This window comes from Amblyraja radiata, chromosome 21 (assembly GCF_010909765.2).
Source record: "Amblyraja radiata isolate CabotCenter1 chromosome 21, sAmbRad1.1.pri, whole genome shotgun sequence".
Lineage (NCBI taxonomy): Eukaryota > Metazoa > Chordata > Chondrichthyes > Rajiformes > Rajidae > Amblyraja > Amblyraja radiata.
In genome coordinates this window covers 7,465,347-7,700,346 of record NC_045976.1, presented here as the reverse complement: position 1 = coordinate 7,700,346, position 235,000 = coordinate 7,465,347, and the positions used below count along the sequence as shown (strand labels likewise).

At 49.3% G+C, this 235,000-nt stretch overlaps 5 protein-coding genes and 1 long non-coding RNA gene across 9 annotated transcripts in view; 3 read left to right on the top strand and 3 right to left on the bottom strand.

Moving 5' to 3' along the window:
• The window catches only part of lmntd1 (lamin tail domain containing 1), a 102,774-nt gene extending 65,766 nt beyond the window's left edge, over nucleotides 1-37,008 (bottom strand). Inside the window, exons 1-4 of the mRNA XM_033039328.1 lie at nucleotides 36,890-37,008; nucleotides 16,007-16,191; nucleotides 10,414-10,602; nucleotides 2,631-2,724 (exon numbers count right to left, since the gene is read on the bottom strand). Coding sequence (XP_032895219.1) covers nucleotides 2,631-2,724; nucleotides 10,414-10,602; nucleotides 16,007-16,191; nucleotides 36,890-37,006 — 585 coding nt within the window. The 5' untranslated portion in view covers nucleotides 37,007-37,008. The remainder of the gene's footprint in view (nucleotides 1-2,630; nucleotides 2,725-10,413; nucleotides 10,603-16,006; nucleotides 16,192-36,889) is intronic.
• A 27,331-nt stretch (nucleotides 37,009-64,339) lies between these two features.
• rassf8 (Ras association domain family member 8) lies at nucleotides 64,340-138,643 on the top strand. 4 transcript variants are annotated; one of them, XM_033039437.1, is made up of 6 exons: nucleotides 64,340-64,561; nucleotides 88,555-88,631; nucleotides 118,326-118,490; nucleotides 122,739-123,625; nucleotides 135,473-135,614; nucleotides 138,183-138,643. In XM_033039437.1, exons 3-6 carry the CDS (start codon nucleotides 118,388-118,390, stop codon nucleotides 138,302-138,304), a joined length of 1,254 nt encoding a protein of 417 aa, XP_032895328.1. In that variant the 5' UTR covers nucleotides 64,340-64,561; nucleotides 88,555-88,631; nucleotides 118,326-118,387; the 3' UTR covers nucleotides 138,305-138,643. The 4 variants fall into 4 exon arrangements, with proteins under 4 accessions (XP_032895328.1, XP_032895329.1, XP_032895332.1 ...); XM_033039438.1 differs by having other exon boundaries at nucleotides 88,555-88,721; XM_033039441.1 differs by lacking the exons at nucleotides 64,340-64,561; nucleotides 88,555-88,631 and adding an exon at nucleotides 98,723-99,163.
• A 3,712-nt stretch (nucleotides 138,644-142,355) lies between these two features.
• LOC116985062 lies at nucleotides 142,356-157,703 on the top strand. Its single transcript, XR_004415201.1, has 3 exons — nucleotides 142,356-142,366; nucleotides 152,362-152,368; nucleotides 157,621-157,703. It is a non-coding gene; the product is annotated as an uncharacterized LOC116985062 (long non-coding RNA).
• Nucleotides 149,178-156,176, bottom strand: bhlhe41 (basic helix-loop-helix family member e41). Its single transcript, XM_033039436.1, has 5 exons — nucleotides 155,952-156,176; nucleotides 154,164-154,227; nucleotides 153,219-153,326; nucleotides 151,640-151,751; nucleotides 149,178-150,128 (listed from the first exon to the last, which is right to left on the bottom strand). The coding sequence occupies exons 1-5, from the start codon at nucleotides 156,023-156,025 to the stop codon at nucleotides 149,293-149,295; spliced, it is 1,194 nt and encodes a 397-aa protein (XP_032895327.1). The 5' UTR covers nucleotides 156,026-156,176; the 3' UTR covers nucleotides 149,178-149,292.
• A 12,572-nt stretch (nucleotides 157,704-170,275) lies between the features above and the next one.
• sspn (sarcospan) lies at nucleotides 170,276-199,782 on the top strand. Its single transcript, XM_033039435.1, has 3 exons — nucleotides 170,276-170,645; nucleotides 182,426-182,512; nucleotides 199,244-199,782. Exons 1-3 carry the CDS (start codon nucleotides 170,370-170,372, stop codon nucleotides 199,607-199,609), a joined length of 729 nt encoding a protein of 242 aa, XP_032895326.1. The 5' UTR covers nucleotides 170,276-170,369; the 3' UTR covers nucleotides 199,610-199,782.
• Nucleotides 199,783-228,184: 28,402 nt separating this feature from the next.
• The window catches only part of itpr2 (inositol 1,4,5-trisphosphate receptor type 2), a 230,001-nt gene continuing 223,185 nt past the window's right edge, over nucleotides 228,185-235,000 (bottom strand). Inside the window, exons 53-55 of the mRNA XM_033039327.1 lie at nucleotides 233,882-234,042; nucleotides 231,424-231,585; nucleotides 228,185-228,553 (exon numbers count right to left, since the gene is read on the bottom strand). Coding sequence (XP_032895218.1) covers nucleotides 228,467-228,553; nucleotides 231,424-231,585; nucleotides 233,882-234,042 — 410 coding nt within the window. The 3' untranslated portion in view covers nucleotides 228,185-228,466. The remainder of the gene's footprint in view (nucleotides 228,554-231,423; nucleotides 231,586-233,881; nucleotides 234,043-235,000) is intronic.

Here is a 235,000-nt window from a genome sequence, read left to right as displayed (position 1 = left end):
CACTAGTTCTATGTTGGAACTACTTCCTCATCCACTCCCTACACACTAGGGGCAATTTACAGAGGACCAATTAACCCACAAACCCACACGTCTTTGAGATGTGGGAGGAAACAAGAGCACCGGGAGGAAACCCACATGGAGAACATGCAAACTCCACATAGACAGCACCCGGGGTCAGGATCGAACCCAGACCCCCGATGCTATGAGACAGTGGTTCTATCGGCTGTGCTGCCCCTCTGAACCATGGCCTGAGGCCAAAAAACAAGGAGCGGCAGAGACATGGGTTCGGTTCTGACTACGGGGGTTCTCTGTACGGAGTTTGTACGTTCTCCCCACTGTCGTACGGTTTTCTCCGGGTGCTCTGATTTCCTCCCACACTCCAAAGACGTGCAGGTGTGTAGGTTAATTGGCTTTGGTAAAATTGTAAATTGTTCCTAGTGTGTATAGGGTTAGTGCTAGTGTACGGGGATCGCTAGTCGGCGCGGACTCGGTGGGCTGAAGGGCCTGCTTCCGCGCTGTATCTCAAAACTAAAAATATTAAACCCAGGAGTTCTCACTTCCAGACCGATGTCCAATAATATTTAATCATCGGGCTTCACTGCACTCCCAATGGGCACAATCATCGGCCTCCCATCTCATTAGAAGTCACAGGTGCTGTGGGCAACGTATTACATTTCCAATCACATCTTATTGAGTCAGCAATTACAACAATCTTTCCTGGCATATCCCTATGAGTGTGGAGACAGGTGGATTAATGCAGTGTTGGGTTATTCCCACTGGAAACATTACACTGATGGATGGTGTCAAGTACCTTCTGTCTCAGTCAAATGCTAAACTCACCTCCGCACAGCTACATCTCCGTACCAGGGCGACAGACACTGGCGCAGCGGGTAGAACCACTGCCTCACAGCGCCAGAGACCCCGGTTACACCCTGACTATGGGTGCTGACTGCATGTGGAGTTTGCACGTTCTCCCTGGGACCACGTGGGTTTCCTCCGGGTGCTCTGGTTTCCTCCCACATCCAAAAGAGGTGCGAGTTTATAGGTTAATCGGCCCTCTGTAACCAATGTGATTTATCCCTGCTCAGTGATGTATCGTAGAGCTACTGCCTCACAGCGCCAGAGACCCGGGTTCGATCCTGACTACAGGTGCTGTCTGTACGGAGTTTGTACGTTCTCTCCGTAACGGCGTTGGTTTTCGCCGGGTGCTCCGGTTTCCTCCCACACGCCAAAGGCGTACAGGTTTGTAGGTGAATTGGCTTGGTGTAAATGTAAAAAATCGTCCCTAGTGTGTGTAGCTTAGTGTTACTATGCGGGTACGGACTCGGTGGGCCGAAGGGCAAGTTTCCGTGCTGGATCTCTAAACTAACCTAAAATTAAACCCATTCATTGCTCAAGATGAAAACATTCTTGAACAGTGTTAGTGTCTTGAGAATCAAATGATACCTTAATGGAATTTCTGGCATTGCTCTCCTACCCAGCAATCTCTCACCCTGGAGAAGTTGCTGATTCTATGCTTGTCCTGTGAACGTACGCATGCTAACCTTGATTATTGCTGATCACTGTAACTGTTTCCCGTAAGACCTCTTGCTTTGTTGCAGTGGACCAAAATTGTGCAGTAATTAGAAGCATGGCATGGCCTGCAAGTCCTTCCAGCAATGAGTCGTGATGCAGTTGAGATATTTAACATTCCCTCAGGCACGTATGGACTTTAGACTTTAGAGATACAGCGTGGAAACAGGCCCTTCAGCCCACCGAGCCCGTGCTGACCAGCGATCCCCCGCACGCTAACACTATCCTACACACCTGGGAAAATGGACAATATTTACCAAAGCCAATTAACCTACAAACGTCTTTGGAGTGCGTTGGAAACCGGAGCACCCGAAGGAAACCCAGGTGGTCACAGGGAGAACGTGCAAACTCCGTACAGACAGCACCCGCAGTCAGGATTGAACTCGCTCTCTGGCGGCAGCTACTCTACCGCTGCGCCATCGTACCACCTTGTGCAGTGAGAAATGTAACAACGTGCTACAGGAACGCATTCACGACCGGTTGCTGCAAGCCACGTGAAAGGCAACGCTTCTATCCTTCTCCCCAAGAGCAAAACTTGAAATGACAACTGGAGTAATGGCTCAGACTGAACCGCTACCAGGGTTTCACGAGAGATTTGTCATTCCTATGGGCCTTATTGGTTTGAAAGACTAACTCCCTAACATCACTGAACACCGATATGATCAATGTTATGAGATGCATCGCTCTTAATGCAGTGGGCACAAAGCTGAGCAACCATCATTTCACAGTCCTAACGTCATACAGCTTGGAAACAGGCCCTTCAGCCCTACTTTCCTATGCCAACCAAGATGCCTTCAGCCCAACTTGCCTACCCCTTCACCTGTCCTCACCTATCTCTCTGAACCTTTCCTATCCATGTGCCTGTCCGAATGTATTTTGAATGTTGGTATAGTTGGTCATACTTCATTTAGTTCCTTTGCAAGTGTATGTAGCATGTTGCATGTAGCGCATTAATATCTGCTCTCATGTACAGCACTTTGGTCAGCGTGAGTGGTTTTTAAATGTGCTATACAAATAACATTTGATTGGTTGAATGATTGATAATGTAAATTGCTGACCTGGCAATGGTTTTCATGCTGTGAGTCCAGTTTACATCTCAGCTGGTGAATTGTGGCCTGAAGCTCTTGGTTCAGCCTGTGTTCCTTCTCATACCTACAGAAGACCAAAGACATGTTTTAAAACCATGCCCGGATGCCAGCCTGCAGCAAAGTCTGGCACAGATGCGCCACATACACCACGGACTCCCCCTGGTGTTCACCCCCCATCAAATCAGGGGGAAGGCAGCAGACGCAAACAGGATCAACAAGCCCATCAGGAAGGCTGGCTCCGTCCTGGGGGTGGAGTTGGAGTTGGATTCACGGGAGGTTGGTCTTGGAGGGGAGGATGTTCCTCAAACTGCAAAGCATCCTGGACAATACAGCTCACCCCCTCCATGACACACTGGTCAACCTGAGGAGCACCTTCAGCAACAGACTGGTTCCACCAAGATGCAGCACAGGAGATCCTTTTCCCTGTGACTATGAAGCTGTATAACTCCTCCCCCTTCTGTCATGAGGTAGACTGACCCCCCCCCACCCCCCCAATCCTTCCCACTCGTCACTTTAATTTCATGTTCATGTATTTTGTGTTTTTGTGCCTGTTGGCAGAGTTCTATCGTATCGTAAATCACTAAAACAGAACAACGTCACTTCTCACACTTGTGGGGTTGGCATCGGTTTACATTCGCAAGACCACAAGACATGGTAGCTGAATTAGGATATTTGTATTTGGGATATTGGTGTCAGCATTTGGCCCATTGAATATGATCATGGCTGATCATCCAAAATCAGTACCCCGTTCCTGCTTTTTCCCCATATCCCTTGAGTCCGTTAGAGTCATCTCTAACATCCAATGAATTGGCCTCCACTGCCTTCTGTGGCAGAGATCTCCACAGATTCACAACTCTTCTGGGTGAAAACTTTTTTTTCCTCATCTCAGTCTTTAATGGCCTACCCCTTATTAACCATATAACAATTACAGCACGGGAACAGCCCCTTCTAGTCCGTGCCGAACACTTACTCTCACCTAGTCCCATCTACCTGCATTCAGACCTTAACCCTCCATTCCTTACCCGTCCATATACCTATCCAATTTATTTTTAATTGATAAAATCGAACCTGCCTCCACCACTTCCACTGGAAGCTCATTCCACACAGCTACCACTCTCTGAGTAAAGAAGTTCCCCCTCATGTTACCCCTAAACTTTTGTCCCTTAATTCTCAAATCATGTCCTCTTGTTTGAATCTTCCCTACTCTCAATGGAAAAAGCTTATCCACGTCTATCTGTCTATCCCTTACATATTTTTAAAGACCTCAATCAAGTCCCCTCTTAATCTTCTGCGCTCCAAAGAATAAAGATCTATCTTGTTCAACCTTTCTCTGTAACTTAGGTGCTGAAACCCAAGTAACATTCTAGTAAATCTCCTCTGTACTCTCTCTATTTTGTTGACATCTTTCCTATAATTTGGCGACCATTATTCTTAAACTGTGACCCCTGGTTCTGGACTCCCCCAACATGGGGAACATTTTTCCTGCATTTAGCATGTCCAATCCCTTAAGGATTTTATAAGTTTCTATAAGATTCCCGCTCATCCTTCTAAATCTAAATGTATCTCAGTTTTCTGGGACTTAACCAGTTGCAGTGGAAAGTGGACACAAGAGTCATATCATCCGCAAAGTCATTCAGACCACTGCCGCTTCTTAGGTGGTCCAGAAACACAGATGGGATTATTCGCAAATGTGTTCTGAGTTCTTTTTTAACGCAGTTTCCTGAATTGGTTCAGCCTCGGTAGGAATTCTCACACCCAAGATTTGCTGTGGCATTGGTTTAGGTTCATAAGACCTTAAGACACAGGGGCAGAATAAGGCCATTCAGTGTGTGGGACACTCGATGGATTCTGACCAGACAAGTCTCCTGATATCACCCAAAGACATCAAGCCAGCACAATCTGCTCCGTGGTTGAGATATTCTCTGCGGAAAGAAACTGCAGATGCTGGTTTATACCGAAGAAAGACACAAAGTGCTGGAGTACCCTCAGCAGGTCAGGCAGCATCTCTTGAGCAGCTTTTTTTATTGCGTGCTATCCAGTCAGCAGAAAGACAATACATGATTACAATTAAGCCATTCACAGTGTACAGATATAGGATAAAGGGAATAACATTTAGTGCAAGATAAAGTCCAGTAAAGTTCAATCAAAGATAGTCTACGGGTCTCCAAAGAGGGAGATAGTAGTTGAGGACTACTCTGTAGTTGGTGATGGTATTGTTCAGTTACCTGACAAATGTCCATAAGTTCATAAGATCTAGGAGCAGAATTAGGCCATTTGGCCCATCAAGTCCACTCCATCATTCAATCATGGCTGAAGAAGAGTCTCGACCCAAAACGTCACCAATTCCTTCTCTCCAGAGATGCTGCCTCATCCGCTGAGTTTCTCCATAATTTTTTGTCCACGTTCGATTTTTCCAGCATCTGCAGCTCTCTCTTAAACATGGCTGATCTGTCTTTCCCTCCCAACCTCATTCTCCTGCCTTCTCCCCATAACCCCTGACACCTATACTAATCAAAAATCTAGCAATCTCAACATTAAAAGTATCCATTGATGGCCTCCACAGCCTTCTGCGGCAATGAATTCTACAGGTTCACCACCCTCCTCATCTCCTTTCTAATAGCCCTGTCCCACGGTACGAGTTCATTCCAAGAGCTCTCCCGAGTTTAAAAAAAATCAAACTCGTGATAAGCAGGGAGAATGAACGTTGCGTGTACGTCGGAGCTCGGGGACATCTCTTAGCGGCTCATAACGCTAACGGCAGGTACTCGGGAAGACTCGTTAACGGCAGGTAAGCACGGGAAGACTCGTGAAGATTTTTCAACATGTTGAAAAATGTCCACGAGTGCCCCGAGTACCGACGAGTGGCCATTACCGTAAATCTCCGAGTTCGAATCAGGGCAAACTCGGGAGAGCTCTTGGAATGAATTTGTACCGTGGAACAGGGCTATAAAGATAAGTCCTTTTAGTCTGAGGCTGTGCCCTCTGGTCCTAGACTCTCCTAGTGGAAACATCCTCTCCACATCCACTCTATCCAGGCCTTTCACTATTTGGTAAGTTTCAATGAGGTGCCCCCTCATCCTTCTAAACTCCAGTGAGTATAGGCCCAGTGCCGTCAAAGCTCATCATATGTTAACCCAATCATACCTGGGATCATGTGTGGGAAGGAACTGCAGATGCTGGATTAAACCGAAGATAGACATAAAAAGCTGGAGTAACTCAACGGGACAGACAGCATCTCTGGAGAGAAGGAATGGGTTGCAAATACTCCAAATGCAGCCTAGCCAAAGTTCAATAGAGCTGCAGCATGACTTTGTGACCTCCTATGAGATAACCTCTGCTGCAGCCAAATGCACTCAGCAATCTCTAGACATTATGTGGGGGGGAATCAATTGGCTGAAGGCCAGCTTCAGTAACCTGAGCGCAGGAACAGGCGAAGATGGATTCTTTTTTCAAGACTCCAGCCAAAGAAATGTTTGAGCCTGACCTTCAGCAGCCTTGACACTTGCATTTATATCGAAGCTAGACACAAAATACTGGAGTAACTCAGCGGGTGAGGCAGCATCTCTGGAGAGAAGGAATGGGCGACGTTTCGGGTCGAGACTAGGACCACTCGCATTTACGTGCTGGGCTTCACCAATGTTGAGGATGAGGGTAGCGATGGAGTCATCCTCCGCGTTACCACCTGTTAAATCACTGCTTGTTTTAAATGGGAACGATGTCCGTCATCATTCCCAATCTTTCCTCTGCACATGTCAGAAGGCTGCGTTTCCAGATTCCACTTCAGAGACATTCCCGCACATAGTGTCGATGCATTCTCTTGTAGATGAGGGCAGTATGGTCTGTATTCTTGGCTACTTATAAAGGGTGGAGAGTGCGGCACAGTGGCGCATTGTGGTACAGCTGCTGCCTTACAGCTCCAGAGACCCGGGTTCGATCCTGACCACAGGTGCTGTCTTAATGGAGTTTGTACGTTCTCCCCGTGACCACGTGGATTTTCTCCAGTTTTCTCCCCACTTCAAAGATGTACAGGTTGGTATGTTTACTCTCTCCACCCCCTTCCCCTTCCCAGTTCTCCCACCAGTCTTAAGGGCCTGTCCCACAAGCATGCGACTGCATTTAGCGAACATGACCAAACCAGAAGCGGGGGCCGCGCGGAGGTCGAGTGAGTGACGTGAAGTTTGAGCGAAGTCCGCAGGAAGTTCGTGCGTGACGTACGGCATCAAGACGCTGCGTACGCCATCAAGACACTGCGTACGGCGTCGAGACGCTGCGCACGCCCATCGAGGCGGTGCGTACAGCCTGAATGCGGCTGCGGGCCGGCAGGCCGTTGCCGCACGGAATTTTTGAACACTGTCAGTTTTCCGGAGCCCCGCGCGATGTCGGGACCAGCTCCGCCCAACTCCATACGGCTCCTGCGATCGAAGTGGGATCGGCCCCGCGAGGCTGTACCGCTCAAGCGACCACGTTAGGTCGCGCTTGCCGCATGCAGTCGCATGCTCGTGGGACAGGCCCTTTACTGGCTCCGACTACATTCTATCTTTGTCCCGCCCCTCTCCTGACATCAGTCTGAAGAAGGGTCTCGACCTGAAATGTCACCCATCTCTCCACAGATGCTGTCTCACTGCTGAGTTACTCCAGCATTTTGTGTCTACCTTCGATTTAAACCAGCATCTGCAGTTCTTTCTTACACAGGTTAATATTCGTTAAAAAATAGTAAATTGTCCCTAGTGTGTAGGATAGTGGTGGTGTACGAGGCGATCACTGGTCGGTGCGGATTCGGTGGGCCGAAGGGCCTGTTTCCGCACTGTCTCTCTAAACTAAACTAAAGCACAGGGAACAACCCCTCCCTGGAGATCAGGCTGTTATTTATTCCTGGGTAGACATCGTAAGCAAAAACTGAGACACAAGGAACTGCAGATGCTGGAATCTTGAGGAAAATACAAAGTGCTGGAGTAACACAACAGGTCAGGCAGCATCTGTGGAGGGAATGGACAGGCGGCGTTTTGGATCAGGACCCTTCCGCCGACCTGTATCAGGACAGGTAATCCATCTTTGCCTGTTTTGTTTAGTTTGGATCAGTTTAGAGATACAGCGCGTAAACAGGCCCTTCGGCCCACCAGGTCTGTGCCGACCAGCAATTCTATACACTAGCAATATCCTATACGCTAGGGTCAATTTACAATCTTTACCAAAGCCATTTAACCTACAAACCTGTACTTCTTTGGAGTGTGGGAGGAAACTGGAGAACTTGGGGATAACCCACGTGGTCATGTACTCCAAAGACTGGCAGGTTTGTAAAATAAATGGCTTCTGTAAAAATTGTAAATGATCCCTAGTGTGTGTGGGATAGTGTTTGTGTAAGGAGATCGCTGGGCCGAAGGGCGTATTTCCGTATTGTATCTCTAAACTAAACTAAACTATAGTCTTGGATTGGATTTGGATTTGGATTGTCTCTGGATAGAAGTGTTGTGAGGTGGGGTCAACACGGAAGGGGTGCCCGCTGGCCAAATGGCCTGTTTACATGCTATCTATGACCACAAGCTATGACCACCACCAAACTATCACCTGCACTCGCTCACACTGGCAGAGACAGAATGAGATGAGTGTGGAATGAGGGGAGGAAAGATTTAAAAAAATACTCTCCTGAGGCAGAGTGCACCAACCAGACCGGACTCCAACCAGTCTGCTTCCCAGCCACACAGTCTGCGCTATTTAATCTGTACAGCAGAAAAGATGTTCAAGCCGTTGCCTCGGCAAGGCCTGCAGCATAATCAATGACCAGTCACACCCTGGTCACTCCCTCTTCTCCCCTCTCCCATCAGGCAAGAGATACAGAAGTGTGAAAACACACACCTCCAGATTCAGGGACAGTTTCTTCCCGGCTGTTATCAGGCAACTGAACCATCCTCTCAACAACTAGAGAGCTGTCCTGTAAGACCATCTACCTCATTGTCTTTTATCAGATTTTACTGGATTTAACCTGCACTAAATGTTATTCCCTTTATCATGTATCTGTACACTGTGGCCGGCTCAATTTTAATCACATACTAGACCAAGTGGGACCCGTTGGGCCCCGTCTCCTAACTTGGGGGGGGGGGGGGGGGGGCGTCACACGGGGCGGCTGGTCCCCGAATGCAATATTCCACCACTCCCCCATAGCCCCCAACTGCGCAGGCACGGCTGACGGGTTCCTGTTGTGACATGACCCCTCCCCCACACACTAACCCCCCCCCCACACTAACCCCCCCCCACACACACACACGTACCCCCACACACACACTAACCCCCACACACTAACTCCCCCCCACACACACACTAACCCCCACACACTAACTCCCCCCACACACTAACCCCCCCACACACACACACTAACCCCCCCCCACACACACACACACGTACCCCCACACACATACACAAACCCCTCCCCCCCACACTAACTCCCCCCACACACGTACCCCCCCCACACACTAACCACCCCCCCACACACACACACTAACCCCCCTCCCCCCCACACACTAACCCCCCTCCCTCACACTAACTCCCCCCACACATTAACCCCCCCCCCACACACATTAACCGCGCCAGATTTGCTACTAAATGAGATACCATTGTGATGTACCCATTCCCCCAACGCAACCCGTTCCCCCATGCAATAATCGCCTCCCTCACTTTAAACTTTTTTTAAAAATGCAATTGCACTAAGATTGAATGTGATGTAGGTGCCACCGACAAGGCCATCTTTTGTTGTCCATATCTAATCATTATACTTTGCTGTGCTGAGTTAGGCTGGCAGATTATTTCCCCTGAGGACATTTGCTGTGAAGGACTCAGTGTTCTGGGATAGACACATTGTAGCCGGCAGGGCATTGTGACATCATAACTGCCTAACATAACTGCAGATTTAAAGAAATCCAACTTTTAAACGTTTAAAGCTCCCCCACTGCGTCCCTCTCCTTACAACAATGTAAAACACTCTCATGGCTTGTGCATTGGCAGCAGAGACCACATTGTGATGTCATTGTTGGTGTTCGGAATCTTCACGGCAACGTGTGTAAATGAGATCCCATTGTGAGATGCCATTGTGACATCATCACTGGAAACTGCTGGAAGAGTCTCCCTCTCAAAGGCAGTTATTATTCTCAAAGTTGGCTTTTTTTTCACTTTAAATATCAATAACTTGTGAAATATAACATAAAATCTGAAGGAAACCTATTACATCGATGACGGAAAAAAGCCGAGTAAGGTTCTTGAGCGCTATTGGGTACCAATTGGCTATTGGCAAAAATACCATCACACAAACACACACACACACAGAAACAAAACGAGACTTTTATAAGTATAGAGATCGTCTGTCTGCAACAAAAGCTTTTCACTGTATCTCTGTGCACGTGACAATAAACTCAACTCAATTCAAAATCCCAGGGATAGACACAAAATGCTGGAGTAACTCAGCGGGACAGGCAGCATCTCTGGAGAGAAGGAATGGGTGACGTTTCGGGTCGAGACCCTTCTTCAGACTGAGAGTCGGGGAGAGGTAAACTGGAGATATGGAAGGGTACAAGGAGAATATAAGGTGTGAAGACGTTGATCAAGGAAATGTAGATTGGTTCAATGTTGGCTGAGGGGAAGGTGACAACGAGGCATGCAAACAGTAAAATTATTCAGGAGGACAGTGAAACTAGTCGGAGAACTAGGGTGGGGGAGGGACGGAGAGAGAGGGAAAGTGAGGGTTCCAGGGAAATGTTAAACTTACTTCTTTTGGACTTCTTCGAGGCAAAGGTGCAGCTGCTGAAGCTCGCGACGAAGTTCCTCCAATTCCATGGCAGGTTTACCGGCACTGTTCTGCAGCTCCCGTAGTTCCGCTTCTTTCTGGCACAGCAACAGCTCCAGGTTCTTCTTCTCCTCCTCCTTCTGCAAGATGGCTGTGTTGAGGGCCAGTATACTGCGGCAACAAGCAAAAGCACGTCAACCCACGGGACATCGAGGGGCACAGCGCAGAAACAGGCCCTTCGGCCCACAATCTCTATCCCACGCATGATGCCAAGTGACACTAATCTGGCTGTTCGTGACCCACTTTCCTCCATTCCCCGTCTTTCGTTCAGTTTAGTGTAGGGTTCAGTACTAGTGCAGGCTGCAACCTTCCCCCCATTGACGAACTGTACACTGCAAGGGCCAGGAAGCGAGCGGGTAAGATCATCTCTGACCCTTCTCACCCTGGCCACAAACTCTTTGCATCACTTCCCTCCGGAAGGCGATTCCGGACTGTCAAAGCCACCACAGCCAGACATAAAAACAGCTTTTTCCCTGAGTAGTAGCTCTACTCAATAACCAAAAGTCTGTAGCCTCCTTTTCTCTGGTATTTTATTTCATTCACATGTTGAAACTATAATGTTTTATTATTAATGTTTAATGGTTTATGTGTCATTCTTAATTGTTTACTGTGTGTCGTGTTGTTACTTGCAAGCGGAGCACCAAGGCAAATTCCTTATATGTGAACATACTTGGCCAATAAACCTATTCATTCATTCATTCTGGTTTACACCAAAGCTCTTCACTGTACCTCTGTACACATGACCATATTAAACCTAAACCTAAACTCCAATAGAACATAGAACATAAAACACTACATATAGACACAAAATGCTAGTCAGGCAGCATCTTTGGAGAAAAGAAATGGATGATACTTCGGGTCGAGACCCTCAGAATTAGTTTAGTTTAGTTTAGTTTAAAGATACAGCATGGAAACAGGCCCTTTGGCCGACAGAGTCCACGCTGACCAGCGATCTCCACACACTATCCTACACACGCTCGGGACAATTAACTATTTTACCAAGCCAATTAACCTACAAACCTGTACTCCTTTGGAGTGTGGGGTGAAACCGGAGCATCCAGTTAAACCCACGCAGGTCACGGGGAGAAGGTACAAAGTCTGTATAGACAGCACCTGTAGTCAGGGTTGAACCCGGGCCACTGGCGTTGTGAGGCAGCAACTCTACCATTGCACCACCACTCCTTGGAGCGCAGGAGGCTGAAGGGTGATCTTAGAGAGGTGCATAAAATCATGAGGGGAAGATATAGGGTGAACGCCAAGGTTGGGGAATTATATTTAAGGTGAGCGGTGTAACATTTAATGCAACCCTGAAGGGCAACTTTTTCCACTCACAGGGTGGCGGGGGTATGGAACACGTTGCCAGAGGAGGTAGTTGAAGCAAGTACTATAACAGCATTTGAAAGACACATGGACAGTTGCAGTACATGGACTGGGGAGGTTTGGAGGGATATGGGCCACATCCAAGTAAATGGGATTGCTTAGATGGGGCATGTTGTTTGGCATGGACAGTTTGGGCCGAATGGTATGTATCCGTGTTATATGACTCGATGAGTCTATGACTCAATGAATCTATGACTCTGATCAATCTCTTAACATCCAGCAACATCTTAACGGAGTCAAGTTGGGAAAAGGGGATGCACAACAAGATCTGGGGGGTCCTTGTTCATCAGTCACTGAAAGTAAGCATGCAGGTACAGCAGGCAGTGAAGAAAGCTAATGGCATGTTGGCCTTCATAACAAGAGGAGTTGAGTATAGGAGCAGTTGTACTGGGCCATTGATGATATTGAATGGCGGTACTGGCTCAATGGGCCGAATGGCCTACTCTTGCACCTATTGTCTATTGTCTTGGTGAATTGCTTCTGCCCTTTTTTGAGTGCTAACACATACTTTTTATCGTGTGCTGACCAGAAATGCAGACGATATTTGACGTGTTTTGCAACCAATGTCCTGTGCAGCTGCAACATGATGTCCCAACTTCTATACTCCTACCTACAAAGGCAAACTAAAAGCCTTCTCCACTCCCCTATCTTCCTGTGCCACTATTTTCTGGGAACAATGAGCCTGCGATGCAAGTTCATCAATGCTTTTACTTTTCTAACATTCCCATCAACTCTCCCCCTGACCACTCACCTTAGCCCTGTGCCCTGGGCAATTTACAGAGGCCAATTAACCTCCCCACCCAGACGTCTTGGGGAAGTGGAAGAAAACGGGAGCATTGAGACAAACCCCGTCACAAGGAGAACGCGCAAACTCCACACAGACAGCATTGGAGCTGAGGATGCAACCCAGGGATCTTGAGCAGTGAGGCAGCAGCTCTACCAGCTGCACCATTGTGCAGCACCAGATTAGAACGTGCATAAACGTTGCGTAAACCTTGCCTGCCTAATGCCCCTGTCCCACTTAGGAGACCTGACCGGAAACCTCTGGAGACTTTGCGCCCCAGCCAAGGTTTCTGTGCGGTTCCCGGAGGTTCCCGGAGGTTTTTGTCAGTCTCCCTACCTGCTTCCACTACCTGCAACCTCCGGCAACCACCTGCAACCTCCGGGATCCGCACGGAAACCTTGGGTGGGGGCGCAGTCTCCAGAGGTTTCCGTTCAGGTTTCCTAAGTGGGACAGGGGCATTACTGTCTAGTCTATTCTGAGGAGATGGGCAATGATGGGCAACAATGGATGCCTATTAACAAGTGAAAGTTCGGCCTGGCACGGTGGCGCAGCGGTTGAGTTGCTGCCTTACAGCGCCAGAGACCCGGGTTCAATCCTGACTACGGGTGCTGTCTGTACGGAGTTTGCACGTTCTCCGCGTGACCTGCGTTGGTTTTCTCCGGATGCTCCGGTTTCCTCTCACACTCCAAAAAGACGTACAGGTTTATAGGTGAATTGGCTTCGGTGAAATTGTAAAAAAAGTGTGTAGGATAGTGCTAAGTGTACAGGGTGATCAGTGGTCGACGCGGACACGGTGGGCCGAAGGGCCCGTTTCCACACTGTATCTCTAAAGTCTAAAGTGAGTGGCAGATCAGATCCTTTTAGCTTGATACTGTATCTCAGCAAGAGTTCAACATCATAAGTACAGTTAACCAGTGAAGAGGAAATGCATTTATTTCAGCAGGAAGAAGGTTTTGAAAAATGTACTAAATTTAGTTGCAATGACCCAAATGTATCAAATATATCTTGCCAAGAATAGGCCATCCTTATTAATTTCTGAGTATTTTATGAAAATATGGTCCACAAAGGAATAGAAGCTCTCTGATAATATTAATACTGTTGCAAACAAGTTTGACACATAAACTAACAGTTTAGTTTTATCTTAAACTTATGGGCCTGTCCCACTTACGCGACTTTTTCGGCGACTGCCGGCATCCCCGTCATAGATCGTTACAGGTCGCCGAAAATTTTCAACATGTTGAAAATCCAGCGGCGACCAGAACAAGGTACGACTCTTTGGGCGACTACTCACGACCATATAGGCTTCACCTAGCGACGTGTCACCAGGGTGTCGCCTGTACGGTCGTGAGTCGTCTCCTCAGTCGCCCAAAGAGTCGTAGCGTCTTAATGGTCGCCGCTGAATTTTCAACATGTTGAAAAATTTCGCCGACCTGCAACGACCTATGACGGGTGCTGGCAGTCGGCGAAAAAGTTGCGTAAGTGGGACAGGCCCATTAGGGTTTTGAATTTCACTGTTAAAGCCTGCTTTCAGCCCAAGAAAACGCATAGATAAAACTCCTATAATCTAACAATCGTAGGGTTTTGATAGTGTTGTTTAGAGATACAGCATGGAAATAGGCCCTTCGGCCCAGAGAGTCCATGCAATCCATCGGTCAACCATTCAGAAGATAGACACAAAAAGTACTATGGTATCCCACTTTCTCACCCTCTCCTGACACATGAGGGGGAATTTTATTTTGCCAATTCGTCTGAAAAACAACATCCGTTTGGATAAACACAAAAAGCTGGAGTAACTCAGCGGGACAGGCAGCATCTCTGGAGAGAAGGAATGGGTGGGTGACCCTTCTTCAGATAATGTTGGCACGGGTCATTGGATGCTCTCTGTAAAACCCAAACGTACTTTTATTTCAGATATAAGAGACTGGAGAAAAGACACAAAATGCTGGAGAGATTAAGCAGGTTTGGAACACCTTGGAGAACATGGACAGGTGACGTTTCGGATCGAGGCCCTTCTGGGAAGTGATAGGTGGATACAGTTGAAGGGGGGGGGGTCAAACAAAGGGGCCTGACACAATTCAGAAACCAGTCAATGTTCTCCAGAGATACTACCTCAGCCTCTGAATTACTCCAGGACTTGGTGTCTTTTTTTTGTAAACCAGCATCTGCAGTTGCTTGTCTCCACACTCTGTGGAGAACATAGATCGGGTCCCTTCACCTATCTCATAGTCTATTGTCGACATCCAATCTCTGGGCTTTACCCACCCATCTGCCAACCAAAAATGCCCCCCTCACCTATCATTGGCCAGACTTTGCCTTGCAGCTCACCTCTCTTCCAGTTTTCTTCCACCCCCCCTCTCAACTATAATCAGTCTGAAGAAGACAGGTGAAACGTCACCTGTCCATGTTCTCCCTCGATGCTGCCTGACCCGCTGAGTCACTCCAGTACTAGGTGACACTTTCATCTTACCTCTTCTAGGAAAAAAACTTTCCAGTGAATCTGGTGAGTTTCGGGGGGAGTGGGAAACACACAAGTGCATGCCCTTATGTTTACGATGAGGGGGGAAAGATTTAATAGGGACCTGAGGGGAATCTTTTTCACACAAAGAGGGGTGGGTGTATGGTACGAGCTTCCGGAGGAGGTAGTTGAGGCAGAGACTATCGTAATGTTTAAGAAACGTTTAGGCAGGTAAATGGATAGGATAGGAAAGGAGACAGGTTCAGGCGGGATATTGGCCAGTCGCAGGCAGGTGGGACTAGTGTAGATGGGGCGTGTTGGTCGGTGTCGGCAGGCTGTGTGACTCCATCACTCTATAATGCAATTCCATTCTTCCCGAATTCCTCGCAACTCCACCCAGATTCTATCACTCATCAATTGTCGGTGGCCAGTTAACCTACCGATCCACCGCACCTGGACGAGACCCACAGGGAGAACATGCAAACTCCACTCAGACAGCAGCCAAGGTCAGAATTGAACTGGGGTCCCTGATACCATGAGTTAGCATCCCCAGCACTTGTGCCGTTGTGCCACCCGTGTACCATGGTCGGTGTGGGCGAGTTGGGCTGAAGGGTTTGTTTCCAAGCTGTATGGCTCTATGAGATGGAACTAGAATAGACGGGACATTGAAGGGCCGAATGGCCTCCTCCTGCACTTATTTTCTATGTTTCTATGACATGTTGGTCGGTGTGGGCAAGTTGGGCTGGAGATGCCTGTATCCATGCTGTATGGCTCTTAGACCCACCCCACAAGTGGAAAGAATAAAATGCTGACTTGGCCAAACGTGTTGGCTATGCCGGTGGTTGGCCCCCTTATCTGCAGACTGGAGTATGGACAAGTCAAGAGAAGCCATTAACCTTTCCCTGAAGTCCGCTATGATCTGTGAGTTTTTCAGGTTGTTGATCTCGATCTGCATCCTTTCCTTGCAGTTCTGGTTCAGCTGATCATGCAGACCCTGTATTTCCTTATTGTACAAAGTACGAGCCGAGACGATTTCCTCTTCCAACTCTTGAATCCGTTTCATATCATTTGAATTATCACCCTGGGCAGGAACAAAACAAAAATAACGTGCCTTTAGTTCAACCCGGCAGATCGAACAAGTTGATGTCACAAAGATTTTAGTTTAATGCGGAGATACAGCGCGGAGACAGGCCCTTCGTGTCCACAGAGTCCATGCCGACCAGCGATCCCCGCACATTAACACAATCCAACACACACACAAGGGACAATTCACATTTTTAAAATATACCAAGCCAATTAACCTACAAACCTGTACGTCTTTGTAGCGTGGGAGGACACCGAATGTCTCGGAGAAACCCACGCAGGTCACGGGGAGAACGTACAAACTCCGTACAGACAGCACCCGTAGTGAGGATCGAACCCGGGTCTCCGGCGCTGCATTCGCTGTAAGGCTGCAACTCCACCGCAGTGCCACCGTGACCGGGTGGTGTACATGGACTTCATGGTGGCGCACTAGGTAGAAACGCTGCCTCACAGCACCAGAGACCCGGGTTCAATCCCGACCTCGGCCGCTGTCTGTGTGGAGTTTGCACATTTTCTGCGTGGGTTTCCTCCGGTTGTTCCGGCTTCCTCCCACATCCCCAAAGACGTGTGGGTTTGAAGGCTAATCGGCCCTCTGTAAATTGTCCCTCGTGTGTTAGGGGGTGGATGAGAAAGTGGGGTTATGGGGAGAAGGCAGGAGAATAGGGTTGAGCAGGGGTGATAGATCAGCCATGTCTGAATGGTGAAGTAGACTTGATGGGCCGAATGGCCAGATTCTGCTCCGAGAACAAATGAACTTAGAGAGAATGGGCAGACAACATTTCTGATTTGGCCCAACCATTTCCTTCCACAGATACTGCCTGACCCGTTGAGTTCTTCCAGCACTTTGTTTTTTACTTATGATATTTCCAAACCATACTGTCTGGAATGCTGCAGTCTGGGATCCCGTCTAGACCTTCCTGTTGGAACGAAAGCATCTCTCACCATGCTCACAGCTCGCCCTGGTGTCCTGAGACTATCTTTCTGCCTCAGCTAATGTCATCATTAAAAGCCGATTAAATGCTCATTACCACTAATGTGAGACACTGCTGTTTTCCCATTCCCTGTGACATCACTTGGTGCGCGCTGTATCAATGGCCCTGTGGGAGAGAACTCCTGCATCCATATGGAACTCAACATCCACATATGGGAAACAAGGAACTGCAGATGCCGCACCAGAGAAGTATGGTGAAGGTTATTCCACTCTGTATCTCAAAAAACTAAAACTAAAAACACTGCCCAGTACATCATGGGTACTGTCCTCCCCACCGTTGAAGGGATCTATAGCAGGCGCTGCCTCAAAAAGGCAGCCAGCATCATCAGTGACCCACACCACCCTGCCAACACTCTCATTTCGACCCTACCATCCAGGAAGGCACAGGAGGCAGCAAACTGTGGCCTCCAGGATCAAGAGCAGCTTCTTCCCAACAACCAACATGCTCTTGGACACAACACTAACCTCAGCAACTATGAACCTCGATGGACACCTATGGTTGCACTAAAGACTTTGGGGGGGTGGGAGGGGTTTGCACTCATATTACAGTTATTAGACTTTAGAGGTTTGCCAGGTGAGGAGGGGGGTGTGGACCCCCAGCAGGACCAAAAACAAGACCTGTCAAAGGGCGGATGAGCTCCTAGTGAGCCAACGGCCATCCACACTTCAGGAGAAGTTGCGATCTGTTGTACACAGCATTGTAAGGAACAATGATAAAGCACACACATACCAACACCCTGTACTTCCAGCGGCAGAAGTCCGCAGGAACTGGAGGACAGAGATGTGTGGAGCGTCCTTCACCGTTCCGAAACCAGCACCACTGCATCGCTAATGTTTTCAATGACGGTGGATGGATGGATGGACTATCCTACGCACACAAGGGCCAATTTTTCAATTTACCAAAGCCAATTAACCTACAAACCTGTACATCTTTAGAGTGTGGGAGGAAACCGGAGCACCCGGAGAAAACCCATGGGATCACGGGGAGAACGTGCAAACTCCGTACAGCCAGAACCTGTAGTCAGGGTTGATCCCGAGTCTCTGGTGCTGTGAGGCAGCAACTCTACCGCTGCGCCACCGTGCCGCCCCACTTAGTTGAATTTTTTGAAAAATGATTATATATTATCTGTATGTTCTTTCATTTACCGGCCTGTTAAGCTGCTGCAAGTAAGAATTTCATCGTAGATACAAAACGCTGGAGAAACTCAGCGGGTCAGGCAGCATCTCTGGAGAAAAGTAATATGAATTTCATTGTGTAAGAAGGAACTGCAGATGCTGGTTTAAACTGAAAATGGACACAGAATGCTGGAGTAATTCAGCGGGACAGGCAGTATCTCTGGATAGAAGGAATCGGTGACATTTCAGGTCAAGACAGTCTGAAGGGTCTCAACCCAAAACGTCACCCAGTCCTTCCCTCCAGAGATGCTGCCTGGCCCGCTGAGCTACTCCAGCATTTTGTGTCTATCTTCGGTGAAATTCATTGTTCAGTGCTTGGTACGTATGATATTCAAACACTCTTGGCTCGAGCTTGGGGTGGGCAGGAGTCGTTACCTAGAAACATAGAAACATAGAAAATAGGTGCAGGCGGCCATTCGGCCCTTGAAGCCAGCTCCGCCATTCATTGTGATCATGGCTGATCGCCCCAAATCAATAACCCATGCCTGCCTTCTCCCCATATCCCTTGACTCCACTAGCCCCTAGAGCTCTATCTAACTCTCTCTTAAATCCATCCAGTGATTTGGCCTCCACTGCCCTCTGTGGCAGGGAATTCCACAAATTCACAACTCTCTGGGTGAAAAAGTTTTTTTCTCATCTGTCTTAAATGGCTTAAAACCCACAGTCGTTCTCAGGAGTCCCAATGCAGCTTTGTAGCCATAAAGTGCAAACTCAACCCATTGTCTCTGCCGTGCTGGGACCAGATGGGACTTTGTTTACACCAGCGAGATCAGGGCGAAAGATCGCACCAGGCAAATAAGCTCCATTTTCTGATTCGCAGGAGGGAGAAAGCGCAGGTCTCAGCACTTCACTGAGCAAAAACATTCCTGGACTCCCCACCACAATCTATCAACAGATTTATCTTAAGGAAAAACAGGAAATAAAAAACAATAGGTGGAAGTGCTCAGTACGAGGATGCATTCCGAGGTTAAAAAAAAAACGCCAGGGTAATGGCTTAAAAAGGCAAGAATGATGGTGTGGCCTTTTAGCTTACTCGCCGAAACTCGACTCGTTTTTTTCAAACTCAAATTTTTTTTTTTTGAGAAGTTGTGCAAGAAAACGGCAACATCCCAGTGGGAAAGCATGTTCATGTTACAGCAAAACTCATTACTCAAATGATCCCGTCTTAAGCCACTGCTCTCAAATATCGAGCATTTAATTCCACCCTTGTATTTCACTCAAGGGGTCTTACAAGACTAACATCTGCCACAAGCCTTTGAGACGGTCTTAAACAATTCCCAGACAGCCGCCCATTAATAATATCCCTGCCGCAGAGCTGGAGAGAGCAATTAAGCACAAATGGAATGAGTCAGAAGGAACTGCAGATGCTGGTTTACACCAAAGATAGAAACAAAGTGCTGGAGTAACTCAGCGGGTCAGGCAGCATCTCTGGAGAAAAGGAGTAGGTCACATCTTGTGTCGAGACCCTTCATCAGACTGAGTGTGGGGAGAGGGAAACGAGAGATATGGAGGGGTAAGGTGTGAAAACGATAGGTCAAAGCAGACGATGCTCAAGAAAATGTAGAATGGTTCACTGTTAGCTGAGGGGAGGGTGACAAGGAGGAATGCAATCAGTAAAATTAAATCAGAAGTCAAGTCATCATCATCTGAGTCTATAGCAAAGATGTGTAGGAAGGAAGTGCAGATGCTGGTTTGCACCGGATATAGGGGACACAAAATGGTGGAGTAACTCAGTAGGTCAGACAGCGTCTCTGGAGAAAAGGAATAGGTGATGTTCAGATCCAAAGATATTAATTGCTAATTTTCAAGATTCAAGATTCAATTTAATGGTCACATGTGCCAATTAAGGTACAGTGAACATTGAGTTACCATGCAGCCATACCAAGTGAAAAGAGCACATTGCACACATAAATAACATTTAACATAAACACCCACCACAGTGGAATCAAAATTCCTCACTGTGATGGAAGGCAATATTCAGTCAATCTTCCTCCTTTGTTCACCCGTGGTCGGCAGAATTAGGCCATTCGGCCCATCAAGGAGAGAGGGGGGGTCACTCGAGGTGCGAGCAGGTACAGAGCAAAGCGGAACCTGCACTGATGACTGAGGAAATCAGGGCCTCTTGTGCTGGCGACTCCAGTACATGCAATATCTGGCTTTCTCAATGGGGTTTCTGTAAAGTTTGACTTTGAGACGACTCGTTTCCAAATGAGCAAATCCCGAACCATATCCCAAGGACATTATTTAAAGGTTTCAAAACAAATGTGCTGGTTCGAGTTATCACTTGGAACACAGGTTTCCCATACAGCAGGCGAGCTGAGAGGTTTGGCTTTCTGTAAGAACATAGAACGTAGCCGTCTGAAGAAGGGTCCCGACCCAAAAAGTCACCCAGAGATGCTAATGCTGCCTGACCCGCTGAGTTACTCCAGCACTTTGTGTCTATCTTCGGTGTATACCAGGACCTGCAGTTCCCTTCTACACATAGAATGTAGAACACTGCCGCGCAGGAACAGGCCCTTCGGCCCACAATGTCCGTGCCGAACATGATATCAGATTCAGTTGATCTGATCCATTTCCCTCCATACCCTGCATATCCATGTGCCTATCTAAAAGCCTCTTAAATGCCACTATCATACCTGCCTCCACCACCACCCCCAGCAGCATATTCCAGCCACCTACCACGCTCTGTGCTGCACATCAACTTTAAACTTTACCCCTCTCTTCTTAAAGCTATGCCCTCTCGTCTTTGACGTTTCCACCCTGGGAAAAGGTTCTTCCTGTCTAACCTATCTATGCATCTCATAATTTTATACACTTCTATCAGGTCTCCCTTCAGCCTCCGACGTTCCAGAGAAAACAATCCAACATTGTCCAACCTCTGTTTAAACCAATTGCAGACACAAAATGCTGGAGTAACTCAGTGGGACGGGCAGCATCTTTGGAGAGAAGGAATGGGTGACGTTTCAGTACGAGCCCCTTCTCTAGACTTATAGCTTCTCTCCTTATAGCTAATATCTTCTAATCCAGGCATTATTCTGGTAAACCTCTTCTGCATCCTCTCTAAAGCCTCCAAATGCTTCCTGCAATGGAGTGACCAGAACCGCATACAATACTCCAAATGCAGCCTCACCAAAGCTGCAATGTGACTTCCTGCTTCTTGTGTCTGCTCATTTGTTGCATTCGTGGTAAACAAGATTTCCATTGTCCATCCTTGAAGGCTATTGAGAAAGTTCGAAAGATGGACATGGCAGGGGGGGGGGGGGGGGGGGGGGGGGGGCTGCCGACAACAGAGTGACGCAGTATGGGGGGGGGTTGGAGAGAACAAAGAGGGGCCTGACTTGTGGGGGTGGCTGGAGGGACAAGGAGGGACCATTGGAACGACATTGAATACTTTGTAACTTGGTCGGCGCCCTTTAGATGGCCACTCTTTGCATACTTTGCATATGGAATACAAAACAGAATTTCACTGTAACATGTCACATGTGATAATAAAGAATCATTCATTAATTTATTCATATTTAGTTTAGTTTGGATTAGAGGCGGAAATAATGGAAACAGGCCCTTTGGCCCACGGAGTAATCGCCCCGTACACTAGCACTAGCCTACATACACAGATGGAACAGGCTAGATGCAGGAAAAATTTCCCCATGTTGGGGGAGTCCAGAACCATGGGTCACAGTTTGAGAATAAGGGGTGGGCCATTTAGAACTGAGATGAGGAAAAAGTTTTCACCCAGAGAGTTGTGAATCTGTGGAATTCTCTGCCACAGAAGGCAGTGGAGGCCAATTCACTGGATGTTTTCAAGAGAGAGTTAGATATAACTCTTAGGACTAAGGGAATCAAGGGATAAGGGGAGACAGCAGGAACGGGATAGTGATTCTGGCTGATCAGCCATGATCATATTGAACGGTGGTGCTGGCTTGAAGGGTTGAATGGCCTACTCCTGCACCTATTCTCTATGTTTCTATTCCATTTTTAAAAGAGCATCAGACAGGATTAAGGGCTGTGGGGGACAGGCGAGGGAATGGAACTGACAAGACTGGTCCCCACATATCCCCATATCGCTGCACTGAATCACTCCATATTTGCTCCTCCATACCCTGCCCTGCACCATATTGCACCCCCCTAATCTACATACAGTATATCGTCTATACATATAATATCTATATATATATCCGCCACAACATCCACCCCCCCCCCCACCCCCAATATATACACAGTAATGTAACGGCACCTAGTGGTTAAGCTGTGCATGCAGAACCCTCGTCAGAAGTCAGGACTTTTAGAGTTAGTTTTCGCGGGGCTTTTAGAGTTAGTAAGTTTGTTCAGGGGCTAGTGCTCTCCGCAACAACAAGAGCATGAAAAAATGTTTTCTCTCCACTAATAGCCCTGTCCCACGGTGCGAGTTCATTCCAAGAGCTCTCCCGAGTTTAAAAAAAATCAAACTCGTGGTAAGCTCGGAGAATGAACGTAGCGGGTACGTCGGAGCTCGGGGACGTCTCTTAGCGGCTTGTAACGCTAACGCAGGTACTCGGGAAGACTCACTAACGGCAGGTAAGCACGGGAAGACTCGTGAAGATTTTTCAACACGTTGAAAAATGTCCAGGAGAGCCCCGAGTACCGACGAGCGGCCATTACCGTAAATCTCCGAGTTCGAATCAGGGCAAACTCGGGAGAACTCGTGGAATGAACTCGTACCGTGGGACAGGGGTTTAAGTGGTGTAGTTCAAGTAATGTTTTGTCAGTAAAACCATTTGCTCTACCCGCTTGGTCTCGCTACAGTGAACCATTATTCCAAACCTCTTTATAATGGATTTTGGTTACAGCGGACTATCTCTTAAAGAACATAGGGTGCTAATCACATTATGGAGGCTATTGGACTTGACCAGGCATCGGCCTTGACATGTAATCGCTCCGATCGACACTTCACTCGATTAAACAATGTAACAAACAGCCTTTAGTATTTTTAGCTTGCAGTAACAAAAATACATTTTTAGATGTTAAAAAGAACTTTGTGTCAGAAAGAACTGCGGATGCTGGTTTAAATCGAAGGTAGACACAAAATGCTGGAGTAACTCAGCGGGTGAGGCAGCATCTCTGGAGGGAAGGAATGGGCGACGTTTCGGGTCGAGACCTGTAACGTCCCCCATTCCCTCCCTCCAGAGATGCTGCCTCACCCACTGAGTTACTCTAGCATTTTGTGTCGTAAAAGAACTTTGCATTTGAAAGCAACCTGTTGTTTCACGGAGTGACCACTAGGTGGTTGGAGCAGATCCCACACTCTGTTATAGTGGACAATCGGCAATAACGGACTCCATTCTCCCCCCATGGTCCGTTATAACGAGGGTTTACTATATATCCTCCGCTCCCTGCCTCCATATCACACCCCCTAGATCTATAAATATCCTGCCCTCCATATCACCCGCTTATTTATATATATCCTCCCATCCTCCCCATATCACACGCCCTGCTCTGTAAATATCCACTCTCCTCCATATTATACCCTGGTCTAGAGATACCCTCCTCTCCACTCCATATTAAAGACGTGGATTAATTTCTAAATGGGGTGAGAATCCAGAAATCGGAGGTGCAAAGGGACTTGGGAGCGCTGGTGCAGGATTCCCAAAAAGTTAATCTGCAAGTCGAATCGGTAGTAAAGAACACAAACGCAATGCTAGCATTTATTTTCGAGACGGCTTGTACACAAAACAAGGATGTAATAAAGTCACTGGTCTGGCCGCATTTAGAATATTGAGAGTAATTTTGGACACCATATCTGAAGAAGGATGTGCTGGCTCTGGAGAGGGTCCAGAGGAGGTTTACAAGAATGATCCCAGGAATGAGTGAGTTAACATATGATGGGCGTTTGTCGGCACTGGGCCTGTACTCGCTGGAGTTTAGAAGGATGAGGGGAAGACCTCATTGAAACTTACCAAATAGTGAAAGGCCTGGATAGAGTGGATGTGGAGAGGATGTTTCCACTAGGAGAATCTAGGACCAGAGGCCACAGCCTCAGAATAAAAGGACATTAGAAAGGAGATGAGGAGGAATTTCTTTGGTCAGAGGGTGGTGAATCTGTAGAATTCATTGCCACAGAAGGCTGTAGAGGCAAAGTCAGAATGGTGAAAGGCTTGGATAGAGTGGATGTGGAGAGGATGTTTCCTAGTGGGAGAGTCTAGGACTAGAAGTCATAGCCTCAGAATTAAAGGACGTTCTTTTAGGAAGGAGATGAGGAGGAATTTGAGGGTTTTGAATCTGTGGAATTCTTTGCCACAGAAGGCTGTGGTGGCAAAGTTAGTAGATATTTTTAAGGCAGAGATAGATAGATTCTTGATTAATACTCGTGTCAGAGATTATGGGGGGAAGGCACGAGAATGGGGTTAGGAAGAAGAGAAACATCCGCCATGATTGAATAGCGGAGTAGACTTGATATAGCGGAGTAGACCGAATGGCCTAATTTTTCAACTCCTATCACTTATGATATTACCCCCTGATATATATATCCTCCCCTCTCCATATCACACCCTGATCAACATATATCCTCCTTGCCCCACCATGTCACACCCCACTGATCCATAGGGCTAATTGCTCCTTCAACTGTATCACCTTCTCCCCTTACTGTTCCTCCATCTTATCTTCCTCCTGTTTAGATTTTACACTTTAGAAATACAGCAGGGAAACAGGCCCTTCGGCCCACCAATTCCGTGTCAACAAGTGATCGCCCCTACACTAGCACCATCCTACACACGAGGGATCATTTACAATTTTACCAAAGCCAATTAGCCTACAAATCTGTGCGTCTTCAGAGTGCAGGAGGAAACCGGAGCACCCGGAGAAAATCCACGCAGGTCACGGGGAGAAGGTAGAAACTCCGTACAGACAGCACCCGTAGTCAGGATGGAACCCGGGTCCCTGGCGCTGTAGGGCAGCAACTCTACCGCTGCGCCCCCATGCCAGCCTACATCTCCTCCTCTTTCATTCGCATCCGCCTCTTCCTCCGGTCATTTCTCTCCTCAGAAGTTTTAAATTTAGGTTTATAATTGTCACCAATTACGTACAATTATTTTAAATGTGGAAGATCCTGGGCAGGGGAGAAGGGGACATGTGGTGATAGGATGAGACACAAGGAACTGCAGATGTTGGAATTTTGAACAAAACACAAAGTGATGGAGGAACTCAGTGGGTCAGGCAGTTACCTTTCACTACACACACACACACACACACACACACACACACACACACACACACACACACACACAGACACACACACAGACACACACACACACACTCACTCACACACACACACACATGCACAGATGCACAGACTAACACACACACACAAAACCTTGGAACTGCAGTTGCTGGAATCATTTGAGATGACTGTCTATTCATTTCATTACAATAATCTAACTATCAATTGATACAACTGCTCAAAATGACAAGTAACTGTTGCATTACTCTTAAAGCATAGTCTTATGGAAACTGAGGATGAGCATGTTCAGATCATGAAAGTTTCAGGATGACGACAATGATTGACACCACCTGTGACACCAATTCGTTACTGATGATTGATCTGACCTTGTGGTATGGGTGTAAGTGGCATCCACAACAACATCTGAAGTAATACAACATGGAGCAGGCAGGTGGGCACCATAGAGGTCAAGTAGGAGAAGGAAGAGGAGGAAGACGTGGTCAAAGGAATGGCAGGGGACAAGCACCCCTTTTGAGAGGTGGCCATGGGCCCCGTTTGAGAGGTGTGGGGGAACGGGGTCGAGGACAAGGACCAAGACAGCAACGGCAAAGAGTCTCCAATGAGATTAGAGCAATGGTTGTAGATCATGTCATCAATCATGGCATGACAATGATTGAGGCAGCGAGAATGATACAACCAAACCTTAGAAGATCAACCGTGGCCTCAATCATTAGAACTTTCCGCAATGAGAACCGGTAAGTCTTCAGCATGCACTACAGTAAACATTACAGTACTGTAGGCTACTCTTACTGTAATTGTCAAATGATTGTACACTGCATGCCAATGTGCAGCACAGAGTAGGTAATGTGACTATGAAAATGTGTTCTACAGTATGATGACATGTTCTTCCTGTCATATTCCCTACAGAATTGAGACTAGACCCAATAGTGGAGGCAGAGGCAGACTCCTCACTGAGGAACAGGAACGGGCTGGGGTCAACATGGTCCGGGCCAGAAATGACATTCGGCTTAGAGAAATCAGACAGAACATCCTGGACGATGAAGATCTCTTCAGGAATGTGGAAGCCATAAGTTTTCCATCCATTGCACGTGTTCTGAAAAGGCACCAGGTGTCCCTCAAACAGTTGTACCGTGTGCCTTTTGAAAGAAATGCAGACAGAGTGAAGCAACTGAGGATTGAGTATGTTCAGGTATGTTCAGTTTCATGATGCCTGTTTGTGAAAAATTCCCCATCATTGTACTGTAATCAATACTGTACAGTAATTCTCTTTCCAACATGTCTTTTTGTACATCATCACAAATTTGTTTTTGTGGATGAGGCAGGCTTCAACCTGGCCAAGACAAGGAGGAGAGGGCGAAATTTAATTGGCCAGCGGGCAACCATACAAGTACCTGCACGACGTGGGGCCAACATCAGTATGTGTGCGGCGATATCAGAAGATGGTGTGGTAGGGCGTAGATCTCTGATTGGCGCATACAATGCAGAGCTCCTTGTTGCATTTCTTGATGAGCTAACTCTAGTCTGTAGAGCTGTTGGTGTAATTTATGTCATTGTGTGGGACAACGTCAGGTTCCACCACGCTCATCTGGTGCAGGCATGGTTTCAGGCCCATCCACAGTTCCTCACTGTGTACTTGCCCCCATACTCACCTTTCCTTAACCCCATTGAGGAATTTTTCTCCACATGGAGGTGGAAAGTGTATGATCGGCATCCGCATCAACAAGTGACCCTTCTTCAGGCCATGGACAATGCCTGCGATGACATTACAGCAGACCAGTGTCAGGCCTGGATTCGCCATGCGCGAAGGTACTTTCCAAGATGTTTGGCAAATGAAAACATCTATGCGGATGTGGATGAGAACCTGTGGCCCAATCCACAAGACAGAGTTGATGGGGATGACGAGTGATTGTTGATCCTTTGTTTAGCTTTTTTTTCTTATTGTACAGTAGCCAGGTGAGGAACACGGCAGTTTGTTTTGCAGGACTTTTTTTTTGTTTTGTTACAGTAATTGTTGCTTTCATTCAACCTATGTTGTCATTTAGTTTGTATTCATCAATAAATTTCAGCTTTGTTCAATGATTCCACTGTGTCTGTGGTATTCTCTCTACTAATCCTTTTACAGTGACATTACGTGTAGCACAGAATGAAACATGTATCACATATTTTGTACTACAATATTTAATGGTTGTACGAACAACTAAACAGTGAAACTATGTGTATGTTGTGTGTGGGTGATCTAAAGAAATGTCCCTATGGTATTTTATGATAAATGAGTTGTTTGAACCAATGATTCTGTGAGTGCAAGCTTTCTTTAAAGATATGAATACACAATGCAATGTTTTGAACGTTGGACAGCCTGTGATACAAGTGGTGACCGTTTTGAGTTTTGTATCTAGAGTTGTGAAAAATGACATCAAGGTTCTGAAACTAGTGTCAAAGCGATTGACAAAAACTGTAAGCGAAACACAAGGTGCCGGAGGAACTCCTTTCACCACACACACACTTATACACACAAAAGTTCAAAACTTCACGAGTTAGAGGAGTAGAATTAGGCCATACGGTCCTTCGAGTCTACTCCACCATTCAATCATGGCTGCTCTGCCTCCTAATCCTATTTTCCTGCCTTCACCCCATAACCCTTGACACCCGTTCTAATCAAGAATTTGTCTATCTGCCTCAAAAATATCCACTGACTTGGCCTCCACAGCCCTCTGTGGCAATGAGTTCTACAGATTAATAACTACCCTCTGACTATAGAAGTTCCTCCTCACCTCCTTTCTAAAAGAGTGCCCTTTAATTCTGAGACTGTGACCTCTGGACACAGACTCTCCCACCAGTGGAAACATCCTCTCCACATCCACTCTATCCAGGCCTTTCATTAATCACTAGACCAAATACAGACCCATTGGGTCTACTCCCCAACCTAGCCACCCCCTTCCTGTAGCCCCCATGGGAGGCGTGGGGGGCAGAGATGCAGCGGGAGGGGGGCAGAGAGCGAGCGGGGGTCAGCGAGGGAGGGGGGTAGAGTTTGAGGGGTGGGGGCGGGAGCACATGGTCACAGGGGAGGGGTGGTCCTCGAACGCAATATTGCCTCTCTCCCGGCTGGCGGCTCCCGGCTGGCGGCTGCCCCCTACGCACTCATCCCACATCCGTAACCTTCATGGGAGGCCGGTTCCAGGCTCCAGGCAGGGCCCTAGTACGGGGGGGGGGGGGGGGGGGGGGGGCGTGGTGGGGGGGGGGGGGGGGGACGTCACTTACAGCGCGAGCAAGAAGACAGCGGGTTTTTGTCAACGTTTTTTCAGTTTTGTGAACATTTTCATTAATAACTGGAGAAAGAATGCATGAATTTTTCAGATAAGGTGATTTCGGACGCCAGGGGGAAAATCTGACCCTGGGTCGAGGCTGATCGAAACGTTCTGCGTCGTTTGGAGCTTGCCGACAACGGTCTCTACCCGAGACTGCGAGCTACTCGATGGTGAAATACACAGGCCGCGGTGGGAGCGTCGATTATTCTGTAAGTTTCAATGAGGCCCCCCCTCAACCTTCTAAACTCCAACGAGTACAGGCTCAGTGGGGTCAAACGCTCATCATATGCTAACCCACTCATTCCTGGAACCTTGTAAACCTCCTCTGGACCATCTCCAGAGCCAGCACATCCTTCCTCAGATATGGGGCCCAAATTTGCTCACAGTGCTCCAAATCCAGTGCCTAATAGAGCCTCAGCATTACATCCGTTTTTGTATTCGGATCATTGGATTTGCCATCCTTACTACCGATTCGACTTACAAATTAACATTTTGGGAGTCCTGCACCAGCACTCCCAAGTTCCTATGCACCTCTGAATTCTGGATTCTTTCTCCATTTAGAAAATAATCTACACCTTTATTCTAATTACCAAAATGCATTTCTCTGCACTTTGCTGCACAGAATTTCTCTGCCCACTCTCCTAACCTGTCCAAGTCCTTCTGCAGAGCCCTTGCTTCCTCCACACTGCCTGCCCCTGCACCTATTATAGCATAATCTGCAAACTTGGCCACAAAGCCTTCAATCCCCTTATCCAAATCATGAATATACAACGTGTAGAGAAGCGGTCCCAGCATCGACCCTTGCGGAACTCCGCTAGTCACTGGTGGCCAACCTGAAAAAGCGCCTTTTATTGCAACTCTTTGCCTTCTGCCATCCAGCCAACCCGCTATCCGCAAAACACGCAAACTTATATTTTGGATTACACAGATGCATAACCAATAGGTGCAGGAGTAGGCCAATCAACCCTTCGAGCCAGCAGCGCCATTCAATGTGATCATGACTGATCATCCACAATCCGTACCCTGTTCCTGCCTTCTCCCTGTATCCATTGATTCCGCTAGCCCTAAGAGCACTATCTAACTAACTCTCTTGGAATAGAAATGGAATGGAATGCTATTTATTGTCATTCAAACCTAAGTTTGAACGAAATTTCATTTCTACAGTTTTTTACATTACAAAAAAACCCAAGACACACACTTAACATAGTTTACATAAACATCCATCACAGTGAGTCTCCAACACCTCCTCACTGTGATGGAAGGCAACGTCTTTATCTCTTCCCTTTGTTCCTTCTCCCGTGGTCCAGCAGTCCAACTGCAGTGTCGAGGCGAACTGGGGCTCCGATGTTAAAGTCCTCGGCGGGCGATGGTAAGTCCTGAGGCCATTTAAGCCCCGCGGGGCGATGTTAGGCCCCGGCTCCATGTCCTTCAAACCCCGCGGTTACAGCGGGAGAAGTTGCCATTGTGGAGCTCGGAAAAGCGGTCTCCCACCAGGGACCTGCGAGCTCCCGATGTTCCCGTCCACCGGGCTTGGGGCCGGAGCCTCTGAACTCCAAAGTCGGGTTGCAACCGCGCGCCACCACAGCTCTTCCCGCTCCGAAGACGGCCAACTCCGCAATGTCAGTTCCGCAGGCTCCGTGACTGGAGCCCTCAGGTTAGTCCCCGGCCATAGGCCGCCGCCGGCTCCACGATGTTAGGCCCAACGACATCTGAGACCCGACTGGGAATAGTCGGGTCCCCACACAGGGAAGAGATTAAACGGTTTCTCCCACAGCCCCCCCACATATACACAGCTAAAAAAAATAAAATAAAAGCTAGCTCAAGACATACATTTAACAAGACAAAAATTTAAAAAAAAGACAGACGACTGTAGACGAGCCGCTGCCGTTAGGCGCCGCCATTTTTCAATGCATCCAGTGAATCGGCCTCCACTGCCTTCTGATGCAGAGAATTCCACAAATTCACAACTCTCTGGGTGATAAAGTTTTTCCTCATCACAGTTCTAAATGGCCGACCCCTTATTCTTAAACTGTGGCCCTTGGTTCTGGACTCCCCCAAGATCGGGAACATGTTTCCTGCATCTATAGCGTGTCCATTCCCTTAATAATTTTATACCCTTTCATCCTTCTAAATTCCAGTGAATACAAGCCTAGTCGTTCCATTCGTCAAGTTCAAGTTACATTTATTGTCACATACACCAATTGGTGCAGTGAAATTTGAGTTACCATACAGCCACACAAATAAAATAAAAATAACATAACACGTTAGAATTTAACATGAACATCCACACAGCGGAATCAACGTTCCCCACTGTGAGGGAAGGCAATAAAGTTCAGTCATCTTCCTCTTGTTCACCTGTGGTCGGGGCCTTTGAACCCTCCGCAGTCGGCGCTACAGACGGCCCGATGATCAAGCCTTCTCGCCGGGATGATCAGAGCACCGGCGTCGGAACGGAGGAACACTCTCAGCGGCTTGGAGTTTCCTAATCGGCCGCTTCCTACTGGAGACCGCGGTTCCTGAAGTCCACAGGCCGAGCTGGGTGGAGCTCCATCACTGGCGATCCCAGGCAAAGGCTCCCAGGCCTCCGCGATGTTAAAGTCGGCGCCGCCCGCAGCTGGAAGCTCCACAGACCACAGCTCCATGGTGTTCAACTCAGCAGGCCCAAAACTCTGGACCTCCAACATGGCGATTCCCGGTAAGGCATTGCCCGCTCCGCGATGGAATCCAGTGCTGCGCCGCTGCTAAAGCTCTGGCCGGTCTCCGGCAGGAAAGGTCGCGCCAATCCAGATGGTAGGCCGCAAGGGGGGTCGAAGATGCAGCTTAGAGAAAAGACGCATCTACAACCAGGTAGTGACTGAGAAAACTGTTTCCCTTCTTCCCTCCCCCCCCCCCCCCACATAAAACAGACTAAAAGACCTCCAAAAACATACTTTTTGATAGACTAAAAATAACAAAAAGCTTGAAAGGACAGACAGCTGCTGGCGAGGCTGCCACACTTGATGGCGCCACCACTTGACATTCTTCATCATACGACAGTCCCGCCATCCCAGGAATTAACCTTGTGAACCTACGCTGCGCTCCCTCAACAGCAAGCATGTCCTTCCTCAAATTTGGAGACCAAAACTGCACACAATACTCTAGGTGTGGTCTCACCAGGGCCCTGTACAACTGCAGAAGGACCTCTTTGCTCCTATACTCAAATCCTCTCGTTATGATGGCCAACATGCCATTAGTTTTCTTCACTTGCTGCTGTACCTGCATGCTTACTTTCAATGACTGGTGTACAAGGACACCCAGGTCTTGTTGCACCTCCCCTTCTCCTAATCTGACACCATTCAGATAATAATCTGCCTTCTTGTTCTTGCCACCAAAGTGGATAACCTCACATTTATCCACATTATACTGCATCCGCCATGCATCTGCCCACTCACCCAACCTGTCCAAGTCACCATGCATCCTCATAGCATCCTCTTCACAGTTTACACTGCCACCCAGCTTTGTGTCATCTGCAAATTTGCTAGTTACTTTGAATCCCTTCATCTAAATCATTAATATATATTGTAAATAGCTGCGGTCCTAACACTGAGCCTTGCGGTACCCCACTAATCACTGCCTGCCGTTCTGAAAGGGACCTTCTCTTTGTTTCCTGAGTGCCACCCAATTTTTTATCCATGTCAAGACCCTACCCCCAATACCACGTGCTCTAATTTTGCCCACTAATCTCCTGTGTGGGACCTTGTCAAAGGCTTGCATTTGACAGTCTTCCATGAATGAAAACATCTGAACAGGGATCCCAACCCACACCATCATCTGTTCACCCCCACCACAGGTGCTGCCTGACCCACTGAGTTCCTCCAGCACTTTGTGTTTGTCCCAAGATGCCAGCGTCTGCAGTTCCTTGTGTCAACATCTATCCCATCATGTTCCCTTTCTTGCCCTGCCAATGTTTCAACAAAATACCACCCGTTCCATTAAACTCCAAGGTTTATAAACATTGTGTATGAAGGGGTTTATAAATTCCTATAAACAGCCGAGCGGGTGAAAAAACATTTTGTTGGGCGGCCACGGTGGAGCAGCGGTAGAGTTGCTGCCTTACCGAGCTTGCAGCGCCGGAGACCCGGGTACGATCCCGACCACGGGTGCTTGTCTGTACGTTCTCCCTGTAACCTGCGTGAGTTTTCTCAAAGATCCTCGGTCTCCTCCCACACTCCAAAGATGTGCAGGTTTGTAGGTTAATTGGCTTGGTATAAATGTGAAAATTATCCCCAGTGGGTGTAGGATAGTGTTAATGTGCGGGGATCGCTGGTCGGCACGGACCCGGTGGGCCGAAGGGCCTGTTTCCGCGCTGTATCTCTAAACTAAACTAAACTAAAATACAGACCTGACTCGTTTAGTCTCTGTTGAAAGGAAAAGACTCTCATCTCAGAAACTGACCTAGTTCGGGCAAATATTTACATTGCATAGAGTCATAGAATCTGCGTGGAAACAGGCCCTTCGGCCTAACTTGCCCAAACTGGCCAACATGTCCAGTCCACACTAGTCCCACCTGCCTGCGTTTGGCCCATACCCCTCTAAACCTGTCCTATCCATGTACCTGTCTCAATGTTTCTTAAGCGTTGTGATAGTCCCAGCCTCAACTACCTCCACCTGCAGCTCGTTCCAATCACCCACCACCCTTTGTGTGGAAAATGTTACCCCTCAGATTCCCATTAAATCTTTCCCCCATCACCTAAACCTACATCCTCTGGTTCTCGATTCCCCTACTCTGGGCAAAACACTCTGCATCTACCCGATCAATTCCACTCATGATTTTGTACACCTCTTTCAGATCATCCCCTCATCCTCCTGCGCTCCAAGCAATAAGACCCTAGCCTGCTCAACCTCTCCCTATAGGCCCTCACGTCCTAGCAACATCCGAGGAAATTTTCTCTCAACCCTGAAGAAGAAAGGTCTCGACCCGAAACATCGCCTATTCCTTCGCTCCATAGATGCTGCCTCACCCGCTGAGTTTCTCCAGCTTTTTTGTCTTACTTCAGAACTAACAATGTTCTTTCGAAGTGCGGTTGTCAGGTTGGAATAGATAAGTGCAAAAGCAAGCTCCCAAATGTTGGTTGGAGGATAAATGCTGGTCAGGATTCCAAAGGGAATTCCTCTGCTCTCCTTTGAAATGGCGTCATGAGGTAATTGGCATGGATTGGAGAGCGGGCATTGGGCCCACACCTCATCTAATGTACGTGGACAACCATGCAGCGTTCCCTCAGCACTGCGATGGAGTGCCTCGCCCGGTCCATGGATCTGGACCCACTAATTGGGGCGGCACAGTGGCGTAGTGGTAGAGTTACCACCTTACACAGCCAGGGACCCGGGTTCGATCCTGACCACGGGTGCTTGTCTGTACAGAGTTTGTACGTTCTCCCTGTGACCTGCCTGGGTTCCTCCGGGTTCTTTGGATTCCTCCCACACTCCAAAGCCGTACAGGTTTGTACGTTAATTGGCTTGATAAAAATGTAAAATTGTCCCTGGTGTGTGTCGGGTGGTGTTAGTGTGCAGGGATCACCAGTCGGAGTGGGCTCGGTGGGCCGAAGGGCCTGTAACCGCGTTGTATCTCTAAACTAAACCAACCTTGAGTCAAATATTATCAACAAAGTTATAGTTAAGGGTTAACACATAATATTCATGTATTCAGGTATGTTTTATAACCACTCCCTGGAATTTAACGGGCAAGGTGATTTTAATCATTTTAAATATTCAGGGAACTAATGGAGTGTATATCAAGAAGGCCTTCTCTCACCTCCAGTTCCTCCCCCCCATCCTTGAGTCTGAAGGAGGGTCCCAACCCAAAATGTCACCCATTCCTTTTCTCCAGAGATGCTGTCCGACCCACTGAGTTACTCCAGCATTTTGAACCTAACTTCTGTGTAAACCAGCATCTGCAGTTCCTTCCTAACCCAGATATCAAGGTACAGGATCCTTTGGACCAGGGGGCAGACATTTCAAGGTGGAATTCAGCAATGCTTCTAGTTGCAAACACTGGTAAAAATTTGGCACTCTCCCTCACGACAGAAATGGATACCAGGTCAACGATAAATGTTCAGTCCAAGGGCGATGTTATCACCTAAGGTATTAACTAGGATAAGGACACAAGGCCGATATGTTGAACCAAGACTGTAGATCAAGCAGGATCTCAACTATTGAACAACACTTGTGGAACATGGATAGGAAAGGTTTGGAAGGATATGGACCAAACATATGCAGGTGGGACTAGCTTAGATGGGGCATGTTGGTTAGCATGGACGGGTTGGGCTGAAGGGCCTGTTTCTGTGCCGTATGACAACTCCTTGACCATTAATCTGTGGATTGAAGGTCTGATTGGTCTTCTCCTAATCCAATATTCCTATCTTATTCTGGTGAAAGGCTGATTTTTCGACTGAAAGATACAGCATGGAAACAGGCCCTTCGACCCACAAAATTCGCACTGGCATTCGATCGCCTGTTCACGCTAGTTCCGTTATCCTACTTTTTGCATCCGCTCTTAGAGGAAGTTTCACAGGCCAATTAACCTGGAAACCCGCACGTCTTTGGGATGTGGGAGGAAACCGGAGCAATCGGGTGGAAACCCACGCGATCACAGGGAGAACGTGCAAACTCCACATAGAGGAGCACCCGAGGTCAGGATCAAATAGAGGTCTCTTGATCTGAAAGGACTGAGGCGATTCACTTGACGTCTACGATTCTGCGGCTGCTTTTGCTACTGCAGTCCACGCCGATCACATCTTTACAGCTGATTAAAAGGTTTTGCATTTATATGGAGGTTTTCACAACCCGAGGACCCGCCTGGCAATTCAACCTCGCCTGATGAAGACCGGGGATCGAGGACCTGCGTCACAGACCGGGAACCCACATGGGAGGCCCGGTACTCCCGCCCAGAGTAGAAGGAGTGGGACGGAGGGTTGGTGAGCAAACCGGCTGCGGGAGGGAGTGCATGGTCTCGATGGGGGAGTGGGCCACTGGAGGCCCTGCAACAGCCTGGGGCTCGGCTGGACCGGGCGCCGCTCCAAGGGGTCGAGCACGTGGACCGCCCACGGCCTACAGCGGTGGAGGTCACCACGGCTACGCTTGACCTGGCCGGTCTTGCAACGCCGCCATGACAACAGACCTTCATGGTCAGAGCAAGATCCCTGCACTTACAACAACTGGGACTAAACTGGCGACTCTGTCCACTGTCTCAGTGTACAACTGCGAAACACTTGTTATGTATCTGAGATAGACAATAGACAACAGGTGCAGGAGTAGGCCATTCAGCCCTTTGAGCCAGCACCGCCATTCAATGTGATCATGGCTGATCATCCCCAATCAGTACCCCGTTCCTGCCTTCTCCCATTATCCCCTGACTCCGCTACCTTTAAGAGCCCTATCTAGCTCTCTCTTGAAAGCATCCAGAGTACCGGCCTCCACTGCCCTCTGAGGCAGAGAATTCCACAGACTCACAACTCTGTGTGAAAAAGTATTTCCTCATCTCCGTTCTAAATGGCTTACCCCTTATTCTTAAACTGTGGCCCCTGGTTCTGGACTCCCCCAACATCGGGAACATGTTTCCTGCCTCTAGCGGTGTGTCCAAACCCTTAATAATGTTATATGTTTCAATAAGATTCCCTCTCATCCTTCTAAACTCCAGAGTGTACAAGCCCTGCCGCTCCATTCTCTCAGCATATGACAGTCCCGCCATCCCGGGAATTAACCTGGTGAACCTGTTGCACTCCCTCAATAGCAAGAATGTCCTTCCTCAAATTTGGAGACCAAATTGGAGATGCTGATCTAAGATGTATCTAAGTGCTTATGTATAGATCCTTGTACTGTACTGTGTACAAAAATGAATTTCACTGTACCCCGGTCCACGTGACAAATAAAGTATCATACCATATGATTTTTAAAAAACTCAGAGCTTCAAAAACAGGAAGAACAGGCAGAAGAAAACTTTAGTAATTCTGAGGTAAACTTGGCAATACCTTACCATTTCGAGCTGGTCTGTCAAGCATTTCATATTTTGTACATAGTGACAGAACCTCTCATTTAACTCCTGCAACTGTGATTTCTCATTAAATCGATCATTTGATCCACACTCCGCCATCTTGGTATCTGCGGAAACATGGTATTCAGTTTATTGAAACTATACTGCGAATATACCGGATCAACTTCTGGCTTTTTTGTATAAACCTCGTACAGGTGTAAGCTGCATGGCCCAGGCACAGCTGGCACAGACACAGTGGGTGGCAGCAATGTGATGTTCTGGGTTGCTGGTGGGGGTGGTGGTATCTGTGTGGGACTGTGGTCTGGTGGTCTCTCTGTGGGCTGGTGGTCTCCCTCTCTGGGTGGGTGGTCTTCCTCTCTCTCTCTCTGGGCTGGTGGTCTCTCACTGTGTGGGCTGGTGGTCTCCCCTATCTGTGGGCTGGTGGTCTCTCACTGTGTGGACTGGTGGTCTCCCCTATCTGTGGGCTGGTGGTCTCTCTCTCTCTCTCTCTACGGGTGGGTGGTCTTTCAATGGCAGTGCTGTCTCTCAATGGGAGTGTGGCCTCTCCCTTCCTATGGGTTGATAGTGTCTCCCTCTCTCCACCCTGGTTGGACTCTGTGGGACGGTGGTGGTGGTGGTGGTCTCTGGGTGAGCTGGTGGGGTCTGTGAGAGAGTGGGCTCTGTGTATGGGCTGGCGATGACTCTATGGGGGCCTGGGCTGGTTTCTCTGTGTGTTGCTGGTCACCCAGTAGCCGCAGCCACACCGCGTTCCCGGAGAACAGGTGTAAGGTTCAAACCTGGCACAACGCGAGGTGCTCGAGTTCAAAGTCACCGTGACCTTGTCATCCTGACCTTGGCCAAGGATGGCTGTGATTTATGTACCAGGGCGATCTCTGTGACCCCTGGACAGATCCCCTCCCTCACTACCCTCCCTCCACCTTCTTTACCCCTCATTACTACACCTACACCCCTCCATCCATCCTCCCACACACACCCTCACCCACTACCTCCCTTCCTCTATCCCACCCTGTACCTCCCTCCCTCCATCCACCCTCCATGCCTCACTCTCCTCCCTAACCCTCCCTCCTTCCCTACCTCCTTTCCCCCACTCTCCTCCTCCCTCTCCCTATCTCCTTCCCTCACTCACTACCTCTCCCTCACACTCTCTATATCCCTCCCTCCTTCATTACCCCCCTCTCCCCTCTCTCTCACTCATTCTCCCCCGGGGCGCCGCGGGCAGCCCAGCCCAGCCCAGCCAGCCCTGTCCAGCCAGCCCTGTCCAGCCCAGTCCAGCCCAGTCCAGCCCAGCCCAGCCCAGCCCAGCCCAGCCCTCGGGGGCTGAGGGTCCCGGGATGGGGAGGGGAGCCGGCCCCTACCCGCTGTCCCGCCGCCCCAGGCACCGTCCCAGGTCCCGGCCCGTCCCGGGCACCGCGGCACCTTCTGTTGTCCCGTCTCCAAGGAGCTGCCGCTGAGGGAGGGAAGGGAGGAAGGAGGAAGAGAAATTGGAGAGAGGGAGGGAGGGAGCGAGGGAGGAGAAGAGCGAGTGGGAGAGGAATGAGGGGGTGGAGGAAGGGAGGAGAGAGGAGGCAGAGGGAGGAAGGGGGAGAGGGAGAGGGACATAGAGGGGAGAGAAGGAAGAAGGGGAAGACGAGAGGAGGTGGTGGGGGAGAGGGTGAGGGGGGGGGGAGGTGGGGAAGAGAGGGGGAGAGTAGATGGGAGGGGATAGGGGAGGTAAGGATGGGAGAGGAGGGAGGAGTGAGAGGTGGATGCGTGTGGAGAAGAGAGAGGAGAGGATGTGAGGACCGAGGGGAGAGACTGAGGGAGGGAGGGAGGAGGGAGGGAGGAGGGAGGGAGAGGGGAGGCAGTGTGGGAGGCAAGGGTGAGGAGGGGTGGGATAGGACGTGCGGAGTGGCAAGGGAGGGAAGGAATATGGTGGGGTAGGGGATAGTGAGCGTAGGGGTGAGGTAGAGAAAGAGGGGGATGGGAGGGGGTTGGAGAGAGGGATGGGGGAAAGGAGAGGAGGTAAGGAGTAGAGGTAGAGAACATAAGGGCGAATAGGAGAGGGGATGGGGAGCGAGGGTATAGGGAGCGGTAGAGAAAGTGAAGAGGGATAGGAGAGAGTGGGAGAGAAGGAATGGGGAGAGAGGGGGGGGGAGGGGGCAGACTGACCTCCCACACTAGTTCCAATTGCCTGAGGGGTTTGGAGAGGAAATCTCTGGATTTTATTTCCCCCTGTGTCTGCATTTTCAACTTTCCCGGCAAAGAAGTGGATCAGGTCGAGAGTATTTGGTGTGCGATGGATGCTGCACAGCGGTGTGGTACAGACAGGCCTGTAACGCTTTATATTTAATGCTGTGCTCACCCTCAGAATGAGGGCTGCTTACAGCTTTGACTGTACACAAATACAATTTGTAGTAAGAAGGAACTGCAGATGCTGGTTTAAACCGAAGATAGACACAAAAGCCTGGAGTAACTCAGCGGGACAGGCAGCTTCCCTGGAGAGAAGGAATGGGTGACGTTTTGGGTCGGGTTGGGTCTGAAGGAGGGTCTCGACCCTAAACGTCACCCATTCCTTCTCTCCAGAGATGCTGCCTGTCCCGCTGAGTTACTCCAGCTTTTTGTGTCTCTCTACAATTTGTAGTGATATTAATATATTAATCCATCTCCAAATGGATTTTACCAACTACCATTCCAACTTGCTTGTGTGGGAAGGAACTGCAGATGCCGGTTTAAACCGAAGATAGACACAAAAAGCTGGAGTAACTCAGACCCTACATCTGAGGAAGGGTCTCGACCCGAAACGTCACCCATTCCTTCCCTCCAGAGATGTTGCCTGTCCCGCTGAGTTACTCCAGATTTTTGTGTCTATCTTCGATTCCAACTTGCTTTACGTCCTTCACTGAAACCCCAAAACACACCCTTCCCCACCAACCTTTGCTTGAGTTGAGATATGTTCTTGAATCAGCGATAGTATAAATTGGGATATATGGCAAGAAATATCGTTCTCGATGGTTCGGGATGCAAGGCGCCAACTTGGAAGAGTACCAACACCAAGTGGTCCCTTACGGATCCAAGGCCTAGGAGAGGAAATAAGCATTTAGTTACAGTAACATGCAGATGTAGAGGACCATCTATATCAGCATGGGAGGCATGGTTAGACTAGTAGTGTACAAAATCATGAGAGGAATAGATCGGGTTGATGCCCAGGCTAGGGGTATCTAGAGCCAGAGGACATACAGTAGGTTTAAGGAGTGGGGGGAAAGATTTAATAGGAACACGAGGGGTAACATTTTCACGCAGAGGGTGTATGGAACGAGCTGCCAGAGGAGGTAGTTGAGGCAGGGACTATTGAAACCTTTAAGAAACATTTAGACAGGGACATGGATAGGACAGGTTTAGAGGGATATGGGCCAAACGCAAGCAGGTGGGACTAGTATAGATGGAGCATGTTGGCCAGTGTGGGCAGGTTGAGCCGAAGGGCCTGTTTCCACACTGTAACACTCTTTGAATCTAGTGACACGAGACTGCAGATGCTGGACTCATGAGCACAACACAAAGTGCTGGAGGAACTCAGCGGGTCTGGCAGCATCTGTGGAGGGCATTGACAGGTGACATTTCAGCTTCTTCAGACTGTTTAAAGGGTCCCCTACTCAAAACGCCATTATTTATTCCTCCTGCACTGTGTGTTATGGCTGGCCCAGTAACTTTCTCCTAAACCAGTCCTCCAGGGTGCAAAAACAGCGCATTGGGTATATCCCCAACAACTCTCATCAACTTCTACAGATGCGCCGTAAAAAGCATTGCATCGGGATGCATCACAGCACGGTTTGGGAACAGCTCCATCCAAGCCCGCAAGAGAGTTGTGGACGCAGCCCAGACCATCACACAAACCAACCTCCCTTCTATTGACTCCATCTACACCTCACGCTGCCTCGGCAAGGCCAGCAGCAGCATAATCAAGGACGAGTCTCATCCTGGCCACTCCCTCTTCCCCCCTCTCCCATCAGGCAAGGGGTACAGAAGTGTGAAAACGCACACCTCCAGATTCAGGGACAGTTTCTTCCCAGCTGTTATCAGGCAACTGAATCATCCTACCAACAACTAGAGAGTGGTCCTGAACTACTATCTACCTCATTGGAGACCCTCGGACTATCTTTAATCGGATTTTACTGTATTTATCTTGCACTAAACGTTATTCCCTTAATCATGTATCTGTACCCTGTGAATGGCTCGATTGTAATCATGTATTGTCTTTCCACTGACTGGTTAGCACGCAACAAAAGCTTTTCACTGTACCTCGGTGCATGTGACAATAAACTAAACTAAACTATATTGACGACTTCTGCTTTTCCAATTTATTCCCCTGGCTCTTTAAGCATCTATCTTCCTTAAATTTTCAATGCAAGAACGAGTAGATGTCTAGGATATCCATGTCCTTGCTAATTTATGGTGAAACTGGTTGTATATGAGGGACGTGAAGTTAATGCTGTCGATGCCCTTAAGGGTGAGTGGGGCAAAATTTAAAGGAAATGTGCAGAGCAACCTTTTTGTTACACATGAAGGGCAGTGAGTGTCTGGAACACACTGCCGGGGTTGGATGTTGAGGTAGATATGATTGTGGTATTTAGGAGGCTTGTGGATCATCTTCATCTTCATCATCGGTGGTCACTCGAAACGAGTGTGACTGTCCTCTTTTAGGAGGGCGCCTGTGCGTGACTTTGTCTAACGTGGGGAGACTGGTGCACAGACAGACACCACATGGTCCTTGACAGATCTGGGTCAGGATCCAGTGGCATGGAGTCCAAGACGACCGGAGACCCTTTTCTGCTGCAGCCTTCATCCGCCATCCCAGCCGTTGTGACGCTCCACTAAGGTCAGCCATCGTCCCCCGCCTGTTCCACCGTTGAGGTCTTGGTTGGATTGCTCTTTGTCAGAGATCTCCCCCTCGACCTCACCGCCATGGGTGGCCCTACCAGGAGCATAGCTCCAGACGGCATCGCTCTCAGGATCTCAGGTCCACACAAGCTTCTCCACCACAACAAGGTGACAATCCACGGAGATATGCAGGGAATGGACAGATATGGATGTGTAGGAAGGAACTGCAGATGCTGGTTTAAACCACAAAAAACGGGAGTTGCTCAGTGGGTCAGACAGCATCTCTGGAGAAAAGAAAGAGGTGAAGTTGCTGAAGAAGAGTCTTGACCTGAAACGTCACTTATTCTTTTCTCCAGACATGCTGTCTGACCCAAAGATCCTATAGCGGAGCAAGATAGACCACTCCTGCTAAATGCAATGGGCTGACGGAACGGAACGGAACGGAACGTGGGCCTTTTTTTCATCCATTTACGTAACCGGACTCGATCCGACTCGCAGTGTAATCAACGTTGCGGGGGAACAGTTTGTGTTAATAAATTTAAATTCTGAAAATGAGGAGAAGATTTTTCCCAAATAACTTTTATTTTTACGAGGATGTTTCCGTAACCGGCTTCCGTCTCCGCACTAGTATCCTACGGGATCTTTGGTGCGGAGACGGAAGCCGGTTACAGAAATGGGGCCAAAAATTACCCACGAATCTGCCCATGACCGTACTACGTATTTTTCGTCGAGTGGACTATCTTGCTCGCTATAGGATCTTTGGTCCTGACCCGCTGGGTTACTCCAGCTTTTTGTGTCTATCTTCGGAGAGATATGGATTATGTGCAAGTAGCTGAGAGATGGCCTTGGCGTCATGTACGGCACAGACATTGTGGGCCGAAGGTGCTGTTCTAGTGCTATACTCTTCTGTGTTCCACGTCCTACCTTTAAATAGCAACAGCCAAGTCTGCACTCTGCTTACTGCCATTCATTGACAAAGTCCATGAGCACAATACTTTGATACAGATCATTGCTCCACTTTAAATCATTTGGATTATTGTTTAACGTTACTTCCAAAACTCTAAAAGCCTTTTGTGTGATTAATAACACATCGTTTCTTTGGACTTTAGAGATACAGCGCGGACACAGGTCCTTCAGCAATTAACACGTACACTAGCACTATCCTACACACAATTTACAATCTTTACCGAAGCCAATTAACCGACAAACCTGTACGTTTTTGGGATGTGGGAGGAAACTGGAGCACCCGGAGAAAACCTACATGGTCACAGGGAGTTTAAGAAGGAACTGCAGATGCTGGAAAATCGAAGGTAGACAAAAGTGCTGGAGCGGGTGCTGCAGCATCTATGGAGCGAAGGAAATAGGCAACGTTTCGGCCCGAAACGTTGCCTATTTCCTTCGCTCCGTAGATGCTGCTGCACCCGCTGAGTTTCTCCAGCACTTTTGTCTACCATGGTCACAAGGAGAACGTGCAAACTCCATACAGACAGCACCGGTAGTCGGATTCGTACCTGGGTCTTTGGCGCTGTAAGGCAGCAACTCTACCGCTGCGCCACCGTGCCGACCCTTAATTGACAAAGTCTGTGAGCACAATACTTTGATCCAGTTCATTGCCCTACTTGAAAGAATTTGGATTAATGTTCAACTTCACTTCCAAAACTCTGGAGCTGTTTTCTGTAATTAATTATACATCGTTTCCTTTAAGTGTGGAGGAAGCCAGAACAAGAGTCTATGGCCTTAAATTTAAAAAAAAATAATAACACAAAGAGGTGGAGACATAATGAACTGCAGATGTTGGTTTACCAAAAAAAACAAAACACAAAGTGCTGGAGTAACTCAGCGGGTCAGGCAGCATCTCTGGAGAACATGGATAGTGACGGAAAATGCTGGAGAAACTCAGCGGGACAGGCCGCATCTTTAGCGAGAAGGAATGGGTGGCGTTTCAGGTCGAGACCCAACAGAAGGGTCTGGACCCAAAACGTCACCCATTCCTTCTCTCCAGAGATGCTGCCTGTCCCGCTGAGTTACACCAGCAATTTTGTGTCGATCTTCGGTGTAAACCAGCATCTCCTCCACATGGATAGTGACATTTTGGGTCTGGACCTCGTTTCAGACCCATTGTTTTGGGGGGTGAGAAAGCTGGAAGAGAGGTGGGGTTAAGACAAAGCCTGGCAAGTGATTAAAAATAGACACAAGTATATTGAGTAACTCAACGAGTCGGACAGCATCTCTGGAGAACATGGGTAGGTGACATTTTGGATCGAGACCCTTCTGCCAATTGATAGGTGGATGCAGGTGAGGGGGGATGTTTAGATTGGCAAATAGTTGGACAAGGCCTGAGATGACATGACAAAAAGTACGAGATAAGGAGATAACACTAAAAGAGGTGTGCATTGTGATGCAGAGGATACAGGTGGAGCAACTCAACGGGTCAGGCAGCATCTCTGGAGGTCATGGACCTCCTTCAGACTTTGAAAATCTCTTCCTTGGTTTTATAAACCAGCATCTTCTAATCAACCCCCCTCTTTCATTTATGTTTCAGCTGTGATTGTCTGGTGCACTAATTATCCTTGAACAAAGCACAAAGTGCTAGCGGAACTCAGCGGGTCAGGCAGCATCTGTGGAGGGAACAGACAGGCGACGTTTACCTATGTCCCTTATGAAATTGTAATAAGGGGCAAAGCTGGAAAAGAGAGTTTCTTGTCATGTGTTACCAAGGAACAGCGCTATCCAGTCAGTGGAAAGACAGCGCATTATTACAATCGAGCCGTCCACAGTGTACAGATACATGATAAAGGAATAATGTGAATAACGTTTAGTGCAAGATATAGCCAGTAGAGTCCGATCAAAGATAGTCCAAGGGTCTCCAATGAGGTAGATAGTAGCTCAGGACTGCTCTCTAGTTGTTGGTGGGATGGTGGGGGCAGGTGTGATAGGTGGACACACGTGAGGAGGGTTTGATTAGCAGATAGGTGGAGTATGTGACAGAAAAGGAAACAAAAGGTGTCAGATAAGGAGAGGAGTGAAATGTATAGTTGGAGGGATGGGTTGAGGTGGAAGGAGATGGAGATGGAGCGATTCCCAGGTTTATTTGCACCCTGAAAATGACCCAATTTCTTGCAATTTGGAAATTTGCTTTTTATCTTTCTTGAATTAAAATTGCACGGGTTCACAGCCTAGCGAATTACCTCTACTTTCTAACGCTCTACTGATTCACGTAATCTGTTGATGCATCCTCTCGCTCCCATTACTGTGTCCACTCTAACTCAGCGCCATCTGCAAACCAGAACATGGAACTCCTTCAAAAACACCTTGGGCGGCACGGTGGTGCAGCGGTAGAGTTGCTGCCTCACAGCGCCAGAGGCCCGTGTTCGATCCTGACTACGGACGCTGTCTGGACGGAGTTTGTATGGCCCCCCTGTGACTTGCGTGGGTTTTCCCCGGGTGTTCCAGTTTCCTCCCACACTCCAAAGACGTACGGGTTTGTACGTTAATTGGCTTGGTATAAATGTAAATGTCCCCTGGACTGGGACCCCAAGATCCCTCTGCACATCAATGCTGTTAAGTGTCTCTGCATTAAATATATACTTTCCCCTGACTTTCAACCTCACAAAGTGTAACATCTCACGCATGCTCGGATTAAACTCCAGCGGCCATTACAGTAAGTGAGCGGATTCCCGCTGCACCCTTCCTCACTCGCCGCGGCCCATCCGTCTCTATGTACATCCGCATCATTTATTAATATCACAAACAACAGATATTCTCTGCCTGGAATAGAACCAATGAGAATCTGAATCTCTGCCACAGAAGGCAGTGGAGGCCCATTCACTGGATGTTCTCAAGAGAGAGTTAGATGTAGCTCTTGGGGCTAAAGCAATCAAGGGATATGGGCGGGGAAATTCAGGAACGGGGTACCGATTCTGGATGATTAGCCATGATCATATTGAATGGCGGTTGCTGGCTTGAAGGGCCGAATAGACTAACTCCTACACCATATTTTCTATGTTTCGATGTTTCTATGTCCCATTGCAGAAATTGTTTCATTAAACAAAATAATTCTGCTTTATCCCACTCAGGTTTTTGACAATGGATCGTTATTTGTCTGAAACAGCACAATGGGCCCAGGGTTTCCTGAAAGATAATAAGCAATCTGTATGCCAATCAGTTAAATGGGCCTTCAGGTCCGAGAGGGACACTACAGTTAGTCTGATTGTGGCCACCAATTTGCAGCTAAGACATGGAGATGAGAATAATAATAACTCTGCATTCAATTTATTCTGAGAACGAATAGATTGACAATTATGCAGTGTGCTTCTCATCTTCAGCTGACACAAAATCTGAGGTGAAAATCCATTTATGATAAATATATGGAGAATTTCGGAGAGTGGGCATGTGCACGTTTTGTAGGTTAATTGGCTTCAGTAAAATTGTAAATTGTCCCTCGGGTGTAGAATTGTGTTAGTGTACGGGGATCGCTGGTTGGCTGTATCCCTAAAGTCTAAAGATGCATCGTGGAAACAGGCCCTTCAGCCCACCGAGTCCATGCCGACCTGCGATCGATCACGCCATACACTAACACTATCCTACACACTAGGGGACAATTTACAATTTTTACCAAAGTCAATTAACCTGCAAATCTGTGCAGCTTTGGAGTGTTGGAGGGAACCGGAGCACCCAGGGAAAACCAACGCAGGCCACGGGGAGAACGTGCAAACTCCGCACAGACAGCACCCGTGGTCAGGATGGAACCGGGGTCTCTGGCGCTGTGAGGCAGCAACTCTACCGCCGCGCCACCCTGACGTTAGCGACCAAATGCCAGCCTGGATTGTGTGCGTACGTTATGAAGTAATACTTCAAACCACAGTCGTACTGATCTCAAGCGCTTCCCAACAAGCAGAGCACAAGGACCTAACACAGCCACACTTCAAAGCGATCTGTTGTGGATGATAGATTTCCACCGGGGCAACAGAACGCTGTGTTTTATCTCACATTTTACACTTGGCAGCACGTAAATAAGCAGAGGTGGCTCCACTCATCAGTTGACTATGTGAAGACTGTGAAGGTGATTAACTCGGGATCAGCTCTTCGTCAGAAAATAGCCGAGTTCCCGGCACACGCCGTTATCTGTGTGCACAGCTCAGAGGGTCAAGTCATGAGTCATACATGTTTTACAAATCTCTGCGATAAACAGTCATTTTATCTGCTCCACCATTTGCCTTGCAGATAACAGCCTCTGATAATATTTAAGACGTTGCTGCTTTTGCATGCTAATGTCCACCACAATCTCCAGACAAAAATGCGCTAGATGTCAACCAGGTTATGATATTCCATCCTGACCTCGGGTAACACATGTACAGAGTTTGTACGTTCTCCCCGTGACCTCGTGGGTTTTCTCCGGGTGCTCCGGTTTCCTCCCACACTCCAAAGACGTGCAGGTTTGTAGGCTAATTGGTTTCGGTAAAAATGGTAAATTGTCCCTAGTGTGTGTGTGGGGTAGTTCAGTTTAGTTTGGAGATACATCGCGCAAACAGGCCCCTCGACCCACCGAGTCCGCACCGACCAGCGATCGCCGCACACTAACACTGTCCTACACACACTGAGGACAATTTACAATTTTCACCAAAGCCAATTAATCGACTGACCTGCATGGCTTTGGAGTGTGGGAGGAAGTCAGAGCAGCCGGAGAAAACCCGCGCAGGTCACGGGGAGAACGTACAAACTCCAGACAACCGTAATCAGGATCAAACATAGAAACATACAAAATAGGTGCAGGAGTAGGCTAATTTGGCCCTTCGAGCCAGCACCGCCATTCAATATGATCATGGCTGATCATCCAGAATCAGTTTACGAAAGAACTGCAGAGGCTGGAAAAATCGACGGTGGACAAAAATGCTGGAGAAACTCAGCGGGTGAGGCAGCATCTATAGATGCTGCCTCACCTGCTGAATATCTCCAGCATTTTTGTCTACCATCCAGAATCAGTTAGCTGTTCCTGCTTTCTCCCCATATCCCTTGATTTTACTTCGGAGTCACGTGAGTGACTACGTGAAGAACCCCGCCAGGACGCATGCGTGTCATATCGCTTTCACGCTTGCGAAACGACAGGCGGGGTGGAGCGTTCCCCCGCAGCGGTAAGTTTGAAACCGCGACCTGCAGGTAAGTGATTTACTCTGCGGTAGTGTTTGTCCCCGCGCTGTTTTTACACAGGGGGGGAAGCTGGACAAAATAGTGTCCACAAGTGCTGCGAGTGAAGCTGGCTGGGGAGGACCGCGAAGTTGCGGGAGCCAGCAGCAGCTGAAGGCACAAGCCCCGTAAGGGAACAGCTGTGCCCGACTTCGCTCCCGCAGCGGCCAGATTAAACACCATGGCTGGGCGGGTGACTATACAGAATGGGGCCATTGACTTTGACAAGTCGAAACGGCAGGAGGCGGGGTGGAACGACGTTCCCCCTTAACGGCAAGTTTTAAGCCTGGACCTGCAGGTAAGTGATACTGCGGTCTTTATTGTTCCCATACTGTTCTACAGGTGGGGGAAACATGCACAAGGCAAAGAAGTCGACCAGAGCTGTGACAAAGCTGGCGGGGGAAGACCGCGGAGTTGCGGACGCCAGCAGCGGCCGGCAGCACAGGAATCACCTGTAAGGGAACAGCTGTGCCCGACTTGGCCCCCGCACCGGCCAGATTAAACACTACGTATGGGCGGGAAGGCAAGAAGAAAACCAAAAGAGTCGTTGACTGATGAGTCCGACTTTGAGCAGCCGCGAGCGGCCAGCGACTGTGAGCGCTGGAGCCGGTTGGAGCGGCTTATGGAGCAGAGCTCCAACTTGACAGACTCCGGGAGATGGAGTCTAGTCACCGTGGGGATATAAAAAACACCCACAGCAGCACCTTACGTAGGGCTGCACAGTGCATCTCCCTCGTCAGAGGGGAGTACTGGGGGGTCAATTCTGGGCTGACCCTGAAGAGGGGTTTTGATGAACAAAACTACAAGTGTGCAGGGGTGCAGGAAGGAGATACCCTACTGGACATGGTGTCCAAATACATACAGCCAGACCACGATGGACACCACTGCAAAAATACTTGGGACCAGGAAACTGCGTATCCCTGAATGTTCCAGTCGTGGAAATAGCATCTGGAAACATGTCGGAGCAGGATTTAGGAAAGCCCTGGGGCTCATAAAGGCGACAACATTAAGGATCTCCTACAGCCAAAGACAGCACCCTTATGCACCCACCAGCAGAACAAGAGAAGCTGGTGAAAGCTCAAAGGCCGGGCATACAGGACAGCGGTCTTTTAGACCATAGCCCAGACCGGCCTTCCTGGAAGATGCGCAAACCCCCAACCCAAAAACAAACCCAGACACCGGCGCCTCTACCTCCACGAAGACCACACAGAAGAAGCAAACTTCCACTGGTAACAATGGAGGTAGGTGGGTCTGGTCCCTTACAAATTATAGGAAGAGTGGATAATACACACATTGGTGGGAGATTACACTCTTTTGGATACATGGTGTATATTAACTACAGACACTTATATCCTAAGCAGTATCCAGGGATATACCATTGAATTGTGCAAAAGGGGTAATGGGTTAACCCAACACGATTGGCTGGAATTTGTGTCTTATATCTTTACCAAAACAAAATAGATGGTGACAGTCGCATCATCATCGAATTGACCAAATTGAATACACTGTACTATATATTCAGTACAAAATGGGAACTGGTAACTGCTAAAGAACTGATTTCCAAAGGCTACTCCATGGCTAGCATCGACCTAAAAGATGCTTACTATTCAGTGCCTACACGGACTGATCACAAACGTTATTTTAAAAAATTCAACTGGATGGGGCAGCTCTGGCAGTATAGAGCTCTACCAAATACATAATCATATGATCATACTAATTGTGGGCATAACTTTGGAGTTGGCCTAACTAGCTGTAACAGCCACCATACAATTGGGTGAAAACTGGGGTTATCATCCATCCAGTTAAATCTAAACTAACGCCTACCAACATAATGGATTATTTGGGCTTCACTATTGACAGCTCACATGTCGGTGACTTTACCAAAGGACAAGGCTACAGTCTTAACTGAGACCTGCAACAACCCCACTGACATCAGTGAACCGTCTATCAGATTGGTAGCAAGTATAATTGGCATATAGTGTCTGCCTTTCCAGCCACACAATTTGGACCTTTGTATTACCAAAAATCTACAAAGGGCAAAAATACAAACACTCAAAGTTAATACTGGTCATTTCGACAGACCAATAAGCCACCAATCAAAACTTATGGAATTAAAATGGTGGAGGGATAACATTCGGCATTGTTCCAACCCTATCGTTATCAGCAAATCCTTAGTGGTGCTACAAACTGATGCCAGTGCGCTTGGTTGGGGTACTACCAATTCCATCTCTATATGTGGAGGTAGATGAAAGGCACAGGAGGCATCATTATCACAGACACTGGGCATAAACTACCTGGAAATGTGGGGTGCGTTCTATGGCCTAAAGTCATACTGCTCTGGGATAAATCACCAGCATGTTAGACTATAGAGTGACAATCTGACTAATACAATTTGGTAATGGTGTATCCAGAGAAATATTTGAATATCAGCTACTTACCTACCAGGTAACCCAAAATTCAGTGACAGACATCAGGTCACGCAAATTCAATAAAATAAGACTTAATCACCAGTTACCAAACTGTGTTTCTTGGGAACCAGACCCTGGGACAGCAGGGACAGATGCTTTTCACTGCATTGAGGGGGCAATTGTTTATCTATGCATTCCCTCCTTTTCTGCATCATCAGTCGGGTATTACGAAAAATACAACAAGACTCAGCGTCTGTTAATTGGTAGTGCCGATTGGCCTACTTAACCATGGTTCCCTGTGATACTCGACATGGGTTTTAACTATGTATCACCATCCTGAAACAACCAGATTATTGGTTCATCCGGTAACAGGGGAACCCATCCATGTCAAAAACAACAGACCTATCAATTTGTAGAGTCTAAAGAAACCTCTACTGCAACTGGGACTGGCGGACCGAACATTGAACATTATCTCAGCGGGCCACAGACAGTCCACCAAAAAACTATATCTGGTATACATCAGGAAATGGGAGATATATTGTCACAGAAACAATATCACCTACAGCTCGATGAACATAACGTCTGTTCTGGAATTCCTGGCAGGCCTCCATTATGATGAGGGGCTCAGTTACAGTGCCATTAACTGCGCCAGAAATGCCTTTTCAGCATATCTATGGCGAGGATCAGCGTCATTCTGTTGGGACTCACCCCTGGTAACCAAACTTATGAGGGGAATTTTTAATATCAATCCCCCAATAACCAGGTACTCTCTAAAATGGGATGTGAGTATTGCCCTAACGTTGCTAAGGAATTGGTCTCCAGCAACAGCTCTGTCCCTGCAAAGACTGACGCACAAAACAGTCATGCTGATGGCTTTGGTCACGGCACTAAGGGTACAGTCGTACATAAGTTAAGGCTGGACTATATGACTTCTTCAACAGGAATATAACGTTTCATATTACGAATTAGTCAAACAGAACAGACCGGGATCATCAGGCCTCAATTAAGAATTTAGGGATTACCCTACAGATATCGTCTCTGTATAATAAGACAATTATTGTTATATATGGAGAACACCAAAAACATCTGAGGCTATGAGATGGCACTACTAATCAGCCACAAACAACCCACAAAAAAGTGTCAGTTCAAACTATTTCCAGATGGCTGAAACAGGTTTTAACAACAGCTGGGGTGGATACTAACATATTCAAATCCTATTCCACCAGGGCTGCAGCTACATCGGCAGTTATGGAGTTGGATGTACCAATGAACCAAATCCTCGAGACAGCAGGATGGATCAGGGGAAAATGTTCCAACTATTCTACCACAAACCAGTAGTTAAACTGGAACTTTGCAGAGCCAATTTTAAGTTCTGTAATATAATTTCACCCCATAATTTGTTGTTAACAATTTATCATGGATTTCAATGTTGGATTCATGTCTAAACATGTTAACACAATTCCTCCCACAGTCAATTAAGGCAGATGTGATGCATGAACTCGTTTCCACGGCATGAAATCACAGAGCTTTGAAATCTTCACGTAGTCACTCACGTGACTCCGAAGTAAAATAGTAAGATTAAACGAGAACTTACCAGTTCGAAGTTTGATCGTTATTTTATGAGGAGTACGTTGAGGGAATACGTGCCCTCCGCTCCCACCCTTGATCATATACTCAACTGGTATTTCTTCTCTAATCTTACTATGTTCAGTCATTACAGTTATCTGTGATTTCACACCGCTGCTTTGAAGAATGACACGCATGCGTCCTGGCGGGGTTCTTCACGTATTCCCTCAACGTACTCCTCATAAAATAACGATCAAACTTCGAACTGGTAAGTTCTCGTTTAATCTTACTATTTTGTTAGCCCTAAGAACTATATCTAACGTGGGTCTATGGCGCTGTAAAACAGCAATTCTACCGCTGCGCCATTGTGCTGCCCCATAATATAGTGTTAGTGTAGGGGGTGATCGCTGGTCTGCAGATTCAGTGGGCCCAAGGATTCGTTTTTAACCAGGCACGATATGCCAATCTGGGTACAACCTAAATTTAAATATTCTCATGCATTCCTCCGGTGAAAGCATCCTTTGATTGAAAGGTACAGCATGGAAACAGACCCTTCGGCCGACCGAGCCCACGCCGATCATCGATCACATTCACACTAGTTCTAAATTATCCCACTTTTACAGAAGCCAATTAAACCTACAAACCCGCACACCTCTGGGATGTGGGAGGAAACCGGAGCACCCGAGGTCAGGATCAAACCCGGCTGTCTGGCGCTGTGAGGCAGCAGCTCTACCAGCTGCGCCACTGTGCCGCGCCTGAGACTGCCAGCTTCTGTTACCATCCCCATTAGAGATCAGGTCTTTATTTCTATCCTCACCCTCCCTCTATTTCTCTGCCATTTTTCTTTTTCGTCTAACCTTTTTTTTTAATCAGTTTTGAATACATTTTCTTGACCGGAAACGTTTGCTCTGCTTCTCTCTCTCTCTGCAAATGCCCGAGCCCGTGGGTGCTTTCAGCGTTTACTCCTGTTACACACCAATCACGCTGACTGCTGACGCACAGGCGCAGCGGGCAGAGGAATTTACAGCGCCGATCACAGAACCAAGTGGCCAATCGACCTACGTGTGGGAGGTAACCGGAGCACCCGGAGACAACCCACGCAGGTCACGGGGAGAAGGTACAAACTCCATACAGACAGCACCCGTAGTCAGGATCGAACCCGGGACTCTGGCGCTGTGAGGCAGCGACTCTACCACTGCACCACCTTAGATCTCTCGTATCTTTTTTTTTCGCACTTTTCTCACAATCCAATGCTTTGTGCTTGGTCTTCCATTACCTGCTCAGATTGTAATCCACCCTCTCTCTCTCTCTCTCTCTCTCTCTCTCTCTTGCTGCCTTCCCTTATTTTGTGCGCAGTCATGAGTTGAAGGCACACAATGCTGGCGTCATCATTTGATGCAAGTCCAAGAATGATATTTGACCCAGAGGCCACAGGAGAGGGAGGGTACCTACTCCAGCAAGATCTGACCCATTGTGAGTTGCAAGTGTGTTAACGGGATCATACTATACCTGCAGATGCTGAACCAATTGGAAATCTCTGATTTGGTCATTTGCTCAGAGTTTAATCTAAAACAAAGTTATGGGGGAGGTTGCTTCGTGATCTCACAATCAGGGGATGTGCTGGTCAAATGAATGACGTCACAGCCTCCCACTGGTGAAGTGGCTATTACATCACACAAATGCTGCGCGTCATCGTTCAAGGAGGGGCCGACCGGCGGGAGCAATGTTGGGGAACCCGGCGTGGAGGGGGGGGGGGGGCACTGGGAACAATAAAGGGGGGTCGGCATGGGGGTGCCACCAAGAACAAAGGGGGAAGTGGCAGGGGGAAGGGAGCCGTGGGGACAGGCAGTAGATGGGACTGCTCAGTACTTTTATAGGTATGTCAGTGCCAACAGGTGGCGACACATGTACTGCCCGGGCTGTGTGTAACGTCGCTGTGTCGAGGTACCCATGGTACATGTGGCAATAAATACCATTCATTCATTCTAATCCGATTTGGATTTAGTTTCAGGAAGAACTGCAGATGCTGGAAAAATTGAAGGTAGACAAAAATGCATTTAGTTTAGTTTAGAGATACAGTACAGAAACAGGCCCTGGTCGGCCCCACCAAGTCCGCGCCGACCAGCAGATCCCCGCACACGAACACTACCTCGCACACACACTTGGGGCAATTTACGATTTTACTGAAGACAATTAACCTACAAGCCTGTAGGTCTTTGGGGTGTGGGAGGAAACCGGAGATCTCGGAGTAAACCCACGCAAGTCACGGGGAGAACGTACAAACTTCGTACAGACAGCACCCGTGGTCAGGATCGAACCTGGGTCTCTGGCGCTGTGAGGCAGTAGCTGCATCACTGCACCACTGTGCCACCCGGGCATGTGGGAGCATATTGTGTAAAAGATACAAGGAAAGAGGTCACATCTATAGAGTACTAACACTGATCTTTTGTGTTAGTACTTCTAATTGTCTCTGCCCACTCCTGCCCCATCAAACGTATCTCCAAGAAGGAACTGCAGATGTTGGAAAATAGAAGGTAGACAAAAATGCTGGAGAAACTCAGCGGGTGAGGCAGCATCTATGGAGCCAAGGAAATAGGCAACGTTTCGGGCCGAAACCCTTCTTCAAACTTATCTCCAAATACCTCAAGTGTATTTTATCCCCGCATGACCAGACCTTTCCGACCCACATCCGAGACACCTCACATGCTCTTCAGTACTTCAATGATTTCCATCTCCTCATCTTTACCATGGATGACCAGTCCCTCTACACCTCCATCCCCCACCAGGAGGGTCTCGAGGCCCTCCAGTTCTTCCTTGAACGGACACCCAGTCAGTTCCCCTCTACTAACAGGCAGAACTTGTCCTCACCCCCAATAACTTATTTAATTTAATTTAGAGATACAGCACGGAGACAGGCCCTTCGGCCCACGCCGACCGGCGATCCCCGCACACTAACACTATCCTACACACACTAGGGACAATTTACTCTTCTACCAAGCCAATTAACCTACAAACCTGTACGCCTTTGGAGTGTGGGAGGAAGCCAAAGATCTCGGAGAAAACCCACGCAGGTCACGGGGAGAACGTACAAACTTCGTACAGACAGCGCCTGTGGTCAGGATCGAACCCGGGTCTCTGGTGTTGTAAGGCAGCACCTTTACCGCTGCGCCACCGTGCCATCCGAAAAGGTCATGCTTCAGACTTTAGAGATACAGTGTGGAAACAGGCCATTCGGCCCACCGAGTCTACGCCAACCAATGATCACATCAGCACTATCTTATACATTGGGGACAGTTTACAGACGTCAATTAAACTACGAACCTGCGTGTCTTTAGGATGTGGGAGGAAACCAAAACAAAATCCCGGTCACAGGGAGATCGTGCAAACTCCATACAGACAGCACCTGTAATCAGGATCAAACCCGGGTCTCTGGCGCTGTAAGTCAGCAACTCTACTGCTGTGCCAGCGTGCTGCCTCAAGTGTTCCAGAGTGGTTTGCAGCCAATTATATATTTGGTTCACTATGATCATTTTCTGGATGTGGGAATGGGTGGCAAGGCCAACATTTGCCCTTGAGAAGGTGCTAGTGAGCTGCCTTCTTGGACCAGAGAAACCCATCTGGTGAAGGTGGTCCACCAGGGCTGACTGGCAGGGACAACTGAACCATTCTATCACCAACTGAGGAACTATCTACCTCAATGGAGACCCTCGGACTATCTTTAATAGGACTTTACTGGACTTGATGTTGCACTAAACGTTATTCCCTTTATCCCGTATCTGTACACTGTAAATGGGTCGATTGTAATCATGTATTGATAAAATCAAAATGGAAGCTGTACAATAAATGTATTATGTCATATGCCGCGATTTATACTTTTGTATATTGCTTCTAATAAAAAAAAAGTTTTTTTTAAAGTAATCATGTATTGTCTTTCACGCATCAAAAGCATCTTTAATGTACCTCAGTACACGTGACAATAAAATAAAATAAACTGACTAATAAGCACAAGGATAGACACAAAAGGCTGGAGTAACTCAGCGGGTCAGACAACATCTCTGGAGAGAAGAGATAGGTGACTTTTCAGGTTACTTGCCGCTTATCTGCTTTTGTACAACAAGCCAAAGAACACTAAATCAGGTTTCTGTCACAGTGATAGATGATAGCTGGACTAGTGGATCTGATTTTGATGGGAATGGATTGTGGTTGATGGGGTGGAAATTTTAACCTCTATAAATAGGGCCAGATTTATTTACTATTGTCACGTGTAGCAAGATGCAGTGAAAACCTTTGCTTTGCATGCTATCCAGTCAGATCCAATAGCCATAGAGTTCCAGAGTCATACAGCATGGAAACAGGCCCTTCGGCCCAACTTCCCCATACTAGTCAACATGTCTCAGCTAAACTAGTCCCACCTGCCTGTGTTTTGCCCAAATCCCTCTAAACCCTTCCTATCCATATAATACAATCAGATAATAAATACATTCAAGTCAAACTCAAGCACAATAGGTACTATAGAGCAATGGGGAAGATACAGAGGGCAGAATATAGCTCTCGGCATTGAGTTTAGAGATACAGCATGGCAACAGGCCCTGAGGCCCACTAAGTCCACACCAACCATCGATCACCCGTTCATCCCAGTTCCATGTTATCCCACTTTCTCATCCACTCCCGACGCAATAGGGGCAATTTTACAGAGGGCCAACTAACCTACAAATCCTGCACGTCTTTGGAATGTGGGAGGAAACCGGAGCGCCCGGACGAAACCCACGCGGGGACAGGGAGAACGTGCAAACACCACACAGACAGCACCCGTAGTCAGGACTGAACCTGGGTCTCTGGGGCTGTGAGGCAGCAGCTCTACCAATACACCATGTGTTGCTCTGTGTAGCACCAGTTCCAGAGACAAAGTCCAATGTCCGCAATGGGGTAGAGGTGAATCGCAAAGTACCCTAGCTTATGAAGTTCAAGTGAGTTTATTGTCATGTGTCCCTGATAGGACAATGAAATTCTTGCTTTGCTTCAGCACACAGAACATAGTAGGCATTTACTACAAAACAGATCAGTGTGTCCATATACCATAATATAAATATATACACACACACACACACGAATGAATAAATAAATAAATAAATAAAAAGGACCGTACAGAAGCCTGATAGCTGGGGGGGAGGAGATTTCGTATGAAGATAAACAGAAGGATTTGGGGCAGGGGCCAGGATAAAGTCAGACTACCACAGGCATCTAACTTCTGCAGCTTGCCAGTATAACTATCCACAGCAAGGCTGCCTGCATCAGACTGAAGCACGATGTTACCCTGAGCATCCGTGTTCCAGGCAGCTGGAAACTCATTGATTGTGCGGCACGGTGGTAGAGCTGCTGCCTCACAGCGCCAGAGACCCGGCTTCGATCCTGACCACGGGTGCTATCTGTGCGGAGTTTGCTCGTTCTCCCCGTGACCTGGCAGGGTTTTCTCCGGATGCTCCGGTTTCCTCCCACATCCCAAAGACGTGCAGGTTTGTAGTTTGATTGGCTTCGGTAAAAAATATTGTAAATTGTCCCTGGTGTGTGTAGGATAGTGTTAGTGTGCGGGGATTGCTGGTCGGTGCAGACTCCGTGGGCTGAAGGGCTTGTTTGTGTGCTGTAACGCAGCCAGACAAACAGGCAGACACACACAGACACAGAGAGACACTCTAAAGCGTAATGACTAAAGGGCCAGTGCCGTTTGCAGGAGGCAGCTCACTGCAGGATATCAATGCATCAAGCGATGCACAGTAGGAGGGGAGGGAGTGAATCGACGAAAGTTTCAGCAGGGAAAGAGGTCAACTGATGTCCACGCACTGCATGCACTTAGAGCTTGCAACAGCGGCTGAGCCCAAAACTCGTTACAGCCTATAATTTCATTTGATGAAGGCGCCCTCACACTAATGAGACCAGGAGGTAAATAAGCAGAGGCCTGCTTAAACGGAAGGCTGCAGGGGAACAGTCACTCAAACAGGCACGGGCTGACTGATGGCTATTACTCAGAGTGCCGTGTGTGGGCTTCAGTAAATTGGATCTGGCCTCCATACGTGGGTGCATGTTAAATTGGCACTCCTCTCATCAACACGGGATGCAAGCGGCCAGCACTCCACTGTCGGGCAAAGGAATAAATAATGGGAAAAGACAAAGAATACATTTCATGTGGCTTTTAAATCATGACTCGGATTGTTTTCTCTGGAACGCCAGAGGTTAGTAAATTAATAAGTGATAGGAGCAGGATTAGCCCATTCGGCCCATCATGCCTCCTCCGCCATTCAATCATGGCTGATCTATCTCTCCCTCCAAACCCCATTCTCCTGCCTTCTGCCCATAACCCCTGACACCCGTACTAATCAAGAATATCTATCTCTGCCTTTAAAATATCCATTGGCTTCCACAGCCTTCTGTGGATGTTTGACGGGAGACTTGATAGAAGTATATAAAATTATGATAGGGTAGACAGTCAGAATCTTTTTAGTGCCAGGGTGGTAATGACACAGACTAGAGGGCATAGCTTTCACATGAGTGGGGCCATTTTAAAGGGCGGTAGAAACAAGGAACGTGAAGTGTTGGTTTACAAAAAAAGGACACAAAGTGCTGGAGTAACTCAGCGGCGTCAGGCAGCATCCCTGGAGAGGTAACATTTCAGGTCAGGACCATTTTCTCCAGAGATGCTGCCTGACCCCGCTGAGTTACTCCAGCACTTTGTGTCCAAAGGAGGAAGAAGAAGTGATGAGTACTTTCTGGAACTTTGTCCGCAACTTTGTGGCGACTCTATCACGTACTTTGTATGCAAAATGCAAATTCATTTTATCATCATCATTGTCAGGAACAGTTTCTTCCCAGCTGTTATCAGGCAACTGAACTATCCTACCTACCACACCCAGAGAGCGGTCCTGAACTACTCTCCCTCAATGGAGACCCTCGGACTATCTTTTCATCGGACTTTTCTATTGAACTAAACGTTATTCCCTTTATCCTGTATCTGTACACTGTGGACGGCTCGATTGTAATCATGTGTTGTCTTTCCGCTGACTGGTTAGAGTGCAACAAAACTGGGTGGCATGTTAGCGCAGCGGTAGAGTTGCTGCCTTACAACGCCAGACGCCGAGTTTCACTCCTGACTGCGGAGTTTATACGTTCTCCCTATAAACTGCGTGGGTTTTCTCCGAGAGTTCCACTTTCCTCCCGCACTCCAAAGGTGGATTGGCATTGGTAAAATGGTCAATTGTTCCAAGTGCGTGTGGGATGGTGTTAGTGTGCCGGGATCACCGGGCGGCGTTGACTCGGTGGGCCCAAGTGCATGCTTCTGTGCTGTATCGCCAAATTAAAAGCTTTTCGCTGTACCTCAGTGCACGTGACAACAAACAAAACTCAAACGCAAACATAAACGTCGCGCTGGTTGCAAAGTTTAGCTCTTTTTCTCCCCACTGCATCTATACTCTTTTCATCCTGTCAGATTATACTCCCTGCAGAAGTAAATACCGCTACTACACCATTTGTCTTTCCCCAGTCTCTTGACCTTTTGCTTCCCTGTCGTAAACAACTCGATCATCACTGTGTCTGATCTTTAGTTTTAGTTTTAGTTTAGTTCAGAGATACCAGCACGGAAACAGACCATTCGACCCAGCAATCCCCGCACATTAACACTATCCTACACACACTAGGGGTCATTTTCAATTATACCAAGCCAATTAATCAACAAACCTGTACGTCTTTGGAGTGTGGAAGGAAAATGTAGACGTCGGACAAAACCCACGCAGGTCACGGGGAGAACGTACAAACTCCGTACAGACAGCACCCGTAGTCAGGATCGAACCTGGGTCTCTGGCGCTGTGAGGCAGCAACTCTACCGCTGCGCCACCGTGCCGCCTCTACTTGGCCTATTTAATTTATACGGCCACGTCTCTCGATAACACCCACAAAGATATTTACGGATAACTTACAATTGTACTAAACTTGGCGTGAACTGCCCATTGAAATCAGGAGGCCCGAGTGAAAAATGGTGAGTCAACAAAAAAAATAAGCGATGTGTTTTTTTCACATAAAGGGTGGTGGGTGTATGGAACGAGCTGCCAGAGGAGGTGGTTGAGGCAGGGACTATCCCAATGTTTAAGAAACAGTTAGACAGGTACATGGAAAGGACAGGTTTAGTTTAGAAATGCAGCGCGGAAACAGGCCCTTCGGTCCACTGAGCCTGCGCCGACCAGCGATGCCCGCACATTGCCACTATCCTACACACACTGGGGACAATTTTTACATTTACCAATCCAATTTACCCACTTACCTGTACATCTTGGGAGTGTGGGAGGAAGCCGAAGATCTCGGAGTAAACCCACGCAGGTCACGGGGAGAACGTTCAAACTCCATACAGACAAGACAGCACCCGTAGTCAGGATCGAACCCGGGTCTCCGGCGCTGTAAGCGCTGTAAGGCAGCAACCTCTGCGCCACCGTGCCGCCCCTTTAAAGGGATATGGGCCAAACCCAGGCAGGTGGGATTAAGTGTAGATGAGGCCTGTTGGCCGGTGTGGGCAAGTTGGGCCAAGGGCCTGTCTCCACGCTGTAAGACTCTATATATCTTTTTAAAATTGCAATGCCATCCACACAAGCAGCAAGATCGATAAATGACAAGCAAGAACAAAGTGTTGAGTGGATGAGATCCGACGGTGTATGAATCACGAGGCGATACTAATACAGCAACGTATACACAGCATCCATTGAATGAAATGGCTCAGGAACTGCACTGTGTGGAGATTTTATTAGCTACACATCGTGAGCCAAGATTGATTTATCTCAGGGGAAGTCACGTCTGTGGGTCACTTTTGAGCAAAATCTCGCTCGTTGCAAAATCTTTAGACGTTATACTTCAGAGATACAGCATGGAAATAGGTGTAAAACAGCACGTGCAGTTCCTTGTTTCTACTTTAACCTGTGTGTTTTTATACAATTTGACTGCCTGTGTATCCATGCATGCGTGGCATAACTATGTAGCGATTGATGTGTTTAAATGTGTGTGGCGTGCTCCTGTTTGGATATTCATGCATGCACAGTATGGCAATGCATACATGCATGGCATGTGATCAAGGCGTCTGAAGAAGGGTTTCGGCCCGAAACGTTGCCTATTTCCTTCACTACATAGATGCTGCCGCACCCGCTGAGTTTCTCCAGCAATTTTGTCTACCTTCGATTTTCCAGCATCTGCAGTTCCTTCCTGAACATGTGATCAACTCATGTTCCTGTCTGTCTGTAGACCGTGGTTGCAAATATTTATATATTTCCAGTTTGTTTGTGTTTATGAACAAGAGATTGTGTACGCCATATATATATGTGCACTTTAAGGCTGTTTGCGGCACAAATCCTTCAATATGAAATTCATGTGTGATTATGAATATATATTTGTGTTTTTATGTCTATATAGAAGACATGTTTATCCATTCATGGAAATATAGTATTCCTATGTCATATGATCTTATGAATCCTCTCAGGTATTATACAGAGAGAATGCAGGAAAACAAACATAAAGTGTAGGATGTAACTCAGCGGGTAAATCAGCATCTGCTGTTCCTTGCTGGGGTAACTCAATTGAACTGGCAGCATCTCTGGGTGATGTTTCGGGCTTGGACACTTCTTCAGACTGAAAGGGGAAAGGGATACTTGAGGAATGAAAAAGTACAGATCAAATCAGAGCCAGCACTGATGGTCATTTAATGAATTTAATGAATCTCTTTATTGTCATTGCACATGGTACAACGACATTTAAAAGTCAATCCCACGGTGCGATTCACAAGAGCAATTTTAAATATATAAGAAAAGGTAAAAATATATACATATAAAAAAAAAAATTACAGATAAATAACAATAGCAGCTGAGGTAGGACTATTCAGTTGAATGTGAGTGTTATTTCTTATTTTGCATTGTTAAGTTCACGTATGGCTATGGGGTAGAAGCTGTCTCCGAGTCTGTTTGTGCGAGTTTTGAAAGACCTGTACCGTCTGCCAGAGGGCAGCAGGTGGAACAGTTTGTGTCCAGGGTGGGAAGGGTCCTTCAGGATGTTGGCTGCCCTGCCAAGGCAGTGAGAGCTGAAGATGTCCTTCAAGGAAGGCAGTGGGCAGCCAGTGATTTTTTGTGCGGTGTTGATGACCCTTTGAAGGGCTCTCCTGTCCGCCACACAATGATCTTTTTAAGGCAGAGATAGACAGATTCTTGATTAGTACAGGTGTCAGGAGTTATGGGGAGGGGAAGGAGAATGGAGTTAGGAGGGATAGATCAGCCATGATTCAATGGCGGAGTAGACTTGATGGGCCGAATGGCCTCACTCTGACAGTGGAGGAGACCTAGGACAGAGAAGTGAGAGATATATCAGTGACATGCCTGCATGCGATACATGGTAGGAAGGAACTACAGATGCTGGTTTAAACTGCAGCTAGACACAAAATGTTGGAGTAACTCAGCGGGACAGGCAGCATCTCTGGAGAGGAGTGGGTGACGTTTGGGCTCGAGACCTGTGATATGTGTTTGATGTGTGTGTGTGTGTGTGGCTGTTTAATATCTCTGTGTTTCTGACTCTGTGAGATGAGTGCTGTCTCTGTTTGTTTCTAAGCAGTGTGTGTGTGATTGCAGATTGTGAATCTGCTCTATCTGCATGCTCCGGCCAGTGGTGGCTGTCTGTCAGTGTGTGTGTGGCCGGTTTGTGAGCTGTGCAGCCAGGGTCACAGCGGGTACCATGCCCTTGCAGAATAACAGGTCACCACAAACCAGCGTTTGAGGCAAAGATACAAGTCAAGTCAATTTTAATTCTATAGCACATTTAAAAACAACTCTCGTTGACCAGTGCTTTACATCAGTGAAGGTACTAACGTGCTACATACAGTGGTGCATAGATCTAACAATACATACCATAAATACATACATACAGTATACAGCGCTCCCTCAGAGGACATCAAGAAACGCTTGTGGTCCTAGAGGAGTACTAGTGGAGTATCTTTGGTTTGAGGAGCAGCGGCGGTAGGGCAGGATTACTGGAGTGGGGTCCCCCCCGGTCCCCCCCCCCCCCCCCCCCCCCCCAGCCGTGTACATCAAAGATACTAGTATCTTTGGTGTACAGAGGGGTTGCTGCAATCTGCCCGACCAACCCCCCTCCTCCAAGGGGTGGGCACCCTGTCCCGAGGAACAGATTCCTGTGCACACACTCTTTGGAGGTCCACAGCAAAGAGTGGAGGGGGTCTGCATGCAATTCCCGCAGTGGGTGCACACACTCTCCCGGGGGGAGATGCAACTCACGAAAGGGTCGAGGTTTCTGCATACAACTCTCGGCTATGCACACTCTCCCTGGGATACCTGCAGATCACGGGGAGGCTGCATCTACTATCCGGGGGTGGGGGTGGGGGGGAGAGATGCAATTCACGGAGGGTGCACAACCAGCTCCAGTTAGCCCCCGAGACAACACATTGCCCCAGAGGCATAAACACTGTCTCGGGATGGGATGGGGAGATGCATCCCCCCCTTCCCATACCGGGGAGAGTTGCAGATCTCGGGGAGGGTGCACATGATGTATGTATCATGCACACACTGCGTCCCGGTGGCAGATGCAACTCCCGGGGAGGGTACACATTCTGTAACTCCAGATGCATGCAGATCTCCCACGTCTCCCGGGGAAGATGCAGCTCCATAGAGTCCCCGTGGTACAAACACTGTCCCAGGATGCGGATGCATCACTCGGCGGGGGGGGGGGGTCACTCGCACACACCGTCCCGGCCGGGGAGAGTTGCAGATCTCGGGGAGTGTCGTGTATGTGCTGTACATGTGCATGAACAAGCTGCCCCGAGGGGAGACGCAACTTCTGCACGGTGCACGCACTTACCGCGCGGGGGGGGGGGGGGGGGTGCAGCTGTCGGAGGATGCACACAACGTCCCGGAATGTGCACACTGTCCAAGGGAGATATCCGCTCCCGCGGGGTTAATGCATGCACTGTAACAGGGGGGAGATGCAACTCCCGCGGGGTTAATGCATGCACTGTAACAGGGGGGAGATGCAACCCCCGCGGGGTTAATGCATGCACTGTTCCAGGGGGGAGATGCAACTCCCAGGGAGTCTCCCGAGGGGGGTGGGAATGCAACTCCACGCAGCAGCAGCGCCCACTCTCCCGGGGGAAGATGCAACGCCCCAGAGTGCATGCACTACTCCGGGGTGGTGAAATGCAGCACCCGAGGGGTGCACAGATGTCCCAGGGTGGAGGGGTGCACAGATGCAGTGTCCCAGACAGGGGGGGGGGGGGCGCAGTGTGCTATAGGATCTTTGGTGTGCTGGGCTGGCGGTGCTGGAGCTCTTTAAGGGATCCCGGCATGCTTACTGGGAGGGGAGGGCCAGGCTGGTGGGCTGTCCGGCTCTGAGCTTGCTGTGGTGTTGCACACACACACACACACATATACAGAGGCACAGAGAGAGAGTTGTGGCGCCTGCCTGCCTGCCGGCCGAGTAGCTACAGCCCCAGCCCCGGGGCAGCGGGACTAGGAGTTGAGGCCGTGCTCTCCCTCATCTGCAGAGAGACAGGAGCGGCTTGGAGCACACCCCGACCCGACCCCCACACACGGCCCACCGGCTCACACCCCTCCCCATGCAGACGGTAAGTTGGATGCAAGTTTACTGAGCGTTTGCACGGCTCCAGCTCCAGCTCCGCCCGCTCTAAGTGTTTTCATGTGTATGTATGTGTTTGTGCGGTATGTATGTGCGCTGTATGTATATGCATATGCGTGTGTTGAATGTATGTCTGCTGTATACGTATATATGTATGCGTGTAGTGTGCTGTATGTGTGTGCTGTGTAAGAGTGTATATGTGTGCTGTATCATACAGCACACATATACACACATACAGCACACATATACACACATACAGCACACATATACACACACTTGCACACACATACACACACTTACACAGCACACACATACACACACTTTACACAGCACACACATACAGCACACTACACGCATACGTATACAGCAGACATACATTCAACACACGCATATACATACATCACATGTGTATGTGTGCGTATATATGTGAGTATATGTGTGAACATATGTGTGTGTATATATATATGTGTGTTTATGAATATACACAAACACTGCATTTTTTTCTCGTTTATCATTTTGTTTACGGTGTACTATGTTTACATGTTGTGTTGCTGCAAGTAAGAATGTCATTGTTCTATCTGGGACATATGACAATACAACACTCTGGACTCTTGCCCGCTGCTGGACTACAGGGTAGGTGAGTGGCAGGACTTGGATGGGGGGGGGGGGGGGGGGAAAACGCTTACTTCCAAAGCTAATGCGGATGAAATACTTTTACTACCAGGGTTGGGATTTGGGGAGGGGAGGTTGAACCTGATAGTATCTGTGGGGTTATTGGAGTGTGGAAGTTGCATTCTTGTAGCGCCTTTCTAGATTGCAGACCCAAAAAGCTGGAGTAACTCAGCGGGACAGGCAGCATCTCTGGAGAGAAGGAATGGGTGATGTTTCGGGTCGAGACCCTTCTTCATTGAGGTCGCTTGCGCAACAGTTAACGTGGCAGTCACTTTGTGTAGAACATAAGACCACTAGAGAGACCCCCTTTCCCACCCACCCCCTGCCTGGGAGGTTAGCTTGGGGAAAATAGCCATGCTGTACAGAAACAGGCCCTTCGGTCCATATCAGTCTGAAGAAGGGTCTTGACCCGAAACGTTGCCTATTTCCTTTGCTCCATAGATGCTGCCTCACCCGCTGAGTTTCTCCGGCATTTTTGTCTACCTTCGGTCCACAATGTGCAATCACACAGCATAGAAATCTGGCGCTGCCTCACTGCGCCAGAGACCCAGGTTCCATCCTGCCCTCGGGTGCTGTCTGTGCGGAGTTTGCATGTTCTCCCTACCAACTTGTGTGTTTGACCCCGGGTGCTCCGGTATCTTCCCACATCCCAAAGACGTGCGGGTGAAGGTTAATTGTCTTCTGTAAATAGCCCCTCCTGTGTAGGGAGTGCTACCGGAAGGCTGTACTGTGCTATATTTTAAGAGTTAATGATGTGACGGTTATTATTAAAGCTTTTTACTGTACCTCAACACACATGACAATAAACTAAACTGTTGCTCTGTAATTATTACTCAACTATGGTTAACTGACTAAAGATGAGGAGGGGGCTATCAGGGTAATTTTTCATTAACTAGCTTAATTGTCTAGTTTCCTCGGAAATCATCTCTAGGAGTTAAGATTCATAGATTTGGCCCAACGTCCATGCCAGATAAAATCCCCTTTCTAACTAATTGTATTTGCCTGCATACAGGCCATATGACTTTAAACCTTTCCTACTTGTCCAAATGTCCTGTAAATACTGCAACTGTACCCGCCTCAATTGCTTCACCCTGGCAGATCGCTCCACGTACCTTCGCCAAGCTCCACGCGGAAACATTTGCCCCTCGGGTTCCCTGCAAATCATTCCCCATCTCCTCGAGTTTTGGTTCAGTGAAGCTTTACTTGTCACATGTGCAACTGCAACAGTGGAGATCTTTTTGCCGATATTGCACATGTGGATGCCGCCATTTATTGGCGCCTTCTTCTTCTTCTGTCGTATGTCTTTTAGACTTGCAGCTCCGTTGAGGCGAGCCAGGCCAACGTGTCATCGTCCAGGTCAACCAGACATCGTTCACCATTCGGTGGCCGGTGTTTAGGGCGACTGGTGATGATGTGCTCTACTGTCTGTGTTGGGTCCCCACACTCGCAGGAAGCGCTGTCCACGAGGCCCCACCTCTTCATCGCTACTCCATAGCGTCTGATGCCTGTCCTCGAGCGGTTGAGGGTTGTCCACTGCTTTCGGGGCAGGTCCTGGCCAGGGACGTCCATGGGGTCATTGATGTAATGGTGTAGCCTAGATGGTTCCGCTGACTTCCTCTGGTCTCTTTTTGGCGCCTTTATTCAAAGTCCGGGCGTTTAGCGCACTCGATGTACTGGAGCAGTCGGGCGGGACTTTTCTTCAGAAGAAGGTTCCTGACAGGAAGCATCACCTATCCATATTCTCCAAAGATGCTGCCTGACCCTCTGAGTTACACCAGCACTTTGTGTCCACCTTCTGTTTAACAGTCTGATGTCTTTAGGGAAGAAGCTGTTCCCGAACCAGGACGTCACAGATTTTGGGCTACCATGTCTCCTTCCCGATGGCAGGAGTAAAATGAGAGTGTGGTGTGGTGTGGTTCTCTGATGATGCTGGCTGCCTTTTTGAGGCAGCGCCTCCTGTAAGATGGAGTTTCTGGAAGAACGAGAGGCGATCTTATTGAAACTTTCTGAGGAGCATTGTGGTAGATTCCATCTAGCTGGTTCTCTGTAGCTGGTGGAGCTCATAAGTTATAGGAGCAGAATTAGGCCATTCGGCCCATCAAGTCTTCTCCGCCATTCAATCATTGCTGAGTCTGCTTTAGATCAGGACACATTAATACTGAGGTGAAGAGGAATTTAATTCAGAGTGCAATTATTCTTTAACTCTGCGGAGGTAGAATCATTGAAGATATTTATAATTTTTGGACTGCAAAGATTTCTAGGGTTGAGGATTAGATCGGCCATAGTCTTATTAATTGGTGGATCTTCGACCTGAAGTGTCGACTGTGCTTCTCATTCCACAGACACTGCCTGGTGCGTTGGGTATTTCTTCCAGTTTTTGTTTCGGGTTGCCTCCATCTGCAAGTGTTTGCTTTTTCATACAAAGCCATAGAGAATCCCACAGCATGGAAACAGGCCCTTCGGCCTAACTTGCCCACACCGACCAACATGCCCCATCTACACTATACCCACCTACCTGCGTTTGGCCCATATCCCTCTAAATTTATCCTATCCTTGTAGTTCTTGTGTTCTTAATTGGTTGATTATTTGTTCTGTAAATAATAAAGAATCATTAAAGAACAATAACGACTCTTTATTATGTACAGAATAAGGCAGTCTTTTATCCAGCCCTTTTCACTGTAATGAATAGTATCAACTCCATCTTAGTAGCAGGGACGTTAAAAATAGTACTGAACTTGGTATTTAGCTGTGTATTAACTTGCTGGCCTCTGGATTAATGACATATCCTACAGCAGGGAATCTGTCATCTGTCTCAAAAGTCAATTTAAATCGGCGACAGAAAACTAAAATCTAAAAATTATCCTTTAACTGGCTTGACAGCGGGAAGTTGCAGATGTGGACTGTTTTTTTAATTCTTTCAATCTGAGCGCATGGAGTCATAGTGCCGCACGGCACGACAGCAGGCCCTTCGGCCCAACTTGTCCATTCTGACCAAGTTGGCATGCTGGGCTGCTCCCCGTTTGCCTGCATTTAGGCCCCATAGCCGTCTGAACTGTCCAGGGTGGCACGGAGGCGCAGAGGTAGAGTTGCTGCCTTGCAGCGCCAGAGACCTGGGTTCGATCCTGACTACAGGGGCTGTCAAGAGTGTTTTATTGTAATATGTCCCAGATAGAACAATTAAATTCTTGCTTGCAGCAGCACAATAGAATATGTAAACATAATACACTGTAAATAATATGATAAATGAGAGAGAGAAAAAAAAAGTGTGTGTATATATATATATATATATATATACACACACACACACAAATACTCACATATGTTTATATATTTATTTATGTGTGTGTGTGTATATGTATATATGTGTATATATATACACATACATATATATATGCACACATACACACACACACACACACACACACACACACACACACACACACACACACAACAAACAATAACAGTGCAATAATAATAGTCTATTGTAGTTCAGAGCTTATGAGGTTGTAGTGTTTAATAGCCTGATGTACGGAATTTGTACATTCTCCCCGTGACCTGCGTGGGTTTTCTCCGAGTGCTCCGCTCTCCTCCCGCACTCCAAAGACGTGCAGGTTTGTAGGTTAATTGGCTGGGGTAGAATTGTGTAGGATAGTGTTCGTGTAGGGGTGATCGCGGGTCGGCACGGACTCGGTGGTCCGAAGAGCATCCACACAGTTAAGCACCCACCCAGGATCAGGATGGAACCCGAGCCTCTGGCGCGTTAAGGCAGCGACTCTACCGCTGCACCACTGACAGTGCTGCACTCCTCCCACTGCGATGAATGACGTGTCAGTCTAGTTTCTAATCTTGGAGTTCCTGGGCCGGGAATTGAACCCACCACACTGTGTGTCCGAAACTGAACCCACCACACTGTGTGTCCGAAACTGAACCACCGGGCCAAAGCTGACAGCTGGAATTGTATTTGTGTTCTCTTGACGTTTATTTATCGCCAGCGGGTCTGGCTGTTTCTTCAGACAAAGGCAAGGAGAAAAAAAAAAGATTAATTCTTGAAGCAAAACACACACCCACTCTCTCTGGCCCTGAATCCGGCCCTTTGTTCCAGGCCTGCTGAGGGGTTGTGAGATTAAGCCGGGTTTCTGTTTTGTGTTGTCGTGCTTTTCCTCTTAGCGCAGTTTCAATCTTTTGTGCAGATTTGTGTTGTGCTTGCCTTTGACACATGTTTCTCAGCTGTTCATTACTCCCCTCTCTCTCTACCCCCCCCCCCCCCCCTCCACTCTCAGAGCACAAACTACAAAGCCTGCGAACAATAAGGCCGTGGCAAGGGAACAAAGATACATTTGCCTTGAGTCCTTCCAGATGTGTTTTTGTTGCATGCTAGCAAAAACTCCACAGACTAATGAGCTGCACGGTACCCACTCCTGAGACCACCTGTGGCCGTTTCCTGGTTACCGCTCAGCTTCATCCCACTTTGTGATTTCTCTGATTTCCTTTGAAAGTGACCAGGAATAATTAATGTAATGTGCTCAACAGCATCAAGTTGCCAGTGTGTGTGTGTGTACGTGTGCAAGTGTGTGTGTGCGTGTGCACGTGCAAGTGTGTGTGGATTTGTGTGTGTGTGTGCGCGTGCAAGTGTGTGTACGTGCAAGTGTGTGTGTGTGCACGTGCAAGTGTGTGTGTGTGTGTGTGTGCGCGCGTGCAAGTGTGTCAGTGTGTGAGTGTGTGTGCGCGTGCAAGTGTGTGCGTGCATGTGTGTGTGCACGTGCAAGTGTGTGTGGATTTGTGTGTGTGTGCGCGTGCAAGTGTGTGTGTGCGTGCAAGTGTGTGTGTACGTGCAAGTGTGTGTGCGTGCAAGTGTGTGTGCACGTGCAAGTGTGTGTGCGCGTGCAAGTGTGTGTGCGCGCGTGCAAGTGTGCGCATGCAAGTGTGTGTGTGCGCGTGCAAGTGTGTGTGTGCGCGTGCAAGTGTGTGCGCGTGCAAGTGTGTGTGCACATGCAAAAGTGTGTGCATGTGTGGAAGGTGTGTGCATGTGCAAGTGTGGATGTATGTGCGCGCGCATGTGTGTGGATGTGCATATGTGTGTGTGGAATTGTAAGTGTGTAGGCATGTGCATGTGGGAAAGTAAGTGTAGGGGTGTGTGTGTAGAAGTTTAGTTTATTGTCACGTGTACCGAGGGACAGTGAAAAGCTTTTGTTGCGTGCTAACCAGTCAGCGAAAGACAATACATGGTTACAGTTGAGCCATGCACAGTGCCCAGACACATGATAAAGGGATAAGTGTGTGTGCGGAAGTTGAAGTGTGAATGTGGACATAAGTGGAAGCTAGAATGGAAGTGCAGGAGAGTGGAAGTGTAGGGGCGTGTGTGTGTGTGTGGACGTGTGATTTGTGGCAAGTTGACAAGCTAGGATTAGCAGGAGCCATGGTTTTAACAAAGCAAAAGCAGGCAGGCACGTTGACCTTTATTGCGGTCTCCAGGGCTGGACAACCCCATTGAAGCAACGTCAGAAGATCTGGACACACAGTGCTGGAGTAACTCAGCGGGGCAGGCAGCATCCCTGACCAGAGATCTTTGACCAGAGATGCTGCCCGACCCGCTGAGTTACTCCAGCACTGTGTGTCATTTTTGTGCATTAACCAGCATCTGGAGTTCTTTAGTTCTGCAGAAGATCTACGTTGTATAGAATGCATCGAAAGTCATGTTCATAAGACATAGGACCAGAGTTAGGCCATTCGGTCTGTCGTCTACTCCGCCATCTAATCATGGCTGCTCTGTTTTTCCCTCTCAACCCCATTCTCCTGTCCTTACCTCCATAACCTTTGACACCCTTACTAATCAAGAGCCTAATCAATCTTCACTTGGCTTCCACCGTGGTTTATGGCAATGGATTCCACAGATTCATCACCCTCTGGCTAAAGAAATTCTTCCTAATCTCTTTTCTAAAGAATTGTCCTTTTATTTTGAGGCTGTGTCCTCTGGTCCTAGACTTTCCCATCCTCTCCACAGTTTCAGTGAGATCCCCGCCTCATCCTATAAACTCCAGCGACTACAAGCTCAGAGCCGTCAAACACTCCTTGCATGTTAACCCACTCATCCCCGAGTCTTTAATAGAAAACTCTTTGGATAAATAGGCTGAGTTGGGCCATAGTGTTTTTTTAAAAGCCCTCCCAGTTTGTGAGTACCTGGTTTATGTACAGTCCTTACGCGCGTTTGTGTTTGTTTAGGGATACAGAGCGGAAACGGGCCCTTCGGCTCACCGAGTCCGCACCGACCAGCGATCGCTGCACACTAACACTATCCTACACACACCAGGGGCAATTTACTTTTATACCCAACCCAATTAACTTACAAACCTGCACGTCTTTGGAGTGTGGGAGGAAACCAAAGATCTCGGAGAAAACCTACGCAGGTCACGGGGAAAATGTGCAAACTCCGTACTGACAGCACGATCGAACCCGGGTCTCTGATGCTCTACTGCTGCACCACCGTGCCCCCCCCCCCCCCCCCCCCCCCCCCCCCCGATCAAGCGCAGGCCCTGACCATACGATCATGCGTGCGGGAGGCCGGCTGGCCGGTTTGGTTTAATTTACCATTGTTATCTGTGCCGAGGTACAGTAAAAATATTTGCTGTCCCGAGGTGTTGCCTGCAAGTCCTTGAAGTAAGCCCTTGTCTCTGGACATGGTGTTGAGACGCTGCCACAGAGCTGGCCTAACACACCAATGCTTCACCACTCCCTGTAGCAAGCACCACGGATAGATGTTGCTCAATGCTTTAGGGGCAGAGATGCATGTGTTGGCAATAGATGGAGACACCAGGAACTGCAGATGCTGGAATCCTGAGCAAAACACAAAGTGCTGGAGGAACTCGGCGGGTCCTCTATTGCGGAGGGAATGGACAGTTGACGTTTCGGAATGGGATGAGGATAAACCTGAAGGATCCCGACCTGAAACGTCTGTCCATTCCCTCCGCAGCTGCTGCCTGACCCACTAAGTTTTGACTTTACTTTAGACTTTAGAGATACAGCGTGGAAATGGGCCCTTCAGCCCATCGAGTCCACTCCGACCAGTGATTCCCGTACACCAACACTATCCTACGCACATTTGGGACAATTTACAACTTTAGCAAAGCCAATTAACCTACAAACCTGTACATCTTCGGAGTGTGGGAGGAAACCGGAGCACCCGGAGAAAACCCACTCGGGTCACGGGGAGAAGGTACAACCACCGTACAGACAGCACCTGTAGTCAGGATTGCACCCTGGTAGTTGTAAGGCAGCAACTCTACCGCTGCGCCATCGTGCTGCCCAGTGGAGTTCCTCCAGCACTTGGTGCTTTAGCAATGGGTGAGTACATATTGGGCAAAGTGCTGATGCAAAGTGACTGCGGGTGCTGCCTGTGCGGAGTTTGCACGTTCTCCCTGTGTCCTGCATGGATTTCCCCCGGGATCTTTGGTTTCATCCCACGCTCAAAAGAAATGCAGGTTTGGAGGTAAATTGGCGTGGTAAACTTGTAAATTGTCCCTCGTGTGTAGGGTCGTGCTCGTGTACGGGGATCGCTAGTCTGGGTGGACTCTGTAGGCCGAAGGGCCTGTTTCAGCAAGGTATCTCTAAACTAAACGAGTGGCCCTCATTACAAAGTGAGTGCGCCAGAGGTAACCGTAATACATCGAACAGACCCGTACAACCTGGGCTGGAGATGCTCCGTACTGCTGATGATTCTCTGGTGCTCTGGACAACCCTGTGTAACCGGTGCATTTTTCTGTTTCTCCTGGAATGTGGATAGTTATTAACACAGCCACTGTTTACTCTGGTTATCCAACGTTCCTTTACCACTGATTGTGGGGTCGAATGTGGCGATTTTTCTCTGCGCTGTTCCAAGTTGGGCTGGGATGCGACTACAGATTAACGCATTAGTGTGCTGCAGTTTTCATGAAGCCAAAGTGTCTCTGCTAACCTGCCATGTTGTGTCGCGTGTCTGGCATCCTCTACGGAGGTCACAGAGTCGTACAGCGTGGACACAGGCCCTTCGGCCCAACATGTCCCATCTTCACCTGTCCCACCTGCCTGCATCTGGCCCCTATTGCTCTAAACCTGTGCCATCCATGCACCTGTCTAAATCTTTCCTAAATGTTGCGATAGTGCCTGCCTCAACTATTTCCTCCCATCAGCTCGTTCCATACACCCAGCACCTACTGTGTAGGAACAAATGGGCCTGTCCCACGTAGGCGATTTTTCAGCGGACTGCCGGCGACTGTCAGAGTGGAACACACACACGCACGCACACACACACACACACACACACACACGCACGCACACACACACACACACACACACCTTCGTTGACCAGCCCGTGGGAATCTTTTAGACAACACTCCCCCCGCTTGCCCTGTCTAAAAACAATTCACACGGCGCAAAGCCAAGGTGATACAGACACACACCGCGATGAACAGGAAGGTTGGCGCTGTAAAAAGACGGCTAAAGCACAATGTACGGTAAGTCCTTTAAAAGAGGGAGGAGGGAGAAGGAGTGGAGACAACTTTTAAGAAGCCAGAGATACACGGCTGTGAAGTTCGGCGGACATTTAACATTACCGGTCGGTTATCCTTGGTTCTGAAAACTACTGCTTACGTTTTTGTTTTCCCAATGAGCCAATAAAATTCACGGGTCAGCACCGGCTACAACCTACGAGAACCTTCGACCTCCTGGCGACCCACCTACGGCACGAGAATTCTCGCTACTCTCCGTGGCGGCTTCATTCTAGTCGCAGCCAATTGTTCAACATGTTGAAAAATTCACGACAACCATAATGAGGCTGCGACTAGTTCCCAGAATGGGGGAACTCCTCACGACCATGAAGGCGACTCCCCGGCAACCACCTGCGAACATGTGGCGACTGCATAGTCTCCTGCAGTCGCCTAAAAAGTTGCCCAAGTGGGACAGGCCCATCAGGCTCCAAATAAATCTTTCCCCCTTCACCTTAAACCCACGTCTCAGTTCCCCTACCCTGGGCAAGAATCTCTGCATCCCCCCCCCCCCCCCCCCCCCGATCTATTCCATTCCTGATTTAGTACACCTGTACAAGATCACTCTTCATCCTCCTGCGCTCCAAGGAATGGAGTCACTGGGTTGGAATCTCCTACGATCCCTTCTACATTTTTTTAACGCTGTCTTCTCAACTTATTCTTGCATCTATTTAAAAAAAAAAGATGCTTCTTTTATAATTCGATCCTTTAATTGCCACTCTAATAAAGGAAACCTTTGTGCGTTCTTTGCATTGTTTATCGGAAGTAAGGTTGTCCTTGTGCTAATTTGGGTTCCGGGACTATTGAACGTTACGTTGTTGTCTCAATGTTGTCGTCTAGTTGTATCTGCAAGCAGGAGATGTAGATGGAGTCGATGGAAGCGGGGTTGGTTTGTGTGACGGTCTGGGCTACGTCAACAAGGCGCTGTCGTTTCTTGCGGTCTTGCATGGAGCTGTTCCCAAACCATGCTGTGATGCATCCTGATAAAATGCTTTAAATGTGTGGAACGTATCTCTTTTCCCCAACTTTACATTCACTCCTCTCCTTGTCCGACACCATTTTACCTCCTTTTAACAACATGAGCTGGTTGCTGTAATTCTCTTGTGGAACAGCAGCAGCCTGCTTTCTTCCAAATGGCCTCTATCATCATCTGTCCTATTTTGGGTAAGTCATGCTGCCTGGACCAGATGGAGAGCCATTTGCTTCAAGTGGCAGCGTGTTAGTCTAGTGGCCGCTTCAGTGCCATGGCAAATGTGTCTCTGTCTCTCTGTCTCTCTGTCCCTCTGTCTCTGTCCCTCTGTCTCTGTCCCTCTGTCTCTGTCCCTCTGTCTCTGTCCCTCTGTCTCTGTCCCTCTGTCTCTGTCCCTCTGTCTCTGTCCCTCTGTCTCTGTCCCTCTGTCTCTCTGTCTCTGTCTCTCTCTCTGTCTCTCTGTCTCGAAAGGTGCTTTCCCCACTGTGTGTGTGTGTGTGTGTGTGTGACCGCTGATTGTTCAGTCAAAGGCCAGATTAGTTGAGAGATGCGGCACGGAAACAGGCCCTTCGGCCCATCGAGTCCACGCCAACCAGCGATCCCCCCCCCGTGCACCACCACTATCCTACACGCACTAGGGACAATTTACAATTTTTACCTCAGCCAATTAACCTCGGACTATCGTTGATCGGACTTTATCTTGCACTAATGTTATTCACTTTATCATATATCTGTAAACTGGACGGCTCGATTGTAAACATGTATTGTCTTTACGCTGACTGGTTAGCAAACAACAAAAGCTTTTCACTGTACCTCGTTACACGTGACAATAAACTAAACTAAACTCCGAGTCATAAAACTCCAAGTCAAGCGGTGTGGGGGATACGATTTAGAGTTTGAGGAACAGCCGACATTCTTGTTGAATAACATGATGCCAGCTGATCCTCGAGCAGGCTGTATAGGGGTGTATGGCCCATTAATGCTCCTGCTTGTGGCCTGCTGATTGTTCAGTCAATGGCCAGATGAGTTGAGAGGTTTAACTCAGCGGGTTAGGCCGTGGCTGTGGACTGGGAACGTGGCTGGAGGCCTTAACTGAGGCGCCGCGGTCTCCATGCTTCCTGGATCATCGCATAGAAGCCCAGCATGGGGGGACTGCTGTGGGGGGGGTGGGTGCTATTTGTATACATTGGAGAATGCAGCAAAGAACTTTCACTGTGCCTTGTCACATGTGACAGTAAGGTATTCCATTCCATGTTGCATTGATTTGTCAGCCTGGTCTTTCCTGCCAAGTCCTTGAAACAGCAATCTACTTAGTTTAGAGATAGAGTGGAAACGGGCCCGAGTCTGCGCCGACTAGCGATCCCCGCACACTAACCCTATCCTACACACACTGGGGACAATTTGCATTTATACCAAGCCGATTAACCTACAAACCCGTACGTCTTTGGCGTGTGGGAGGAAACCGCAGATCTCGGAGAAAACCCACGCGGTCACGGGGAGAATGCACAAGCAGCACCCGTAGTCAGGATGGAAGCCGGATCTCTGGCGCAGCAAGGCAGTAGCTCGACCAGTACACCACCGTGCCGCCCTGAGGCGAGGGTGCAAACTACTGAAGTCTGCCTTCTGCCATGCATGCCGCCCGCAGTTGTTCCTGTGTCTTGCAGAGTTTCAAGGCAGGGTCTCGTCTAAAAATAATGCCCCAGCATTGCAGCTGTGTGTGTGTGTGTGTGTGTGGCTGCGTGGTTCTCTGCTGCATAACACTAACATTTATGTAGGGAAGCAAATGACTCGACTGTATTTAAGGGGAGTTTCAGACATTGCAGTCAGAGGGCCCCATCTGTTAAATGTTTAGCTTTTGCCTAGCGTGAAGGTATCTCCTTAATCCATCATCATGCATGGTGAACTAACTGCAAATGGCTGAGACTGGGTTTATCCACACTTTTTGCTGCTTTTACTGGGAGGTTTAGAAGAGGAACAAACCCTTTGGCCACCGAACATGATGCCAAGATCAATCCTTATCTGCCTGCACATGCCCCATGCCCCTCCAGTCCATGTACCGATCCAAATGTCTCTTAAATGCCACTATGGCATCCGCCTCCATCACCACCTCTGGCAGCACATTTCAGGCTCTCACCACCGTGTCTGTCTGAACAAGTCCGTTAGTCCTCTTCACATCGCTGTGAAACGTCGCCCATCTCGCCTGCAAGCTATGTCCTCTGGTTTCTCCACATTTCCATCCTAGGTAAAAGGTCCTGACTGTCTCCCCTATCTGTGCCTTTCATACTTTGATGTACCTCCATCAAGCCTGCCCGCAAACTCCGTCATTCCAGGCGAAACAATCCAAGTCTGTCCAACCTTGCCCTATGGCTAATACATCCTATTGTTGGGAGAAATTCCTGCAACGCGTGGCTTGTTCTTTTAAATTGACTTCAATAAGTAAATGGACCTTGTTTGCTGTGTGGTAGACTGCTTGCTGTGTGGTAGACTGCTTGTTGTGTGGTAGACTGTTTGTTGTGTGGTAGACTGCTTGCTGTGTGGTAGACTGCTTGTTGTGTGGTAGACTGCTTGTTGTGTGGTAGACTGCTTGTTGTGTGGTAGACTACTTGTTGTGTGGTAGACTGCTTGTTGTGTGGTAGTCTGCTTGCTAAGACCTTTGTGTCCTACACCAACTCCATACCATCAATTGACAGTGTTGCCCACAGATAAAATGGTTCCCTCGATGGACGCCTTCAAGCTTTCATTAATCGGACCTTATTGGACTTTATCTTGCACTAACCCTTTATCCTGTATCTGTACACTGTGGGCAGCTTGATTGTAACCATGCATAGTCTTTGACTATGACTGGATAGCAAGCAACAAAAAGGGGGCAGCACAGTGGCGCAGCGGTAGAGTTGCTGCCTTACAGCGCCAGAGACCCGGGTTCGATCCTGACTACGGGTGCTGTCTGTACGGAGTTTGTACGTTCTCCCCGTGACTGCGTGGGTTTTCTCCGGGTGCTCCGGTTTCCTCCCGCACTCCAAAGACGTACAAGTTTGCAGGTTAAATGGCTTTGATAACATTGTGAATTGGCCCTAGTGTGTAGGATAGTGTTAGTTTACAGGGTGATTGCTGGCCGGCACGGACTCGGTGGGCCGAATGGTCTGTTTCCGCACAGTATCTCCAAAGTCTAAAGTTCAAATAGCTATTCACGTGACAATAATAAGCTAAACTAAACTAATTGGACAATCATAGTCGCATCAGTGACTGATAGTCGCATCATTGTGAATGATTGCCTAGTAATGAAGAACGGAATGTTGGTTTATCCTGAGTGTCTTGAACAGGCTGGGACTCTATTCCTTGGAGTGCAGGAGAATGAGGGGTGATAGAGGCACGATATGATACGATAGAAATGTATTTATCCCATGGCAGAAGGGGATCATGTACAGTTTGATAGCCATAGGGAGGAAGGATCTCGTGTGGCGTTCTGTGCTGCATCTTGATGGAACCAGTCTGTTGCTGAAGGTGCTCCTCAGGTTGACCAGTGTGTCATGGAGGGGGTGAGCTGTATTGTCCAGGATTGTCCAGGATGCTCCGCAGTTTGAGGAGCATCTTCCCCTCCAAGACCAACCTCCCATGAATCCAACTCCAACTTCGCCCCCAGGACGGAGCCGGCCTTCCTGATGAGTTTGTTGATCCTAAATCATGAGAGGAATAGATCGGGTGTAAACACAGATTCTCTTGCCCAGAGTAGGGGAATCGAGAACCAGAGGACATGGGATTGTGAAGGGGGAAAGATTCAATGGGAACCTGAGGGATGGCTTTTTTACACAAAGGGAGGTAGGTGTATGGAATGAGCTGCCGGTGGAGGGTTCTTGGATTCTTGGTTTCTTCGTCCTCCAAAATATTCCAAATGGAATTTAAACTGGAGGTGGTGGAGCGAGAGGACTTAAGCCAGAAAGGTTATTGGGAGGAAAGAGCTACTGAACTTAATTGCATTGGTGGGTACTTTAGTATGGTGGAGATTATTCCATGCTTTAATTGTGCGGGGAAGAACGAATGCGTAAATCGTTTGGACCTTCCCCTCCCTCTCTTGGTCAGCGGTTTTCCCCCCCCTCGTGTCCAGTTGGCTCTCCCCTCCCCTTCATCGGTTCCCGTGTCTTTCCCTCCCCTCCTCAGCGTTCCCGTCCCTCTCCCCGTGTCCTCCCCTTAGTGAGGCAGGGACTATTGCAAAGTCTAAGAAACATTTAGACAGGTACATGGATAGGGCAGGTTTAAAAGGATATGGGCCAAAGCAGGCAGGCAAGTGGGACTAGTGTAGATGGGACATGTTGGTTGGGCTGAAGGGCCTGTTTCCACACTATGTGACTCTGAGAATGTAAATCGGCCTGGCAGTCTATCTAGAACATTCAAAAATACTGTCAAAAGCTATCATGTCAAAAATAATATCAAGAATATTGCATGCTATCCACTCACTGCCTGATGCTTGTCCTGGACTGTATACAAAAATGAATGTCGCTGTACCTCGGTACAGGTGACTAATAAAGTACTATAGCGTGGAATTATTTGCCACAGACGTCTGTGGAGGCAAAGTCAGTGGATGTATTTAAGGCAGAGATACATTCTTGATTAGTACGGGTGTCAGGGGTTATGGGGAGAAGGCAGGAGAATGGGGTTGAGTGGGAGAGACAGATCAGCCATGATTGAATGGCGGAGTAGACTCGATGGGCCGAATGGCATAATTCTGCTCCCATCACATGATATAAAATAGCACCAACTATAGGTGTAAAGAGAACAGTGATTTATTTGATATTTGATCCTCAGAAAGAAACCGATACTTGTGGCTTAGGTTATCCAGATTAACCCTCCTATTGTTGAGTCTGTGGTTGCGTGGGGAGAGACTTTTGTTTTAAGTTTTGGGATCATTACTGTCATGGGCACCAAGGTACAGGGAAAATCTTTGTTTTGCATTCTATCCGAACACTGCTGGCCGGCATGGTGGTGCAGTGATGGAGTTGCTGCCTTACAGCGCCGGATGCCCGGGTTCGATCCTGACTACCTGTGCTGTCTGTACGGAGTTTGTACGTTCACCCCGAGACTGCGACGGTTTCCTCCCACTTCCCAAAGACGTGCAGGCTTGTAGGTGAATTGGCTTCAGCAAATTGTCCCCAATGTGTAGGATGGAACTAGTGTGCGTGTGATCGTGAGTCAGTGTGGACTCGGTGGGTCGAAGGGCCTGTTTCCACGCTGTATCTCCAAACCTAGAACCAAACGAAATGCTACACAAAGTGCTGGAGTAACTCAGCAGGTCAGGCAGCATCTCAGGAGGACATGGTTGCTGACATTTCAGGTCGAGACCCTCCTTTATATTCAGATAATACCATACCTAGATACAATCAAGTCAACTCAATTACAATGGGAAGAGCAAAGACATAGATACAGAGTGCAGAATATAGTTCTCAGCATTGTAGCGCATCAGTTCCAGAGACAAAGTCCAATGCCCGCAATGGGGTAGAGGTGAATCGGACAGTACCCTAGCTTATGGAAGGACCGTTCAGAAGCCTGATAACAGAGGGGAAGAAGCTGTTCCTGAGTCTGGTGGTGCGCGCTTTCAAGCTTCTGTACCTTCTGCCTGAGGGAGGAGGAGAAATGATCGGGGTGGGACGAGTCTGTTTTTTTTCCTTCCGTTGAGAGTACGGGGGTTGGGGAAGTGAGTCCGAAGAAAAATTAGCTTGACCCGATGTGCTTTTTTTAAAAATAATAAAATGGCGTGAATAGCTGTAGTTGCCAGGGTATTTCAAGGCCACTGTGCTTATCTCTGGGAATTGTGGAGTCCTGCTTTCAACACTGTAAAATAACCTGATTTGAGGTTGCTGTGTCCTTAAACATCAAGTATCAAGAGTGTTCCATTGTCCCATGTACCAACAATGGAACAATGACATTCTTGCTTGCTTGCAGCAACAAAACAGGCCTGTAAGCACAATGCACATAGATAATATATTTGTTTAGTTTAGAGATACAGCACGGAAACGGCCCCTTTGACCCCACGCTGGCCATCGATCACCCGTTCACACCAGTTCTATGTTATCCCACTTTCTCATCCACTCCCTACACACTAGGGGCAATTTACAGAGGGCCGATTAATCTACAAACCCGCACGTCTTTGGTATGTGGGAGGAAACCCGAGCGGTCACGTGGACAACGTACAAATACCTTCAGATTCAGGGACTGTTTCTTCCCAGCTGTTATCAGGCAACTGAATCATCCCACCACAACCAGAGAGACAGTGCTGCTGAACTACCGTCTACCTCTTTGGTGACCCTCGGACTATCCTTGATTGGACATTGGTGGCTGTACCTTGCACTTATTCCCTGATCGCGGAAGCAACAAAAGCTTTCAACTGTACCTCGGTACACGTGACAATAAACTGAGCGGGAACAAACTCCACACAGAGAGCGCCTGAGGTCAGGATCGAACCTGGGTCTCTGGTGCTGTGAGGCAACGGCTCTACCAGCTGCGCCACTGAGCCGTTCTCTGCGCTACTGTATAATAAACAAATTCAATGAATTAATAACCTCAATAATATTGGGGGGGGGAAAAACAGTCCTTAGTGTAACCAAAGGCAGCCCATTGAAGTTCCTAGCTGAGGTTAGTTGTAGTGTTCAAGAGCCTGAATCTTTAGTTTAGCTTAGAGATACACAGCATGGAAACAGGCCCTTCGGCCCACCGAGTCCACTCCAACCAGCGATCCCCGCACACTAACACTACCCTACACACACTAGGGACAATTTACACTCAAACCTAGCCAATTAACCTACAAACCTGCACGTCTTTGGAGTCTCGGAGGAAATCAGAGATCCCGGAGAAAACCGGCGCAAGGCACGGGGAGAACGTACAAACTCCGCACAGACAGCACCCGTAGTCAGGATCGAACCCGGGTCTCTGGCTTTATAAGGCTGCAACTCTACCGCTAATCCACTTTCCACGCAGTATCCACTAAAATCACAATAAAAAGACTGTAAAGACTCCATCCCCTGTAAAGACTCCATCCCCTACTCCCAATTCCTCCGCCTACGCCGCATCTGTTCCCAGGATGAGACATTTCATACCAGGGCATCGGAAATGTCCTCGTTCTTCAGGGAACGGGGATTCCCCTCCGCCACCATAGATGAGGCTCACACCAGGGTCTCATCCATACCCCGTAACACTGCTCTCTCTCCCCATCCCCGCACACGCAACAAGGGCAGATTCCCTGTGGTCCTCACCTTTCACCCCACCAGCCGGCAAATACAACACATAATCCTCCGCCATTTCCGCCACCTCCAACGTGACCCCACCACTCGCCAAATCTTCCCATCTCCCCCCATGTCTGCCTTCCGCAAAGACCGCTCCCTCCGCAACTCCCTCGTCAATTCTTCCCTTCCCTCCCGCACCACCCCCTCCCCGGGCACTTTCCGTTGCAACCGCAAGAAATGCAACACCTGTCCCTTCACCTCCCCCCTCGACTCCATTCAAGGTCCCAAGCAGTCGTTCCAGGTGCGACAAAGGTTCACCTGTATCTCCTCCAACCTCATCTACTGCATCCGCTGCTCTAGATGTCAGCTGATTTACATCGGTGAGACCAAGCGTAGGTTGGGCGATCGTTTCGCCGAACACCTCCGCTCAGTCCGCAATAACCTACCTGACCTCCCGGTGGCTCAGCACTTCAACTCCCCCTCCCATTCCCAATCCGACCTCTCTGTCCTGGGTCTCCTCCATTGCCAGAGTGAGCAACAGCGGAAATTGGAGGAACAGCACCTCATATTCCGTCTGGGGACCTTGCGTCCTTATGGCATTAACATTGAATTCTCCCAATTTGGCTAGCCCGTGCTGTCTCCTCCCCTTCCTTAACCCTTTAGCTGTCTCCTCCCACCCTCCCATCCGCCCGCCCTCGGGCTCCTCCTCCTCCTCCCCTTTTCCTTCTTTCTTTCCCCACCCCCCATCAGTCTGAAGAAGGGTTTCGGCCCGAAACGTCGCCTATTTCCTTCGCTCCATAGATGCTGCTGCACCCGCTGAGTTTCCCCAGCAATTTTGTGTACCTTCACAATAAAAAGGTCTTGTGCGGTTTGGGCAAAAGGCGGGCTAATGGGACAAGCTTGGATGGGGCATCTTGGTCAGTATGGACGGGTTGGGCCGAAGGGCCCGTTTCGTGACTGTGGCTGTAATTCGAGCCAGTCACGAAACGAGCCCTTCGGACAGCAACGACAAACTTCCAGCTCACTGTGGGAGAAGGAATGGGTGACATGTCTGAAGATGTGAAGAAGGGTCTTGGCCTGAAACCTCGCCCACTTCTCAACTCCACAGATGCTGCCTGTCCCACTGCGTTACCACTCCAGCATTTAGTGTTTATCTTCGGTGTAAACCAGCATCTGCAGTTCCTCCCCACACACAACCTTTGTCTCTTGTTTTAACTTGAATGGCGGTGCTCCCTTTATTAATTCCTTCCAGCTCCTGTCTGTCTGCAGTTTGCTCTCTGTAACTTAATTCTGCCGTCGGGACCCTGGCCAGGATCGAACAGTGAACACAGCTTGCCTCTGTTGACTGATAATCCTCTTGCATGCTAGCTAGCTGCACAGCTGGATTGCAACTTGAAGCCAGCAGTGACGTGGGGGGGGGGGGGGGGGGGGGGTGGTGAAGAATTTTAATAAGTAGATATTTTATTTCCGTAATAGTGTCTGTGGTGCTCAGAGCAAGCTCCTGGGGGAGGAGGTTTCTGCAACATGACACCCATGTATAACGAAAGTGCAGCCAATATCACACAAGGAATTGCAATCAGGACAGGACATGTCGAGCACACTTGGAGACAAGTGCAGAAGAGTGTGGAACAAAACACTGTGTCCTTCAAATCGTTTCTAGGCATTGCTGAAGTATTGCTCAACCCTAAACTTAACCCAATAACTGCTGGTGCCATGAATGTAAAGGCACAGGCTGGAACAGATTGAAGGGGTTGCCAGCAGAGATGAAGAAGTCGTACTGGAGGCTAGTTACTTGTGAAAGCTGGGGGTGGATAAATAACTGTCCATTTCTGCTCAAACCTCCCCCCCCCCCCTACATGAGACACTTCCTGCAAACCAGTGCAAATCATCCCCACATTATTTAGTGGTTGGTAACGTTTGGGTGATTGGTTTGGTTTAGTTTAGAGATAGCGCGGAAACAGGCCCTTCGGCCCACCGAGTCGGCACCGACCAGTGATCCCTGGACACTAAAACAACCCCGCACACACCAGGGACAGTTTTCATCTATACCAAGCCAATTAGCCTACAAACGTCTTTGGAGTGTGGGAGGAAACCGGAGCACCCGGAGAAAACCCACGCGGTCACAGGGAGAACGTGCAAACTCCACACAGGCAGCACCGGCAGTCAGGATCGAACCCGGGTCTCTGGCGCTGTGAGGCAAAAACTCTACCACTATTTGGATAGCATCAAATCCAGAATGTTTTAAAAAGTTAGCATTTTGTGAATCATTCTTCTAAGGTTTTCCCTTTGTTTGTGAGCCATTCATGAAAAGGTTTACAGGGATACGGGCCTAACGCAGGCTTTCGTAATCTACTCTTCAGACCCTTGCTTGGTCTGGTGTGTGTTTGTCTTCAGATAAACAAATGTAGTCTGAAGAGGGGTCTTGACCTGTAACGTCACCCATTCCTTCTCTCCACGAATGCTGCCTGTCCCGCTGAGTTACTTCAGCTTTTTGTGTCTATCTTCAGTTTAAACCAGCATCTGCAGTTCCTTCCTGTGCATACCCATGTACACTGGTGAAACCAAAAATAAGATCTAAATATTTTATTTACTATATACATAATACACTCGGAATTGGGCAATGCAATGTTTCCCAATGTTGACAGCAACATTGCATTTTGCATTCACTGAAATATATAAAATATACATATCCCAATGCAGCTCACTGTGTGTATTCATTTATCTGAGAGTCTGATTCTTCTGGCATATTGGAGTTTGCTAGTGTTTGAATCAACAATTTGTATCGGGTTTGCTTGTGGGAAGTTGGATTTTCGGAGTTTTGTTTCCGGAGAGCAGATTAACAAAGTCTGGGTTAGGCCCGTATCCATGTAAACCTTTTCATGAATTGCTCATGAACAAGGGGAATACCTTAGAAGAATGATTCACAAAATGCTAACTTTTTAAAGCATTATTCTGGATTTGATGCTGTATAAATAGTGGAACGGTGGCGCAGTGGTAGAGTTGCTGCCTCACAGCGCCAGAGACCAGCGTTCGATCCCGACTACGGGTGTTGTCTTGTCTGTATGGAGTTTGTACATTCTCCCCGTGACCTGTGTGGGTTTTCTCCGAGTGCTTCAGTTTCCTCCCACATCCCAAAGAGGTACAGGGTTAATTGGCTTCTGTAAATTGCCCCTAGTGTGTAGGCCAGAACTAGTGTACGGGCGATCATTGTTTAAGAAAGAACTGCAGATTCTGGAAAAATCAAAAATGCTGGAGAAACTCAGCGGGTGAGGCAGCATCTATGGAGAGAAGGTTTAGGCGATGTTTCAGGTCGAGACGTCTCCATAGATGCTGCCTCACCCGCTGAGTTTCTCCAGCATTTTTGTCTACATACGGGTGATCATTGGTCGGCGTGGGCTGTGGGGCCTACTCCCACGCTGTATCATTACGCTAAACTCTGAGATATCTTTGCAACTTGTAGGGGGACACAACAGTGTTTCTTAAAACTTTTCTCTTTGTAACAAGAAACAACGTTTAATTTTAAATGAAACCTGCCATCCGAATTAATGCAAAAGTTCCATTTTGGGAATTGCATTTGGCAGAGGGAGTCACTCAGGCAAGGGTTGGCAAGGCGGTGCGGATCTTTGCCGACGACTGCTCGGTAACTGGTTTCCATTTTATTGTTGTATTTTGTGTGAAACTGAGACACAGCGTACCTCCATGTTTTTAGCGATTCGGGAACTGGAAATTTCCCCGAAAAAAATGTTTTTCGCAAACCACCACGGAAAAACTTGGGACACAGTATTAAAAAGATTGGCTCTTACAGAATTCATGTGAGGGAAACATAACTCAGTAAGCCCAATATGCCAAAGAAACCATCAATTTTGTCAAACGCACAAAATGCTGGAGTAACTCAGCGGGTCGGGCGACATCTCTGGAAAAACATGGATAGGTGAGGCTCCGGGTCGGGCTGATAGAAGGGGCGGGGGTGAGGAACTAGAAGCAAGAGATGTCCAGGACAAATCGGGGGGTCGGCAACAAATGACTGTGGGTAGGGTGGTTCCCTGATGGGCCGGTTGTTGTCTGGGTACCGTGTGATCCCAAGCGAAATTCATTGTTGCAAACTGTGGAACTATTTCATGGACTTTTAGTGGTGAAAGAGGGGGAGGGGGGGGAGAGAAGAAGCTCCATCTGCCCAGAGTTACTGGACCTCCGGCTGCTAACCATTGTTAACCCCAGGCAGCATTTCAGGAGAACATGGATAGGCGATGTTCTGGGTCGAGCCCCTTCTTCAGGCTGGCCGTGGTGGGGTGGAAGAAAGTTGGGTGAGAAAAGGTTGGAGGAGTCGGAGAACAAGTTCAACAAACACACACGTGCAAAATACTGAAGTAACTCAGCAGATCGGGCAACATCTCTGGAGAATGTGGATAGGAGATGTTTTGGATTGAGACCTTTCTTCGGCCTATCCACGTTCTCCGGAGATGTTGCCTGACCTGCTGAGTTATTCCAGCACTTTGTGTCCTATTGTATATTAACCAACATCTACGCCTTGGTTTTAGTTTTTTAGGTTAGTTTTAGAGATACAGTACAGCAGGGAAACAGGCCATACACGAGCACTATCCTATGGACAATTTTGAATTTTCACCGAAGCCGATTAACCTACAGAGGAAACCGTGGTCAGGATTGAACCCGGGTCTCTGACACTGTAATGGGCCTATCCCACTTGGGTGACTGCAGGGGCCCCTTCTTCCCCCCTCTCTCCCCCCCTCCCCACTCTTTTAAAGGACTTATCATACCCTGTGCTTTCACCGTCTTAATTACAGCGCCAACCTTCCTGTTCGTCGCGGTGTGTGATCTGGATGAGGGAATTGAAGGCAATATCTCCAAGTTTGCGGATGACACTAAGCTGGGGGGCAGGGTTAGCTGTGAGGAGGATGCTAGGAGACTGCAAGGTGACTTGGATAGGCTGGGTGAGTGGGCAAATGTTTGGCTGATGCAGTATAATGTGGATAAATGTGAGGTTATCCATTTTGGTGGCAAAAACAGGAAAGCAGACTATTATTTAAATGGTGGCCGATTAGGAAAAGGGGAGATGCAGCGAGACCTGGGTGTCATGGTACACCAGTCATTGAAAGTAGGCATGCAGGTGCAGCAGGCAGTGAAGAAAGCGAATGGTATGTTAGCTTTCATAGCAAAAGGATTTGAGTATAGGAGCAGGGAGGTTCTACTGCAGTTGTACAGGGTCTTGGTGAGACCACACCTGGAGTATTGCGTACAGTTTTGGTCTCCAAATTGAGGAAGGACATTATTGCCATAGAGGGAGTGCAGAGAAGGTTCACCAGACTGATTCCTGGGATGTCAGGACTGTCTTATGAAGAAAGACTGGATAGACTTGGTTTATACTCTCTAGAATTTAGGAGATTGAGAGGGGATTTATAGAAACTTACAAAATTCTTAAGGGGTTGGACAGGCTAGATGCAGGAAGATTGCTCCCGATGTTGGGGAAGTCCAGGACAAGGGGTCACAGCTTAAGGATAAGGGGGAAATCCTTTAAAACCGAGATGAGAAGAACTTTTTTCACACAGAGAGTGGTGAATCTCTGGAACTCTCTGCCACAGAGGGTAGTCGAGGCCAGTTCATTGGCTATATTTAAGAGGGAGTTAGATGTGGCCCTTGTGGCTAAGGGGATCAGAGGGTATGGAGAGAAGGCAGGTACGGGATACTGAGTTGGATGATCAGCCATGATCATATTGAATGGCGGTGCAGGCTCGAAGGGCCGAATGGCCTACTCCTGCACCTAATTTCTATGTTTCTATGTTTCTATGTGTCTGTATCACATTGGCTTTGTACTGTGTGAATTTCACTCAGACAGCGCCCCCCCCCCCCCCCCCCCCCCCCCGCTTGCCCCTGTCCCCCGCCTGTATAACGGGCTGGTGAAGGAAGCGATGTGTGTGTGTGTTCCATTCTGATAGTCGCCGTTCCAGTTGCCAGTTTTTCAGGCGACTGCCGGCAACTTGACAAGCCAGAAAAATCGCCTAAGTGGGACAGGCCCATCAGGCAGCAACTCTACCGCTGCGCCACCGTGCCACAAAAAGTTTTCCCAAGTGAAAATCCTTAGAATATAAAACAAACCGGTTGCAATAAGATTGGTTGGGTGGTTGGGAGGGGTGTGGGGGGTGGAAGGGAGAGAACCGAGTCCGAAGAAGGGTCTCGACCCGAAACGTCACCCATTCCTTCACTCCAGAGATGCTGCCTGTCCCAGCTGAGTTACTCCAGCATTTTGTGTCTATCGTCGGTTTAAACCAGCATCTGCAGTTCCTCCCTGCACAGACCATTTAGACCAGGTCTCTGGCAACAACTATGTAAGACAGCAACTCTATCGCTGTGCCGCCCAACTTGTCCGGGGTTGAAAGCAGGGAACTGGACTGCACTACTGGTCAAACACACGATGCACTTGTTGCATGACCCCGATTACACCCTCCAGGCTGCTCACCCCTGGCCGCGAACGCCTCTCCTGCCCCCACCCCTCCCTCCCTCCCAAATTCCTCATCCCAGTCGCACTATTTTTAGTCCGGCATGCGGAGTCTATTTTGATAAGAAGCAACTTGTAACATTCTCTCACTTTTGCCTTCAGGGTGCTTTGGATTCCGCCAGTCCCTCGGTTTGAAGAGCGGCTCACGTTTGCTATGCGGAGCAGCAGCTCCCGTACATGTAAGTGAAACGACAAAACCCCTGGAGGTGCCTGGAGAGAGACGCGAGAATGCCAGCCCGTGTGCGTACAGTCCCTGCGCACATTCACATGTATGTTTAACTCTGCTTTATCGTGAGTGTGTTGGTCTTCACAATCGTGATACGTAGACAGACTCAAACATCTATCCAGCTGTGGGGTGGGGGGGGGCACGGTGGTGCAGCGGTAGAGTTGCTGCCTTACAGCGTCAGAGACCCGGGTTCCATCCTGACCACGGGTGCTGTCTATACAGTGTTTGTATGTTCCCCCTCTGACCGTTTGGGCTTTCTCCAGGTGCTCTGGCTTCCTCCCATATCCCAATGTCCGTGCGGGTTTGTAGGTTAATTTGGCCTCTGTAAATTGCCCCTAGTGTGTAGGGAGTGGAACCGGTGTGACCAGGTGATTGCTGGTCAGCGTGGACTCGATGGGCCAAAGGGCCTGTTTCCAAGCCTTATTTATAACCCGAACTAAATTGCATTAATGTAGCAGTGCCTTCGTAACCTCTACGTCATTCGGCACGAGAGCTTTGAAGAGCAATGATTATTAGAACGGGCGGGCAGCCTTTAGACTTTAGAGATACAGCGTAGAAACTTCAGCTCACCGAGTCCGCGCCGACCAGCGATCTCTGCACACTAACACCCTAGGGACAATTTACATTTATACCAAGCCAATTAACCTGCAAATCTGTACATCTTTGGAGTGTGGGAGGAAACCGGAGCACCAGAGAAAACCCACGCAGGTCGCGAGGAAAATGTTCAAACTGTACAGACAGCACCCGTAGTCAGAGAAGCCGGGTCTCTGGCGCTGTGAGGCAGCAACACTACCCGTTGTGCCACTGTGCACAGTGGGCAGGTTTATCCATGCTGGTACTGTTTGATCGGGCGGTAGAGAGTGGCGAGGATCCCAGGGATCTTTGCCGCCCTTTAGATTGGTCTCGGGAATGCCGTGGATTTTGGCCTAAGTCTCGGTGTTGGTGTTTCTGGAGTGGGTCTTGCACCAACCATCTTCTGGCTGCCCATCGTGAGTGTTCCCAACTCGAGTGACAGACACTGATACACCCTGCCCCCTGTCCCCCAGTCCCCCATCAGTGTTGCTGCCACCCACCCACCCGCCCAGGCAGGCAGGACGTCCCATCAAATCCACTATTACAGATAGGTGCACACTTCACTATGGATGTTATTAATGTGAGCCTGTGTGTGGCGTAGAGCAAACGGAGTACAGTCCAGCACATGAATGGACTCTTCCGCTCACAATTACAGTGCCGAACATGATGCCACATTAATCTCATCTCCTCCACCTGCACCTCCTCCATTTCTGCACTTGCACGTTCCTATCTAAAAGCCGCTTAAACACAACTATTGTTTCTACAGTTGTATTGTCCTGGGCCCTTACGGCATGTGTGCGTGTGTCTGCCCGCCCGCATATCCGTCCGTCCGCCCTGGCCCTGGAACCGTGTGTGTGTGTGTGTGTGCCTGTGTACGCGTTAGTGTGTGTGTGTGTGTGCTTCTGTAGATGGGACATGTTGGTCGGCGTGGGCAAGTGTAGATGGGACATGTTGGTCAGCGTGGGCAAGTGTAGATGGGACATGTTGGTCGGCGTGGGCAAGTGTAGATGGGACATGTTGGTCGGCGTCGGCAAGTTGGGCTGAAGGACCTGTTTCCACGCTGTATGACTCTAACTCTCAACAGCTTTATTAGCTAGCGTTTGTCAGCCATGGGATTAGTGCTGTGATTGAAGAGGGTTTGATGAACTCAGCGGGTGGAACTCGGGGAGTCGAGCAGTATTTGTGGGAGGGGGAGAGAGAGAGAGAGAGAGCACATTTAGTGTCGAAACCCTGCATCAGGACAGAGTCCCATTGATGAGCAAGGATGGGGGGTTGAGACCATTAGGGTCAAACTGCTGACCGCACATGACTAACTCTGAAGATAACGCATCACTTCTCTGAATCTGTGCACTGTCCCAAGTGGTTTGATCATTGCTTTGGAACAGGGAGTTCATATTAGTGATGGGGAGTGTAATCGGAAAGGAATGTTAGTTTTGATGACTCAAACTGTTTGAGGAAGATGCAGTGAAGTCAAGTATGTTCCCCTGTCAGTCGCAGTGGACATAGGAATGAGTATGAGATGCTTCCACTTGTGGGAGAGTAGGACCAGTGGCCACAGCCTCAGAGTAAAAGGACGTACCTCTCGAAAGGAGATGAGTAGGAATGTATTTTGTCACAGGGTGGTGAATCTGTGGAATTCATTGCCACTGACAGCTGTGGAGGCCAGTAGGTATTTTTACGGTGGTGATTGCTAGATACTTTATTAATACGAGTGTCAGGGGTTATGGGGAGAAGGCAGGAGAATGGGGTGAGGGGGGAAAGATAGGTCAGGCATGATTGAATGGTGGAGGAGACCTGATGGGCCGAATGGCCTAATTCTCTTGGAACTTATGAACAAATGAAGTTATGAGTATGCTTTTACGGCCTGCATCGTGTATAATCCAGCGCAGCAGACACCAGGAACTGCAGATCCTGGTTTGCACCAGAACTGGTCTGCAAAAAAAAACTGCGTGCTGGTGTAACTCAGCGGGACAAACAATGATTTTGGTCGAGGCCCTTCCTCAAACTGATAGTAGAAGGGGGGGGGGGAGGGAGGACAAGGCTGCAAGAGAGGCGAGGGCACGACAAAGCTTGGCAAGTTCTATCCTGACTTCGGCCGCTGTCTTTGCATGTGGAGTTTGCACGTTCTCCACGTGACCGCGTGGGTTTTCTCCGGGTGCCCTGGTTTCCTCCCACATCCCGAAGAAATGCAGGTTTGTGTGTTAATTGGTCCTCTGCAAAATGCCGCTAGTGTGCAGGGAGTGGATGAGAAAGCGGGAAAACATGGAACTGGTGTGAACGGGATTCGGTGGGCCGAAGGGCCTGTTTCCACGCTGTATTTGCAAAACTAAATAAAACAAACGTTTGGAAGCCTGGAGTGGAGAAGCCTGGGGGATTAATCGTCTCAAAGTAAGATTTCAGACATTTACCAGACTGTAAGCCGCCCTAACTCAAGTGGCCTGATTACATGATCAACATTCAGTTCTGCTAATGTTCTGCCAGAACTCCACTTTCAATGCTGTCCAAAAGTACATTCCCAGACATCGAGGGTACGCAGTCTATGGACTGCACACTGAATTCCTCGCTGAACTGCACTCATTTGGGTGATCGCTGGTCGGCATGGACTCGGTGGGCCGAAGGGCCTGTTTCCATGCTGTGCCTCTAAACTAAACAGTCGAAGCCCCAGTTGCGTGGTGACAAATGTGGCTGGCATCTGCTCCATGGGCTGGCTCGGAGTCTGACCATCTTCTGTAGAATTTACTTTGGACTTTAGAGATACAGCGCGGAAACAGGCCCTTCGGCCGACTGAGTCCGCACCGACCAGTGACCACCCTGTGCATGAGCGTTATCCCACACACAGTCAGGACAATTTACAATCTTTACCGAGGACAATTAACCTACAAACCTGTACATCTTTGAAGTGTGGGAGGAAACTGGAGCACCCGGAGAAAACCCACACAGTCACTTGGAGGACGTACAAACTCCGTACAGACAGCACCCGTAGTCAGGATCAAACTGGGAACACTACCGTTGCACCACTGTGCTGTCCCCAAAGGGTCTTGACCTGAAACGTCACTTATCCACATTGTCCAGAGATGCTGCCTGACTCGCTGAGTGACTCCAGCACTCTGTGTGTTAACCTGCAGCATCTGCGGTTGGCTGTTGCTGCAGGTCGGTGTACTGATTGATGCTTTATGCACTAATTGCATTTGCAACACTTGAAGGAGACTCTGGGACATGACACACAATCGTGGCCCTGTAGATGGGTTGCACTTTTGAGTTGTAAAAGCCTGGCTTTGGACTGAAGCCCACCCCCGAGACCTTTGGCTGTTAACTTGTCTGAGCCCTTGCAAAGGCCTGATTTATTTGAAGTGTTGTTACAAAGAGCGTGCTGGTAATCGGCTGCCACGGCATGACTAATACACGGCAAGACACATCGTGTTAAAAAGAGCCTGCTGCTGCTGTTCCGAGCGTCCGACTTGGATCACAGACAGAGGCCTTGGAACGCTGACATCCCACACCCCACAGCCCTGTCTCTGAAATCCCACTCGGATCAAGAGGATGCAGGGTGGTGCTCACACAATGGCGGCCTGGCCAAGCTGGCCATCCGCGAGTCACGGCGCCAGGCGGAAGAGGGCTCTTCCGGGGTTACGTCCGCGCCCGGGTGGTACTTGTGAGGGACGACGCGCTGTCCACGGGCTTCCTGGTGGTTTCCGGGACTGCTGGGCACCGCGGGGGGTGGAAGGCGTTCCCAATAAGGATGGTGATATAGTTGTATATTAGTTTATTTAGTATATTTGTTGGACGTATTATGGTGCTGGGTTTTGTTTTGATTTATTTCGTACCGTACATATTATTGGAAATAATTGATTAACATATTTTTGGTAAAAAGTAAGAGCATGATGGGCTTAACACAGTCGCTGAAACAGCCATTGTAGGCCCCATCGGCTGGGATGAGGGAGATGGCACGCTGCTGGCAGTTCAAGCTTGCACCGAGATTTATTTCCCGTAGGTCTTGGAATACTGTGTACCAGCGCAGACACGGATGTTACACACACCTTATGAAGGAGTGTTAGTGTGCGGGGATCGCTGGTCGGCGCGGACTCGGTGGGCCGAAGGGCCTGTTTCTGCTCTGTATCTCCAAACTAAACTGAGCCAAAGCAGGCTGCCGGAGCCTACGTTCGATCCTGGCCTTGGAGATCCTGACCTTTAGAGATATAGCATGGAACCAGGCCCTTCGGCCCACCGAGTCCGCACCAGCCAGCAATCACCCGTGCACCAGCGCTATCTGGGGGACAATTTACAATTTTACCCAAAGCCCGAGCCAATTAACCTAAAAAGCTGCACGTCTTTGGAGTGTGGGAGGAAACCGGAGGAAATTACGCGGTTGTGGGAAGAACGTACAAACTCCGCGCACAAACAGCACCCGTAGTCAGGATCGAACTGGTGTCTCTGGTGCTGTGAGGCAGTTTAATTTTAGTTTTTTTGGGATCCAGCACACTATAACTGAGAATGCATGAGTCCAGCAGTGTCGCCTGCCCTCTGCAAGGTGAAGCCTTCTGCCTCCAAATGCTAGACCCCCTCATTAAATGCAACAATTCTTAATGAGAGGTGGCCTGAAAATGAACAGTGGAGGCAGGCACTGCAGGTGCTGCTTTACACCAAAGACAAGACACAAAGTGCTGGAGTAACTCAGCGGGACAGGCAGCAACTCTGGAGGGAAGGAATGGGTGATGTTTCGGGTCGAGACCCTTCCTCACACTTGCTGCCCTGCTAGTTATCACTCCCGTCAGTGTAGATGGGTGCCAGTAACACGCAGATACGATAGTGGCATTTAGGAGGTTTCAGGATAGGCGCATGGATATGGAGGGATATGGATTTGACTGCAAGTCAAGCAGCACCTCTGGGAAATGTGTAGGGGAACCGCAGATGCTGGTATTAACCAAAGGCAGACACATACGGGTGTTAGATAGACCAGCCATGTCTTAATGGCGGAGTTGACTCGATAGGTCGAATGGCCTAATTCTGCTCCCATCACTTATGGTCTTATGATAAAGCTGGAGTAACTCATCGGGTCAGGCAGCATCTCTGGAGAAAAGGAATGGGGTGACGTTTCGGGCTGAGACCCTTCTTCAGACCGAGGGTGCAGGGGGGAGATGGAGCCTAGAGGTACGCGCCAACACCGATGACCATGGAAAGGTGGAGCCCACAGTGGTCCATTGTGGGCTGTGGAAGAGGTGGGAACAACGGGAGAGAAGGATGCAAACAGTGGAGTTGGCGGGACGACTAGGGTGGGGGAGGGGAGAGTCGAGGTGGGAATGCAGGCGGCACTTGATGAAACTGTCTTTGCCCATTGCCCGTGGCAGCAGGAGTTTTGGCTACAGTCTCCTCGTTGGGGGAGAGGCGGGGAGGAGTATTTGGGGCAGGCGGCACGCGCTAATAACATAAATACGTGACTCGCACTGATTACTAAACGAGCCACTGCGTGACATGGGTTGGGATTAGATGGGCAGCTGCTTTATGTTGGATTAGCCTGTGTTTTGAGCGTCTGAGACTTTACAGTAGGATTGTCTGGTGCAGTGATTAACTGGTAGTATCGATTCATTTGGCCATGCACCCCAACTGTTTGTCCATCCATATTTATTGAATGCCAAGCCATTGAATAGCTGTGCTACCCCCTCCCCTGCCTGGTGTGATTAGTTTAGTTTAGTTTAGAGATGCAATGTGGAAACAGGCCCTTCAGTTTCCTCCCACATTCCAAAGACGTGCAGGCTTGTTGGTTAATTGGCTTCGGTAAATTGTCCCTAGAGGGTAGGATAGTGCTCATGTACAAGCGATCGCTGGTTGGCACGGACTTGGTGGGCCGAAGGGCTTGTTTCCAACTAAACTAAACTAAACCACAGATGCTGGTTTAACAACAACAGACACAAAGCGCTGGAGTAACTCAGCGGGTCAGGCATCATCTCTGGAGAACATGGATGGATGATGTTTCGGGTCACACTGAAGAAAGGTCCCGACCTGAAACGCCACCTATCCACTTTCTCCAGAGATGCTGCCTGACCTGCTGAGTTACTCCAGCACTTTGTGTGTTACTTTGGCAATAGCAAAAGACACGGGGATAACGTGCAAACTCCACACAACCAGCACCTAAGGAATGAAATTGGTGAAGAGAGCTCTGAAAACAGTTTGAATCTTCCAGATATTGGGGAGAAGGCAGGGGGATGGGGCTGGGAGGAAGAGATAGATCAGCCATGATTGAATGGTGGAGTAGTCTTGATGGGCCGAATGCTGCTCCTATCACTTGTGACCACATTACCTAGTGTTTGGATGTCAGAGACCCAGATTTGATCCTGACTATGGGTGCTGTCTGTACAGAGTTTATACCTTCTCCCAGTGACCACGTGGGTTTTCTCCGGGTGCTCAGGTTTCCTCCCACACTTCAAAGACGTACAGGTTTTGTGCGTTAAGTGGTTTAGGCAAGAATTGTAAATTGTCCCTAGCGTGTAGGATAGAGTTAGTGTCAGGTGATCGCTGGTCGGCACGGACTCGGTGGGCCAAAGGGCATATTTTCTCACTGTATCTCGAAACTAAACTAAATTTATATATAGGATCGGAACAGCACCTTATATTTTGCTTGGGTAGCTTAAACCCCAGCGGTATGAACATTGACTTCTCTAACTTCAAGTAACCCTTGCTTTCCCACTCTCTCCATCCCCTCCCCCTTCCCAGTTCTCCCACCAGTCTTACTGTCTCCGACTACATTCTATCTCTGTCCCACCCACTCCCCTGACATCAGTCTGAAGAAGGGTCTCGACCCGAAACGTCACCCCTTCCTTTTCTCCACAGATGCTGCCTGCCCCACTGAGTTACTTCAGCATTTTGTGTCCATCTTAAACTAAACTAAAACATGGATAGGCGCTGTTTCGGGTCTGACTGAAGAAGGGTCCCGATCCGAAACGTCATCTATCCATGTTCTCCAGAGATGCTGAACTAATGTTGATCGTGTGGGGGGCAAGTTGGGCCAAAGGGGCCTGCGTTTCTGTGTAACTCCACGACTCTACGGTGATGGTCGACTCTCTGTCTTGCCCAGTTGCGTGTGGATGTGCCATTACACCATGCAGCTGACCGCATTGCATGATGATATTGCAGGTGCATGGTGCAGCTTACATGCTGAAGCATCTTGCCACGGCTGCCCTTTGGATAACCCTGTGCCAGAGATCGTCACGTCTACCCTGTTGATCTTCCAGATAGCCACGCTTTCTTGTCGCATTGTGAAGAGATTACTGAAGTAGACAGTTAAATCTGATTAACCAACCCAGGGTCCAATCGGCGACTGGATTACACGGCTTTAACCAAGTCTCGAGTGACTTATTTCTGTGCAGTCGTTGCAAATCGTGGTGACCTATTTTTGCGAATGATTGAGTCGTTTGTGTTTCCGTACTCTATTCTCACCGGTGTCAATCTGGCCCTTGAAAGCTCCCTAAATCTCTCCGCTCGCGATAAGATGGCTGTTTGTGACCCTCGTGATCCTGGCAGCGTGCGGTGTAAAGTTATTTGGAGCCCACGGTGCGGAACTAGATTGGAGACGGCGGCACGGTGGCGCAGCGGCAGAGTTGCAGTCTTGCAACACCAGAGACCCAGCCTCGATCCTGACTACAAGCAGGTTTGTAGGTTAATTGGCTGAGGCGAAAAAAATCTCAAATTGCCCCTAGTGTGTAGGATAGTTCTACTGTACGGTGGGGGGGGAGGGGGGACTCGATGGGCCGAAGGGTCAGTTTCCGCGCTGTATCACCAAAGTCTAAAGTGAAGAGGAGAGAGCAGGGATGGTGACAGCTTTTTCTTCCCAACTCGGGCAGCTGGCCTTGGAAATGAATGTTTTTTTTCTTCATTGTCGGTAGAGTTGACCCAATCTGTGTAGCTGAGAATGGGACACAAGGGGTGGTTGTGGAGTCAGGCAGCATGGAAACAGGCCCTGTGGTCCTAGCTGCCCATGACAACCAAGATGCCCCATCTACACTATGTTTGCCCCATATCCCCTCTAAACCTGCCCTATCCGTAGATGGGTGCTGCCAAGTGACCAACTCCAAAGGGCATTTCAGAGTCACCCAAGCTGATGTACTTACTGGCGTTGCATATGGACTGGCCCAAGATGGACGCTTTCCTTCCGCAAAGGGTCTCTCTGAACCAAGTTGTGTCTCTGTTCTTAAAAAGAAATGCTTGCTTCCTGGCCCCCTCTTGGCCACTTTATTTCCAGACCTCGGGCACACCGGACTCTTTTTTGTGTAGGAAGGAACTGCAGACGCTGGTTTAAGATAGACTCAAAAAGCTGGAGTAGCTCAGTGGGACAGGCAGCATCTCTGGAGAGAATGGTTTGAGGTCCTTCTTCAGACTGAGAGTTGGAGGGGAAGGGAAACGAGAGATATAGATGGTGATGTAGAGAGAGATATAGAACAAATGCATGAAAGATAGAGACACACAGCATGGAAACAGGCCCCTGGCCCAACTTGCCCTCTCTGACCAACATGTCCCATCTACACTAGTCCCACCTACCTGCAGCCCATATCCCTCCAAATGGGGTGTGTGGGTGTGTGTGTGTCTGTGTGTGTGTGTGTGTGTGTGTGTCTCTGTGTGTGTGTCTCTGTGTGTGTCTGTGTGTGTCTGTGTGTGTGTGTGTGTGTGTATCTGTGTGTGTGTGTGTCTCTGTGTGTGTGTGTGTGTGTGTGTGTGTGTGCGTGTGTGTGTGTGTCTCGGTGTATGTGTGTCTGTGTCTGTGTGTGTGTGTGTGTCTGTGTCTGTGTGTGTGTGTGTGTCTCTGTGTGTCACTGTGTCTGTCTCTGTGTGTGCGTCTGTGTCTGTGTGTGTGTCTCTGTGTGTGTGTGTGTGTGTCTCGGTGTGTGTGTGTGTGTGTGTGTGTGTGTGTGTGTGTGTGTGTGTCTCTGTGTGTGTGTGTGTGTGTGTGTGTGTGTCTCGGTGTGTGTATGTGTCTGTGTGTGTGTGTGTGTGTCTGTGTGTGTGTGTGTGTCTGTGTGTGTCTGTGTGTGTGTGTCTTTGAGTGTGCGCGTGTGTCTCTCTCTCACACTAATCTAATAGTTTGGCTGTGAGATTAGTTCATGGCTGTGAGGTCCCCAAGTGTTTCAATCCGCTTGCAGTTCAGAGAGGAAGTGTTTGCAAAGCTTTTTTTCCCCAAACTGTGGATTGCAGCAGCAACACTTACCCGTGTGTTTGCCGAACTTAAGTTCAGACCCAGTTAATTAACTGGCATTTGCTGCTTTTTCTGCTAATCCACACGGGCCAATTGTGGCAAAGGCTCTATCCACACAGAAAGGCTTTAACCACGGGCCTCGACTCTGGGACTGACTCCCTTGAGTTTTAAGTGTGGGTTTCCAAGGAACGGTGTTCCAGAAATCTGGAGCTGGAGTCTGTATTCCCGTTACCCTTGCCGTCTTTTCTTTATTTCTGCAATCTTTCTTAAATCCCCCCCCCACCCCTCCCCTCCCCTCCCCACCCCCTCCTCTTCCCCAACCCACACCGACGGAACCAGATGTCGGGTCGAGAGACTGAGTAGCGGGAATAAGCTGAGTTAGTGTCGGACTTCCAGAGCTGGTCGCTACGGTGGAGGGAGCTGTGTTAGGGCGAAACTCGAGGAGCCCAACATCTGTTTTTTTTTTTTTAAATAAGAATAAAAAACATCTGGAGCAGATGGGCTACACCCAAGAATGCGCAGAGAAGGAAATGGACCGGGTTTTCATTCTTATTTTGTTTCGGGATTTGTAAGCTGCAGGGGGAGGGAGAGAGAGGGGCAGCCCGCGCTGGTGTTGAAATCAGGTCTGGAGTTTGGAAATCGTTGCCTAGCCATTCCAGCGGCTGAACTGGTCTAGACTTTGACGGAACGAAGCTGACAATCTGTGGACAGCAGTAGCCGTACGCTTGAACGTAAGTAGGTTGGGGGTCTTTTTGTCTCTCGAACGCTAGAGGTCAAGGGGAGACCCGATAGAACTCCTCAAAAGTAGGCGAAGCGTGGATATGGTCGACATTCAGAACCTGCTAGACACAGAATGCTGGAGCAACTCAGCGGGCGAGGCAGCATCTCTGGAGAGAAGGAGTGGGTGACATTATCCCTTCTCTCCAGAGATGCTGCCTCACCCGCTGAGTTACTCCAGCATTTTGCGTCTACCTTCGATTTTATCCGGCGCCTGCAGTTCTTTCTTGCACAGTCCGAAATCTGGTGTCGGGGCTTATGGGGAGAAGGCAGGAGAATGGGGTTAGGAGGGAGTGTCTATCTGATCAGCCATGATTGAATGGCGGAGTGGACTTGATGGGCCGAATGGCCGAATTCTGCTCCTATCGCCTTTTTCCCCCTGGGTGGAAATGTCATAAACATGAGGAAGCAAAGCCTTACTGTGATAGGGGGGGGAAAGTTTAAAGGAGATATGTTGGAGAAGTTGTTTTTTTTTGAATGGGTGGTGGTGGAGGTAGATACGATAGTGGCATTCAAGAGGTTTTTAGTTGGCCCATTCCTTCTCTCCACAGATGCTGCCTCACCCGCTGAGTTACTCCAGCATTTTGTGTCTACCTTTGATTTAGCCCAGCATCTGCAGTTCTTTCTTACACATAATGGACATACAGTCCATTCATTGTACCTGCAATACACAATGTTCGTTTAGCAGTCCTCTCTATCTGGCAATGGTTCCTGCATCTGTCAGTAATTACCTCATTTGAAAGCGTTTTTCAACCTCCTGCGCGACTTCCCGTATCCTGGTCGAGTTTCCTTTAGGAAAGGCTTGCCAGAGGCTGTTGCTGCTGTGTGTGACTGCCCAATGGTAGGTGTTGCTCAACCATCTTTTCAGTTTAGTTTAGAGATATACGGCGCGGAAAAAGGCCCTTCGTTCACCGAGTCTACACCGACCAGACTAGCACTGCTCTAGGGACAATTTACAATTTTACCGAAGCCAATGAACCTACAAGCCTGCGCGTCTTTAGAGTGCGGGAGGAAACCGAAGATCTTGGCGAGAACCCACGCAGGTCACGGGGAGAGCGTCCCTACAGACAGCGCCCGAAGTCTGGGTCGAATCAGGATCTCTGGCGCTGTAAGGCAGGAACTCTACCGCTGCGCCACCGTGCCGCACAATCTCTGCTCAGAACCACATCCGGCCACACTCTCAGTTTGAATTTCCTCCCGTTTTATGCCACCCGCCGTTCGGCTTTAAAAAATCCGCACCACGTTTTGGCTTGCGTTTTTACCGATTGACCAAACTGGAGAGGCTCTCTGCAGAATGGTTCACATTGGGATGAAGTTGTGTTGGTGACCATCGCAAAGGCAGGACCCATTTGCAATCCTCTCACTGATTGACTGCGCACGCGGGCCCCGTGGTCCCGACTCACGGCCGCGGGGCCCGCGACCCATTGCAGGAGCCGTCCTTGCGCACCTTCCGGTAGAAGGTGAGCGCCCTCTATCCCTTTTCGCCTGTGGGTTTACGAGTTTTGGCTGCCGCATTTCGACGGCCTACTCGTTTTCCTACCTCCGGTTCTGGGGGGGAGGGGGGGGGGGGTCCTGTGGTGTCACCTGGTGCTCAGACCACTAACTGTCGAACCCTCTTCAGTAGTTACGAGGACTGCCACGTGACGTCAGGTGTTAATAGGAGTGTTCTGCTACATCAGCAGATCTTACCTAGAGATTGTTGGTCAACAGGCAGCTGAGCTCAAGACAACAGCAGCAGCAATGACTCAATATGTTAGAGTCCCAAACGCACATGTATATTAAACTTATCTTGCTAATAAAGTAACCGTTCGATCACGAAGTTCGGACTCGCTACAGTCTGCCCTTAAGTTTTGATTAATTGCATTTGTGAGGATAACTCCATTTGGCCTCTAAACATCACCCATTCCTTCTCTCCAGAGATGCTGCCTCACCCGCTGTGTTACTCCAGCATTTTGTGTCTACCTTGGATTTTAACCAGCATCTGCAGTTCTTTCTTACACGAGTTACTCCAGCGCTTTGTTTTTGTTTGCGACAGCAGTTGTGTTTTTCTAACCCCCCCCTCCCCCCCACTGAAGCACAACAAGCTTTTCTTCACCTTGGCAAGGCCCAAAGCTGTTCACCTCAAAGGAGTGCAGTTCGGCGAGGAATTCAGTGTGTGTTCCATAGACTGCGTACCCTCGATGTCTGGGAATGTACTTTTGGACAGCATTGAAAGTGGAGTTCTGGCAGAACATTAGGAGATCTGAACGTTGATCATGTAACCAAGCCGCTTGAGTTAGGGAGGCTTACAGTCTGGTAAACGTCTGAAATCTTACTTTGAGACGATTATTCCCCCAGGCTTTTCCATCCAGGCTTCCAAACGTTTGTTTTGTTTAGTTTTGGAAATACAGAGTGGAAACGGGCCCTTCGGCCCACCGAGTCCACGCTGACTATCCCATTCACACCAGTTCCATGTTATCCCGCATTCTCATCCACTCCCTGCACACCAGGGGCATTTTACAGAGGGCCAATTAACACACAAACCCGCACGACTTTTGGACTCGAGAAAAACCAGGGCACCCGGAGGAAACCCCTGCGGTCACAGGGAGAACGTGTGAATTCCACACACAGACAGCACCCGAGGTCAGGATCGAACCCAGGCTCACCGGCGCTGTGAGGCGGCAGCTCTACCTACTGTGTCACTGTGCCACATATAATTTTATTCCACATTTTTAAAATATGTACGTATCTCTTTGGGATGTATGAACTTTACTGCCAGGGAACACGCCTGAAGTTAAACACACAAGCTGCTGGAGGAACTCAGCGGGTCAGGCAGTATTTGTGGAGGACAGACAGGGTTTTTGGGTTTGGGCCTTTCTTTAAGGCTGGGTTTTTGGGTTTGGGCCTTTCTTTAAGGCTGCCAGTACATTTGAAGTTGTTATGTTGTTAAGCATAAGCACGTGGATAAGGCGCAACTAATGGCCAGCTCGGTGGCCCAGCGGTAGAGTTGCTGCCACAGCGTCAGAGACCCGGGTTCCATCCTGACCTTAGGTGCTGTTTGTGCGGAGTCTGTACGTTCTCCCCGTGACCTGCGCGGGTTTTGTCCGAGATCTTCCGTTTCCTCCCGCACTCCAAAGGTGTACAGGTTTGTAGGTTAATTGGCTTGGGTATAATTGTAAATTGGCCCTGGTGTGTGTAGGATAGTGTTGGTGTACGGGATCGCGGGTCGGGTCCACCATCGATCAGCCGTTTGCACTAATTCTATGCCATCCCACTTTCTCATCCACTTCTGACACAAGAGGCAATTTAGAACCTACACCAACCAACACTCCACATACTCTAGCACTATCCTACACATTAGGGGCAATTTACAATTTAACATTAGCCAATTAACCTACAAACATCTTTGGTGTGTGGGAGGAAACTGAAGCACCCGGGGAAAACCCACTGGGGGAACGTACAAACTCCGTACAGACAGCACCCGTAGTCAGGGTTGATCCCATGTCCCTGGTACTGTGAGGTAGCAACTCCACTGCTATGCCACTGAGGAATGCTGAGGAATTTATCTTGGGGGGTTCAGGAGGTTTAGGAGGACTCCCCTGGCCATCAACATTCTCGGGGCTGTGAGAGTTGCAGGAACCATCAACGTGGGCTTAAGGGCCTGTTTCCACGCTGTATCTCCAAACTAACCTAAACTTGGAATATAGAAAGATACAGACCATTATCAGGCCCTCTTTGCCACGATGTCAATGCCAGGTGTTTAAGCCATTGTAATATGTTATTCAGATCACTACGATTCATAAGTGATAGGAGAACAATTAGGCCATTCGGCCCATCAAGTCTTCTCCACCATTCAATCATGGCTGATCTATCTCACCCTCTTAACCCCATTCTCCTGCCTTCTCCCTATAACCTCAGATCAAGTACCTGCCTTAAAAATATCGACTTCCAATCCAATATCCATTGGACTCTACAGCCTCCTGTGGCAATGAATTCCACATAATAATTGCAGCTATGTGTGTATAATTCAATTAAGATGGGGAAAATAATTTTATTTAATGTCCCTCCTTCCAATTTCTACCACTGGTTGTTACTCACTAAAATTGTTTGTCTTCCATTCAAAGTTTAATAATAGTCTGTGTGTCATAACCAGTCATCATATCACTTGGGCACCAACTGTGTTGGGAGGTTTTCCACTATATTTCTTTAGTAGATCGGGTGTGTTTTGCATCATTCACTGATGAATTGATTGGGAGATGCTGTATACACTGTCAAAGGGTTTAACATGACGTATTTACCGCAGCTATTTTCAGGCATTTTTTACAGATACCAGCAGTGTTTTCTTTGTGAGGACATGGTGTATCAGAATCTGCTAAAATTGAATGTCATTCAGCGCAACGGCACAGCTGGTAGAGCTGCTGCCTCACAGCGCCAGATACCCGGGTTCAATCCTCACCTCGGGTGCTGTCTGTGTGTGTGTGTGTGTTTTGCATGTTCTCCCCATGACCACGTGGGTTTCCTCCAGGCGCTCTGGTTTCCTCCCACGTCCCAAAGACGTGCGGGTTTGTAGATTAATTGGCCCTTTGCCAATTGCCGCTAGTACATAGGGAGTGGGTGAGAAAGTTGGATAACCGGAGAACTTGTCTCGACAACAATTTACTTTGCTCAAACCAAGTATGAATGTTGTGTCAGCAGTAATCTGTCATTCTGTGGTGGGCGTTGGCCAGAAGATTGAAAACATTAAAAAAAAAAAAAAAGAAACATAGAAAATAGGTGCAGGAGGAGGCCCTTCGAGCCAGAACTGCCATTCATTGTGATCATGGCTGATCATCCATAATCAGTAACCCGTGCCTGCCTTCTCCCCATATCCCTTGATTCCACTATCCCCGAGAGCTCTATCTAACTCTCTTTTAAATTCATACAATGAATTTGCCTCCACTGTGGCAGAGTATTCCACAAATTCACAACTCTCTGGGTGAAAGGAGAGAATTGTCAATGCAGAAAGATTATTCGCCTGAAAAATCCAAATGAAACCCTGCAATGCTGGAAATCTATAATATTATTAACATGTGGTAAATCAACCACATTTATTTCTTTAAATTACGCTGTAGAGTTATAGATTCATTCAGTGTGGAATCGGGCCCTTCAAGATTCAAGAGAGTGTATTGTCATGTGTCCCAGATAGGACAATGAAATTCTTGCTTTGCTTCAGCACAACAGAACATAGTAGGCATGAATAAATACAGAACAGATCAGTGTGTCCATATACCGATAGTTTTGTTTGAGTTGAGTTTAATAGCCTGATGGCTGTGGGGAAGCAGCTATTCCTGAACCTGGATGTTGCAGATTTCATGCTCCTGTACCTGCCTGAAGGCAGCGGGGAGATGAGTGAGCGGCCAGGATGGTACGGGTCCTTGATAATGTTGGCAGCCTTTTTGAGGCAGTGACTGAGATAGATCCCCTCGATGGTAGGGAGGTCAGAGCCGATGATGGACTGGGCAGTGTTTACAACTTTTTGCAGTCTTTACCGCTCCTGGGCGCTCAAGTTGCCGAACCAAGCCACGATGCAACCAGTCAGCATGCTCTCTACTGTGCACCTTGGCCCTTCGGCTCAACATGCCCACACTGACCAACATGTCCCATCTACACTAGTTGCAACTGCCTGCGTTTGGCCCTTATCCCTCTACACCTGTCCTATCCATTTACCTTTTAGTTTAGTTGAGAGATACAGCGCGGAAATAAGTCCTTCGGCCCACCGAGTCCGCGCCGAACAGCGATCCCCGCACATTAGCACGACCGTACACTAGGGACAATTTACATTTACACCAAGCCAATTAACCTACAAACCTGTAAGTCTTTGGAGTGTGGGAGGGAACCGAAATTCTCTGAGAAAACTCACGCAGGTCACGGGGAGAACGTACAAATCCCGTACAAAGAGGAAGATGACTGAACTTTTATTGTCTTCCCTCACAGTGGGAAACGTTGTGGGGATGTTCGTGTTAAATTCTATCGTGTGTTGTGTTCTTTTTATTCGTATGGCTGTATAAAACCCAACCCAAATCTCACTGTACCAATTGGTGCATGTGACAATAAATGTAACTTGAACTTGAACAGACAGCACCCGTAATCAGGATCGAACACGGGTCTCTGTCGCTGTAAGACAGCAGCTCTACCGCTGCGCCACCGTGCCACCCTGTCTAAACGTCTAAATGTTTCCTAAACATCTTAATGCTTCTTAAACGGCTGGCATTGGAGTGGAATACCTGGGGAGGAAATTGCCCGAACATTTGTGCCTTGTTTGCCCTTAAGCGAGAATGAGTCAAGAATTTGAATATCAAAGGCTCCTTAATGGTTTGTTGTCAAAGTACATGCATGCAAACTTAAATGCTGTGTCCAGTATATTTTGGGAGGCATGCCGAGAGCAGACGTTTTAACACGTTGCATTTTGTTTTAATCAAGGAGGAATACTTGGGGGGGATAAAACTAAATGTCAACGGCGTGCAATGAGAGGCGCACTAATGGGCTCTGTGACTTGACCTGAAGCAGTGATACGAATCTATGGAAGTAGTGGAACCCCAATATCTGAAGTTCTGTTCGATCCCGACTGCGGGTGCTGTCTGTACGGAGTCTGTACGTTCTCCTCGTGACCACGTGGGTTTTCTCCGAGATCTTTGGTTTCCTTCCACGCTCCAAAGCCATATGGCTTTGTAGGCTAATTGTAGCAATGTTACAAAATTTTGAGATTTTAAAAATCAAGTCTGTAACTTATCCCATCAGATAAAGCATAAAAATAAGTTTAATTTGACACCTAATTCACTTTCATATCTCAAGTATTTAAAAAGTTATGGCCATTTTCATACTGGGAAATGAGCATCTTGTTCCCTATTGACTTTCTATGGACATAACAAAAAAGCTGTGATCGTGAACAGTCAAAAGCCCATAACTTTCTTAAAAATTAAGAGAACTGAATGAAATTTTCAGTTATCATAGATTGAAGCATTCTGAAACAAATATAAAATAATCTTACTTGGATGACCTGAAATTAAAGCATATAATTAGTTAGTTACCTAATTGTAGCTAATTTCAGACTTCAATGACTAGATCTAAACACCTATCCATTTCTTAATAAATGATTAACATTTTTAAATAGCCTAAATGTCCAAATAATATTCACAAATAATTCACAATAAAACATGATTTTTAAATCTCATTTACATTAATTTATAGGCCAAATGGAAGGAATTTAGTGTTCAATTGCTGTAAATAAATGCCCATTTAAATCAGCTTTCCAGTGGGTCCCTGTGGAACGCGCTGGTTTAGAACGTTCACATTGCGGTAGATTTGTGCCTCAAATGCCGAGAAAAATACTGCGCGATATAATGGGCCCAAATTGAGCTACTCGCAATATTAAATTTTGTATAAAAGGATCTTTAGAAGCCCTTTTGAATGTAAAAATATACAACCTAACTTCTGCTATTTTCTTTATGAGACCATGCGGTTGCTGACGGTCGCGGGTTTAAAGATTGATTTTTAAACTACTATAACTATTATTCAAGGCCTTTAAACCTAATAATAGCTTTTGCGACGGGGTCTATCAGCGATTTTTCGTTAATAATTAACTAGGCTGAACATTTTCGATTGGAACAGCTTAGAGAAAATCGCGTTTTAAACCCGCCCCCTCTAAACGGCGCCAAAATCGCGCACAACCTCAGCGGCAGATCTTCAACGACGCTTCAGGTAGGCTTTGCAACATACCTACTAATTGGCTTGGTGTACATATAAAATTGTCCCTAGTGTGTGTACGATAGTGTTAGTGTGCGGGGATCGCTGGTCGGTGTGGACTCGGTGGGCCGAAGGGCCTGTTTCCGCGCTGTATCTCTCTACTGAAGTGACTTCAATCCCAACTTGTCGAATAGATATGATTGTTTAAGAAGGAACTGCAGATGCTGGAAAATCAAAGGTACATAAAAATGCTGGAGAAACTCAGCGGGTGCAGCAGCATCTATGGAGTGAAGGAAATAGGCAAAGTTTCGGGCCGAAACCCTTGGGTTTCGGCCCGAAACTTTGCCTATTTCCTTCGCCCCATAGATGCTGCTGCACCCGCTGAATAGATATGATCAGTCTTTTACCAGCGTGGAGTCATACAGTGTGGAAACAGGCCCAACCTGCCCACACCGAACAACATGTCTCATCTACACAAGTCCCACCTGCCTGCATTTGGCCCATATCCCTCCAAATCCGTCCTATCCAGGTACCTGTCTAAATATTTCTTGAACGTTGCGATAGTCCCTGCCTCAACTACCTCCTCCGGCAGCTCGTTCTATGTAGCCTCTCCGTGCACCTAAACTAAACCCAGGTGAGAGGGGCAAAGTTTGAAGGAAATGTGCGGGGCGAGTTTTATTTACGCTGGGGGTGTGTAATGCGCTGCCTGGGGCGATGGTGGAGGCAGATCCGTTAGCAGTGTTTAATAGACTTTTGGATAGGTACATGGATAAGCAGGGAATGGAAGGATATGGATCATGCAACGCCAGAAAAGGTTAGTCTACCTTGGCATCATGTTCGGCACGAACATTCTAGGCCACAGAGCCTATTCCTGCGCTGTACTGTTCTATTTGTTATGTCTCCTGGGTTTTTAAGCATTGTCGGGGGAAGCACTAATCCCTGCAGACGGCTCTAACGATTCGCAGCGTTGGTGACCCTGGGCTAACCTTAACTGTCCCTCAGTCCGAAACTGCTGAAACATTGGTTGTCAGCGTTGATGAAGTGTTGCAGTTCGAGCGGTTTTCAGCCCCCGTCAGGAGTGAGTGCAACGGTGGTGGGGCACACCTACTGAGAGGGCTAGTTTGTACAATAAGTGGACAGACACAAAATGCTGGACAATAGACAATAGGTGCAGGAGTAGGCCAATCGGCCCTTCGAGCCAGCGCCGCCATTCACTGTGATCATGGCTGTTCATCCACAATCAGTACCCCGTTCCTGCCTTCTCCCCATGTCCCATCTTAAAGAGGTCTATCTATCTAACTCGCGCTTGAAAGCATCCAGAGAATTGGCCACCACTGCCCTCTGAGGCAGACAATTCCATAGATTCACAACTCTCTGTGTGAAAAAGTATTTCATCTTCATTCGAAATGGCCAACCCCTTATTCTTAAACTGTGCCCCCTGGTTCTGGACTTCCCCCAAAATCGGGATCATGTTTCCTGCATCTAGCGTGTCCAATCCCTTAATAATCTTATGTTTCAATAAGATATCCTCTCATCCTTCTAAATTCGAAAGTGTACAAACTCAGTCGCTCCATTCTTTCAACATATGACAGATCCGCCAACCCGGGAATTAACCTCGTGAATTTACGCTGCACTCCCTCAATAGCAAGAATGTCCTTCCTCAGATTTGGAGACCAAATCTGCACACAATACACCAGGTGTGGTCTCACTAGGGCCCTGTACAACCGCAGAAGGACCTCTTTGCTCCGATACTCAACTCCTCTTGTTATGAAGGCCAACATGCCATTAACTGCAGATGCTGGTTTAAATCGAAGGTAGACACAAAATGCTGGAATAATTCAGCGGGTCAGGCAGCATCTCTGGAGAGAAGGAACGGGTGACGTTTTGGGTCGAGACCCTTCTTCAAGCTATCTGTGGACTGTTCTTTGCAATAAAGGCCCATTATTATTGCTGGTACTGCTTTAGGAAAAAGGTTTCTTTGCTGCGGTTTGCCTGCTATGGTGAGAGATTTGCTGGGACGGTGAATGTGTCAGTGGTTTAAATGGGCTTGAGAGCTTGGCCTGGCTGAATATTTCCCCCATAGGGCCCCGTGAAGATGTATAGCAATGTCTCTGTATGTAAATATTTACCTCTCACCGGCTGTTCAGTCTTACTCTCCCATCTCAGTCTTTGTGCATTGTTTAGTTTAGAGATACAGCGTGGAAACAGGCTCACCGAGTCCGCACTAACCAGCGACACAGACACAGACGCACACGCAGACACACACATGCAGGCGCAGACACGCACACGCAGGCTCACACGCAGACACACACGCAGACACGCAAACGCAGACGCAGACACGCAGCCACACACACAGACACACACACACACTTTATACCAAGGCAATTAATCTACAAACCTCTATATGTTTGGAGTGTGGGAGGAAACAGATCTCAGAGAAAACCCATGCAGGTCGCGGGGAGAACGTGCATACTCCATACAGACAGAACCCATAGTTGGGATGGAACCCGGGTCACCGGCGCTGTGAGGCAGCAACTCTACCACTGAGCCACCGTGCAGCGTGCAGATGAGTCCCTCATCTCCAATCTACACCCAACCCCCAGCCCCATCTCCACCTCCTTCCCCCATCAGGAGAATGTTCCTCAAACGCCTTCGCCTGTCACCCGCGTGCAGAGAACCCGACAAAACAAGAACGAGGGTAAGTCTGCTCCCATGTGGACCTCAACTTGCCATGAAAGCAAGGGTTAGGCAAGGAAGTGGTGACCACTGCCCAGTCCATCGCGGGGTCTGACCTCGCCACCATCAAAGGAATTTACCAGAGTCGCTGCCGGCAGCCATCATCATCAGATCCACACCATCCTGGCCACACACTCACTTCACCCCAGCCATCGAGAAGAAGGTGCAGGAGCCTGAAAACTGTAACGTCCAGGTTCAGGAACAGCTTCTTCCCGACAGCCATTGGGCTATTAAACACTACAACCTCAAATAAGCTCTGAACTACATAGACCTGGGGGGCAATGGTTTTATCTTTTTGCACTAAAATTGTGTGTGTGTGTGTGTGTGTTGAACTTTTTTTAGTTTGACCTATAGGTATATATATACGCACACAGACACACACACATGTATATATGTATCTATCTGTGTGTGTATATTTATACATGTATGTGTATATCTGTGTGTGTGTGTATATATTTATACATATATGTGTAATTGTGTGTGTGTGTATATATATGTGTGTGTATATACTGAACTTTTTTCTCGTTTATTATATTGTTTACAGAGTATTATGTTTACATATTCTGTTGTGCTGCTGCAAAAAAGAATTACATTGTTCTATCTGGGACACATGACAATAAAACCCTCTTGACTCCTGAAAGGGCCTTAAGCCGCGATCGTTCCCCCTGCGGGGCAGGAAGCTAACTCATTTAGGGCAAGAGCTCTCGGCTCGGCAGAAGCCATCAATTGCTAACCATAAACAGGCAAGTTGGGCTCGGTTTTCACAGAGCAGCTGATGTCAGCTCTTTCCTCTCCGCACTCGCCCCCCCCCCACCCCTCCTCCCAACCTCCCCCTCCCTGCACGAGAGGTGGTTCTTAATAACCTGGCTTCCAGTACTTTAGAGAGAGTTGTTCCAAACGGCTGCTCTGCTGTTTGCTCTTAACATTCCAGATGGCATAGAGATGGGGGGGTGGGGGGGGAGTCACGGAATGATGCAGCCCAGAGACCCGTCCCCTACCGAGGTATGGATCGTTTTATTTCTCTGTAGATTAAGCGAGCGGGCAAAGGCTTCTCTCCCTGCCTGGAGTTTGAGCTGGGCGCGGAGCAGGACGGCGTGCAGGACAAAAAGCCCCTGGGGATGGGAAGAGCGAGTCCAGTAACCGGCACACACAGAGTGCGGACAATGGAATGCATAAACTCCAGGCTGAGAAAGTCCTTTCCCCCCTTCCCCTTGCAGCGAGGAGTGGCCCTGCAGTCCCAGTGAAGTGAGTACAGCTCCACTCACTGCAGACGCACTTCAGTTTACACCCAGGATAGACACAAAATGCTGGAGTAACTCAGCGGGACAGGCAGCACCTCTGGAGAGAAGGAATGGGTGACGTTTAAGGGTCGAGTCCCTTCTTCTTAAGACCTCGGCACTTTAGTTTAGAGATTGTGAAGTCGACAGAAGCTTTTTTTATACAAAAACAGAAGGAAGGTTCTGTAGTTGTTATTTAGTTTTATTCATGGCTAAAGCTGCTGAAAGATTTAAGACGGGTCTCGATCGGAAACGTCACGCATTCCTTCTCTCCAGAGATGCTGCCTGTCCCGCTGAGTTACTCCAGCACTTTGTGTCTATCTTCGGTGTGGACCAGCATCTGCAGTTCCTCCCTGAACATAAAGATTTAACAAGCGGTCTGGCTTGTCAGAAGGAGAGGAGACGGATCATCACTCGGTTCTGTCTATGCTAACAGATTCCAAGCTGCATCCTTGCTTTGATACCTTTGCCAGCAATGTCTCCGCATTTTAAGACCATGTGTAGTTGCGATTGTGTTGCAGATGTGAGAGCCAAGGAAATAGTCCGTCTGAGGAAGGGTCTCGACCCGAAACGTCTCCAGAGATGCTGCCTGTCCCGCTGAGTTACTCCAGCATTTTTTGTCTATCTTCGGTGTAAACTAGCATATGCAGTTCCTTCCTGCACAAAATAATTAGACTGGTGGTCTAAGCATTGGAAGGCAGTTTTTTGATCTCTATATGCCAGCGCTGGTGCCTATTGGCCATGTAGTCACTAAACCTTAAAACTGGATGGGCACGGTGGCGCAGCGGTAGAGTTGCTGCCTTACAGCGGCAGACACCCGGGTTCCATCCCGGCTACGGGTGCTGTCTGTACGGAGTTTGTACGCTCTCCCCGTGACTTGCATGGGTTTTCACCGGGTGCTCAGATTTCCTCCCCGCACTCCAAAGACGTACAGGTTTGTAGGCTAATTGGCTTCAGTGAAAATTGTAAATTGTCTCTAGTGTGTGTGTGCGTGCAGGATAGTGTTAAGGGCCTGTCCCACTGTACGAGGTAATTCAAGAGTTCTCCCGAGTTTCCCCTGATTCGAACTCGGAGAATTACGGTAATAGCCGCTCGTAGGTACTCAGGGCTCTCGTGGACATTTTTCACAGTCCTGAAAAAATGTCACGAGTTACCGCGTTTCCCGAGTACCTGCCGTTAGTTTATTTTTTGTTACCTTCCCACTAACAAAATTATGAGAGGCACAGATAAGGTGGACAGTCAGAACCTTTTTCCCAGCAGTGGAAATGTCAAAGGCTTTAAGAAGAGAGGGGTGAAGTTTAAAGGGGATAGGCAGGGCAAGTATTTTTTAATACACAAAGTGGTGGTCTCCTGGAACGCATTGCCAGTGGAGGCAATGTGGCAGAGGAGGCAGATACGACAGAGGCGTTTAAGAGGCTCTTGGATAGGCACACGGATATGGGTCATGTTTAACCTGGCATCATTGTGGGCCGAAGGGCCCGTTGCCGTGCTGTCCTGTTGCCGATAAATCGCAACCTCTTGTACAAACGGGAAGATAGACACAGAATGCTGGAGCAACACAGCGGGACAGGCAGCATCTCTGGAGAGAAGGAATGGGTGACGTTTCAGTTCGAGACTCTTCTTCAGACTCAAAATAGGAAGTCAGCATTTGTCTTATTGCTAATATGTCTTATCTAGGACTATTGTTTTAATTTGCAACCACAATGTTCCTTTGCCCACTGAACGTATTATTTGTACAAAGTACTGCACCAGGACATGTTGAACTTTGTGTAACTTGTCACCAGTGAGATATCTTGCCTCTAGTTGCTCAACTAGTCCGTACGGTTGCTACTTTCTTGCAGTGGTTCAATGGTACTTTATTGTCACATGTACTACAAGTACAGTGGAATGCATTGTTCTGCCTCCAATCCAATATAATCGTACTATACCCAAGCTTACTCACACATAAACATAAGAATGCAACCTTTGCAGCGTATGGATAGTACAGCACACTGAGGCAAAGAGTTGCAACGTTTCCATCTTGTACCTTTTAAGTGTCAAATTCTTTAAAACTATAGAGACGTCTTGGCCTTAAAGTTCATGTTCATAAGTGATAGGAGCAGAATTAGGCCATTCGGCCCATCGAGTCCATCATGGCTGATCTATCTTTCCCTCTCAACCTCATTCTCCCGCCTTCTCCCCATAACCTCTGACACCCGTACTGATCAAGAATATCACTCGGCCTTAAAAATATCCACTGACTCGGCCTCCACAGCCTTCTGTGGCAAAGAATTCCACAGATTCACCACCCTCTGACTAAAGAAATTCCTCCTTCCAAAAGGAATGTCCATTAATTTTGAGTATGACTTCTGGTCCTAGACTTCCCCACTAGTGGAAACATCATCTCCACATCCACTCTATCCAGGCATCACTATTTGGTAAGCTTCAATGAGGTCCCCCCCTTTCATTAATTTAGTTTTGTTTAGTTTAGAGGTACAGATATAGAGTTACAATGAGGAAACAGGCCCTTCGGCCCCCCGATTCCGTGTCAACCAGCGATCCCCGCACATTAACACTATCCTACACACAACAAGGACAATTTATACATGCACCAAGCCAATTTACCTACAAACCTGTACGTCTTTGGAGTGTGGGTGGAAATCGAAGATCTCGGAGAAAACCCACGCGGGTCACAGGGAGAACGTACAAACTCCGTACAGACAGCACCCGTAGTCAGGGTCGAACCCTGGTCTCCGACGCTGTAAGGCAGCAACTCTACCGCTGTGCCACCGTGCCACCCTTAACATCTGGAAGTTGCGTGGGTCTCCTCTGAAGTGTTGCCCTTTGGGTTTGTAGACAGCGTGTAGCCAACTGGACTATTGCAGAGTCGAATTTGGGTTTCTGCAGCAGAGGTCCCACACTGGGACAATGTGACCTCCGGCATGGGATTGGGATCGATATTAAAGAAGCAATCTGCCCCCCCCCCCCCCCCCCCCCCCCCCCCCCCCCCCCCCCCCCCAAATCCTGAACGCATCGTCTGTGAAGTTTATCGTGTACCTGTGGTTGCAAAGTTGCGATCTTCTCTGGTCCACGCTCAACTTATCCATGCCCAGTCAAAGTTAGGAAGTTCTTGAGTGCCATTACATAGAAACATAGAAAATAGGTGCAGGAGGAAGCCATTCAGCCCTTCGAGCCAGCACCGCCATTCATTGTGATCATGGCTGATCGTCCCCAATCAATAACCCGTGCCTGCCTTCTCCCCATATCCCTTGATTCTACTAGCCCCTAGAGCACTATCTGACTCTCTTAAATCCATCCAGTGATATGGCCTCCACTGCCCTCTGTGGCAGGGAATTCCACAATTTCACAACTCTCTGGGTGAAAACGGTTTTTCTCACCTCAGTCTTAAATGGCCTCCCCTTTATTCTAAGACTGTGGCCCCTGGTTCTGGACTCGCCCAACATTGGGAACATTTTTCCTGCATCTAGCTTGTCCAGTCCTATTACTTGAGCACTTAGAAGCAGTTTAGTTATTGTCAGCGAACAAAAACTTTGATTATAGATGCGCTGAATTAATTTTTTGTAAATGTGTAACATTTATTTTTTCAAAGCAAGAATGTGACCTAATTGGATGAATTAAGTGTATCTAATAATCATATCTTTTTTTTAAATCTTTTTTTTAAATTGTCATTGCACATAAGCGCAACGAGATTTGGGATGCAGCTTCCATCCGATGTCATAACATAAATAACTAATAACATTTAGATTTAGTAATCTTCAATTCAGTAATCAAAGAATCTTTTATGTTCCCTCTCACCATTGCAGTTCAGATATCTGCAATGCTCGTCAAGAAAGTCAATTCAAGCGTGTGAATAACAAGGTTTAAAGATTCGGACCAATATTGGGACTGGTGCGTGGAGAGGAAAGACTGAGAGGGATCTGGGCCAAACGGGTGCATAGAGGACTGGCTTCGATTGGGCATCTTGGTTGGGCAGGATGAGTTGAGCCAAAGGGTCTGTTTCTGTGCTCTAGGATTCTGAGAGGAATATTTGATGGTGTTGCCATTGAATCTGTACTGACGGTCACCTTTTGTCACTATGACCAGTGGCAGCGGGGTGGTGCAGCTGGTAGAGACACTGCCTCACCACGCCAGAGACTCGGGTTCAATCCTGACCCTGGGTGCTGTCAGTGTGCAGAGTTTGCACGTTCTCCCTCAGACCGCGTGGGTTTTCCCCGGGTGCGCCAATTTCCTCCCACATCCCAAAGACGTGCGGGTTTGTAGGTTAATTAGCCCTCTGTAAATTGCCCCAGGTGTGTCGGAAGTGGATGAGAAAGAGGGATAGCACAGAACTAGTGTGAGTGGGTGATCGAAGGTCAGCGTGGACTCGATGGGCCCAAGAGCCTGTTTCCGTGCTGTATCTCTAAACTACAACTAAACGAAACAGGCAACGTTTCGAGCCGAAACCCTTCTTCAGACCTTCAGGTTTCGGCCCGAAAAGTTGCCTATTTCCTTTGCTCCATAGATGCTGACTCACCCGCTGAGTTTCTCCAGCATTTTTGTCTACCTTTGATTTTCCAGCATCTGCAGTTCCTTCTTAAACTAAACTAAACAGTTTGCTTGTAGAAACAAAAGACTGCAGGTGCTGGTTAATACAAAAAAGACACAAAGCGCTGGAGTAACTCAGCGGGTCAGGCAGTATCTTTGGAGAACATGGATAGAACAGGTGGCATGCTGGCGCAGTGGTAGAGCTACTGCCTTACTGCGCCAGAAATCCAGGTTCGATCCTGACCACGGGTGCTGTCTGTACGGAGTTTGTACGTTCTCCGTGACCTGCGTGGGTTTTCTCCGGGGTCTCCAATTTCCTCCCACACTCCAAAGGCGTGCAGTTCTGAAGGTTTATTGGCTTGGTGTAAGTGTAAATTGTCCCTAGTGTGTGTAGGCTAGTGTTAGTGTGCGGTGATCGCTGGTCGGCGCGGACTCAGTGAACTAAACTAAAAGCCCTGTCCCACTGTACGAGCTAATTCAAGAGTTCGCCCGAGTTTGCCCTGATTCGAACTCGGAGATTTACGGTAATGGCCACTCGCATGTACTCGGGGCTCTCGTGGACATTTTTCAACATGTTGAAAAACTTCACGAGATTACCGCATTTCCCGAGTACCTGCCGTTAGCGTTACAAGCCGCTAAGAGACGCCCCGACCTCCGACGTACCCGCTACGTACATTCTACGAGCTTACCATGAGTTTGATTTATTTTTTTTAACTCGGGGGAGCTCTTGAATGAACTCGTACAGTGGGACAGGGCTATAAAGGTGGTGTTTCGGGTTGAGACTCCTCTTCAGTCTGACCTACCCCCAGTTCAATTGTTTCTTTCCCTGAGGTGAGTGTGAGATGACCCCTGAGATAAGTGTGTGTTCGGTAAGTCATACATGGTGGAGTAGCATTCCCACTGGGCCTTGTTGATGGATGGGGCCAGTTATTAAGCAGCAAGTGACAGCTGAAATTGAGTTTTGGCCTCCCTGTGATGTTAGGGCAGTCACTGGCCTTTGTGTAGCTTGTGCGGCCGATGCTTTTAATGTGAATGCAACACGTTCCTGGAATTCCACCAGAAGGCATTTAAACTCCAGCGTGCCTTTGTGTTTGTCCACCATTCCTAATTAAAAAATGCAATAAATCATCAGGGAATCATCGGCCTGGTGGCAAATTTCTTCATTGTTTTTACAGCGTTTGGCAAAGCAGGAAGAGCAAATTGTTTTATTATGAAGTTGGACACAAAGTGCTGGAGTAGCTCAGTGGGTCGGGGAGCATCTCTGGAGATAAGGGATAGGTGACTTTTCGGGTCGGGACCTTTCTTCCGCACATCTGCTGTTCCTTCCTACACATTTTTGTATGATTATTATAGGGTGTTAATGTCTGGCGTGAGGTGGCATGATGGATGTGTCTGGCAGGGTGGGACGGGCACCGCGAGATGGAGTGGTGGGCAGAGTGTACAACCTCCGTACAGACAGCACCTGTGGCCAGGATCAAACCCAGATGTCTGGCGCAGTAAAGGCCCTGTCCCACTTTCCCGAGTTACCCACGAACTCTCCCGAGTTTTCCCCTTGATTCTAACTCGGGGAATGTCCGGGAATGTGGGTAGGAGGCCGAAGGAGTCCGTAAATATTTTGTAGTGACTCATGATGCCACCCGTAGGAACTCGGGGCATTATGGAAGTCGGGACTTTTTTTCAACATGTTGAAAAATGTCCACGAGTTTTAAAAAAATAGCCCCCGAGTACCTACGAGCGGCTATTACCATAATTCTCCGAGTTCGAATCACGGGGAAAACTCGGGAGAGTTCGTGAGTAACTCAGGAAAGTGGGACAGGGTCTTAAGGCAGCAACTCTACCGCTGTGCCACCACACTGCCCATTCTATCCATGTTCTCCAGAGATGCTGCCTGACCTGCTGAGTCACTCCAGCGCTTTGTGTCTTTTTTTTGTATTAACCAGCATCTGCAGTCCTTTGTTTCTGCCCCTGTCCCCTGAGCACTGAGGTACAATGTAAAGGCCCACCATGTCTAGGCCGAACATGAGGCCTAGACCTGCCTGTACATCATCCAAATCTCTCCATTGCCTGCACATCCATGTGCCTATCTAAAAGTTCATCAAAGTAGGAAAACAAGTAGGCCCTTCTGCCCAACATGTCCACGCTGGCCATTTTGCCCATTGACATTCATCCCATCTGTTCACATTATGAACCTATCCTACTCTACCTTGCGAGTCGCAGACCATCAACTCAGCATCGATGAGTAGCTGCCACTTGATGCCACCATTGGCAACATCTTGCTGTTAATTGAGCGGGCAGTGATTGGATTATCCGGACATACCTGCATGGTCTGTTAGATCCCATTCTTCTAATATTGTAGTTTAGTTTAGAGATACAGCGCGGAAACAGGCCCTTCGGCCCACCGAGTCCGCACCGACCAGCGATGCCCGCACACTACCACTATCCTACACACACCAGGGACAATTTACATTTATACCAAGCCACTTAACCTGCAAACCTGCACGTCTTTGGAGTGTGGGAGGAAATTGGAGATCCTGGAGAAAACCCACGTGGTCGCGGGGAGAACGTACAAACTCCGTACGGACTGTACAATTCCTCCCCCTTCTGGCGTGGGGTAGACTGAGACTGACTCCCCTCCCTCCCTCCCCACCCCCTCCCCAATCTTTGCACATCCCCAATCCTTTCCACTCGTCATTTTAATGTCATGCTTCATGTAACTTGTGCTTTATGGCTGTAGGCAGACCAATGTCCCCCCCCCCCCCCCCGAGATAGATAAAGTTATATGGTATGGTATGGTATAGACAGACCTCAGCTGCAGCTCAGCATCTGCAGTTGCCTGTGTACGTGTGCTAACCGTGGCTGTGTTTGTTGTGTGTTTCAGACGCTGATTGTCTTGCTGCGGTGTTGATGGTGCGTGGGCCTGGACTGAGCTGATGGTGTGTGATGGAGTTGAAGGTGTGGGTCGATGGAGTCCAGCGCATCGTGTGTGGTGTCAGCGAGGCCACAACCTGCCAGGAGGTGGTCATTGCTCTCGCCCAGGCCATTGGTAAGCTGCTGATGACCACTACCCTGGCGTGAGCGCGGCCAGACCAGCGTCCGACCCGTAGCCATTTCCCTTCACAGTTCAGCCATTCAGTTTTTAGATTAGACGGGTGGTGCAGTGGTGACAGCGACAGAGACCCGGGTTCCATCCTGACTACAGGTGCTGTCTGTACGGAGTTTGTACGTTCTCCCCATGACCTGCGTGGGTTTTCTCCGAGATCTTCGATTTCTTCCCGCACGCCAAAGACGTACAGATTTGTAGGTTAATTAGTTTGGTATAATTGTATATTGTCCCTGTTGTGTGTGTGTGTGTGTGTGTGGGGTAGTGTTAGTGCGCGGGGATCGATAGGTCGGTACGGACTCGGTGGGCCGAAGGGCCTGTTTCCACACTGTATTCTCTAAACTGAACTAGAATGACTTTAGTTTAGAAATACAGTGCAGAAACAGGCCATTCAGCCCCACCGAGTCCACGCCGACCAGCGATCCCCACTCGCTCACACACACACACACACACACACACACACACACACACACACACACACACACACACACACACACACACACACACACAAAAGGGACAATTTACAATTATACCAAACTAATTAACCTTCAAACCTGTATGTCTTTGGAGAGTGGGAGGAAACCGGAGATCCTGGAGAAAGCCCACGTGGTCAGGGGGAAAAGGTATAAACTCCGTACAGACTGCTCCCGGGGTCAGGATCGAACCGGGGTCTCTGATGCTGTTATCAAAAGGATTGAAGAGATGCAAATTGTGAAGCTAGAGGAAGGAATGTAGGTAGAGGGAGGGTAGAAATAGGAGGGATTCGAGGTGGGGCTGAGAGGAGGGGGATTTGGGAAACAAAGGAAGTTGTGGCCCACAACTCCACAACTTGTGGGGGAGAAATGAGGGGGGGGGGGGGGGGGGTTGGTATTATTCGGGGTTACCTAAAATTGGAGAGTTCAATTTTGACCTCTAAAATGTGGCTTTAAGCAAGACCTGCAGCCCTGAGTCACAAATCAATGCTTCAGAAGCATGTGAACTGGTTTTGTTGTTGAAATGTAGGGAATGCAGTAATCTCTCGGCAGAAGGTCATTAGGAGCTGCAGTGAGATAAAACGCCTTGTTATCGGTTGCAGGGTTGTCAGTGGAGGGATGAGTATCAACTGGATTAGAAACATAGAAAATAGGTGCAAATAGCCAGCAGCGCCATTCAATATGATCACGGCTGATCATCCAGAGTCAGTACCCTTTTCCTGCTGTCTCCCCATATCCCTTGATTCCCTTAGCCATAAGAGCTATATCTAACTCTCTCTTGAATACATCCAGTGACTTGGCCTCCACTGCCTTCTGTGGCGGAGAATTCCACAGATTCACAACTCTCTGGGTGAAAACACTTTTCCTCATCTCAGTCCTAAATTGCCTACCCCTTATTCTTAACCTTGACCCCTGGTTCTGGACTTCCCCAACATGGGGAACATTTTTCCTGCATCTACCCTGTCCAATCCCTTAAGAATTGTATGTGGTTCTATAAGATCTCCTCTCATCCTTCTAAATTCCAGTGAATACAAGCCCAGTCGGACCCATCCTTTCATCATATGGCGGTCCCGTTAGTGCGAGGGTTTGGAACAGCTCTGTGACTTTCTACCTCACCTCTCCCTCATCTGACCATACCTCTGGCCTTTAGTTTAGACAATAGACAATAGGTGCAGGAGTAGGCCATTTGGCCCTTCGTGCCAGCACCGCCATTCAATGTGATCATGGCTGATCATCCACAATCAGTACCCTGTTCCTGCCTTCTCCCCATATCCCCAGACTCCGCTATCTTTAAGAGCCCTATCTAGCTCTCTCTTGAAAGTATCCAGAGAACTGGCCTCCACCGCCCAGGCAGGGAATTCCACAGACTCACCACTCTCTGTGAGGAAAAGTGTTTCTTCGTCTCCGTTCCAAATGGCTTACTCCTTATTCTTAAACTGTGGCCCCTGGTTCTGGACTCCCCCAACATCGGGAACATATTTCCTGCCTCTAGCGTGTCCAAACCCTTAACAATCTTGTATGTTTCAATGAGATGCCCTTTCATCCTTCTAAACTCCAGAGTGTACAAGCCCAGCCGCTCCATTCTCTCAGCATATGACAGTCCCGCCATCTCGGGAATTAACCTTGTAAACCTACGCTGCACTCTCTCAATAGCAAGAATGTCCTTCCTCAAATTAGGGGGCCAAAACTGCACACAATTCTCCAGGTGTGGTCTCACTAGGGCTCTGTACAACTGCAGAAGGACCTCTTTGATCCTATATTCGATTCCTCTTGTTATAAATGCCAACATGCCATTCGCTTTCTTCACTGCCTGCTGTACCTGCATCTTTACTTTCATAGATTGATGTACAAGGACCCCCAGATCCCGTTTAGTTTACTTTAGAGACACAGCACGGAAACAGGCCCATCGGCCCACTGAGTCAGTGCCGACCAGCGATCCCCACAAACTAGCACAATCCTACACTGGGGACATTTTACCATGATATCAAACCAATTAACCTACAAACCTGTACATCGTTGGAGTGTGGGAGGAAACAGGAGCACCCGGACAAAACCCACGCAGGTCACGGGGAGAATGTACAAACTCCGTACAGGCAGCACCCGTGGTCAGGATTGAACCCGGGTCTCTGGCCCTGTAAAGCAGCAACTCTACCGCTGCGCCACCGTGCTGCCACCTTGTCGGACTCAGAGGAGTGCCGGTCTCCTGTCTCCAGGGAGAGAGGGTACAACCCCTGGGTCAAGCCGGTGAGAGTGCCGCTCACAGACCCACAATCCATCTACAAGGCGATACGTGAACTGATTCAAGAGTCACTGGGTTCACTGGTCGGTGCGGACTCCGTGGGCCGAAGGGCCTCTTTCTGCGTTGTATCTCCTGACGAAAGCAAGCTGAAGTCACAGAGACGCTCACATCACAAGCCACCCATGATCCCGCCGTTAAACAAAGCCTCTAGAGCCGCTGCCTCACAGCGCCAGAGACCCGCGTTCCATCCTGACCTCGGGTGCTGTCTGTGTGTGGAGTTTGCACGTTCTCCGTGCGTTTTCTCTGGGTGCTCCAATTTCCCCCCGCACTCCGAAGGCGTACAGGTTTGGAGGTTAATTTGGCTTCAGTGAAAATTGTAAATTGTCCTTAGTGTGTAGCAGGGAGATTGGTCGGTGTGGACTCAGTGGGCCAATGGGCCTGTTTCTCTAAACTAAACTAAACTGATAAATGACCTGTAATGTAGAAATAAGGAGCTGCAGGTGCAAAAAGAAACTGCTTTAGTCTGAAGAAGGGTCCTGATCTAAAACTTCACCAATCCATGTTCTCCTAAAATGGAGGAACTGTACATGCTGGTTTAAACCAAACACAGACACAAAAGGCTGGAGTAACTCAGCGGGTCAGGCAGCCCCCCTGGGTCTGAAGAAGTGCCTCGACCTGAAATGTCATCTATTCATTTTTCCCAGAAAAGCTGCCTGACCCGCTGAGTTACGGAAGGCTGTGGAGGCCTAGTCAGTGGGTATTTTTAAGGCAGAGATTGACAGATTCTTGATTAGTACGTGTGTCAGGGGTTATGGGGAGAAGGCAGGAGAATGGGGTTCGGAGGGAAAGATAGATCAGCCGTGATTGAATGGCGGCGTAGACTTTTTTTTTAGTTTAGTTTAGCGATACAGCGTGGAAACAGGCCCTTCGGCCCACTGGGTCCGTGCCGACCAGCGATCCCTGCACATCAACACTATCCTACACCCACTAGGGACAATTTTTACATATGCCAAGCCAATTAACCTACAAACCTGTACGTCTATGGAGTGTCGGAGGAGACCGAAGATCTCGTGGAAAACCCACGCAGGTCACGGGGAGAGCGTACAAACTCCGTACAGACGGCACCCGTAGTCGGGATCGAACGCGGGTTCCCGGCGCTGCATTTGCTGTAAGGCACTGTGACCGCTGAATGGGCTAACCGCTGATGGGCCGAATGGCCTAATTCTAATGCTATCACTTATTACTCCAGCTTCTCCTGAGAAGCTGCCCAGGCCGCCGGGTTACTCCAGCACTAACTAACGAGCTGTAATGTGTTGGATGGAACTGCAGATGCTGGTTTACACCGAAGACAGACACAAAATGCTGGAGTAACTCAGCGGGACAGGCAGCGTGTGTGGGGAGAAGGAGTGGGTGAGGTTTGGGGTGGAGGCCCTCCTGCAGCGCTGTGTTAATGTGTTGCGGCCCTTTGTGTCCACACAGGGAGGACTGGTCGGTACACTCTGATCGAGAAGTGGAGGGAGACGGAACGTCACCTGGCCCCGCACGCCAGCCCGCTGGGGGCCCTGAGTAAGTGGGGCCAGTACGCCAGCGATGTGCAGCTGATCCTGCGGCGCACGGGGCCCTCCCTGAGCGAGCGGCCCGCCTCGGACACGGGGGGCCGGGGGCCGGAGAGAACGTTGTACCGGCAGAGCCTGCCGCCCCTGGCCAAGCTCAGGCCCCAGAACGACAGGTCGCTCCGGCGGAAGGAGCCCAAGAGGAAGTCCTTGACTTTCTCCGGGAGCCCAAAGGGGTTCGTGGACGTTTTCGGCAAGTGCAAGGACTCGGAGTCCCGGCCGCAGGGCCCGGCCCCCAGAAGTGGCCTGGACGAGTTCAAGCGGGTGGTGCAGCGCCAGAAGGAGAGGCTTCAAGCTCTGGACAGGCAGCTGGAGACCAACCGGGCGGAGACCAGGTACTGGGAGGGGAAGGCCAGCTCTCGCGTGGAGGAGGAGACGGTCAGGTTGCAGCAGCGCATCAGGAAGAACGAGGTGGAGATCGAGGAGGAGGAGTTCTGGGAGAACGAGTGGCAGATCGAGCAGGAGAACGAACGGCAGCTGAAGGAGCAACTGGAGGAGGTGAGGCGCCGCATCAGGGACTCCGAGCAGAAGCTGACGGAGTGCGCGCAGAAGATCCAGACCATCGAGAGCGGCATCGAGGCGGAGAAGCTGCAGCAGCAGCTCGAAGGGGCGCAAGTCAACGAGGAGGAGGTGAAGGGGAACGTGGTCAAAATCAGGAAGGATATCGAGCTGAAGTACCAGCACAGCACCAGGCTACAGAACAGCTTGCGGGCTGTGGAGAGAACTTTGGGTCAAGTCAATAAAAAGCTTCAGGTAACGTCAGAAATCGTTCAAAATGCGTCTGAACCTGTTGGGTTTTTAATAAAAAATCAGAAAAACCGCAGACGCTAGAAATCTGCAATAAAGGCACAAAATAGCCGGAAGCATTTAGAGAGAAACAGAATTGGAGTTCCCTCCTTGGGGCGCACAAACCTTCGCCACAAGGATCTTTCAGGCCAAACCGTCAACCCTGTTTCTCCCTCCATAGATGCCACCTGACCTGCTGAGTGATCCGAGCGACTTCTGAATTTATTTCGGGTTTTCAGCGTCTGCGGATGTTTAAGTTGACATAATTTCCAATGGCAAATGTTCCTATCCCGTGGCAGCCCATATACAGTGTAAGCTTTCACAATGCAAGTGGAGGCTGGTCATTTGTCTAATGACCTCTGTTCTCTGCCTTAATCCCCTGTAAACGGTGGGGGTATCCCATCCCTGTATATTGTATCTACTGTATCTGATGTTCAAGATGTGGACTCTTATACATCGGTGAGACCAAGTGCAGACACCTCTGCTCAGTCTGCCTGAACCAACCTGATCTCCCAGTTGCTAAACACTTTCATTCCACTTCCCCAACCTGATCTCAGCACTTCAACTCCCCCTCCCATTCCGAATCCGACCTTTCTGTCCTGGGCCTCCTCCATGGCCAGAGTGAGGACCACCGCAAATTGGAGGAGCAGCACCTCATATTTCACTTGGGCAGTTTACACCCCAGCGGTATGAACATTGACTTCTCTAATTTCAGGTAGTCCTTGCTTTCTCCTCCCCTTCCCAGCTCTCCCTCAGCCCACTGTCTCCGCCTCTTCCTTTCTTCTTCCCGCCCCCTCCCCCACCCTCACATCAGTCTGAAGAAGGGTTTCGGCCCGAAACGTTGCCTATTTCCTTCGCTCCATAGATGCAGCCGCACCCGCTGAGTTTCTCCAGCATTTTTGTCTACCTCCGTTAACAATGGCCTGTTTCCTTTGTCATCGTTATATTTTTTTGCATATCTTTCATTCATTGTTCTTTATCTCTCCACATCATTATCTATATCTCTCCTTTCCCTTATCCCCAACCAGTCTGAGGAAGGATCTCGACACAAAACGTCACACATTCCTTCTCTCCAGAGGTGCTGCCTGTCCCGCTGAATTACTCCACCATTTTGTGTCTATCTTCAGTGTAAACCAGCATCTGCAGTTCCTCCCTGCACATATTGTCAAGTATGAATTTGTTCATTGAGCTGCAGTGTGCCTGGTCTGGGTATTATTGCCCGCTCACCCTCACTGTTTAGATTCCTCGCTTGGCCTGCACTTAATCCATTGGGAAACATGGAGCTGATTTACTTTTAATATTTGTGGGCGGGGAACTTAGCCAGGGCAACAGATGAAGGTAGGACACTCCTCTCCACAAAAGCGCTGAAACCACTAACACTCATTGATTGACATTGATATTGGAACTTAGAACAGAACCACTCAAGAACAGGCTCTTTGGCCCACAATGTTGTAGCCCTTGCTTTCCCTCTCTCTCCATCCCCTCCCCTTCCCAGTTCTCCCACCAGTCTTACTGTCTCCGACTGGATTTTTATCTCTCTACCGCCCACTCCCCTGACATCAGTCTTGGAAGAAGGGTCTCGACCCGGAATGTCGCCCAATCCTTCTCCCCAGAGATGCCGCCTGTCCCGCTGAGTTACTCCAGCATTTTGTGTCTACCTTCGATTAGAATTGATCTCTTCAGCCTGCACGTGATGCATGTCCGTCCATTCCCTGCATGTCCGTGTGCCTGTCCAAAAGTGAATTTTAAATGCCACGATGGTATCTGCCTCCTCCACCACCCCTGACAGCACGTTCCAGGCCCCCACCTCCCTCTAGGTGTATAATAAGCCTTGGCACACACACATAACCTTTCAACTTTGCCCCATCATCTGAAAGCGATACCTTCTAGTATTTGGTTCAGTATTGATGTTTTACTTGTCACGTGCAACTGCGCGGTGAAATTCTTTTTGCGGATGTTACGCATCCTGGCGCCGTCGTGATTTGCCGCCATTTCTAACGTCCGGTCGGCCCACGCGCTCGATGTACCGGAGCAGGTCACGCGAGCCATCATCCCTCTCCTCGTCAGGTCATTCTTTGTGTCCCGCAGAGCCTCCTGCAGCCGACCTTCAAGGCGTTGGAGGCAATGATATTTCCATCCTGACCGCTTTACCCTGTTATTCTCACGTGTACGGAGATACAGTGTAAAGCTCGCTTTTATTGCAGGCTATTCAATTACATCAGATCATATTGTATGTGAGTGTAATCAAGCCGTACTCAAGTACAACAGTGTTTAAGAAAGAACTGCAGATGCTGGTGAAATCGAAGGTAGACACAAAATGCTGGAGAAACTCAGCGGGTGAGGCAGCATCTATGGAGAGATGGAATTGGCGATGTTTCGGGTGGAGAAGGGTCTCCAGCTTTTTGAGTCTACCCACGAGTACAACAGGTAGTGCAAAGAGAAAAGCACCAGGGCGCAGAATATCGGTTTACTGCATTGTTGCGTTACCTTTCCACAGGAGAAGTCCATGATCTACAAGGTAGGGCTGGAAGATTGGGGCTACACCTCAGCTTGTGGGAGGATGTTGAGTAGTCTGATTACAGAGGGGAAGGGCAGCACGGTGGAGCAGCGGTAGAGTTGCTGCCTTACAGCGAATGCAGCGCCGGAGACCCGGGTTCGATCCCGACTACGGGTGCTGTCTGTACGGAGGTTGTGCGTTCTCCCCGTGACCTGCGTGGGTTTTCTCCGAGATCTTCGGTTTCCTCCCGCAATCCAAAGACGTACAGGCTAATTGAGTCGGTAAATGTAAAAATTGTCCCTAGTTTGTTGTGTGTGCAGGATAGTGTTAGTGTGCAGGGATCGCTGGTCGGCGCGGACCCGGTGGGCCGAAGGGCCTGATTCCGCGCTGTATCTCTAAACTAAACTTAACTAAACTAAAATAAGCTGTTCCTGAGTCTGGTGGTTCGTGTTTTCAGGCTTCTGTATCTTCTGCCAGATGGGAGTAAGGAGAAGAGGGAATGACCAGGGTGGGACGAGTCTTTGATTATGTCGGCTGCTCTCCCGGGGCAGCGTGAAGTGTGGCTAAAATTTCCCAAATTTCTGTCCCTTGGCTAGAACTGGGTGGGGAGTGTGGTCTGTGTGATGGACTGGGCTACATCCACGACACTGCAATTTCTCTTTTTCCAACCTCCCTTCCATGGACCATCTACACTTCGAGCTGCCTCGGCAAGGCCAGCAGCATAATCAAGGGCCAGTCTCACTTCGCACTCCCTCTTCTCCCCTCGCCCATCAGACAAGAGGCACAGAAGTGTGAAAAGCACACCTGCAGATTCAGGGACAGTTTTGTCCCAGCTGTTATCATCCAACCAACAACTAGAGAGTGGTCCTGAGCTACTATCCACCTCATTGGAGACCCTAGGACTATCTTTAATAGATCTTTACTGGACTTTATCTTGAACTAAACGTTATTCCCTTTATCGTGTATCTACACTATGGACAACTCGATTATAATCTGAAGAAGTGTTTCAGCCCGAAACGTTGCCTATTTCCTTCGCTCCATAGATGCTGCTGCACCTGCTGGGTTTCTCCAGCACTTTTGTCTACCTTTGATTTTCCAGCATCTGCAGTTCCTTCTTGAACATCGATTATAACCATGCATTGTCTTTCCGCTGACTAGTTAGCACGCAACAAAAGATTTTTCACTGTACCTCGATGCATGTGACAACGAACAAAACTAAACTAAACTAAATATCTTGTGGTCTTGGATAGAGCTGTCTCCAAACCAAGCTGTGGTGCAGTGTGAACGTTTGCTTTCTCCAGTGCATCTGTAGAGGTTGGTAAGAATTGTTGGGGCTACGCCGAGCTTGAAGTTTCCTTGGCAATGCATTGTTGGCCTGAGCTTCACTGAGGTTGCTCCAGGACAGGTCGTTGGTGACAATTACACCCAAGAACTTGAAGCTCTTGACCAGTTCCACATTGGCACCATCGATGCCAGCTCTTTGAAATACACTGAATGTACCAGGGTGGCACGGTGGCGCAGCGGTAGAGTTGCTGCCTCACAGCGCCAGAGACCCGGGTCCCACCCTGACTATGGGTGCTGTCTGCACGGAGTTTGTACCTTCTCCCCATGACCTGCGTGGGTTTTCTCCGAGTGCTCCGGTTTCCTCCCACTCTCCAAAGACGTACGGGTTTGCAGGTAATTGGCTTGTGCGTGCAGGATGGTGCTAATGTGCGGTGCGAACTCGGTGGGGGAGAAGGGCCTGTTTCCGCGCTGTATCTCTAAACTAAACTAAACCATTTTAAAGAACATAAACAATGAACAACAATTGGAAATGATTTTTTTTTTTTTAAACATAAAAGGAAAAAAAAAAAAGCAATTGCAATAAATACAAATGTATTGTTTAAAGCGTGCAACGTTTGCTCCGCTGGAAATGGATTGTGTGATACGGTGCCCAGTCTAAGCTGCAAGCCCATTCCCTGGAGAAAGTTGAGTTTATACAGCACGGAAATAGGCTCTTCAGCCCACCTACTCCGCGCCAACCAGCGATCCCCGCACATTAACACTGCCCCACACACACTATGGATAATTTACACTTATACCATACAATTAACCTACACACCTGCACGCACGGTTTTCGGGAGTGGGAGGAAACCGAAGATCTCGGGGAAAACCCGCGTGGTCACGGGGAGAACGAATAAAAACTCTGTACAGGCAGCACCCGTGGTCGGATTGAACCCGGGACTCTGGCAGCAACTCTACTGCTGCGCCACCATGCTGTCTAAGTGCTGGGGAGGTCTGTACCAGCCAGTCTCCGTCGGGAAGTTTGGGACTTCCGTGCTCGGATGTGCAGGTGCTGGAATCTGCTGACATGGGAGCTCGGAGTATTTACTAACAGGATGCTGATCCCGAGCTGTGTGTTGCAGATTTCCATTGCCCTTTGTGTGAGAGAAGAAATAAAGTGTTTCCTGACGTTGCCTGGGAAATGGCTTACTGCAGTTTTAAGGATCTTTGCTCATGACGAGGCTCAGTGGCACAGCTGGTAGAGTTGCTGCACTCACACTGCCAGAGTCACGGGTTCGATACTGACCTGCTGTCTATGTGGAGTTTGTACTTTCTCCCTGTGACAGGGTGGGTTTCCTTCCGGTGCTCCGGTTTCTTCCCACATCGCAACAAAACGTGCGGGTGTGCAGGTTAACTGGCCACTGAAATTGCTCCCAGTGAGTAAGGAGTGGATATGAAAGTTGAATATCGCAGAACTAGTGGGGCACGCATTTAGCAGCACAGTGGCGCAGCGGTAGAGTTACTCCCTTACAGCGCCAGAACAGGGTTCGATCCCGATTACGGGTGCTGTCTGTACAGAGTTTGTACGCGACCCGCTTGGGTTTTCTCCGGGATCTCCGGTTTCCTCCCACACTCCAAAGACGTACGGGTTTGTAGGTTAATTGGCTTCGGTAAAAATTGTAAATTGTCTCTAGTGTGTAGGATAGTGCTAGTGTACAGGAATCGCTGGTCGGCGCAGGTTTGGTGGGCCGAAGGGCCTGTTTCCGTGCTGTTATCTCTAAACTAAACTAAACAGAAATAACCACAGGAAATATGGCCTGGGCAGACCAGCCATGATGGTATTGAATGCAGGTCAGGCATGAGGGGCCAAATGGCCTACTTTTCCCATTTGCTTGTTATCTGCTGCTATTACACTTAGTCCATCAATTTGGAGTTTTGTGTCGTGAGCAGTTTTGGGCCCCATATCTGAGGAAGGATGTGCTGGCATTGGAGAGGGTCCAGAGGAGGTGTAGGAGAATAATCCCAGGAATGAGTGGGTTAACATATGGTGAGCGTTTCACGGCACTGGGCCTGTACTCACTGGAGTTTAGTAGGATGAGGGGGGGACCTCGTAGAAACTTACCGAATAGTGAAAGACCTGGATAGAGTGGATGTGGAGAGGCTGTTTCCACTGGTGGGAGAGTCTAGGACCAGAAGGCACAGCCTCAGAAATAAAGGACGTTCCTTGAGGAAGGAGATGAGGAGGAATTTCTTTATTCAGCGGGTGGTGAATCTGTGGAATTCATTGCCACAGACGCCTGAGAAGGCAATGGATATTTTGAAGGCAGAGGTTGACAGATTCTTGATTAGTTCGGGTGTCGAGGGTTATGGGGTGAAGGCAGGAGAATGGGGTTGAGCGGCAGAGGTAGATTAGCCATGATTGAATGGCGGAGTGGGCTTGATGGGCTGAATGGCCTAATGCTGCTCCTAGAACTAATGCTAGGCCCCAGCAGAGCAAGCCCATCCGTACCACCACCCCCCCCCCCCCCCTTATGCCCCTGTTGCCCTGATGTGTACATGAGGTACTTAATATACAGCTTACACCAGTATTCACCAAAGAGAAGGGGGTTCGTGAGATCAGTGTGGATATATGGATAGTCCAGGCTATTTTGAGTTCAAGGGGGTGGTATTGGGCCTCTTGTGGTCCATTAAAGAAGATGTCCCCAGGAATGTAGGACTGAGATGAGGAAAAACTTTTTCATCCAGAGAGTTGTGAATCTGTGGAAGTCTGTGCCACAGAAGGCAGTGGAGGCCAATTCATTGGATGTATTCAAGAGAGAATTAGACATGGCTGTTAGGACTAACGGAATCCAGGGATATGTAGAGAAAAAGGAACGGGATACTGATTTTGGATGATCAGCCATGATCATATTGAATGGCGGTGCAGGCTCGAAGGGCCGAATGGCCTACTCCTGCACCTATTTTCTGGGGTGTTTTCTATGAATTGACGGACCGAATAGCCTAATTCTGCTCCTATAGCATATGAACATGAAATTATAAGATTCATCCAAAGGTTATTGAGAGAGGGGCTTTGATGAAGATTTTCCCCATAGACCACCAAGTCGACGCTGATGATGAATCATGCTGGACACTAACACTATCCTAAACACTCGGTAGAATATACAGAGGCCAATTAACTTACAAACCTGCACGTCTTTGGAGTGTGGGAAGAAACCGGAGTTGAGAGGGAGAACGTACAAACTCCGTACAGACAGCACCCGTAGTCAGGATAGAACCTGGGTCTCTGGCGCTGTGAGGCAGCAACTCTACCGCTGCGCCACCGTGCCGCTGTCATCAGGAATTCTCGATGTGCTGTGACATCTCATTTGCAGCTTCTCCACCTCTCACCTTGGCAAAGCGTCTGTGCTCGGCTCAGGCCCAGCAGCACTTCCAAAGAAATGAGACGCAGGAACACTTCTTGAGAACACAAGCTGGCATTTCCTGCCGCAGTGCAGTCTGTGCCCGACTCCAGTGAAATCTCCATCTCCCAGCAGCCAAGGACATGCTCAAGGACATGCTCCGTGCCCTGCTCTCTATCCGTGCAGTGCGTGAAGCACAGGCATCGTCGGCCTCCAGGGCACACCCCCCCCCCCCCCTCTCACACACTCTCTGCAATGCACTGTACACCCTTCACAACTGCTGCCTTACACCAATTGCAAACGTTGCAAATGGCCACTCTAACCCCTCTCCCCATTCACATGCTGACCTTGCTGTCCATCTCTCTCTCCCACTGACACATTCCCCCTCTCTGCTCTCTCTCTCTCTCACTGACACATTCCCCCCCTCTCTCTCTCTCTCTCTCTCTCTCTCTCTCTCTCTCTCTCTCTGACACATTCACTCCCTCTCTCTCTCTCACTGACATTCCCTCTCTCTCTTTCTCTCTCTCTCACTGACACATTCCCCCTCTCTCTCTGTCTCTCTCTCTCTCTCACTGACACCCCCCCCCCCTCTCTCTCTCTCTTTCTCTCTCTCACACTGACATATTCACTCTCTCTGTCTCTCACTGACATTCCCTCTCTCTCTCTCTCACTGACACATTCCCTCTCTCTCTGTCTCTCTCTCTCTCACTGACACACCCCCCCCCTCTCTCTCTCTCTCTCTCTCTCTCTCTCTCTCTCTCTCACTTCCATGTACTATGTTATGTTGTGACCTTTCTTCAGACTGGCCGCTACCCAATATGTCACCCATTCCTTCTCTCCAGAGATGCTGCCCTTCCCGCTGAGTTAGTCCAGCATTATGTGCCTATCTTCTGTTTAAACCAGCAGCTGCAGTTCCTTCCTACACTGTACCTTTCTATGTTCTATAATTTTGGGGGGGGGGGGGATACGGATCCCGTGCAAGTAGATGAGATTACGTTATCTTGGCATCGTGCTCAGTAACAACGCTTTGGGCCGAAGGGCCTGTCAGAACAGCTATACTGTTCTGTGTTCTATACTACAAGGACTCAAATAGTGTTTACTTATATTCAACCTGGGCCATTTCCTTAGCTGCTGCCTCACAGCGCCAGAGACCCGGGTTCAATCCTGACTACGGGTGCTGTCTGTGCTGAGTTTGTTCGTTCTCCCCGTGACCTTGTGGGTTTTCTCCTGGTGCTCCGGTTTCCGCCCACACTCCAAAGACGTACAGGTTTGTAGGTTAATTGGCTTCAGTAAGATTATAAATTGTCCCTAGTGTGTAGGAGAGTGCTAGGGCGCGGGGATCGCTGGTCGGTGCGGACTGGGTGGGTCAAAGGGCCTGTTTCCACGTTGTATCTCTAAACTAAACTAAAACTCAAACTGACCTTCATTCTGAGGTTTGATTGATCCGATCACAGCTATCGGTTGTTAAAGGCCTGTCCCACTTTTTCACGACCTAATTCACGACCTTTTTTACTCGTGGACATTTTTCATCTTGCTAGAAAAACGCCCCGACCTACTTGATGCCACGAGTACCTACGACTAGCATCACGGCCTGCTACGACCTACCTACAACCTCCTACGACCTCGTCACAACAATACTGCGAGGACAGGCCCTTTATTTCTTCCCCAACATTCTCCTGACAAAATCGCACCATAAGTATTATATTGATATCTGCGTATGTTGGCTTGTTTAGCACTTGGTATCTTTATTCATAAAGACACATTGGGCAAAATTTATTTGGGGAAGAATGTTGTCTTAAAATCTGGAGTCAGAGGTAATTTAAAAAAAATCTTTTAGACTTTTAGAGATACTTTTAAAAAACTTCAAAATAGACTTTATTCGACAAATAAATATGTACAATACATGATCCTTACAAAACTCCATCCACACTATACATACATTCAATACTGCTTACACAAATTACACAAATTTAAGAATAAGGAGTAAGCCATTTAGAATGGAGACGAGGAAACACCTTTTCTCACAGAGAGTGGTGAGTCTGTGGAATTCTCTGCCTCAGAGGGCGGTGGAGGCAGGTTCTCTGGATGCTTTCAAGAGAGAGCTAGATAGGGCTCTTAAAGATAGCGGAGTCAGTGGATAAGGGGAGAAGGCAGGAACGGGGTACTGATTGGGGATGATCAGCCATGATCACATTGAATGGCGGTGCTGGCTCGAAGGGCCGAATGGCCTACTCCTGCACCTATTGCGTATTGTCTACACAGATTTATCCCCCACCCTTGCCACTCACGTGGCCCACTGGCGCGGGAATCCCTTCCCTTATTTTGAGGGGCGTCTCCACCACATGCCCAGCAGCGGAAGGACCCAGTCTTTTGATAGAACGTGGAAACAGGTCCTTTTGCCCACCGTGTCCACACCAACCAGCGGTCACCCTGTACACAAACACTATCCTACACACATACTGGGGACAATTTACTATTTTTTACGGAAGCCAATTAGCCTACAAACCCGTACGTCTTTGGAGTGCGGGAGGAAACCGAAGCACCCGCCGAAAACTCACGCGGGCCACGGGGAGAACGTACAAACTCCGTACAGACAGCACCAGTAGTCAGGATCGAACCCGGGTCTCTGGCGCTGTGAGGCAGCAACTCTACCGCTGAGCCACCGTGATGTCTGGAACGGTTCTGACTCACCATTGAGCATCTGGAAAGCATTGCACTTGTGGAGATTTCTTTGGCACCACTTGCTGTAAGATCCAGATGTGAATCCTAGTCACGACAGTGGGAGGGTGGTGGAGGGCAGATGGAAACAGCTGGCTCATCCACACCCCCTGGCGTGGCATGCTGGCAGTGCAGCCTGAACCAAAATAGGAACTACAGTGTTTGCAAATTAGTTTAGACACCTGGATAAGATCATGGGAGGAATGGATCGGGTAGACGCACAGAGTCTCTTGCACAGAGTTGGGGAATTGAGGACCAGAGGACATGGGTTTAAGGTGAGGGGGAAAGATTTGACAGGAATCTGCAGGGTCATTTTTTCATACAAAGGATGGTGGGTGTGCGGAACGAGCTGGCAGAGGTTGTAGTTGAGGCTGGGACTATCGCAACGTTTAAGAAACAGTTAGACAGATACATGGACAGGACAGATATAGAGGGATATGGGCCAAGCGCAGGCAGGTGGGACTAGTGTAGATGGGACATGTTTGCCGGTATGGGCAAGTTGGGCCGAAGGGCCTGTTTTAAGGCTGTACCACACAATGACAAGGAAGCTTGTTTACAAAAAAGTCACAAAGTGCGGTAACTCAGCAAGCCAGGCAGCATCCCTGTGGAACATGGATGGGTGATGTTTCCAGTCGGGTTCCTGCTTCAGACTCTGCATCTACTGTTGTCTGGAACAGAGAGCATTACAGCACAGGAACAAGCCCTTCAGCCCACAACCTCCACGCCAAGCACCTTGCCCAAAACCACCTTGTTTCTGCCCGCCCACAATCCAACTCCCTCCATTCCCTGCATGCCCACGCACAAGTCACTTAAATGCCACTATCGTATTGAGTTTAGTTTACAGATCCAGCATGGAAATAGGCAAGTAGACCGTTCAGCCCACGGCGACCACTTGTACATACTAGCTCGATGTTATCCCACTTTCCCATCCACTCCTGACACACTAGGGCCAATTAACCTACTTTGGAGTGTGGGAGGAAACCGGAGCACCCGGAGAAAACCCACACAGTCACGGGGAGAACGTACAAACTCCGTACAGACAGCACGTGAGATCAGGAGCAGTGTCTAGCGTTGTGAGGAAGCAGCACTACCCACTGCGTCATTATGCCACTTTCTGCACTCATTTTCTGCACTAATTTGGACAACCTCACGGCTTTCCACTGTGGCGTTTTCTCACCCACCCACTCTTTTTGAGTTTAGAGATACAGCACGGAAACGGGCCCTTCGGCCTACCGAGTCCGCGCCGACCATCGATCCCTGTACATGAAAGGGGCTGTCCCACTGTACGAGGTAATTCAAGAGTTCTCCCGAGTTTCCCCTGATTCGAACTCGGAGATTTACGGTAATGGCTGCTCGTCGGTACTCGGGGCTCTCGTGGACATTTTTCACCATGTTGAAAAATCTTCACGAGCTTACCGCGTTTCCCGAGTACCTGCCGTTAGCGTTACGAGCCGCTAAGAGACGTCCCCGAGCTCTGACGTACCCGCTACGTACATTCTACGTGCTTCTACGAGTTTGATTTTTTTTTAACTCGGGAGAGCTCTTGAATTACCTCGTGCAGTGGGACAGGCCCTTAACACTATCCTACACACTAGGAACAACTTATAATTGTACACAAGCCAATTAACCTACAAACCAGCACGTCTTTGGAGTGTGGGAGGAAACCGGAGCACCCGGAGAAAACCCACGCGGTCACAGGGAGAACGTACAAACTCCGTACTGACAGCACCCATAGTCGGGATCAAACCCAGGTCTCTGACGCTGTAAGGCAGCAACTCTACCGCTGCTCCACCGTGCACTAACACTATCCTACACATTAGGGACAATTTACAATTTTACCGAATTGTACTCCAGTACCTGCAAGGGTAAAGTTTGCCTGTTTTGCTTTGCCTGTTCTCACGGGGTTGTTGAACTGTGTTTGACCCTGTGTCTCGACAGGAGAAGGAGCAGGAGTTGGAGCAGCTGACCAAGGAGCTTCGACAGGTCAACCTCCAGCAGTTCATCCAGCAGACGGGCACCAAGGTGACCATCCTGCCCGCCGAGCCTAGCGAGGATGAGCTGCCTCCGTACAAGGAGAAAGGTCAGTCTCCCCTTCTGCCTGTCTCCCTGCTGTTCTCCTTGCAACAAGGATGTGCTGGCTGCCATTGGAGAGGGTCCCCGTGAGGTTTTGTAGTATCGTGTAGTACTTCTGGGCCCCATATCTCAGGAAGGATGTGCTGGAGTTGGATGGGGCCCAGCTTCAGTTTAGTTTATTGTCACATGTACCAAGGTCCAGTGAAAAGCTTTTGCCGTGCACTAACCAGTCAGCTGAAAGACTGACGAAGGGTCTCAACCCGAAACGTCACCTATTCCTTTTCTCCAAGGATGCTGCCTGACCAGCTGAGTTACTCCAGCTTTTTTTTTGCCTATCAGCAGAAAGACAATACATGGTTACAATCGAGTCAAAGACCGTGTATGAAAACATGATAAGGGAATCACGTTTAGCGCAAGGTAAAGCCAGTTAATTAAAGGTCAAAGATACTCCGCGGGTCTCCAATGAGGCCGATTGTAGTTCAGGACCGCTTTCTAGTTGTGGTGGGATGATTCAGTTGCCTGATAACAGCTGGGATGAAGCTGTCCCCGAATCTGGAGGTGTGCGTTTTCACACTTGTATGCGTTTTGCCTGATGGGAGAGGGGAGAAGAGGGAGGGTGAGATTAGGAGAGTGATGCCGCATTTTGAGTATAGTGAGCAGTTTTGGGCCCCGTATCTGAGGAAGGATGTGCTGGCATTGGAGAGGGTCAACAGGAGAATGATCCAAGGAATGGGGTTAACATATGATGAGCGTTTGACGGCACTGGGCCTGTACTCACTGGAGCTTAGAAAGATGAGGGGGGGGGGGGCCTCATTGAAACTTATTGAATAGTGACAGGCCTGGATAGAGTGGATGTGGAGAAGATGCTTCCATTAGTGGGAGAGTCTAGGACTAGAGGCCACAGCCTCAGAATAAAAGGATGTATAAAGGACTACTAAAATAATCTGTGGAATTCATTGCCACAGACAGCTGTGGAGGCCAAATCAATGGATATTTTTAAGGCGGAGATTGATAGATTCTTGATTAGTACGGATGACGGGATTATGGGGAGAAGGCTGGAAAATTGAGTTGAGAGGGAAAGATAGATCAGCCATGATGGAATGGCGGAGTAGACTCGATGGGCCGAATGGCCTAATTCTGATCCTACCTGGCTCCTCCTCTGAGCCATATCCTCGCCCACCCCGCAGACCAACAATGTCCCCACATCCCACGGTCTTCTTTGGCTTCAGTCATCTGTTTACTGTGACAATTCTGAATCATATTCCAGCTTTCTAACCTGCTGAAAACTTTAGGAATGAGAAAGCCATTACACAGAGCCTTGGTTAGTTTAGTTTAGAGATACAGCACAGAAACAGGCCCTTCGGCCCACCGAGTCCGCACTGACCAGCGATCACCCGTACACTAACACTACCCTACACACTAAGGACAATTTTTAAAATTTCACCAAGCCAATTAACCTACAAAACCTGTACGTCTTTGGAGTGTGGGAGGAGGCCGGAACACCCGGAGAAAGCCCACGCGGTCACAGGGAGAACGTACAAACTCCGTACAGACAGCACCCGGGATTATGATTGGTCTCTGGTGATGTAAGGCAGCAACTCTACCGCTGCACCACCGAGCCTTCCTTGCTCAGTGAGACTCTCACAGTACGTGTTTGAAGGGAGTGTTTGAAGCGCAACCTCACAGCTCTAGAGACCCGGGTTCGATCCTGACCTCGGGTGCCATCCATGTGTGAAGTTTGCACGTTCTCCCGGGAACCACGTGGGTTTCCTCTGGGTGCTCCAGGTCTCATTCCACATCAAACAAAGTGTTTGGGGTTTATAGGTTAATTGCCCCCCTGTAAATGGCCCCTATAGTGAGTGGATGGGAAAGTAGGACAACATTGAAGTAGTGTGAGCAGGTGATCGATGGTCAGCATAGACTCAGCGGCTGAAGGGCCTCTTTCCACGCTGTATGTCTAAACTCCACTTGGAGTTTTGCACACAGTTTAGGTCTCCTTGCCAGAGGATCTTCCAGACTGAAGAAGGGTCTCGACCAAAAACGTCACCCATTCCTTCTATCAAGAGATGCTGCCTGTCCCGCTGAGTTACTCCGGCATTTTGTGCCTTATCTCCGCTTCAAACCAGCATCTGCAGTTCCTTCCTGCACCACCTACAAACCTGTACGTCTTTGGAGTGTGGGAGGAAACCGAAAGATCTCGGAGTAAACCCATGAGGTCACGGGGAGAACGTTCAAACTCCGTACAGACAGCACCCGTAGTTGGGATCGAACCCGGGTCTCTGGCGCTGTAAGGCAGCAACTCTACTGCTGCGCCACCGAGGGAAACTATTTTCCACAAAGGGTGGTGGGTGTGCGGAACGAGCTGCCGTAGGTTGTAGTTTAGGCTGGGACTATCGCAGCATTTAAGAAACATTGGGCAGGTACATGGATAGGACAGGTTTGAAGGGATATGGGCCAAAGGCAGGCAGGTGGGACTAGTGTAGCTGGGACATGTTGGCGGATGTGGGCAAGTTGTGCTGAAGGGCCTGCGTCCACACTGTTTGACTCTGTGACCCTCTCTCTCCCCTTCCTGCAGCTACCCTGCCATCAACAGGATCCCTGAAGTGGCCTCCCTCCACACGCCAGCTGCCCAGCAACCTACGAATTCTGCAGAACCCGCTCATCTCCGGCTTCAACCCAGAAGGCATCTACGTCTAACTACACAACGTAGCCACCACCAGCTGGTCCCAAGTTGCGGGTTACTCTCTGATGGCCACTGGTGATAATACTGACCGCTGGGGCTAGGCTGGGGCCAGAGGGACAGAAGGGCGCGGCGTGCAGTGCAGTGCAGTGGTGTTATCTCACTATAGTGCCCGTTCTACTCAAGGCATTAGACTGTGGTGCTGCATATGTTTTTTTCGAGGGGCTTGACACTGGTATTTGTTCATCTAAAGATTTTTTTTAAACCTGGTTCAATTTGCATAAGTTATAGGAGCGCAGGCCATTCGGCCCATCAGGTTTACTCCACCACTAAATGATGGCTGATCTATCTCTCCCTCTCAACCCCATTCTCCTCCCTTCTCCCCATAACCCCCGACACCCGTACTAATCAAGAATCTGTCAATCTCCGCCTTAAAAACAACCATTGACTTGGCCTCCACCCGCCGTTTGTGGCAATGAATTCCACAGATTCACCAGCCTCTGACTGAAGAAATTCCTCCTGATCCCCTTTCTATAGATACGTCCTTTTATTCTGAGGCTGTGGCCTCTGTTCCTAGACTCTCCCACCAGTGGAAACATCCTCTCCACATCCACTCTATCCAAACCTTTCACTATTCTTTAACTTTCAATGAGGTCCTCCCCCTTAACCTTCGAAACTCCATTGAGTACAAGCCCAGCGCCTTCCAACGTACATCATATGTTAACCCACTCATTCCTGGGATTTTAATTTGGATTTTATTCACTCTCCCCCGCCCCTCCGCAGGTAACCTAAGAAATTCATGCCAAAGTCAAAGTCAAATTTATACGTCACATGCACCAACTAAGGTGCAGTGAAATGAATTTGCCAGCAGCAATACACTTAAAAAGAACACACAATACACAATAAAATCCACCACAAACATCCACCACAGCATGCTTCACTGTAGTGGAAGGCAACATGGTTCATCTGCGGTCGGGCCTATAAAGCCTCCGTAATCGCCGCTACGGACCGCCGGATGTACAGACCCTCTCGTCGGGATGATTGAAACTCCGACGTCGGGACAGTCAAACACACTCCGCGGCTTGGAGTGCCCGAATCAGCAATTTCCTACCGGAGACCGCGGCTTCAGGATGTTTAGGCCGCAGGCCGGCGGTCGGAGCTCTTCTCCGGCGATCCCCGGCAATGGATCCCAGATGGCGAGTCCACGCCCCATGATGGCAAAGTCACCAGGCCAGCGATCGGAGCACTCCTCTCTGGCGACCCCCGGCAAGGGTTTGCCCCTGCTCCGCGATGGAGATGTCCACGCTGCGCCCGCTGCTGAAGCTCCGGGCCCGACTCCGGGAAAGGCCACTCCAATCCATGCTGTTAGGCCCCAAGAGGGGAGGCGGAGAAGCGACATGGAAAAAGTTGCCTCTCTGTCGAGGAAGTGACTGAAAAACGGTTTCCCCCTTTCACCCACAATTTGCTCCTCTTCTATCCTTACCTCACACTCTTTGTCTCTTCATCTCTGGCCTTTGCCCAACCATTGCCCCCCCCCCCCACCTATATCCACCTATCACTCGCCAAGCTTTGTCCTGCCCCACCTTTCCTCCAGCTTTCTTCTCCTCCGCCCCCCACAATCAGTTTGCAGAAAGGTCCCGATTCGAAACGTCACCTGTCCATGTTCTCCTGAGATGCTGCCTGACCTGCAGTGTTACTCCAGCACTTTGTGTCTTTTTTTTGTAAACCAGCATCTGCAGCTCCTGTTTCTCTCGTTACAAAATCGGTTCTCAGATTTTTTCCAAAGTACCCGCCATGTGTTGTGGTAACAAGAAATGTAGAAACATCTTGGCTGGGATACACGTGGAATATTATGTGAAATGTTCTTACTTATACGGTCAAAACCACGGTGAAAATTCACTTCAAAAGAAAACTTAAATTAAAATACTGGGCATCCCTAAGGCCCATTTCCAAAATGCCAAACACTAAAATAGTTTTCAGACTTTGGCTTTTGAATTTGTATTTTTGCATTGCCCTGTTTCCAACTTGTAAACGAAAGCTGCTGTTGTTTAGATTTAGTTTAGAGATACAGCACAGAAACAGGCCCTTCGGCCCACCGAGACAATGGCGACCATCGATCGATCACCAGTTCACACGCTAGTTCTATGTTATCCCACTTTCTCATCTACGCCCTGCACATTTACAGGGGCCCAATTAACCTACCAACCCGTGTGTCTTTGGGATGTGGGAGGAAACCGGAGCACCCGACGGAAACCTAGAGAAGAACGTGCAAACTCCACACACACACAGACAACACCTGAGGTCAGGATCAATCCAGGGTTTCTTGTGCTGTGAGGCAGTGACTCTACCAGCTGTGCCACTGCGTCAGAGACCCGGGTTCGATACCGACTACGGGTGCTGTCTGTACGGAGTTTGTACGTTCTCCCCGTGACCTGCGTGGGTTTTCTCTGAGATCTTCAGTTTCCTCCCATACTCCCAACACGTACAGGTTTGTAGGTAAATTGGCTTGGTAAATGTAAGAAAAAAATTGTCCTTAGTGTGTGTGGGATAGTGTTAAAATGCAGGGATTGCTGGTCGGCGCAGGCCTGGTGGGCCGAAGGGCCTGTTTCCGTACTATCTCTAAACTTCCATCCCATTTGTTCCATGTATAAAAAGAACCTGCCTGGCAGCAGAAAGAGACAGCAGTGGGAATTTAGTTTAGTTCAGAGATACAGCGCGAAAACGGGCCCTTCGGCCCACCGAGTCCACGCCGACCAGCGATCCCCGCACACTAACACTATCTTACGCACACTAGCGGCAATTTTACCAAAGCCAATTAACCTACAAACCTGTACGACTTTGGAGTGTGGGAGGAAACCAGAGCACCAGGGAGAACGTACAAACTCCGTACAGACAGCACCCGTAGTCAAGATCGAACCCGGGTCTCTGTGAGGCAGCCCAAGTTGGTAAGTAATAGCCCTGTCCCACTGCACGAGTTCATTCCAAGAGTTTTTAAAAAATCAAACTCATGGTAAGCACGGAGAATGAACGTAGCGGGTACGTCGGAGCTCGGGGGACGTCTCTCAGCAGCTCGGAACGCTAACGGCAGGTACTCGGGAAGACTCGCTAACGGCAGGTAAGCACGGGGTTGACTCGTGAAGATTTTTCAACATGATGAAAAATGTCCACGAGAGCCCCGAGTACCGACGAGTGGCCATTACCGTAAATCTCCGAGTTCGAATCAGGGCAAACTCGGGAGAACTCTCGGAATGAACTCGTACCGTGGGACAGGGCTTTAATAAAATCCAACTTCCCACAAGCAAACTCGATACAAATTGTTGAATCAAACTCTAGCAAACTCCAATACGCCAGAAGAATCAGATGAATGAATACACACAGTGAGCTGCATTGAGATATGGATATTTTATATATTTCAGTGAATGCAAAATGCAATGTTGCTGTCAGCATTGGGAAACATTGCATTGCCCAATTCCGAGTGTGTTATGTATATAGTAAATAAAATATTTAGATCTTATTTTTGGCTTCACCAGTGTATATGGGTATGTAAAATTAATATAAGATTTCAGTTTAATAGCATTACTTTTATATTATACCAAGTGCCAATTTGACACATGTGACCACGTTGTGTGTTCAGCGTGTGGGGAAACGCTAACCCAGGCTATCAGGAACAATCACTATATAAATCCTATTTATTATGTCCTGTGGCTCTGAATTATTCATATCATGTTATATAGCTTCTGTGACAAGCATGCCATAATCACAAAGTTGAATGCAAAGTATTAATATTTCAGTATTATTTGCTGCAACGACACATACTATAATGCAAAGTTGATCTAAAAAAAAATTTTTTACCATGTTTTCTTTACTCATTTCATGGCTTGAAGTTATAGAATCGTGAACGACATTGTTTGAATCATAATTCAAAGTAGAATAAAGATCACCTCTATTGAACAAACTAGCGTGTGTGTGTGTGTGTGTCTGTACAACACTGAGTCCTCATTGTGTAGGAAGGAACTGAAGATGCTGGTTTACACCTAAGATAGACATAAAAACGCTGGAGTAACTCAGACAGTCATAGAGTGATAGGGGGTGGAAACTGGCCCTTCGGCCCAACATGCCCCATCTACACTCGTCCCACCTGCTTGCATTTGGCCCAAACCTGTCCTATCCATGTAGCATCTCTGGACAAAAGGAATAGGTGACTTTTCGGATCGAGACCCTCTCTCAGACAGAGTCAGGGGAGAGGGAACCGAGAGATATTAAAAGGTACATAGAACGAACGAACATAAAAAGTTAAAAAAAGATTCTTGGTACGTTTGACAGATTAAGTCTGAAGAAGGGTCAACTGTATTCTCAGTCTGGAATCTGGGTCACAAGTGACTTATTGAGAGTCTGAGATAGATAGAACAGGTGCAGCACAGAAAGAGTCTCTTCGGCCCATCATATCTGTACAAACCACACTGCCTAGTGGAGCCAAAACCAATTTGCTGCCAGTTCATGTACCTGTCTAAATGCCTCTTAAATGTTGCTATCATATCTATTTCTACCATCTCCCCTCCCCTGAGCATAGCTACCAGATCTACCCTTCCCATGTAACATAGAACGGTACAGCACAAGAGCACGCCCTTCGGCCCAGAATGCCCGTGCTGAACATGATGCCAAGACCAACTCTTATGTATGTGCACTAAACCCATATCCCGGCATTCGTTGCATATTAGATTAGATTAGATTAAACTTTATTAATCCCCTTATTCAGGGGAAATTCAGATGTCCTTGCAGCACACTAATAAAAATACAACATAGCATTCAAAAAGACGTTCAACACAAAAACATCCCCCCACAGTGATTCCCACTGTGGGGGAAGGCACAAAGTCCAGTCCCCATCCTCTTGTCCACCCAGAGTCGGGCCTATTGAGGCCTCCACAGTCGCCGCCACGGCGCCCGATGTTCTCGCCGGGTGATGATGCTCCGGCGTCGGGAGAACCCCCAGCGGCTTGGGGTGCCAGGAACGGCCGCCTTCCCACCGGAGACCGCGGCTTCCAAGCCAACAGACCGCGCCGGACGGAGCTCCGCACACTGGCGATCTTGGCAAGAGATCCCAGGCTCCGGGATGTAACGTTCAGCGTCGCAGCTGGCCGCTCCACAGAACCGCGGCTCCACGATGTTCTTATCAGTGGTCCCAGCATACTGGAGTCCCAGCGCGGCGACCCAGGAAAGGCATCGCCCGCTCCGCAATAGCGCTCCAGCGCTGCGCCGCCGCCAAAGCCAATGTTCTGCGCCGCCGCCAAAGCCGAGGTTCTGGCCAGGTCCCCTCAGGGAAACGTCGCTCCAGGACCCGCTGGTAGGCCGCAAGGACAGGTCGAAGTCGCTGCTCGGAGGAAGGCAACCCCTCCAACCAGGTAGGGACTCGAAAAGCAGTTTCCCCCTTCCCCCCCACCACCCCCCACACATAAAAAGATTAGGCCCCCTGACTACACACTCAACGTACTAAAAATAATAAAAAAGAAGGGGAAAAAAACGGACAGCTGCAGGACAGGCAGCCGTTCAGGACAGCGCCTCCTCCAGGGATATCCGTGTGCCCATCTAAACGCCTCTTCAAAGCCACTATCGTATCTGCCTCCACCACCACCCCTGGCAATGTGTTCCAGGCACCCAGCACCCTCTGTGTTCAAAGGTTGATCCGCACATCTCCTTTATACTTTATGTTCAAGAAGGAACTGCAGATGCAGGAAAATCGAAGGTAGACAAAAATGCTGGAGAAACTCAGCGGGTGCAGCAGCATCTATGGAGCGAAGGAAATAGGCAAAGTTTCGGGCCGAAACGTTGCCTATTTCCTTCGCTCTATAGATGCTGCTGCACCCGCTGAGTTTCTCCAGCATTTTTGTCTACCTTCCTTTATACTTTATCATCTTCAAGCTCTGCCCTCTAAAATCTGCCATTTCCACACTGGGGAAAAAAAGATTCTGACTGTCTACCTTATCTATAAGATGGTGAAATAAGTTTGTAGACGTAAAGGACAGGGAGAAATTTAGAAAGTCGAGAATCTTTTGAATTCTCTTGGAGCAATTTACAGAGGGCCAATTAACCTACAAACCCGCACGTCTTTAGATTAGATTAGATAGAATTTATTACCACACAACCAGGGTCGGTGGAATTTGGGTTGTCAGAAGCGATACAATAATAAAGAACACACAACCACAATAAAAATATAACACAAACATCCACCACAGCATTCATCACTGGTGGAAGGCACAACATTTGGCCAGTCCTCCTCCATTTCCCCCCCGTGTACAGGACCAGAGTCCAGAGTCAGTCCAGGATCGCCTCTTCCTCACCGGAGACCGCGGCTTTAGATTGTTGTAGGCCGCAGACCAGCGGTCGAGATTTAAAGTCCCCGCCGCAGCCAGAAGCACCGTAGACTGCAGGGCCGGCGGTCGAAGCTCCCCTCCAGGGGTGATGGTAAGTCCATGCCGGCCCCGCGGTAGAAGTTGGCCGCGGGCCGGCAGTGATAGCTTCTTCTTCCCCCGGGTCCCCCACGAGGGATCCTGGGCTGTAGACGCCGCACCAGCTGGAACTCTGCAGACCGCTGCGACTTCAGGCTGCGACTTCAGGCTGCCGGCTGCCCCGGGCCAGCGAAACGGAGCGCTCCCCTCCAGCGAGCCCCAGCGAGGGCTCACCCGCTCCACAACGAGAGTCCACGCTGTGCCCGCCGCTGAAGTCCCGGGCACGTCTCCGGGAAAGGCCGCGCTGATCCTTGATGTTAGGCCACGGGGGAGGCGACCTGGAAAAAGTCGCCTCTCCATGGAGGAGGCGACTGAAGCGGTTTCCCCCTTACCCCCCCACACCACCCCCCACACAAAACACACGAAGGAACATTAAACACATACTTTAAAACATAATAAAAAATTTAAAAAGTTGAAAAAACTGACGCGCTGCTGACATGGCTGCTGCCAGAGCAGCGCCCCCTACTGAATGTAGGATGTGGGAGGAAACCAGAGCACCCGGAGGAAACCCACACGGTCACACATAGTTTTCCACATTATGTTCCTCTAGCGTTTTCTCGCCCATTCTTCTTTCGTTTGGAGATACAGCAAGGAAACACGCCCTTCAACCCAACCAGCACACACACCAGTACACTAACACCACCCCGCACACACACCAGCACACACCAGTACACTAACACCACCCCGCACACACACCAGCACACACCAGTACACTAACACCACCCCGCACACACACCAGTACACTAACACCACCCCGCACACACACCAGCACACACCAGTACACTAACACCACCCCGCACACACACCAGTACACTAACACCACCCCGCACACACACCAGGGACAATTTACAATTTTACCCAAGCTAATTAACCTACAATGGTGTCACCTTTGGAGTGTGGGAGGAAACCGGAGCACCCAGAGAAAACCCACACAGGTCACAGGGAGAACGGACAAACTCTGTACAGACAGCAGTCGTAGTCAGGATGGAACCCGGATCTCTGGCGCTGTGAGGCAGCAACTCTACCGCTGCACCACCGTGCCGCCCTATGCCTGTCCACTTGATTATATTCCCCTCATTGTAACCTACTCAAAGTCAGCAGCAAACTGTGTAATGCGTCTAAGATAGACACAAAATGCTGGAGTAACTCAGCGGGACGGGCCACATCTCTGGAGAGAAGGAATGGGTGATGTTTCGTGTCGAGACCCTTCTTCAGACTGTCAGAGATAAGAAAGTGTAGACAGTTCCACGTCCCACCATCAGATGGCAGTAACAGCTCACATTCTCATTCTGTTGACCACGGAATAACTCGGTGAGCGAAGGTTTCTTCAGTCAGGCCGACAGTGGGCGCAAGACGAGTCTTTCAATAAACAGCGGCACGGTGGCGCAGAGGTAGAGTTGCTGCCTTACAGCGCTAGAGACCCGGGTTTGATACCGTCTACGGGTGCTGTCTGCAGAACTTGTGCCTTCTCCCCGTGACCGCGTGGGTTTTCTCCAGGTACTCCGGATTCCTCCCACACTCCAAAGGCGTACAGGTTTGTAGGTTAATTGGCTTGGTATAATTGCAAATTGTCCCTAGTGTAGTGTAGGGTAGTGTTAGTGTGCGGGGATTGCTATTCGGTGGGCCGAAGGGCCTGATTCCGCGCTGTACTCCTAAACTAAACTGAACCAAAGTAAGGTCTGATTAACAAGGAATAGGTAACACTTTGGGTCAGGCACTGAGGCATCATATTTGGCACAGACATTATGGGCCGAAGGGCCAATTTCACTGTTTAACTCATTATCACCTATCCCACAGCCAACAATGGACCATTGTGGGCTCCACATTTCCTAAATTATCATTGCTTTCTGCATATCTTCCATTCAACTGTCCTAATTTCCGTCTCTATCTCTCGTTCCCCTCTCCCCTGACTCTCAGTCTGAAGAAGGGTCCCGACCTGAAAAGTCACCCATTCCTTTTCTCCAGAGATGCCGCCTGACCCGCTGCGTTACTCCAGCGCTTTGAGTCTGTCTTCGGCATATTTATATATTTATTTTATTTTTTAACTTCTCGCTTCATTTCTCTATGTTTATGAAAGGTCTATGGATCATTCCAGGGAACACATGGTCAGAGGATATGTACGTGAAATGGAAGCAGGGAGGATTGAAGATTTCCAACCTTCACCGCCCCTGGTTACACGTCCCCGGCACCCACTGCCCTCCATGTAGGACGACTTGCCCCACACATCTCCTTTAAACGTTGCCCCTCTCACCTTAAACCTCTGCCTTTCAGTCCTTGACATTTCCACCGTGGGGAGCGAAGGTTCTGTCCACCCTCACATAATTTCATATACTTCCACCAGGTCTTCTCTCAAACTCCGGCGTTCCAGAGAAAACCATCCCAAGTCCAAGCTTGCCTTGTATCTGAATTGTACATTGATGGTCACTCCGAGATTGCAGGTGAGTTGTGGAATCTGAGGCCGTTTGCCCAAGGGATTGGGTGGGCAAATAGATTTGGGGGAAAAATGTTGAGAGAATGGGGTTGCTTTTTGTTTAGTTTATAGACAATAGACAATAGGTGCAGGAGTAGGCCATTCGGCCCTTCGAGCCACCACCGCCATTCAATGTGATCATGGCTGATCATCCCCAATCAGTACCCCGTTCCTGCTTTCTCCCCATATCCCTTGACTCCGCTATCTTTAAGAGCTCTATCTAACTCTCTCTAAAACGTATCCAGAGAATCGGCCTTAACCGCCTTCTGAGGCAGAGAATTCCACAGACTCACAACTCTCTGTGTGAAAAGAAATGTCCTCATCTCCGTTCTACATGTTGAAAAATCTTCACGAGTCTGCACGAGCTTACTGCGTTTCCCGAGTACTTGCCGTTAGCGTTACGAGCCGCTAAGAGACGTCCTGAGCTCCGACGTACCCGCAACGTACTTTCTGCGTGCTTACCACGAATTTGATTTTTTTTTTTAACTCGGGAGAGCTCTTGAATCACCTCGTACAGTGGGACAGGCCCTTTAGAGGGATTTTGGGCCAAATGCAGGCAGGTGGCACTAGTGTAGATGGGACATGTTGTGGTGGGGGCAGGTTGGGGCGAAGGTCCTGTTTCCACACTGTATCACGCTATGACTCCATGAAAACAGCAGACCAGGCAGTATCTGTGGATGCAATGGGTAGGCGATGTTTTGGACCGGGACACTACTTCAGCTGTTAACTCGTAGAACAACATTGCAATGCAATGCACAACCCACACACATGCCCTTTCTTATACAGCTGAATTTCATCACAAGGCGTTCACCCGTGATAACAAATACCAATTGCGCTCGGACAGTTGGACATTATTTTCAGTGCATTCCATGCATTATTTTTACAGAAAGACAAATGATCAATTTTTGAAAAAATAAAATCTGAAAGCCATACTCAAAACCACTTGAGTTTTTAAATGCTGACTGTATTTATTTTAATAACTTATAACTGCAGAAGCAATAAGCAGTAAACAAAATGTGCAAACATTATTCAACATTTATTTATGCAAAAATATATTCAGTGGTTTTCATATGTTGTTCCCCCTACAAAAATAGAATATCTGATGAGATTCATGTGTTTCCCCTCAACTATTTACACTGTACAAAAGATAAGCCACTTTGGGCAAATATATGCATTGACAATGAGGCTCCACGTCAGGTATAGACGTGCACACAGTACACACAGCAGTAATGGGGCTGGAATGAAGGCAAAATCTGCCTCTTGCTTGGGAAGGGATGCGTTTCAGCTGTTACACTGCATCTAGGCCTGGAAAGAGCGGATATGGAGAGGATGTTTCCACTAGTGGGAGAGTCTAGGATTAGAGGTCACAGCCTCAGAATTAAAGGACGTTCCTTTGGGAAGGAGATGAGGAGGATTTTCCTTTGGTGAATCTGTGGAATTCATTGCCGCAGATGGCTATGGAGGCCAAGTCAACGGATATTTTTAAGGCAGAGGTGGATAGATTCTCGATTGGTACGGGTGTCGGGGGTTATGGGGAGATGCCGGGTCATGGGGTTGAGAGGGAAAGATAGATCGCGGAGTAGACTTGATGGGCCGAGTGGCCCCATTCTGCTCCGACCACATGGACGTGAGTTTCAATAGTGTGTCAGGGTAGTGGGCACGGCGTCAGGATGTGACGGGGGAGAGGGGAGAGAAGAGACATAACCTAACTGGTCATTCTCACAGAGGCCACGAGAGTTACCATGCATGTGGAACTTAGAACAGTACAGCAGTCAGTGCCACAGGCCCTTCAGCCCACAAGATCTGTGCTGAACACCATGCCAAGACCAACACTTATCTCTCTTGGCCTCCACAGCCAGCTGTGGCAATGAATTCCACAGATTCACCACCTCTCTGACTGAGGAAATTGTTCCTCATCTCCTTCCTGAAGGAACGTCCTTTAATTCTGAGGCTGTGACCTCTAGTCATCCATATTTAGTTGAGTTTATTTTAGTTCAGAGTGGACTCAGTCGGCAGAGATTCCTTGTATCTTTCAGTCGATCCATTGTACACGAGAGAGGGGGAGGAGTGAGGGGGGGTTATGAGGGAGGGTGTGATAGGGTGTGGATGTTCCACCTATAGACTGTAGTAGCCTTGTGATGGGACTTGTGTCTCTCTGCATGCCAACAGCTGGCATTGCTGGTGCCCCCGGTGAGCAGAGTCCCACCATGGCATCCATGTCCACCGATGGGATTTGTGTGAGCCGGGGATCGGGAGCCAACGCTGGGATGCGGGGGTAGAAGAGCGGGAGGTGGCCGGGATACCAGTACCTCTCCAGGCCGCTCTTGTCCAGGGTGGGCGAGTAGGGGGAGGTGGCGGGCGGGGTGACGAAGTAGAGGGGCAAACAGAAAGGGGGCGTGTGGGTGAGCGGGGACAGGGTGGAGAGGGCAGGGTTGGGCTCGGGCGCTTTCACCCTCTTGGCCGGCGGCTCGTCGGGCTCCAGCTTAAACGGGTCGGCTTCCAAGCCTCCGCCATCGTTGCCCTCGCTCCTCTCCCCGTCTCCGCCGTAACCGCTGTCCGTGTCCGTGTCGCTGCCGCTGGGCTCGGCGGCCTGTGTGTGCCGGATAACGGGCACCCGGTTCCTGCCGCCGCCGCCGCGCCCACTCTCCTGGCGGCCAGTCCGCTCCTCACCCGCCGCCGCTTGCCCCTCTCGCCCGCGTGCCGGCTGCCTGCCCTCCCGCTGCCCCATCAGCTGCCCATCCATCTGCTCCTCGCCACTCCAGCTCTCCAGTCTGCCCGGCTGATGCACACGCTCCTGGGCACACGTCTGCAGTCCGTGCCGGGACAAGTCCAAGTCCGACCGTGCCCCTGCTTTCAGTGGAGCTTCTCCTTCAAATACAAACACAGCACATTCAGCATTGTGAAGGAAGGAGCAACTGTAGATGCTGCTTTACACCAAAGATAGATAATAATAATAATAATGGATGGGATTTATATAGCGCCTTTCTAATACTCAAGGCGCTTTACATCGCATTATTCATTCACTCCTCAGTCACACTCAGTGGTGGTGAGCTACTTCTGTAGCCACAGCTGCCCTGGGGCAGACTGACGGAAGCGTGGCTGCCAATCTGCGCCTACGGCCCCTCCGACCACCACCAATCACTCACACACATTCACACACATTCACACACAGGCAAAGGTGGGTGAAGTGTCTTGCCCAAGGACACAACTATCATTTATCAAGAGCCCTGACCCGAAACAACACCTATCCATGTTCTCCGGAGATGCTGCCTGGCCCACTGAGTTACTCCAGCACTTTGTGTTTTTTTAATGTAAACCCGCACCTGCAGTTCCTTGTGTCCAAATCTTAAAAAAACAATCTTCCACTGTCTAGCTATATCCCATGATGTAACTTTTCTTTGCATGCATAGGCTTTACACGAAGCCACAAGGGACCTTGTCAAAACCTTCATGAACGTTTACATGCACCTTATCAAGTGTAGTCCCTCAACACGTCACATGTGCTGCCCTTGATTAATCTGTGCCTGAATAGATGAACATGTAGGATAATGTTATTGTGTGGGGATCGCCAGTCGGTGCAGACTCAGCGGGCCGAAGGGCCTGTTTCTGCGCTGTATCTCTAAACTAAACTAAACTAAACTAAAAACAAGGAAGTTCTTCCAAGTGTCCTATACTATATTTATCCCCAAACATTTTTTGTTCTAAAAGGGGTTCTCGATTGATCACTGTGCTCTGGGTGTTTGGGACCTTCCTCTGCACACGGTTGCTGGATTGGCCCCAACGTTCAAAGCCGAAACTAAACTTCAAAGATATTCCGTCTCGGTTGAGCATTGCGATGTTCCAGAATTGTGCAAGGCGTTATATAAACGCTTACATCACACTACACTCTGCAAAGAAGACACAACACTCACCTGGATTCCTTCACTAAAATGGGGTCAGATTCTTGGAACCTCCCACCAGCACCTTTGTGGCAATCCTAGACTGCGGAAACTCACAAAGGGAGCTCACCACCGCAATCTCAACAGCAATCTCAGTTCACCGAAAAAACAAGATGCCAAATGCTGGGCACAAAACTCCACCCCTATCAGGTATTGCAAGACAAAAATGTGGCCATTTGGCCCCTCAAATCTACTTAAACCTACAGTGAGACTTACAGAAGATAGACACAAAGTGCTGCAGTAGTGTGCCCACCCCCAGGGCCAGATTTACGTACAAGCTTCACAAGCTTAAGCTTAGGGCCTCGAGATCTAGGGGGGCCTCGGCAGGGCTGGATTTACCTGTAGGTTTCATAGGCTGATTGGGAGGGGCCTAGGGCCTCTCTTCATCTATATCCGGCCCTGCCCAGCCCTCTCATGGATGGATTTAAAAACAAAAGCTTACCATTTTGCAAGGCAATAATCCTCTGATGTTGTTGTTCTGTCAACGTAGTTAAAGCCTTCAAGTGCTTCAGTGTTAATTCCAAGATCACCGCTTTCTCCAGGTGTCCAAGTGTCTTTAGGTGGGAACAGAAAGGGATACATATTAAATTTGATTATCTCATCCCAAACGTAGATTAAACAAACTCCAATGTACTTCAAAAATGCAAAGCGGAATGAACAAGGTCATACCAAACTGCAGGTGCTGGTTTACAGAAAATACATAAAGTGCTGGAGTAACTCTGCGGGTCTGCCAGCATCTCTGGAGGACATGGATAGGCGACGTTACGGGTCGGGACCCTTCTTCAGACAGAATTAAGAGGATTGATTCCTGGGGTGTCAGGACTTTCATATGAAGAAAGACTGGATAGACTCGGCTTGTACTCGCTAGAATTTAGAAGATTGAGGGGGGATCATATAGAAAATTACAAAATTCTTAAGGGGTTGGACAGGCTAGATGCAGGAAGATTGTTCCCGATGTTGGGGAAGCCCAGAACAAGGGGTCACTGTTTAAGGATAAGGGGGAAATCTTTTAGGACCGAGATGAGAAAAAAAAATTTTCACACAAAGAGTGGTGAATCTCTGGAATTCTCTGCCACAGAAGGTAGTTGAGGCCTGTTCATTGGCTATATTTAAGAGGGAGTTAGATGTGGCCTTTGTGACTAAAGGGGTCAGGGGGATGGAGAGAAGGGAGGTACTGGATACTGAGTTGGATGATCAGCCATGATCATATTGAATGGCGGTGCAGGCTCGAAGTGCCGAATGGCCTGCTCCTGCACCTATTTTCTATGTTTCTATGATTGACACAAAATGCTGGGCTAACTCAGCGGGTCAGGCAGCATCTCTGGAGAACGTGGGTAGTTGACGTTTCAAGTCAAGACATTTCTTTAAAGCAGCATCTGCAGTTCTTCTTCTTGTGTATGGCGTGCACAGCTTGTGTAGGACAACTTGTTCTATTTGATCTTATTTGATTGTGCACGCTGGGTTGATTGGATTAGTCGAAACAGGGCGGACCACGTGAAGGTTGCAATCTCCCACCGCATCTACAGTTCCTTCTTACACATTAAGGGGACAGGCTTGTTTTAAAGGGGGGTTATTATAACAATATGAATTGATATTAGTGGAGTCTAAGATCTCTCTGTTGACTATTTTAATTATGTTCTTTAAACCATGAACTGTATAAATTAAATTAAATCACCACAACAAATGTTCATTTAATTCTGTTTTGTCGGGGACAAGGATAATTTGTTTGTATTTCTACAGAAGAAGACAAACTTCAGTGTGTTACTGAAGGTAGATGCAAAGGTACTGGAGTACCTCAGCGGGTCAGGCAGCATCTCTGGAGAGAAGGAATAGTGACATTTTGGGTTGAGACCCTTCTTCAGAATGAAGAACTGTTCAGACTGAAGAAGGGTCCCGACCTGAGATGTCAGCCATCGTTTATCTCCAGAGATTCTGCCTGACCTGCTGAGTTACTCCAGCACTTTTGCGTCTCTCTCCGGTATAAACCAGCATCTGCAGTTCCTTCCTGCCCAATATCTTACCGTCAGTTTCAGATGCTCGGGCAATTGGTCCTTGAGGTGTGAAATGCACTCGTTAATCCTGTCACGCCGTTTCTTCTCGATCAGCTTGTGTGGCATTTTATAGGCTTCCTACAACAAAATGGGAAAAGTCAGGAAATTCAGCAGAAATTGCAACTGCAAAGGCGGCAAAAATATTGTCTATGTGACATGTGCGTTGCATTGAAAAGTCAGCCACACTGCTGAATGTGCTCAAACATGCAAGGGGGCATCTTATAGAAACATATAAAATTATAAAAGGACTGGACAAGCTAGATGCAGGAAAAATGTTCCCAATGTTGGGCGAGTCCAGAACCAGGGGCCACAGTCTTAGAATAAAGGGGATACCATTTCAGACTAAGGTGAGAAAAAACCTTTTTCACCCAGAGAGTTATGAATTTGTGGAATTCCCTGCCACAGAGGGCAGTGGAGGCCAAATCACTGGATGGATTTAAGAGAGAGTTAGATAGAGCTCTAGGGGATAGTGGAATCAAGCGATATGGGGAGAAGGCAGGCACGGGTTATTGATTGGGTACGATCAGCCATGATCACAATGAATGGCAGCGCTGGCTTGAGGGGCCGAATGGCCTCCCCCTGCACCTATTTTCTATGTTTCTATATTAGACTGATTACTGAAAGCCACCAGTAATAACCATAAGATAGACACAAAAAGCTGGAGTAACTCAGCAGGTCAGGCAGCATCTCTGGAGAGAAGGAATGGGTGACGTTTTGGGGCGGCGAGACCCTTCTGCAGACTTGACCCTGAGCAGCACCCATTCCTTCTCGCCAGAGATGCTGCCTGTCCCGCTGAGTTACTCCAGCATTTTGTTTCTGCTTTCGGTTTAAGGCAGCGTCTGCAGTTCCTTCTTACACAGTAAAAATCATAAACTGGCGCACGCAAACAGCGGAATAAATCTGCCACATCTGTACCTTGCTCTTGTCTTTCTTCGCACCCAGCTTTGATTTGTACATGTACACGGGACAGCACTCGACCCTATCAAAGTGAACGACATGAAAAGTTGAGGCATTACCAGAAATAGTTCATGCACACTCATTAAGTTCAGTTTAGTTTAGTTTATTGTCACGTGTACTAAAAGCTTTTTGTTGCATGCTCTACAGTCAGCAGAAAGACAATGCATGGTTGCAACCGAGCCATCCACAGCGTACTGATGTACGATAAAAGGAATAACGTTTGATTGATTGATTGATTATACCTTTAATAATCCTTTACAGGAAATTACAGTGCCACGACAGCTTCAAGACAGACATAACACCACACATTTCCTCAAATGGCTTCCATACTTAACAAGTTAAAATACAAGTTAAAATACAAGTTAAAATACAATTAATTAAAAAAAAAGTGCAGTTATTTATGCGCATTATATAATCTTATAGCAGCTGGTAAACAGGACTTCCTATGTCTCTCAGTTTTGTACATTGGTGCAATCAGCCTCTGACTGAAGATACTGCTCTTGATCACCTTCAGGGCATGGAGTGGGTGAGTGGGGTTGGTCATTATAGAACCTAGTTTGTTCAGAGTTCTGGCCTCTGCCACCTGCTGGACCGTTCGTTGCTCAGCCCCGACCACTGAGCCGGCCTTCCTGATTAGCTTGTCCAGTCTGTTTTTATCCGCTATACGGGCGCCATCTCCCCAACAGGCCACAGCAAAAAACAGAGCACTGGCCACCACTGAATGGTAGACACTGCACAGTAGGGGTTGGCAGATGTTGAATGACCTCAGCCTCCTTAAAAAATACAGTCGGCTTTGTCCCTTCCTGTACACCGCCTCCATATGACACTTCCAGTTCAGCTCACTGTCAAGCTGCACCCCAAGGTACCTGTGATTAGCGACCACCTCCACCTCAGTGCCCTTAATGATGATTGGTGTTGCTTGAGTCCTCCTCCTCCCCCTCCTGAAGTCCACAACTATCTCCTTTGTTTTTTTGGTGTTAAGATGGAGGTTATTGTGTGCACTCCACTCCACAAAGTTACTTATTATACTTATTATATAACCATATAACAATTACAGCACGGAAACAGGCCATCTCGGCCCTTCAAATCCGTGCTGAACACTTATTTTCCCCTAGTCAGACCATAACCCTCCATTCCTTTCCCGTCCATATACCTATCCAATTTATTTTTAAATGATAAAATCGAACCTGCCTCCACTACTTCCACTGGAAGCTCATTCCACACAGCTACCACTCTCTGAGTAAAGAAGTTCCCCCTCATGTTACCCCTAAACTTCTGTCCCTTAATTCTCAAGTCATGTCCCCTTGTTTGAATCTTCCCTACTCTCAATGGGAAAAGCTTATCCACGTCAACTCTGTCTATCCCTCTCATCATTTTAAAGACCTCTATCAAGTCCCCCCTTAACCTTCTGCGCTCCAAAGAATAAAGACCTAACTTGTTCAACCTTTCTCTGTAACCTGCTGAAAACCAGGCAACATTCTAGTAAATCTCCTCTGTACTCTCTCTAGTGCTAGATAGAATCAGAATCACACTTTATTCGTCAAGTATGTTTTGCAACATACCAGGAATTTCACTGGCCAGGTCAGTCATACAATTAAAAGCAACAGATCACTCAAAAACACATTTTAACATGAACATCCACCACAGATAAAGTCCAGTAAACCCCGATCAAAGATAGTCCGAGGGTCACCAAAGAGCTAGTCGTTCAGATAGTAGACAGATGCAAAAAGGAGGAAAAAAACTCACCCGAAGAAGTCCGCCTTTTGTAATAATTCCCGTTCTTTAAAGCAAGGTTGCAGGGCAGATGCACCGGTCTGCATTTTGTGCAGGGGTGGGTATTGCAAAGTGCAGTTTAAGATATGACACTGGTCGTGACAGAGAGAGCTCTGGGTGCATGGACTGCATCCGTGAGTTCACAGCTGTACGAGTGTGTATCACCTACGCTGCGAGCTCCCTCTTTATATATATATATGCAACTCGACACCAGCTAGCTGCCTGCAGTTTACTGTAGGCGGCCGGGGCAGGCGTGCCTGCAATGTGGTCACAAAGGGCAAGGGAGGGAACCCTCGGGGACAGTTCAACTCATGTGTGCTTCAGCGAGAAAGTGTCCAAATAAAAACAGCCCAACTTCAAAGACTGGGTGGAAAGGGAGCACAGGCAACGCCTAGGTGGCATAACTCCCAGAGTTAGACACAGTGTTGCCGTGAGCTATGTAACTGACCCATTCGCCAGCGACAACGTCTTTTTACAGCAGGGAATATTCTGCACTGCCTTTGCCCAGCGATTGCCCTCACCCCCCCCGTCCGATATTAATTCAATTTCAATTTCAATTTAAAAAACGTTATTAGCATGATAAAATACATCGTTATATTGCCAAAGTATTAAACATGACATACATATTTAAAATGCACAAATATAAATACAAGTATACAGTGCATGGATAGATATGTCCCTGTACATAAACTCGCAATAGACCTATAGCCCTTCATTGATTGCTACACGTTCTTGCAGCTGTAAGCAGTACAACAGAGTAGCAAGTTTAGCAATTCAATGTTAATTTCTTAGAAACATAGAAAATAGGTGCAGGGGTAGGCCATTCGGCCCGTCGAGCCTGCACCGATCATCCAACTCAGTATCCTGTACCTGCCTTCTCTCCATACCCCCTGATCCCTTTAGCCACAAGGGCCACATCTAACTCCTCTTAAATATAGCCAATGAACTGGCCTCAACTACCTTCTGTGGCAGAGAATTCCACTGATTCACCACTCTCTGTGTAAAAAATTATTTTCTCATCCCGGTCCTAAAAGATTTCCCCTTATCCTTAAACTGTGACCCCTTGTTCTGGACTTCCCCAACATTGGGAATAATCTTCCTGCATCTAGCCTGTCCAACCCCTTAAGAATTTTGTAAGTTTCTATAAGATCCCCCTCAATCTTCTAAATTCTAGCGAGTACAAGCCGAGTCTAGGATTTAGAAGATTTACTGTCAGTTAATGTCGATTAGTGTGTGCGTGTAAATCTTTACCAAAACCACGGGCTGCGATCCTTGCAAGTCTGAACGTTTATTTTATGCCAAGGAAAGGAACTGCAGATGCTGGTTTACCCCGAAGATAGACACAAAGTGCTGGAGTAACTCAGCGGGACAGGCGGCATCTCTGGAGAAAAGGAATGGGTGACGATTCGGGTCGAGACCCTTCTTCAGACTGAGAGTCAGGGGAGAGGGAGATTAGAGGGGGGGGGGGGGGTGTAAGGTGTGGAAACTTCAGATCAAAGTAGACGCTGATCAAGGGACAAAGAGGCATAGTCAGTAAAATGATTCAGGACAGAGATAAGAGACATTTATTGTCACATGTACAAATTGGTACAGTGAAATTTGTGGTCAAGTCGTCTGAGTGTAGCAAAAGTATAGGAAATAGAACATATAAAAATACATGCAGGCGTAGGCCATTCGGCCTTTCGAGCAAGCACCACCATTCTGCATAATCATGGCTGAATCATCTAAAATGAACCGTTTCTACAATCTCCCCATATACCTTGATTCCGTTAGCCCGAAAAGCGATATCTAACTCTCTCTTGAAAACATCATGAATTGGCCTCCACTGCCTTCTTGGGCAGTGAATTCCACAGATTCACAACTCTCCGGGTGAAAATGATTTTCTTCATCTAACTTCTAAATGGCCTACCCCTTATTCTTAAACTGTGACCCCCTGGTTCTGGACTCCCCCAACATCGGGATCATTTTTCCTGCATCTATCCTGTCCAATCCTTTAAGAATTTAATATATTTCTATGAGATCTCCTCTCATCCTTCTAAATTCCGGTGAATACAAGCCCAGTCGACCCATTCTTCCATCATATGTCAGTCCCGCCATCCTGGGAATTAACCTGGTGAACCTACACTGCACTCCCTCAATAGCAATAATGTCCTTCCTCAAATTAGGAGACCAAAATTGCACACAATACTCCAGGTGCGGTCTCACCAGGGCCCTGAATAACTGCAGTAGGACATCCTTGCTCCTAAACTCAAATCCTCTCGCAATGAAGGCCAACATGTCATTAGCTTTCTTCACTGCCTGCTGTACCTGCATGCTTACTTTCAGTAACTGGTGTACAAGGACACCCAGGTCTCGTTGCACCTCCCCTTCTCCTAACCTGTCACCATTCAGATAAATATCTGCCTTCCTGTTCTTGCCACCAATGTGAATAACGTCACATTTATCCACATTTTACTGCATCTGCCATGCTTCTGCCCACTCACCTAACCTATCCAAGTCACCCTGCATCCTCATAGCATCCTCCTCGCTGCTCCATCCACCCAGCTTTGTGTCATCCGCAAACTAGGAGATGTCACATTTAATTCCCTCGTCTAAATCGTTATTATATATTGTAAATAACTGGGGTCCCAGCACCGAGCTGTGGACCCCCAGCAGGACCAAAATCAAGACCTGTCAAAGGGCGGATGAGCTCCTAGCGATCCACACTTCAGTCGAAAGTTGCGACCACTGTCGTACACGTCATTGTGAGGCACCATGCCCGTTGATGTTTTCAGCGATGATGATGATGATGATGATGATGAGCACCGAGCCTTGCGGCATCCCCACTAGTCACCGCCTGCCATTCTGAAAAGGACCTGTTAATTCCTAATCTTTGCTTCCTGTCTGCCAATGTTCTCTCTCCATGTCAATACCCTACCCCCAATACCACGTGCCCTAATTTTGCACACTAATCTCTTGTGTGGGACCTTGTCAAAGGCTTTTTGAATGTCCAAATACACCACATCCACTGGCTCTCCCTTGTCCATTCTACTCGTTACATCCTCAAAAAATTCCAGAAGATTAGTCAAGCATGATTTCCCCTTCATAAATTCATGCTGACTTTGACCGATCCTGTTACTGCTTTCCAAATGCGCTGCTGTAACATCTTTAATAATCAGACATTTTCCCCACTATCGATGTAAGGCTAACTGGTCTATAATTCCCCGTTTTCTCTCTCCCTCCTTTCTTAAAAATTGGTTACACTCAAGTCCACGGGAACTGATCCAGAGTTGAGAAAACATTGGAAAATGATCACCAATGCATCCACGATTTCTAGGGCCACCTCCTTGAGCACTCTGGGATGCAGACCATCAGGCCCTGGGGATTTATCTGCCTTCAGTCCCAACAGTTTACTTATCACCATTTTCTGAATATGTGGATTCCCTTCAGTTCCTCCCTCCCACTAGATCCTTGGTCCCCTGGTATTTCTGGGAGATTGTTTGTGTCTTCCTTAGTGAAGACAACCAAAGTACTCCTTTAAATCTACTACCATTTCCTTGTTTCCCATTATAAATTCACTTGTCTCTGACTGTAAGGGACCTACATTAATGTCTAGGTCGGAACCGCAGATGCTGGTTTACACCGGAGATAGACACAAAATTCTGAAGGAACTCAGCAGGTCAGGCAGCATCTCTGGAGAAAAGGAATAGGTGAAGTTTAGGGTTGAGACTCTTCTTCAGATCCAAAGATATTAATTGTTCATAATTCATCAGTTTATAAGTGGTAGGAGTTCATTTTTTTATTTTATTTTTTTTAATTAAAAAAAATATATATTTTATTTATTAGAAGTGAGTACAATGCATTGGTACAAAAACGATGTTAACATATTACATTCTCTGTACAACTTCCCTTTTTTTTTAAAGAGAGAAGTGAGAAAGGAGAGAAGAAAAAGAGGTTGTGAGAAGTGAAGAATAGATTAGTGAGCGTGGGTGAAAAACCAATAAAGAAAAAGTGAAAGAGAAGAAATAAGTGAAGAAGGAAAGTAGGAGGGAGATTATTCCATCGCCACCGTGAGATGTTTTTTTTTTTAAATATTCTAAATCATCTTTCACCCATACCTGAAACTGTTGGTTTTCATGATACTATGTCACCACATGAATCCAAGAAATCAATAAATGGGGACCAACTCCTTAAGAATAGGTCTTGTTTGTCTATTAGGAGGAGTCTCATTTCTTCCAAATGTGCTGTGTCCAGCATATTACTGAACCACATTTTAAATGTTGATATATTAGCATTTTTCCAAAATTTAAGTATAAGTTTTTTTGCTGTTATTAACCCATAATTGAAAAATTAGTTTTGGTGTGTATTTAATTTGTTCCCCTCTCCACTTACTCCAAATATAATCATTTTAGTGTTAGGTTCCATTTTTGTCTTAAATAGCTTTGAGAATATATCAAATATATCACACCAAAATTTATAACGTTTTGAACAAGAGACAAATGAGTGCGTAATATTGGCATTTTGAGAAAGACATTTATCACAGATGGGAGAAATATTTGGATAACATTTATTCAACCTAGTTTTGGAATAATATAATCTATGTAATATTTTAAATTGAATTAAGTTATGTCTAGCGTTGATCGAACATTTATGTATATGTATCAAATATTTTTCCCATGTTTCTTTTGAGATTTTTACCATTAATTCTTTTTCCCAGTCTTCTCTAATTGCCTCTGTTGATGGTAATTCTATATTTGAAATACTGTTATACAAGTATGATATTAATTTTGTTGACTACGCATTGATATTCATTACTTCTTCCAGTGGGTCTAAAATTATACTTTGGAATCTTGGTATATATTTCTTCATAAAGTCACATGCCTGTAGGTATTTAAAATATTGATTGTTATTCAATTTAAATTTTGATTTTAGTTGTTGAAATGATAATAAATTTCCCAATTCATACAAATCACCTACCTTTTTAATTCCCACTTTTTCCCATTGTTTATATGTTTTATCCATACCAGATGGTTTAAATACTGGGTTATTCACTATTGGTGTTAACACTGATAAATTTCTTAATTTTAAAGTTAATTTTATTTGTTTCCAGATTCGTATTGTATTGTGTATAATTGGATTCTTCTTATATAACATATTATTCAGCTTTATTGGGGAAAAAATGATCGCTCCTAGATCGTAGGGGACGCAATCCTCTTTCTCTATTCTTATCCATTCCAACTGTTGAGCAGAACTGTCCAACCAATAAATTATATTTTTAACATGTACTGCCCAATAATAGTATAGAAAATTAGGTAATGCAAACCCCCCCACCTCTTTGGGTTTGCACAAGTGATTTCTTTTAATTCTATGTGCTTTATAATCCCAAATAAAATTAAAAATATTCGAGTCTAATTTAAAAAAAAAGTGTTTTGGAATGTATATATCGGTATAGATTGGAATAAATATATTATTTGTGGTTGCGCTATCATTTTTATAGCGTTTATTCTGCCGATTAGTGACAGTGTAAGCGTTCTCCAAAATTTAATCAGCGAATCAAATGTATTTAATAATGGTATAAAATTAGCATTAAATAATGATTTATATCTTCTAGTAACATGAATACCCAAATACTTAAATTTTTCCGTTGCGATTTTAAATGGAAATTTTAATAGGTGATTCGCTTTCTGGTGTTTTAATGACATAATTTCACTTTTATTCCAATTTATTCTATAACCGGAGAAAGAGCCAAATTCCTCGATTAGATTTAATAGATTCGGGATGCTCGTTTGGGAGTTTGTAATATATAAAAGTATATCATCTGCATATAGTGATATTTTATTAATAGTATCCTTGGTATTATATCCCTGAATATCCGGATGCTTTCTTATCTTTTCAGCAAGCGGCTCTATCATAAGTGCAAATAGCAGGGGTGATAAAACACAGCCCTGCCTATTGCCCCTCGATAATTGAAATTTTGAAGATAATATATTATTAGTTAGTATTCTTGCCATTGGTTTATCATATAGTAATTTAAACCATCTGATAAAATTCTCTCTCATATCAAATTTTTGGAGTACTTTGTATAAATACTGCCATTCTACCTGATCAAATGCTTTCTCTGCATCCAGAGATATAACTGACAAGTCTTCCTTTTCCGTTTTGTATGAATACATTATGTTAAAAAGGCGTCTCAAATTGTTAGATGATTGTCTTTTAGGTATAAACCCCGTTTGGTCCGGATTTATCAATTTATTAATATATTTACTCAATCTTCTTGCTAACATTTTCTGATCTGTATTTAGGAGTGATGTGGCTCTATATGAGCCCGGTTCTTCTAAGTCCTTATCTTTTTTAGGTATTACCGTAATTGTGGATTCGGCTAATGTTTCTGATAATTTATTTTCGGTAAAGGCATATTTATATAACTTAAATAACCGTGGTACCATTAACTCCTGGAAACCTTTATAGAATTCATTATTAAAACCATCTGGTCCTGGCGTTTTCCCATTTTTCAGCTCTTTTATTGTTTCACTTATTTCTTCCCTTGTGATCTGTGCTCCTAATTCCTCTTGTTCCAAAATATCCAATTTTGGCAGATTACAATGATCTAAAAAATCTACAATTATATTGTCTTCTATTTTAGTTTTAGACGTATACAAGTTTTGATAAAATTGGGCAAACCTTTTATTAATATCCTGGGGTAACGTTATTAGTTCCCCATTCTCTGATTTGATTTTAGTAATCGTCTTTTCCTTCTCCTGTTTCTTCAATTGCCAGAAGTTTATGTGGTTTATCACCAAATTCAAACTGTGCCTGTTTTGTGATCTGAAATAATCTTATTACTCTTGCCGATAATATTCGATTAAGTTTAAATTTCAATAAAGTGATCTTATTATGTTTATCTATAGTTGGGTCTTTTGCGTTATCTAATTCTAATATTTTAATTTCCTTTTCTAAAGTCTCTTGTTCTATGGAGTTCTTTTTATTTTGGTAACTTTGATATGAGATTATAACTCCACGTATAAATGCCTTAAAAGTTTCCCATAATAAAGATGGTGAAATGCCTGGTGTCTCATTTGTATCAAAAAAGAATTTCATTTGTTTAATTTAAATACTCATAACCTTGTGGATTATTAATTAACTGTGTATTAAAACGCCAAAACGATTTTATACCTGGCGTTCCCTCTAGTTTTAAAGTAAAGGTCAATGGTGAGTGATCATAAATAATACTATTGTGATATTTAGGGTTAATTGTATAAGGAATTAATTTTGTGTCCACTAAAAAATAATAAATTCTCGAGTAAGTTTTATGTACCGCTGAATAAAATGAGTATTCCCTTCCCGTAGGGTTGACTATTCTCCATACCTCTGTTATATTAATGTTTTTTATATATATGTTTAAAAATTCACTAGTTCTAATGTCTAGGTCGGAGCCGCAGATGCTGGTTTACACCGGAGATAGACACAAAATTCTGAAAGAACTCAGCAGGTCAGGCAGCATCTCTGGAGAAAAGGAATAGGTGAAGTTTAGGGTTGATTCGGCCCATCAAGTCAACTCCACTATTCGTGGGGGGGGGGGGGGAAGCAAGTCAGTCCCAGTCTATCCCACGACAGATGGGGGTGGGGGGGTGGGGGGGAGTAGTTGTACAGTTTAATAGCCACAGGGAGGAAGGATCTCGTATGGCGTTCTGTGCTGCATCTTGGTGGAACCAGTCTGTTGCTGAAGGTGCTCCTCAGGTTGACCAGTGTGTCATGGAGGGGGTGAGCTGTATTGTCCAGGATGCTCCGCAGTTTCAGGAGCATCTTCCCCTCCAAGACAACCTCCCATGAATCCAACTTCACCCCCAGCACGGAGCCAGGCTTCCTGACGAGATTGTTGATCCTATTGGCATCTGCGGCCTTCGCCCTGCTGCCCCCAGCACACCTGCTCAGCCTTCATGGTCAGCCATGACAAAGAAAGATGGATGCAAGGGCTACTTGAAGTTAGAGAAATCAATATTCATGGGATGGGTATATTTTTGGATATGGATATGACCAGTTTGGAGGGATATGGTCCAAGTGTGGGCAAATGAGACTAGTTCAGCTTCAACCCAACTATCTTTAGACTTTACTTTAGAGATACAGTGCAGAAACATAGAAACATACAAAATAGGTGCAGGAGTAGGCCATTCGGCCCTTCGAGCCTGCACCGCCATTCAATATGATCATGACTGATCATCCAACTCAGTATCCCATCCCTGCCTTCTCTCCATACCCCCTGATCCCTTTAGCCACAAGGGTCACATCTAACTACCTCTTAAATATAGCCAATGAACTGGCCTTAACTACCTTCTGTGGCAGAGAATTCCACAGATTCAAGAAACAGGCCCTTTGGCCCACTAAGTCCGTGCCGACCAGCCATCCCCGCACACTAGCACTATTCTACACACTAGAGACAATTTACAACTTTACCGAAGCCAATTAACCTACAAACCTGTACAGCTTTGGAGTGTGGGAGGAAACCAGAGCACCCGGAGAAAACCCACAAGGAAAATGTAGAAACTCCATACAGACAGCCTCCGTAATCAGGATCGAACCCGGGTCTCTGGCACTGTAAGGCAGCAACTCTACCGCTGCGCCACAGTGCCGCCAGGAAAATATAGGAAAAGTTTAGAAGGATTCAGCTTCATCGCAACCAGCTAGCTCCAACTAGTTGGGACTGAGTTAAGCTAGTCCCGTTTGCTATCCCCAGCTAACTGAGATGGGACATCTTGGTTGGCATGGATGAGATGGGCTGAAGGGCCTGTTTCAATGCTGCATGAATAAATGCATTGCCACAGAGGCTGTGGAGGCCACGTCAATGGATATTTGCAAGGCGGAGATTGACAGATGTTTGATTAGTGCGGGTGTCAGGGGTTATGGAAAGAAGACAGGAGAATGGGGTTAGGAGGGCGAGATAGACTGAATGGTAGAGTGGACGATGGGCTGAATGGCCTAATTCAACTCCTACAATTTATGAACCTACTACCATCACTGCACGCAACAGACATCATCTCTGCATTTACAGCTGGAGTTGTGTAAATATTTTGAAATGGTCTACTAAAACGTTTATTCTATCGAGACTGCAGACGTGACGGTGGGGCTGGAGAGGACGGGCCTGGCAGCAGCCGAGACCCAACATTGACCCATTCCTGAGCAATTCAAGTTGTCCAACCTCTCCTCATAGTTAATGCCCTCTAATCCAGGCAGCATTCTGGTAAACCTCCTCTGCACCCACTACAAAGCCTCCACATCCTCCCTGTGGCTGGCATAAACCTTGCTCAGGAGTTGACAATACAATTGTTGTGAAATAAATAGTGGGAGAGAGGGGGGGGGGGGGGGGGGGGGGGGGGAGATGGAAGATTGCAACCTTCCTGTTTCGACTAATGCAATCAACTCGACGTGCACAAACGGAAAATCAAATAGTACAAGTTGTCCAACAACTTTAGGCTGTGCACGCCACTCGAAAGAAGAAGAAATGGGAGAGAGAATTTGACCACCTCTTGCATTCCTCAGTGGAGCATTTTGTGCAGAAAAGATAGCCAACCGGATCAAATATACCATGCATAGATGAATGAATAAATTTCTTGGCCAAGTATTCACATGCAAGGAATTTGCCTTGGTGCTCCGCCCGCAAGTGACAACATGACGTACAGTGACAGTTACGAATGACACATAAAACATTCAACATTACTAATGTTTATTCATGTTTAATAAGCATTATTATATAGTTACACTAAACTTATACAGTTATAATTTATAATTATAAACTTATAATTATTATACAGTTTAATACACATTTTTATACAGTTATTATACAGATACAACCAGCTCAAACTCAAGTACAACAGGTAGAGCAAGGGGGAAGATACTGAGTGTAGAATATAGTTCTCAGCATTGTAGCGCATCAGTTCCAGAGACACAGTCCAATGTCTGCAATGGGGTAGAGGTGAATCGGACAGTACCCTGGCATATGGAAGGACCGTTCAGAAGCCTGATAGCAGGGAAGAAGCTGTTCCTGAGTCTGGTGGTGGGCACTTTCAAGCTTCTGTACCTTCTGCCAGATGGGAGAAGGGAGAAGGAGGAATGACCGGGTGGGACTTTGATTTTGTTGGCTGCTTTTCCGAGGCAGTGTGAAGTGTAGATGGAGTCTGATCTGTGTGCTGGACTGGGCTACATCCACAACCCTCTGCAGTTTCTTGCGATCTTGGGCAGAGTTGTTCCTAAAGTAAGCTGTGATGCACCCCAACACTTTTCTATGGTGCATCTGTAGAGGTTTGTAAGAGTCGCTGGAGATATGCCAAATGTTTTCAGTCTCGTCAGGAAGTAGAGGCATTGGTGCCTTCATGGCTGTCACATTAATGTGGTCGGTCCATGAAAAATCATTGATAATATTAACGTCAAGGAACTTGTAGCTCTCAACCCTTTCCACATCTGCACTATTGAGGAATTCTGAAGGAGGGTTCTGACCTGAAACGTCACCCATTCCTTTTCTCCGGAGATGCTGCCTGACCCGATAAGATACTCCAGCACCTAATCTGCACCATTGATGATGATGGGGGCATGTATACCACTCGACTCTCAGTCCGAAGACGGGTCTTAACTAGAAACATCACCCATTCCTTCTCTCCAGAGATGTCCCGTTGAGATACTCCAGCTTTTTGTGCCTAGCTTCGGTTTAAACCAGAATCTGTGGTTCACTTTGTACACGCCACGCTTCCTGAAGTCAATAACTCGCTCCTTTGTCTTGCTGGCGTTGAGGAAGAGGTTATTGGCCTGACACCGTTACTAAGTTCTCCATCTCCTTCGCCTACTCTATCTCCTCATTGTTCCTGCTCCAGTCCACCATAGTCCACCATAGTGGTGACGTCTGCAAACTTGCCGATGGAATTAGAGCTGAACTTTACTGTGCAGTTGGTTTTAGTTTCTTTTATGTTTTAGAGATACAGCGCGGAAACAGGCCCTTCGGCCCACCGAGTCCGTGCCGACCAGCATGCCCACACATTAACACTATCCTACACACACTAGGGACAATTTACACCTACACCAAGCCAATTAACCTGCAAACTTGTACGTCTTTGGAGTGCGGGAGGAAAGCAAAGATCTCTGAGAAAACAAACACAGGCCATGGGGAGAACATACAAACTCCGTACAGACAAGCACCTGTAGTCGGGATCAAACCCGGATCTCTGGCTCTGCAAGCGCTGTAAGGCAGCAACTCTACCGCTGCACCACCATGGCCTTAAGTTGGTTGTGACCTTAAGTAAGGTGTGACACCATTTTGCATAGTTTGGACACAGGCTGCTCCTGAATTGCAACGTTTTGTGCCTGTTGCATGCCCGATAAATGGGTCAGATGCACAATTACGTCTCTCACGTAAAAATGCAGACTCTAACCAAAGCAGCTCGTTGTTATGGATGTGGCAGTTAAGTAGTTAATCCAAATGTACGTTGGTCTGTGCAGTGGAGGAGACATCATCTGAGGAAAAGGCCAAGAATATTAAACCCAAAGGATTCATATGACAATCATTTGATGGCATTAATACTTTAACGCCAGTTATTTGCGATCACTCAAAGAGATGCGGAAATTGGATGCATGCAAGTGTGCATGGTTTGTATCCCAAAAGTTTTGTTTAGTTTTGTTTAGAGATACAGCGTGGAATTAGGCCCTTCAGCCCACACCCATACACACTTGTTCTATCCTACACATTAGGGACAATTTACCGAAGCCAATTAACCTACAAACCTGTACGTCTTTGGGGCGTAGGTGGAAACCGAAGCACCCGGAGAAAACCCACGTGGTCATGGTGGGAACGTGCAAACTCTGCACGGGCAGCACCCATAGACAGGATCGCACCCGGGTCTCTGGTGCTGTAAGGCAGCAACTCTACTGCTGTGCCACCGTACCACTCGAAATAATAGATTACATTTATTTTTGGTTACCAGAAAGAAGATTTATGGTACGCTTGCCTTTCATCGATCAGGGGCATTGGGTATGAGAGTCAGGAAGCAATGTAGCAGCGGTATAGGACATAGGTGAGGTTGCATTTGGAGTATTGCATGCAGCTCTGGTCAGCCCTCATAGGTATATGGCAGCTTGGGAGAGGGTGCAGTAGAGCATGCAGTAGAGCATGCAGTAGAGCATGCAGTAGAGCATGCAGCCTGGATGAGAGGGCATTACCTATGACGAGAAGTTGGACAAACTTGGATTGTTTTCTCTGAGGTACCAGAGGCTGAGGCGTGACCTGAAAGAAGTATATAAACTTATGAGAGGCATAGGGTATTCAATCAGAAGTTTTTACCCAAGGTGGAAATATCAAAGACTAAAATGCATTGCTGTGACGGTCCGGGTGACACAGCGGTAGAGCTACTACCTCACGACGCCAGAGATCCGCGTTCCATCCTGTCCACGGGTGCTGCCTGTACGGAGTTTGTACGTTCTCCCTGTGATCGCGTGGGTTTTCTCCGGGTGCTCCGGTTTCCTCCCACATCCTAAAGACGTGCAGGTTTGTAGGTTCATTGACTTCTGTAGATAGTCTCTAATGTGTAGGATAGTGCTAGTGTACCATGGATTCAGTGGGCCAAAGGGCTCGTTTCTGCACTGTATCGCTAAACTAATCTAAACTAAAGTAAACTAAACTCAACAAAAAATCAATAGAGATGATTGAACTGAGGTATTAATTGATTGAGGAAAGACGTGCAGCTGTGTTTGCGATTCAAGAGGCAGTAACTTAGACAAGACTGGTCTTTGATGGGTCTTTAAGAGTTTAGAGATACAGCGCGGAAACAGACCTTTCAGCCCACCAAGTCCACGCCGACCGGCGATCCCCGTACACTAGCACTATCCCGCACACTAGGCATCATTTACAATCTTTACCAAAACCAATTAGCCTGCAGACCTGTACGTCTTTGGAGTGCGGGAGGAAACCGAAGCACCCGGAGAAAACCCACGCAGGTCACGGGGAGAACGTACAAACTCCGTACAGACAGCACCCTTGGTCAGGATCGAACCTAGTTTTATTTAGAGACGCAGCGTGGAAACAGGCCCTTCAGCCCACCGAGTCCATACCTACCCGCGAACCCCGCACATTAACACTACCCCACACACACTAGGGACAAAGTTTACATTTAATGTAACTATCTGCTCGTTTTAATGAACAAGAAATAAAAACTAACTCCACGATAAAGAAGAAAATTGTGAAAATTATACTTCTGGCATTCCTTCCCCTCCAGCAGAAGATACAGAAGCTTGAAAGCGCGCACCACCAGACACAGGAACAGCTTCTTCCCCTCCGTTATCAGGCTTCTGAACGGTCCTTCCATAAGCTAGGGCAGTGTCCCATGCACCTCTACCCCATTGCGGACATTAGACTTTGTCTCTGGAACTGATGCGCTACAATGCTGAGAACTATATTCTGCACTCTGTATCTTTCCCTTTGCTCTACATATTGTACTTGAGTTTGACTTGATTTGCATTGATATATAGAATTATCTAACCTGTTTTTTGTAGCATGCAAAGCACAGCTTTTCACTGTGCCTCGGTACAGGAGGCATTAATGAACCTGGAGTTTAGAAGGTCGAGGGGGGACCTCATTGAAACTTACAGATTAATGAAAGGCACGGAGAGCATGTTTCCACTGGTGGGAGAGTCCAGGACCAGAGGTCACAGCCTCAGAATTAGAGGGCGCTCTTTTAGAAAGGAGGTGAGGAGGAACTTCTTTAGTTAGAGGGTAGTGAATCTGTGGAACTCATTGCCACACAGGGCTGTGGAGGCCAAGTCAGTGGATATTTTTAAGGCAGAGATAGACAAATTCTTGATTAGAACGGGTGTCAAGGGTTATGGGGAGAAGGCAGGAAAATGGGGTTAGGAGGCAGAGATCAGCTATGATTGTTTAAGAAGGAACTGCAGATGCTGGAAAATCGAAGGTAGATAAAAAAATGCTGGAGAAACTCAGTGGGTGCAGCAGCTTCTATGGAGCGAAGGAAATAGGCAACGTTTCAGGCTGAAGAAGGGTTTCGCCCCGAAACGTTGCATATTTCCTTCGCTCCATAGATGCTGCTGCACCCGCTGAGTTTCTCCAGCATTTTTGTCTACCACAGCTATGATTGAACGGCGGAGCGAATGGGCCGAATGGCCTAATTCTACTCCTATAAACTTGTGAACCTACAGCAATGGAAGTGCAGTTTTTGGTGGGGTGCGAGAGTCCCCCTAGTAACCCCCTCCCACTCCCCCTGACGAGAATCTATATGTGGGACCATTGCAAATTCTTTCCATATTTGTGCAGACCAGGCACACGTTGTGAGATCGCCTCCCACCCCCACCCCGTCTCTCCCCCCTTCCTGCCCGGCACCACCACCAACTCCAGCAAGCGGGACCGGACAGTACAGGACAGCAATGGGAGCGGAGAAGCCGAGCGGCGGAGAGGAGCGGGGCAAGGACGCGGAGGCTGCCCGGCGGCAGGGCGGCGCGGCGGGGGACAAGGGCAAGGCGGGCCGGGACAGCAAGTACATGGAGCCAGACCCGCACAAATGCTGCGGCTGCCGCTTCCCGCTACTCGTCGCCCTGGCACAACTGCTGCTGGCCATCACTATCACCGTGCTCGCCTTCATCATGATGACCCTCAGCTCCTCCTTGCTGACCAGAGACACCCCTTACTGGGTCGGCATCATTGTAAGCTGTTTTGTTTGTCTTTCCCAACATTGCTTCGCATGCAAGCCAACAGATTTCCAGCAAGATTGCTGAGCCCGTGTGCGTGTGCGTGTGTGGTGTCGTGTGTGTGTGTGTGTGTGTGTGTGTGTGGGCATTAGCAGAGAGAGGCAACGTTTGAGCGAGGGGCGTTTGCATTTGGCAAGTGACTTCTCATCCAAGTAAACAAGTTCAATTGGCTACACTGCAGCTTGTTCAGTGTTAACTTTATTGTCATTTCACCGAGTAGAATAAATTGTTTCTCATCACTTTTTGTCAGTGTCAATAAATAAAAACAGAATAAATACATACAACTTAAAAATTATCATAAATCTAAAATAGACCTAAAATTGAACTAAAAACAGACATTCAAACCGAACAGTGACTTTAACTTGACAGGTTTCTAGCTGTCAAAGTGTTGGGCGAGGTTAGATGTGGGGGTGTATGTGTATGGGGAGGGGACACATTTTTATTGCTTGTGGGTAGAAGCTGTGTAGCATCCTGCTGGTTCATAGACAGGGGATGCATTCATTGTAAGTGCCGTGTGAGACAATGTGTACCGGAGTGCTCCACGCAAATAATTACACGCCGAATCTAAGATGAGAGTCCTAGAATACAGCATAAGAACAGGCCCTTCGGCCCATAATATCCTTGCTGAGCATGGCATGAAGCCACGTTAAACTCATTCTATGTAAGAAAGAACTGCAGATGCTGGTTTAAATCGAAGGTAGACACAAAATGCTGGAGTAACTCAAAGGGTGAGACAGCATCTCCAGAGAGAAGGAATGGGTGACGTTTCAGACTGAAGAAGGGTCTCGACCCGAAACGTCGCCCATTTCTTCTCTTTAAATGAGAAACTCATATAACTCTATCAACTCATTCTAGTTTAGTTTAGAGATTAGTTTAGGGAACCATTGTGGGGGGATGTTTTTATGTTAAAGCTATTTATTATTGTTATGTTTGTATTCTTTTTTATGTGCTGCATTGGCAAAAAGAATTTCACTACATCTAGGTGTATGTGACAATAAATCAACCTTTGACCTTTGACCTTTGAGATACAGCGCAGAAACAGGCCCTTCTGCCAACCAAGTCCGCGCCGACCAGCGATCCTCGTACACGAACACTATCCCACACACACAGGGGACAATTTTCAATTTTACCGAAGCCAATTAGCCTATAAACCTGTAAGTCTTCGGAGTGTGGGAGGAAACCGGAGCACCCGGAGAAAACCCACACGATCCCAGTTAGAACGTACAAACTCCGTACAGACAGAACCCATAGTCATGATCGAACCGTGGTCTCTGGCGCTGTAAGGCAGCAACTGTACCGCTGTGCCGGGTGCGTTCCAGGATCTGTGTAAAAAAAACTTGCCCCGTACATTTCCTTTAAATTCAAGTACGTAAGTGATAGGAGCAGAATTAGGCCATTCAGCCCATCAAGTCTATGCAATCACAGCCAATCTATCTTTCCCTCTCAACCCCATTCTCCTGCCTTCTCCCCATAACCTCTGACACCTGTACTAATCAAGAATCTATCTATCTCTGCCTTAAAAATATCCATTGACTTGGCCTCCACAGTCTTCTGTGGCAATGAATTCCACAGATTCACCATCAGATTTGCCCCTTCTTTGCCCCTTCTCACCTAGATTCATAGAACAGTCCAGCACAGGGTCAGGCCTTTCAGCCCACGGTGTCTGCGCCAAACATGATGCCAAGACAAACTTTAATTTGCCTGCACGTAACCCATAGCCCTCCTTTCCCTGCCTATCCATGTGCCTATGTATAAGCCTCTTATACAGCATATTGTATCTGCCTCCACCACCACCCCTGGCAGCTTGTTCCAGGCACCCACTGCCTTGACCTTAAAGCAAACATGCCCACACATGTCCTTTAAACTTTACCTCTGTCACCTTAAAGCTGTGTCCTCTCGTCTTTGACATTTCCTTCCTGGGAAAAAAGGTTGTGTCTGTTAGGGCGGCACGGTGGCGCAGTGGTATACAGGAGTTGCTGCCTTACAGCGCCAGAGACCCGGGTTGGATCCTGACTACAGGTGCTGGCTACACGGAGTCTATATGTTCTCCCCATGACCCGCGTGGGTTTTGTCCGGGATCTCCGGTTTCCTTCCACACTCCAAAGACGTACGGGTTTGTAGGTTAATTGGCTTGGTATTATTGTAAATTGTCCCTAGTGTGTGTAGGATGGTGCTAGTGTGCGGGGATCGCTGGTCTGTGCGGTCTCGGTGGGACGAAGGGCCTGTTTCCACGCTGTATCTCTAACTCAACTATCTTCATAATTTTATATACTTCTATCAAGGTCTACCTGCAACCTCCGATGTTCCAGAGTAAATGATCCAAGTCTGTTCAATGTCTCCTCATAGCTAATACTCTGTAATTCAGAGAGCATTCTGACTATGTCACACTGGTCACCAATGGTCATGTTTCTGAAAATGTATCTCTCTTTGGTGTACATTTTCGCTTACTTTTTCACCCATTTTAAAAACATTAGACAAGCCCTCATTCCAGTAAAACAGAGGCACAAGAGTTAGATAAAACTCTTAAAGACAGCGGAGTCAGAACCAGGGGCCACAGTTTAAGAATAAGGAGTAAGCCATTTAGAACGCAGACGAGGAAACACTTTTTCTCACAGAGAGTGGTGAGTGTGTGGAATTCTCTGCCTCAGAGGGCGGTGGAGGCCGGTTCTCTGGATGCTTTCAAGAGATAGCTAGATAGGGCTCTTAAAAATAGCGGAGTCAGGGGATATGGGGAGAAGGGGTACTGAATGTGGATGATCAGCCATGATCACAATGAATGGCGGTGCTGGCTCAAAGGGCCAAATGGTCTCCTCCTGCACCTATTGTCTATTGTCTAAGAGACTGCAGATGATGGAATCTTGAGCAGAAAACAAAGTGCTGGAGGAACTCAGTGGGTCAGGCAGCACCTGCGGAAGGAATGGACTGATGGCATTTGGGTCGGGAACCCTAACCTGAAACGTCGCCTGTTGTTTTCCTCCAACAGACGCTGCCTGGCCTGCAGTTTTCTACTTACTAATAGAGTACTTACACGCTTTTAGTAATTTAAAACAGTAAACACCAACCATATGTGACCATGGTTCAAATAAATTCTGGCATTATTTCCTCCAAATAGTTTTAAAAACAAAGTGTGTTGAATAATGAATGTTAAACATAGTCAAGTCAAGTCAAGTCAAGTTTATTTGTCACATACACATACGAGATGTGCAGTGAAATGAAAGTGGCAATGCTCGCGGACTTTTGTGCAAAAGACAAACAACCAAACAAATTATAAACACAATCATAACACACATATTCTTTTACATAATAAATAATGGAAGGAAAAACGTTCAGTACAGTTAGTCCCTGGTGAGATAGGCGTTTACAGTCCAAATGGCCGCTGGGAAGAAACTCCTTCTCAACCTCTCCGTTCTCACCGCATGGCAACGGAGGCGTTTGCCTGACCGTAGCAGCTGGAACAGTCCGTTGCAGGGGTGGAAGGGGTCTCTCATGATATTGTTGGCTCTGGAGTTGCACCTCCTGATGTATAGTTCCTGCAGGGGGGCGAGTGAAGTTCCCATAGTGCGTTCGGCCGAACGCACTACTCTCTGCAGAGCCTTCTTGTCCTTGGCAGAGCAATTCCCAAACCAGATGGTAATATTTCCGGACAAGATGCTTTCCACCGCCGCTGCGTAGAAGCACTGGAGGATCCTCGGAGACACTCTGAATTTCCTCAATTGCCTGAGGTGGTAAAGGCGCTGCCTTGCCTTACTCATGGGTGCTGAGGCGTGTGATGCCCATGTCATATCCTCGGAGATGTGGACTCCCAGATATTTAAAACAGTTCACCCTATCCACAGGATCCCCATTTATCCTCAATGGTGTGTATATCCTCGGATGATGTGCCCCCCTAAAGTCCATGATCAGCTCCTTCGTTTTTTTGATGTTCAAGAGGAGGCTGTTATCCTGGCACCAGAGTGCTAGATCAGCCACCTCCTCCCGGTAGGCCTTCTCATCGTTGTCTGAGATCAGGCCCACCACCACAGTAGTAGTAAATGCCTACTATTTTCTGTGTGCTGAAACAAAACAAGAATTTCATTGTGGACACATGACAATAAACTCACTTGAATACTTGAACTTGAAACTAGCCAGTTTAGGAAGAGGAAGGGAACAGGGTTTTGCTCTGGCCACTGCCCAGTGGTCGAATGAGGCATTCTAAATTGCTTTGACATGTGTAAATTGGAAGATTTTCACTAGAAAATGCCACTGATTTTATTTTATGTGCTCCATCCTAAAACCACTCTGTGGGGCAGCAGTAGAGTTGCAGTCTTACAGCGTCAGAGACCCGGGTTCAATCCTGACCACGGGTGCTGTCTGTATGGAGTTTGTACGTTCTCCCCGTGGGTTTTCCCCGGGTGCTCCGGTTTTCTCCCACACTCGAAAGACGTACAGGTTTATAGGTTAATTGGCTTTGGTAAAAATTGTAAAATTGTCCCTAGGAGAATTGTAGGAGTTTAGTTTACCCACTGAGTGTTAGTGTACGGGGTGATCAATGGTCTGCATAGACTCGGCGGGCCGAAGGGCCTGTTTCCGCGCTGCATCTCCGAAGTCTAAAACCTACAGTAAAGTCTAAACATTGAATATTTAGTGTGTAGAATATTAGTGTACTCAGTGGGTAAACTAAACTGTGAGCTGACAAATGAAATATAGGGAATATTGGTAATATATATTCTAATAATATATTTATAATATATTTATAATATATAGGTGATATAATCTTTAATTCAGCAAATAATATGTAGGTGATCAGATATATTGTATGAGGTGCCCTTGATAGTGTAGACTGCCATTGAAACTGCCATCAGTTTGCTATATAGAGTGTTACAAGTTTGCACAGGCAGTTTTCATTCCAAATGTGAGCTTGGAACAAGACTTCACAACGAGGAGTGAACTATATTTGCATGTCTTATCCAAAATCTAAGTTTACTGTCTGTGAAGGCACCCTCACTCCGGGCTGACTTGAAATATTTGTCTTTGGGTGATATAGTTCAAGCCAGAAGTACAAGCCATACCTCTCCCGATAATGAAAGGCAATGGGAGATTGAATATTTCGAATATAAAATAAAATTACAGCAACAAATGTTAATTTAATTCTCTTTAGTAGGGGACGAGGATAATTCATTTGTGTTTCTACAGAAAAGGCCACACTTCAATATCTTACTGAAGATGGACACAAAGTTTCTGAGTTACTCAGCATCTCTGGAGATAAAGGACGGGTGATGTTTCCGATCGGGAACCTTCTTCGGAAAGTCTGAAGAAGGGTCCCGACCCGAAACGTGACGCTGAAGAAGGGTCTCGATACGAAACGTCACCCATTCCTTCTCACCAGGGGTGCTGCCTGACCTGCTGATGACCCCAGCACTTTGTGTCTGTCTTCGGTATAAAGCAGCGTCTGCAGTTCCTTCCTGCACATAGCAGCTCCGAGCTCCTCATAGCTAAAATTGTAACATTTAGTCATCAAAGGCAGATAGACATTTGTTTTGTGTTGCCCTCATTTGCAAAAATAATTAATTCCAGGTTTGCGATCTCCGTTGAAGCCAGTCGATTTCTCACCCTGTCCTGTTAGTTGATTGCAGAGTGTTGCAGTTCGCAGAGTTGTTGCCTTGCAGCTCCAATGACCACCCGCTTTCAGGGTGGAGTTTGCATGTTCTCCCTGTAGTCGTGTGGGTTTGCACCGGATGCTCTTATCCCCCTCCCCCCCATATTCCAAAATATTCCAGCACAAAATATAGGCACTGTAAACTGTGTGCTGGAGTTCAGGTGGAGAAGTAAGGGGAACCTGGGTTGAATAAAACGGGTTAGTGTGGCATGATGGCTGGCATGAACTCGATGGGCTGAAGGGCCTGTTTCCCAGCTCTATAACTGAAGGTTTGAGGGTATTGGGTTCAATTGCTCTCTAGCCCCAGAATATCGTGAGAATAACCCAGTGGTATAGTCTGGTTCATACTGAATAGTTGATCCTCAGTAGCAGGGTCTACATTGCTGTGGGACATTAGGCTGTTCAAAATGAATGCCAACCTGCTGGTCTGTGATAAGGCAGGTGATATATTGCTTGCCTTAAAAGGGGTGTTTGCAAAATATTGTATCCCAATGTTGAAGCAGTTCATTGTGGAGGAAGGAATTGCAGATGCTGGTTTACACCATGGAAAGACACAAAGTGCTGGAGTAATTCAGCAGGGTCAGGCAGCATCTTTGCACAGCGGCGCATCAGTAGAGTTGCTGCCTTACAGCGCCAGAGACACCGGTTCGATCCTGACTACACGCGCTGTCTGTACGTTCTCCCAGTGACTGCGTGGGTTTTCTCCGGGCGCTCCGGTTTCCTCCCACACTCCAAAGACGCGCAGGTTTGCAGGTTAATTGGGCTTCGGTAAAATTGTCAATTATCCTTCGTGTGTGTAGGATAGTGTAAGTGCGCGGGGATCGCTGATCGGTGGGCCGAAGGGCCTGTTTCTGCATTGTATCTCTAAACTAAACTAAACTCAAAGTTGAAGAAACTCAGCGGGCGAGGCGGCATCTATGGAGCGAAGGAAATAGGCAACGTTTCGGGACGAAACGTTGCCTATTTCCTTCGCTCCATAGATGCTACCTCACCCGCTGAGTTTCTCCAGCATTTTTGTCCACCTTCGATTTTTCCAGCATCTGCAGTTCCTTCTTAAACTAAAAGTTGAAGTCAGTTTATCTTGGCATCATGGACGTTGTGGGCCGAAGGGCCTGTTCCAGTGCTGTGCTGTTCTGGTAGGCACCAGCCAGTGCTCGGTTATATTAAACCACTGCGGTAGTGTTGAGGGTGAAGGCTGCTTCCACCATTTCAACGACATTCTTGGGTGGGTAATAAATAGCCTTCTCACCAGTGACCCCCCCCCACACACACATCCTGACAGCAAACATTAAACCACTTCCATCTTGCACCATTTCCTCCCACATGGCCAAGAAACCTTCCCTCTTGTCCGCTTCGATTTGCAAATCAGTCTCCCCATTGCCAGCAGTCTGGAAGTGAAGAAAAGGGAGGGCCCTAGGGGTTTGCACTTCATTGCCTACGGCACAAAGGCATCGCCAACTTTCACTTCCAACGCAGGCTCTTTGTAAGGGGCCTCACAAAGGGAATATTAAAGTACGTAGCCTGGAGATCCCTACTAATTATCAGCGGTGTCAGCCCGTCCAAAGCTGCGTGTTCGCTTGGTCAGCTTACACCCCAGCGCTTTGAACATTGATTTCTCCAAACTTCAATTAACCCTTGCTGTCCCTCTCTCTCTCCATCTCTCCCCCTTCCCAGTTCTCCGACCAGTCTTATGCCCCTGTCCCACTTAGGAAACCTGAACGCAAACCTCTGGAGGTTTCTGTGCGGTTCCCGGAGGTTGCAGGTGGTTGCCGGAGGTTGCAGGTAGTGGAAGCAGGTAGGGAGACTGACAAAAACCTCCGGGAACCGCACGGAAACCTTGGGTGGGGCGCAAAGTCTCCAGAGTCTCCATGTGTATGAATAGTGATTTCGCCAACTTCAGGTAACCCTTGCTTTCCCTCTCTCTCCGTCCCTCCCCCACACTGGTTCTCTGACTAGTTTCACTCTTCGCCCGATTAATTTTACTGTTTGTTTGCCTCGTTGAAGCTTCCCCTCAGCCAACAATGAACCATTCTAAGGGAGTAACACAGCGGGTCAGGCAACATCTCTGGAGAAAAGGAATGGGTGACGTTTTGGGTCGAGACCCTTCTCCAGACCATTCTCCATTTCTGTCGTTTTCACACCTTACATTTTCTTTGACCCCTTCCATACCAGATTCCCTCTCCCTGACCCTCAGTCTGAAGAAGGGTCTCGACCCGAAATGTCACCCATTTGCTTCTCTGCAGAGATGCTGCCTGTCCCGCTGTTACTCCAGCATTTAGTGCCTATCTTCGGTGTGAACTGCAGTCTAGTTTAGAGATACACTGCGGAAACAGGCCCTTCGGCCCACCGAGTCTGCGCTGACCAGCGATCCCCGCACATTAACACTCCTACACACACTAGGGACAATTTACAATTATACCAAGGCAATTAACCTACAAACCCGTACATGTGGGAGAAAACCGGAGCACCCGGGGAAAACCCACGCAGGGGAGAACGTACAAACTCCGTACAGACAGCACCCGTGATCGGGATGGAACCTGGGTCTCTGGCGCTGTAAGGCAGCAACTCTACCACTGCGCCACCGTGCCACCAGTTACTTCCTACGCTAGAAAACGCAGCCTGGAGATCCCTACTAACTCTCCGAGGTACCAACCCATCCAAAGTCCCCTGCTCATTGTCCAAGTGTTTTTAGAGATAAGGTTAAGAATATTAATTGAAATTATTCTGGCAACCACGTTGACTATGTGGGAAAGAACTGCAGATGCTGGTTTACACCGAAGATAGACACAAAGTGCAGGAGTAACTCAACGGGGCAGGCAGGCAGCATCTCTGGAGAAAAGGAGTAGGCGACGTTTCATAGAAACATAGAAAATAGGTGCAGGAGTAGGCCATTCGGCCCTTCGAGCCTGCACCGCCATTCAATATGATCATGGCTGATCAACCATCTCAGTATCCTGTACCTGCCTTCTCTCCATACCCCCTGATCCCTTTAGCCACAAGGGCCACATCTAACTCCCTCTTAAATATAGCCAATGAACTGGCCTCAACTACCTTCTGTGGCAGAGAATTCCACAGATTCACCACTCTCTGTGTGAAAAAGAAATTCTCATCTCGGTCCTAATAGACTTCCGGGCCTGGACCCTTCTTCAGATTGCTTTGTAGTGCCAGAGAGAGAAGGAGGAATCTCAGAGGGGGAGCAGTGAGAGAGGGTGTTATCGGAGTGAGGAGGAGAACCTCTTCAATGTAGGCACACCTTGAGGAGATTTTGCAGTGGGGCAGACACAATGTGTAGGAAGGAACTGCAGATGCTGGTTTAAACTGAAGATAGTCTGGCTCAGTCTGAAGAATGGTTCAGACCCAAAACATCGCCTATTTCTTCTCTCCAGAGACGCTGCCTGACCCGCTGAGTTACTCCAGCACTTCGTGTCTATCTTGATTATGTGCGCTACGAGGAATGTATTCCATCAGTTTTTCACTTGGTCAGGATGTGGATTGATTGCTTCGGATGCTGCCTGTTAGAAATAACACTGCATCTTGGTCTATGAAGGCTAAGCATCGATCAGACTTAAAAGCCAGCATGCACCCAAATTGCCAGATAGATGTGCGTAGACTGACCCGTACATTCTACAAAGGGCACCATTAATGTACTAAGCAGATTTTGTTGCAGAATAATGTTCCTGTAGATTAGTAGCACAGCACAGTGGTGCAGTGGGTAGAGTCGCTGCCTCACAGTGCCGGTGACACAGGTTCGATCCTGACCTCGGGTGCTGTCTGGGAGTGGAGTTTGCACGTTCTCCCTGTGACCTGCGTGGGTTTCCTCCAGTTTCCTCCCACACTTCAAAGACGTGCGAGTTTGTAGTTTGTAGTTGGCCTTCAGGAAATTGTGCAGGGGGCCGATGAATAATTGGGATTAACGGAGAACTAGTGTGAACGGGTGATCGATGGTCGGCATGGACTGGGTGGGCCGAAGGGCCTGTTACCATGCCGTACCTTTCAATCAATCAGTGCTTTAGAAATATTGTTTTCCCAGTCCACATAATGGAAGCAGAGTAAATATTTGACACATGTAAAGTGTTGATATTTAGTTCGTTTAGTTTAGAGATACAGCGCAGAAACAGGCCCTTCGGCCCGCCGAGACCGTGCCGACCAGCAATGCCCACACATTAACCCTCTCCTACAGGGCCGGTGCTAGGAATTGCGGGGCCCAATTTATGTATGTTTATATTTCGTGTAGTATGCTCGTCTTTAACCAAAAAAAACATTAAATGCTTGATATACTAAAATTTTGAAAAACTATATGAAAGTGTCACACATCTAATAAAATGAGCGGCACTTTGAAAGATTGAATGTGTGTGTGTGTGTGTGTGTGTGTGTGTGTGTGTGTGTGTGTGTGTGTGTGTGTGTGTATGTGTGTGTTTATGAGTGTATGCGATTGTGTCTCTGTGTCTGAGTGTGTGTGTTTGTGTGTATGCGTCTGTGTGTGTGCGTGCATGGCCGGCCTTAGGGGGTTTAAACGGTTTAGAGATGTTTAGAGGGCTTCAGATGGGTTCAGGTGTGTTTACAATTGTTTAGAGGGGAATAGAGGGAAATAGGGGGGCTAGAGGGGGTTTAGAGGTGTTCAGAGGGTCCCAGAGGGGTTTAGAGACGTTATAAGCCCCCCCGTGAGAAATTGTATTTCTCTGAAATTGAAGATAGACATAAAGCTGGAGTAACTCAGCAGACAGGCAGCGCAGCGACTCTGGAGAGAAGACCCTTCTTCAGACCGAACTGAACTCGCGTCGGTGAGAGTACTTGTGATTGTCTGAAGAAGGGTCTCGGCCAGAAACACAACCCTCTCCCCAGAGCCGCTGCCCGTCCCGCTGAGCCACCTTCAACTTCAGAGCCAAACAAAAAACACAGAGTGCTGGAGGAACTCAGCGGGCCAGGCGAATGCCTCACCAGCTGAGTTTCTCCAGCATTTTTGTCTACCGCTAAACATCAATGATTCCGGGAATGCTGAGGGGACAGGGTGATAGAGAGGGAGTAGGAGAGCTAGAGAGAGACAATATGGGGAGCGGGAGAGAGAGCGCGAGAGAAAGAGGGAGGGAGGGAGTGAGCAAAAGACAGAGAGACACAACGTGGGTCGGTAGGTGAATGACTAACCTGCCCACCAGGAAGAAGCCCCTTCTCGCGGTCCGGGGCCCTCACTCATGATGGTGAGTTAAATGAAATTCTCAACGTGTCATCGATCTACATTCCTCAGTAATGTAATTGTGTTTTAAACAAGTATTAATGACGCCGCGTGAATTTTATTCAAAGGAACACGGCGTCATTAAATGAGTCTGAAGAAGGGTTTCGGCCCGAAACGTCGCCTATTTCCTTCGCTCCATAGATGCTGCTGCACCCGCTGAGTTTCCCCAGCAATTTTGTGTACCTTCGATATTCCAGCATCTGCAGTTCCCTTTTGAACACGGCGTCATTAATACTTGTTCAAAACACTATAACATTTACTGAGGAATGTGGATATATGCAGATTCATGACATCGCATAACAAGGTGTTAACTACTAACCGTTAAGAAGTGCTAACAGCACTAGTTAACAAATCCTTTGTGTATGATGGCCATGCAGCAGTTGTTATGCATGTTCGTTTAAAAAAAATCCGGATGGCGAATTAAAAAAAATCTTTATTTAACAAAGAGAATTCGTATTTCCGTACGAAATACTGAACATTAGTGCGGGGCCCCCATTAGGCGCGGGGCCCAATTGGGAGCAATCGGTCAAATCGGCTTAACGCCGGCCCTGCTCTCCTACCAACACTGGGTACAATTTTTACATTGATATCAAGCCAATTAACCTGCAAACCTGTATGTCTTTGGAGTGTGGGAGGAAGAAAATCCACACAGGTCACGGGGAGAACGTGCAAACTCCGTATAGTCAGCACCTGTGATCAGGATTGAACGCGGGTCTCTGGCGCTGTAAGGCAGCAACTCTACCTCTGCGCCACCGTGCCACACAATTCTAAACTTAATATTTAGCTGAGAAGGAGGAAGAGGCTGTTTAATACACTACATTAAAAAAATGACTTTGTAAATAATTAATTGATTATAATTTTTAATTTGCAGATGTGCGTGGCTGCGTTGCTTGGGCTGTACATATTCTGCGTCACGTACGAGATCGATGAACAGACGGTTCGCCAGTTTATAGTGAAGGTAATGGATGACTGACGTGGTTTTGGTATCAAGTCAAACTATTCAGCACCAACCCAGGATTGTGTAACACCAGTTAACGCTGGCCTGAACAAGGGTCTAGGTTTAAGGTGACGGGGGAAAGAATTAATAGGAACCCGGATTTAATTTAGTTTAGGGATACATCGTGGAAACAGGCCCTTCAGCCCACCGAGTCCATACCAACCCACCATCCCCACACACCAACACTATCTTACATGCACTAGGGACAATTTACATTTATACAAGCCAATTAACCTACAAACATGAGATTGACACAAAAAGCTGGAGTAACTCTGCGGGACAGGCAGCATATCTGGAGAGAAAGAAGGGTCTCGACCCGAAACATCACCAATTCCGTCTCTCCAGAGATGCTGCTTGTCCCGCTGAGTTACTCCAGCATTTTGTGTCTATCCTCGGTTTAAACCAGCATCTGCAGTTCCTTCCTACATACGTGGTTGTTTCCAAGATGGCGCCCAACCCAGGTGACTATTTGCGTGCTAGCCACAGAAGCAGGTCTACAATCACGTATTACAATCGCTCCACACACTTAAATCGCTACTCCTACAGCAACATTTCTTACTTTAGCTATGCTATACACTGGAAATGGCTCGATTGTAATAATGTGTAGTCTTTCCGCTGACTGGATCGCACGGAACAAAGGCTTTTGTTGCATTCCAGTTTCCTCGTACACTCCACACACGTGCAGGTTTGTAGGTCAATTGGCTTTTGTAGATTTAGTTAAGTTTAGAGATACAGCACAGAAACAGGCCGTTCGGCCCACCGAGTCCGCGCCGACCAGCGATCCCCGCACATTAATTCCTAATTTGAGGAAGGACATTCTTGCTATTGAGGGAGTGCAGCGTAAGTTTACAAAGTTAATTCCCGGGATGGCGGGACTGTCATATGCTGAGAGAATGGAGCAGCTGGGCTTGTACACTCTGGAGTTTAGAAGGATGAGAGGATATCTCATTGAAACATATAAGATTGTTAAGGGCTTGAACACACTAGAGGCAGGAAACATGTTACTGATGTTGGGGGAGTCCTGAATCAGGGGCCACAGTTTAAGAATAAGGAGTAAGCCATTTAGAACGGAGACGAGGAAACACTTTTTCTCACAGTCTGTGGAATTCTCTGCCTCAGAGGGCGGTGGAGGCAGGTTCTCTGGATGCTTTCAAGAGAGAGCTAGATAGGGCTCTTAAAAATAGCAGAGTCAGGGGATATGGGGAGAAGGCAGGAACGGGGTACTGATTGGGGATGATAAGCCATGATCACATTGAATGGCGGTGCTGGCTCGAAGGGCCAAATGGCCTGCTCCTGCACCTATTGTCTATTGTCTATTAACCCATAGTGGCTACACTATGATGGCATTCCAAGTGCAGTTGGAGAATAAACATCATCAGATCAGAACCTGTCACTTCAATTTAAATAAGGGCCATTATAATGTTATGAAGCATGAGTTGTATAAGCTGGAGACACAAGAGACCACAAACGCTGGAATCTTGAGCAAAGAAATGAACGGTTAGATGAAGTTCTTAGTTTAATTTAGTTTAGTTTAGAGATACGGCTTGGAAACAGGCCCTTCGGCCCACCGAGTCCGCACTGACCAGCGATCCCCGTGCGCTAGGGACAATTCACATTTATCCCAAGCCAATTAGCCTACAAACCTGTACGTCTTTAGAGTGTTGGGGGGATGCAGGAGATCCCGGAGAAAACCCATGCAGGTCACAGGGAGAACGTACAAACTCCGTACAGACAGCGCCCGTAGTCAGGATCGAACCCGGGTCGCTGGCGTTGTGAGGCAGCAACTCTACCTCTGCGCCACCATGCCACCCTACAGGCCAACAAGTCAGGTAGCATGTTGTCTATGTTGGGTCAGCAAGCAGATGGGACAGTAGGTGAATAGGTGACAAATCTTCAAAAGTTGCAGCAGCATCTTGATCGCTTGGACAGGGGGGCTGAGAAGTGGTTGATGATGGAATTTAAAACAGAGAAATGTGAGGTGTTATATTTTGTGGTCCAACATGGCCAGGACCTGCACAGTGAATGGTAGGACTCTGGGATGTCTTGTAGATCAGAGGGTTCAAGAAGTTCAGGGACATAGTTTCTCAAAAGTGGTATCACAGGTAGATAGGGTGGTCAAAAACTACTTTTGGCACTTTGGCCTCATCAGTCTTGAGTATAGAAGTTGGGTGGTCATATTTCAGTTATATAAAATATTAGTGAATCCATATTTAGAGCATTGTGTTGTGTTTTGGGCATTGAATATTGAGGTTGGGAGGTCATGTTGCTGTTATAGAAGACATTGGTGAGGCCGCATTTAGAGTATTGTGTTCAGTTTTGGGCACCGTATCATTAGCAAGATGCTGTCAAGCTGGAAAGTGCGCAGACAAGATTGACGAGGATGTTGCCAGGACCCGAGGGCCTGAGCTATAGGGAGAGGTTGAGCAGGCTAGGACTCTATTCCTTAGAGCACAGGAGGATGAGGGGTGATCTTATAGAGTTGGGAAGCTCCGGTTTCCTCCCACACTCCAAAGACGTACCGGTTTGTAGGTTAATTGGTTTGGTATAAATGTAAATTGTCCCTAGTGTGTGTAGGGTAGTGTTAGTATGTGGAGATCGCTGGTTGGCTTGGACGTGGTGGGCCCGAAGGGCCTGTTTCCACACTGTAGTAGGCCCCTCTTGGTCATGACTGACCATGGGTGATGCATCCTGGTTTGTCGGATGCAAGTCTGGGCGATGTCATATGGAGGACAGGCTGTTGCCCATGCAGCACGTCCCCCCTTCTCCACGTCGCTGATCGAGCCAAAGGAACAGCAGGGCCGTTACAGTTTGGCACCAGCGCCGTAGCAGGAGCTGCCAGAGCGAGGTTAAACTGCCTTAGGGGCACCGGCTCCGGATTTCTCTTGAGGTTTACTCCTGGAGCCTTTTCCATGACTGGATATGGCCACAAGGCAGTGGAGGTTCTAAATCAGAGTTTTCCCTCTCTTAGATGGACTGCCTTCCCAGACTGACAAGCTCCATCTGCCCGAGACTCGTGGCGGCGGGAGCGTCTACCTTCCCGTGCTGGTCTATAGCACCTGCCCACTGCCCACTGCCCACTGCCCAGTCCACTGCCCCAATGCCCACTGCCCACTGCCCACTGTCCCACTCCCCATTGCCCACTGTCCACTGCCCACTGCCCCACTGTCCCACTGCCCACTGTCCACTGTCCCACTGCCCCACTGTCCCACTGCCCCACTGTCCACTGCCCCACTGCCCACTGCCCACTGCCCCACTGCCCACTGCCCACTGCCCCACTGTCCACTGCCCCACTGCCCACTGTCCACTGCCCCACTGTCCACTGCCCCACTGCCCCACTGTCCACTGGTCCACTGCCCACTGCCCCACTGTCCACTGCCCCACTGCCCCACTGGCCCCACTGCCCCACTGCCCCACTGTCCACTGCCCCACTGCCCCACTGCCCACTATCCACTGCCCCACTGTCCACTGCCCCACTATCCACTGCCCCACTGCCCCACTGCCCCACTGCCCACTGCCCACTGTCCACTGCCCCACTGCCCACTGTCCCACTGCCCACCTGCCCACTGTCCACTGCCCACTGCCCCACTGCCCACTGTCCCACTGTCCACTGTCCACTGCCCCACTGCCCCACTGCCCCACTGTCCACTGCCCACTGCCACACTGCCCACTGTCCACTGCCCCACTGTCCACTGTCCACTGCCCACTGCCCACTGCCCCACTGCCCCACTGCCCACTGCCCCACTGCCCACTGCCACACTGCCCCACTGTCCACTGCCCACTCCCCACTGCCCCACTGCCCCCACTGTCCACTGCCCCACTGTCCACTTCCCACTGCCCACTGCCCCACTGCACCACTGCCCCACTGCCCCACTGACCACTGCCCCCACTGTCCACTGCCCACTGTCCACTGTCCACTGCCCCACTGTCCACTGACCACTGCCCCCACTGTCCACTGCCCCGCTGTCCACTGCCCACTGCCCCACTGCCCACTGTCCACTGTCCACTCCCCACTGCCCCGCTGTCCACTGCCCCACTGCCCACTGCCCCACTGCCCCACTGTCCACTCCCCACTGCCCCACTCCCCACTGCCCCACTCCCCACTGCCCCACTGCCCACTCCCCACTGCCCCACTGCCCCACTGCCCCACTGCCCACTGCCCCACTGCCCACTGCCCCACTGCCCCACTGCCCACTGCCCCACTGCCCCACTGCCCCACTGCCCACTCCCCACTGTCCCACTGCCCCACTGCCCACTGCCCCACTGCCCACTCCCCACTGCCCCACTGCCCACTCCCCACTGCCCCACTGCCCCACTGCCCCACTGCCCACTCCCCACTCCCCACTGCCCACTGCCCACTGCCCCACTGCCCCACTGTCCACTGCCCACTGTCCACTGCCCACTGCCCCACTGCCCCACTGCCCACTGCCCACTGTCCACTGCCCCACTGTCCACTGCCCCACTGCCCCACTGTCAACTGCCCCACTGGCCCACTGTCCACTGCCCCACTGGCCCACTGTCCACTGCCCCACTATCCACTGCCCACTGCCCCACTGTACAACTGTCCACTGCCCCACTGTCCACTGCCCCACTGCCCCACTGCCCACTGCCCCACTGTTCACTGCCCCACTGCCCACTGTACAACTGTCCACTGCCCCACTGCCCCACTGCCCACTGCCCCACTGCCCACTGTACAACTGTCCATTGCCCCACTGCCCACTGCCCACTGCCCCACTGTTCACTGCCCCACTGCCCCACTGCCCCACTGCCCCACTGTCCTCTGCCCCACTGCCCACTGCCCCACTGTTCACTGCCCCACTGCCCACTGTACAACTGTCCACTGCCCCACTGCCCCACTGTCCACTGCCCACTGCCCCACTGCCCCACTGACCACTGCCCCCACTGTCCACTGCCCCACTGCCCCACTGTCCCACTGCCCACTGCCTCACTGCCCCACTGACCACTGCCCCCACTGTCCACTGCCCCACTGCCCCACTGTCCACTGCCCCCACTGTCCACTGCCCCACTGCCCCACTGTCCACTGCCCCACTGCCCACTGTCCACTGCCCCACTGCCCACTGTCCACCCCACTGCCCACTGCCCACTGCCCCACTGCCCCACTGTCCACTGCCCCACTGTCCACTGCCCCACTGCCCCACTGCCCACTGCCCCACTGCCCCACTGACCACTGCCCCCACTGTCCACTGCCCCACTGCCCCACTGTCCACTGCCCCCACTGTCCACTGCCCCACTGCCCCACTGTCCACTGCCCCACTGCCCACTGCCCCACTGCCCCACTGCCCACTGTCCACCCCACTGCCCACTGCCCACTGCCCCACTGCCCACTGCCCACTGCCCACTGCCCACTGCCCCACTGCCCCACTGCCCACTGCCCACTGCCCCACTGCCCACTGCCCACTGTCCCACTGCCCACTGCCCCACTGCCCCACTGCCCCACTGCCCCACTGCCCACTGCCCCACTGCCCCACTACCCCACTGCCCCACTGTCCACTGCCCCACTGCCCACTGTCCACTGTCCACTGCCCCACTGTCCACTGACCACTGCCCCGCTGTCCACTGCCCCACTGCCCACTGCTCACTGCCCACTGTCCACTCCCCACTCCCCACTGTCCACTGACCACTGCCCCACTGCCCCACTGTCCACTGACCACTGCCCCACTGTCCACTGCCCCACTGCCCACTGCCCACTGCCCCACTGTCCACTGCCCCACTGCCCCACTGTCCACTGCCCACTGCCCACTGCCCACTGCCCACTGCCCCACTGCCCCACTGCCCACTGCCCACTGCCCCACTGCCCCACTGTCCACTGACCACTGCCCCGCTGCCCACTGCCCCACTGCCCCACTGCCCCACTGTCCACTGCCCCACTGTCCCACTGTCCACTGCCCCACTGCCCCACTGTCCACTGCTCACTGTCCCACTGTCCCACTGCCCACTGCCCTCTGTCCGCTGTCCACTGCCCACTGTCCGCTGCCCACTGCCCATTGTCCACTGCCCACTGCCCACTGTCCACTGCCCACTGCCCACTGTCCACTGCCCACTGCCCCACTGTCCCACTGCCCACTGTCCACTGCTCCACTGCCCACTGCCCCACTGCCCCACTGTCCCACTGCCCCACTGCCCACTGCCCACTGTCCACTGCCCACTGTCCACTGCCCCATTGTCCACTGCCCCACTGCCCCACTGTCCACTGCCCCACTGTCCACTACCCACTGTCCACTGCCCCACTGCCCACTGTACAACTGCCCACTGCCCCACTGCCCACTGCCCCACTGTCCACTGCCCCACTGCCCACTGCCCCACTGCCCCACTGTCCACTGCCCCACTGCCCCACTGCCCCACTGTCCACTGCCCACTGCCCCACTGCCCCACTGTCCACTGCCCCACTGCCCACTGCCCCACTGCCCACTGCCCACTGCCCACTGTCCACTGCCCACTGCCCCACTGCCCACTGTCCACTGCCCACTGCCCCACTGCCCCACTGCCCACTGCCCACTGCCCACTGCCCACTGCCCCACTGCCCCACTGCCCACTGTCCACGCCCCACTGTCCACTCCCCACTGCCCACTGCCCACTGCCCCACTGCCCACTGTCCACGCCCACTTCCCCACTGCCCACTGCCCCACTGCCCACTGCCCACTGTCCACTGCCCCACTGCCCACTGCCCACTGCCCACTGCCCACTGCCCCACTGCCCACTGCCCCACTGCCCACTGCCCACTGTCCACTGCCCACTGCCCACTGCCCCACTGCCCACTGCCCCACTGTCCACTGCCCACTGCCCCCTGCCCCTGCCCACCCCCACTGCCCCACTACCCCACTGCCCACTGCCCGCTGTCCACTGCCCCACTGCCACTGCCCACTGTCCACTCCCCACTGCCCACTGTCCCACTGACCACTGCCCCACTGCCCCACTGTCCACTGCCCCACTGGCCCACTGTCCACTGCCCCACTGTCCACTGCCCACTGCCCCACTGCCCACTGTACAACTGTCCACTGCCCCACTGTCCACTGCCCCACTGCCCCACTGCCCCACTGCCCACTGCCCCACTGTTCACTGCCACACTGTCCACTGCCCCACTGCCCCACTGCCCACTGCCCCACTGCCCACTGCCCCACTGCCCACTGTACAACTGTCCACTGCCCCACTGCCCACTGCCCACTGCCCCACTGCCCCACTGCCCCACTGCCCCACTGTCCACTGCCCACTGCCCACTGCCCCTCTGCCCCACTGACCACTGCCCCCACTGTCCACTGCCCCACTGCCCACTGTCCACTGCCCCACTGCCCACTGCCCCACTGCCCCACTGCCCCCACTGTCCACTGCCCACTGCCCCACTGTCCACTGCCCCACTGCCCACTGTCCACTGCCCCACTGCCCCACTGCCCACTGTCCACCCCACTGCCCACTGCCCACTGCCCACTGCCCCACTGTCCACTGCCCCACTGCCCACTGCCCCACTGCCCCACTGCCCCACTGCCCACTGCCCCACTGCCCCACTGCCCCACTGCCCCACTGCCCACTGCCCACTGCCCCACTGCCCCACTGCCCACTTCCCACTGTCCCACTGCCCCACTGCCCACTGCCCCACTGCCCCACTGCCCCACTGCCCCACTGTCCACTGCCCCACTGCCCACTGTCCACTGTCCACTGCCCCACTGTCCACTGACCACTGCCCCCACTGTCCACTGCCCCACTGCCCCGCTGTCCACTCCCCACTGTCCACTCCCCACTCCCCACTGCCCCACTGTCCACTGACCACTGCCCCACTGCCCCACTGCCCACTGACCCACTGCCCCGCTGCCCACTGCCCCACTGCCCCACTGCCCCACTGCCCCACTGTCCACTGCCCCACTGCCCCACTGCCCACTGCCCACTGCCCACTGTCCACTGCCCCACTGCCCACTGCCCACTGCCCCACTGTCCACTGCCCCACTGCCCACTGCCCCACTGCCCCACTGCCCCACTGCCCCACTGACCACTGCCCCACTGTCCACTGACCACTGCCCCCACTGTCCACTGCCCCGCTGTCCACTGCCCACTGCCCCACTGTCCACTGTCCACTCCCCACTGCCCCGCTGTCCACTGCCCCACTGCCCACTGCCCCACTGCCCCACTGTCCACTCCCCACTGCCCCACTCCCCACTGCCCCACTCCCCACTGCCCACTGCCCACTCCCCACTGCCCACTGCCCCACTGCCCCACTGCCCACTGCCCCACTGCCCACTGCCCCACTGCCCCACTGCCCACTGCCCCACTGCCCACTGCCCACTCCCCACTGTCCCACTGCCCCACTGCCCACTCCCCCACTGCCCTCTCCCCACTGCCCTCTCCCCACTGCCCACTCCCCACTGCCCTCTCCCCCACTGCCCACTCCCCACTCCCCACTGCCCACTGCCCACTGCCCACTGCCCTCTCCCCACTGCCCACTGTCCACTGCCCACTGCCCACTGCCCCACTGCCCACTGCCCACTGTCCACTGCCCCACTGTCCACTGCCCACTGCCCCACTGTCAACTGCCCCACTGGCCCACTGTCCACTGCCCCACTGGCCCACTGTCCACTGCCCCACTATCCACTGCCCACTGCCCCACTGTACAACTGTCCACTGCCCCACTGTCCACTGCCCCACTGCCCACTGCCCACTGCCCCACTGTTCCCGGCCCCACTGCCCACTGTACAACTGTCCACTGCCCCACTGCCCCACTGCCCACTGCCCCACTGCCCACTGTACAACTGTCCATTGCCCCACTGCCCACTGCCCACTGCCCCACTGTTCACTGCCCCACTGCCCCACTGCCCCACTGCCCCACTGTCCACTGCCCCACTGCCCACTGCCCCACTGTTCACTGCCCCACTGCCCACTGTACAACTGTCCACTGCCCCACTGCCCCACTGTCCACTGCCCACTGCCCCACTGCCCCACTGACCACTGCCCCCACTGTCCCACTGCCCCACTGCCCCACTGTCCCACTGCCCACTGCCTCACTGCCCCACTGACCACTGCCCCCACTGTCCACTGCCCCACTGCCCCACTGTCCACTGCCCCCACTGTCCACTGCCCCACTGCCCCACTGTCCACTGCCCCACTGCCCACTGTCCACTGCCCCACTGCCCACTGTCCACCCCACTGCCCACTGTCCCACTGCCCCACTGCCCACTGCCCCACTGCCCACTGTCCACTGCCCCACTGCCCACTGCCCACTGCCCCACTGCCCACTGACCACTGCCCCCACTGTCCACTGCCCCACTGCCCCCACTGTCACTGCCCCCACTGCCCACTGCCCCACTGCCCACTGTCCACTGCCCCACTGCCCACTGCCCCACTGCCCCACTGCCCACTGTCCACCCCAACTGCCCACTGCCCTCTCCCCACTGCCCACTGCCCCACTGCCCACTGCCCACTGCCCCACTGCCCCACTGCCCACTGCCCACTGCCCCACTGCCCACTCCCCCACTGCCCACTGCCCACTGCCCCACTGCCCACTGCCCCCTGCCCCACTGCCCACTGCCCCACTGCCCCACTGCCCCACTGCCCCACTGTCCACTGCCCCACTGCCCACTGTCCACTGTCCACTGCCCCACTGTCCACTGACCACTGCCCCGCTGTCCACTGCCCCACTGCCCACTGCTCACTGCCCACTGTCCACTCCCCACTCCCCACTGTCCACTGACCACTGCCCCACTGCCCCACTGTCCACTGACCACTGCCCCACTGTCCACTGCCCCACTGCCCACTGCCCACTGCCCCACTGTCCACTGCCCCACTGCCCCACTGTCCACTGCCCCACTGCCCCACTGACCACTGCCCCACTGCCCCACTGCCCCACTGCCCACTGCCCACTGCCCCACTGCCCCACTGTCCACTGACCACTGCCCCGCTGCCCACTGCCCCACTGCCCCACTGCCCCACTGTCCACTGCCCCACTGTCCCACTGTCCACTGCCCCACTGCCCCACTGTCCACTGCTCACTGTCCCACTGTCCCACTGCCCACTGCCCTCTGTCCGCTGTCCACTGCCCACTGTCCGCTGCCCACTGCCCATTGTCCACTGCCCACTGCCCACTGTCCACTGCCCACTGCCCCGCTGTCCACTGCCCACTGCCCCACTGTCCCACTGCCCACTGTCCACTGCTCCACTGCCCACTGCCCCACTGCCCCACTGTCCCACTGCCCCACTGCCCACTGCCCACTGTCCACTGCCCACTGTCCACTGCCCCATTGTCCACTGCCCCACTGCCCCCCTGTCCACTGCCCCACTGTCCACTACCCACTGTCCACTGCCCCACTGCCCACTGTACAACTGCCCACTGCCCCACTGCCCACTGCCCCACTGCCCCACTGCCCACTGCCCCACTGCCCCACTGTCCACTGCCCCACTGCCCCACTGCCCCACTGTCCACTGCCCCACTGCCCCCCTGCCCCACTGTCCACTGCCCCACTGCCCACTGCCCCACTGCCCCACTGCCCACTGCCCCACTGTCCACTGCCCACTGCCCCACTGCCCACTGTCCACTGCCCACTGCCCCACTGCCCCACTGCCCACTGCCCCACTGCCCACTGCCCCACTGCCCCACTGCCCCACTGCCCACTGTCCACTGCCCCACTGTCCACTCCCCACTGCCCACTGCCCCACTGCCCCACTGCCCACTGTCCACGCCCCACTTCCCCACTGCCCACTGCCCCACTGCCCACTGCCCCACTGCCCACTGCCCCACTGCCCACTGCCCCACTGCCCACTGCCCCACTGCCCACTGCCCCACTGCCCACTGCCCACTGTCCCACTGCCCACTGCCCACTGCCCCACTGTCCACTGCCCCACTGTCCACTGCCCACTGCCCACTGCCCCACTACCCCACTGCCCCACTGCCCCGCTGTCCACTGCCCCACTGCCCACTGCCCACTGTCCACTCCCCACTGCCCCACTGTCCCACTGACCACTGCCCCACTGCCCCACTGTCCACTGCCCCACTGGCCCACTGTCCACTGCCCCACTGTCCACTGCCCACTGCCCCACTGCCCACTGTACAACTGTCCACTGCCCCACTGTCCACTGCCCCACTGCCCCACTGCCCCACTGCCCACTGCCCCACTGTTCACTGCCACACTGTCCACTGCCCCACTGCCCCACTGCCCACTGCCCCACTGCCCACTGCCCCACTGCCCACTGTACAACTGTCCACTGCCCCACTGCCCACTGCCCACTGCCCCACTGCCCCACTGCCCCACTGCCCCACTGTCCACTGCCCACTGCCCACTGCCCCTCTGCCCCACTGACCACTGCCCCGCTGTCCACTGCCCCACTGCCCCACTGTCCACTGCCCCACTGCCCACTGCCCCACTGCCCCACTGCCCCCACTGTCCACTGCCCCACTGCCCCACTGTCCACTGCCCCACTGCCCACTGTCCACTGCCCCACTGCCCCACTGCCCACTGTCCACCCCACTGCCCACTGCCCACTGCCCACTGCCCCACTGTCCACTGCCCCACTGCCCACTGCCCCACTGCCCCACTGCCCCACTGCCCACTGCCCCACTGCCCACTGCCCCACTGCCCACTGTCCACTGCCCCACTGCCCCACTGCCCACTTCCCACTGTCCCACTGCCCCACTGCCCACTGCCCACTGCCCCACTGCCCCACTGCCCCACTGTCCACTGCCCACTGCCCACTGTCCACTGTCCACTGCCCACTGTCCACTCACCACTGCCCCCTGTCCACTGCCCCACTGCCCCGCTGTCCACTCCCCACTGTCCACTCCCCACTCCCCACTGCCCCACTGTCCACTGACCACTGCCCCACTGCCCCACTGCCCACTGACCCACTGCCCCGCTGCCCACTGCCCCACTGCCCCACTGCCCCACTGCCCACTGCCCCCTGTCCAACTGCCCACTGCCCCACTGCCCACTGCCCCACTGCCCACTGTCCACTGCCCCACTGCCCACTGCCACACTGCCCCACTGTCCACTGCCCCACTGCCCACTGCCCCACTGCCCCACTGCCCCACTGCCCCACTGACCACTGCCCCACTGCCCCACTGCCCACTGCCCACTGTCCACTGTCCACTGTCCACTGCCCACTGCCCCACTGTCCACTGCTCACTGTCCCACTGCCCTCTGTCCGCTGTCCACTGCCCACTGTCCGCTGCCCACTGCCCATTGTCCACTGCCCACTGTCCCACTGCCCACTGTCCACTGCCCACTGCCCACTGTCCTCTGCCCACTGTCCACTGCCCCGCTGCCCCACTGCCCCACTGCCCACTGTCCCACTGCCCCACTGCCCACTGTCCACTGCCCCACGGTCCACTGCCCACTGCCCACTGCCCACTGCCCCACTGCCCACTGCCCCACGGTCCACTGCCCACTGCCCCACTCCCCACTGCCCACTGCCCACTGCCCCACTGCCCACTGCCCAACTGCCCACTGCCCCACTGCCCCACTGTCCACTGCCCACTGTCCACCCCACTGCCCACTGCCCACTGCCCGCTGTCCCACTGTCCACTGCCCACTGTCCACCCAACTGCCCCACTGCCCACTGCCCACTCCCCACTGCTCACTGTCCACTGCCCACTCCCCACTGCCCACTGCCCACTGTCCACCCCTCTGCCCACTGTCCACCCCACTGCCCACTCCCCACTGCCCACTCCCCACTCCCCACTGTCCACTCCCCACTGCCCACTGTCCACCCCACTGCCCACTGCCCCACTGCCCACTGTCCCACTGCCCACTGTCCACTGCCCACTGCCCACTGTCCACTGCCCACTGTCCACCCCACTGCCCACTCCCCACTGCCCAATGCCCACTGCCCACTCCCCACTGCCCACTGCCCGCTGCCCACTGTCCACTGCCCACTGCCCACTGTCCACTGCCCACTGTCCACCCCACTGCCCACTGCCCACTCCCCACTGCCCACGGCCCACTGCCCACTGTCCACCCCACTCCCCACTGCCCACTCCCCACTGCCCACTGGCCACTGCCCCACTGCCCACTGTCCACCCCACTGCCCACTCCCCACTGCCCCACTGCCCACTGCCCACTCCCCACTGCCCACTGCCCCACTGCCCACTGTCCACTCCCCGCTGCCCACTGTCCACCCCTCTGCCCACTGCCCACTGCCCACTGTCCACTGCCCACCCCACTGCCCACTGTCCACCCCACTGCCCACTGTCCACCCCACTGCCCACTGTCCACTGCCCACTGCCCACTGTCCACTGTCCACTGCCCACTGTCCACCCCACTGCCCTGCCCACTGCCCACTGCCCACTGCCCTGCCCACTGCCCACTGTCCCACTGTCCACTGCCCACCCCACTGCCCACTGCCCACTGCCCACTGCCCACTGCCCACTGCCCACTGCCCACTCCCTACTGTCCCACTGCCCACTCCCCACTGCCCACTGCCCACTGTCCACCCCACTGCCCACTGCCCACTCCCCACTGCCCACCCCACTGCCCACTGCCAACTGCCCACTCCCCACCCCACTGCCCACCCCACTGCCCGCTGCCCACTGCTCACTGTCCACCCTACTGCCCACTGCCCACTGTCCACTGCCCACATGCCCCACTGACCACTTGCCCCATCCCCACTTGCCCCACTCCCCACTCTGTCCACCCCACTGCCCTACTGCCCCTGCACCCACTGCCCACTCCCCACTGCCCACTCCCCAATGCCCATTGCCCACTCCCCACTGCCCACTCCCCACTGCCCACTCCCCACTGCACAATGCTCACTGCCAACTGCCCACTGCCCCACTGTCCACTGCCCACTGCCCACTCCCCACTGCCCACTGCCCACTGCCCACTGCACAATGCTCACTGCCAACTGCCCACTGCCCACTGCCCCACTGCCCACTCCCCATTGCTCACTGCCCACTGCCCACTGCCCACTGTCCCACTGCCCACTCCCCACTGCCCACTGCCCCACTGCCCACTCGCCACTCGCCACTGCCCACTGCCCACTGCCCACTGCCCACTGCCCACTCCCCACTGTCCCACTGCCCACTCCCCACTGCCCACTGCCCACTGTCCACCCCACTGCCCACTGCCCACTCCCCACTGCCCACCCCACTGCCCACTGCCAACTGCCCACTCCCCACTGCCCACCCCACTGCCCACCCCACTGCCCGCTGCCCACTGCCCACTGTCCACCCTACTGCCCACTGTCCACTGCCCACTCCCCACTGACCACTGCCCACTCCCCACTGCCCACTCCCCACTGTCCACCCCACTGCCCCACTGCCCACTGCCCCACTGCCCACTCCCCACTGCCCACTCCCCAATGCCCATTGCCCACTCCCCACTGCCCACTCCCCACTGCCCACTCCCCACTGCACAATGCTCACTGCCAACTGCCCACTGCCCCACTGTCCACTGTCCACTGCCCACTGCCCACTCCCCACTGCCCACTGCCCACTGCCCACTGCACAATGCTCACTGCCAACTGCCCACTGCCCACTGCCCACTGTCCACTGCCCCACTGCCCACTCCCCATTGCTCACTGCCCACTGCCCACTGCCCACTGTCCCACTGCCCACTCCCCACTGCCCCACTGCCCACTCGCCACTCCCCACTGCCCACTGCCCACTGCCCACTGCCAACTGTCCACTGCCCACTGCCAACTGTCCCACTGCCCACTCCCCACTGCCCACTGCCCACTGCCAACTGTCCACTCCCCACTGCCCACTCCCCACTTCCCACTCCCCACTGCACAATGCTCACTGCCCCACTGCCCACTGCCCCACTGCCCACTGCACACTGCCCACTGTCCCACTGCCCACTGACAACTGCCCACTGCACACTGCCCACTCCCCACTGTCCCACTCCACACTGCCCACTGCCCCACTGCCCACTGCCCACTGACAACTGCCCACTGCACACTGCCCACTGCCCACTGCCCACTGCCCACTGCCCACTGCACACTGCCCACTGCCCCACTGCCCACTGACAACTGCCCACTGCACACTGCCCACTGCCCACTGCCCACTGCCCACTGCCCCACTGCCCACTGACAACTGCCCACTGCACACTGCCCACTGTCCCACTGCCCACTGCCCACTGCTCACTGCTCACTCCCCACTGCACATTGCTCACTGCCCACTGCACACTGTCCACTGTCCCACTGCCCACTGCCCACTGCTCACTGCCCACTGCCCACTGCCCACTGTCCCACTGCCCACTGCTCACTGCACACTGCCCACTGCCCACTGACAACTGCCCACTGCACACTGCCCACTGTCCACTGCACACTGCCCACTGTCCCACTGCCAACTGTCCACTGCCCCACTGCCCACTCCCCACTGCACAATGCTCACTGCCAACTGCCCACTGCCCCACTGCCCACTGACAACTGCCCACTGCCCACTGCACACTGCCCACTGACAACTGCACACTGCCCACTGCCCACTGCTCACTGCACAATGCTGACTGCACACTTTCCGCACTGTATCTCTAAACTAAACTAAATGACTATACATTATCCCAAGTGTGTAGGATTGTGCTAGTGTGCGGGGATCGCGGGTCGGCGTGGACGTGATGGGCCGAAGGGCCTGTTTCTGCGCTGTATCTCTAAACTAAACTAAACTAAACTAAACTAAACTAAACTAAACTAAACTAAACTAAACTGAACTGCCTGTCCTGCTGAGATAACTCAGCGGGACAGGCAGCATCTCTGGAGGGAAGGGAATGGGTGACGTTTCGGGTCAAGACCCTTCTTTGGACATAATGTTCTGTGGCTGAGGTAGGATTAGGGTTGTGCAGGTCAGTTCAAGAAATGGTTGCGGGAAAGCAGCTCTTCCTGAACCTGGTGATGAGGGACTTCAGGCTTCTGAACCTCCTGCCACCACCAGCAGGGTAAAGAGGACACAGCCCAGAGGGTGGTGATACTTAATTATAGAAGCCGCCTTCTTGAGTCAGTCTATCGGGTTATAGAGTCCTGAGGCATGGAAACGGGCCCTTTGACCCAACTTGCCCATGCCAACCAAGATGCCCCATCTAAGCTCAAGAAGTGCAGGTACATAGTTTCTCAAAAGTGGTAGATACGGTGGTCAAAGACTACTTTTGGCACTTTGGCCTCATCAGTCAGACTATTGAGTATAGAAGTTGGGCGGTCATATTTCGGTTATATAAAATACTAGACCAAGTGCAGACCCGTTGGTTCTGCTCCCCCAACGCAGCCGCTCCCTACCCGTAGCCTCCACGGGAGACGTGGTCCTCCAACTCAAACCGTTCCCGAACATAAGATTCCAGCACTCAGCAGTGCGGCTGTTTTTAAATGGCGTCTTTGAGGCGAGAGGTGGGCGCCAGCAGCCGTTATGGGGGGGGGGGGGGGGGGAGAAGGATTTTATTAAAAATGTGTACATAAACACAACAAAATTTAATGAGGAGTGGATACTTGGAATGAAAAGTGAAATCTCTACCGAAATGGAAAAAATCTCGGCTTTTCTGGGTCTGGTGTTGGCGTAGCAACGAATCAAAGGCTGGCACCCACAAGTCAGGCAGAAACACACACACAGCCAGCCAGCCAGCCAGCCACAGAGTTTTAATATTATATAGATATAGATAGATAGATAAATTAGTGAGGCCATATTTAGAGCATCATGTTCTGTTTAGGGCATTGAATATTGAGGTTGTGAGGTGATGCCGCTGCAACAGAGTAAAGTCCATGTGCTTTCCCTCTTCGTAGCTGGTGTACTTCCTGCTCTGCACCCTGGGCCTGATCCTCAGCATCTCAGCCGTGGCCTTCGCTGGCAACCACTTGCATCAGATGACCGGCTTCAGCTGCCACATGGAGCCGGACCACTGCGCCTGCATCCAGGACCCCGAGGATGAGATCGCCCGCACCTTCCTCTACCGCGACGTCTCCAACTGCGAGGTGGTGACCAGCACCGTCAAGCTCTACCTGCTGCTGCAGGTGGTCCTCAACCTGGTGCTGGCCCTGGTCTGCCTGCTGGGCTGCTACCTGATGTGGAAGCACAGGTACCAGGTGTTCTTCGCCGGCCTCCACTTCCACCCCTTCAAGAGCCCCACTCAAAAGCCGCAGAAGGTCTAGTTTGCCAACCCTGGTGCCAACGTCTGCTGCAGATAAGGCATTGCTCCCAATGTTAAAGGTGGACAAAAATGCTGGAGAAACTCAGTGGGTGAGGCAGCTTCAATGGAGCGAAGGAAATAGGCAACGTTTCGGGCCGAAACCCTTCTAGGGAGCGAAGGAAATAGGCAACATTTCGGACCATAACCCTTCTATGGAGCGAAGGAAATAGGCAACGTTTCGGACCATAACCCTTCTATGGAGTGAAGGAAATAGGCAACGTTTCGGCCCGAAACTTTACCTATTTCCATCCCTACATAGAAGCTGCCTACACCTGCTGAGTTTCACCAGCATTTTTTATCCACCTTCGATTTTCCAGCATCTGCAGTTCCCTTCGTGAACACTCCCAATATTGACAAGCCTTTCACAAAGCTAGGCCGGTGCTTACAGAGGGGCTGTGAGAACGTGTTTCTTACGCAAGAACGCGTGCTGCGAGGAAGCACAGATCCAAGTGGGCACAAGGAACTGCGGATGCTGGTTTACGGGGGAAACCCTCCCCCCCCCCCCCCAAAGTGCTGGAGTAACTCAGCGGGTCAGGCAGCATTCCCGGAGAGCCATGGATAGGCGACGTTTCAGGGTTGGGCCTGAAGAAAGATCCCGTGCTGGAAAAGTCGTCTATCCGTGTTCTCCAGACATGTTCCCTGGCCCACTGAGTTAAGGGCCTGTCCCACTTGCGTGTCATTTACGCGACATCATATACACGTCACGACGCGCGCGTTGTGCCACGCACGTGATGCGCACATGGCGTGCATTACGCGCGCATGGTGCATATTACGCGCGCATGGTGCGTGGTGACGTAGGCAGTGACGCGCGGTCGCGCGCAGCGCCCCAGGTTTTGGGACGTACAAAACCTTCTCCTGCCACCTGCGTGACGCGCAAATAACGCCTCAGTAAGACAGGCCCTTTAATCCAGCACGTTGTGCCTTTCTCTGGAGAACGTGGATAGACGATGTTTCGGGTGGGGACTGGAGAAGGTTCTCGACCTGAAAGGTCATCTATTCACGTTCTCCACAGCTGCTGCCCGACCGCTGAGTCACTCCACCACTTTGTGGTTTTTTAAACTTAGAGTGATATTTTTGCAGGCGTGTCTGAATACTATTGTAGGCTGCCTTTTTACACTGTTGTATGTCTGGGCAACAACTAACAAGCTACACTTTGCTCTCAGTAAAACCCCCGTGAGTTTTTTTAATCACACTAAAAATAAAAGGTTACATTGTGTATGAAGGAACTGCAGGTGCTGGTTTAAACCGAAGTGTCGAGACCCTAAACGTCACCCATTCCTTCTCTCCAGAGCTGCTGCCTGTCTCGCTGAGTTACTCCAGCCAGCTTTTTGTGTCCGTAAATGATTAAATTGTAAGTTGTTAACTGATGAAGAGTTTAAATGCAGATTATTCAAAACTGCCGATGATGGCATCTTCAGCATAAAACAAAGTGCTGGAAGAATTTAGCAACAGGGGTGTGAATGGACAGGCGATGTTTCGGGTCAGGACTCTTAGTTTACAGATAGAGCGTGGAAATAGAGCCATCAGCCCAAAGTCGGTGCCGACCAGCGATCTCTCATACACTAGGTCTGTCCTACACACTCGGGAGAATTTTACAAACCAATTAAGCCACTAGCCTGCACGTCTTTGGAGAGTGGGAGGAATCCTGGGGCACCTGGAGGAGACCCACGCAGGCACGGGGAGGACGTGCAAACTCCGTACCTGTTATAATCTCTGCCTTTCATCTTGCCGAGTGCGATGACAGGTCTGGTGAACTCACGCACGCACCCACGCACGCACACACACACAAACACGCACATAGACACATAAACACACACACGCACGCACACACACGCACATAGACACATAAACACACACACGCACACACACACACAAACACGCACATAGACACATAAACACACACACGCACACACACATAAACACGCACATAGACAAATACACACGCACACACAAACACGCACATATACACACACGGCACAGCGGTAGAGTTGCTGCCTCACAGCGCCAGAGACCCGGGTTCGATCCTGACTACGGGCGCTGTCTACAGAGTTTGTACGTCCTCCCCGTGACCTGCGTGGGTTTTCCCCGGGCGCTCCAGTTTCCTCCCACACTCCAAAGGCGTAGAGGCTTGTAGGTTAATCGGCTTTGGTAAAATTGTAAATTGGTTCTAGTGTGTGGGATAAAGCTGAGTGTCGAGGGATCGCTGGTCGGCGCGGACTCGATGGGTCGAAGGGCCTGTTTCCGTGCTGCATTTACCAAACTAAAACTCAACACGCATCAAGATCTCGAAACAGGCAGTTAACATTATCCCACGCAGTGCCAGTTACAAGGAGACTTGAACGAGCAAAACCAAGCTGCGCTGAACACATGCAATAGTTTAATGAGTGAGTCAGTGGTCAGAAAGTGTCGCTGCCTCCCACACAGTGAAACCAGAGCAGTGTGAGTGTTTATAACCTTGTCTATTTCTGTTTGTTCTAAACGGCCAGGGATTAATTTAGTGTCTGCGAGTCCCCTGGGGGGTAGAAGAGGGGGGCCACACAGGGAAGGGGCAATATCCCTACTTAAAAAAACCATTTCAACAAGGTGAATCTTTAACTGAAACAGCATAGACCACTTGGAATACACATGATACACTCTGATACAAAATGATTACATGCACCCTGTTACTCTCTTCTGAAACCAGTCGAATACATACACGTTAATGGGCCTGTCCCACTTAGGCGACTCTTTAGGCGACAGCCAGGGACTAGTTGTAGTGGAGTTCACCTACGACACGTGATGAGTGAGTCACCTACAGCAACAAAAATAGTCGGCACTGTCGCCGAAAATTTTTTCAACATGTTGAACATTTTGCAGCAGTCGCCTGATAGTCACCCAAAAAATCAGCTAAGTGGAACAGGCTCATAATACAAAACGACTTGAACCTTGCAGCATCTCACCTACAGAGCATTTTCAAAGGTTTCACTGTTACTTTGAAACACTTTCTTTGCTTTGACATGCAACCACAGGTTTTCTGTTTATTGTATCCAGACGTTTGCAAATGCGTTTGTATCTTACAGCCTCCTTACAGTGATAGGAGCAGAATTAGGCCATTCGGCCCATCAAGTCTACCCCGCCATTCAATCATGGCTGATCTGTCTTTCCCTCCCAACCCCATTCTCCTGCCTTCTCCCCATAACTCCTGACACCCGCACTAATCAAGAATCTGTCAGTTTCTGCCATAAAAAATAGCCAATGACATGACTTTCACAGCCGCCTATTGCAATGAATTCCACAGATTTTCCACCCTCTGACTAAATAAATTCCTCCTCATCTCCTTTCTCAAGGTTTATGCTTTTATTCTGAGACAATGGCCCCTAGTCCTAGACTCTCCAACTAGTGGAAATGTCCTCTGCTCCTTCTGCCTTCTCACCCCATCCTGCATTTAATGTAGGATGAAGCATGCACGTCATGGCAACCAACCATAATAACAGGGTAGTCAGCATTACATCCTCACCACTCTCTGAGAACGAGGACGGCACGGTGGGGCAGCGGTAGACCTACTGCCTCACAGCGCCAGAGACCCGGGTTCGATCCTGACTACGGGTGCTGTCTGTACCGAGTTTGCACGTTCTCCCCGTGACCTGCGTTGGTTTGCTCCAAGATCTTCGGCTTCCTCCCACACTCCAAAGACGCACAGGTTTCGAGGTTAATTGGCTTGGTGCAAATGTAAAATTGCCCCTAGTGCGTGTGTTAATGTGCGGGGATCGCTGGTCGGCGCGGACTAGGTGGGCCGAAGGGCCTGTTGCCGCACTATATATCTCTAAAACTAAACTAAACTCTCCAACCTGGCAGTAACTCAGATGTAGAACAATTTCAAAGGTTATGTTTCACTGGTGCTTTGAAACACTTTTGTTTGGCTTTGGTGTATCTGTAGATTTAAATGCATTTGTTTCCTCATAAGCTCATACGATACAGGACCAGAATTAAGCCATTCGGCCCATCGAGTCTACTCTGCCATTCAACCATGGCTGATCTATCTTTCCCTCTCAAACCCATTCTCCAGCTTTCTCCCCATAACCCCTGACACCCACACTAACCTGTGCTCCCTGCTGCCTTCTGACGTAACAACAGCATGGTATAATTTCAGTTTTATTTGCCTGAATATTATGACCCTTCATTGGGCTGCTTGTGTGATATATTAATAGTCAATATCCTATCAAAATCTGACCTCATTCTGGACATTACATGTATACGTTAACCTCTGATGAAACGATTTTCTATGCAGTCTTTGTGTTAAAGAGATCTATTTTCTCTCGACAATATTTATAACAATAATAAAGAATCTATATAAGACATTCTGATCTTGGATGTATTTTGTTCTTGACTCTTCCCATCACTCTCCTTAGTTCGGTTCTAGGTGCTTCAACGGAGAGGCTGTGCTTAAAAGTTAAGCAGCACTGTGCAGGCCACCCACTTCATGAGCTGAACAGGCACTCATTCAGGAGCCCGGGAATCTCAGAACGCACACTTTCTCTGGAAGTGTCCGATATGAAGAGACTTTGATGAGGGGTTATGGGGAGAAGGCAGGAGAATGGGGTTAGGAGGGAGAGATAGATCAGCCATGATTGAATGGCGTAGATGACTCTGGTGGGCCGAATGGCCTAATTCTACAGCTATCACATGAACTTATGAAATATTGCCCTGTTAGTCGCTAATCCAAACTCTTTAAAGGGCCTGTCGCACTTGGCGATTTTTTTCGGCGACTACCGGCGTCATATCAGGGTCGTCAAAATATTTTGAACATTTCAAAATCCAGCGGCGACAAAAAAAATGTTGCGACACTTGAGAAAACACCGCGCGTCATACGTCATCACGTCAGTCAATGATGCCGGCAGTCGTTGAAAAACATCGCCAGGTAGGACAGGCCCTTAAGTCTAAGGGACCAGTACGCTACAAGACTGAGGATTATATCCTTGGGGAGTCCGACCTCTCTGTCCTGGGCCTCCTCCATGGCCCGAGCGAGCAACACCGGAAATTGGAGGAACAGCACCTCATATTCCGCTTGGGGAGTCTGCATCCTGGGGGCATGAACATTGAATTCTCCTAATTTTGTTAGCCCTTGCTGTCTCCTCCCCTTCCTCAGCCCTCGGGCTCCTCCTCCTCCTTTTTCCTTTCTTCTCCCCGCCCCCACCCCCCCCAGCAGTCTGAAGAAGGGTTTTGGCCCGAAACGTTGCCTATTTCCTTCGCTCCATAGATGCTGCTGCACCCGCTGAGCTTCTCCACCATTTTTGTCTACATTATATCCTGCACTCTGTATCTTCCCCTTTGCTCTATCTATTGTATATGAGTTTGTACTGATTGTATCTGTGTATGGTATATCCGTTTGAATAGCTTCAGACTGAAGAAGGGCTCTGACCCGAAACGTCGCCTATCCATGTTCTCCAGAGATGCTGCCTGACCTGCTGAATGACTCCAGCATTTTGTGTCTGTCCCCGCTAGATACAATCAAGGCAAATTCAAGTGCAATAGGGGAAGATACAGAGTGCATAATATAGTTCTCAGCATTGAAGCGCGCCAGTTCCAGAGACAGAGTTCCTTGTACATAATTGGGGTCATATGTTTTCACTTTTTCTCCCCACAAAATCCATCGTATATATGCAGAAAAAATATATACTGTGCTATAAAACTACTCAATTGAAACACTAACCACAGCTTGTTAGTTAAACAACCCATGGCGGTGGTTAGCTCAACGTTCCATCAAATCAAGGTCACAGGCCATAAAGAGTAAGGGGGGTGGGGGGGGCGGTTTGACAGAAACATTTATAAAGACCTGACTGTCTTGAGAGCCCTGTAGACCACCACTGGCCAGTCTGTTTATGCCAGGCCTTGAGCGCTGTGCTTAAGTTTGTTTTTCTTTAAAGGGCTTGGGTGGATGCAGCTAAATAACCCAATTCCGGTAGAGTTATAAGGTCATAAGGAATAGTAGAATTAGGCCATTCGGCCCGTCAAGTCTACCCCGCCATTCAATCATGGCTGGTCTATCTCTCCCTCCTAACCCCATTCTCCTGCCTGCCTTTTCCACATGAAAAGCCCTGTCCCACGGTACGAGTTCATTCCAAGAGCTCTCCTGAGTTTGCCCTGATTCAAACTCGGAGATTTACGGTAATGGCCGCTCGTCGGTACTCGGGGCTCTCGTCGACTTTTTTCATCATGTTGAAAAATCTTCACGAGTCTTCACGTGCTTACCTGCCGTTAGCGAGTCTTCCCGAGTACTTGCCGTTAGCGTTACGAGCCGCTAAGAGACGTCCCCGAGCTCCGACATACCCGCTACGTTCATTCTCCGTGCTTACCACGAGTTTGATTTTTTTTAAACTCGGGAGAGCTCTTGGAATGAACTTGTACCGTGGGACAGGGCTAAAACTCTGACACCTGTACTAATCAAGAATCTATCTATCTCTGCCTTAAAAATATACACTGACTTGGCCGCCCTAGCCTTCTGTGGCAAAGAATTCCACAGATTCACCACCCTATGGGTAAAAACATTTCTCCTCATCTCCCTCCTTAAAGAACATCCTTTAATTCTGAGGCGATGACCTCTAGTCCTAGACTCTCTCACTAGTGGAAACATCCTCTCCACATCCACTCAATCTAAGCCTTTCACCATTCTGTACGTTTCAATGAGAGTCTCCCCTCTTTCTTCTAAACTCCAGAGATTACAGGCCCAGTGCCGACAAACGCTCATCATAGGTTAACCCACTCATTCCTGGGATCAATTGATCTTCCTCCATTGCACGGCCCAGTTCACGGACACGATGGGCTCTGAAGCTGAGGGTGGCTCTTGCCAAGAGGAAGCAAAGCCTCACTAGTGGGAGAGTCCAGGACCACAGGCCACAGCCTCAGAATAAAAGGAGAAGGCAGGGAGAAGAAAAATAGATCAGCCATGATGGGCCCAATGTCTTAATACTGTTCCAATGTATTATGGTCTTATGGAGTGGACACCTGAGACTGCGGAACTCCAGTGTGAAGAAGGGTCTCGACCTGAAATGTCACCCATCATTTTTCGCCAGAGATGCTGCGTGACCCGCTGAGTTACTCCAGCTTTTTGTGTCTATCCCGGAATAAACCAGCATCTGTAGTTCCTTCCTTCACATGTTGTTGCCTCCTATCAGTAGTAATGTGACCCATAAACACTCTTAAAAAGAAGCACTCCCGCCCCCTGTGTAACCCCAACCTCCCCAGATTCGCAACCACTGCCTCCTGTCTCTAACACTCTCCTACACAACTCACAACTCACCTGCATAGCTCAGCAATTCACAACCTCCAATTAACCCACATACGGGATTTGGGAGGAAACCGGAACGCCCAGGGAAATCCCACGCGGTCGCAGGGTGAACATGCAGACTCCACACAGACAGCGCCCGAGGTCAGGATCGAACTTGGAGACCACACCTGGAGTATTGTGTGCAGTTTTGGTCCCCTAATTTGAGGAAGGACATTCTTGCTATTGAGGGAGTGCAGCGTAGGTTTACAAGGTTAATTCCCGGGATGGCGGGACCGTCATATGCTGAGAGAATGGAGCAGCTGGGCTTGTACACTCTGGAGTTTAGAAGGATGAGAGGATATCTCATTGAAACATATAAGATTGTTAAGGGCTTGGACACGCTAGAGGCAGGAAACATGTTCCCGATGTTGGGGGAATCCAGAACCAGGGGCCAAAGTTTAAGAATAAGGAGTAAGCCATTTAGAACGGAGACGAGGAAACACTTTTTCTCACAGAGAGTTGTGAGTCTGTGGAATTCTCTGCCTCAGAGGGTGGTGGAGGCCGGTTCTCTGGATACTTTCAAGAGAGAGCTAGATAGGGCTCTTAAAAATAGCGGAGTCAGGGGATATGGGGAGAAGGCAGGAACGGGGTACTGATTGGGGATGATCAGCCATGATCACATTGAATGGCGATGCTGGCTCTAAGGGCAGAATGACCTACTCCTGCACCTATTGTCTATTGAACCCGGGTCGCCAGATCTATAAGGTAGCGTCTGTCTCTACAGGTTGCACCCACTCTGCACCACATATGATCACGATCAGCCACGATTGAAAGGCGGCGTAGACTTGATGGGCCAAATGGCCTAATTCTGCTCCTATCACTTGTGAGCATGATCAATGAATGCATTCACTAACAAGCGGGGAACACACAATACAATCCTTCAATATGGAAGGTAGACCCCACAAAGTGCTGGAGTCACTCAGTGGGCCAGGCAGCATCTCTGGAGAAAAAGGAATAGGTGACATTTCGGGTTGGGATCCCTCATCAGATTGAAAGTAGAGGGGAAGGGAACTGGAGGTAGAACAATGCAGGGCCGGCAACAGATGACCAAGGAAGAGTAGAGCCCACAATGGTCCATTGTTGGCTCGGGTTGATAACAATGGGATACAAGGATATGAACAGTGGAACTAACAGGACAACTGGGGGGGGGGGGGGGGAGGGGGGGGAGAGATGGAATGCAGGGGTTACCCCAACTAACAATGGGCTATTATGGACTCCATCCTTCCTTGGTCATCCTACCCCCAGTTCCCTCCCCTCTACTCTCAGTCTGAAGAAGGGTCCCGACTCGAAACGTCACCCACCCTTCTCTCCAGAGATGCTGGCTGACCCGCTGAGTTACTCCAGCACTTTGTGTCTCCCTTCGGTGTAAACCAGCATCTGCAGTTCCTTCTCACACCTTCAACATAGATGTTTTGTCCAAGTTACATAATAAATAGGCTTGGGTTTATATAACATCGACATGGCCTCAAGTTAACCATGAAGCCTGAAGCCGGTGGAATGATTTAGATTGCCACTGGGACTGGAATGTAGTGGGTGGAATGTGTGTTCATGACCATTTAACGTAGCTCACATAAGCAGTAATGTTACTCAGAGAACGGGGTCAAGGAAAGAGCACAGCTAAGAGAGGTGAGGGGGAGAGGGGGGGTGAGTCTTGTGGGGGGTTCATGAGGTGAGTGGGTTGATACCTACAATTGGAGATTTCAGTGTTCATACCGCTCGGTTCATAAGGTCATAAATGATCGTTGCAGAATTAGGCCATTCGGCCCATCGAGTCTACTCCGCCATTCAATCATAGCTGATCTAACTTGCCCTGCCATTCTCCTGCCTTCTACCCATAACCCCAGACACCCTCACCTATCAAGAATCTATCTATCCCTGCCTCTGCTTGGTAGTTGTGAGCTGCCAAGCGGAATATAACATGCTGAAGGAATGCCGCAGATCCAGCTGTGTCACCAGACAAGTGCTTCTGGTACAAGTACCACACTGGCATGTCCCTGACCCTGGAGAGTGTTGCCCAGCTATGCCCACTCACAAATAGCAGGACAAATCCAATCCAACTCACAGCCTCCCAATGAGCCTAGTCCCACCCATCAGCAAGAATGTTTAGTTTAGAGATACAGCGTGGAAACCGTGGCTTCAGCCCACCGAGTCTGTGCCGACCAGCGATCACCCCGTACACTTACACTATCCTACACACTAGGGACAATTTACAATCTTTACCGAAGCCAATTAGCCTGCAAACCCGTACGTTTTTGGAGTGTGGGAGGAAACCGGAGCACCCGCGGAAAACCCACGCGGGCCAGAGACACTTTCTTGATTACAGTCTAATAACTGCGAAAAAATTAATACTTAAATTTTGGAAAAATCCAGTAACACCCACAATTAAAATGTGGATTATGGAAATGACCGAGACCTTGCTTTTGGAAAAAATAAGATTTGTCTTAATTGACAAACCAGAACTATTTTTTTAAATATGGTCTCCATTTATTGAATTTAAAAAAATGTAAATTGGTTTAACACAAAATTATAGTCACAACTTGAGTCTAGATGAACAACTATACTCAACATCTCCCGGATCTATCTCCACAATCTTTATATTTGTAATCTCCTTTCTTTCTTGCTTTTTTTTTTTCTTATCTCTTTCTTTCTCTATTTCTTTCCTTTAAAAAAAACTTTAAAAATTTAAGCCAGGTAAGATAGAAACATAGAAACATAGAAAATAGGTGCAGGGGTAGGCCATTCGGCCCTTCGAGCCTGCACCGCCATTCAATATGATCATGGCTGATCATCCAACTCAGTATCCCGTACCTGCCTTCTCTCCATACCCCCTGATCCCTTTAGCCACAAGGACCACACCTAACTCCCTCTTAAATATAGCCAATTAACTGGCCTCAACTACCTTCTGTGGCAGAGAATTCCAGAGATTCACCACTCTCTGTGTGAAAAATGTTTTCCTCATCTCGGTCCTAAAAGATTTCCCCCTTATCCTTAAACTGTGACCCCTTGTTCTGGACTTCCCCAACATCGGGAACAATCTTCCTGCATCTAGCCTGTCCAACCCCTTAAGAATTTTGTAAGTTTCTATAAGATCCCCCCTCAATCTTCTAAACTCTAGCGAGTACAAACCGAGTCTATCCAGTCTTTCTTCATATGAAAGTCCTGACATCCCAGGAATCAGTCTGGTGAACCTTCTCTGTACTCCCTCTATGGCAAGAATGTCCATCCTCAGATTAGGAGACCAAAACTGTACGCAATACTCCAGGTGTGGTCTCACCAAGACCCTGTACAACTGCAGTAGAACCTCCCTGCTCCTATACTCAAATCCTTTTGCTATGAATCTCTGTAACCAGTTTGTCGTGTATTATCATTTGTACATATGCTTTCAATAAAAAAAATATATATAAAATTTAAAAAAAGAAAAACCCACGTGGTCACAGGGAGAACGTGCAAACTCCATATAGACAGCATCTGTAGTCAGGGTTGAACCTGGGTCTCTGGTGCTGCAAGGCAGCAACTCTACCGCTGCAGCACGGTGCAGCCCCAAAACTAATAATCAATTATTAATTAATTATTAGTTATTAATATATTACAATAAAAGTAGTTTGAAGTCATTATATAAATGTTTATAGGGTTCTGGTGGATATTGTAATGAGACAAACCAACAATAATACAAATTTAACAGAGAGATTGACGGAGCCTCTGCTATATTTTGGATCAACGCTGGGTAAAATGGACAGGTTTCAGCAGCTGCTAAATATGACACATGTTCATCCCTTGTGCCAATAGGTGGGGAGCATTTCACGACATTCGTGATTGTTGAGAGTGGTAGACGCTCAACATCTGTGGGGGGGGGGCGGGGGGGGGGGGGGGTGGGGGAGTGGATAAGGTCACTGTTGACCGTCTCCCACTCTTTCTTTTCAACAGCTTTGGGCCATTTCACTCCAGGTTTGTGCCCTTTGATCTTTCCCTCCAATGGAGGTCTTTGTCGTTGTTGCGTGGGCTCCTCCACCGGCATTTCTGTGCTTGTATCACCCTCTTCAGTGACATGGGTGCTGATGCTCTGCGAACTTTGGTTTGAGTCCTGTCGCTGTGCTTCACTCGACTGATTTGACTGGTTGCTTCGTAAGAAGTACTGGTCAATGCGAGGCCCATGTCTCTGCTCTCTCAAGCACTTTTTCCTCCCTTGGTGGATCTTCAAGCCCTTCACTGATGTAATTTTCTCCCATGACTTAATATTAACTCTTCAACGCAGATAAATAGTTCAATAATTCAAGAAATTAACCGCAGGGGAGAGGAAGGTAGGTCAGGGGAATGAACAAAGACACATGAACCAATCCTTTGTGCTAGACAGGCTGGGAGGTATTTGGTGCAATACCCAAGACGAAAGGTCATTACTAGAGCCGGGGTATTTAGGAACTAAAATCTCTGAATTAGGCAGGCATAATAAAACTACAAAAAACCACGAAAAAGGCATTTATTGACATAAAAAGGCATGTATTTACACCACCAAAATATGGTTAAGAATTATAATTTGAAGGTATGCTATATTAAATGTCCAAAGTTGCCTGGTTGCACGTAATTACTAGCATTTAAAAAAAAATTATCTGGTGTTAAACGATGCCGTCTGTCAGACAGAATGGGCTTCAGTTGTGAAAAACTTATTTCTACCTCAGCTGAGGTCACTGGTGCCCACCCGAAACACCAAGCCGAATGGACACAACGCCGAATGGGCGCGGGGGTGTGGACCAATCGCTGACCTTTGTCGATGACTGACAAGGTGTCAGACCAATCCCGTTCCAGGAGACATCGTGTCTGTTCGGCTTCTCGGCTTTCCGGCGTCGTGTCCGTTCGGCATCTTGGCTTCGACTTCCTGTCCTTCGGCGTCAGGTCCGGGCAAGACAGCCAAATAAAGGCTGATTTACGCACTCGATCGTGAAAAGGGCATCTTGGTGAAATCATCAAAAATGCATGAAAAGGCACGTCTGGCAAAATCCGAGCTCGAGTCATTACCCTGAAGCACAAAGTCACAAAACAAAGTGTGAAAGAGGCTCCCGACCCGAAACCTCGCCTGTCCATTCACTCCACAGATGTTGCCTGACCCACTGAGTTACTCTAACACTCTGTGTGCTTTGGCATGAGGGGAATAGGTTGGGTCTTTTACCCAGAGCAGGGGAATCCAGAACCAGAGGACACAGGTTTAAGATGAGGGAGGAAAGATGGAATCGGAACCTGAGGGGCAACCTTTTCAGATGCTGGGTATAACAACAAGCTACCAGAGGAGGTAGTTTAGGCCGGTACTGCGTTTGAGGTTGAGTTTAGATTATTGTCACATGTACCGAGGTACAGTGAAAAGCTTTTGTTGTGTGCTAACCGGTCGGTCAGCGGAAAGGCAATACCTTAAAGCAATCAAACCACCCATAGTGTATAGATACATGATAAAGGGAATAACATGAATAACATATAGTGCAAGGGTCTCCAATGAGGTAAATAGTAGTTCAGGACTGCTCTGTAGTTGTGGTAGGATGGTTCAGTTGCCTGATAACAGCCGGGAAGAAACTGTCCCTGAATCTGGAGGTGTGCGTTTTTACACCTCTATACCTTTTACCTGGAGAGAGGAGAAGAGGGAGTGGCCAGGGTGTGACCCATCCTTGATGATGCTGCTGGCCTTGCCGAGGCAGCGTGAGGTATAAATGGAGTCAATGGAAGGGAGGTTGGTTTGTGCGATGGTCTGGGCTGTGTCCACAATTCACTGCAATTTCTTGCGGTCTTGGATGGAGCTGTTCCCCGAGCCGTGCTGTGATGCGTCCCGATAAAATGCTTTCTACGGCGCATCTGTAGAAGTTGGTGAGAGTTGTTGGGGACATGCTGACCTTCCTACAAAAACAATATTGAAAAGACATTTGGATGGGTACATGGATAGGAAAGGTTCAGAGGGATATGGGCCAAACATGGGCAGGCGTTATTAATGTAGATGGGGCTTCTTGGCTGGCATGGACGAGTTGGGACAAAGGGCCTGTTTCCGTGCTGTATGACTCTAAGCAAAGCAGCCTCTGCGTCAGGTCCCAGTACAAGCCTCTCTATTGGAATTGCAAACAGAAATGTTGGTCACAGATGAAGCATGTAACAAGGTTATCTTATCACTAATTTTACTTCGGAGTCACGTGAGTGACTACGTGAAGAACCCGCTCAGTGCGCAGGCGCGGCATTACGCCAGCAGTGCAACAGCGGCTGCAACGGGAGTTAGGCGCTCCCGCTACAGAATGAACCGGACCGTCAGATGAGTACCCTGAGGTCGGGTTTCTTTTACAGGTGAGCCTTTTTCTGCTTGTGTTTTTTACAGGCAGAGAAAAAGGCTCTGGAACAAAACTGTCCCCCGTTCAAGGAGGGCTTGTGTAAAGCCCCAGCTGCGGCGACGGACGTGCTGCTATTTGGGAAAGATCTCAATAAAAAACTGAAGGAGATGGAGGAAGCATCAAAAACCTTCGGCCTAATGAGGGCAGGCCCCGGGACGAGCAAACCAAGACCTCCGATACCCAAGCGGCAGCACCCCACGGCATCCACCAGTCGACGTCCGCAATATGGGACTGGTGAACGCTTGGGGTCCGCACATTATCCCCAAAGATCTTTTTAGATCAGGGCCCGCAGCGGACCCTCTGGGAAATGCGCCTCCCCCCAACATCGCCAGCACGTCAGAACAAAACCTTCAGGAAAATGAAGAAACAGAATCGCCAATAACCATGGAGGTAGGTGGGTCTGGTCCCTACCAGCATATAGAGAATAAGGGTGCTTTATTAACAAGGGGGAGATTACACTTGTTTAAAGAAGCATGGGGTATGGTCACGAGTGACAAGTATATACTCAACAGCATTAGTGGATATAAAATACAATTCATGTCAGAAAAAACGCCGCCAGTTCAACATTGGCCCCAAAGGGTATTTCTCCCTCCGTCAAAGAGAAACGTGAGGGACAAGCTGAACTGGTGAGACTTATCACAAAGGGGGTCATCGAAAAGACCAAACATGAACCTTTGGAATTTGTATCGAATATATTCACTAAAACCAAAAAAGATGGTGGCTGTCGCATCATCATTGACTTAACATCACTAAACAAATTTGTTAAGTATATACATTTCAAATGGAGACATATGTTACTGCCAAACAACTGAATTCCAAAGGACACTTCATGGCAAGCATTTATCTTAAAAATGCTTACTATCTAGTACCCATATACAAGGATCATCGCAGATACTTAAAATTTATCTGGATGGTACAAAGCATTGCCCTATGGGCTAACTTCAGCCCCAAGATTATTCACCAAAATATTGAACCCAGCCATGGCAATACTAAGAAAAACATATTGTCATGGCATATCTGGATGATATTCTGATAGTAGGGAAAACTATGGAATTGGCTGTGGCAGCAGTATCAGCTACAAAACAGCTCCTCGAAACTCTGGGGTTCGTCCTACATCCAGATAAATCTAAGTTGAAGCCATCCACTATCATGGACTACCTGGGCTTCACAATTAACTCAGTCCATATGACTGTTACCTTGCCAAAGGCAAAAATGGTTGAATTAGCACAATCATGCAACAATTTAATGGTCAACGAGCGACCAACTATTCGACAAATAGCAAGAGCAATTGGGGTAATGGTAGCAGCATTTCCGGCTACACAATTCGGACCTTTGCACTATCAAAAAATTTACAGAGAGCAAAGGTACAGGCAATAAAACGACATACAGGTCACTATGATCGTGTCATGAACTTACCCACTGAAGCAATATCAGAGCTACAGTGGTGGGTAGAAAACGTTTGGCATAGTTTCAGCCCTATCTTTATCACTAACCCTACTTTAGTTATTCAAACAGATGCCAGTGCTCAAGGCTGGGAGCGACTAACTCCATATCCAGCACAGGTGGTAGATGGACTAACCTAGAGTCATCATTACTACTTACACTGGGCATTAACTATCTAGAGATGTTGGGCGCCTTTTATGGTTTAAAAGCATATGTATCTAATATGCAGCACTTGCATGTTCGGTTACAAATTGATAAATACTACGGTGATGGCTTATATTAACCATATGGGTGGCATAAAATCATTATCATGCGACAAATTGGTCAACATGATTTGGCAATGGTGTGTCGAAAGACATATTTGGCTATCAGCTACTTACCTACCAGGTAAGCTAAACACCCATGCCATGAGAAAATTAAACGCCTGGGTTGCAAGTTTGAACAGACCTTACCTGGAACTGGGATTGTCCAAACAAACCGTCACCACCATGTCGGCATCCCTTCGAACATCCACCAAGAGGCAGTACTTAACCAGCATCAAAAACGGGAGAAGTACTGCCAGGAAACAGGGACAACATACGCAACAGCCACAGCCACCAACATACTGGAGTTCCTGGCCTATCTACACCACGATGTAGGGATCGGCTACAGTGCCATCAACACAGCGCAGAGTGCTCTTTCTGCTTATCTCAAACCAGCGCCAGGACAACAGGCGATGGGATCCCATCCACTGGTGGTAAAACTGATGAAGGGCATTTACAATATCAAGCCCTAAGCCCAGGTATACCCATATTTGGGATATCAGTGTGGTCCTGACATATCTCAGGGAGTGGCCACCAGCCAGATCCCTCGGTCTCGAGCAAGCTATACTAAAGACGCTCATGTTGATGGCACTTGTATCCGCTCAGAGGGTCCAGTCACTACACCTATTGCGACTGGACAACATGATCACAGCTCCAGACCAGATCTGTCGTTATCCAGCGACTTATCAAACAGAGCAGACCAGGAACACCTAATCCAGTCGTGGCTTACCCACCAGAACCACGGTTATGTGCCATGACCCACCTACTATCCTACATAGACACAACCAAAATATTCGAGGGAGATGAAAAGCCTTGTGGGTCAGTCACAAAAACCTTATGGTCGGGTGACGAGCCAAACCATTGCGAGATGGCTCAAGCAGGTGCTAGAAACTGCTGGGATAAACACTAACATGTACAAATTTTATTCCACCAGGGCAGCATCCATGTCGACGGCTAAAGAACGGACATGCCTATAGACCACATCCTGGCTACAGCAGGATGGTGGGGGGGGGGGAAAGACCGTTCAGAAATTTTATAATAAGCCGTTGGCAAAACCTGGTTTATTTGCAGTAAAGATTTACGAATTGCAAATATTTGATTTAAGCCCAGGGGAGCAACTTAATTCTTTGTTGTTATTGTTTAAAAAACACCATTGTGTTTTTCTACAAATAGACTCATTGGTTGATTACGATAACACTTCCTCCCTCAAGAACTTCGGCAGTGAGTGAAATGAAACTGTTACACGGTTTGAAATCACAGAGCTTTGAAATCTTCACGTAGTCACTCACGTGACTCCGAAGTAAAATAGTAAGATTAAACGAGAACTTACCAGTTTGAAGTTTGATCTGTATTTTATGAGGAGTTACGATGAGGGATTACGTGCCCTCCGCTCCCACCCTCATTATATGGATCAAACTAATAAATTGATGTCTCCTTATCTTTATTATGTTTACTTCAAATAACTGTGTCTATCTGTGATTCCTAACCGCTGCTTGGAAGTATGCCGCGCCTGCGCACTGAGCGGGTTCTTCACGTAATCCCTCATCGTAACTCCTCATAAAATACAGATCAAACTTCAAACTGGTAAGTTCTCATTTAATCTTACCATTATATCTGCCTGTGGCTAGATGACCAAATTTGCCTGCAGCCCAAAGCAGCAGCTGTTTGGTGATAATATCTTGTCTCCCAAGGAATATAAAACTAATCTTGGAAAACCCGTGCATTTTGTTATGCATGTGAAACGCATACAGGCATGCACTCCGATTCGCAATGCTGTTAGCATCGCTTACAAGAATGAACCCAAACATAGACATTTAGATTCAGGCATAAGATGTTGCCTGACCCACTGAGTTACTCTATAGCCCCTGTCCCACTTAGGAAAACTGAACGGAAACCTCTGGAGACTTTGCACCCCACCCAAGGTTTCCGTGCGGTTCCCGGAGGTTTTTGTCAGTCTCCCTACCTGCTTCCACTACCTGCAACCTCCGGCAACCACCTGCAACCTCCGGGAACCGCACGGAAACCTTGGGTGGGGCGCAAAGTCTCCAGAGATTTCCGTTCAGGTCTCCTAAGTGGGATAGGGGCATTACACACTCTGATTGAAAAGGCTGCCCCTCAGGTTCCTTATTAAATCTTTTCCCCCTCACCTTAAACCTGTGTGCTCTGGTTCTGGATTTCCCTACTCTGTGTAAAAGACTCTGGGCATTTACCCGATCTATTCCAGCATTAGAGTAACTCAGTGGGTCAGGCAGCATCTGTGGAGGGATTGAGCAGGCAAAGTATCGGGTCGTGACCCACCTTCACATTTTGTTTTGTGACTTTGTCCTTCCTTCTTGGATATTGCCTCAAATTTAAAACGCTCCCAGCTTCCCTTGCAGAAAGGAATGGTTCATGTGTCTAAGTTGTGCATTCCCCCCTGTGGTTACTTTCTTGAATTATTTAACTATTAAAGAGTTAATTTTAAGTCATGAGGCGGGGATGAGAACTGGAGTCATACAGCACGGAAACAGGCCCTTCGGCCCATCTCGTCCATGCTGACTAAGATGGCCCATCCACTCTATTCTAATTTATCTGTGTTTGGCCCATATCCCTCTAAACGCTTCCTATCAACACTCACCATGGAGCAGTGTGAGTGCAGTAAACTCTTGTTATATTATGGGCAGCCTGGTGGCGCAGCGGTAGAGTGGCTGCCTCACAGCGCCAGAGACCCGGGTTCAATCCTGACCACGGGTGCTGTCTGTGCGGAGTTTGTACGTTCTACCCGTGACCCGCGTGGGTTTTCTCCGGGTGCTCCAGTTTCCTCCCACACTCCAAAGATGTACAGGTTTGTAGGTTTGATTGGCTTTGGTAAATTGTCCCCGGTGTGTAGGATAGTGCTAGTGTGCGGGGATCGCTGGTCGGCGCGGACTCGGTGGGTCGAAGGGCTTGTTTCCGCGCTGTATCTCTAAACTATAATAATGGACCATAGCTGAGGAGAATGATTAGATTAAACTTTATTAATCCCCTTATTCAGGGGAAATTCTGATGTCCTTGCAGCACACTAATAAAAATACAACATAGTATTCAAAAGAAGTTCAACACAAAAACATCCCCCCACAGTGATTCCCACTGTGGGGGAAGGCACAAAGTCCAGTCCCCATCCTCTTGTCCACCCAAAGTCGGGCCTATTGAGGCCTCCACAGGTGATGGTACTCCGGCGTCGGGAGAACCCCAGCGGCTTGGGGTGCCAGGAACGGCCGCCTTCCCACCGGAGACCGCGGCTTCCAAGTCAACAGACCGCGCCGGACGGAGCTCCACACACTGGCGATCTCAACGAGAGATCCCAGGCTCCGAGATGTAACGTTCAGCGTCGCAGCTGGCCGCTCCACAGAACCGCGGCTCCACGATGTTCTTAACGGCGGTCCCAGCATACTGGAGTTCCAGCGCGGCGACCCAGGAAAGGCATCGCCCGCTCCGCAATAGCGCTCCAGCGCTGCGCCGCCGCCAAAGCCGATGTTCTGCGCCGCCGCCAAAGCCGATGTTCTGGCCAGGTCCCCTCAGGGAAACGTCGCTCCAGGACCCGCTGGTAGGCCGCGAGGACAGGTCGAAGTCGCTGCTCGGAGGAAGGCAACCCCTCCGACCAGGTAAGGACTCGAAAAGCAGTTTCCCCCTTCCCCCCCACCACCCCCCACACATAAAAAGATTAGGCCCCCTGACTACACACTCAACGTACTAAAAATAATAAAAAAGAAGGGGAAAAAACGGACAGCTGCAGGACAGGCAGCCGTTCAGGACAGCGCCTCCTCCGGAATGGTGTCCGTTGTTGCCGATTGTGCGATATAACCAAGTGTAATATATTGTATTCATGTGTAGAGACCCAACCATAACATTCAGGCTGAGCAAGAACTGCACTGACGGAGGTGCCTTTATACAGCTGAAACATTAGAGCAAAGCTTTACCTGCTCTAGGCTATAAAGCTCCAAGATCTCAATACAGCAATACGGGTGGTGATGGTGTGGGCAATAGACACAGTGGAGGAGGCGATGTGCGCCAGGGGGCATCGGCAGGCGTGGCCCAGGAAGCTGCCAGCCTGGCGGTGAAGTTCGGCATGTCTGTCCACTAAAAGCCAAATCTGTTATGACGACTACGTAAAAACGAGGGTTTACTGTACTTGGAAACCGGCAAATGGTGAATCTGGAATTGTTTGCCATAGGCGGCTGTGGAGGCCAAGTTAGTGGATATTTTTAAGGCAGGGATAGATAGATTCTTGATTAGTATGGGTGTCTGGAGATGGCAGGAGAATGAGAGGGAAAGATAGATCAGCCATGATTGAATGGCGGAGTAGACTTGATGGGCCGAATGGCCTCATTCTGCTCCTATCACTTATGACCTGATGATCTTGTGGGACTTGGTGGAAGTGAAGACTCAAGTCAGTAGACGTTTATATGTAGACCACAGTTACTAGAAGTGGAGCACATGTTGGGAAAGTCTGACAAAAACACATTTGGCTGTCTAGTAATGAATAAAGTGATTCAGGCTGAATCAGTGGTCTGGTCATTCTGCAGTCACCCCTGTCTTGAAATTAAAGAAATCAACATACATGCTCATAGGGCCAGGCAGCATCTCTGGAGAACATGGATAGGTGATGTTTCGGGTCGAGACCCTTGTTCATAAGGTCATAAGTGGTAGGAACAGTATTAGGCCATCATGTCTACTCCACCATTCAAACATGGCTGATCTGTCTTTCCCTCTTAAACCCATTCTCCTGCCTTCTCCCCTTAACCCCTGACACACATACTAATCAAGAATCTATCAATCTCCGCCTTAAAAATATCCACTAACGTGGCCTCCACTGCTGTTTATGGCAATGAATTCCACAGATTCACCACCCTCTGACTAAAGAAATTTCTCCTCATCTCTTCTGAAGGCATATCCTTTTATTCTGAGGCTATGGTCTCTGTTCCTTGACTCTCCAGCTAGTGGAAACATCCTCTCCATATTCGCTCTAACTAGGTTGTAAGCTGCCCAAGTGAAATATGAGGTGCTGTTCCTCCAGTTTGCACGTGGCCTCACTCTGACAGTGGAGGAGGCCCAGGACACAAAGACAAGAAGACAGTGCGATGGACTGGGCCGTTGGAGGCCCTGCCACAGCCTGGGGCTCGGCTGGACCGGGCGCCGCTCCAAGAGGCCGTGCACGTGGACCGCACACGGCCAACAGCGGCGGAGGACACCCCGACGCTGCAACATCACCAGGACAACAGATCTTCACGGTCAGACTAAGAACTCTGCACTTACAACATGTTTAAGTCCTTTCCATGGCCAGAGTGAGCACCACCGGAAATTGGAGGAGCAGCACCTCATATTCCGCTTGGGCAGTCTGCACCCTAGCGGCATAAACATTGAATTCTCCAATTTCCGGTAGCCCTTGCTGTCTCCTCCCCTTCTCAACCCTCCCTCAGCCCTCTGGCTCCTCTCCTTTCTCCTTTCTTCTCCCCGCCCCCCCTCCCCCACCCTACATCAGTCTGAAGAAGGGTTTCGGCCCGAAACGTTGCCCATTTCCTTCGCTCCATAGATGCTGCTGCACCCGCTGAGTTTCTCCAGCACTTTTGTCTACCTTCTGCACTTACAACAACTGGGACTTGAAAATGACAACAAACTGGTGACTCTGTACACTGAAGATAGACACAAAAAGTTGGAGTAACTCAGCGGGTCAGGCAGCATCTCTGGAGAACCGGCCAGCCCAGGTTTTTTGCATCTATATTTGGTGTAAAACAGCATCTGCAGTTCCTTCCTGCAGACTCTGTCTCAGTGTACCACTGCTACACACATGTACTGTATCTGAAATGCTTAAGATGTATCTAGGTGTTAATGTACAGTGAGACTCGCACTGAACTGTATACAGAAATGTATTTTCAAGAACAGTCTGAAGAAATTCCACATCACATCGAGCAGCTGGGAGCACATTGCACTTGATAGGCACTCCTGGAGGAAATCCGTGCAGGAAGGAGCTACACGTCACGAAATGGAACTACGCCGTGTTGCAGAGACAAAGCGACAGTATCGTAAGGAGAGAGAGAGAGAAGGGGGCTCGACAACTACCAACCACCTCCTGTCTCCACTGGCCATGTTGCCCCAAGGTGTGTGGATCGCAGATCGGCCTCTACAGACATCTGCAGACCCACAAGTGGACGACCCTATGGAGAGGAGAGGACAGTCATACTTGTTTCGAGTGACCGCTGATGATGATGATGTACGTACCATTGCACCAGTTGTTGGTACCCCACACTGCGGCACAGGTCACGGGGTCATTGCTAGCACGGAAATGTTGCCCAGTGACTCTGAACTCCCAAGAGCAGGACTCTGTTGGAAGTCTACAGTGCCTGGTCCAAGCCAGGGGTTGCTGCCGATATGTTTCCCGCTGATCACCAGCCACCGCACACTCCCTCACCACCAGTAGTGTGTGGGTGCTGGAGGATGTGTGGGCTCTGCAAACGCCTAGCTCCCACCGCAGCCTTGCCTCATTGCACGAGAAACTTCCTCCAGCCTCATAAAAGGCTAACATAGTTTCATACAAAGTTTACTAAACGGGCTGTAGGTTCATTGGCGTCGGTAAGTTGCAAACTTGTCCCCAGGGTGTAGGATGGGGTTAGTGTACGGAGTGGTCGCTGGTCTCCTCTCAGCCTCCTGCGCTCCAAGGACTCCTAGTCTACCCAACCTCTCCCTGTAGCTCAGTCCTTGCAACATCCTCGTAAAGGGCCTGTCCCACTGTACGAGCTAATTCAAGAGTTCTCCCGAGTTTCCCCTGATTTGAACTCGGAGAATTACGGTAATAGCCGCTCGTAGATACTTGGGGCTCTCGTGGACATTTTTCAACATGTTGAAAAATCTTCACGAGCTTTCAGCGTTTCCCGAGTACCTGTCGTTAGCGTTACGAGCCGCTAAGAGACGTCCCCGAGCTCCGACGTACCCGCTACGTAATTCTACGTGCTTACCACGAGTTTGATTTTTTTTTTAACTCGGGAGGGCTCTTGAATTACCTCGTATAGTGGGACAGGCCCTTAAATCTTCTCTGCACGATTTGCAGAGGATCCCGATAAATCAGTCTGTAGAAGGATCCAGACCCGAAACACCACCAGGCAGCATCTCTGGAGAACATGGATAGGCAACTTTTCAGGGCAGGACTTCGACAAGGTTCTGCATGGTAGGCTGCTCTGGAAGGTTAGATTGCATGGGATCCAAGGAGAGATGGCTGAATGGGTAGAAAAATGGCTCCATACAAGGAAGCAGAGGGTGATGGTGGAAGGTTGCTTCACCGACTGGAGGCTTGTGACTAGTGGTGTTCCTCAGGGTTCAGTGCTGGGCCCGTTACTGTTTGTCATCTACATCAATGATTTGGATGAGAATGTACATGGCAAGATTAGCAAGTATGCTGATGACAAAAAAGTGGATGGTATTGTAGACAGTGGAGATGGTTGTCAAAAATTGCAGCAGGATCTGGATCGATTGGGCAGGTGGGCTGAGAAATAGTTGATGGAATTTAATACAGAGAAATGTGAGGTGTTGCATTTTGGAAAGTTTAACATAGGCAGGACCTACACAGTAAATGGTAGGCCTCCGGGTAGTGTTGTAGAGCAGAGGGATCTAGGAGTACAGGTGCATGGTTCCTTGAAGGTCGAGTCGCAGGTAGATAAGGTGGTCAAAAAGGCGTTTGGCACATTGGCCTTCATCAGTCAGAGTATTGAGTATAGAAGTTGGGAGGTCATGTTGCAGCTGTATAAGACGTTGGTGAGACCGCATTTAGAATATTGCGTTCAGTTCTGGGCACCATGTTATAGGGAAGATATTGTAGTTGGAAAGGGTTCAGAGAAGATTTATGAGGATGTTGCCAGGGCTGGTGGATCTGAGCTATTTTTAGTTTAGAGATACAGCACCGAAACAGGCCCTTCGGCCCACCGGGTCCGTGCCGACCAGCGATCCCCGCACATTAACACTATCCTACACCCACCAGCGACAATTTTTACATTTACCAAGCCAATTAACCTACAAACCTGCACGTCATTGGAGTGTGGGAGGAAACCGAAGATCTCGGAGGAAACCCACGCAGGTCACGGGGAGAACGTACAAACTCCGCACGGATCGAACCCGGGTCTCCGGCCCTGCATTCGCTGTAAGGCAGCAACTCTACCGCTGCGCCACCGTGACAGCTTTTTATTAAAAGCTACAGGGAGAGGTTGAGCAGGCTATTCCTTGGAGCGCAGGAGGATGAGGGGTGATCTTATAGAGGTGTACAAAATCACGAGAGGAATAGATCGGGTAGATGCCCAGAGTAGGGAATTGAGGACCAGAGGACGTAGATTTAAGGTGGGAGGAAAGGTTTAATAGGAATCTGAGGGGTAACTTTTTCACACAAAGGGTGGTGGGCATATGGCTGTTTGGAGCGAATGTATCCACGCTGTATCACTCTATGACTCTATCCCTGTGCACTGAAAGAGATAGGTTTTATTAAAAGAAACACAGACACTCACAGTTCACTCTGAGCCAGTTAATAGCTTCACATCCCTTTTGCAGGGGCCATACAAATAATACCAGTCAAAAAGGCTTTGTAACGATGATTTATTAGATTTCCATTGCTTTCCCACTATTTTATAACTCACGCAAGGTACTCAAATTAAATCCGTACAAATACCACCTTAAAAGTCAGAACCGTTTGGTTCTGGAATGCCTCGTCATTAATATACAAAATTCATATTTTAAATGTCACACAGCCTTGGAAATTAACTTTTTAAAATATAAAAATATTTTTTTTTTGCTGCTTTAGTACCTTTGCTTTCAAAAGGTTAGATACATTCAGAACGGCTTTGGCGCATCCAGGACAGAGTATTTGGTCAAAGTTTAGCCATGGACAGCCAGGAACACAACCGTGACCTGGTGGCCCCAATCTAGAAGGGCGGGCAGTGAGAATCTAATGTTCCCCTTCTCTATCTTGCCCCTTGTTCTCCTCTCCCCTTCACTAGAGGTCAAAGTGAACTTGTATTTGAGGATAGACACAAAATGCTGGGGTAACTCAGCGGGTCAGGCAGCATCTCTGGAGAAAAGGAATAGGTGACATTTCGGTCGAGACCTTTCTTTTCGCTTTTACAGATACATGGCGGAATCAGGCCCTTCGGCCCACTGGGTCCGCACCAACCAATGATCTCCGCACATTAACACAATCTTACCTACACATACTAGGCACAATTTACACTTATACCAAGCCAATAACCTACGAACATCTACATCCTTGGAGTGTAGGAGGAAACTGAGGATCTCGGAGGAAACCTACGCAGGCCACGGGGAGAATGTAGAACCTCCACCTTCCTCATCACCCATTCCTTCTTTCCGGAAATGCTGCCTGACCTGCTGAGTTACTCCAGCATTTTGTGTCTATCTTCGGTATAAACTAGCATCTGCAGTTCCTTCCTGCACACATTATATTTGAGCTCCAGTTATTCCAGGAATCATGTATTCAGCATTGCGAGCCCATTCTACACATTGCCATTATTTTGGCCAACACACTATTGTTGTCTCATGGTTCATTATAAGACCGGTAACATGAAGAACTGATCACATCCATAGAGAAAAGAAAAAAAACCAAAGTGCTGGAGTAACCCAGCGGGTCAGGCAGCATCTCTGGAGGACATGGACAGGTGACGTTTCGGGTTGAGACCATTCTTCAGACTGATTGTAGTTGGAATTTTTAGAAAAGAGAGATGGGAGTGGGACACAGCTTGGCAAGTGACTGGTGTGTACAGCTAAGGGGGGGGGGGTTCGATAGGTAGACAAATGGACAAAGGCCCGAGATGATAAGGAGACCATTTGACCCATTGGGTCCGTGCCTGCTCCAAAGAATGCCTCCCATTCCCCCATCATCCCATTCACCCCCTCATCCCATTCCCCCATTCACCCCGTCATCCCATTCCCCCATTCACCCCCTCATCCCATTCCCCCATTCACCCTCTCATCCCATTCACCCCCTCATCCCATTCATCCCCTCATCCCATTCACCCTCTCATCCCATTCATCCCCTCATCCCATTCCCCCCAGCATCCCATCCATCCCATCCTTGCCTGGATATCAACTCCCTTTTGATCCATTTTCTCACACCAACAATGGCCAATTGACCTTCCAGCAAATCGCTCCAACGGCAGACGTGCGGCTGAGAGCAAACATGGACCCGGCGTGGGGGGGGGGCACTGAGAATAAAGAGAGATGATGTGTGGTCGTGGCGGTGGTGGGGCCGAGAACAAAGAGGGATCCGATTGTCTCAGGTGCAGCCCCAGATGTGCCCAGAACATGGGGGACAACTTGGAGTAGAACTTGCCCGACACAAGGTTCGGGCAGGTTGACCGCCAGCACGGCCATTGACAACCATAGTCCCGGTCATGGCTCGACAGCGATGGCTCCACTAGCTGCTTAAAGAGAACAATTAGATAACCACCACCAACGTTGCGATCCTTACCCAGTGCAGTTGCAGAGAGATGCAGCACAAAATCAACGTCTCTCAGGTACCTGCTCATGAAAGTTCAGCTCTTCTTAAAGACCACATCTCAAGAGTCAGGAAGTCGTGATGCAGCTTCGTAGGAGTTAGGCCACATTTGGAGCATTGTGTGCAGTTCTGGTCGCCCGTGGAAGGCATTTTCTCGGGATGCATCACGGCATGGTTAGCTCCATCCAAGACCGCAGGAAATTGTGGACGCAGCCCAGACCATCACACAAACCAACCTCTCTTCCATTGACTCCATCTACACCTCACGCTGCCCGGGCAAGGCCAGCAGCATAATCAAAGACCAGTCTCACCCCGGCCACTCCCTCTTCTCCCCTCTCCCATCGGGAAAAGATATAGAAAAGGGAAAACGCACACCTCCAGATTCTGGGACAGTTTTTCCACAGCTGGTATCAGGCAACTGAACCATCCTATCAACAACTAGAGAGCTGTCCTGAACTGATCTACCTCATTGTAGACCCTCGGACTATCTTTAATCGGACTTTATCTTGTACTAAATGTTATCCCCTTTATCATGTATCTGTACCCTCTCTTGTGTACAAATCACCATACGTAAGTCAGCACAATCCCCCGGTTAGTACAGAACAGCCCACTCAGTCCATACGCAAGAGTGGCCATTCGAGCGCCATTTTGCAGCCCCAGCTGCAGCTACAAAGGCCCGTTGCAGCCGTCACCTCCATCCCGGTCGTCCCGTGGACCGTCGGCCCTCTCCGTGCCCGGCCATCTTCAGCCCTTGTTCCCAGGAGGCACCTCCCGCAGCCGACCCCGAGGGCGCGGAAGGTCGGACGACCACGGTTCTTCTTACCGGGACGTTGTCCAACGTCCGCCACCAACTCCCTCCACCTCCTCCCCCTCTTTGGGGACGAGCAGGGACCGGGCTGGGCGGGCGTCCCTCCCCGGGTGGGCTCCCGGTTCTGAGAGTCGGGCCTGGTACTCCATCCAAGATGGAGGATGAGTCTGGAAGTGGCAAGGAGGGAGAGGATGGGGGCAGGTTTAATCCCATTCCCCCGTTGGCCATCTTTGCCCTGGAAGGATGTGGAGGCCTGGACAAGGCCGTGGAGTGCCGGAGGCTGTGGGGAGGCCCGATAGAAGTATATAAAATTAGGCAGAGATAGGGTAGACCTTACCCCCCCAGGGTGGAAATGTCCAACACTAGAGGGCATGGCTTTAAGGTGAGAGAGGCAATGTTTAAATGTGATGCACGCGGCTAGTTTCTTTACACAGAGGGTGGTGAGTGCCTGGAATGTGCTGCTAGAGGTGGTGGTGGAGGCAGATACAATAGTGGCGATTAGATGACTTTTGGACAGGCAGGGAATGGCAGAATGTAGATAACATGCAGGTAAAGAATTGATATTGGCATTATGTTCGGCACAGACATTGTGGGCTGAAGGGCCTGTTCCTGTGCTGTACTTTTCCATGTTCTATTGCAAGCTCTGGGGCAGTGCGTGGCCAAGTTCAGCTGAACACTGTAAAGCTGAGGCCAATGTTGATGAGAGGGAGTCCTGCAGTGGTCATGGGCGTTGCCAGTATAAAGGAAAGGGAAGACTATTCATTGTAGCCCCAGGGCAACATGGTAGGATGTCCTCTGGGCAACATCCGCATCTCTCCTATCTTCAGCTGCTGGACGAGGAATCAAGGAACGAGGCGATCCATTGCTGACCACAGCAAGACCCGGATGATATTGGGACCTGGGTTGAGAAGTTGGAGACAACCTTCAAATCACTCAAGGTGAGAATCCAAACAGGTATAGACCACGACCATCTCCAATGAGAGAATGTCTAGACCATCTCCCTATCGCCCTTACTATAACCCTGACTGCATACGTCTTTTAGTTTAGAGATATAGAGTGGAAACAGGCCCTTCGGCCCGCCGAGTCCGTGCCGACCAGGGATCCCCACACACTTACACAATCCTACACACATTTGGGACAATTTACAATTTTTACCAAGCCAATTAACCTACAAATCAGGAGGTCTTTGGAGTGTGGGAGGAAGCGGAGATCCCGGGGAAAACCCACGCAGGTCATGGGGAGAACGCACAAACTCCATAGAGACAGCATCCGAAGTGAGGATGGAACCCGGGTCCCTGGCGCTGTGAGGCAGCAACTCTACCGCTGCGCCACCGTGCCGCCCCCAACTCCAACATGTGGTTGGATTGCAGCAACGGCGATGGATCTCATGAGGAGAGGGGCAGCGGGTTTGGCCGTTTGGTCCAGGCGCTTGGCTGAGGAGCCAACACCATTTGCGGGGTCACGCGTGAATGCCTCCACATCAGAATCCCGCCTAAACATGAAGATAATAATAATAATGGATGGGATTTATATAGCGCCTTTCTAATACTCAAGGCACTTTACATCGCATTATTCATTCACTCCTCAGTCACACTCGGTGGTGGTAAGCTACTTCTGTAGCCACAGCTGCCCTGGGGCAGACTGACGGAAGCGTGGCTGCCATTCTGCGCCTATGGCCCCTCCGACCACCACCAGTCACTCACACACATTCACACACAGGCAAAGGCAAAGGTCCACTGCTACCTATCTCCTCGAGGGATGGAATTAAATGCCACCCATTAAGTGCCTACACCTCTCCAAATGAATGAAATGGAAGTTAAAATAAAAATCAGCCGCCATCTTGTAATCAGCCATGAGTCACCAAGGTGATGAGGACACATAATGTCCATGCATGTTAGTGCGGATAGAATGGAGCGTAGGCTGGTCTTACGATGGACACCCCTAGCGTGGATGTGAAAGCAAGTCTTTGGCCATTGGCGAGTCTTTCTCGATGGCTTCCATCCTGTGGTCCAAAACATGGTGTCAATAGCCAGCGCAGGTCAGTGGCGCCCAGACCAGCCCAGCCCAGCCCAGGCCAGTGGAGCGAGGTCCAGAATGTGAGGGTCTTCAGTGTGTGGTGTCCTGGTGGTTGGCCTGTGTCGTGCTGGACCCCAGGAAGCCCAGGCGCTGCTTGTTCTTCCTTTGCTCCGTCATCTGTGGAATGAAGCAAAGCTCGGATCAGAAGAGGCCATTCCACCATCATGGCCGTGCTGGCTCTTCCAAGGAGCCACGGACAGTTTAGTTACGTTTAGAGATACAGTGTCGACACAGGCCCTTCGGCCCACCGTGTCCGCTCCCACCAGCGATCCCCGTACACTATCCTACATTCACGAGGGACAATTTACAAAAATGCTGGAGAAACTCAGCGGGTGAGGCAGCATCTATGGAGGGAAGGAAATAGGTAACATTTCGGGCCGAAACCCTGAAGGGTTTCGGCCCGAAACGTTGCCTATTTCCTTCGCTCCATAGAAGGGTTTCGGCCCGAAACGTTGCCTATTTCCTTCGCTCCATAGAAGGGTTTCGGCCCGAAACGTTGCCTATTTCCTTCGCTCCATAGATGCTGCTGCACCCGCTGAGTTTCTCCAGCATTGTTGTGTACCTTCGATTTTCCAGCATCTGCAGTTCCTTCTTAAACCTACGATCCTGCACGTCTTTGGAGTGTGGGAGCAGAGCGGAGCCCCCCGGAGAGAACCCACGCAGTCACAGGGAGAACCTACAGCAAGCACCCGTGGTCAGGATGGAACCCGGGTCTCTGGCGCTGACAGGCAGCAACTCTACCGCTGCGCCACCGTGCCGCCCTCACTCCCACACCCCGCTCCTTCCTCGTGGCTGCCCACTTTGTTTCCCCGTTTCAAGGATAAATCCAATTCCTTTCTGAAAGTTCTTATTGCATCCATTCCAGAATTACATTCCTGGCCACGGGAAGTAGAACATAGAACAGCACAGCGCAGGAACAGGCCCTTCAGCCCACAATGTCTGTGCCGAGCATGAGGCCAAGTGAACTAGTCTTCGCTGCCTGCATGGTGGGCTGAAGGGCCTGTTTCTATGCTGCATCAATACTTTACCCCCAACAGCCACTCCAGCTCCAATATCTATCTGACTTCAACCACCTGCTTGAGTCACATGCATCGCATAATCTGACCCTCAATGTTAGATACATTCCCCCTGCTTTGTCCCATTATTTTTACACTTTGTTTCGTTCAGTTTAGAGATACAGACCCCTCGGCCCACTGAGTCCACACCAACGGTCACGGTGGTGAAGCGGTAGCGAATGTAGCGCCGGAGACCCGGGTTAGATCCTGACTACGGGTGCTGTCTGTACGGAGTTTGTACGTTCTCCCCGTGATCTGTGTGGGTTTTCTCCGAGATCTTCGGTTTCCTCCCACACTCCAAAGACGTACAGGTTTGTAGGTTAATTGGCTTGGTAAATGTAAAAATTGTCCCTGGTGGGTGTAGGATTGTGTTAATGTACGGGGATCGCTGGTCGGCGCAGACCCGGTGGGCCTGTTTCCGCGCTGTATCTCTACACTAAGCTAAACTAAACCAGCGATCCTCGCACACTAACACTATCCTGCAAACTATCACTATCCTATACTAGGGATCATTTTATATTTATACCGAGCCAATTCACCTACAAACCTTTGGAGTGTGGGAGGAAACCGGAGTACCCGGAGAAGACCCATGCAGATCGCGGGGAGAACGGACAAACTCCGTACAGACAGCACCCGCAGTCAGAATCAAACCGTGGTCCCTGGCGCTGTAAGGCAGCGACTCTACCGCTGCACCACTGACAGCATTGCTAAAATCCTTGCGGACAATGCCTACAGGATGAATGCATCAATGCCGAGAGGGTGAAGATCAAATGCATCCACGTTCTTTCTTCATGGTGGAGCAAAATGAACTTGCTGGCCAATTTATTAATCTGTAAAATGCACCGTCCCACCAAAGCACTTGGAGGACTTCAGAGAAGTGCTCCTGGAGGACCTGATTAGTACGGGTATCAGCTTATGGGGGGGAAGGCAAGAGAATGGGGTTGAGAGGGAGAGAGAGATCAGCCATGATTAAATAGTGGAGTAGACTTGATGGGCCGAATGGCCTAATTCTGCTCCTATCCGATAGGCGGCGCGACCTCGTCTGCAGCGGCCTCTGCAGTCCGTCTGCGTTTTCATTATTTTATGTCTATGTTTTAATGTAGTTTTTGTTATTTTTTGTTGGGGTATGTGTGGGGGGGGGTGGGGGTGGGGGTGGTGTGGGGGGGTTGGGGGTAACTTTTAAATCTCTCCCTGCACGGGAGACCCGACCTTTTCTTTGTCGGGTCTCCGTTGTCGTTGGGGCTGCAACGAGGAGCGGCCTCCAACAGGAAGACCGGGGACTCTGGTGCCGAACTCACCTCACCGTCGCGGAGCTGGCCGAGTCCAGAGCGGGTGGAGCTGTGGTGGACGCTGCTGCGACCCGACCCCCGGAGATTCGGAGGCTGCAACTGCGGGTTTGGCGGACGGCACCGGGAGCCCGCGGGTACCTGGAGGGTGACCGCTTTTCAGGGCTCCCGCAACGGCGACTTCTCCCGCCCGAGTTGCGGGGTTGAAGAGCTCCTGGAGCGGGGCCTACATCACCGCCCCGCGCGGCTTGGAATGGCCGCGGGAGTTTGCGAGCGCACGCCGGGGGCTCTAACATCAAGAACCCGGTGTGCGACCTTGCATCACCCGGCGTGGCTTAATGGCCACGGGACAATCGCCATCGCCCGCCGGGGGCTTTGACTTTGACTCTGACATCGGGGGGGAGAGTGCAGTGGAGAGAAAAGTTTTTTTGGCCTTCCATCACAGCAATGTGATGGATGTTTATGTAAAATATGTTGTGTCTTGGGTCTATTTGTTTGTAATGTATGGCTGCAGAAACGGCATTTCGTTTGGACCTCAAGGGGTCCAAATGACAATAAATTGAATTGAATTGAATTGAATTGAAATGATGAACTCATGACTTCAGAAGTTCGGGGACATTGAGCCAAGTGTAAGAGACGACTTTACCTGTTCTTTCAGTTCTGAAAGTTGTCCTGACAGTTGTTCCACCAGATACATGGTGGTATCCAACTTATCTTGTAAACTCCTGATCTCGTTCTGCTCACTGTCCCCTTCATTGCTGACCAACGATATGGCGCGCATCCGAGGAAACCAATCCAAGTTGTTCTCCTGTAAAGCAGCACAGAAGCACACGACACCTCCATTTAACATGAGCAAGATGTCCTTGCAGGTACAACCAGTTTCACGTTCCATCAAAACACCACCCTCCAAAGACAGCGCGGTAGGGTTGCTGCCTGGTTAAAAAGAGGCCCTTCGGCCCACCGAGTCCGTGCCGACCAGCGATCACCGCGTACGTTAACACTACATTAGTGGAGTGCACGGTGGCGCAGGGGTGGAGTCGCTGCCTCCCAGTGCCGAAAGACCCGGATTCGAGCCTGACCACACATTCTGCCTGTACAGAGTTTGCACGTTCTCCACGTGACCACGTGGGCGTTCTCTGGGTGTTCATGTTTCCTCCCACATTGCAAGTTTGTAGGTTAATTGGCTTTGGTAAAGATTGTAAATTGTCCCTAGTGTGTGTGTTTACAGGGCAATTTGCATGTCGGTGTGGACTCAGTGGGCCAAAGTACCTGTTTCCACGCTATATCTCCAAACTAAATTAACCAACATTTTTCCTGGCAATAGGCAGAGTTATATACAGCCTTTATTGCAGCTTGAGTCTCGGGAAATATTTCAGATCACTTCACAGATTCAATAAGGTTAATTGAAGTAAATAAGGTGGAATTTTGAAGGATTGGTTGAAAGCTAAGTTTAGTGTAGTTTAGAGATACAGCACGGAAACAGGCCCTTCGACCCATTGTGTTTGCAATCTGGGGCACTGACCGACTAACATGTCCCTGCTACACTAGTCCCACCTGCCCGCGTTTGGCCCATATCCCTCTAAACCTGTCCTATCCCTGTATCTGTCTAATTGTTTCTTCAACGTTGCGATAGTCCCAGCCTCAACTACCTCCTCTGGCAGCTTGTTCCCTGCACCCACCACCCTTTGTGTGAAAGAGTTACCCCTCAAATTCCTATTAAATCTTTCCCCCTTCACCTAAAAAACCTACGCCCTTTGGTTCTCGATTCCCCTACTCCAGGCAAGAGACTCTGTGCGTCTACCCGATCTATTCCTCTCATGATTTTAGACACCTCAATAAGATCACCCCTTATCCTCCAGAAATCCAAGGAATAGAGTCCCAGCCTACTCAACCTCCCTGTAGATCAGATCCTCGAGTCTAACTAAATACTGACAATGACCCTTAAAACCATGAATGTACAGAGGGATCTAGGAGTCCACGTCCATTGCTCCCTGCAAGTGGCAACATGTTATGTTTGCCTACATCAGCATTGCATGCAGCAGTCAGGAAGTCATGATGCAGCTTTATATGACTACTGTGCTGTATCTCTCAACTAAACTCAATGTCCACACTGTTGTGTTGGAAGCTATCCATGAGGAATATGAGGTGCTGTTCCTCCAGTTTGTGTGTAGCCTCACTCTGGCAAGGGAGGCCCAGGACAGGAAGGAGGGGAGCTATTTTTCTCAAGCACTTTGCTGCAGACAGCACAGTGGCGTAGCATTGGAGTTGCTGCCTGCGCCAGAGACCCGGGTTCGATCCTGACTACGGGTGCTGTCTGTACGGAGTTTGAAAGTTCTCCACGTGACTGCGTGGGTTTTCTCCGGGTGCTGCGGTTTCCTCCCGCGCTCCAAAGACGTACAGGTTTGTAGGCTAATTGGCTTTGGTAAAATTGTAAATTGTCCCTGGTGTGTGTCGGACAGTGTTAGTGTGCGGGGAACGTTGGATTGCATAGACTCGGTCGGGCCGAAGGGCTTGTTTCCGTACTGTATCACTAAAATAATGTTCCTAGTCTATTAGTATGGAATGGAATGTGACTGTGAACAGTGAAATTCTTTGCTGTGGACACCCAAGGTCTGCAAACAGTGGCCACGTGTGGTGCTGACAAAGTTACATAGTAAGCCGGCTCCTCATTTCCCTTCTCTTCTCCCCCCCCCTTCTCTTCTCCCTCCCCCCCTCCACTTCCATACCCCCTCCACTTCTCCCCCCTCCTCTTCCCCCCCTCCACTCCTCCCCCCTCCACTCCTCCCCCCTCTCCCTCCATTTCTCCCCCCCTCCACTCCTCCCCCCCTCCACTCCTCCCCCCCTCTCTTCCCCCCCCCCTCCATTTCTCCCCCCCTCCACTTCTCCCCCTCCACTCCTCCCTCCCTCCCTTCTTCCCCCCTCCACTCCACTTCTCCCCCCTCCTCTTCTCCCCCCCTCCTCTCGTCCCCCACCTCTCTTCTCCCCCTTCCCTTCCCACCCCCACCTCTTCTCCCCCCCCCTCCCACCCCCCCCCCCTCCTTCCTCCCCCCCCCCCCCCCCCACAACAAATCAGGTAATTGACGGCTGCACCATTTAAAACTCACCCGTATCATTTGTGCAACGTAGCTCTCAGGTCCCGTGTATTCAGTTGGGTCCTTGACTTTGATCAGGACGATGAAGTATAAATAGTGCCACATATTGTGTTCAAACTTGATGTGCTCTTCAAACGACACTGTCTTGTTGTCAAACTTGTCTCGTTCAAGCCCTGGGAATGAAGGGGACAACCCGTGAGCTGTGTATCACTGACCCTCGTGCATCCACAGATAGTCAGCCAGAGACAGGACCTAGTTGTTGATCGCCACACTATTGTCTACTACAGGCCCTTCGGCCCATCGAGTCCGTGCCGACCAGCGATCCCCGCACACTAGCACTACCCTACACACACTGGGGACAATTTACAGAAGCCTATTAACCTACACGCCTATGGAATCTGGGAGGAAACCCACGCAGGGCACGGGGAGAACGTGCAAACTCCGTACAGACAGTCGGGATCGAACTTGTGTCTCTGGCACCTCAAAGTTCCTGGAGTGTGCCCAAACCCTGCCTAGACCGACCAAACCCAAAGTGACGTAGGTTCATCCATCAAAGAAGCATCAAACCTCAAAATTAAATCATGGTGACACGGTGCCGCAGCGGGTAGAACTGCTGCTCACAGCGCCGGAGACCCGGGTTCGATCCTGACTACGGATGCTGTCTGCACGGAGTTTGTACCTGCGTGGGTTTTCTCACGCACACCAAAGACGTGCAGGTTTGACGGTTAATTGGCTCGGTATAAATGTAAAATTGTCCCCAGTGTGTGTAGGGCAGTGTTAAAGTGCGGGGATCTATAGTCGGCACGGACTGGGTGGGCAGAAGGACCTGTTCCTGCCCGGTAAGGCGCTGGTCAGGCCGCATTTGGAGTACTGTGAGCAATTTTGGGCCCCATATCTCAGGAAGGATGCGCTGTCTCTGGAGAGAGTCCAGCGGAGGTTTACAAGAATGATGTTCAAGAAGGAACTGCAGATGCTGGAAAATCGAAGGCAGACCAAATTGCTGGAGAAACTCAGCGGGTGCGGCAGCATCTATGGAGCGAAGGAAATAGGCAACGTTTTGGGCCGAAACGTTGCCTATTTCCTTCGCTCCATAGCTGCTGCCGCACCCGCTGAGCTTCTCCGGCAATTTTG

Coding starts and splice junctions, on each gene's coding strand:
- rassf8 (XM_033039437.1), top strand. CDS start 118,388: ATGGAGTTGAAGGTGTGGGTCGATGGAGTCCAGCGCATCGTGTGTGGT. Junction 118,491..122,738: donor TGCTCTCGCCCAGGCCATTG/GTAAGCTGCTGA, acceptor GTGTCCACACAG/GGAGGACTGGTCGGTACACT. Junction 135,615..138,182: donor GCCTCCGTACAAGGAGAAAG/GTCAGTCTCCCC, acceptor CCCTTCCTGCAG/CTACCCTGCCATCAACAGGA.
- bhlhe41 (XM_033039436.1), bottom strand. CDS start 156,025: ATGCAGACCGGTGCATCTGCCCTGCAACCTTGCTTTAAAGAACGGGAA. Junction 154,228..155,951: donor CAAAAGGCGGACTTCTTCGG/GTGAGTTTTTTT, acceptor TCACTTTGATAG/GGTCGAGTGCTGTCCCGTGT. Junction 153,327..154,163: donor CGAAGAAAGACAAGAGCAAG/GTACAGATGTGG, acceptor ATTTTGTTGTAG/GAAGCCTATAAAATGCCACA.
- sspn (XM_033039435.1), top strand. CDS start 170,370: ATGGGAGCGGAGAAGCCGAGCGGCGGAGAGGAGCGGGGCAAGGACGCG. Junction 170,646..182,425: donor CTTACTGGGTCGGCATCATT/GTAAGCTGTTTT, acceptor TTTAATTTGCAG/ATGTGCGTGGCTGCGTTGCT. Junction 182,513..199,243: donor TTCGCCAGTTTATAGTGAAG/GTAATGGATGAC, acceptor CCCTCTTCGTAG/CTGGTGTACTTCCTGCTCTG.